This window comes from Capra hircus, chromosome 10, assembly GCF_001704415.2.
Source record: "Capra hircus breed San Clemente chromosome 10, ASM170441v1, whole genome shotgun sequence".
NCBI lineage: Eukaryota > Metazoa > Chordata > Mammalia > Artiodactyla > Bovidae > Capra > Capra hircus.
Window position 1 is genome coordinate 93,648,393 of NC_030817.1, and position 288,358 is coordinate 93,936,750.

General features: G+C 43.0%; 1 protein-coding gene across 1 annotated transcript; it reads right to left on the bottom strand.

The window, feature by feature from the left end:
* On the bottom strand, positions 1,064-217,782 carry SV2C (synaptic vesicle glycoprotein 2C). Its single transcript, XM_018053697.1, has 13 exons — positions 217,567-217,782; positions 172,695-173,375; positions 118,435-118,615; positions 100,334-100,485; positions 38,021-38,154; positions 37,483-37,572; positions 32,940-33,050; positions 32,281-32,369; positions 26,829-26,987; positions 23,761-23,894; positions 22,062-22,265; positions 21,423-21,582; positions 1,064-7,130 (listed from the first exon to the last, which is right to left on the bottom strand). The coding sequence occupies exons 2-13, from the start codon at positions 173,272-173,274 to the stop codon at positions 6,947-6,949; spliced, it is 2,178 nt and encodes a 725-aa protein (XP_017909186.1). The 5' UTR covers positions 173,275-173,375; positions 217,567-217,782; the 3' UTR covers positions 1,064-6,946.

Here is a 288,358-nt window from a genome sequence, read left to right on the forward strand (position 1 = left end):
GGACTCGATCTGGTGTGGTCCAGGTCAATGGAGTGGGTGGCCACATCCTGGTCAGGGCTTTAGGTAGCAGTATGCAGACCACTGTCTGGTGGGAGGAGTCTGGTTGGTAGCATCTGTCAATATTTGTGATGTAAGCACTCCCACCATGGCCGATTTCAAGTTACAAAGGTGAAATCATGGGACCTGCAGTTGGGAAGAGATGTGAAGGAACCCAGGATCACGTGGTATTTCTATCACACAGACACAGTAGCTGCTGATTATGTCAAAGGCATAGATAATACTAAAATGGAAGAAAATAATTAGAAAGTGATGAGTTCTGAATATTTTTTACCTTTGCTTTAAAATATAATGACGGTAAGTTCACATGTGTTAATGTTTAATAATGGCTGTTTCTCAGACATAGAGAACAGACTTTTGGATACAGTGTGGGAAGGAGAAGGTGGGATGATTTGAGAGAAGAGCACTGAAACATATACAGTACCACAGATAAAACAGATCGCCAGTGGGAGTTAGTGTATGCCACAGGTGTTCTGCGACAGCCTAGAGAGGTGGGGTGGGGAGGGAGGGGACATGTGTGTACCTATGGCTGATTCACGTTGATGTATGGCAGCAACCATCACAATATTGTGAAGTAATTATCCTCTAACTAAAAATTTTTTTTAAATGACTGTTTCTCAACTGGCTCACAAAATTCCTGAAACGGTCGGCTCTGAGGAATCGGTTTGCAGTTGCTTCAGCCCCTCCCTGGCTTTTGATGACTTGGCCCCTGTGAGCGGCTCTGTCAGTCACTCTCCAGGCACCTGAAATCTGCTTACGACTCAGCACCCCAACTTCCAGGGTGGGCTGCTGGCTGCTGCGAAGCCCTGTGAGAGTCTGAACAGAGGGCCAGGGTCTGCTTTCTCCTCCTTCCAGTTCTGGATACTCTTGTCATGAAGCCAGCACAGACATGGTAGGGTAGGCAGGGAGCAGGCATCCTCTGCAGCTTCAGTGCTTAAACTCAGGACTTCCCTGGCAGTGGTTAAGACTCAGTGCTTGCAATGCAGGGGGCATGGTTTTGCTCCCTGGTTGCTGAACTAAGATCCCACGTGTCTCAAGGTATGTCAATAAGTAAATAAATAAATACACCCCCACCCCCACCTGCATGGAAGGCACCCAGCCTTCTGCACCAAGTATGAGGGTGTGTCTACTGCCTCCAGGTCTATGAATTCCAGGCACCTCACTGCAAGCCTTCTTGCTTTTCAGGAGTCAAGCTTTGACCTCTAAGACTTCTGCTTCAGAAATGGACCTTGCTCAGATGGACCTCACTCAGATCTCATGCCAGTGGTGCCAAGCCCATCGTGTGCAGGAGCTGGGAAGCAGCTGGAAATTTTGCCCAGCATGGGGAGCTTGTCAAAGCCAAAGCTCACACCCGCTGACACCCGCTGCCCTTCCCGGGGCCTCTCCAGCCAGCACAGCATCACATTCCTTAGTCCTAAGGGCCCCGGTGAAGCTCAGCCTCGATTTCTATGCTGCGAGAGTCAAGAGGAGGCAAGAGAGGTGAAGAAGAGAAGGAAGAGAGGAGGTCAGTGAGTCCTGCCTGGAGGAGGGAAGGGGGAGAAAGTCAGTGGAACAAAAGGAAGTGGAGACTCTGGGAGGGGAAGGAGGCGGGTCGCTGACAACCACCTTCTCTGCTTGCACCTCGGGCCCCAGCCCTCAAAGGCCGTTTGCAACTTCCAGACACTTTGCAACAGCATGTGCTGGCCTTAAACTGAAGTCTGAACATCGCCCGCCACTGACTGTCAGAACTTGTTTTCTGGGTGGCTTATCTGCTGAAAGTAAAGATGAGGAAAGCTGCTCTAGGGGATCTGCAGACAGCTGACTTCATCACAAGTCTTCAACATCAGAAGGGAAACACCCTGGGAAGCCGAGGCGGGGACTGGCAACAGCTGGGGGATTTGCTGACTCTGCTGCTCTCTACAGACTCCCCAGCACCGCCAGGAGTTTAGGCCATGAAAAAGAAGGCCCCAGAACAAACCAGAACTTTACAGACCAGCACCTCTATACAGATGGGGCCATCTTTGCTGCTGATTCTTTTCCTTTAACACGTCAGCACAGCTTCTTGCCAGGATATTTAAAGAAATAGGACACATATGGCTCCACTTTCCTCAGTTCCAAGTAGGTACCAGTAAGTAGTCCCTCCAACTAAGGCCAAGTAATTGTCAAAGATAGTGCCAATTTCTGAGTAATTTCTGCACTGCCCACAGTAGGCTGTTACTTCTTATAAATTTGGAAAAATTACATTTTGTGTTTATGGGGATGGGGTATCAACAGGTAATGGAAATCAATGAGACCCCCCCCCCCACCATTACAGACGTTTTCTCTTTCATTCTCCCCATTACCCTGTCATTATTTAAGTCTTGCAAAAGGTTAACTACCTGCGTACAATATAGTGCCTCAACCTATTCAATAGCACATGCAAGTTAATAAATATTTATTCATGAGATGACAAGTGATCGTGAATGTTCTGCCCAGGCCCTTCCTCCGTCCAGTGCTAATAACCTGAAACTAGGCCCATGAACTGTATCCTTGCCACTCAAATCCTGGGACTCCTAAACCAGACTGAGGAGGTCTTGATGGAGAGAGAGGAAAGTCAGTCCTGGAAACGGCTGTGTCTGGTTGGTAAGACACCGTGGATAGGAAGAGCAGTCAGTGTTCAAAGCAAAAGAACATCACATGGAGAACTGTCACTCCACTCCTGAAACAAGGAAGGGACACACAACAAATCAAGAAGCTACTGACAACTCTGTCTACATTACAGGTTGTGAGAGAAGCTTTACTCAAAACACACTTGCCTGCAGAAACAAAAACTGTAAGAAACATACAGTCCATTTCAGAGTGCCCTACTGTGCCCTTCTTTTTGTTGCAGCAAGTTGACTGGTATTTCTGTAGGTTTGGTACCTGGACTGAGTACAGAGTGACATGGAAGTTAATGGAAATGCAAATATCCAGGCAACATGCCCTTAACAATCAACCAATGGCCTTTCCATGACACCAGGTGGAGGCCAAATCCAGGCATTTCTGGCTTCAGAACCTTGAATGCATGAACAAGTGAAGGGTTTTACTGAAGATAAATAGGTAAAGGCTATTTGGATATGAGACAGAAAAAAATTGGAGAATATCATATTCTGTTTTGATTGGCAGAGGGAATCAGAAGCTATTTCCATGGAATGCTTTAGAAATGACCCCAGGCCTTGGGAAATCTTGATCCTGCCCTAACCTCTTCATTAGAACCTTCTCAGTATCTTGGACTCTTCTCTCTGTCACTATATTTCCCACCTCTCGCTTGATATCCCAAGACATCCAGAAGAGCAGTGACATAATTTAGTGCAAACCTGAACTTAGATTCAGTGAGATTTGTGAATGAAGGTGCATCTGACACTCAGGTAAAATCACGTAAGACCATGTTTCATCAACGCAATGGAGTAGAGCCAGGAGAGCTCTGGGGGGCATCCTTTCTCATAGGACCGATGAGCGAGGCTTCTAATGTCTGTGTCCCGCAGGGCGGGGCCCTCTCCTGGGCAGGCGCTGGGAACCACCGAACCAACAGTGAATGGAGATGATGCTTGGGATTCTAAGAAGCTGCGGCACAAACAACACGGGAGCCGTCCTCTCACCTGTCCCACAGGGCCTTCCCAACCAACTTCCTGAGCTCTTGCAAGCTCGCCTAGGTTTTCACTTTCTAAATTCAACCTGTTTGGTGCTTGTAAAGATGAGTTTAGCATCAGAAGAACGTAGACAGTAAGATGAACCTATTTTTGTGAAGGTCTTCTAGAGTCTTGGACTAGTCCCAGCAGCAAATTAGTGCCAATCCTTTGCTCCACAGATGGGGCGACTGAGGATCAGAGATACTCAATGATTCACACCCTCCTCAGCGAGATCTGGGTCTCCCTGTTGGTTAGTGGGAGAGTTTGGGCTAGGACCCATCTGTCTTATCTCCCAGGGTTAGTCCTTAGGGTGTAAAATAATCCCTGGCTGCTGGGTTTGGTTTCCAAGGCAGTGAGATTAAATGAGAGGAGAGTAAAACCTATTACTGGGGGTATAATGTGGTTCAGGACTTACAGAGTGGAACAGCTGGGTTTGTTTCCTACTGAGAGGACCAGGGATAATAACAGGATTCGGGAACGTTCTGGATTGATTCAAAGCACGTGAGGAAATTTTAGATAGAAAAGGAGTTAGAAATCTAGGAGCCAGTGGGACAGTTTCCCAGGCCTCCATTTACGCGTGTACTCTCATTTTCTTTCTATTGCAGATGAAATGAGACGCTGGCTGCGATTCCGAGTGCCAACAGCCTGCTGCACTGGATAGAATTGAGAGTTTCTGTCTAATCGCACGGCTCTATCTTAATCCTGCTCGCTCCACAACAAGCCAGACAGGCCACACCACATAGCTGGAGAAGAACCTGAGCTCTCTCATAGAAAATGCCAGTGTGGGCGGGGAACAATGTGAAGGAGGCAGGGAAAACTACAGGGAAGGTGGTGGCCAAGAAGGTTTGTGACCGTAGACCGTCCAGGAGATTAGAAGAGATCCCTCTTGGGCCACCTGGGAGGTTTGGATTCAAGTGACAAGAAGGTCAAAAAAGGTCATTCCAAAGGGGATGCACGCAGGCAGGTCTCATCCAGGGTGGTTCTGCTAGTTAATCCTATTCTGATCCATCAAGCATTCAGATAAAATTATGTGTAAACTGTGCTCTGCATATGTGATGCATTTAAAACGATCGCAGACATCCGAGACGTTTCTAAAAGTAAAGACAGCACAGTAAGCAGAGTTGACTGGGAGAAGACCTAGAGATAGCAGCATCCATGCAAGTTTCCATTTCTCTTTTTGAATGGGTTGCTGGAGATACACTTGTCCCTTGAGCAGTTAGCACTGCATATGAGACATGCAACTAAAAAATCTGCTCAGGTCCCCAGATACGTCTCTTTGAAAAAGATAAGCCAAGGGGTAGGTGGGGAAAAGAGTACATAATGAGGAACATCCAGGATATGTCCATGGGTTGTCTGACTTGTCTTTGTTTTACAACAGTATTCCGGAAGGCAGAGGTGAGGGTTCTGCTTCTCTCCGTTGACATTGTTGTAATAGATTTGTTGATACTGTTCCACTAGATCCCGTCTAGTCTTTACTGGTTTGCCTTCTTCAAGCCGCCTTTGTAGTTTGGGGTTTGAGTTTTCCTGGTGTTCTGGCCAGGAGCCTGCATCCCCAGGGAGCTGCCCTCTTTCTGTCAGCACCCCCACACCAGGCTGCCGCCCCATATGGGCCTGAATTACTTCAAGGGAGAGTCAATTAATGGCTTATGTTAATGAAAGCAGCTTTTCACAGTCTGAACTCTGCAGTCTGGAGCTCTAGGAGGATCAGGAGGAAGGGGAGAGAGAGGTGGAGTGCCCTCTGGGGTGAAGACATCTTTGAGTGTCAGGACTCTTGGAAACAAAGGCTCTCCCTTCCTGGAGGCCCAGGGCCATGACCTATTGGAAATGCCTGTAATAAGTAACAAGGATAACCCTCTAACAAGACACAGGGAATTTAAAAAAGGAATATTGTTTTAATATGGGATTTATTCCTGGCTGCTGGTCATCACTGCAAGTCGACTTGGAGGTCTCAGATTTCAAAGAAGATGAGTAAAAAGGACCAGCATGGAGGAGGGGCGGCCCCAAGGGGTGAGAAGGTCACATAGCTGACAGCCTGTGGGAATGTCCTGCTAACCTCTCTCTTGCAGGCCAGGAGAATTCCAGAGGCTAAGTGAGCAGCCAAAAGCCCCCAGGAGATGCAACCCTTGTCCACCCAAGGGCTCCACGGAGCTCAGCAGGCTGCGATTTCACGCAGAGGCAGCATTTCACACAGAGGCAGAGGCTAGGAAGACACTGACTGGCTCCAACCAGGGGCACTGTTAGAAAATCCAATGTCACTTCCCCAGGGACACTGGCCCCAAGACACTGGTCCCCTCGAGGTATCATTTGGCATTTACAAATGGCTTTAGGTCTGAATTTCTAACTCACTTTCAACTTACAACAACTTAGATGGCTGACAATCTCGAGAGAGTTTGCCAGAATGGCGGAATCAGGTGGGCAGATCCAGTTAGAAAGTGGCTTTTTCCCATTGATTGTGTTATCTGGCAAGATGGATGGCAGCCGGGGGTGGGAGCAGGGCGGAGGTGAAGGCAGGCTGAAGATCTGAGTTATGACCATCTGACATTCTGAACCACGTGCCACAATCACAGACACGACTAAAGGCCCCTTTCCTCGTATTTTGCAGAACTTCGTCAGGCTTCCTGGCAGAAATCTTGCTCATGCCGCTCTCAGATCTTTGTTGCCAACTGCAGAGCCTCTATTTTTCTTGTCAGCAGAGTCATCTTAATTGTCAAGCCTGAAAGAGCCCCACCCAGTTCAGTTTGGTGCCGCAGGGCTTTTTTTTTTTTCTTTTCTTTTGAAAGGCCCTGCTGTAACAGCAAGAATTGCTGGGTGTCCTTTTCTAAGTAAACAGGAAATATCACTGCAAAAAAAAAATCTCTCCCCTCAGCACAGATGCACTAATACGCCGATTTATCTTTCCCGTGAATGCTGAATTAGGACCAGGATTGTTTCTTACAGCAGTCCAGTCCTCTTCTTAGCTTCTGAACCTTCAATGAGGAGGATCTCGGGAAGGCTCGACTCACAAGACACTAAAAAATTCTGATTTCTGGAAGGCAGTAGCATCACAGTTAGGAAAGACAACAATGCACGAATAAAAAAAAAAGAAAAAACCAAACCCCAAACCCTGCACAATCACACTGAAGGGATGAGACGGTAGGCATCTGCTTTGTCGTCACAGCAGGTTAGTGTTCTGGTATTTGACCACCTTTCTGGAGCCTTGAGTCAGTAGGGGGAGTTGGCCCAGGGCAGGAGAAGGAAGTACAGGATGGATGGCTTTTTTCCCATTACATCAGGACCTGGGTTCGTGTGTCAGGCAGGCGCAGCCCCACGAGTCCTCCACACACCAGCACGGTGGAGGCCAGCAGGATGGGGATAGCTTTGGTGATGCTGACCAGGGAGCCAAATATCAAGTTTCCCAGGACGGCCGCTGCTTTGCAGAGTGCATTCAAGAAGCCAAAGCCTGTTGCCCTGCAAAGGACAGAGACATGAACAAGGCTGAGAAAGTGTCTTCCCAGAGTCCAACTTTAGACACAAGTGTCTCCTACAAGAATTATCAGTGATCTTCACGTAGACTATTCTATATGCCCTGTTTAGTCGCTCAGTCATGTCTGACTCTTTGTGACCCATGGACTGTAGCCAGCCAGGCTCCTCTGTCTGCGGGATTTCCCAGACAAGAATGCTGGAGTGGTTTGCCATTTCCTTCTCCAGGGGATCTTCCCAGCCCAGGGATGGAACCCACGTCTCCAGCATCGGCAGGTGGGTTCTTTAGCACTGAGCCCCCAGGGAAGCCCTGTGCGTCCTTAGAGCAAGTCATCAGATATCTGTCAGCACATCTGGAAGCAGAGAACCCCAGCCGCTGGTATTGGTCCTGCAGCCCTCTGTTGACTTTCTTGCCACCTTGACTGATTCTTACTCTACCCCAGAGTTTATTAGTGAACGGAAAGAGAAAGGTCATTCAGAGAGTCAGAAAAGTTTCTTCTCTCTTCCAGAACTAAATTAAAATGTATGACCATATATGTCTTTGAATTTTACTTTCTCTCCCTACTTCCTCTTAGTTTAGCTCATTTATGATGTTTTCAATAATTATAGAGCATAGGAGCTTTCAGAGAAAATCCAGGATGACTGGGTAGCATTCATTTTTCTTGAACCATGGAGGTGAACTATTAGGACTTCATCCCACACGTTTTTGGTAGCAAGTGGAAACTGATTCCTGAGCTTGGTGGCCTCAAATGAGCTAGGGACACATTTCTTGCACCCTCATCAGAGTTCTAGATGGAAAATCAAGCCCAAGACGGAGGAAAATCAGACTGAAGGCCCATAGAAAACCTTGCTTAACTCTGCTGACATGTGTCAGGTGGTATATAAATAAGACACATCCCATTTCTTAAGACATTCTTCAGAAAAGAAAACTTTTACTATCTTTCTGGGTGTTGAATATAATTTTACTGTGGTCTTCCAGGCAAGAAATTTCATCCTGTTCATGAGAGTACTGATACTGCTGACATCATGAGATAATACGGATTTCCTCTGCCTTTATGCCAGCTCACTGTTTTTTTTGCCTGTGACTGGGTACATATGTGTAATAAAGGCACATTGAATGCAGGGTAACTGCTGGATACATTTTTTCCCCTCTAGAGAGAAATGTATTTTATATGCTGTAAAATGCAGTACTTAGTACACATCTTTCTTTGATTGCTTTGTGAATTTGTTAAGTGTAGGTTTTCCTTTGGCTAGTCAGGACAACTACTTATCACGACTTACGCTATTCCAAGGGATACTTTCTACAATGTGTAGATATTTACGACAGGGATTATACAGCCATCCCCCTTCCCACACCACAGGAAAGGGAAGAGCACCCCTCTTGTGCTGAAGGAACCAAGCCATTCATTTTGCTGGTCAGAACAGACCTACAAACGGCAGCAAGTGCTACCTTTCTTCTCTGGCCAAAACACCTAGAATGTGGAGTAAGCAACCTCTGCAGTGTTGCAAAGTTGCCAACTGTTTGGATCTTGGAAGGTGTGTAACAGAATCTCTGATGGAGGAAAACAGGAACTTCTCGAAAAGAGGGTGAGCTCATTGTGTATGCTTCTTTTTCTTTTTGGTTTGTTTTTAAAGAAAGAGACTAGCAATCTCAGCAACCACCAGAGAGATAGGAGATTTAATGTACTGATAACTATTTTCAAATGAAATTGCTTGAAGGTTACATGTTGGGTACCACAGAATACTTAAGTAGAATGACACCATCATCTTCGGCTTTCCCTAGCTCCATGGAGATGCCATGAGGCCAAACTATTTTTGTTTTTTTAATTAGAAGATTTTTTTGAGCAGTTTTAAGGCTCCAAAAATTGAGTGAAAAAAAAGGGAATTTCCATATCGTCCCTCGCCTTGCACCTCTATTGTTAACATCTTAGTGTGGTTCATTTTTTATAATTCATGAGTGCATGCGTGCTCAGTTGCTCAGCTGTGTCCGATTCCACGTGACCCCATGGACTACGGTCCACCAGGCTTCTCTGTCTGTGGGGTTTTCTAGGCAAGAACACTGGATTGGGTTGCAATGCCCACTTCCAGGGGATCTTCCCAAACCAGGGATCGAACCCGTGTCTCCTGTGTGTCCTGCATTGGCAGGCGGATTCTTTACCACCGAGCCACCTTGGAAGCCCCTTGTTACAACCGATGAGCCAAAATTAATATATTATTATGAATTAAAGTCCATAGTTGACATTAGAGCTCACTGTGCTGTGTATTTCATGGGTTTTGACAAATGTATAATGACATGTATCCACCACTACAGCATCATGCAGAATAACAGTTTCAATGCCCCAGAAATCTTGGCAACCTCTGATCCTTTTACTATCTCCATAGTTTTGTCTTTTCCAGAATGTCATATAACTCAAATTATATAGTATGCAGCCTTTTCAGACTAGCTTCTTCCACTTTTTTTTTTTAAACTACATGTTAGTTTCTAGATTCTAGAAGTATAAATTACCCAATATATCTTATGGTAGTGAGATAAGCTGTATTGTTCTGAGGAAAATGGCTGGCGTGTGTGTTACTGATAAGCGAATGGGAAACATTCTGTATGAAGAAGTCTCTTGATGCTAAAACTGCCGAGTGAGCCAGGGAGAATTTGCACTGGGGCTAAAATAACTGCATTTTGCCAAGTTATCAAACTCGGGCACAACTCAGAACAGGGTATAAAATACAGGCAGCTATCTCCTTTTATTACTGAAACTATAACAGAGGAATAGAGGACTTCCTGAGACCTCAGAGCAGCACCGAGAGAGACGTGTCAGGAGCATCTGGTATCTGAAGCCTCTAAATAAGACGGTCAAATTCTTATCTCCTAAGAATCTCTGCTTCCATTTATCAAGCAGAGGCAGTTGTTTAGATGACAATCTGGTGTGGACACAAAGCACACAGCCTCCTTAAATTAGTGTTGGCACTCCAGAAAACATGACTGTGTGAAATAACAGATAAGTTATTTCTTCAGATACTTGAAGCTGGAGGGTGTGATTTTCTACACACAGCAGACACAGTTGTATTAGAAAAATCATTCTCAAAGTGGCTCTCCCTTGGGATTATCTGTGTATAAGTAAACAAGCTTTTTATTAGTTCATTTGTTTCCTTGTTCTTATTTAAAGGAAGCCATGAACTTCCACAAACACCCCAAGCACAAGCCACCTTGTGCTCAAGTCTTTGGAGGGTGGTGTTACGTAGTTAGAATAAGGAAAAGTGTCTAAAACAGCAGTGGCTAAAAGACAAAGAAAGGAAACAGTACATGAAAATAGAACAAAGGCAGGTCCGAGGACCAGAGTGAGAACCTCAGGTGAAGCAAACAGCCCTCCTGGCTAGCCCAGTTTACAGAGGACAGGCTCAGGGGGAGGAGAGAAAACATATAAAAAGAAGAGCCAAAATTGAGCCTCCGGCTTCTCTTTGCGTCTTTTCGGTAGGCCCACCCTCACACCTTGAGGATGTATTTTCCTTTGCTTGCCAAATAAAACTGAGTCAGACATGACTGCAATTCTTCCAGAAATATCTGCACTTTTGAATTGGTTTCAATTTACTGTTATGTACTAACAGAACCTACAAAAGAAAAACATCCACTCCACCTCTCCAACAAATGTTTTTTGTTTCTGAATTCCCTTTAGTATCCAATCATATCCATATTTTTGCAAATCACAGGATTTCTACAGCTTTCCTTTTCTGCTTTCCCCCAATCAATCATAAAGCTTCTCGTCCCAGGTTATTTGTGTTTTATTTAAAATGAAATGATTTAGTACAGAACCATTATCTCTATAACCATAACATTGGATAATCAGAGCTTTCCAAACTTGGGGGAACATAAACAAGATTGCAACGAACACCTTTACATATACGTTTGCATGCTAAGTCACTTCAGTCATGTCCGACTCTTTGCAACCCTATGGACTATAGCCTGTCAGGCTCCTCTGTTCATGGGATTCTCTAGGCAAGTATACTGGAGTGGGTTTCCACTTCCTTCTCCAGGGATTGAACCCACGTCTCATGTCTCCTGCATCAGCAGGCGGCTTCTTTACCGCTGGCACCACCTGGGAAGCCCCCTTCACATACAGGATCTTCTTTGTCTGGATGTGTTCGGTAGGAAATATCACACAGCGCAACACAGCCAAGAGAACACGTTCATGATGTGGCGTGGGGAGATTGAGGGCCATGAGACACACCATGGGCCTCAGGGGAGGCCGCTCCTAAGGCTTTGCATGACCTCTTCTCTTGCCCTCTCCCTGGACCTGCTGTCTTACTTTATGCCGCTTTGCACAGCTCGTTTTCACTAGAGGCAATCAGTTTCTCATCTAACCTGCATCATTTCCTTTCCTTCCAGCTATTAGCTGGACTCTGGACAGCAGTGAAAGCTCTCCCTGCTGGACTGGCCTCCTTCCTGCTCCCCTCCTAAACCTCAGGGCTCTCCCTTTGGCGTTTAGCCTTATTTAGGTCCTGGCTACATCTCTAGGGTGGGGCTGTGGAGCCTTTTACAGAGACTCATCACAACTTCTTTCAGGACTGGCACAAGGATGCAAAGGATGCTTGTGAAATGAACTAAGGAATTTTCTGATATCTTCAAAATACAATATTTCTGTAATGGGCATTAAAAAAAACTGAAGTAAAGTTAATTTACAGTGTTGTGTTAGTTTTTGGTGTACAGCAAAGTGATTCAGTTTTATACATATGCGTGTGCATATGTGTCTATACATAAGCACACACATGTTCTTTTCCATTATGGTTTACTACAGGAGACTGAGTATAACTCCCTGTGTGATACAGCAGGACTTTGTTGTTTATTTTATATATAGTAGTCTGTATCTACTGGGCTTCTCTGGTGTCTCAGACAGTAAAGCATCTGCCCGCAATGCAGGAGACCTTGGTTCAATCCCTGGGTTGGGAAGATCCCCTGAAGGAGAGAATGGCAACCCATTCCAGTGTTCTTGCCTGGGGAATTCCACAGACAGAGGAGCCTGATGGGCTACAGTCCATGGGGTCGCACAGAGTTGGACACAACTGAGTAACCAACACACCTGTATCTACTAATCCCAAATGGGCATTTTAATGGACATTAGTTGGTCCATGTTTGTTTATTGATGCCAGACTATCACCTTGCTTTTGCGGAAGAAAAAAACCCAAGTTTCACATTCTGAAATCAGGAAAGACTGAATTCAACTGCTTTCTAGTTTTCAAAGGAAGAGAAAATGTGTCTCATCTAAGCAGTAAGTGTAGGTGTGTGTCATGTGTATGTGTCCTCCTTAACTTAGAAGATGGCATCCTGTATCTCGGCAAGCAGGGCCTGCCTTACAAACAAGTGGAGGACTTCCCTGCAGCTGTGAGCTTGAAGGAATCCCTGGGCCCAAAGTGGGCCTCCAGCTCCCTCCCAGCCTACAACCACCAAGGGTTGTATTATTGCTTGTTCCTGTTTAAATGCAAATATATTCACAGACAGTTCATAATGGAAGCCTTTGTGTCTTATCATTTATCTGATAAACCTCAGCTAGGAAGTGAGTCCCTGGGCTGGGATAAATAATGACAGAATGAAAGTGAGCCCTGGGAGGCAACCTGGAGTTCATCTAAGGCCATAGTTGATGGACACGTCTGTACACCTCCAAATACCAGGTAAGCTTCTTAGAAACTGATTCCCAGAGCCCCACTCAGACCTAATGGGAGGGTGCTGAGAGCCACAGCAGACAGTCATACATCTGGGTTGTAACACCGACACTCCCAAAAAAGTTATTGAGTAAATAAATGAACAATATTAAAATTCATACTGAGATGGATAGACATATTTTTCTTATTCTTCCTGTTAAACATAGCTAGAAGTCCTCAATGTTATAAAATAAACCTAAGACAACTCTGGAAGATAAAGGAAACTGGCAGAGCTGCTGCAGACCTGGGGAATGGTGAGTTCCTGCATTTTCTTTTTGCTTCATAGATCTGAGACTTGGAACTTAAGAAGCTGGCAGAAGGAAATACCAATAGGTACAGATTTAAGTAACACCCAAACCAAAGCCTGCTCTCTCTATCCAAAGGGCCAGGATAGAGGCATCCTAGCAAGACAGAAAATACTTAGATGATAACCTCTCTTTTCCAACCAAATACCAGAAAAAAATTGCAACTCAACTGCCAGCCACACCAACAAAGGTCGAGCAGAGAACCTGGACTCCCACCCTCATGGACCTGTAATGAGGGGCCTCAGCATCACCATTGGGGTGGTGTGGAGGGGAGGCTAAGAAGGAAGCTAGGATTTTCATCCCTCCTGGCCAGTAATGAGCTTGTCTCTTCTTCCCTTCACAGTATCAATAATCATGAGGGGAGCCTGGACTCCCACCCCTGTGCAGCAGGAATGAGGACACCCTTTCTCGGGTGTCAATGGAGGTTGATGGGAACCTGGACATCTACTTCCAGGCAGTAATGGGTGGCATCCCTTCTCCTCCAAGACAGGTGTCTGGGGAAGCCAACCAAAACTAAAGGCTTAAATAAGATCAGAAGCCTCAGAACATAGTATGAAAATGACTGCTTTCAATTGAATACTACTTGTCATCTGAATAACCTGTTGTTGCTGCTGCTGCTGCTGCTGCTGCTGCTGCTAAGTCGCTTCAGTCGTTTCCGACTCTGTGCGACCCCATAGACAGCAGCCCACCAGGCTCCTCTGTCCCTGGGATTCTCCAGGCAAGAACACTGGAGTGGGCTGCCATTTCCTTCTCCAATGCATGAAAGAGAAAAGTGAAAGTGAAGTCACTCAGTCGTGTCCGACTCTTAGCGACCCCATGGACTGCAGCCTACCAGGCTCCTCCGTCCATGGATTTTCCAGGCAAGAGTACTGGAGTGGGGTGCCATTGCCTTCTCCACTGGATAACCTGGAAGATCTCAAATAGAAAGCGACAATAAAGAGATGTCAACATTGAGATGACAGAGATGTTAGCATTATCTGACGAAGATTTTCAAGCCATCATGATAATAAGGCTTCAGTGGGCAATTATGAGGGCTTCCCTGATGGCTCAGATGGTAAAGAATCTGCCAGTAATGCAGGAGACCCAGTTCAATCCCTGGGTATTACGAACATGCTTGAAACTCTTGAATACACTTGTAGTATAGAACACATCATCAAAAAATAGAAAAGATAGAAAGTCTCAGGAAAGAAATAGAAGACATAAAGAAGAACCAAATTGAAATTTTATAAATGAAAAATACAATAACCAAAATAAAAATCTTAGTGATTAGGCTCAACAGCAGAATGAAGGAGAGAAGTGAAAGAATCAGTAAATTGAAGGTAGAACAATAGAAATCCAATTTGAAAAACAGAAAATAGACTTAAAAAAAGAACATCAGCAACCTGTAGGACCTTAACAAGAGATCTAATACTTATGTCACTGGAGTTCAAGAAGGAGAAGAGAAAGTATTCAAATAAATAATAGCTGAAATTTGAAATAATGGTTCACAAATTTGGCAAGGGACACAAATCTACAGATTCAAGAAGCTGAAGGAATCCCAAATGTGATAACCCAAAGAAATATACACCAAGACAAAGAGAAAAATCTTGAAAGCAGCCAGAGGAAGCACTTTACCTACAGGGAGAAACAGTTAAGGTTGCTAGACTCTCCCCTCCAAAAATGTTGCACCTGTTTTTAGAATTCCCACAACAGCCTCTAAGCAGTAATTTCACCATGATCCCTTCCAGTTAATACTGAGTTTTTATCAGTTTTTAAAACCTTGGGTTTTCTGCATAATAAAAGAAAATTATATATTACCATTGCTTTAATTTGAGGTTTGCTCAAGATGGGGTTGGTCTCCATAAAAGCTAACCATATGATGAGAGGCTTGGAACTTGCAGCCTATCCCACCCCACCTTGGGGAGGGGAGAGAGGCTGAAGGTTGAGTTCAATTACAAGTGGTCAATGATTTAATCAACCATGCTCACATAATGAACTCTTCATAAATCTAGAGAGCTTTCACACTGGTGAATGCATCCACATGCTGGCAGGGCAGTGCACCCCAAACTCCAGGATGATGTAAGCTCCTGTACTCAGGAGTCTTCTGGACCTTACCCTAGGGACAGACATAGCTCATTTTATGGTACATCATTTGATTATACTTGAAAGATACTGTATTTTTTTTTAACAAATTGACCATTTGTGGCAACTCTGGGTCTGGAAAGTCTATCAGCATCATTTTCCCAGCAGTATTTGCTCACTTCATGTCTCTGGGTCACATTTTGGTAATGCTCACCAAATATTTCCATTACTATTACATCTGTTATGGTGATCTGTAATTGAAACTTAGCAGGACCTGTGGGGCTTCTGAGCACTGAAGCCTTTCCATGTCCCCCATTCCTTGTTTGTAGGGAATAGACTCCAGCCTCCGTGAGGTTTCCTTGAGTCCCAGGGGCAGATTCAAACTACTGCTAATCAGGGAAGGGAAGGGATGCTGAGACAAGGGAGGAGTCAAGAAACAATAGTGCATGCTTGGGGCAGGGTCCTGATTCTACCTCAAGGGATATACATAGACATATCTTTAAGGCTTCCCAGGTATGCAGTGGTAAAGAACCCACCTGCCAATGTATGAGATGCAAGAGGCTAGGGTTGGATCCCTGGGTCAGGAAGGTCCTTTGGAGTAGGACATGGCAACGCACTCCAGTATTCTTGCCCAGAAAATTCCATGGACAGAGGAGCCTGGTGGGCTACAGTCCATGGGGTCGCAAAGAGTAGGACAGACTGAACACAGAGAACTAAAACCCCCAACAAATGGAAGATGTCAGCATTCTTCATTCCAGATTAAAGGATCCAGAGAAGCTCTTCAAGAAGAGCTCAGAGCCAGAACTCATTAGATTACCTGAGGCCAGAGAATAGCCACCTGTATATGTATGGCTGAGTCCCTTCACTATTCACTGAAACTACCCCAACACTGTTAAAGGGCTATACCCCAATACAAATGTTTTTGGTGTTAAAAATAGAATAAAGGAGTGTAGGCCCTAATCACACAGTCTAATCTTATCAGCAGCCCTGCCCTTGAACTATAATAACTTGCTATAATAACTCCTCACCAAATCTTCTGGGGTTGGGACAGTTTTCGAGGGCAAGAGCCTGTGTGTTCCTCTTTGTCTGGCAAAGCAATGAACTTATTCTTTTCTACTTCACCCAAAACTCTGTCTTGGAGATTTGATAAGGCACCGGTGCACAAAGGCTGAATTTTGGAATCATTACCAGAAAAGAGCAAGTGATTAGAGGTTGTTTAGGGAGTTGGGGACACAGGGCTGGAGATGACGCTCTATAAAATCTCTTGAACAGCAAGATTTGATGGGCTTCCTGGTTGGTGAGCGCACAGAAGCACTGGGAAGGGGTGGGCCTGGGTGGGGCACAGAGCGCCGTGCTCCCCTGCCATTCATGCCTGGCCCAGTGTGTGCATCTCTTCTGTCTGGCTGCTCCTGAGCTGGAATGTCTTATAATACATCAGTAAATGTGAGGAAATGTTTCCTTGAGTTCTGTGAGCCATCCTGCCAAGTTATCAAACCTGAGGAGGGGGTCATGAGAACTCCAATGTGCAGCCAGTTGGTCAGAGGTACAGGTGATGATCTGATTTGTGTTTGGTGTCTGAAATGAAGGCACTCTTGTGGGGATGGAGTCCTTAACCTGTGGAATCTGATGCTATCTCCAAGTGTGTGTGTGTGTGCACATGTGTGTGTGTGCATGCACGCACGTACTTGGACACATGCTTGTCACTCAGTCATGTCAGATTCTTTGCGACCCCATGGACTGTAGCCCACCAAGCTCCTCTGTCCAGGAATTCTCCAGGCAAGAATACTGGAGTGGGTTGCCATTCCCTTCTCCATGGTAGATTATATCAGAACTGAGTTACATTTTAAAACATCCAGTTGGTGTCTCAGTTCAGTTCAGTTGCTCAGTCGTGTCCAACTCTTTGCGACCCCATGAATTGCAACATGCCAGGCCTCCCTGTCCATCACCAACTCCCGGAGTTCACTCAGATTCACGTCCATCGAGTTGGTGTCTACTGGGAATTAAAGAATTACTTGGTATTGGGAAAAAAACAGCTCCATATCTGATGACCAAAAGTAAAGTATTGAGCATGGAGGGAAAAAAAAAACAACTTTCCCTTTTAAAAAGTGTTTGCAGTGACTGTTCAGCTTTATTTTCTCTAGCTGCACAGAAAAGGTGCTGCTCATAAGTACACACCATTTTAATTTCAACATTTCCTGCCTCTTTATTACACAATTTAGAGTAGCTTATAAAAGACAAAGGGTTTCCTGGGTGGCTCAGCAGTAAAGACTCCATCTGCAATGCAGGAGCCACAGGAGATGTGGGTTCGATCCCTGGGTCAGGAAGATGCCCTGGATAAAGGCAAGGCAACTCACTCCAGTACTCTTGCCTGGGAAATCCCATAGACAGAGGAGCCTGGTGGACTACAGTCCATAGGGTTGCAAAGAGTCGGACACAACTTAAGTAACTTAGCATGCACGCGTGCATAAAAGACAAAACTAGAATACCCGAATACAAGAGTGCAAATCAAGATGAGGAGGGGCAAAGCAAATGTCTGGACCCTGGAGATGTAACCCTGACACGGACACTCTGTCTCTTGATGCACAGCAGGGAAGGGAATGTGAGGAATTACTGATTCTTATCATATGAGTGAAGAGACAGAGCGCCTCTCCAGAGTAGGTCCTGAAATGCCCTGCAGAGATGAGCAGTGCTTTCACAGTAAATGCAAATGTAACCCCTACCAAGAGTCAGAGGTATAACATCACAGATCAAGTCCATACTGTGGGTGACAAGTGTGGCTTTCAAGTGTTGCAACTTTCACGGCACTTAGATTATATCCTAAGTTATGTTCCCTGAATAGAATCATTTGCCCTGGGATTCTGATAGGAGTTGGCTATTAAATGGCTCAAAAGGCTACTTTTTAGTCTGGGGTCTGGAATCAGAGTGTTCCTTTCTGATCATTAAGGACAGATTCTAGAAACTGGGCAAGGAGCTGACAGTGCTAAAGTTCTGGTATGAAACAATTATAGCCTCTAACCAGAAGTCGGGATGTATTCTATTCGCCTTCCACGGGGAGAGGAAGCCAGAGGGTACCACACACAAAACACTTGGGGTTTACCTCTAACAGCTGAGCCACAGTTCAGTGGAGCCCTCCCATGAGACCCAGAGGACCGCAGTGGAGATAGAAGAGAAGGTTTTAGCCTGAAACAGCGTAGGTCGTGCCAGCTCATTATGGTGCTAGCAATGCAGCTCTGGCAGATAAGTTATCTCTCCATCATTAAGAAAGTGACTTCCTGTATGTTATGGTAATATCAAATTAAGTGCTGAATATTTGCTAGCAGCATGGTCAAAGTGAGGATGCACTTTGCCAATTTCTGAGTCCTGGTCCAGCTGCCATGCTCTGAAATGCATTTCCATGTTTCACTGCTCCAGTAACTGACTGTAAGAGGAATACTATGGCAGGCTGGTGCCCCCAGGACAAGCAGGACTCCTCCGAAGCTGACTTTTAGCACAGCAATGCTAAGCCTTCCTGAGACTGCTCACTGGTGGCCTGGAACACTTCCACCCAACTGGTCTTCCTTCTTCACTCTTTCATGGGGCTCAGGCTCATGTTGTGGGCAAGACTACATCTCTCTCCCTGTTTTCTCTCATAATTTGCATTTCCTTTAACAAAATCTGTGCATGTTTAACCCCACTTTGTCTGCTGCTTCTCAGAGATCCTGAACTAATACACAGAGCAATTTCTGTCTCTATCTTGCTGATGTTTAACCTTTCTGAGAACAGAAACACAGCAGGTCCATGTTTTTTATGGACGCCCTGCCTAGTTCATGGTGTTTTGTTTTACAGCCAGGATCTTGCCCCGGGAGAGTACTCACCCTTCATCCTTCCATTCTACAGCAGAGGGATAAGGGGCTGATTCATCTAAAATAGTATCAAACTTTGATAATGCAAAATTAAAAGGTCACAGTCTATGAAATAACTTTGCTTTCACATGGAGGGGCTTAGCTTAAATGTCTAGTTTAATTCACATCTGGGCCCAGTTTACAGAGTGAGCACAAAAGAAAGCTGCAGAGTCTTGATCTTGCCTTGGCAGCACCCTCGTCCAAGATCCATGACATCCACCCCAGGAGCTTGCCCACAAAAGAGAACTACTGTTGGTTGAAAGAAGGAAGGAGATGCTGGACATGGGTTGCATGGTCCCTTTCAGAGCCTAAGTCATCAACAGGAGGTTCCTGATTAGAATATCTGATAAGGAGACGTCCATCAGAGTTCCCAACGGTCTGCAGGGAGGTGGATACAGGAGAACATACAGGGTTCCCGTAAGCTTGGTAATAGAAACTCATGAAGAAGAAATATAGGTTAGAAAGTCTGGGCATGCAGCGAATGTACCCCACTGTGGCCAACAAATGAAAGAAGGGACTCAGGATCAGTGAAAATTGACGTCCCAAATGTCTCTACACTGTCCTAGGAAAAACCCTCCTCCACTTCAAAGTCCAGAGAGTCCTGACTCCATGCTCGAGCAGACAGGGCTCCATGGTGACAGAGCAGGCACAAAATCAAAGGCAAAGGCCATTTGTCTTCAAGTGTGGCCATTGTCTTCACGACTCTTTTCATGAGTCGGCTGCTGAAGCTCCACCCCAAAGCCCTACTGTCTTGCCCTTTTTATGATATCAAGTGCAGAGTCTGTGTGTCTCCATTTTGGGAACAGATGCGTAGTTTTATTCTAATGGTGATCTTTTTGTGGTCACTGGAAATGTGTTGGGCTTCCCTTCAGAAGACCAGCAAGGTCAAGGGGTGTGTTCTGGAGACCTCTCTGTGTTGCCTTAATGCAGAGCTCATCTAGGCATTTCCAAACATGAGGTAAAGACCCTCTCAGGACTGATGAGGGGTCCACAGAGGCTCTTGCAGCTGATCCCTCCCTGCTTCACTACATCTTCCTCATAGCCAGCAAGCTAAGTCATGGGCACGGTTAACTCCCTTCACTGGCTTCATCGCCCGAGTAACTCCTGCTAGCAACCATATTCCCCCATATGTTCTTTTTAAAATATATGAGTAGATGTATAAAATAAATAAGCTGTAAGGACATATTGTATAACACATGGAATATAGCCAATATCTTCTAATAACTATAAGTGGATATAACCTTTAAAAGTTGAGTCACTATGTTGTACATCTGAAACTTATATATATTGAATATCGACTAAACCTCAAAAAAAAAAAAATCAGGTTTAAAAAAAAAACAAACTTCAGAGCTTCCTTGGTGGCTCAGTGGTAAAGAATCCACCTACCAATGCAGGAGACATGGGTTCAATCCCTGATCTGGGAAGATCCCATGAGCATGGAAGCTACCAAGCCCAGGTGCCACAAGTGTTGAGCCTGTGCTTGAGAGCTTGCTAACTGTGGCTGCTAAACCCACGTGCTGCAGTACTGAAGTCTGCCTGCCCTAGAGCCCATGTTCCCCAACAAGAGAAGCCTCCGCAATGAGAAGCCCGGGCACTGCACTCTCCAGTTGCTCCCACTGCCCGTAACTAGAGCGCCCCCAGTCCCCTAACTAGAGAAAGGCCTGTGCAGCAACAAAGACCCAGCACAGCCAAAATAAATAAAAAGAAAACAAATCCTCAAAGTGTTACTTCAATGTGTTATTAATGTCTAATAAATTAAATACTCATGTATACTCAAAAGCCTTCACAGTTCCTAGGCAAACCTGATTTTCCCATACCATATTTTAGTTAAATGTAACTGTAATATTTAGTATATATATTTAATGCTAATACTGCATATATATTTAACTATATAATACACATATTACATATAGTTAACTATATAATATATACATTGCTATAAAAATATCTAGCTGTAAATAAAATAAAGCTATAAAGATCTGGGAACAATTTCCATTGTAACTATTCCAATGTTATATTTAGCACTAAATTCATGACTTTCCCTTCTCAGCAATCATCATGAATCCCCAGGAATGTTTTCAAATTGTGAAACTAATCTACAAACTGTTTTCAAAGTAATAACATTTTTATGGTACTGAGTGTAATAGTCAATGAAGAAGAAATCATGTTTGGCTTTATTAAAAAAATGAAGAATAAATGAAAGATATGAATAGAACCTACAACTTCATAAGCCAGATTTTTTTTCTTTGGAATTTCACTTTGGGGAGGAAATGAGAAGTTTGGCTGATTTTCAGTGGTCCCATGGGGCTCAGAGCACCTCTTGCTGGAGGCCCATTTCAACATACCTCCGATCTGTAGGGTACAGCTCCACGGTGACCACATCAAGAGAGTTCCAGGCCGAGATGGTCAACCCATTGTACAGACACAGCATGCCTATCATCATGGATTCGCTGGTGCCAAACCAAAGGAAGAAACAGCTGATCCCCGAAAGCACCATAGAGCCACCTGCCAACGTAGCAGACAAAAGGTGGGGGTGTTACCTGTCATCTCAGTAGAGCAAGGACCCCTGGTTCTCTGAGATCTCACAGCAAAACTGAATCCCAAGAGGAAACTGCACTCTGGGTTCAAAAAGCTCAGCTACAGGTGTATTTATCTGTATATAAGCTTTACTTCTCAACTACCTTCTGAACACAGCAAGCATGAAACACACATCACCAATTACTCAGCTTCCTAAGTAGAAAAATGGACATTAGTCACACATAATTAGTTTCTCAGTCTGTAACTCACAGAAGCGGTTCAAATGAGATGTAATTAGAGACTTTTTTTTTTTTTAACTAAAATTTAGTCTTAATGAAAGGTCTTAGGAGATTTCTCCTCATTTCTGTGGGATGCAAATCCTAGGGGGGTAGGGAGGAACACAGGAGACAGGCTCCCTCTAGATCGCAAGGGCGGCGCCTATGTTTTCCATGAAAGCAAGCACATACCTAGCATCGTTAAGCGCCCGATTCTGTCCATCAGGAGAGCAGACACGATGTTCCCTGGCAACACCGCCAGTGTCCCCAGGAAGTTGACAAAATAAATCCAGTAGGCACTATAGTCATCATCAAAGGTAAACTGGCATCCTGTCTTGTTGTACAAAAATGTGCTGTTTTGAAATCTGCAGTTAATGAATTTATATGGCTCAAAATCTGTGGACACAAAGAAAGTTCAGTGCATCAGGCTGGCACACGAATATGAGCAAACTTGCCAAGAAATGATAAAAAAAACATGGTATTGGAAGCTCCCTGAGGGTTTCAGAGCTGGCCAAGGCACAGGGTCTAGTCAAGGACCCTGGGTTACAGGGTCCCAATGCAGCTGAAGGAAGGAATACCTTTATTGCATAAAGGAATAAATGGAATCCAATTATCCCCTGATTTCTTATGGTTGGTCATTGCTAATTATATTGCTTGCTGACTCCTTTATGTTGTTACTTTGTTCTAATTATCATGTTACATAAGGACCATCATTAGAGTACTAATAGCTTTTACACTACAATTACAAAAATAATTTGTTCTAAAATGTGCATGAATCAGCCTTACTACTGCCATTTTATAGGGCTCTGAGGCAGTGAGAAGAAAAAGGACTTTCCTTGGGTCCTTGAAGCTGAATTTGCAAGTGACAGTTTAAGTGGAGGAACCCATGGAGGAACCAGAGTTGGTCTCATTGGACAGTCACCAGCATTCACTGTTGAGTTTTGTTCTGAATCTTGGATCTAGCCAAAAGGAGTTGCAGATGATGGTGGGTTCTGCTAAAAGGTAATGAGGATCAAAACAGTTATCCTCGCTGATCAAAATCGGCCTAAAAAGCTGGTCTTCTGAGGTTGAATGGGTTGGAAGACAGTGAGAAATCACTGTTTAAACAAACCCTAAGAACCCTGACACCATCCTCACTTGGAGCTAGGCAGAGGTGGCTCCTGTCTGAGCATCGAGAAGGCAGGGCTGGTAACAAAGTGGTGCTGGTCCTTCTGCTGGTGTTGGGCCATTATTTTGACCTCATGGGACAGATGGACCAATGTGCGGGGTGATAGAGCAGGGGCTGTGTGATCAGATGAGCCTGGGCTCATATGTCACCTGTGAGCAGCTGTACAACTGCGGCCAAATTACTGCAGTTTTTGAAGCTTCCGCTATTGTGAAAATTGAACAAGACAATGAGTGTCTAATAACCTGAGACAGGAACCAGCATATAGTCAGCGTTCAGTCAATGTTTGCTTCCCTCCTCTTTTCCCCTGAGGTGTTTCCCAGACTCCATTAAATGGATTGAATTAAAAGACTATATGTGACTGGGCATGTACTTGTCCATCTCTGTAGTTCAGGCCAGCTCACTTAAGCTAATAGCAGAGTTTGAAATCAAGACTGTCAAATGACTACAAGTTAATTCTCTGCTTTAAAAATTATTCACCACAGGATTTTTTTTTTTTCCTGCCAACTTTGAGCTCAGCCTGTTCCATCTGCATTAAATCTGACAAAAACAGTCACTACAAGCTCAGCTTTGACCCAACCTGATGGAGGGAGTTTGTTCATTTGTACTTCAACGTTCACTTCCCCCATAAGCATCTGCCCACACCTATCACCAAATAGGTATCACGTTTCTTCCAAGAACCAGGGCTGTGAAGAGGATCCAGGCAGGGTTAAGTGGTACACCTACCTGTTTTGTTAAAAACAGTTTCAATAAATGTGCAGTTCTTGAAGTAGGTGTTGACTGAAGTCACATCCTCAAAGGTGCAGGACTTAAAAACTGAATTTTTGAAAGTTATGGATTTGAACCTGATCCCTGCAAATCTGTCCAACACACACGAAAAATTCATGTCAGTGATTGTGTCTATCAGGGTTCAAAGTTAAGTCAAACAGATTTAGAGATGTGATGGTCCGCTATGGGCCGTGCTAAATCGCTTCAGTCGTGTCCGACTCTGCGACACGATGGTCTGTAGCCCACCAGGCTCCTCTGTCTATGGGACTCGCCAGGAAAGAATACTGAAGAGGGTTGCCTGAGGTTCTACTACGGATTCTCTTAATTAAAAAGGACAGTGGCTTCTGGATTTTCTAAACTCTTAGCTTTCCCCCCTCTTCCTCATAGAGCCTGTCCTTTTGACTATCTTATTGTTCCCCAATATTATTTTCCACCAGAAAAAGAGATGGCATCCTAAATAACTTCATATAGCTTTCAGCAATGTTGTTAAAAGGGTGTTTGTGGGGTATACAGTTGAAGGCATTGAGTTTGGAGATTACCTGTGGCTACCGATTCTTTATTTTTCAATCCTATCCTCCCTCTTGCTCCTTCACATATGCCTTTATTTGAAAATTCTCTATTTGGGGCTAACAGCTGTAACTTGAGCATGTGCTCCCATGCTTACTTTTAATGAATGTCTATTTCCCAAGCTGATAATCCCAAGATTCTTTATTCTAGCGTAGGGACTTCCAATTATCTTGAAGAGATGATGGGAGAATCACTTATGTTAGGAATGATTACCTCAAGGGTCAAGAAACTCATAGCTCACAGTCATTTCCAAGAATATTTTTCTTCTCAGCACCAAGAGGTATTCCTCAAACCAAGCTGAATGACCATAGCTCGGCCTACTTTTGGAAATGGTAGAATGATGAAACTTGCTCCGATTCATTTTTGGGTGATGCAAGAGGGAAGGTGGAGATGACAACAGGCACAATCATTCTGACATCTTAGAAGAGCTTATGGTTCAGATATTAAGTGTTGATAAAGACCCTTGGGAGACATGTATACATATCCATCAATGTGTCTTGGTAATTAATTAAGAGACTGTGAATGTATCCTTCACCAGTTATTGAGAGGAAAATGTTTGCTCAACTGGGGAAGAAGTTAATACACCAAATACCAGTGTTATTAGAGCAGAAAGGGACCAACCCTCCTAGGCAAGGAAGATGACTTAAAAGTAATTCACTACTGAGGTTTTAAAGATCGTCCTCACTCTAATGCCAGGCTGCATTTGTCAGCTCGGAATGCACTAAGTGCCTATGAGACCAACCTCCTTAAAAAATTCACCCCCTACTCTAGGAGTTCAGAGTAAGATCACCTAAGCCATAAATCTATCTACAGAAGGAGGGTAAATCACAGCACATTTAAAGAAGATCACTAATTTTCTGAAATGAAACTGCATTTGGAAAGGGGAAACAATTATTATTTTCACTGGATGCTATCTGCATAGAATACACATGGAGAACAATTCAAAATGTTCAAAAAGGAGAAAATGAGTCTTTTCCCTCCCATTCTCAAGCTATCCAGTTGTTTTTCCCAGGGAGGACCACTGTTGTCATTTTCTCGTATGCTCTTCAGGAAGTGCTCTGCATTCCGCGTGCCAGCAAAGAAGACGCTATTCTACACTTTGCTTTGTTCTCCTCAGAGTCTACTTCAGAGGCCACTCCTTACCAGTACATGAAGAACTGCCATTTTAGAATGCTGAACAGGAAAACTATTTTTTAAAAATGTGTTAGTTAGTGGTATTTCAAATTTCCGTGAAAGACAAAAAAAATTTTTTTCTGTCACCTTCTAAAATAAACTTATAGGCTTTACAAGGATTTTAATACTATTAAAATTATTAATCATTATATTGCCAAAGGAAAAAATTTCTCCATGATTGACCAGCTTAGAACTTTTTCTTTAAAATATGGCATACTAGAAATTTCTAACGAGATTATAATAATTTTTAAATAATGAAGTCAATTTTCAACCTAGAATTATAGAGCACTTGACTCCAAGATTTCTGTGGAAAAACAAGTACAGATTCAAGTCAGTATTTTGGGAGGGAGCGTAAAGGTGATCCTCTGTGGATCAGGCCTCCCAGTGAATTGCCAATCTACAGTTCCCTCCTAGTTGGTAACTCTCCTTGTCATTACACAAACCATAAGCATCCCACAGAATTATTTTTCATCTTTCCAAACTGGTTTTTGCCCAGAGAAACTTTTATCAATTATGTTAGACTTTTACTTTGATCTCTTTTTAAATTGGAAGAATTTCCTAAGAATGATGTAAACCAACAGAAAGTCATACCAGCAACCATTTGCTCAGATAAATAATGGGTAGAAATGAGGGCCTTGTCTGCCCTTTTCCATCTCCAAAAAATAAACCACGACCATTTCTTGAATCAGTTCTTCCTCCGCATCACGAGGAGTTCCACACTCCATACTCAAAAATGTCCTTTGCTAACTTATCTCCTATTTTCAAAGCCCTTAACTTTGGAAAATCATTCCTATTCTTTAACTGAAACTTTCTCTGATACAACTTAACCCCAATTCTTAAACCAGCATAGTGGAGAAGGAAGGAATTCTGAAGAGTAGCTCCCTTTCCCAGAGACAGAAAACAGGCATGAAATCACCTGTCAGATTTCCTCTTTAAGTTAAATAACACTATAACCTGTTTTCTCATAATCCTTACTCTTCCCTTCTGTAACAATTTATTTTGCTCACTTTCCAAGGCCTCTCTGAATTTTCTTTTCACACCAGTCAATTCCACTCCTTTACAAATGGGAAGTAGCTCAGTTTAAGAAGGAATTTAAGTGAATTAACTGATATACGTGTATCTTTTCTTTAAAGGCTATTTGGAAGCATTTGAATTCAGTCTGAAAATGACTACATGTACCAACTGAAAAAAAATTATGCATACGCATATTTTAGTGTCATGAAGGCAAATAAGAAATACATTTTTAAGACGAGGTAGGAAATTAAATGATTTAAGAGTTTCTGGACCTGCCATTGTCGCATTCCATTCCGGTAATAATCTGATTTGCCATTGTAAAGTTAATAGTTGCATCTGAAAATTTCACTTTTGGTTCATCTACATTTTTCAACACATTCGACTGCAGATGTTTAATGACATCGGGGAACCAAACAGATAATCCGTAGTACCTGCAAAGACAAAGAAATGTGAGTTTGTAAAGGTGTTTGCTTTCAAGGTTTTTCATCATCTTTACTATCATTATTCTGAATTATTTTTCAGGTAGTTTGTCTATTTCCTCTTCACTTTTATGGACTTCTGTGTTTCTAGTTTGTTCCTTCATTTGTGTAGTATTTCTCTGCCTTTTCATTATTATTACTTTAACTTATTGTGTTTGAGGTATCCTTTTCCCAGCCTTCAAGGTTGAATTCTTTCTTCCTTTTGGTTTCTGCTCTCCTAAGATTGGTCCAGTAAGCTTCGTATAGGGTGAGATTTGTGCTGGGTTTTTTCATTTGTTTGTCCTCTGATGGACAAGGCTGAGTTAGGTGGTAATCCTGTCTGCTGATGATTGGGTTTGTATTTTTGCTTCGTTTGTTGTTTAGATGAGGCATCCTGCACAGGGTGCCTCTGGTAGTTGAGTGATGCCTGGTCTTGTATCTAAATGGTTTCCTTTGTGTGAGTTCTCACTATTTGATACTCCCTAGGGTTAGTTCTCTGGTAGTCTAGAGTCTTGGAGTCAGTGCTCCCACTCCAAAGGCTCGGAGCTTGATCCTTTTTTAAGAATGATCACATTTCAGAATTCCATATCACAGAGAAACCGTTTTTTCTCATCACTTTGCCTGGAGCTGCTCCTGGAGCTATGCTGATGGCCGCCACCTGGAGACCCAGTGGGTGCATGCTGTAAAGGCGTCTCCAAAGGTGCTGGCACTCTAGCAGCCATGACCGCCTCCCTGCTACTTTCAGAGAGGTGGTGGTTCCCAGAGAAGCAGTGTTAATTAGCACTGTGCCCTCACTCCCCCCACCCCCACCCCAGCCCCTTATCATTATGGGTCAGCAAACAGGAATCTCATTGGCCCCTCCTCATCACAGGTCTGCAAGAATCAAACTAGAGGGATGGCTTATGTTTCCTTGGAGAATCCCAGGTCCTGAGTCCCTCCTTGGGAAAGAGACATGTGTAAGAATTCCATCCTACACAGGCGCATCCTGGCCCGGAGGTTTCTCCTCATCCCCTTAGGCTGCACTGAAGAACCCCATCTCCTAGTCTCGAGCTACAAATTCCTGGGGTCCCCAAACTGTGAGGGCCCTTAGACAATGACCTCTTTATTAATGGATGATTTTTCCTGGTTCCTTCACTACCGTGGTCCTGTTAGCCTGGGGGCAGAGCCCATGCCCCTGAGGTTCAAGGCTGGGAAAAAGGTCGTTTAAGTATTTATTGGAAAAGCCAGGTTATTGCCCACTTTCTACCTCTCGCCTCTAGTGTGTCATTCTAACAGGTTATAGCTCAGCCACGCTGCCATGATCTTCAGAGCAGTAGCCGCTAACCACAGGTATGAGCAGTTAAATGTGACCAGTCCAGATGAGACACACGTATGGGAAAAATGTAAAATTAAGTCATTAATCATATTGATTAAATGTCAAGAAATGATAATATTTTGGACAAAATGAGTGAAATAAGATATATTATTAAAGTTTGTTTATTAAAGTAATAATAATTATTGTTTTCTTATTAATAAGATATAATAATATATCATTAATAATAATAAGATATATTATTAAAGTTTGTTTCACCAGTTTCCTTTTCCTTTTTTTCACCCCTTTTTAAACGTGACCGCCAGGACATTTAAAATGATGCATGTGGCTGATGTTATATCTTCACTGGACAACGCCTGGACCAGCACCATCAGCATCACCTGGGAACTTGTTAGAAATGCAGACCCTCGGGCCTCATCCAGACCTGCTGAATCAGAAACTGTGGGGTGGAGTCCTCCAAGGAACTCTTCTGATACTCAAGTTCGAGAACCACTGCTCTGATTTATCCCCAGTTACACTGAGCTACACGAGGGAAGAAGTGGTTATGAGAATCACTTGTGCAGATAGACAAGCTAGGTTTAGAATCCTGGCCTCACCACTTACCAGCCATGTGATCTTCGGTAAGTTATCAAAGCATCAGTTACCTGCCATCTCTAATATCAGAATGATGAGAGTAACCACCTCCCTGGGCAACTGCTTAGATTAAATGGAATGCAAAATACCCAGCACATAGTGAGTGCTCAAAAGACTAAGTCGCTTTTATCATCAGCATTGTCATCAGGATTCCTGAAATATCTCTGCCTCGGGATTCCATAGATTCCAGCCTCTTGTCTTCACAGATCATGAAATAATTACTGCAGGGGTGTGAGTGGTGGCCACTGAATATGAAACGACTCTGGAGGCAGCAACTCTGCAGGGATCTCTATTCATATCCAGAGGATACAAATCTTCAAAAAACGGCAACAATGAGGGAAGCATGACACCCTGGAACATTCATCATCAATAACTTGCAGGAGTTTCTGCTACGTTCCATTTATTCAGCCCGTGTTTACTGGATAGCCACTGAATGCTACATATTGTTTGAAGTTTCAGGGACTGTTTAAGGAAATCATAAGGCTTAAAATGTGGTCAATAACAGGTAAGTAAACAAAATAAATCATAGATATTATTCTGTAACTCTTCACATTTCAAGAGCAAGACGTTTGTTTTGCTTTTTATTTGGATCTAGCCAGTGTTTAGCACATAGTAGAAACTTGCACGCGTCCATGCTAAGTTGCTTAAGTCGTCTCCACTCTGCGACCCTATGGAGTGTAGCCTGCCAGGCTCCTCTGTCCAGGATTCTCTAGACAAGAATACTGCAGTGGGTTGCCATTTCCCCCTCCAGGGAATCTTCCTGACCCAGGGACTGAACTTGCATCTCCTTATCTTCCGCATTCAGTTCAGTTCAGTTGCTCAGTCTTATCTGACTCTTTGCCACCCCATGGACTGCGGCACGCCAGGCTTCCCTGCCCATCACCAACTCCCAGAGCCTATTCAAACTCATGTCCCTTGAGTCAGTGATGCCATCCAACCATCTCATCCTCTGTCGTCCCCTTCTCCTCCCACCTTCAGTCTTTCTCAGCATCAGGGTCTTGTCCAATAAATCAGTTCTTCACATCAGTGGCCAAAGTATTGGAGTTTCAGCTTCAACATCAGTCCTTCCAGTGAATATTCAGGACTGATTTCCTTTAGGATGGACTGGTTAGATCTCCTTACAGTCCGAGAGACTTTCAAGAGTCTTCTCCACCACCAGAGTTCAAAAGCATCAATTCTTCGGTGCTCACCTTTCTTTATAGTCCAACTCTCACATCCATATATGACCACTGGAAAAACCATAGCCTTGACTAGACGGACCTTTGTTGGCAAAGTAATGTCTCTGCTTTTTAATATTCTGTCTAGGTTTGTCATAGCTTTTCTTCCAAGGAGCAAGCAACTTTTAATTTCATGGCTACAGTCACCATCTGCAGTGATTTTGGATAAATCAAGTCTCAATAATCTCTCTCACTGTTTCCATTGTTTCCCCATCTATTTGCCATGAAGTGATGGGACTGGATGCGATGATCTTAAGTTTTCTGAATGTTGAGTTTTAAGTCAACTTTTTCACTCTCCTCTTTCACTTTCATCAAGAGGGTCTTTAGTTCTTCACTTTCTGCCATAACGTAGTGTCATCTGCACATCTGAAGTTACTGATATTTCTCCTGGCAATCTTGATTCCAGCTTGTGCTTCATCCAGCCTGGCATTTTGCATGATGTACTCTGCACAGAAGTTAAATAAGCAGGGTGACAATATACAGCCTTGATGCACTCGTTTCCCGATTTGGAACCAGCCTGTTGTTCCATGTCCAGTTATAACTGTTGCTTCTTGACCTGCATACAGATTTCTCAGGAGGCAGGCAAGGTGGTCTGGTATTCCCATCTCTTGAAGAATTTTCCACAGTTTGTTGTGATCCACACAGTCAAAGGCTTTGGCATAGTCAATAAACCAGAAGTAGATGTTTTTCTGGAACTCTCTTGCTTTTTCGATGATCCAGCAGATGTTAGCAATTTGATCTCTGGTTCCTCTGCCTTTTCTAAAACCAGCTTGAACATCTGGAAGTTCATGGTTCACATACTGTTGGAGCCTGGCTTGGAGAATTTTGAGCATTACTTTGCTAGCATGTGAGATGAGTGCAATTGTGTGGTAGTTTGAACATTCTTTGGCATTGCCTTTCTTTGGGATTGGAATGAAAACTGATCTTTTTCAGTACTGTGGTCACTGTTGAATTTTCCAGTGCTGGCATATAGAGTGCAGCACTCTCACAGCATCATCTTCCAGGATTTGAAATAGCTCAACTGGAATTCCATCACCTCCACTAGCTTTGTTCGTAGTGATGCTTTCTAAGGCCCACTTGATGTCTGCCTCTAGGTCAGTGATCACACCATTGTGGTTATCTGGGTCATGAGGCTCTTTTTCGTATAGTTTTTCTGTGTATTCTTGCCACCTCTTCTTAATATCTTCTGCTTCTGATCGGTCCATATCGTTTCTGTCCTTTATTGTCCCCATCTTAGCATGAAATATTCTCTTGGTATACCTAGTTTTCTTGAAGAGATCTCTAGTCTTTTCCATTCTATTGTTTTCCTCTATTTCTTTGCACTGATCACTGAAGAAGTCTTTTCTTATCTCTTCTTGCTATTCTTTGGAACTCTGCATTCAAATTTGTCTCCTGCATTGGCAGGATGATTCTTTACCACTGAACCCCCTGGGAAGCCCTGACAACTATTTATTGAGCACTTATTTTGTGCCAGGGCTGTATATCAGTGAGCAAAACAGTTTAAAATCTCTGTTCTCACAGAGCTTCCAGAGGAAGAAGACAGAGCTTTCTTTATTCCTACAGAATGAAAAAGCTTTTTGTCTATTAGAAGATGATAGAAGGCACAATGGGGAATAATAAGGCTGAGAAGGGGACAGGGAATCTGAAGGGGGACTGAGAAGCTGCAGTTTTAAAAAGGTACTTGGGGAAGTCTCACTGAGGAGGAAAGCCTCAAAGGAGGAGAGAAACGAGCTGGCCCATGTCTAGGGGCAGGGCACAGACCCGAGATAGGACATGTTCAAGAAAGTTCTGGCACATTGGAGGAAGAACAAAGAGGCCAGCAGGGATGGAGCTCCGCCAATGAGGAGAGAGTGGAGAACTCATGGGAGCAAAGCATCCTTGGTCTTAACGAACTTTCCAAACACCGTTGGTTTTGCCACCCCAGTTTTATGAGAACATAAATAAAATGATTGCTTGATAAAAACTGTAACTGTTAGCAAATCTAAAAAGAAAAAAAAATCTAGAGTTAATAACATCACAGTATAAGAGAAGAAAGCAGCGAGGTTAGGAGTTACAGTACGGAAATTTAAAGATTTCGTTCACCAAAAACGTAAGGATCACTTACCCAAAGGACAGCGTGAACCATACAATCGTGAGTTTTATGGTATTTTCCCTGACTGGGTAGGTGAAACATCTCATAAAAGTCAACCAAATCTGTGAAATATCAGAGAGTCAGTTTTCTTATGCCAGTCCCTAGGCAACTCTACTTCCCAACCCCCTCTCACAAATTATTAAAAAATGTTGCCTTTTCTTCAGGCTGGATTCATTTGGACTTAAAATGTAAAAGCTAAAGGCTGCTGCTGCTGCTAAGTCGCTTCAGTGGTGTCCGACTCTGTGCAACCCAATAGACGGCAGCCCACCAGGCTCCCCCGTCCCTGGGATTCTCCAGGCAAGAACACTGGAGTGGGTTGCCACTGCCTTCTCCAAAGCTAAAGGCTACAGGAAACCAAATGCTGGAATTTTTTTTTATCAGCTTCCAACAGACAGGTGTACCCCGTCACTGGTAGGACTCCTTGTTTAACACCTTCCCTCCCCGCCAAAAGCAACGTCTTGGCTACCCTGCTGATAGCAAGGGAATCCTATTACCTGGTCCCACACCAGGAGTCAGGTGCCCTGGGCAGGAGGGGGAAGAGCCCCACTCACGGGGCGGATTCTGTCAACCCTGTTTCTGACTAACCTCCAGCGACAAGCGGGCCCGCGAGTCAGGGCGGGCTTGTTACTTACGCCATACAGTTCTGTGCGGATGCGAACAGAGCACCTCCTGAACCATGTTCCCGTGTCGCTCTCAATTTCAATCAGTTCATCTATCTGTCTTGGGGTTTTGATTCTGTTTACCTGTAAAGAGCAACAGAGGACAAAGTGCTGAGTTTTCGTCTCTGAAGTTGTAGCGTTTAGGCTTACAATTTGTTTTTAAAGGAGTGAAAGCGGATGCCGACAAAAAGGAAGCAGGTGTTTGATACATAAGCAGGTATCCATAAATATGAGACCACTGGTGTCAGTATACAGACTCAAAGGCACCTAAAAGAACTGAATAAAGAATGAATGGGAGGGTGAACGCCATACAGAAGAGGGGGAAGAGTAAGTAGTAATGGAATTAAATGAAACAAAATGCCCTTCTCTGAATCACGACTAAAAAGGCACACATTGGGAGGTGGGGGGCGGGGGGAAGGATTGAGAGTTTGGGATTAGCAAACTATTAAAAAGAGAACGGATAAACAACAAAGTCCTACTGTATGACACAGGGAACTATATCTTGTGAAAAACCATAATGGAAAAGAACACGATAAAGAATGCATAGACATGCATAACTGAATCCCTTTGCTGTACAGTAGAAATTAACACAATATTGTAAATCAACTCCATTTCAAGAAACTAGACTTTAAAAAAAGGCACACACTAGCAGATAAAACTCCAGATAGAGCCACTTGTGGATTAAGAATTACTTTGCTTAGACAAAAGTGACTGAACACACTTTTCTTTGGAACCTACTTACTTGATGAATTGGGCCCCTAAACAGAGTTCTTAGAACTTTCCCATATAACTTCCATTCTTGACCCCCTCTTCCTTCTCTCACAACCAAATAGTGTGCGTTCAGTTACGTCTGACTCTTTGCAACCCCATGAACTGGAGCCCACCAGGCTCCTCTGTCCATAGGATTTCCCATGCAAGAATACTGAAGTGGGCTGCCATTTCCTCCTTCAGGAGATCTTCCTGGCCCAGGGATCAAACCCATGTCTCCTGCATTAGCAGGCAGATTCTTTATCCCTACCATCACCTGGGAAGCCCAAACCCACAGTGACTAGTTAGCAAATACCCACAGGTGACCTGAAGGTGAAGTTCAATGAATGAGTTTAAGTTGCAAGCACCAACAGTGACTCTTCAGTGACAGAAGGGGAACAAATGATGGAGGTATAGCCTGTATCCCTGACTTAAGCTAGCCTCCTTCTCCTAAGGAAAAGAGCCAAGAGTCAGGAGAAGCAATGTTTCAGCACAGAGAATGAAGCCCGAAAAGAGGGGGAAAAAAAAGGAAAGCGTTTTTCCTTTGTGGACCTATCCCATCTTACCTTGTTAGTCAAAACCTACCTGCCTTTGACAAACCCGAGAGAGGACAGGATCGTACACACACGCTATTCCTGCCAGGGATAACTTCTGGATAGATCTTTCTGGAGAGACTGCCAACATCTGAAGCAGTACTTCTACTGCACAAATCCAGGTACCAAGACCAGCTTTTGACAGAGGTGATTTGAGGACCCTCGGTATCTTTTGAATTATACCAGGTGGGCAGTAGCCTCTCCCTGGCTATGTAAACAAAGATGTCTGTATTTAGTGACGATGATGTCTGAGTTAAAAGCAGGATTACAAACAGGGTCAGCTACAAACCAGTCATTATTTTGTGGCACTCTAAAGTTTTGTTTTCTTTTTAAATCACAGGGGTATTCCTTTTTTTTTTTTTTAAGATAGCATCACTGACTCAATGGACATGAACTTGAGCAGGTTCCAGGAGATAGCGGAGGACGTGGAAGCCTGGCATGCGGCAGCCCATGGGATCGCAAAGAGTCGGACACGACTTAGTGACTGAACAACAAATTCTTGGACATGACTTAGCGACTAGACAACAAATCTTTTTTTGTATTGAATGAAAGAGTCATTGAATTCTATAGTGTTTTACAATTTCAAAAGTTTCATGCAGATGATTTCATATAATCCCATAATAATTCCTTTTTCTCCTACCCCTTTACTGTCCCTCTCCTCTCCTCCCCCTTCTCCCCACTGCTAACCACTAGTTTGTTCTCTACACCTGTAAGCCCACTTCTGTTTTGTTATATTCACTAGGTTGCTGTGTTTTTTTAGATTCCACATAAAAGTGGTATACGGTATTTGTCTTTCTCAGTCTGAATTCTTTCATTTAGCACAATGCCCTCCAAGTTCACCCATATTGCTGTAAATGGCAAAATTTTATTCTTTTTTATGGCTGAGTAATATTCTGCTGTTTATAATATCATCTTCTTCATCCATCCGCTAATGGACACATAGACTGCTTCTGTATCTTGGCTATCATAAATAATGCTGTGAACAATGGGTTGCATGGGTTCATGTATCTTTTCAAATTAACATTTTTGAGTTTTTTTGGATGTATACCCAGGAGCGGCATTGTTAAGTCATATGGTAGTTCTATTTTCAGTTTTTTGAGGAATCTCCCTACTGTTTTCCACAGTGTCTTCACCAATTTACACTTCTCAACAACAATGTACAAAGGGTCCCTTTTCTCCACATTCTCACCAACATTTGTTATTTGTGTGTTTTTGACGAAGGCCATTCTGACTCAATATATTACTTTTGAGAGGCTTCTTCTCCATTCACTAATGTCTGTTTGTTTGTACATTCTTTCATCAGTACTCATGGGAGCCAGGACTGGTATAGACCCTGGAGATGCAATCATAAAGCACAGTGCTCTCTAAGCAATTACCAGGTAAATTAGAAAGTATCCCAGTGGAAATCTGCATCAGATGGGAGAGACATACTGTACAGAACACCCAAGCTGACCTGGGAGTGAGAGAGAAGACTTGATGGACTGTGGAATTTGAGCTGGAGCTTACGGAGAAGTATGTCATTTGCCATGTGTTATCAATGATTTGAAGGGCATTCCAAGTGGGAGGAATACCACATGCAAACATCCAGAGGTGTAAGAGAAAAGACTGTATTGGAAACTGCAATTAATCTTTGTGACTCCTGAAGAATGGTGCAAGGGCAGAGGGCAGGGAGTAGGGAGGAATGAACCAAATCAGTGGCAAATAAGGGTAGAAAGTAAGAGACAATGATGAGAGATATTTAGGATGGAGAATAATGAGACATACTGGATTTTTTGGACATAATAGAGATAAAGGAAAGAAAGAAATAGGATAGTTTTTCAGGGGTCTAGTTTTGGTGGTGCTGGTGGCACTTGCTGATAAGTCTTCGGACAAAGAAGAGACTTGGAGACTCTTCAGGTGAGAAGTTCAGATTTAGAAATTCAGAATTTGAAGGGCCTCTAGTACATAGGAGTAAGGCCACAAAGCCCTTCAACATGTATGTCTGGAGCTCAGTTTGTCCATTTGGAGAAAAAGACCTGGGAAGTAGCTGAGATCAGCTAAGGAGAATGTGAATGAACTTAAAAGAGGAGTTTGCTGCAAACAACATCCTGAAAAACAGTATTCAAATTAGGTGCACAGGAAGAAGACCTTTGCGGAAGGCATGTGAATCTGCCATGTTGTAGATATAATAAGAAAAAGATCGAATGTGTCACGGTGGAATCCTGTAATGACTTTGGAAGTCACATATAAATGATTGAGATGAACCATTCTTTTAGAGTGGTCCCATCTTATTCCCACCTAACCTTTATACAGTCATATTGATGTAGATGATTGTGAATGAACTTGGTAACTGAGACCTTCTGGAAGAAAAAGCAGGTTAGCAGGACAATGATGTTCTACAGAGACACCTTCTCAGAAATCTTGGGTAGAGGGTTTATTCTCAACCGGCTGAGAAGAGTTAGGTGACATTGACACCTCAAGATTCCTTTCGCCTTATGATCCTTTAATTTACTCTTCCTCTGTAGTGCGTCTACTCAAAAGAAGGGTTCACTCAGAGGATTCCAGGTCCTCAATGGTGGACATCCATTATTTACCTTTGTTCCTCCATTACACTGCAGAAAAAAATTTATATTCATTAAGAATCTGTGATCATTTAGATAGAGGCCAGACTGAAATATACCTTCATATTACGAAAAATCTGTTTCATATTAAAAATGTAACGAGTCAATAAGTGTCAAGGGATTGTTTAATCGGGAACTATTTCACTTATTCTAAGAACTATAACTGACACTGTTTATAAGACATTGAATATGTTGCTTATATCACCTTTACACCTAACTTAGACACTTTTGGTGTAATTACATGTTGCCTACATCAAAGGATTTAAAAACCACTCTTTTTTATTTTGGTGGAGGTTCTGAGAAAAAAGAAAAATACTGTTCTTTCCAAAAAATACTATGCATTCAATTTTTTATTAGTTTAGATGAGTTTTCCCCATTGAGAATACATTTTGTAACTGGAGGATGGAAGACCATTCCATGCAGAGGTCAAAGCACATACGACCGCAGTGCAGCAGCAAGTATGAGATGCTGAGAAACAAGTGGCGGGTGCAGCGAGAGAGGAATTTACGACCAGGCCTTTTCAGAAAAGGTTTCTCGGCCTCTGGCATAAAGGATTCACCGAGAAGCAGTACTCACCGTGAAGACCTTCTCAGGCTGACCCCGTGCTCTCATGTTTGTGTCGTGAATTAGCTTCAGAATCATCCAGGCTTCATCATGTTTCCCAACCTAAGCGATATGAGTCGACAGTGAATGGTCAGGAGGTGAGACACACATGCTCCCCGATTTTCCAGTAACCATGTGATCTTGTCAGATCCCATTGGGTGCAACAGTGCAAATGGTTTAGGTTCATCCCACTGGAAACACAGACACCTTGATACCCTGAGTGCAGCAGCAGCTCAAGGAAGAGTGTTTCCTTTATAAAACAATAAGGCGCGTTTTCTTCATGGAGGGAAACCACTTGCTTGAGGAGGAACATTAGTGCTTTCAGGCCATGAGGCAGCCTTTTCACATGCTGGTTGTTGAAACTATGTCTCCATGAAACCAAACCCTTCATAGTTCTGTAGGAGGAAGGAAAAATGTACCTCCTGAAGAGGCAAACATGCCCTCCTAGGATTAAAAGGAACTTGTTTCAATGTCTCTGGCTTCCTTGAGTATTTGTAATCATGAACGTTACCTCCAGCAAGAACCGTGGGCTTTCGGGCATGAACGTGAGGGCCACCACCGAGGAGGCACAGGGGAGGGCGCAGACGATGACAAACACACGCCAACTGTGGAACTGGTAGGCTGACCCCATGCTGAAGCTCCACCCTGGGAAAGGAAGAGGGGAAGGGTGAGGGGGAACGAGGACCCCACGCCACTGTGAGCGGCCACACCTGGAACCGATTAATGGTCAACTCTTACCACCCCCAGAAGAGTGAGCTGGTCTGGGCATGAGCCACAGTGACCAGCTCAACTTGAAGATGGCCAATAACAGTGCTGAGAAGAAAGGCGCTTGCAGTCAACGCGGGCTGGGGCTGGGGATGGAGGTGCATGTATATTTCTGGACAAACAAACTGCAAAGACCCAGGTCAATGAAATTGGGGCAGTGCTTTCTCCAGCAGACTCCTGGGCTGGGTATCCCCTGTCTGCTCCTTCAGATTACTCTGGACCCTTGCCTCTGCTGTGAGCCAGGAACCGGCCCCCCGTGGGCCACACCGACTGGCTGCCTGGTCCATCGGCTCCCAGCTGGGCTGGATGAAGGAAGCACTGGCAGGAGAAGAGAGGGTGGGATCAGGGTTCAGGATATTTACTCCCCTTCCCTCCCTCTCCCCTCCCGCTGGTCGCATGGAGGTTTGACAGTGGGTGTGCTCGTCCCTGGGAACCTTCTCATGGAACCGCATCTCTTGTCGGGTTCTGGCAGTCCTACTCTCCTCCTGACCTGAGGCGTAAGCGAGTACAGGAGGCCCTTCTGCTACTAGCTCCAGGGTGCTTTATCATTCTGTATGGGCTTCTCTTGACCGTTCCCACACAGCTCTTTTCAGTGACTCCTGCCAAGGGTGGCACTGTTTCCTGCCAGCATGCCGACCAGCACAATGATTAAGACCTGGCATTTGCCCATGCTTCCACACATATACCATATACAATGAAAACAAGCAAATGGGACACCAACAGAAATCTCTTCAAGAACTAAAAGAAAACCAATATTTGAATGAACATAAAATGGCTGAAAGCAACATTCCACCATGATTCTAAAGGAGAAATAATGAAGCATATCAAATCCAATTGAAAACAGAGAAGAGATTTATGGAGGCAGAGATGAATGATGGTGAGGCAAAATTCTAATTTTTGCAATGCTCGGTATTTAGAAGGCTGCTGTGAGCAAAAGTCAGATAGTCTACATTCCATCCCCAGGAGAGCAGTGTAATTATTCACTGTTTGCCCAGAGGCCAAGAGAGATTCTGAAGGTGACATGAGTTCCTCAAGGCCAGGCAGCTGAAGTTATATGCCAGAACCTTCTCCACCGGGGTTTGAGGTGGAATCTTATGCCATATCATATCCTCATGCCTGTGCTCACTCTTAAACATGAAATCTGTTGGTAAATGATGTAAACACCAATGACATGTGACATCAGCCTTAGATTCATGAGCAGTTTCTGGGAATTTAACACATGAGGACTCTGCGGGCTGCTAAATTAACTACATCGTAAACTGTGGGAGGGGATGTCTACTCTCAATGTTTTCTGTAGCAGAAGTTCAGATGTCTCAAATATCCAAAATACAGAGGAAATTCTATGATGGAGCTAAGAAAACATACCATGTTCACTTCACATTGGATCTGAGAGCTTCATATAAAGGAATTATTTTTCAAAAGGGCTGCAGCTGACAGAAACGGGTCCCCACCTATGTCTCTGAGCTCGCCTGCTGCTGGCTCCCTCCCTCCCTTGGTCCATCTCACCAACATGCTGCCGGCTCTCTGAAAGCACAAAGTTTAGTTCTATTTTAAGGGCTTTGCCTTATTTCCCAGGAAGCCCAGCCTTGCAATGAAACGATGGTGGTTGTACGCCAGCCAGCCTTTCTAAGAGTGTCGGAGTGAGAGACTGTTCAGTATTTCTTATCCTCAGTGAAGTCCCCTCAGGGTCTTTGCATTCGACATTTTCTGTGCCTGAACTGCTCTGAGCATTTGCACACGTGGACGCCTCCTTTGTACTTTCCAGGTCTCAGTTTAAGGTCGTTTCTTCAGAGAGGCCCCAACCCTCAATTCCACTTTTATCCTCAAGGCCTGTCTTAGTGTCTCTACAACACTTACCATTATGTAAAGCTGCGTACCCACTGATTTGTTTATTTGTTTACTGTCTATCCCTTTCCACACCATGAAAGCAGAAATTCTGCTTTTGTTGTTTATCAATATCTCTTCAGTGCTTTAGGCAATTCCTAGTCCATAGGAAGCACTCTCTAAATATTTGCTAAACGAATGCACACACACACACACACATGCACACGCATACCCTTTTGTGCGTCTGCATGTACACGTGAACATATACAGAACCACTGAAGGCTACTAAGACATTAGTCACTCACGTTTTCTTTTGAACATTTTTTTCTGAATCTGCACTGAAAAAAAACAACAACCCTGATATACTTTTTCAGTTAAATTTGCAGTTTGTATCCAGTAAAATTGATTCATATTTTTTAAACTACATTGTTCTGTGAGTATGATAAATGCCAGCGTCAGGTATGCATCATCCTAATCAGGATCCACACTGTTCCATCACCCCAGAACATTCCTTCCTGCTGCCCCTTTGGACTCCGTTCAGCTGGTTGCTTAGTTGTGTCCGACTCTTTCCAACCCTACGCCAGGCCTCCCTGTCCATCACCAACTTCTGAAGTTCACCCAGACTCATCTCGAGTCAGTGATGCCATCTAACCATCTCATCCTCTGTTGTCCCCTTCTCCTCCTGCCCTCAATCTTTCCAAGCATTAGGGTCTTTACAAATGAGTCAGCTCTTTGCATCAGGTGGCCAAAGTATTGGAGTTTCAGTTTCAACATCAGTCCCTCCAATGAACACACAGGACTGATCTCTTTTAGAATGGATTGTTCAGATCTCCTTGCAGTCCAAGGGACTCTCAAGAGTCTTCTCCAACACCACAGTTCAAAAGCATCAATTCTTTGGCACTCAACTTTCTTTATAGTCCAGCTTTCACATCCATACATGACTACTAGAAAAACCACAGCCTTGAGTAGACGGACCTTTGTTGGTAAAGTAATGTCTCTGCTTTTTAATATGCTGTCTAGGTTGGTCATAACTTTCCTTCCAAGGAGTAAGCGTCTTTTTATCTCATGTCTGCAGTCACCATCTGCAGTGGTTTTGGAGCCCAGAAAAATAAAGTCAGCCACTGTTTCCACTGTTCGCCCATCTATTTGCCATGAAGTGATGGGACTGGATGTCATGATTTTAGTTTTCTGAATGTTGAGTTTTAAGCCAACTTTTTCACTCTCCTCTTTCACTTTAATTAAGAGGCCCATTAGTTCTTCTTTACTTTCCGCCATAAGGGTGGTGTCATCTGCATATCTGAGGTTATTGATATTTCTCCCGGCAATCTTGATTCCAGCTTGTGTTTCTTCCAGCCCAGCGTTTCTCATGATGTATTCTGCATATAAGTTAAATAAGCAGGGTGATAATATACAACCTTGACATACCCCTTTTCCTATTTGGAATCAGTCTGTTGTTCCATGACCAGATCTAACTGTTGCTTCCTGACCTGCATACAGGTTTCTCAAAAGGCAGGTCAGGTGGTGTGGTATTCCCATGTCTTGAAGAATTTTCCACAGTTTATTGTGATCCGTACAGTCAAGGCTTTAGCATAGTCAATAAAGCAGAAATAGATGTTTTTCTGGAACTCTCGTGCTTTTTCAATGATCCAGCGGATGTTAGCAATTTGATCTCTGGTTCCTCTGCCTTTTCTAAAACCAGCTTGAATATCTGGAAGTTCATAATTCACGTATTGCTAAAGCCTGGCTTGGAGAATTTTAAGCATTATTAGCGTGTGAGATGAGTGCAATTGTGTGGTAGTTTGAGCATTCTTTGGCATTGCCTTTCTTTGGGATTGGAATGAAAACTGACCTTTTCCAGTCCTGTGGCCACTGCTGAGTTTTACAAATTTGCTGACATATCGAGTGCAGCACTTTCACAGCATCATCTTTTAGGATTTAAAATAGCTCAACTGGAATTCCATCACTTCCACTAGCTTTCTTTGTAGTGATGCTTCCTAAGGCTCACTTGACTTCACATTCCAGGATGTCTGGCTCTAGGTGAGTGTGAGTGATCACACCTTCGTGATTACCTGGGTCGTGAAGATCTTTTTTATACAGTTCTTCTGTGTATTCTTGCCACCTCGTCTTAATATCTTCTGCTTCTGTTAGGTCCACACCATTTCTGTCCTTTATTGAGCCCATCTTTGCATGAAATGTTCCCTTGGTATCTCTAATTTTCTTGAAGAGATCTCTAGTCTTTCCCATTCTATTGTTTTCCTCTATTTCTTTGCACTGATCGCTGAGGAAGGCTTTCTTATCTCTCCTTGCTATTCTTTGGAACTGTGCACTCAAATGGGTATATCTTTCCCTTTCTCCTTTGTTTTTCACTTCTCTTCTTTTCACAGCTATTTGTAAGGCCTCCTCAGACAGCCGTTTTGCTTTTTTGCATTTCTTTTTCTTTCGGATGGTCTTGATCCCTGTCTCCTGTACAATGTCATGAACCTCCATCTATAGTTCATCAGGCACTCTATCAGATCTAGTCCCTTAAATCTATTTCTCACTTCCACTGTATAATTGTTAGGGATTTGATTTAGGTCATACCTTTGGAGTCCACCCCTCTTCAAAGCCTAACCCCTGGCAATCACTGGTCTGTCCTCCATCGCTATAATTTTGCACAATGTTATATAAATGGATTTATATTATACACATCTTTTAAAATCTTGCTTCTCACACTTAGCATAAGGCATCTTTGCAGACTGTTGCTCATATTAATAGCTTGCTCCTTTTCATTGCACAGTAACATTTCATTGTATGAATATTTCATTTGTTTGCCCACTCACCAGCTGAAGGACAATTGGAATTTCTCCATTTTGGGGGGATTATAAATAAAGCTGTTATAAATATTTCAGATGGGTTTTTGCGTGTTCCAAAGTTTTCCCTTTCTCTTGGGTAAATATCTAAGAGCAGGCAAATTAAGTAATTTAATCAGTTTAGCTTTATAAGAAATGGCCAAACTGTTTTCCACAGTGGCTGTGCCATTTTGCCCTCCTACCATTAGTGTTGATGCTTTTGAACTGTGGTGTTGGGGAAGACTCTTGAGAGTCTCTTGGAGTGCAGGGAGATCCAACCAGTCCATCCTAAAGGAAATCAGGGCTGCATACTCATTGGAAGGACTGATGTTGAAGCTGAGACTCCATTACGTTGGCCACCTGATGCCAACAGCTGACTCATTTGAAAAGACCCTGATGCTGGGAAAGATTGAAGGCGGGAGGAGAAGGGGACGACAGAGGATGAGATGGTTGGATGGCATCACCAACTCAGTGGACATGAGTCTGAGTAAGCTCCAGGAGTTGGTGATGGACAGGGAGGCCTGGTGTGCTGCAGTCCATGGGGTCACAAAGAGTCGGACACGACTGAGCGACTGAACTGAACCACTAGTGTATGAGAGTCCAGCAGCTCCACACACTTCCTTCCACTTCTTTGTTATTTTTTGGGGGGAGGGGTAAGTTTGGGCCATTCTATATGTGTGTAGTGGTATCTCATCATGGTTTTAACTTGCACTCCCCTGATGTCTAGCGATCCCTTCATTTTCTCTCTGTTCATTCATTCATACTTTTATTGAGTGCCTCTGTGTGCCAGTCACAGTGCTGAGATGTGGCGGCTAACACTTATTCCCTGCCCTCAATGAGTCCGAGTCCAAAAGAGGAGGCAGATGTGTTAACAGACATGAGAAATAGTATGGTTCATGCTAGAACAGGTTCTAAGAAAAGGGTAGAGGGAGTACAGAAGGGACACAGGTATCAATCCGAAGGAGTCTTCTCTTAAGAGCCCTTGCCAAATTTCTTGTCTGATTCAGGTTTGTGAACACAGAGAGCAAATTCTTAAATTTCTAACATTCAAGTGAGAGAAACAGTTCAAATCAGTACCAAAGAAGTAGGTGAGACCGGCCAGGACTAACTGTGCCATGCCCGACCCCCGACTCTCTTCTACTACATGACAGCCCTCTGACTTGGAGAGAGGAGGAGAGCCCTTGACCCGAGTGCAAGTCCCAGAAAAGGAGCTCACCCCTCCTTGCCCTTCTGGATATGCCCTGGGCTGGGGCAGGGGGAGACTGATGGGTGACCTTCTGTGGCCTGAGTGAGGGATCAACAGAGTGAGGGTTTTGAGAAATGACCTTGCAGATGCTTCGTAAAACTAAAATGTCACTATCAAGATTAAACACGAATGAAAGAATGATGGGGTGAAACACTGGCTGCTGTAACTCCTCAGCCATGAATTCTCAGGACCCCTCCTCTCCAGCTCCATTTCAAGATGAGTTATATTTGCATTTGCAAGGGACGCAAAGCCCAAACCACAGACATCCGGGAGTGGGGAGCCATCAGCGTGGAGTGAAGGACCAGACCATGATATGAACCACATGCCACTGGGAAAGTGGTTGTTGCTTTAGGATATTCAGCCACACTTAGTAAAATGGATCCTTTTCTTCATGTTGGCATCATGCCTCTTTTGTCTTACCAAAAAAAAAAAAAAAAAAAAATTCTTGCAGAAATGGTGGTTCTAATTGTCCTCTGGACTTTGTTTAAAAATACCTATTAAAATGTCATACTGAGGGATTTATTTATACATAATGTAAACTGCATGCAAGGAAGGGCCTCAGTTAGGGTATTACAGAAAGCTGTGACTGTACCGTGCTAGTCAATGTAGCTCTAATAAGAGTGTTCTGTGTCTTGCATGATAATCAAGGCTATTTACCAGGCTCAAGCTGATATGCTCTGGGCCTGCAGAAACCAGCTGCCTTCCCAGCTGCCTGACCGTCTGAAATCTTTCAAGGTGCCAAAACAGAAGTGTGGGGCTCATGGAGAAGAATGCTGGCTTTCATGTTCTTTTCTGGTTTTTCTCCCTGAGCATGGGTGAGTTAGCACCTACTCTGTTGACTCACATTTGGTTGCTAGTTATCTGATATGATCAATGATCCAGTCTTTGGTAAGAAGGTAGATTTTAGGGATAAAACACAGATCCAATGTTCTAAAACATTACTATTAATTAATAAAAACAAGTATTATAGGTCAGGTCACTTTTCAATAGCTAAGAATTAAATCACCTATATTTATGTGTCAGTGGTGTTAACTCACATTGCCAACTGAAGTTCTCTTTGGAAAAGTGGCTCCCAAATCCATTTTTCTCAAGTGGTCAATAAGCTCAGGAAGTGAGCAAGGATCAGATGAGTTTCTGCTTTTATTCTTATGGAAATAAAATGTTATCCCCTTAACCTGTCAGTGGTTTAAAGTATAAACACTGTCTAATCAGCATGAAACATTAGTCCTCAGCTAGAAAGTTAGACTGTCATGCATCTGGCATCATCTGTGACGTCGTAAGATTTAACCAGGGGCAGCTGAACAGTTCTTGCGGCCGATATCAGCAAAGATTTTCCACTTTCTTCTCATTCATTAAAAAAAAAAAAGTGGGTGGAGGCAGGAGAACATGAGGATGAGCGAAATAGTTAAATAAACCATGGTACAGCCATGTTATGGAAGACCATATAACTATTGGCAAAGAACGAGGCAGATTTGTCTGAACTGATTTCAGAACTGTCCAAGTTACATTGCTCAGTGAGTTCTTTTCAAAACAGTGTAAACAGTAGTGGTTTCACTTTTATATACACATAGACTATATCATTATATCTAGAATACAAGTGGGAGGAAGAGACACCCAACCACTTTTACATGGCTATTCAAGGTAGGGAGTGGGACCTCTTAGGGGACTTTTGCTTTGGCATTATTTAATTTTTGAGTTTTGTATCACCTTGTACTACTTTTAACTCAAAGTGGGGAAAAATCTTTTCAAAGAGTTGCAAGCCTTTGGTTTTTCTGAAATGTAAGGTCCGATGGGAGAAGAGAGAAGACAAGGAAGCTCGAATGATTGCCACGACACTATTTGGCATTCACACAATTTTCAGAACTAAACTAACGTTAATTGTGACTGTGATGCATCCAAGCATTTGGACCACAGGGCTCATTTATGGAGAGCAGGGAGGAAGTGCCCCGGTGTCTCTGAGTAGGAAAGGAAATGGTATTTACAGACTTTTCATCTTTAAAACTAACCACTTATAGGTTGATTCTGGATTCTCCGGCCAAGGCCAGTTACGTCTCAAGCAGTAATAGCATGAGCACCATTGCCGACGGGGATGCATAGAGCAGTCTCACACACACGCACGCAGACCTGGCTCGGATCTGCCTGCAGGACATAATCATGCCATTAAGAAGAGAGAGTCAATTCAACTGGATTTCCACATTTGAGGGGGATGGCCCAAGGGGATCCATCTGTAAGAGCTGGCCACGCAACAAGCTGACCTTTCCTACTAGTTCTCTCTGTCTCCATTTCTAAGCTCTGGTCCTACCATTTAGAATGCACAGCGCCAGTGTCAAACAGCAGCAGGAAGTTAGATTATGGCCCTGGTTCCTGAGTCTGGCTTGTAATCCTAAGCACACTTTTGAAGAAGCAAGCTTCCTGATGGCTTTTGCAACACAGAAATTCATGGGCTTATTTTTCAGGGTGTATCTGCTGTGAGTGTGCCAAAGATGAAAAGAAAGAATGAGAGGACCTGTACAGAAAGAGCTCCTGGTAAAAGCATGTAAAAGACTCATTCAAGCGTGATGCTTCCCAAACTTCACTGACTGAAATAAGTCCGCAGGCTTAGAAAAACCTGACAGCATAGTGTGTGTGTGTGTGTGTGTGGTGTGTGTGTGTGTGTGTGGTGTGTGTGCGGGTGGGTGTGGGTGTGTGTGGGTGGGTGGGTGTGGTATGTGTGGTGTGTGTGTGTGTGTGTGTGTGGTGTGTGTGTGTGTGTGTGGTGTGTGTGTGGGTGGGTGTGGGTGTGTGTGGGTGGGTGGGTGTGGTATGTGTGGTGTGTGTGTGTGTGTGTGTGGGTGTGGGTGTGTGTGGGTGTGGGTGTGTGTGTGTGTGGGTGTGAGAGAGAGAGAGATGTGAGTATGCGTCTGTTTCAAACAAAGATCCTTTGGAATTTTCTTTGCAGACAGACAATAATATAGTACTAGTGTAATGATAATGTAGGTCAATTAAAATTTTATCAAAGATTTTCATAAAAATATACACCACAATAGCCTATAGGATAGTCAAATCTTGACCATATACAAATGAAGCTTATATCATAAATGCATATAAAGGCAGCTCATTACTCTGTAAATACACATTGACTATATTTCATATTATCTTATAGCACATATAAGCACACATTAACTTTCCTTCTCTATTTTACTTACATGAATGTTTATTTAAAAGGAACTGTATATGTTTAGAGACATATTAATACATAAACTCTTACATAAGCTGATGTTCATGGACAAATAATAAATCAACTGTATTCATTTTGTGAACAGACTTTGTCTCAGGAAACTGAAAAGCGAACAAAAATAAATATTCAGAATTACGTTGGTCGGAAAATTGGATTAATTTGGACTAAAAGCCCCTGCGGGGGCTAAGGTTCTAAGATCTTGTGCCTGTACCAGATGAAGTCACAGGAAAACCTCTCCTTATAGATCCATGGCAAGAAATGGAACGCTTTCAAAACTGAACATAACAAAATAAACTTGTAAACCACAGTTTGTACTGAAACATATGCCCAAGGCTTGGTAGAAAACTTGTAGCAAAGTGATACCTACTCCCTATATTAGCAAATCAATCTGCTTTCAAATTAGTTGTCCTTATACTATTTTTTTTCCTAAAAAAATCAGAAAAACATACATGCAACTTCATGGCCCCTATTCTATTTCAGATGAAGATTTCCTTTTGTTCTTTACAAAATTTTGCTCATGATCAACAAAGGCTCTCTCTTCCTTCCCAGCAGATTTTTAATGACAGCACAGAAATGCTCAAGGAACCTATTCTTAGAAGAAAGTTTTTCTCCCCTGGTTGGGGATGAGGAAGGGGTTATAATATTTCCCGTGTTATGACAACAGAGGTCAGCCTGAGTGTTCTCTGTTGCTGGTGCCAAAGGTCACCCTCAAACATCTCCACTAACTGCTGGCCTCTCTACCTGCTCCTGTTTTTCTAGCCCTGTTTCTTGCCTTGTAGCCTCTCATCCAGAACAAATCATTTAACACTTGACAAGCGAAACAGCTGCTTAGCTCTTGATTCAGGCCCCAAATGGCCCTTAGAGTTTTGTCATTTATGTTGAAAAAACTCCCTTTGCACTGGCTAGGAAATTCATGTGATCACAGTGACCTGGGACCTCAGAAAGAAGACATCACATCACGCTTCCAGGCACACTGGATGGAAACATGACTCTGGGAGAGGCCCACTCCATGAGCCCCATAGCTGGATACCGCCCGCTTGTATCCAGTTTAATCCCACCCCTAGAAGAGCCTACTGATCATCTCAAATTCCTGATGTTCACGGTCATCAGATGTTCATGAAAGACCCCAGCCCGAGTGGAGACACTCAGCCTTCCTTCCTCACAGCCTTCCAGACCAGGAACGTGGGTGCCATCCTCTACTTCCCTCTGTCCCTGTGTCTAGTCAACCACTGAGATATCGGATGTTGTTTTCTGTATTTCTCCCAAATCTGTCTCTTTCTTTCCACTCCTGCTTTAGTCTGGGCCCTCATCCACCGCCCAGGTCACACTAACAGGCTGACCTGCAGCTAACATGGTCCACAGGGCCATGTCCATGGCTGCAGTGTTGAAGTATGCCAGTCACAGTTATGCCCTGAGCCCTGAGCCCTGAGCCCTGAGCCCTGGACCTCTCCACGGACCAGCGACAGAAAGGTCTGCCTGGCCCAGCAGGGGCTCGGGGCCTGGCTCTGCTGCTTTGGCTTTCTCCTCTGACTGGGCAACGACCTGTTGCTACATGATTTTAGTATCACCTCTCTTTTTTCTTCTATGAACATATATTAATTTTTTCAATTAGGTATAGCTGATATACAATATTATATAAGTTTCAGGTGTACAGCATAGTGATTCACAATCTTTAAAGGCTACATTCCATTTTTAGTTGTCATAAAATACCGTCTATATTCCCTCTGCTGCACAATATATCCTTGTAGCTTATTTATTTTATACACAGTGGTTTGTATCTCTTAAAACTCTACTCCTACCTTGCCCTTCCCCACCTCCCTCTCTCCACCAGTAGCCGCTAGTTTGTTGCGAGTCTGCTTCTATTTTGTTATATTCACTAGCGTGTTTAATTTATTAGATTCAATATAGAAGTGATATAATGTAGTATTTGCCTTTCTCTGCAAATGGGAAAATACTTTTTATGGCTTCGTAGCATTTCATTGTGTACATATACTACATCTTCTGTGTCAGTTCATCTGTTGATGAGCACTTAGGTTGCTTCTGTATCTTGTCTATTGTAAATAATGCTACTATGTACATTGGGCGTGCATCTATCTTTTCAAAATAATTGTTTTCATTTTTGTTTTCTTCAGATATATACCCAGGACTCGAACCACTGGGTCATATGGTGTTTCTATTTTCAGTTTTTTGAGAAATCGCCATACTGTCTTCCACAGCGGCTGCTCCGATTCCACAGCGGCTGCACTGATTTATGCTCCCATGAGCAGTGTGCAGTTGTCTCTGCTCCCTATCAGCATTTGTTATTTGAATACCACCTCTCTTTAACAGAGCTTTCAATCAGCTTCCAAACTGCCTAGTCTAGTCTAACTTCCATATATCTTGCAAAGACCTTTCCACGAGAAAAACTGAATCACAAATTCACTTACAGCTTACACCCTTTCAGCGGTTCTCCATAAGCCTGGATTCTTTAGTGTGGCCACAGGGCCCTCCAACACTGGGTTCCTGCCCTCCTCTCCCTCCTCATTCCTCAGAAATCCCTCCTTCCGTCCTTTGCTACCTGCTGTGCAACCTCTTTGAATCTTAACCCCTCCCCATCCTTGTCAATTTGGAGAACTCTCAAATTTCAGTATTCTATTAACTAAGTAGAGAGGACCATCCTTTGTAAATTCTTACAGACACAATAAAAAGTATTCACTTCCCCCACTGAGCTATCTTGGGATCCTGTGAAGTCCCATGGTGCCCGACAGAGAGAAGTCACAGTAGAGAGTGGTCATTCGTTTGTGAGTCTGTTCCTAGAGGGCAGGGACCATGTCTTATTCATCTTTTGTACAAAATGTGGCAAAGAATCATCACTTGACAAATGTTTCTTTAATTAATTTATAAAGAGCCTGTTCTTTGATTCCTTTAAGATTAGAGAATTTGCCTAATACCTTCAAAAGTGACTTTTTGGAAACATAATACTATATTTCCTAATTTCTTTTGTAACTGATTTCTAGCTTAATTTCCTTGTGGAAGGAGGTCATGCTTGGTGGCTTTTTGAAATATGTTGGAACTGCTTTACAACAGAGTGTGTGGTCCATTTTCATTTTTTTAGCTTTATTGAGGTATGGGTAGACAGTTAAAAAATATATATATTTAAGGTATATAACATATATATTTAAGGTATACAGCGTGACAATTTGATATGTATACAGCTTGTGAAATGATTACCATAATCAAGTTAATATACATTTACTCACATTTAAGATCTGGCAACCCACTCCAGTACTCTTGCCTGGAAAATCCCATGGATGGAGGAGCCTGGTGGGCTGCAGTCCATGGGGTCTCGAAGAGTCGGACACGACTGAGCGACTTCACTTTCACTTTTCACTTTCACGCATTGAAGAAGGAAATGGCAACCCACTCCAGCGTTCTTGCCTGGAGAATCCCAGGGACGGCAGAGCCTGGTGGGCTGCCGTCTATGGGGTCGCACAGAGTCGGACATGACTGAAGCAACTTAGCAGCAGCAGCAAGATCTACCCAGTACATTTCAAGTACACAATACAGAATCATTATCTCTCGTCACTATGGCATATACAGAACTGTGGTCACATTAGATCTTCAGAACTTATTCACTTATAACTTATTCGCTTATAACTGAAAGCCTGTGCACTTTGCCAGTGTCTCCTCATTGTCCCTAGTCTCTAACGTTACATCCTGACAACAGCTAGATGGAAAGGGGGCTCCCCCCCAGGGCAATGTATATATTTTCTTTGGGACAAACATAACAATTCCCCCACACAAACTGGACTTCCTTTGGAAAAAGAAAACTCGCAAGAGTTAATATACTAATATGTAACTCAGGCACTTCTTATGTGTTTAAAGCATGTTTTATATAGATTGTTTGAAGATAAAACCAAGCAACTGAAATCAGTTCAATTGTTGGCAGAAACCCAATTCACTCTCGCCCATCTCTGATTTATGACCCTGCAGGAGACATATAAATGCTATTTCTCCTCATCTGCCCCCCTCCTTCCCCTTCGTTTCAAAATGTCAGGCATCCACCCAGAGTTACATTTCACCTTTGCTCTCTGCAAAGGATGACTTCTTGGGTCATTAATCTTGGCCCAGAAAGAAGTTCCTTGCTGCTACCAACTGGGGGAATGATGGTCCTGGTGCATCCCAGGGAATGGTTTTCTAGGGCTATGGCGCCACAAAAATCAAACCCAGAGTGACTGAGTCTGGGATGAGCACAGCAGTTTTTCATTCAATGTCGCCCTCTCTGTTGTTAGGAGAAACGACGTAATAACTCAGGGCACTCAAGGCGACAGGACACTAGAGCACAGCAGACCACCGCCTCAGCAGGGTGGCCGTCACACCAGCTCTGACGGAAACCAGCAGCTATAGATTCCCACGTGGGCTCCCCTTCTCCTCACGTCACACCCGTTCTCACTACAGCTGAGGGAAAGAATGGGAAGCTTTGAGGAGCAACTGAAGCCTCCTAGGGTGATGGAGATGAAGTGCATTCAAGGCTGCAGGAGATTTCAGGATATTTATAGCACACTCGCCATGTGCTGGGCACCTCACACACATCATCTTGTTTAATACATCAGTGATCTTGTTCTCCAGGCCAGCACCACTCCTATCCCCAGTCCAGGGTAGCCAGATAAAATCAGGTCACCAGTCAAACCTGACCTAAAATTTTTTAGTATAAATATGTCCCATGCAACATTTGGGACATACTTATACAAAAAATTATTTGCCGTTTCAAATAATTTCAAAATTATTTGATATTTACTTTAAAAAATTCAAGTATAGCTGATTTGCAATGTTGTATTAGTTTCAGGTATACAACACAGTGATTCAGTTAGACATAAACATGTATCTCTTTTCAGATTCTTTTCCCTTATAGGTTATTACAAAATATTGAGTACAGTTCCCTGTAGGTCCTTGTTGATTATCTAGTTTATCTATATTCTCGTAGTGTGTATATGTGAATCTAATTTAATTTATCTATATATATATATTATAGGAGTGTGTATATGTTAATCTAGTCTCCTGATTTATCTCTCCTTCACCTCTTACTGCTTTTTGGTAAACATAAGTTCATTTTCTATGTCTGTGGGTTCATGAAAGTAACATTAACTAGGTACCCGAGTTGCACTGTTATTTGCTAAATCTGGTACTCATACCTCAGGAGACATTTGGCAGTGTCTGGAGACGGTCTTGAATACCATGAGGAGGAGGGGTACTACTGGCACCTAGTGGGTGGAGGCCAGAGATGCAGCTAATACCTTACACCATGCACGGGACAGCCCCTCCACCCCCGGAGAATTACCCAGCTCAAATGCCAATAGTGCCTGCGATGAGATCCTGCTGTAGTCACTGTGCCCATCTGTGATACAAATACCCAAAGGTAATGTAGAGAGAATAAGCATATTATAAAGCTGGGTTTCAAACAGAGGTTTGAAAACTGACTTCAGAAGACATCAGATCTCATTCTTGTATGAATGCACTTTGTTTTTACACTAGTTTTTGTTGCTAAGTTATAAGCTCTCTTTTTTTGCTATGAAATTGATCTCTAGGGGTTGTCATTTTTTCTCCTCACCTACTTTTAGACGCATGCTACAGAACAAGTAAAGGTGGCACGCTGTAAGAACAGAGGGGCGTTCTGTTCCCTTGGGGCCTTGGAAGAGCGCAGCACTGTCCATCAAACGCTTTCTGCTAATACCTGCAGCTTATAGATGCCTATTACCACAAAAACGCAATAACCATCTTTCTTCTGTGGGGCCTCCTGGCAGACCAGTGCTCAAGAATCTGCCTGCCAGCGCAGGAGATGCAGGTTTGATCCTTGGGTCAGGAAGATCCCCTGGAGAAGGGAATGGCAACCCACTCCAGTATTCTTGCCTGGAGAATCCTATGGACAGAGGAGCCTGGCAGGCTACAGTCCATGGGGTCACAAAGAGTCGGACATGACTGAGCTACTAACACACACACACACACACACACACACACCCTGTGATCCAGAGATACACACACCACACACACACACACACACCCTGTGATCCAGAGATACACACACCACACACACACACACACACACACCCTGTGATCCAGAGATACCCACACACACACACACACACACCCTGTGATCCAGAGATACACACACCACACACACACACATACACGCACACCCTGTGATCCAGAGATACACACACACACACACACACACACCTGTGATCCAGAGATACACACACCACACACACACACGCACACACACACACCCTGTGATCCAGAGATCCTACACACACACACACACACACACACACACACCCACCCACCCACCCACCCCTACCTGTGATCCAGAGTATTTATGCAAGAGAAATGACCGTCTAAGCAGAGCTGAAGCTCTCAAAGGACTTGTATAGGGCTTCCCCGGTGGCTCGGTGGTGAAGGAGCCACGTGCCAATGTAGGAGGCACAGATTCGATTCCTGATCCAGGAGGATCCCACACGCCGTGAAGCAACTGAGCCACAACCACTGAGGCTGGGCTCGAGAGGAAGCTACAACCACGGAGCCCAGGTGCCCCAGAGCGTGTGCTCTGCAACCAGAGGAGCAAGCGCAACGAGAAACCCACTCTCTGCAACCAGAGAAAGGCTCGTGCAGCAACAAAGACCCAGCACAGCCAAAAACAAATACATCAAACTACTGAAAAAAGACCTGTACAAAGATGGTCAGAAAACAGCCTCTAGGAATTAAAATTAACCCCTCTCTTCTGCACTCGCCCAACCAAAAGCCCCACATAAAACTGGAGGCAACCCAAATGTTCATGAACAGGACGATGGAGGAACATCTACACAAGGGGATACCATTTTACAACAAAAAGGAATGAACTACTGATACATATAACAATGTGAATTTTTAAGTGAACGTTTACAATACTATACTGAATTAAAGAAGCCAGAGAGTTCCGTACTTTGTATGAAATTCAGCAACAGGCAGAATGAATCTTTGGCTATAGAAACCTGAGCAGTGGTTGACTCTGCGATGGGGAGTGGAGGGACTGGCTGAAAATGGGTGCATTTATCTGGATTCGGGCGGCGGATACACATGGAGGTACATGCTGTGTTGCTGTGCTCAGTACTCAGTCACGTATGACTCTGCGACCCCACAGACTGTAGCCCGCCAGGCTCCTCTGTCCATGGGATTGTCCAGGCAAGAACACTGGAGTGGGTTGCCATTTCCGACTCCTGGGGATCTTCCTAACCCAGGGATCAAGCCTGAATCTCTTGTGTCTCCTGCATTGGCAGGTGGATTCTTTAGCACTGAACCACCTGTGATGTACACAAATGTCAAAATCCATAGAATGGGACTCTTAAGAGGAATATTTTTGTATGTAAATTATAACCTCAATTTAACAAACAGTGGTCAGTGACAACAGCAGCAAGATTGCATTATCAGTAATGTACCAAAGCTCCTGGCACAGGACTAGATAACGTTATAAATTAATCTGATTTGGAAGCATTCAAATTAGCATGATGTCAACTGGATGCATCTGAAGAGGCAACATTCCTTTTGCTGTTCACAGCCCAGGTGACTGACGGCCAGGCAAGGCTCTTGCTCAGTACTGAAGCTCCTTCCATGCTCTTGGTCAAGCTCTTCTGGACACTGTTAACTCCTGCAGAGGAAATTCTAACCCTGGGGACTGAGGAAGCTCGGGTCATTCCTCCATGCCAAAGGGACATTTCCTGAGGCTGCTGCCCTCCTGACAGTGACCACGGTGCCTGGAATGGTCTCTGGCAGCGTTCTAGATGAATGAAATGCAAGCTACAGCTTGCTTAATGAATCACCACACAGTCCAGAGTTACTGCTTCTTAGAAGTCAAACCACAGAAGGGATAGTTCTGATTTTGGTGACCTCAATGAGGACTTCACCTTGTACCATATCCCTCACAAATGCCTTACACACACACACACACACACACACACACACACACACACACACGCACACACACACACACACACACACACCAAAGACCATATTTCGCCCCAGAGGCAAGAATAATTGTAAAATTATTGAATAAAATTATATGTTAATTAATAAGATCAATAAATAAGTGGAGAGAGCAAGGGATTTCTTTGTTTAACTCAGGGACTCCTGAAGTCTGGTGCCTATGGGACACCTGTGGAGGTTTCTGAACACCACGGATATCTGGAGCTCCGTGTGCTGTGAAGTCTGACAACCAGCCTGGATAAACAAAGTGGAGGTGTGCTTTGAGGTAGATTAGGGAAGATTACAAACGGTTTTCAGAAGTCGGGCAGTCATTTTCATTTGGCATGAGGCAGGTTGAAGAAGGTCAAGTACAATTTTAAAGACTGACAAGCTTAGTACCAAGGAAGGTCTTGTCGGTCAAGTCTGTCTTATAAAAGCCTTTCCCTTCTTAGGGCATAGTGAAGATGTGAACTGGCCAGTGTTGGTCAGTTTTATGAGGATTTTGAAAAGATCAACATAGTGACATTTTTAAAGCGGGCTGAGAGGAGGGGCAGATTAAAAAGAGATTCAGCAGCGGGCAGGATTCCGGCCAGGATATGAGTTTCTGTTGAAACCACTATCCTTCTATCAGAGTCTAGTTTGCAAAGGCAAACCAAAGAGAATTTAAAAGAATACCTCTTAGGTTCTCTGATAGACTGACTTTATAAAGGTGACAAAGGAAGGAAAAGTTTCTGACATTAAATCAGGACAGACATAAACCTCAGAGCCAAATGCATCCCTTATCCATTTAGGGTGTTCTATGAAATCTTTGACTAGATGGACCTATAAACAAAGCTATGGTTTTCCCAGTAGTCATGTATGGATGTGAGTTGGATCATAAAGAAGGCAGAGCACTAAAGAATTGATGTTTTTCAATTATGATGCTGAAGAAAACTTTTTAGAGTTCCTTAGACAGCAAGGAGATCAAACCAGTCAATCCTAAAGGAAATCAGTTCTGAATACTCAATGACTGAACACTGAAACGCTGGGCTGGAGGAAGCACAAGCTGGAATCAAGATTGCTGGGGGAAATATCAATAACCTCAGATATGCAGATGACACCACGCTTATGGCAGAAAGTGAAGAGGAACTAAAGAGCCTCTTGATGAAAGTGAAAGAGAAGAGTGGAAAAGTTGGCTTAACGCTCAACACTCAGAAAACTGAGATCATGGCATCCAGCCCTGTCATTTCATGGCAAACAGAAAGGGAAACAATGGAAACAGTGAGAGACTTAATTTTTTTGGCTCCAAAATCACTGTGGACAGTGACTGCAGCCATGAAATTAAAAGACGCTTGCTCCTTGGAAGAAAAGCTATGACAAACCTAGATAGCATATTAAAAAGCAGAGACAACCAACAAAGGTCCATCTAGTCAAGGCTATGGTTTTTCCAGTAGTCATGTATGGATGTGAGAGTTGGACTATAAAGAAAGCCAAGCACCAAAGAACTGATGCTTTTGAACTGTGGTGTTGAAGAAGACTCTTGAGAGTTCTTAGACTGCAAGGAGATCCAACCAGTCCATCCTAAAGGAAATCAGTTCTGAATATTCACTGAAAGGACTGATGTTGAAGCTGAAACTCCAATACTCTGGCCACCTGATGTGAAGAACTGACTCATTTGAAAAGACCCTGATGCTGGGAAAGACTGAAGGCAGGAGGAGAAGGGGATGACAGAGGATGAGATGGCTGGATGGCATCACCACCTCAATGGACATGAGTTTGAGTAAGCTCCAGGAGCTGGTGCCAGGGAAGCCTGACATGCTGCAGTCAACGGGATGGCAAAGAGCTGGACACGACTGAGTGATTGAACTGAACTGATTCTGAAGCTCCAATACTTTGGACACCTGATGCGAAGTACCGACTCACTGGAAAAGACCCTGATGCTGGGAAAGACTGAAGGCAGGAGGAAAAGGGGATGACAGAGAACAAGATGGTTAGATGGCATTACCGACTCAATGGACTTGAGTTTGAGAAAACTCTGGAAGATAGTGAAAAACAGAGGAGTCTGGTGTGCTGGAGTTCATGGGGTTGCAAAGAGTCAGATGTGACTAAACAACAGCAAAAAAAATCCCCCAAACAAAACGGTAGACTGTGATTAACCCTAACCAACACTGGAGGGCACCCTGGGTTCACAGGATGCAGTGTGGTGAGATTAGGTGCTCTTAAAAGCCTTTTTTCCTGCTGACTTTCACCTGCAAGTTTGAGCGGAAACTGTTATCAGTTCAGACACATTCCTGTCCTAAAACCTAAGGCCATGAAAACTGTTGTGCCTTTTCTTTCCTGCAGGGTTCTCCTTCATGTGCATTCTAAGTCAACTGCTGCATTCTTAAATACGACCTGGCAAGATATCTCTCTGGCGGGGTAAATCCATAGATTAGAAAGATAGCGTGCCCTTCAGCTCTGAGCGCCAAAGACCCAGCCAGGGCAGTGGAAGCACAAAGCAGCCTCAGTGAGGGTTAGAGTATGAGATGGAGCCCTTCAGGGCTGGAGGTGAGTATTGTTTAAAGCGGCCCTTGCCCACTATTTCATAAAAGTGAAGTGAAGTGAAAGTCGCTCAGTTGTGTCTGACTCTTTGCGACCCCATGGACTGTACAGTCCGTGGAGTTCTCCAGGCCGGAGTACTGGAGTGGGTAGCCTTTCCTTTCTCCAGGGGATCTTCTGAACCCAGGGATCAAACCCAGGTCTCCTGCATTGCAAGCGGATACTTTACCAGCTGATCTACAGAGAAGCCCAGGAATGCTGGCGTGGGTAGCCTATCCCTTCTCCAGCAGATCTTCCCGACTCAGGAATCGAACCGGAGTCTCCTGCATTGCAGGTAGATTCTTTACCAACTGAGCTATCAGGGAAGCCCGATTTCATAAAAGATCCAGCATATATTCTGCACCCTCACCTCTTTGTTAGGTTTTGAGTTTTTAAAAAGGATCAGGAAAACCCCGAGAGTGGACTTGGTACCTGTGAGGAGCTGAAGTGAGCCAGCCCCTCCTCTGTCGGCCCAGGGCTCAGCAGACCCCCGGGGCTGAGCTGGGGTGAAGGCGCTAATGAATTTCACTGGGCCAGGGGGTTTGGTTTTAATGAGCACAGCATGGTGCTGCGATGGAAAGGTTATTTGAAACCAACCCACAATCTTGGATGTAGGTAGGCAGAGTTCAACAGAGCAAAGGAATGCCGACTTGGACACAGATCCAAGCTGGGGCAGTGGGGCCTGAGGGCAACTCTGGAGTCACAGTAAAGAAGAAGTGTGAGTCTGCGAGGACTCATGTGAGAAAAGAACTCCAAAGTATGGGCCAATAGAGACACAGAGAACAAATATATGGATACCAAGAGGGGGAAGGGCAGGGGGAGGGACTAGGAGACTGGGATTGACACACACACACGTGATACTGTGTGTAAAGCGGACCACTAATGAGAACCTACTGTGTAGCCCAGGGACTCGACTTAACGCACCGTGGAGACCTGAACGGAAGGAAGTCCAAGAGGAAGGGGATGTATGGATAAGGATGGTTGATTCACTGCGCTGTACAGCAGAAACGAACAAATTATAAAGCAACTATATTCCAACAAAAATTAATTTAAAAATAATAAATACAAAAAGTAAAACTAAAGTCAGGGCTGAGGGACAGAAACAACATGGACAGGCTGGGGCAGACGACAGGGTTGGCATACAGAGGAAATGGACCACATGAGAAGATGTTCTTAAGACCCACTGGTCTGGTATCCAAATTGCGTGATATAATAATTATAACCAAAGAACAGCAAAATACACTCATGAACCTTTGCCTGGGACAACAGAGACTAAACAGGAAAGACTGAGCTAGAAACATTTCTTAGAGTTAAAGCTACAGTGAGTTTAGTCGCTGAGTTGTATCCGATTCTCTGCCACCCCATAAGCCTGGACTGCCGCACATCAGGCGTCGATCACCGACTCCCGGAGCTTGCTCAAACTCATGTCCATTGAGTTGGTGATGCCATCCAACCATCTCATCCTCTGTCATCTCCTTCTCCTCCTGCCTTCAATCTTTCCCAGCATCAGGGTCTTTTCCAGTGAGTCAGTTCTTTACATCAGGTAGACAAAGTATTGGAGTTTCAGCTTCATCAATCCTACCAATGAATATTCAGGACTGATTTCCTGTAAGATTGGTTTGATCTCCTGCCAGCACAAGGGACTCTCAAGAGTTTTCTCCAAAATCACAGTTCGAAAGCATCAATTCTTTGGCACTCAGCTTTCTTTATAGTCCAACTCTCACATCCATACAGGACTGACTACTGGAAAAAGCATAGCTTTGATTAGATGGACCTTTGTTGGCAAAGTAATGTCTCTGCTTTTTAATATGCTGTCTAGGTTAGTCAAAGCTTTTCTTCCAAGGACCAAGCGCCTTTTAATTTCATGGCTGCAGTCACCATCTGCAGTGACTTTGAGCCCCCCAAAAATAAAGTCTCTCACTGTTTCCATTGTTTCCCCATCTATTTGCCATGAAGTGATGGGCCCACATGCCATGATCTTAGTTTTCTGAACCTTGAGTTTTAAGCCAACTTTTTCATTTGCCTCTTTCATTTTCAGCAAGAGGCTCTTTAGTTCCTCTTCACTTTCTGCCATAAGGGTGGTGTCATCTGCATATCTGAGGTTACTGATATTTCTCCTGGCAATCCTGATTCCAGCTTGTGCTTCTTCCAGCCCAGCGTTTCTCATGATGTATTCTGCATATAAGTTAAATAAGCAGGGTGACAATATACAGCCTTGATGCACTCCTTTCCTGATTTGGAACCAGTCTGTTGTTCCATGTCCAGTTCTAATTGTTGCTTCTTGACCTGTATACAGATTTCTCAAAAGGTAGGTAAGGTGATCTGGCATTCCCATCTCTTAAAGAATTTTCCACAGTTTGTGGTGATCCACACAGTCAAAGGCTATGGAGTAGTCAATAAAGCAAAAGTAGACATTTTTCTGGAACGTTCTTGCTTTTTCAATGATCCAGTGGATGCTGCAATTTGATCTCTGGTTCCTCTGCCTTTTCTAAAACCAGCTTGAACATCTGGAAGTTCATGATTTGTGTACTGTTGAAGCCTGGCTTGGAGAATTTTGAGCATTACTTTACTAGTGTGTGAGATGAGTACAATTGTGCGGTAGTTTGAGCATTTTTTGGCATTGCCTTTCTTTGGGATTGGAATGAAAACTGACCTTTTCCAGTTCTGTGGCCACTGCTGAGTTTTCCAAATTTGCTGGCATATTGAGTGCAGCACTTTCACAGCATTATCTTTGAGGATTTGAAATAGCTCCACTGGAATTCCATCACCTCCACTAGCTTTGTTCATAGTGATGCTTTCTAAAGCTCACTTGACTTCACATTCCAGGATGTCTGGCTCTAGGTGAGTGATTACACCATTGTGATTATCTGGGTCGTGAAGATCATTTTTGTATAGCTCTTCTGTGTCTTCTTGCCACCTCTTCTTAATATCTTCTGCTTCTGTTAGGTCCATACCATATCTGTCCTTTATTGAGCCCATCTCTGCATGAAATTTTCCCTTGGTATCTCTAATTTTCTTGAAGAGATCTCTAGTCTTTCTCATTCTATTGTTTTCCTCTCCTTCTTTGCACTGATCACTGAGGAAGGCTTTCTTATCTCTCCTTGCTATTCTTTGGAAGTCTGCATTCAAATAAATATATCTTTCCTTTTCTCCTTTGCCTTTAGCTTCTCTTCTCTTCTCAACTATTTGTAAGGCCTCTTCTGTCAACCATTTTGCCTTTTTGCATTTATTTTTTCTTGGGGATGGTCTTGATCCCTGACTCCTGTAGAATGTCACGAACCTCCATCCATAGTTCTTCAGGCACTGTCTATCAGATCCACTCCCTTGAATCTATTTGTCACTTCCATTGTATAATCATAATTGATTTGATTTAGGTCATACCTGAATGGTCTAGTGGTTTTCCCTACTTTCTTCGATTTAAGTCTGAATTTGGCAACAAGGAGTTCGTGATCTGAGTCACAGTCAGCTCCCGGTCTTGTTTTTGCTGACTGTATGGAGCTTCTCCATCTTTGGCTGCAAAGAATATAATCCATCTGATTTCAATATTGACCATTTGGTGATGCCCATTTGTAGAGTCTTCTCTTGTGGTGTTGGAAGAGGGAGTTTGCTATGACCACTGCATTCTCTTGGCAAAACTCTGTTAGCCTTTGCCCTGCTTCATTTTGTATGCCAAGGCCAAATTTGCCTGTTACTCCAGGGATCTCTTGTCTTCCTACTTTTGCATTCCAGTCTCCTGTAATGAAAAGGACATCTTTTTGGGGTGTTAGTTCTAGAAGGTCTTCAGAGAACCATTCAACTTGAGCTTCTTCAGCATTAGTGGTTGGGGCATAGGCTTGGATTACTACAGTTCTATTATTGTGGTTCTGATCATTCCCAGCAGGAGAAAGGCTTTCTTATATCTGAAAAAAAATCTTTGGTCACCTTGCTGTATTAGAAATCACTAACCAGAACCACAGACCTTAAAAGTAGCCTTGAATGATGATAACAGTGATTATTAGTATTACACTGAGCATCTCTTTTTCCTCTTCCATGGGCTAGGGAAAAGCTAGATATCTTTGTTTAGCAGAGAACTTTCCGACAGTGAATATTAAAAATTGTAGACAAAATCCACTGGGCAGGGAGCAGGTGCTTATAAAGTAAGTAAAAAGCCACCCTGAGAGGGTCATTTGTCTGGTATGATCTTGAAAAGGGTGGACTTGATTCAAAAGGATACTTTTGATCATTTTTCTTTATTCTCAAAGAGCATTTACTGTTATTTTCTAGTTATAAAAACATTTGCTTAAGTGGCAAACGCAAGCAATGTACAATACAATGGAAAAGAAAGCACATCGTCCCCAGTCTCATTACCTGGAGATAAACATAATTAACATTTTGGATTTAATACAATTATTAGCGTTTAATTAAGTCATGAGAAGGTTTAGTAAGAGTCTTGGGAGAAGTAGAAGCTTCACTCACTAAGGGTTTTGAACTATGAATCTTGGTTTACAACATGTTGGGGGCAATGTGGGTATTTCACACAATACTTGGCCACATCTGCATCAGTCACGGCCTTTGTTAAAAAGGAGACAACAGGACTAAAATGGATCCACTTGTGCTAAGCCCATGTTACCAAACCACACTATCTAACCTAATGGCAGTCTCAACCTTCTCCAGGAATATAATCTAAATCTGTCAGCCTGGAATTTCCTGGTCAGCACTAGTGAGGTAAGGCCTAAAGACCCCTTCCATCCCCCAGAGGCTGACCTAAGCCTGAAACGATCCACTCTTTGCTGGAAATTTCCCTTTCCTGCCCCCCTTTCTGTCTATAAAAACCTTCCCTATTTTGCAGCCTGGCGGAGTTCCTTCCTATGGACTTGACGGGGTGCTGCTCAACTTACGAATCATCTTAAAAAGGCAATGAGATCTTCAAGTTCACTTGGTTGAATTTTTGTCATTTAACACCTTATGTACTGGAAAATTTCCATAGAAAACAGGTAGTTCCTAAGGGCTGGGAGAGTGAGATCATTGTAAGGCTAAATACAGAGGTTGGAGTAATGCCTATGTTAACGTCGTGCTCCAACTGGGCTTTCAGAACTTGCTTCCACTAAATCCCTCGGGCAGGAAAGAGAAAGGCTTGCCGTATTAGTGCCATTATGCTGCCACACTGGCTGGCGAGAACTGTAGATGCATTACATCTCCACTTCCTGCCATGTCAGATGAAGAAGCAATTCCGAGTAAACAGCAACAACCAATGGGAGCGTCTGCAGAAGTTTTTCCTCTTACACTGGAAGTTTACGTTATAAGGGACTGTTTCTAAACTAGATGATGCCTGTGTACGCGTGCTTAGTCGATCAGTTGTGTCTGACTCTTTGTGACCCCATGGACTGAAGCCTGCCAGGCTCCTCTGACCGGGATTCTCCAGGCAAGAATACTGGAGTGGGCTGCCTTGTCCTCCTCTGGGGCATCTTCCTGACCCAGGGGCCTAACCTGCGTCTCTTAAGTCTCCTGCATTGGCAGGCAGGTTCTTTACCACTAGCGCCTACCACTTCCACCTGGGAAGCCCCAAGTTATACCTGTAGGCAAAGCTTAAAGATTTCAACTTGGTGATTAAGGATCCTGGTATCAATTCCAATGGAGGGAAGGGTGTTTCCTCACACATCCAAGTAATTCTCAGATACCATCTGTGTGCTTTACAATTTAACTCAATTCTGACACTATCTGCTTGGAGACAACAGCAGATTCCACAGGTTAAGGGTTTAGTCCTACAAGACTGCCCTCCCCCCGCCCCCGCCCCCCAACCTCAGACGCCAAACTCAAGCCCAAGTTGTTGTCCTCTGTACCTGACCAACTGGCTAAAGATTGAAGGACCCGCTCCTTGGGTTTGAATAATTGACAGTGGCTCTCAGAAGCCAGGGGAATGTTCTATTTACCAGCTTGCCAGCTTACCAGAAAAGACACAACTCAGGAGCCGTTAGACAGAAGAGATGTGTGGGGCAGGGTGTGTGCGTGTGTGTGTGGTGGGGAGATGCGTGGGGCAGGGTGTGTGTATGTGTGCGTGGGGGGAGATGCGTGCGGCAGAGGGTGTGTATGTGTGTGTGGTGGGGAGATGCGTGGGGCAGGGTGTGTGTATGTGTGTGTGGTGGGGAGATTGTGTGGGGCAGGGGTGTGTGTATGTGTGTGTGGTGGGGAGATGCGTGGGGCGGGGGGGGGTGTGTGTGTGTGGTGGGGAGATGCGTGGGGCACGGGGTGTGTACGTGTGTGTGGTGGGGAGATGCGTGGGGCAGGGTGTGTGTGTGTGTGTGTGTGTGTGTGTGTGTGTGGTGGGGAGATGCCTGGGGCAGGGTGTGTGTATGTGTGTGTGGTGGGGAGATGCGTGGGGCAGGGGTGTGTGTATGTGTGTGTGGTGGGGAGATGCGTGGGGCGGGGGGTGTGTGTGTGTGTGTGGTGGGGAGATGCGTGGGGCACGGGGTGTGTACGTGTGTGTGGTGGGGAGATGCGTGGGGCAGGGTGTGTGTGTGTGTGTGTGTGTGTGTGTGTGGTGGGGAGATGCGTGGGGCAGGGTGTGTGTATGTGTGTGTGGTGGGGAGATGCGTGGGGCAGGGTGTGTGTATGTGTGTGTGGGGGGGCTCAGTTCCACGCTCTCTCCCAGCCCGCCACTCTCCCAAAATCTCTGTGTGTCCACCAAACCAAAGCTCTCCAAACCCAAACTTTTTTGGGTTTTTAATGGAAACTTTATTAATTAAGCATGATTAAGTCATTGGCCATTAATGATAGGACTCAATCGCAAGCCCCTGCCCCTCCCCTAGAGAGGGGGGCAGGACAGAAATTTCCAATAGCAAGTTGGCTTTACCTATCCTTAGATGCTGTCCAGTCACCTCACAAATACAACAAAAGACAGCTTTATCACTCTCTCAAGAAATATCAAGGGTTTTAAGAACTTGGCTCCTGGAGCAGGGTCAGAAACCAAATATATATATAGTTCTCATTCTAAATCACAATATCACAGTGATAGTAATTAACATTCATTTCACAAAGATAAAATCCTCATGGTTAGAATAGTTAAGATTTTGGGTGGCTGAGAGGAGATAAGGTGGGGAAAGGAAGAAACCCGTCCTAGAGATATTCACCTCTGCATGTGGATGCCTGCCACTCATTCCCTTCCAGGGAATCAGAGATAAATGTGGAACTGAACTCTATGCTCATCGAAACGTCCATATTTCTAAATTGATATTTACATTTTCACCATAGCTCTGTATATATCTAGTGCCAAGGGTAAATTTTCTGGCATACTATAAATAATGGCAATGTGAAATAAAACCATGACGACATTCCTAAAATCGAAGCCAATGGAATCTAAATACCATACAATTTGGAGTCGTCAAAGTCACTTAATAACCACAAGGACAAACTCTGGATTCAAAGGAAAATTTACATAATCTCCTTGAACTTGAAATTCCATTCCACTTTCCCCACGGGATTCCAACCTAATGTAAGTACATCGTTATGCATGAATCATGTGGTTATGATTTTATTGATCAGTCTATTGATATATATATATACATCTCTGCAACAAATACATGTTCTAAATTGAAAATATCTAATAGCATTCTGTGTTTGCAAGTCTCTAAGTGATCAAAAACATCACATTGACAGCTATTATTACAATTATTACACATTTGATCAATATAACAAAATGTATCAGTTTATAAATTTCTGACAGTTTTTAAACTAAAAAACAAAGTTTTACTGGAAGCATGCCTTTTACTAACATGAAATGGAAGGTTTTTCCCCTCCAAACTGGTTCATGTGTCCCTGGATGAATATTACGGCTAACATGAGACTGTGCTGTGTGCTTAGTCACTCAGTCACGGCCGGATCTTTGCGGCCCCAGGGACTGTAGCCCAGGAGGCTCCTCTGTCCACGGGATTCTCCAGGCAAGAACACTGGAGTGGGTTGCCATGCCCTCCTCCAGGGGATTCTCCCCACCCAGGGACCGAACCTAGGTCTCCCGCATTGCAGGCGGATCATTTACCATCTGAGCCACCAGGGAAAGCCAGTTTATCTTTAATTCTTTTTCACATACATAAGCAAATGTGAATGGAGAGAGTTTTACTTCCAGCTCCATCATTCAATTCTGTGAATTCTGAGCTTTCTTTTCTATCATCAGACATTGTTAACGATCTACTAGCTTACTTGGTTAGAGTCTTCAATTTTGTTAAACGCAAAAAATTAAAACAATCATCTGACTGCAAAAAAAAATGTATTATGTACTCATTCGAGTCACTTTCTCCCCTGTTACACTAAGGGATTATCCGCTGAAGATGCCAGCAAGTACTACCCATCTCTCGTAGAGCAGGAGAAGGGTATGTTCTTGGGTAGATCAATTTAAGGAAAGGTTGCTTATCAAAGCAGAGCTTCTGAAAACTATCAGCATAACTCCACCTTGGAGAGTGAGTTTGCATACCCTAGCAAAAGAGCAAAAGGCTCTGGAGTTAGCCTGGAAACAGTCCTAATTCTACTACCTCAGTGATCTGAAGCAAGGCACGCACACCTCCTGAACCTCAGTTTTCTCTAATGATAAAAAACCCCAGACTAAAACAACCCCCACCCCCCAACAACCTTCAGGATATCTGGAAGTCTGAATGAGGTAATGAAAGTAAAAACGCTTTGAAAATTGTAAAATTTCAAGTCAATGTTAGATACTGTGGTTTTCATTACTATTTTTGACACTGATGGTCCAAGGGTAACAACTAAGACCAGGACTCAAGTCCACAAGTGATGCCAATCCCTGGAATCCTTGTTAATAAATTCAAAACAGTAGTCTCCTGAGCCTCCAATGATAAAATAATGAACACATCCAAGGCTAGTTCAACCACTGGGTAGCGTTGGTTCTCAAGTGCGGTCTCTGAACCACCAGCCTGGGCACCACCCGAGAACTTGATCAGGGCGCATTCTCTGGCTCCACTCGGATGGACAGAATCAGAATCTCTGGGAGTGGGACTCCGCACCCTGCATTTTAACAAGCCCTTCAAGGGACTGCTACAAGCCACAGTCTGAGGACGGTGCTGTTCAGGATGCTTTCAGTGTGGGAGCGGACTCGATTTTCCCAGAATAATGGCTGGTGGAAGAACACAGGAGGAAGCACTGAATGGGAATCAGTTCTGTATCGACACGCCAGAGGCGGCAAGCGCTCTTTCGGTTTACAGATGGTGCATACGCAGCGATCGGTCTGCAGCTGGTCAGGGTAAACAGAGGACTACATGGAAGTGGATGCAGGGTCCACTCAGCTGTTCCCAGAGTGTAACCTGAGAGCTCCTATGATACCCAGGCTGATGGCTGGCTCCTCTTATGGGCAAGAACAAGAAATCCTTTTGGCTATTGCTGTTTTTTCCAAGTGGACACATAGCTCCTTTCCCCCAGTACGATCTACTGAATGCATTTAGAAAGCAAGTGGAAAGGAGTGGTTCAGAAACACTAGATGTCAATGGGGTCTTGATGCTATTTCCACAGGACGCCGAAGGAAATAAAGTAAAACAGCAGCCACAGCACTGAGTCAGTGAACCTAAGCGGCAAGCTTTAGATTACCGCCTCTCTGACAGGATGCCTTTAATGCAGTTTTGTAAAATATAAAGAGTTTCTGGTTAACAACATAGGTAAGAAATAAAGATTAAATTTTTGTTATCATATTTCTAAGCTAAGTGGGGACTTATCTTGGTCAAATATGAAGAAAAGCAGGAGCTGAAACACACAAAACAAACAAACAAAAAGTCAAAATAACCGAGGGAGGCAAAGACTGGACATCTGTTGGATAGATAAAGAAGAGTTGGTACATACATACAATGGAATATTACAATAATGCCATTTGCAGCAACATGGATGGACCCAGAGATTATCACAGTAAGGGAAGCAAGTCAGACAGAGGAAGACATAGCATATGATATCACTTATATATGGTATCTAAAAAAGAGACAAATGAGCTTATTTACGAAACAGAAGTAGACCCACAGACATAGAAAGCAAACTTATGGTTACCAAAGGGGACAGCGGGAGAAGCAGAGGGGAGAGATAAACTAGGAGTTTGGGATTAGCATATACAAATTACTATATATAAAACAGATAACCAACAAGGACCCAGGGAACTCTACTCAATTTTTTGTAATAATCTATAAGGGAAAAGACTGAAAAAGATTGTGTGTGTGTGTGTGTGTGTGTGTGTGTGTGTGTGTGTGTGTCTGAATCCTGCGCTGTACACCTGAACTAATAATAAAAAAAATTTGAGCATCTGTTCACATTTCTTTACCAAAGAAGTAATCTTGGAACCATGGGGACACAAAGAAGAACTACAGTCACCAACCACTTATTTTCACACCCGATTTCTGCTTTCTCGAGGAAGCGAGTTGGGAAGACTGAAAGATCCTTCTACAAACCAAGCATCCTGAACAGAATGTTTCAGTTGTGTGGCTGAGACCACAGTGGCCCACAGAGGGTTAACATGGAGCCGATCCCATCGGGAAAAAATCTCATTGCGAGAACTGCGGCACAGAGTTGAGCTGCTGTCTGGCTGACAGAGATTTATACGCCCCGTGACTCTCCGCAGGCTTCGATCGGGTCTGGCTCCATGCAGCCAGACACTGCACAGAGGCACAGCCAGCCGTGCGCGTCGGCCACACACCCACCCGCTGCCACTTCATGAAGCAGAGTGGGGCAGTGACGTCCTGTCCCTGCCACGGCCCTACCACGTCGAGAGAAATCGGAACAGACGCACATTTTAAAAACCCAAAAATATATTTCCAGTGTATTTTTTTAAGCTATAGTCATCTTACTAAACTAATGAAAGCAGTTGCTGGTATTAACACAATTATTCAAAAGCCTCAGCTTACATTAAAACACACCTCAAGGGTACATACTTCTCCAGCGCCAACGTGGAATGGTCAGTGAATAGTGGGATACCATAATGCATCTTTTCAGTTTCCTTCTCATGGTGCTTTTATTTTTTTAAACTTTGTGAATATGAGGGCAAGGTAAAATTGATAAAAGCTCTTCATCTGGCACAGGATAGTTCCTGTTTGTGTGAGTGCATTAAAAATTAACAGTGAAACCTAGAGGAAACAAAATCTACCAGTGCTTCCAACCTAATGATTTTATAAGCTCAGAACAGCTGTTTACTGCTCCATTGGCTTTGAATCATAATATATGGTAGAAGCCAGCTTGCAGATTACAGTTTGTGGTTTCATTTGTGTCCCTTAAAGAGAGCCTATCCAAGTCCTTTATTCCTGTATCTTTAGAGTTGGTCTAGAATTTAAGTTTAATTGTTGCTGTTCAGTTGCTCAGCCATGTCCGATTCTTTACGACCCCATGGTCTGAACGGTGATATGACTATTTTTAAAAAGTAGAATGCTGTGTTCTCTGGATGGACCAGTTGCAGTCACAGCATCACCACACTTTTGCTCTAAAACCTGTTCTTTCCTCTCAGCGTACAGCTTCTGGAGAGTACCTCTTCATTCGGTCATTCAGCGATCATTCACCGAACATTTACGACGGGCGGAGAGCACTGAGCGGAAGGGTGGCTGCTCTTCACTGTGTTTTTCCCAGATTCGCAGGTTGAAGTGCTACCACCCAGTACCTCGGGATGTGTCAGCATTTAGAGAAAGGGCTTTTAAGTAAGTGATAGGTTAAAAAAAACATGGGGTTATTAGAGTGGGCCCTGATCTGACTGGTGCCCTTAGAAGAAAAGGAGGTTTAGACATAGCACAGACAGAGGGTGGGCACAGCAGCAAGGCAGCCATCTACAAGCTAAGGAGGGAGGACTCAGAAGGACCCAAACCTGCCAACATCTGGAACTCAAAGGACTTTTAGCTTCCATAATTGTGAAAAAATAAATTTCCGTTAGGCAAGGCCCTCAGCCAGTGGTGTTTTTCTGCAGCAGCCAGGGAAAATGAGCACAACTGCTTCAGTACAAGTCTGCTTTTCATCCGAGCGGCTGCAGACGATCACCTGACGACAGGGGAGTGGGAGGCAACAGAGAAGTGCTTCCTCCCGTAAGGGCATTACCAGCGCTGCAGCATTTTGAAGGCACACAGGACATGCGTGTAACTTTGCCATCAGGAGCTCTGCACCAAGAACTCTCCAGGCTTTGGGCAATTAATTTTCCACCTTCAATCTGGCTTTGCGTTTCCGGGTACACATTCATTGTGATCATCAAATGCCCCACCGGGTGGGGAGAGATCTGCCTTGAATTTCATGCTTTGCTATCTACTTATTTATAAAGTACTTACATGAATATAGTCTTTGATTTTCAAATTGAATATTTGGTGCTAATGATAACAGCACTGGGTGGTTTGTTTTCAGTTTTAATACAGAAAGAAAACTATTTCTGGTCCACTTTTTTTTTTTTAAACAAATTCTGACTGAAATTCTAAATTCAAGTGGACATATTGACTACTTCTCAATAGATGGTTAGAATCAACCCAGCTCCCAGATTCTGTTACTCTCCTCCCCTTGGTACGGAGCAATTTTTTTCTGTCACTTTCTGCATGTAGGCATGCAGTAACTGGAGAAAGGAATAGGCATTACCAGCAATAATGACTTAGAATCTGAAATGAGCACACAGATAATAAATAATAACTTCACAGGAGAAAAAGAGCTGTACTCAGAAAAAGTAATTTTTTTAAAAAATTTTTGCTATTTCTCTTCCACAATTCACAGAACCCACTTCTATCTCTAGATGTGGAAAGGAATGGTGGTTTTAACTGAGTGAGAATTACAGGTTGATAAGGAGTGGACATGGTGAGTGAGTAATGAACCTACAAATAATCACGTCATATGAGATGCTGAAGGCAGGGAAGCCTGACTTGCTGCAGTCCACGGGGGTCGCAAAGAGTCAGACATGACTGAGGGACTGAAAACAATGAATGCCACAGGAAAACATGACTCCATTACAATGTTTACCTGCAGAATTTTAGGTCACATCTCTTGCACACGGCAGGTGCAACATAAGATACAACTGTTTTGATCTTGCTATTTCTTCTTATCTTTGGCATTTTCTTAGGTCATTCAGCACTCTGATTATTACAGCACCCTTTTTCAAGGTGCGTCAATATCTTTGGCCTCTGTCATACCAATAAGGATACAAGGACAATGGTGCTTAAAAGATCCTGAGCTAATTTATCAGGTCTCGTCCTTCAGTTTCCATTCTGCAAATGTGACCGGTGTTGACACCCTCCTAGCAAATCAATCATTTCTAATCATTCAAAGGAAAAGTAAGGACAGCACTTGACTCTTTGAGAGTCACCCACATCACCCTCACTTGACCACCCTTACCTTCCATCCATGGGTCCTAATTCTGTATGTGTTCCACCAACTCAGGCTCCATTTTGTCAGCACAAGAAGGTGGTGATAGGGTGAAAAATACAAGTGTGCATCTGTGTTCGTGTGTGTGTGTGTGCGTGTGTGTGTGTTGGAGTGGGAAGGGGAAGCTGAGTTTGAGAATCTATGGGGAGAAGGGAGCAGAACCCCTATGTCTTGCTTAGTTGGGTCTAAACCGGGTCAATACCAATCACTTCAAAGCACTCCTTACCCACTTCCTTCTGTTCCAGTTTTCTAAGAAACATATCCCTTCTGAAGTCTGCAAGTCTTTACCCTCTGCTACAACTGCAAGTCAGGTGCAGAAGAAAGGTAAGTGGTGTGTGTTTGTGTGTGTGTGTGAGTGTGTGCGTGTTTTGCTATCTATGATTCTTGGAGCGTGCACCCAGAACAAGTCAGACAGATTTTCTTCTTGAAAAGGACTGAACTTGACCAGTTGTTTTGACAGTCTGTAGCAACTGAAAAGAATATGTCTAGGGGGCTGTCAGAGTGAGGTAGGCAACAATAAATAAGATAGTCCCCTGGGCAGGAGGAACACAAGTCTCCCTTAACTCTGATGGTACAAATCAACAATTATCCAAGAGCGACATTTATATTACTGATGGTCATTTTTCTATTTAGATCAATACTAGGAAATTTTGACTTGTCTCCTGGTTTCCAGTAATTTGGGCCTTATAATGTGACAAAAGTGAAGGAATATTCAGGGAAATAGAAAGGCTTAGGCTCACACTGGGGTCTTAACTATAAATAAAAGGAATTGTTAGGTTTTTTCCTTGTGCAGTTATCCTCCAAACATGCAGGAGCCTTTGGGATTCAATCATGGAGTCAAGAACTTGACATTTGCTGTTGGTACTGGTCAGAGTATAAGCAAACTTAAAAGATAAATATGAGCTCAGAGTGTAAGCAAACTTAAAAGATAAACATATGCCCTTGAAAACTCCCCAACCACAATCTCTACTTGCTGGAAAACATCCTTTTACGTTCTACTTGTACATTTTATCTTGAACACACTCTTATCGCTCTACTCTCCCAGCCTCCCCACCCCCACCTTGCCTAGAGGATGGAACTAGTCTTTTTTTTTTTTTCAGTTTTTACTGCACTGTTTTAGTGAGCCTTTTAGCAAATTGTCTTCTTAGATTAATCACACCTCTCTTCCTAGCTCCAATACTTCCATCCTTTAAGTATCCTTAGATCAGATGCCCATAAATCACACAACGCCCCAAGCCAGCTACGAATCAGTCACAGTTTCAATTAGCATACAGATCTAACTGCTGTCATTAATAGGGACTGCAGAAACTAGAAGGACCACAATTGACCCAACACTTAAGATCGGGTTATGGCCCTAGAATGCTGTCTACTCACAACACTTACAATACCTATTACTCTTAACTCAGGGATGCCAGGGAAATAATGAAAAAAAACAAAAACAAAAAAAAAAACCCTGCTGGACTTAGGTTTTTCTGAAAGTCTCTGTTGACTCCCACTGAAACAGTCTCTTGGTTACTAACCTTGATAGCTTTTCTTAGCTCTCATCTGCTTTGATTCCCTGGAACATTCAACACAGATGACTCAGCGTCCGGCATGAACCAAACTCTTCAGTCACTGCCTTGTCACCACACCATCCCAGTTCCCTATTCACACGCTGGCTGCTCTAACAGAATGGTCCTTTGCCACCATGGTTTAGCCATTCAGCTAATTCATTCATAATTAATTTATTTATTCCACAAACATGCGGACCAGACACTAGAGAATCAACAATGAGAGCTTCCTGACTACATGGAATTTACAAACTGGTGGGAAATGCAAAAATAAACACATAGATAGAAATTAGAACCTAGAACAACAGACTGCAGGTGGAAGACACACAGGGTACTCTCAGAGTGTTCAGTTGAGAGGATCTAATCTAATCTGTGCATATCAGGGAAGGCTTCCTGGAAGAGTGGACAGAAAAGTTGAGTCCTAAAGAAACATACAAATTCTTGTCAGAAAAAGGATGCATGCAAAGTCAGTGTTAGACACTGGATCTCTTCCTTACATGAACTCTTTATGACTGTGTTCACTTTGTGTCTATATACCTTATCTATCCCAATAGATGTATTCTGTCCAAAATGGCAGCCTCTAGCCACATGTAGCCATCAAGTCCTTAAAAGATAGCTAGTGTGACTGGGGAACTGAAAGAGGAGTTTTTAAATTTATTTAAATTAAACAAAACTGATGCTTGATTATTAGAAAACAAGTATGTTTGGAACAACTTGGATGTGAGTCTATCTCAACTGTAAACTTCATGAAATCTAAATACCAAGCAAGCATTTCCAATGAAAACTTGTATCAAAATTGAGATTTGCTGTATAGGCAAACTGCATCTCAGATTTGAAGACTTCGTGCCAAAAAGGAATGAAAAAGATCTTGTTTTTGTAAACCTGTTACAAGTTAAAATCATATTTTTGGATATTAGGCTGAGTAAATTTTAATAAATTAAAATTAACTGTATGTTTTTACTTTTTAATATGGTTACTAGAAAATTTAAGCTTCCACATGTGACTCAAATTATTTCTATTGGACAGAACTGTGTTAGACCTTGACTGTTTGGAAAGAGGGGCTGGGCCTCGCTTATCTTTTAGGTTGGCACTATGTTTCGTGTATAAATACTTGTCAAGTGAGTAAGACATTCGACACTTGGGCAAGTCCCCATCAACAAATACTCCATCCGACATCCAGTCCACATTTTTGAAAAGCCTACCACGCAGTCTTGTTCTAGGCCCAGGAGAACGCAGCAGTGTGAGACAAGGTACTTGCCGCCATGGAGCTTCATGCTATTGATAACTAGATATGCCATGATGAATGTAGAATGTATTTCATAAGTCTGTGTAACAGGACAGAGGCATGGGCTGGGAATGGTTTTGCTAACTTAGGCCAGGAGGTCAGGAATGGCCTCTCCAAAGAGTGGAGACTGGAATGTGGTGAGAAATCAATCCCTCTCTGAGGGAAGAACATTCCAGGAGAGGAGACTGTGTGCACAAACACATTGAGAGGGAACTGTGCTTGGCACAGCACAAGGCTGGTGTTGCTGGAGTGCCTAGACTGGGAGAGAGCAGCAGGATGTGAGATGAGCCAGGGCCCCACCAGGCAGGGCCACGGCGGCCACAAGGACTAGAATTGTACTACCAAGTGAGACGGAAAAACACAGCAGCCAGAGGGTTGGACAGACCTATGTTTTTAGACTCTCCCTAGTCACCTGGTTGAGTACGAACTGGAGGACACAAAGGGGAATCAGAACGTTCACTTAGGAGAATTTGACATGAGTCAACAGCAGTTTATTGAAGATCCCAGGGTATGTGCAGCAGGGACTGAGAATGAGAGAAATCTGGACCCCCTGCTGTGTCCCTTACTACAACTTTCAATCACTCACCTTTAAAAATCCATCTTATAAAAAAGTCACACTTTATAGCCAAAGCATTACAGTGGACTCACAATATATTCACAAGGACTGTCTCTTTGCTCCTAGTCCTTGTCTTGGGCTCTGCCAAAGAAGCCTGAGAGGGAAGTCTTTTAGTTACATCACATAATCAAATCCTTTCAGTAAGTATTTGTTGCCTGTAGAACTGACACAGAATTTTTGAGGACTCTTTCACTGGAAGATTGCAGACTAGTCACGGCTACAGAAAATATGCATTTCCTCAGTTTCTCAGTGCATTTCTATATTGCAAACATATTTATACCTACATGCGTACACTGCTATCACTTCTTGAGTACTTGCTGTGGTGCCTCCACCGGTACCAAACACTTGTTGTGGGTCATTATATATAATCCTAGTAACAACCCAATGAGTAGGTGCCACCATTTTCATTTTCTTGATGAGGAACAGAATGCTTAAGGTCATGCAGATGGTGGCTGTAGAGTGTGGCTTCAAGTCAGTAACATCTGGGTTAGAATTCCAGCTCTGCATCCACTATCTACATGATCTCAGAGCCTTTTGTTTCTTCCTCAGTAAAATGAAGTGTGTTTAATCTGAAGCCACAAGACTCGTGTTCTTAAAGTGTGGTCCTGGGACCACCTACATAAGAAACATCAGGGTTCCCTTATTAAAAGTACAAAGAGGTATGTGATCTGAGAGTCTGCATTTTTAATAAGCAGAGAAGACAGTTAATAAATATATTATTAATTTAGCATCTACTTGTAGATTCATAGCTAGGATTTAATATATACTTTTTTTTAAAAAAAATTGGTCATTTTACATTTATATGTTATTTCTCTGAAGTACTTGAAGCGTCACAAAATCCTACATTTAGAGGCAATGTCACGGTTTGGTTTCCTTTGAAAAGAACCTGAGACCAGGACTTGAGTGCAAGTAGTTTATTTGGGAGGTGAGCCCAGAACATAGGTGTGAAGGAGCAGGCAGAGTGAGAGAAGGAAGAAGGAAAATTAAAGAGTTCATTACTGAACGGGTTATTTCTAGGGGAAACAGGAGCTCAGTCCCACTGGGAGCCCCTAGGGAAAAATGTAGAATGGTCACAGAATGGTCCCTCTGTAAAAGGTGAGGCTAAGGTATTTTTTCACCACCTCCTACTAGTAATTAGTTGAGAGCTGGCCCCTAGGAGTTAACTTCCTTGTGTATCACAGCTGAGTCTGTGTGGGGCTCAGAGGTCTTTGGAGAGAACTCAGAGGTAAAAGGTCAGAGACCCTCAGTGGAAGCTTGAGCTGGAGCACCGGCAACGTGTACGGTCCACACTGCGCTGATGCCAGGGGACCAGGGACGGAGACCAGCAAACAAAGCACGTCTGTTTCAGGTAGGGTTCGCACAATTGCTGCTTAATCTAATTGCTCAGTTTTGGATAGGGGACTAGGGAAAGCAGTCTTTCACTGGCAGAGAACCAAAAGCACATTCTTTACACATGCCACACTTTCATGCTATGCTGGAGCTACCACAGCATCTCTGCAGGAAATGAAGACTCTTAAAGAAAAAGAAACCGATTCTGACATTAGGGGGAAGTCTTTTGATGAAAGAGACTGCCTATTGCCAGAACATGCTACTCTGAGCCTCCCCCACTCTCCACCTAACTTAGTCAACAAGTACCTCAGTGACTGAAAGTCGCTCAGTCATGTCCAGCTCTTTGTGACCCCCTACAGATTATACAGTCCATGGAATTCTCCAGGCCAGGATACTGGCGTGGGTAGCTTTCCCTTCTCCAGGGGTTCTTCCCAACCCAGGGATCAAACCTAGGTCTCCCAGATTGCAGGCAGATTCTTTACCAGCTGAGCCACAAGGGAAGCCCAAGAATACTGGAGTGGGTAGCCTATCCCTTCTCCAGCAGATCTTCCCGACCCAGGAATTGAACCGGGTTCTCCTGCATTGCAGGTGTATTCTTTACCAACTGAGCTTTCAGGGAAGCCCTAGTACCTCAGAGGAGTAATATAAATATAAAATGAACAAATTCTTATCCACAGAATTTTCTGCCAGATTTCTTAAATATGAATAGATAGCTGAAGATCTTCAGATACCTAAGGAAAATGTTCAACCTGAAAAATCAAAACAACAGAAAAAAAGAAAAAGCTCAGAAGAATAGGCAATGCAGGAAAGAACAAATAAACAAACGAAAACCACTGCTCACCAGCTCTCCAAGCCACACCTTCCCCCCCAATCTTCAGAGCTGTAAAAGAACATGATACAGCCATGGAACAAGAAACAGTAGCCCCCCCCCCCCCAAAAAAAAGGCAAAGAACCCACACACAGATCTGAGCAATTTTTAAAAAATAGTAAGAAAAGACATAAAAAGTCAACAGAATGCAAACATGAAAAGTCAAACCTCCCAGACAGTAGAGCAAAAAAGGTAAACACATGGGCAGTAAGAAAGAGGAGATCAAACTATTAGAGAACTAATTCAGGTAATTCAACACCCAATAGACAGACATTCCAGAAACCGAGAACAGAAAAAGTGGTCGGAGGCAATCATGGAAAAGGAAAATTATGAGGGAATTCCCTACAAATGAAGGACATATGCCTTCAAATTGAAATGGCTCAGTAAGCCCCAGGAAAGTAAGAAAAAGAGAAACAAAAGGGACATGTGAAAGGATATTACAATCATGATATCATGGATAAAGAAAAGAACTCACAGAGAGAAAACACAGGTTGTATACAGAACAAAGGGATTCTGAAAGGCATCAGATTTATCAACAATACTGCATGCTAGATGACAAATGGAGCAATATCCTCAAACATTCTGCGGCAAATTTTTGACCTAGAATATTATACCCAGCCATACTAACCATCTAGGGGACAGTATAAGGACCGAAAAAAAAAAAGGTGATGGTCAAAAGGTCTGTGGATCCTGGGAACTGGAATTAACTCAAGAGAGCAGTGAAGTCCCAGGATAATAAGTACGTAGAGGACCCAAGAAACAGGATGACCAAGGACTGCAGGAGAAATGTTTTCAGTAAAGACTACTGGAAATGATATCATCTAACAAATTTCATTACACAGAAAACTACATTTAGAGGTTATAGGTGTGGAAAAGACTTCATGAAACATATACAAATCCAGGCAAATGAAAATATAATTCACCTATTAACTCCAGGAAATAAATCATACTCCAAACACTATTTGACTCAGCAGGAATCAGAATAATGCAAATTCTGATTACAGATTTAACCAAACATTATGAGTTAACCTTATTGAGAGTGCATAAAGAGAATTTTGGGGTGGGTGGGTAGCCTAAAAATACTAATTCTCAATTTCCATGCCAGTCAACAGTCAATATGTAACATAGACATAGCAAGGGAAAAATTATATATCTATATAATTTAGAAAAAACTAGGCAAACAGAGGAAATAACTCTAACAGTTGAAAGAAACTGCTCTTGAGAAGAAAGAATGGAAGGATATGGAACTATTTTTTTATTGTTGCTATCATCTTAGTGGTGTCTGCTTTATAGGACTATGGATAAAGTTACTCTGATTTTTTAAATTTAACTAATAAAATCTATTCTGAAGCTCAGAAGTAACTTTCACATGCCATCCACTGTGCCAGAAAGCCAGTTTATTTTAATATCCTTAGAGGGTTAGTTTCAGGACCCTCTGAGAGTATTAACATCCATAGATGCTCAAGTCTTTACATAAGATGGTACAGCATTTGCATATAACTACACACGTCCTCAGCTTCCCAGGTGGCTTGGTGGTAAAGAATTCAGCTGCCAATGCAGGAGTTATGGGGTGGATCCCCAGGCCAGAAAGATTTCCTGGAGGAGAAAATGGCAACCCACTCCAGTATTCTTGCCTGGAAAATTTCTTGGACAGAGGAGCCTACTGGGCTACAGTCTATGGTGTCACAAAAGGGTCACACATGACTGAGCATATATACATATCCTCCAATACGCTTTTTCCCCCAAATACTTTAAAGCATCTCTAGATTACTTATAATACCTAATACAAAGTAAATGCTATGTAAATAGTTGCTGGTATTTGGCAAATTCAAATTTTGCATTTGGGGATTTTCTAGATTTTTTTCCCCCAAACAGTTTTGATTTGAGATTTGCTGAATCTGAAGATGAGGATACTGAGGGCCTAGTGTAATAAAAGAGTTATATTAAAAGTCTTTGGGCATGCTGCTGACATGGTGAGTGGTATATCTGCCACACACACAAAAAGCAATCTCATTTTATTCTAGAGGAAAATGGATCAGCTGAGACAAAGGATTTGGTTCTGTAAGAAAATATGGGTTTCTCCACTGAACTCTGCAGCAGGTACTTTCTAGGTTGAAATCATTCTGTTTTCCAAAATACAGAAATCCTTTCATTTCATATAGGATGGGGTGGGGTAAATAGCTCATATCACCAACTGCTTCTTTTCCACTTTAATCGATTTAGATGCAAGAGGCATCATGCTCATCAGTAGGATATACAATTAATTAAATATATTCAGTGTATCTGTGAGCTAAATAGAAAAGAAACAAATGTGGACTAGTCAAATCATGACTTTTTCTCTGGATCTGAAAATGGGTCAACAGACATTATGTTTATATATATAATATATACATTTGTATATCAATTATATTATATATTATATAATTGTATATTAATATATATTAATTAATATGATGTCTTTCTCTGGATTTGAAAATGGATCAACAGACATTAGGTTTATATATATAAATAAGTATATTTATATAAACATGTTTGGGTGGGCTCTGGGAGTTGGTGTTGGAGAGGGAGGCTGCAGCGTGCTACAGCTCATGGGGTCATAAAGAGTCGAACACGACTGAGCGACTGAACTGAATTAATATACAAATAATATGAAATATACAAACATAACATTAATTTGAATATTAAGTATATTATACAACTGTATATTAATTAATATGTCAATTAATTAAATATCTATTAATTAGTCTTCTGCACTAAGCAAATGCCATGTGAAACTGACGGACTTCCCTGGTGGATCAGTTGGTAAAGACTCCGCCTGCAATGCAAGAGACTTGGGTTTGATCCCTGGGTTGGGAAGATCCCCTGGAGGAGGGCATGGCAACTACTCCGGAATTCTTGCCTGGAGAATCCGCAAGGACAGAGGAGCCTGGCAGGCTGCAGTTCATGGGGTCACAAAGAGTCAGACATGACTAAGCCACTAGGCACATAGTGATACTGTTTGCACTTAAAAGTTTATATTCATCGGATTTTAATTTTTCTTTTTAATTTCACTCTTTCCCTCCACAGATATATTTAGCATCATATTACAGTTTTCCCTAGTTAGAAATATTCTGTCTCAGCACTATGATACAGAATGCTTTGCTGGGTTTCCCTTTACCAACCATCATGTCTTGGAAAAATCCATAACTCGACAGGAAAAAATCTAATGAAGCCTTGTTTACCTTCTCAAGACATTTCATGGCATCTTTGCACTTTACTAAAAATATCCATTTATTCCTTCACTATGCAGACTTTTAGATACTGTAAAATATCTCATTTTTAAAATCCACCCCCCCTTTCTGCATGGATAACTCTCCCTCTGTTTTGTCTTTTTTCTGACCCTTTTGTAGAAAAATATCACTTTAAATCAAATTGCACTTAGGTGATTTGATCTCGAAAAGCCAAATGAACAGCCATAGGCAAATGATGAGCTGGTTTTAAAAGTAAAATAAACACGAGTGTACTGCCATTCACCTATGTTAGTTCTTCCATCTCAACTGCTCAAATACCCCCACCTTAGGAAATACAGCAAATGATTCTGATGGTGTTTGGCTAGCACATATATTTGCTCCAGCTTTTATCTCTTGATTACAGTCACTGAAGGATGAGCAGTGTGAAATCACTCACCTGGTCACCTTTCATTATAAATCAGGTAAGCACAGGTCACCCTTTTGATTGGCTATAATACACTGCATGAAGGAAGGTTCAATTTCCCACTAAAGTCTGCACCAGAGGGAGAAGAGGGGGGAAAAAAAGAGCAAATCAATAACCTTTTCCCTCCAATGAAACCATGATTTATAATGCTCCTATGGAATGTCAGGATGCTTGTTTTTTTTTAAGGACAATGACAGCAATATTGCAGGTAACCAATGACAACGAAAGTCTGAAATCTGGTGGCTATTTTCTGCTCAAATCACTGTTTAATTGAGGAAACCAAACAATACATCAGAATAAAACGTCATCTCTTTGGACCCCTCCAATTTGGAAATCCCAGTATTACAGGCATAAAATATCTGATCCTTTTTGAGTTAAAAACCCCGAATAACTTTCCTCTGAAAAGCTTCTGCACCTTTCATATAAGACCATTGGAGGCCAGTCTTGAAAATTCTGTACTGAGTTTGACAAAATTAGTATTCTATTTGGAATTGTGCTTTAGTATTTGAATCACAATTTTCTTCAGAAATGTGCATAGACTAACATAATAGGGACCACAGTGTTTACTGTGAATTTTTGTTACATACATTTAATTTTGTTGGAGGCAAAAAGGGCAAATAAGAAATCACTGTGGTAAGGAAGTTCTAGAAACATATAGAAGGTGCTTCTAAATTACTGGCTCCATTAAATATTTATTGAATAACATGTCACAGTCATACAAATCAAACTGATATGCCATTTACACCCTGGCTTCTAACAATGCACAACACTTGAAAGAAATAAAACAGCATTTGTTTAAAAGACTTATAATACAGAACATACCTAATAGAGCCTGTCTCTCCTATTGTGAATTAATGCAGCTTCGCTGTTCTGACATGAAAGTTAGTTATTTCACTCACTGACTCCAAGACCAAAAGAAATAAAGTCAGCCTTGAGCTGCAGCAGTGCCAGCCCATTAACCACTGTGACTTTGAAGACTAGAAGGAAAATAGCTGAACCAAAGGCAGGTGTTTTGGAACCTTGACAATGACTCTGATTATACTATCGTCAAGGTGCTAATTAGCCCTGCAGATTCCTGCCTTAGAAAATGCGTTCGGAGAGCTCTTAATCCATTGCCCAAGCTTTACCAGCTACTTGCCACAGGACCGCAGAATGTTGGAATTAAGGGGCGTAGTGAACATTTGCTAGTGCCTGCGTGTCAGGGACTGAAGCGTGCAGGGCGTACGGGCGTGGGGATATAGGTAAGGAAAGATGGCATCTGAGTCTCCGTGTGGAACTCTGTGCTATTGTATCTCTGCTCCTCACATATCTTATGCTCAGAAAATATTTAGTAAATCATTCAAATGAACTCCAATGAAACTTTTTGACATTTTCTTTTCTTTTTCTACCTTAGGTGTAGTGGGTGGAATTAATTACCCTCCCACCAACACATTATCGAGAGCATAATGCAAATAATCTGCACCGTTACTCCCCCCTTGCATCAACATTTCCCATCAACTGCTGTCCTACCAGCGCCCCAACAGTCAGTGGTTTCATTGCGGATTTGAATCCGAGGAAAGTCCTTGTAAAATAAATCCTGTGCCTTGTCACTTACATAGTGGCAACATGGCAGTCCCCTCGTTTTGTCTATTCTCTTCACTCAGCACTGTTTGCTCATCTCTCGTGTTGTCACTACTGCTTCTAATTGATGCAAAGTACCCCATCACCTTTTGCATACCCATTACTCTAGTAGTGGATAGAGACTGCTCCCACTCCCTCTTCTTACAAACATCACTGTGAATAGTCTTACACATGACCCCTTACTGACACATGAATTTTTCAGGGTGTAAACCAGGGATGGAGTATACCAGGACAGAGTGTCTATCTTTACACATCTGGATAAGCAACATTTGAATGTTCTTTAGAATGATTGCCCCCGTATACACTTCTCTACACGCATGTGCGAAGTCACATCAGTCGTCTCCAACTCTACATACTTCAGAACTGTATCAGTTCAAGCCCCCGCCCCCTTCTCCCCAATTCTCTCTTCCTCCTCACTTTCAGCTTTTAGCCACAGAGGCCCCAACCACAGGATGGCTTTGAAGAGGAGGGAGGGCTTTGTCTCCTGTCCGTTGACCCCCGTGGGATGTGGGCACTGTCCACACACATCACTACTCAACACACACTGGGCACCATCTTGCCCTCTCTTAACAGGAAAAGGGAGGGGCTAACATTAGATCTGGAACTCGAATGAGAGAACTGGAAAAGAAGGAATTTGCATGTAGATGAGTGGGAATTGGAGAGTCTGCTTTGGGAGGGTCAGTTGGCCTGGCTTGTTGGTAACTAAACTCCCTGGAGGATTTGCCTCCCAAGTCCAAATAGAAACAAGAAATATGACTCCTGGAAGGAGTAGTTGATCTCCATTTTACAATCTTTCTATCGATTTCTAACTGTCCAACTTGAAGGAAAAAAGAAACGAACTTGATGAAATCTGGAAGCCAACCTCTTCTATCCAGAGGAGATTCTCAGGTTCTAAAGCAACAGATGGCACTGCCAAGTTGAATGGCATGGGGAGAGCTCTGAGTGGCTGAACTGCCTTTTTCTACCAGGATGGGGGTCCTCAGCCTGGCAGACACAGGGATGGGAGTAGGAAGGGCAGGTATCAATGGGGTTCCTGTTTTCTGCCAATTTATACAAATGTTGGTTCTAGAAACTTCCCTGCTCTCCTGGCTAGGCCATTTGGTAGATCTATTCTGGAAGGAGGAGGAGGAAGGGAACTACCCCTGAGTTGAAGTCTTTAACGTTGGAAAGCTGGACGTAAGCCAGAGTGGGTTCCTGAGTGTCAAGAACTTGACATACGCAGCTTCTTGAGTGTCAGCCCAGTAGAATCGGAACCCACATAGTGAAGCCACGGAGTGTGGAGACATGCTGTGTGATTCCGGATTCCTGCTCCTCCGCTTTACTAGCTGAGTAACCTTGGGCAAATACTTAACTTCTCTGGGTCTCCATTTCTCATCTGTAAAATGTACATAATGATAGCGCCTCCTCACATGATAGTTATCAAAAAATTAAAGGATTAATATATTACCAAATATATTTTAAAATTTATTCAAATATTTAAAATATTTTATATATAACCACATATATTATATATACATATTTATATTATATATAATATATTACTAAAACTAGTAATACATGTTAGTGAAGAGACCAACACGACATCTTTCCAGGAGGTGAGTGGTGGGTTTTCCCTCACACCCATCTCTCAAGTTCCTCCTATTCCCTCCCCTGGCAAGGTGACCTCAGCCTCAAACATGAAACCACAGAAGTCTGGAGAGCAAGCTGTCAGTTTTTTTTCCTTAACAATCTGGATTTTTCCATCCTCCCCACTCTGCCAAGTCCTGAGTGCAGCACAAAATGGTCCTTCTCAGCATGACAGTTAACTCATTCCTGGAGCCACTCCCCTGTGAGGCTCCTCTGCTGTGAACCACAGACTCCCGGGTCACTGAAGGCCCCCTTCTGCTTGGTGTTTCTTCCATCAGGGGTCTCAGTGCTCATCAAATCATTACCATGTGGAGAGGCTTTTCTTTGAGAGACACCCAAGTGGATGGCATTTGGCTGGAACTAATTCTCAGTAGGGAGACAGTCTCCCTGCCTTCTTCTTCTTCAATCACTCCGTCATGTCCAACTCTTTGTGAGTGACTCCATGGACTGCAGCACGCCAGGCTTCCCTGTCCTTCACTATCTCCCAGAGTTTGCTCAAGCTCATGTCCTTTGGATTGATGATGCCATCTAATCATCTCATCCTCTGTTCTCCTCCCACCTTCAATCTTTCCCAGCATCAGGGTCTTTTCCAGTGACTCAGCTCTTCACATCAAGTGGCAAAAGTATTGGAGTTTCAGCCTCAGCATCAGTCCTTCCAATGAATATTCAGGGTTGATGTCCCTTAGGATTGACTGGTTCGATCTCCTTGCAGTCCAAGGGGCTCTCAAGAGTCTTTTCCAGCACCACAGTTTGAAAACATCAATTGTGTGGTGCTCAGCCTTCTTTATGGTCCAACTCTCACATCAGTACTGGGAAAACCATAGCTTTGACTATATGGACTACCTGCCTACACATTGTCTAACAAATGGCTAATACTTCAAATAAGCACAATAGTCTAGATCCCTCAAGCAGCCTGCAAAGGCCACTGAAGACACTTTGGAATTGGAATGTGAGTCATGGGCCAAAAGAAAAAAAAAGGAGAGACAGTAAGGGACAGAGGAAAATGACAATAACCTAGAAGCTTGAGAGCCACTTTCAATTACAATGTTGAAGCATAAGCTTAGCAATGGCAAAACCTGGGGCAACCAGTTGGCTACTTGCAATTCTGGAGTTCCGAGTAATGGCTCTTGCTGATATCTGAGCTGGGTGAAAAGTGACAGAACAAACCTCACTTGGAACCCCAGCAGCCACAACTGTCACCAGGATGGAAATCCATTTCTAAAAATGCTGGTTCACAAAGGAAGAAAATAACCTCACACCATAACTTTGTTTAATAAAACTCATGAGAACTGGGAGCAGCTGTCTTGGATCAGACATGTGGAGGGGTGTAACATCGCTGTCTAGGGCATTTATTCCATCACCCTGTGACTCAGTCAAAACACTCATTATGGGCTAAACTGGGTCAGGCACTATGATTGGTACCATGGAGGCTATAAAGATGATGAAGTCTTTTTTTTTTTTATTAAAGTATAGTCGATTTATAATACTGTCTTAGTTTCAGTTGTACAGCATAATGATTCAGTATTCTTGCAGATTATTTTCCATTATAGGGTATTTAAAGATAATGGATATAATTCTCCGTGCCATATAGTATATCCTTGTTGCTTATCTATTTTATATATAGTAGCTTATATCTGTTAATCCCATATCCTTAATTTGTACACCTACAACCTCCTCCCTTGTATTATTTTTTAAGATTTGACAAGTGATATTACATAGTATTTTTCTTTTCCATCCAGCTTGTTTCACTAAGTATAATATTCTCCAGGTCTATTCACATTGCTACAAACGGCAGTATTTCATTATTTATAGCTGAGTAATATTTCATTTTGTGTGTGTATGTCCATGCACACACACACTCCACATCTTAAGCCAACTGTCTGTTGACAGACACTTAGGTTGCTTCCCTGTCTTGCCTATTGTCAACAGTGATGCTATGAACATTATTCATATTGATTCAGAGTAGCATGTGCTCAGTTATGCCAACCCTTTGTGACCCCATGGACTGTAGCCTGCCAGGCTCCTCTGTGCATGAGACTGTCCAGGCAAGAACACTGGAGTGGGTTGCCATTTCTTCCTCCAGGGGATCTTCCAGACCCAGGGATCAAACTCGCGTCTCCTACATTGGCAAGTAGACTCTTTACCACTGAGCCACCTGGGACATTGGTGTGCATGTAAAAGATGACTCAGTCTTGATCTCTGGCCTCAGAGTCCAGAAACTGCTTAGAATACTAAAGAAACATTTTTTAATTGAAGGTATGAAAAGAACTCTAAAAAGTAGCCCCAGAAGAAGGCAGAGATGTATACCAGGAACAAGAAGGGCATGGTGATTTTCTCTGTGAAATGAAAACACTAAAACACTGCACCATGTCAGTACGTTGGTTTACTGCACATGAGCGAGTAGACCCAAGTTTGGTTCATTAACAACGAGATGAAAGTTCATAAACCACCAAAGATAATTCTCCTGTGTGACGATGATGACCGCCAATCAGGTATTCTGCATCCCACCCTTCCCTCAGGAGGTCCCTGCGGGCCCTTCTTCCTTCTCACTAGACCATGCTAAGGCCCTGCATGTCTGGGATCACTAGCTCACTTCCAACCTCTAAGCAAAACTATGCTCTCACTCTCTGGTCGCTGGGACTCCTTCTCCAGGGACCCAGTTCCACTCCCCTCGGCTTAATGGCACGTTGCTCTGTGTACCTGATGAACAGGAGTCCCACCTGCCTTTCCCTTCATTATGAAATCTTCCTCCCACACAGACTCCCAGAGATGTGTTGTCTTATCCATGAGCACAAAGTAATTACCTGTCTTCTCCCTTCCAGCTTAGTTCTTTGGCTTCAGCTCAGTTCAGTTGCTCAGTCTTGTCTGACTCTTTGCGACCCCATGGACTGCAGCATGCCAGGCTTCCCTGTCTATCACCAACTGCTGGAGCTTGCTCCAACTCATGCCCATCGAGTCAGTGATGCCATTCAACCATCTTATCCTCTGTCGTCCCTTTCTCCTCCTGCCTTCAATCTTTCCCAGCATCAGGGTCTTTTCCAATGAGTCGGTTCTTTGCATCAGGTGGCCAAAGTATTGGAGTTTCAGCTTCAGCATCAGTCCTTCCAATGAATATTCAGGACTGATTTCTTTTAGGATAGACTGGCTGGATCTCCTTGCAGTCCAAGGGACTCTCAAGAGTCTTCTCCAACACCACGGTTCAAAAGCATCCAACTCTCACATCCATACATGACTGCTGGAAAAACCATAGCTTTGACAAGATGGACCTTTAAACCAGGTGGTTCCAAGGCCAAATTCGGCACCTAGCTTACAAGTGCATGCTGTTTGGTTCATATAGTGTTTTGAAAATGTTTTGAAAAAATTGGGTCATTATGATAGAACCACTTTGGAAAACACTTTGTTTCTCATCAAGTTACCCACACTTACCAAACAACCCAGGAATCCCTCTCCTAGGAATTTACCCAAGAGAGATGAAACTTCATTCACACAGGATTCATACTCAAATGTTCACAGCAACATTATTCTTAATAGCCCAATTGTAAACAATCAAAAAAGTCCATCAGTTGGTGATTGGTTCAATAAACTATGGTCCATCCATAATGGATGCTACTCAGCAATGGAAAGGAATGAACCCTCAAACACCCAACTCCAATGTGGATGAATCTCAAAGGCATTATGCTAAAGCAGAGTCCAGAGGTGAAAGTTTTATACAATATGATGTATTTCATTTACATAAAATTTTACAAAAGATGAAAAGCATATCTTTGCTTACCAGGTGCCAGGCATGATGGGAGGGACTTGACTGCAAAGGGGCATGAGGTAACTTTTTGGTGATGGAAGTATGCTTTATCTTGATTGAGGTGGTAGTTAGAGTTGTATCCTTTTGCCAAATCTCATCACTTAAATTGATGTATTTTATTCTAGCTGTGTTTGTTTTCTGTTGCTGTATAACAAATTATTGCACTCAGGGGCTTTAAAATCACAAAACTTTATTATCTGAAGTTCTGGAGGTCAGAAGTCCAAATGGACCTCACTGCACTAAAAGCAAGGTGTCAGCAGGGCTGTATTCCTTATGGAGACTTCAAGGGAGAATATATTTCCTTACCTTTTCCACCTCTTGAGGCTGCTCATATTCCTTGGCTCAGGGCCCCCTTCCTCTATCCTTAAAGCCAACACCACTAAGCCAAGTCTTTCCCATACAACCGCTTACCTGGTTCTTCCCGCTTTTACAGACCTTTGTGATTAGATTGAGCCCACCAGTAATCTCACCACTTTTAGGTCAGCTGATTAACAACCTTAATTGCATTTAACCTTAATTCCCCTTTATCCTGTAACCTCACATACTCACAGGTTCTGGGGGTTAGGGTGTGGACATCTTTGCAGACCATCATTCTGCTGACCACATGGCATATCTCTAAAAGGATACAGTTAAAAATTGGTAGATTGAAAATTGGAGAGACTTCATATAAATGTCCAGAATACTGCCTTCTCTTGGTAAATCAGATCTGGTCTCACTAGGCTTCAACAGTTGTGTGGCTAAATCTGCTGCAGCTGAGTAACTGCCAACAGTCATGTCTGACCCTGTGCGACCCCATAGATGGCAGCCCACCAGGCTCCCCCGTCCCTGGGATTCTCCAGGCAAGAACACTGGAGTGGGTTGCCATTTCCTTCTCCAGCGCATGAAAGTGAAGTCGCTCAGTTGTGTCCGACTCTTAGCGACCCCATAGACTTCAGCCGACCAGGCTCCTCCGTCCATGGGACTTTCCAGGCAAGATAACTGGAGTGGGGTGCCATTGCCTTCTCCAGAGAGGACACAGACACTGTCAAAATTTGTTTCAGTACTGTTTCTCGCCAGCTTCACCTATTTACATCACCTGCTTGGTCACTAAGATATTTACACTGGCCATCTCAGTCTTAAACTGTTGAGTCAAATGAAACTAAGACTCTCTGACCCTTCACATGTCCCCTTCCCTTTTTGCTCCACTCTCCCTCACCCTCCACTTGATCTGTCAGGCTGACGTGTTCTCTCCATCCAACTCAAAACACCGTCTCTATGTTGAAAACCACAGTGGAGTTCAACCTGGCTCCAGCAAGGCCAAATTCCCAAATCCATCACAGCATTTGAGAAAGGGGTTCTGTGAACTCACAAGCTGAAACAGCGAAGATGAAAATTAAAGACTGGATTCAGGATTCGTCACTATTACCCAAGAAGAGATGTTTCCCTACACTCCCACTTTAGCCTAGAAGCATCTCTGGCTTCCAGCTTAGGGCCAGGCACAGTGTAGACATGCAACAAATGTATGTACCCCCAAAGTTCAGTGTAATATCTCATAGAGCAACTCAAATAAAGGCTAAATCTCAGTTTGTTTAGCAGCGATGGGGGAAAAGTACTGAGACCCATTTCTTTGTAGGATAACTTCAACTTAAAGACAGAAAAATCACATTGCTTCCATGATCCTCAACTGATTTCCTAACCCTTGCCAATCATCTCATCAAGATATGCTTTGAATCTGTTGAGAAGACAGGACAAGGGAATATGCAAATGGCTGAAACAGCAAATCTCTTCTACTACTATTGGATTAAACAGGCAACAAGAGTGCTTTCTAGTTAGGATGCTCATTGGATTAAGATCTACAGTAACCATCCCACTCTGCTCCAGCCCACAGCATTTTCTCTTGCCATATCTTGCCCCCTTTAATTTTGCCAGATTTAGAGTCTGACCACTGCCATGTCCCCACTACACAGTTCTCAGGCTCACTGTTTTCCAGCCTCTTTGCAAGAGTCCTCCCAAAGCCTCAGGGCTGCCTTCTGTCCTGGATACTCCAGAGTGTGAGGAGGAACACAGCAGATGAGCAAATGAGCTCACTGGGGAGTGAGCGTAAGAATGAGGAATACGTGGACAACGCAGTTCAACCTGTCCCCAAGGGGAAACATACTCCAACATTAACTAAAATACTGCGTGTGTGTGCTCAGTCGTGTCCGACTCTTGGCAACCACATGGACTGCAGCCCACCAGGCTCCTCTGTCCATGCAATTTTTTTCAGGCAAGAATACTGGAATAGGTTGCTATTTCCTACTCCAGGGGATCACCCAAGCCAGGAACCAAACCTTCGTCTCTGGTGTCTCCTGCATTGGCAAGTGGATTCTTTCCCACTGTGCCCCCTGGGAAGCCCATATAAAAAATTAGGCACTTTCTAAAGAAGAAACACCTACTAAACTTGAGAAGACTCCATTAAGAATTACTAAGATTCTCCCATCATGGCTTCCACCTCAAATCCTGTCCTATTTAATAATCTATTCTAACGAGCTATCCTAGGCATTGATTGTGCATCTTCAGGAATTACATAGCTATGCTCAGTGGAGTTCAGTTGTGCCGAATGGTCACATAGGCTAGGAGGCCACACCTGGGTCTTTAACTGGGCTTGCCTTGGGACCCTCCAAAAGCAACTCAGAAAAAATCTAAGCTCAGTTTTGACAGAAAGACAACTGCACAAAATATAAACATTCAATCAACCCATAAGAGAACAGAAATTTCCAGATCATTCAGCATCAACACCTCTGCTGCTAAGTTACGTAAAAGCTGAAGTTTGACTTACTCCTTACAAATGAAAGTATATTATACTTGTAGAAAATAGATGGGCAGCTCTGTGGCCTTTGGCCTTAACAATCTGGGCAAGCAAATGGAGTATTCCTCTGGGGACCCCGATATGCATATAGCAGAAAAATGAAGTCCAGATTCTATAGCTTGTATCTTGAGATATCAGGGAAGCCTTCTCTACCTTCCCCATGAAATTGTAAATTTCTCTTGCCCTCTAAGCCAGTTCAATATTATTGACAGAAGTTTGGGGAATGATCATATGCTCAAACAAGGAACATTTTAGAAGATGACAATTTTTATATCCCCCCAGGTGACAGTTGGTTACCAAGACTTGGTAATGGTGCTAATTGTAAGGCTTGGATAACAGACCTAATTAGGTTAATGACAAATTCAGCCCAGCAGGGGTATTTTCAGGACCATGCTTTTCAAACACACACACACATACATATTTTGTCTAGTTCATAATAAAGAGATGTGCAGAGAAATGAGGCAGGAAGTTCTTATAGAATCATAAGGCTATCATTTAGACTTTATTTATTCTTCAGGGAGAAAACAAGGTAACTGTTTCAGAGTTAGATTTTGTAATAGGCATCCAACAAGAAAAACAATGGAAAAAAAAAAGTCCCCAAATGCCTTCAAAGCAGGGGTGCTTTTGATGGTTGGAAAGCCCTTTGTTTGCTAAGAACACAAGGAGTGCTGCTGTGGACTGAACTGTACCTCCCCAAAATTCAGAGCTACAACCCTAACTCCCAACGCGACTGTATCTGGATGGGATCTTTATAAGGTCCTTAAGGTTAAGTGAGGCTGTAAGAGTAGGGCCCTAGTTGGATGGAAGAAGAGGAAGACAGAGATCTCTCTCGCTCTTCCTCATGAGGACACAGCAAGAAGACAGCCAGAAAGAGAACCCTCAGCCAGAAACTAAACTGATCAGCCACTTGGTCTTGGATTCCCCAGCTTTCAGAACTGTGAGAAAGTACAGTTTTGTAGTGTAAGCCACCTAGTTAACGGTATTTTGTTATGGCGGCCCAAGCAGAGCAGTAGATGCGAGTTTCCACCACGTTTGGAGCTAGAAGCTGGGCAGGGCTGAATTTTTCTCCGTAAGAAAGGAGAGTGGGGTGGGCTGCGCAGTTAGGTTCCTGGGGGAGGAGACGGAAGCCCGTGAAGCTGCTTGCTGTGTGGGAAGGGGGAGAGAGAAGACACAAGATAAACCTTGAAAGGAAACCCAAAAGTCAAATGGGGGGTTGTGAACTGGGATAGAAAGTGTGTGATGTAAAAGCCTCTTAAGACGGTTTCTTACGATATCTTCAGTAAGGCAATTTTTATAATCACAGAATTCTGGGTGTGGTCGGTTTTTCTCATGCAAACGATGGAGGCTTAGCGCTTAGAGTGCTCAGCAAGCGCTGAGATACATCCCTCAGATACATGAGGTGATGGATGGCTGCCATATGGGCCATAAACACACGCTGTAGGGACCACACAAACGCTTCCAAATTACCCTCTGTGTTGCTCTTTGAGGACACACCTTAGTTTTGTCATGTCTGGAGAACATTTTGAAGAAATGAGAATCAGAAGGCTGGTTCTAATTCCTAATCTTCCATTTTCTGTGTCACTTTGGGAAATGACAAATTTTCTGTGCAGCAGGCTCTCCATTCCAAAGACGAGAATGACACTTACTGCTGCTTTTGTTCCCAAGATTATTAGAATAAATAAGGTGATAAATGTGGAAATGCCCTTCAATTAATTTTGTTTTCTACTTTTTATTTTGAATTAGAATCACAGAAAGTTGCATAGGTAGTCCAGACAGATCCCAGGATCCCTTCTTCACTCTGTCTCTCTCGGTGCTCAGAAATAAAGATCTTAAACAGCTGTTGTATGACACCGAAAGCACGAAACTCATAGTGGAATATGTGTATAGGTCTTTGTCATTTTATCACATGTGTGGACTTACATACCCACTTGCATTCAAAACATTAATCCATCAGTACAAAGATCTCTGGAGGCTACTCCATTAACAGTCATACCCCCTTCCCTTCTCCCTGTCACCCCTAGTCCCACCAACCAATCACTAAACTGTTCTCCATCTCTTTTTCAGGTCTAGAATGTTATGTAAGGATATCTTTAGAGATTTTTTTTTTTTCACTCACAAAATGCCCTTGAGGTCTCTCCTAGCTGCTATATTAACTGTTCATTTGCTTTTATTGCTGAGTAGAATTCTATGGTATTGCAGACATTTCGGTTGTTTCCAGTTTGGGGCTATTACAAATAAAACTGTCCTAAATAAGCACGCACAAGTGTTTGTGAGGACATACATTTCCATTTTTCTGGGACAAATGCTCCGGAGGACAACTGTCAGCTGTACGTTAGGTGTGTCTGTTTTTGTTGTTGTTTTGTTTTTGTTTTAAGAAAACTCCAAATTACTTTACAGCATGGGGCACTATTTTGTGCTCCCACCAGCAACAGATGGGAGATGAGATTTCTTTGCATATTCACTAACATTTGGTATTGCCATTAATTTCTTAAACTAATTTTTATACTATAAAAAGTACTTGTTATTCCATTTCAAGGCAAACCCTAATATCAACAGCTCTTGCAGGATAAACCTCTATCTATAGTAAATATATCAACATTTCTGTCTTTATTTATTGTAGATATAGGTGCTATGATCCCTACCAGAGACCACGTTCTCTAGGATTTGTGGAAGACATTCTGCTAGTCAGGCTGGGATTCATATTCCAGCTTTGGGGAGAAACCCAGGGGTCTAGTCAACTGTGATCTGAGGATGGGGGAAGTCTGGCCCACTGAAATGCTACCAAGGGATCACCTGTCTGAGGCTTGCTACAGCCTTGCACCTACATTTTCTGAAACTGACATATAAGGGTCACACTAGCCCTAACTGTTGTTTGTTTAGTTGCTATGTCGTGTCCAACTCTGCGACTCCATGAACCTCTGTCCATGGGATTTTCCAGGCAAGAATACTGGAGTGGGTTGCCATTTCTTTCTCTAGGGGATCTTCCTAACCCAGGGATCGAACCCGAGTCTCCTGCATTGGCAGGCGGGTTCTTTACCACTGAGCCACCGGGGAAGCCCAGCCCTAACTGTACCCACCTTCATATGGGCTTGGATTCTCCTTCTGACACACGTTAGTCTGTGCTAAGCACCTTATCTCAGTGAGGGCCTGGGACACCTTGTCTATGACACACGTTGGTAACTATGATTTTCTAACCACAGGTGGTACCCCTAAGGATGGCATCTTGCAAAGAAAACAACTCTTTTTAATATTCCAGTTCCTTCTTCCTCCCTTAGCTCAACTTCAGCCCCATTTACGGAAAGAAAGCTACACTTGACGAGCACTTGTGTCAGGCCCTGTGCTAAGTAACCACTTTTTGTATACAGTCCTTTAGTACAGCACCCTGTAAGGGTATTTTGCCCATTTTATAGATGAGGCCACTGAGAGTCAGAAAGCCTAAATGTCCTAAAGGTGACAAAGCTGGAAGAGCGGCAGAGATGGCTTGGAGCCAGGGCCTGTCTTAGGTCAGCCCATGCTGCCTGCCTGCATCTAGAGCACAGGAGACCTTGCTACTGAGACAGAGCTTGGCTCCGGGATGTCCACCTAATGCACAGGTCAGCTAGTGATGCATGCCAGCAGGTAAGGGCCATCAGCTCTTGTGCCACGTACCTGGGCAGTGGCACCATGCCTTTAAAATGGATCTTTATATGGGATGTGCCCTTTGGTTATTAATCCATCCAACAAGCACATGGATGGAAGATTCTGATTCACTGGGCTTCGGGTTATCAAGATTCTATGGTATTGTTTATTCCTTGATTCTCTCTCATTACCTTTACATTTTTTTCTCATTTTTTCTCCTCTCTGCTTCCCCTGATCTCACTCTCTAGGCAAGGTTTACACATTTTAGCTCATTTTCCCTCTTTCCTGTAACTCCGAGCTCACACTGGGCTATGTTGACAAAGTCCAGGTTTCCCATATAGGATATGAACCTGATAGCGGTAACAGCTACCACTTTTGAACACTAGTTAAACTAGGCGTTCTAACATGATCATTTCACTGAATCCCCAAATGCTGACTTAGGAAATGGGACTGGGGGGACTGAAAAGCTTGACAAAGCTCACACACCTAGAAGCGGCAGGGCTAAGACTCAATAATCAGCTTTCACTGTTGTCTCTTGATGTGCGCTGCAGTGCCTTCCTTCTTGTGCACAAAATGTACACAGCCTTCCCTGTTTCATTCATCAACCAGACAGCTATTAGACTATCCCCTCCTACCTTCAGCCCAGTTTCACTATTCGGGGGAAGAAATGCATTAGCTTCACGTTTCTTGTAACTAAAGGAAGTAGAAGACATCTTGATAATTCAGACAACCTCAGGACTATGTGTGTTTTTAAGCCCAGACACCACACTATAGCTGGAAGGGGAGGGCTGCATGGGGTTTGGGCTTTGTGGGCATCCCCAGCTTGGTCCCTGAGGTCTGCAGCAAAGGGCTGGCATTGGGGGCAGTAGACATGCTCCAGTGCTGAGCACAGTCTGGGTGCCGTACGCTTTAAGAGCTGAGGCGCTTCGTGCTGAACTGATAGCCTTCTCACTTAGCTAACTGAATCCCTTGCTGTGCAGTCAGGCATCTGGGGAGGGGACAGCACCTCATCTGACACGCACACAAATATAAAAGAAAATGACGACAGAGTTTAATGGAGCAGAAAGTGCAGCAACCCTGCGATGACTCCAAAGCCTGGGACGCAATGAAAGCTCTCAGCCAAGGAGGGAAAGGACCCAGGATTCAGCTCCCTGTCCCATTTTCTCCTTAAGGCATCAGGGCTTGCATTCAATGCTGATGTGTCCTAATTGAGAGGGGGTGTGGGGGAGGGGAGAAAGGCTGCACGACGAGACAGCCTTTGCATCTCTTCCATCTGCTCTCAAACACCGTGCTTGTTCTTTTGTGAATCGGAAGCCAGTATCCACTGCAGGTCAGAAGTCAGAGGTTCGGAAAGAGGTGTGGGTCAAGAGGAACCATACTTTCTAACACCTGCTCTCAGCTGCTCTGGGCACCTGAGCTTTGAGGCCAGGGCATTTCCTTCTGGGCAGGGTCTTCTACCCCCTCCCTAGCTTTATGGGGACTGCTCTTTGCCACAGGTTGAGAAAGTCCCAAAGCTCCTGGCTGGAAGGCGCTGGTCCCAGGGAGATGGTGGCAGGAAAGCTGCCTGGAGTGATGACATCCTGTACTCTGCCTCCTAACATCTCCTCAGAACCTTCAGGTGCTAGCAACCATCTGTCTCCAGGAACACACAGTACATCGTCCTCTGATGCTGGTACGGAAACTCGGCCTCGGCTGCGGGCCAGGTGGATCCGAGGTCTGTGAGCAACGCCTGGCACAGCCTATATCTCAACTTGTCCACCCTGGTAGCCATTCAAACATCCTTTCTGGAGGTTGTGTCTATCTTCCTAAGAGTCCCTCCAAGTTCCAACATCCCAAGTGACCAGCTCAAGGTCGACTTTGCTTCAGAAGCTTGTCGGGAATCAGAATTCAAGCCTCATGGCATCGGGCTCGGGTTTTGTGCACAGACTGCTCTGCCACAAATGCAGAAAGGTGACATCCAGAAATACAAGCCTGACTGCGTTCCCCATGACTATACATATCATTTATCCCTTGACAATCTTGCCATGTGACGCCAATTACTAAATTCTTTCCTTCAGAGCAAATCTTATTACCAGCATGGGAAGGGCCAGTACATGGCTCTGGGTCGCTTCATTCTGCCCTGACTGCCTTCCCTGCCAGGGGAAAATTCAATCCACTGTACAGGTGGCAGTGGTCAGAGGTCCCCCAAATAAAAGAGGAGGCAGGGGCAAGGACCCCTATGCCCCTGTTTTTTCTGCGGGCCATGGCACCATTTATACCCTGCAGAATTTCAGAGGGAAAACAGAAAGCTGCTTATTTTCTCAGAGGCTGCAGGGAAAGTGGATGGACTTTTAACCCTTAGTCATTTTTAAGTAAAGTGAAAAGATGTGTCATCGGAAAGACACACGTTACAGTTACCTTTAAAGTGTGATTCTGAACCGGAAGTATGAAAAAGTCCTTTAGCCTGGATGAAACCAACAATATTAAAACTCCAACACCAACTGAGTAAGTCAAGCACACAGGTCAGGCTCACTTTGTTCCAATTCACACCTGTACACACGCAAGGCAGTCCCAGGGGCCCTGGCATCACCCACCGAGAGGGGTACAGGGCTGACAAATCTCAAACCTGACTGCACGCGAGAACCACCTGGGCTTGTTAAAAAGGAGATATGCCGAGTCCCCGTCCCAGAGAATCTGACTCAGTTGATTTGGGGTAGGATCCAAGCATGGGTATTTTCAGTGCGTGGGGGAAGTGGTAAACTTCCATTAAAAAGTGCTTATGAAGAAGTATAACCATCATATAATGACATGCACAAATCTAGAGCACCCAGCTTAATGAAACCTGGGCTTCCCAGATGGTTCATATGGTAAAGAGTCCACCTGCCAATGCGGGAGATGTGGGTTCGATCCCCGTGTCAGGAAGATCCCCTGGAGGAGGAAACAGCAACTCACTCCAGTATTGCTGCCTGGACAATCCCATGGACAGAGGAGCCTGCAGGGCTGTAGTCCATGGGGTTGCAAAGAGTAGGACACGACTAGGTGACTGAGCACACACGTGCTCTTAAAACCCATCCCCATCAAGATACAGAACATCCCCATCACCCCCCAGAAGCTTCAGCATGGGACTTTTAAAACTTAACTCTTTTATTTTGAAAAAAAAAAAAAATTAAAACTCTTCACGCTGCAAGAGTATAAAATGAACTCAGCAAGGGTATTTTAAAAACTCTCCCCTGTTGATTCTAACACAGACCCAGGATTAACCACAGTAATTGGCTGGGTTTTTCTTTTCCTCTTTTTTGGACACACCTCTGGCCATGGAAAACCTTCAGTAAAACATGGGCATAAGGTTTTAATTTTTTGCTACTAATTTCTTAACCAGGTCATTATTGGTTCCTTCAATACAAAAAGTAATGTTAGCCTCAGATCCATTTGATTCTGCTGTATTGCGATTGTCTTTGTAACTTTTCAAGCATTGTTTATGGTTCACAACCTCCCTCTTTCTAGCTACATATGATCTCAGGGGACTTTTTGCCTCTAAATAAGAACATTTTATGTGTGCTTGTGGAAGAAAAAGGTGGGGATCATGCTCATTTTTCATAGTTCAGCCACGGACAGTTGAGGCAAAACCTGGAGCCCTCCAAGGGCTATTCAAGGTCAAGGGCAGGAATGTGTGAAAGGCAAGAACCTGGAGTGAGTGAGGAAGTGAGGAAACAAAATCAAAACCAAAAGTAGTCATGTCCAGTCCCAGTAAATACGCACAGACAGAGGCCAGCCTGAGCTATGAGCTGAGGGAGGCCAGCAGGAGGCGTTCTGAGGTTGAGGCGTGGTGGGAAGGGAGGACTGGAAGCGGGGGGGGGGGGGGGAGGCAGTGAAGCCAGCAGTTAAGGGGCTGTGCCTCTGGCCTCAGAAGGGGCCCAGGTGCCAGGCTGCGCCCTAGCAGACACTGCCAGTGAGGCTGCAGCTGGGGCCACCCAGACCTGCCAGCTTATTTCACTTTGCACAAAAGCTGAATATGATTTAACAGCGGTTCTAGGGGCATTGTTGGGTACAGCTGGACTCTGCCCAGGTCCTTCATCTCCTTTTTGTCTCCTGATAAATATTTCCTAAGAAACAATTCCTTATGTGGTAGCTAAGTGACTTTTCCATTTGGAATAGCAAGCTGAGTGGGGTGGGTGCTGGATGCTGCCATACAGGGGAAGTTCTGAGCATGGCTGAGGTCCTTAGGACCCAGATGAAGGAGGAGAATCTCCTTAATTCCTCAGATGGTGGCAGAAGGCAAGCCTCATGATAGATATGAACAGACAAACCTCATGGTAGATATGGGTAATGGCCTGAATGAGGGCATCATTGGCCCAAAAGTGACTGAAGAGTTTAAAAATGAGAAACCTATCACACTAAAATGTTTGACAAAGAAAAGTTCTCTTCGGGACCAGTAACTAATTTCTTAAGTCTTGTGGGTGTTCTTTTTTTTTGGTACTTGTGTTGTTAAATAAAGCTTTGGTTTGCATATAACTTTCCAGGTTTATTAAAAGGATGAGTGTGACAACATGAATTTTAAAGCTCAGTAAATTCCAAAGTTTTGTTTTGGAAAACAAATCACAATGCATCTGAACCTTGAAGTCCATCTTGTCTTTGATTTTAGCAATGAGTTAAATTCACTTAAATTTGTTTCCTAACAGAACCACACTTTATAATGAAAAGTTGCTCTGTTCTTTTTTTTTTAAAAAAGGCAGAAACGTAGAAAATGAGCAAATAGTAAATTTTTGAAATCTAATTTTTTGAGATTTCAGATAGAACAAAGAGTGAGGTTTTGAAGCCATGGTGGTTTAAATATATCCAGTATTAATGCTTTGTCAGCTTCATCCTGCTCTCACACACACACATGCACACACTCACACACACACATGCACACGCACTCATGCACACACATGCACACACACTCATACACACATGCACACACATGCACACTCATACACACATGCACACACACACGCACACACACATGCACACTCATACACACATGCACACACACACTCATACACACATGCACACACACTCATACACACATGCACACACACTCATATACACACATGCACACACACTCATACACACACATGCACACACACTCATACACACACATGCACACACACTCATATACACACATGCACACGCACTCATGCACACATGCACACGCACTCATGCACACATGCACACACTCACACACACATGAACACACACATGCACACACTCATACACACACATGCACACACTCATACACACATGCACACACTCATGCACACACGCACACGCACTCATGCACACATGCACGCACTCACGCACACACGCACACGCACTCATGCACACACACTCATACACACACACTCATACACACTCATGCACACGCACTCACACACACATGCACACGCACTCATGCACACATGCACACACATACACACACATGCACACACACTCATACACACACATGCACACACTCATACACACACATGCACACACTCATACACACACACTCATACACACATAAATATAGCCGGAACAGGTACCTTCCCCTCTCCTTCTATATCGAATTCAATTCCTAGATTCTGTTAACCTCTCCCGGCATTTCGCGGTTTATGGGTGAAGCAGCTGGGAGCTGTGGCTTCTGACAGCGTGAGCACTGCTCAGAAACACGAAACCTTCAGGTGTCCTGAGGTGGCAGAACAGTGAGTACTCAGGGAAGGCTGAGGAGGGGAGCTGTGGAGGGCTGTAGAGTCACCTCTGAGGCTCTGCAAACTGATGGTCCTTAAGGAGACGGGGCTCTCCCTGCTCCCATCCCAGCTCTGAGCTTCTGGAAGAGGCGAGGCTGCCATGGGCTGAGCCGTGGGCTAAGCGGAGAGGAGATGAGTCAAGGTACTCGCAGTGTCTCACACACGTGAGGAGCCCAAGAACCACCGTAAGTCAAGCTGCCTTATAGGCTATGATCTGTGCATCCTTCCACCTCCACTTACACGGGACCCCATGCTGACGGCACAAAGGGAACAAAGCAAAGTGGAGACACTGAAAACAGCAAAATGAAAAGTCTTCCCAAAGGATCGCTGGCACAGTCCCACCTCATACAGATCTATAAGGGGTTGGGGATGCGGCTCCTAGACATCACAAAAGGGACAGGCATGATGATGGCACTGTTCTCAAAGCAGCACTGACAAGAGAGGGAACAGGTGGGAACAGAAGCTGAAACAAGACAAGGGGACAGCCCGGCTGGGGCAAGGCCGGCCTCTTACCGTAGTGCGGGATGATGGCCCAGGCCATGGCCGAGGCGTAGATGCCGCCGATCATCCAGAACATGCAGAGCCAGCTCAGATGCTCACCCCGCTTCTCTCGGGCCAGTACCTCCGCAAAGTAGGAGAACACGGTGGGGATGGCTCCTCCAATCCTGCCAAGAGGTAGGGACGGTATGTGATACCAGGGCTTGTACAGCCAGTGTGAAACACGAAGGGCATAGCTAAAGCAAGCTCTATTAGCACACGCTCTCTTTTCCAGAGTATCAAGGAAGGTACATTTTCTACAACTTAGTAACTTTTATAGTGGCTCAGACGGTAAAGAATCCGCCTGCAATGCAGGAGACCAGGGTTCAATCCCTACGTTGGGAAGATGTCCTGGAGTGGGGCATGGCAACCCACTACAGTATTCTTGCCTAGAGAGTCCCCGTGGACAGAGGAGCTTGGCGGCTACAGTCCATGAGGCTGCAAAGAGTCAGACCCGACTGAGCAAATAAGCACACAGCATGTTCAAAATAGGTTTATTACCCTCCCCAAACTTGAACCTGCAATTAAACTATGTTACCAAAAGGTGGGAGTGGTGCCCTTCTCATGTGCTTTATATAGAGCGCTTAGCTTAAGATCTCCATGGACTTTCTTTTTTTTATTAATAAAATCTTATTTTATTTATGCATACATTTGTTATGGTATATATGTATCCATACGCTACTGACTCTCCTTGAAGCATGGGATTATGTATAGTTTACATTATATTTCCCCTTCCCTTTTATTCATTTGCACATTCTGATTTTTACAGATTGATCATTTTTATTACAATTTATTTTATATCCAAACATAAAGAGTTAGGTACCTGGATTTCTCATAAAAATGTTTCCATCACTTATTTTTTTCATTATGCATATAGCACATTTCTTTTATTAAAACAAGAACAATAAAATAACTTGCTAAAAAATGCCCATACGCTAATGAGCACTCTTTTCAGTTTACTCTCTCCAAATTTTCTTTTTTTTTTTTTTAAATTTTAAAATCTTTAATTCTTACATGCATTCCCAAACATGAACCCCCCTCCCACCTCCCTCCCCACAACATCTCTCTGGGTCATCCCCATGCACCAGCCCCAAGCATGCTGCACCCTACGTCAGACATGGACTGGCGATTCAATTCTTACATGACAGTATACATGTTAGAATTCCCATTCTCCCAAATCATCCCACCCTCTCCCTCTCCCTCTGAGTCCAAAAGTCCGTTATACACATCTGTGTCTTTTTTCCTGTCTTGCATACAGGGTCGTCATTGCCATCTTCCTAAATTCCATATATATGTGTTAGTATACTGTATTGGTGTTTTTCTTTCTGGCTTACTTCACTCTGTGTAATTGGCTCCAGTTTCATCCATCTCATCAGAACTGATTCAAATGAATTCTTTTTAACGGCTGAGTAATACTCCATTGTGTATATGTACCACGGCTTTCTTATCCATTCATCTGCTGATGGACATCTAGGTTGTTTCCATGTCCTGGCTATTATAAACAGTGCTGCAATGAACATTGGGGTACATGTGTCTCTTTCAATTCTGGTTTCCTCGGTGTGTATGCCCAGCAGTGGGATTGCTGGGTCATTAGGTAGTTCTATTTGCAATTTTTTAAGGAATCTCCACACTGTTCTCCATAGTGGCTGTACTAGTTTGCATTCCCACCAACAGTGTAGGAGGGTTCCCTTTTCTCCACACCCTCTCCAGCATTTATTGCTTGCAGATTTTTGGATCGCAGACATTCTGACTGGTGTGAAGTGGTACCTCATTGTGGTTTTGATTTGCATTTCTCTAATAATGAGTGATGTTGAGCATCTTTTCATGTGTTTGTTAGCCATCCGTATGTCTTCTTTGGAGAAATGTCTATTTAGTTCTTTGGCCCATTTTTTGATTGGGTCGTTTATTTTTCTGGAATTGAGCTGCAGAAGTTGCTTGTATATTTTTGAGATTAGTTGTTTGTCAGTTGCTTCATTTGCTATTATTTTCTCCCATTCAGAAGGCTGTCTTTTCACCTTGCTTATAGTTTCCTTTGTTGTGCAGAAGCTTTTAATTTTAATAGGATCCCATTTGTTTATTTTTGCTTTTATTTCCAGAATTCTGGGAGGTGGATCATAGAGGATCCTGCTGTGATTTATGTCTGAGAGTGTTTTGCCTATGTTCTCCTCTAGGAGTTTTATAGTTTCTGATCTTACATTTAGATCTTTAATCCATTTTGAGTTTATTTTTGTGTATGGTGTTAGAAAGTGATCTAGTTTCATTCTTTTACAAGTGGTTGACCAGTTTTCCCAGCACCACTTGTTAAAGAGATTGTCTTTACTCCATTGTATATTCTTGCCTCCTTTGTCAAAGATAAGGTGTCCATATGTGTGTGGATTTATCTCTGGGCTTTCTATTTTGTTCCATTGATCTATATGTCTGTCTTTGTGCCAGTACCATACTGTCTTGATGACTGTGGCTTTGTAGTAGAGCCTGAAGTCAGGCAAGTTGATTCCTCCAGTTCCATTCTTCTTTCTCAAGATTGCTTTGGCTATTCGAGGTTTTTTGTATTTCCATACAAATCTTGAAATTATTTGTTCTAGTTCTGTGAAAAATGTGGCTGGTAGCTTGACAGGGATTGCATTGAATTTGTAAATTGCTTTGGGTAGTATACGCATTTTCACTATATTGATTCTTCTGATCCATGAACATGGTATATTTCTCCATCTATTAGTGTCCTCTTTGATTTCTTTCATCAGTGTTTTATAGTTTTCTATATACAGGTCTTTAGTTTCTTTAGGTAGATATATTCCTAAGTATTTTATTCTTTTAGTTGCAATGGTGAATGGAATTGTTTCCTTAATTTCTTTTTCTACTGTCTCATTATTCGTGTATAGGAATGCAAGGGATTTCTGTGTGTTGATTTTATATCCTGCAACTTTACTACATTCATTGATTAGCTCTAGTAATTTTCTGGTGGAGTCTTTAGGGTTTTCCATGTAGAGGATCATGTCATCTGCAAACAGTGAGAGTTTTACTTCTTCTTTTCCAATTTGGATTCCTTTTATTTCTTTTTCTGCTCTGATTGCTGTGGCCAAAACTTCCAGAACTATGTTGAATAGTAGCGGTGAAAGTGGACACCCTTGTCTTGTTCCTGACTTTAGGGGAAATGCTTTTAATTTTTCACCATTGAGGATAATGTTTGCTGTGGGTTTGTCATATATAGCTTTTATTATGTTGAGGTATGTTCCTTCTATTCCTGCTTTCTGGAGAGTTTGTATCATAAATGGATGTTGAATTTTGTCAAAGGCCTTCTCTGCATCTATTGAGATAATCATATGGTTTTTATTTTTCAATTTGTTAATGTGGTGAATTACATTGATTGATTTGCGGATATTGAAGAATCCTTGCATCCCTGGGATAAAGCCCACTTGGTCATGGTGTATTATCTTTTTAATGTGTTGTTGGATTCTGATTGCTAGAATTTTGTTAAGGATTTTTGCATCTATGTTCATCAGTGATATTGGCCTGTAGTTTTCCTTTTTTGTGACATCTTTGTCAGGTTTTGGTATTAGGGTGATGGTGGCCTCATAGAATGAGTTTGGAAGTTTACCTTCCTCTGCAATTTTCTGGAAGAGTTTGAGGAGGATAGGTGTTAGCTCTTCTCGAACTTTTTGGTAGAATTCAGCTGTGAAGCCGTCTGGACCTGGGCTTTTGTTTGCTGGAAGATTTCTGATTACCGTTTCAATTTCTGTGCTTGTGATGGGTCTGTTAAGATTTTCTATTTCTTCCTGGTTCAATTTTGGAAAATTGTACTTTTCTAAGAATTTGTCCATTTCTTCCACATTGTCCATTTTATTGGCATACAACTGCTGATAGTAGTCTCTTATGATCCTTTGTATTTCTGTGTTGTCTGTTGTGATCTCTCCATTTTCATTTCTAATTTTATTGATTTGATTTTTCTCTCTTTGCTTCTTGATGAGTCTGGCTAATGGTTTGTCAATTTTATTTATCCTTTCAAAGAACCAGCTTTTGGCTTTGTTGATTTTTGCTATGGTCTCTTTTGTTTCTTTTGCATTTATTTCTGCCCTAATTTTTAAGATTTCTTTCCTTCTACTAACTCTGGGGTTCTCCAACTCTTCCTTTTCTAGTTGCTTTAGTTGCAGAGTTAGGTTATTTATTTGACTTTTTTCTTGTTTCTTGAGGTATGCCTGTATTGCTATGAACTTTCCTCTTAGCACTGCTTTTATAGTGTCCCACAGGTTTTGGGTTGTTGTGTTTTCATTTTCATTAGTTTCTATGCATATTTTGATTTCTTTTTTGATTTCTTCTGTGATTTGTTGGTTATTCAGAAGTGTGTTGTTCAACCTCCATATGTTGGAATTTTTAATAGTTTTTCTCCTGTAATTGAGATCTAATCTTAATGCATTATGGTCAGAAAAGATGCTTGGAATGATTTCGATTTTTTTGAATTTATCAAGTTTAGATTTATGGCCCAGGATGTGATCTATCCTGGAGAAGGTTCCATGAGCACTTGAAAAAAAAGTGAAATTCATTGTTTTGAGGTGAAATGTCCTATAGATATCAATTAGGTCTAACTGATCTAATGTATCATTTAAAGTTTGCGTTTCTTTGTTAATTTTCTGTTTAGTTGATCTGTCCATAGGTGTGAGTGGGGTATTAAAGTCTCCCACTATTATTGTGTTATTGTTGATTTCCCCTTTCATACTTGTTAGCATTTGTCTTACATATTGCGGTTCCATGGACTTTCTATTTCTTGTTGATGTTCTACATCATGTTTATCAAAAAGCACAATATGTGGTATGATCTAGGAAATACTTTAATTAACACATTAAAAAATATATATATATATATATTATGATTATGTCTTGTCCATGACATGGGGACTTTGGAAAGAGATTCAAAGACCTCTAGAGGGCTGACTGCAACTGATACCACTCCACAGCGTTGGTCCTATAGCCCTGTCTGAGGGATACGTTAACACAGGACGCACAGGGCTGCTGCCTAGACTGGCTCTGATCCTGATCCAGCAGGAACTGCTGAATGAGTGTGTGTGAAAGGGGCACTGGGACAATCACATAAAGAGCTGCTGGTTTAGATACCAACAGTGCAATGCTTCCTTCCAGTCAAGGTGATTTTAAGTGACACTGATCTCTGGATAGAGGGTATGAACAGTGACCTCTTCTCAGGTTAAGGTTCTCAAATGAGGGTCTATGGAATCAAAATTTTGTTCATTCTAGGGAGATGGGCCATAGATCTCATCAGAAGATCAACTTGGCCTTGACCCCACAAATTTTAAGACACTGTCTAAGAAAGTAAGGTAGTATGGGAAATAATTACTATCATTCTAAACAATATGTGAATTCTTAACATAATTATTTTTTTTAAGTGTGCCACAATATAGTGAAAGTCGCTCAGTTGTGTCAGACTCTTTGCGACCCCATGGACTATACAGGAATTCTCCAGGCCAGAATACTGGAGTGGGTAGCCTTTCCCTTCTCCAGGGGATCTTCCCAACACAGGGATCGAACCCAGGTCTCCCACATTGCAGGCAGATTCTTTACCAGCTGAGCCACAAGGGAAGCCCAAGAATACTGGAGTGGGTAGCCTGTCCCTTCTCCAGGGATCTTCCTGACCCAGGAATTGAACTGGGGTCTCCTGCATCGCAGGCGGATTCTTCACCAACTGAGTTATCAGGGAAGCCCTCAATATATAAGCAAGTTATAAAGACAACATCTAGTGATATACAGTTGTTCAAATATGTACTGATTCCTTTATGTTCATATTTCTGTAAGGAAAATTGCTATTGACATTTCAAGTAAATTTGATGTCAAGGAATGACACTTGTATTTATTCATTTAGCAATAACTGATTTCCTAAGTGCCTTTAATATGATAAAGAAATACTGACAGTGATCTTAGCAAATGCAATTAAGAGAAAGGCCACATCTGCAGCAGATGTACCTATGAACCACGGAGTTGATAATGTCACTCTGCACCAACTGGTACGTATGGCACCATTTCATGAGTCTGCCCCTGTTTACAGTAATGTGGTAGTCATCTGCGGCTGGATATGTGCAGACCACCTAGAACAGTGCTTTTCAATCCACAGGCTACAAAATTAATTTAGCAAATGTCAACAGCATTTTAAAAAATTGAAATAGACATGAAATAGTTGAGTGACATTCAAGTAATAAGTATCATTTCATGCATTTCATTCACAATAAACATTTATAGTAATATATATTCATATGTGTAGCTGTGAGTATAAATATATATTCAATATATATCTATATATATGCATGTGTGCTAAGTTGCTTCAGTTCTGTCTGACTCTTTGCGACCCTAAGGACTACAGCCCACTAGGTTCCTAGACTCCATGGGATTCTCCAGGCAAGAATAATGGAGTGGACTGCCTTGCCCTCTTTCAGGGGCTCTTCCCAAGCCAGGGACTGAACCTATGTCTCCTGCGGCTCCTGCACTGCAGGCAGGTTCTTTACTGCTGAGCCACTGGGGAAACCCATAACTATATATATACTTATATATATGTGCTCTTAGTAAGACCTACTGTTCAAAGAGTTTAAAAATCACTAACTTAGAGCATCTATATCTGTTCCTCCGGGCTATGAATGTGACGGTTCTACCTAAAATCTCTGTGAGTGTGATTCCATGTGATTTCAGACGTAGCACATGGCAACTCAGAGCCATCACATCAAGGGTAGCCAGCCAGCACCAAGTCCATCAACCAGACCCCCAAACAAGAAACAGATGTATACGATGACCAGTCAGAGCTGGCTATAAACCACACCACAGAAACTCACACAGTTCTCTGTCTGGCTTCCTGAGGACCTCACACCATGCGTGGACAGCTAGCTGAATTTAAAAATTCAACAGTGTTTCAAACAGATTTGAAATGGTTCCCTTACAACACACAGTTTTAATGGGAAATAAAACATCTATGTCATAAATCATTTAACGCTGTCCCTTTTGTCATTTGATATGAGGAATCTGTTTCTCTGCACCATAAAGTCCCAGGTCCCTAATCTGTGTCTTCACTTTTCAATGCAAAGGAAGAGCCTCCGTTTTTACTGATTTGTAACATCCTAATTAATGTTTCATCGGGATTCTGGACACTCCGTGTGTATGAGTGGTAAACTCACACTTCAGGAAGGCACAGTTGTGTGTCAGGAGATGCCAGGTTTCTCTGAACCAAGATGAATGTACTCCAGGTGGCTACCAACGCAAGTGGGAGGCTTGCCTGTTAGTTTTATTACTGTTGCATAAAAGAATGCCAACTTTAGGGGCTTTTAAACAATGCTTCTGATTGTAATTCAATGCCTCTTTTTCAAGGTTTTTTGTTTTTTTCTTTGCTTTTTGAAAAATTTTTTTTTTGCATGGATGTCTCTCAATGTTTGTAAAGCAGGCCACAAGGAATTCTAAAATCAAGGGCTAAGTGAGTTTGAAGGAGGAGGGAGGGAATCTATTTAAATCCCTTGCAAAGTCCTTCAGACTCAGAGACCTAAAAAACAATCCAAGCATTCACATTTCTTATTGTGAGCTGATCATCTATTTTGGGAAAAACATTAACTCCTCATCATATGGTGATATCCTTCAAGCAGAGAAAACACATCACAGTACATTGCAGTGTGCCGTAATATTAACTGTTCCTGGTGTTTCATAGCCGATCAGGGTGCTTACATGTTGTTTACACTAGACCAAAGGCTCTTGGAAGGTGAAGACTATAACATATTCATCTTTGAATCCCCCTTATTTGGCCTACTGGACATGCACTAAGTGTTTACTCGGAAGAAACGAATTGCCCCAAGACTCTCTGATGATGGAGGGGAGGAGTAAGCTGCTGTGATGGCCTAACATCTCCAGTGAGTGGAAACATACACCTCATGTCCTGGGCCAACACGACCGGAAGCTGGGGGTGCTGGCATGGCAGTTCTGACAGCAGCAGAGCCCCCAAAGAGTTCGTGAATTACCCTATGTCTTAGTCATCACCCTCCACCACCAAATCTTATTTTAAAAGCTCCCTATTACTATTCTACCTCACTATTTTGTATGAGAGGCTAATATATCTCCTTATTTGTTTTATTGTACTGATATAATTTCTGAGAACACCTGAAGGGAGAAACATATCTGAATGAAGTTTCTCAAATTCTCTATGGTTACTAAATAGGGTTGATTTTGTGCCCCTCTCCCAGCAGACATTTGACAATGTCTGGAGATATTTTTAGTTATCACAGCTCAGGGGTTGCCCCTGGCACATTGTGGGCAGAGTCCAGGCACGCTGCTAAAAACCCTATCATATTCACAGCAGCCCCTCACAACAAAGACTTATCCAGCTGCCAATATCAATAGTGCTGAGGTTGAGAAACTCTTGCCATGGGGACGTAATAGAGGAAATATGATACTTTAAACAGCCAGGATATAAGGCATACCGTGGTTATCTTTTACACAGCAGATAGGCAGTAAATGTCTAAATACAGTTAACAGGGAGACCTCTTTATTGTTCATTATCTACTGATCAATTAGCTACTGTTGAAATGTGCTCACGATTTCATTTTTGACAGAATATGTACACAAATGAAACAATGAGATCAGGGTGGTTTATAAAGAATTTTTCTCACCATAGGATATTAAGTCTATTTTATTAGCTCCCATCAAGGACCATATCTTCATTGTCCATGGTAGTGGGAGGCACAAAGGGAATAATAATTGAAATGCACACTCTATTATGGGTGGAAGATTAGCCAGATTCAAAATAATTGAATTGACACTGATGAAACAGAAGGTTGGCATGTGGAATTTCAGAGTTGGAGCTATTTTCCCTAAGTACTATTAATGTTAGGTGTTTACACCTTTAATTATAGAAATATAAAGAAAGCAAAAAAAAAATCTGTATTAAAACTCATCACTAGAATAAGTTGGGACCCCTCCAGTACCTCACTGCATGTGTGTGTGCACTCAAGTGTGGGAACACACTCAACATGCCCCTCAAAAGCTCTGCAATACTTTTCGCAATACTCAACATAAGGCATCAAGTAAATGTCATAAAACATATTTTCCTCAGTAAACTAAGACAAATTCACAAATGAGATATGGTATAAGGCAAAGACTTATATCAGCTTTACAGACACAATTTCTGTGCTGGAAACACGAGACATGTAAACTGAATGAGTTTAGCAAAGTGGGAAGAAGGAGAAGGCCAAACATTCCTGTCTCCACAAACCTCCCTGAAAAACTGGGAAGCCTGACTGATTGAAGTCTGCACATTTCACAGCCACCCCTCGCATCACTCCAGCCTCGATGACACCTTCGTGGTGGATTACGTCTGTCTCTGTACCTTGTCACTCGGATGTATGCTGGCTATTGAGAAGATAAGGAGGACGTTTCTATGGTGAAAGAAGGAGGTTGTACACAAGAGGGCCAGTTATACTTAAAATGGCTTGAAGTATGATGCTCAGGGGAGAAATTATAGAATGATGACTTCCTGTCCTGAAAGGAACTGAATAATTCTGTTTTGCTTTAATGCTTAGTGAGCACGTATTGATAACAATGAGTAATTTTATTCTTTCTAACTTCACCATGTGATTGCCGGCCAGGGCCGCTCCTCAAACTCCCCTTTCCATTGGGAAATGAGGTATTACACGAGAATGTAATTAAGCAGGAAGTTGAATAAGCATTGTAAAGTCATGTGTGCCATACAGATAGTAAGCAGGTGCCAAAATCCACCAAGAGCTGACTCTGGTGGCTTTATTACAACAAGCATTATGGGTTTATAAAAATGACTAATCAATGCTGTAGTCTATGCCAGGAATCACAATCACAAATAATTCGCATGAAAAATATTCTTTTAATCTTTGCTCAGAATCAGCAACCAAAAAAAGAAAGAAGACACTGAACTGCCAGGCAAGTCGGACAGCAATTCAGAACCAATTCATTGTGTTTTCAACTGGACCCAGAAGTAAACAACTAAAGCAGCAACTCCAAAGATGGACTTCCTTTTCATGAAAGTAACAGAGTATCACAGGGGAGGCTGCTCAGAGGCTTAGATGAAAGAACACAGATCTAAGATCTCTGGACAGGCTAGGCTGGCACAGAAAATGAGATTGCTGTATTGATTAGAAGGCATGTGTCTACTGTGAGTAATCAAGATAGAGACAGGAAAAGAATGTTTCCTGGTAACAAAACCAATCATCAAATTAGGAATAAGGATCCCTCATGCCCAGCTTTGGTGCTAAAGCGTGGGGGGTTAGGGTAGCTTTAGTCTTCCCATCTGCAAAGCCGCAGCTTAAACCTGACTATTTTGAGAATATGGAGATGCAAACATACAATCTGAGTAAATGTTGTGTTTCTAAGAAAACATAATTTCAACTCCCCTAGCCCTTGTTTGCAATCATATTGGTGCCCTAAGCCTATCAAACCTAAACAGAACTGCAGGCAGCAGCTAGTGGTAAAGAATCTGCCTGCCAATTCAGGAGATGCTGGTTCAATGCCTGGGTCGGGAAAATCCCCTGGAGAAGGGCATGGCAACCCACTCCAGTATTCTTGCCTGGAGAATCCCATGGACAGAGGAGCCTGGCGGGCTACAGAGTTGGACACGACTGAAGCAACTTAGCAACGCAGCATGCATGCAAAGCCCCTCAAACCTAAACAGATCTGCATATCCACAGCAGCAGACCTGCTGCCATGGAGGGGGAAGGTGTATTCAGAGATCAGAATCCTCATGCTGTCTTGGGAAAAAAATCATCTCACTATTGAGACAGCTGGAAGCATGCTGTCCCATGGCACCTAAATGATGTCATGAACAAAGATGGTGATGACCATTAGGGTGATCTGTAAGAAGTGATGAAGAAAGACACGCAGACTTTTCCGGTCACTTGCTGTACATATCTAATCACCCATTTCTCCTTGGTCTCCCACTCACCTGCCATTTACCAACCCATCCATCATCCCCTCCACCATGCAGCCCCTCACCCAGCCAAGATCTGGGCCAAGCATATCACCTGTTGCCGGAGGGACAGGCACGAAGAATACATATCCCTACCCTCAAGGCGCTCACAGAGTCAGTTCTTAAAAGTGCATGTGGCTAATTTTTCATAATTATATGTCATGACTTTGGGAGCACTTTTCCTCTGTTACTTCTTTCTCCTTTGGAATCTATAGTTCTTTCGCCAAAAGGTATACAGGGAAATAAAGTGTGTCTGAATGGTCCACTGTTGTTGGAAATTCTCATAAAAGGCATTAAGACAGTGCTTCCCAATGGAAATACCATGTGAAGTATGTATAAAATTTTGAAGTTTCTAGAAAAGATATCAAAACAAGGCTGCAGTTACTTTTAATAAATATTCATTTAAAAAAATAAAAATTAAAAAAAATATTCATTTAACCCAATGTATCCAAATACTATCATTTTAACATGTACTCAATATAAAAATTATTAATGAGATATTTTATACTCTTTTGCAGGTATTAAGGCTTTGGAATCCAGTGCTATGTATTTCATACCTTACAGCACCTCTAAATTTGGCCACATTGCATATGCTTGGTGGCTACATATGGCCTGCTGGACTGCACAGGCCTAGGAAAACACTGACTCACTGTTTATAACTTGGGTTTGCAATTATTTTTGGATTAAAGATAATTTAGTCTGTTGCCTCATCTTCCATATTGGAAACAGTCTTTCCATTCCAATTCTTTGGGTCAGAAATCTTGAACTGATCTGTTCAAAATGTTTATTTGGTGTCTGTCATGTATCAGACATCGTGTGGTATGAAATCACAGACGTTTCTCAATGAATCTGAGACAACACAGGCCTGGTGATTATAAGCATGGAGCCAGACTGCCTGGGTATGATTTTACCATTAGCCTCTCTGTGCCTCATCTTTCTCATCTATAAAATAGGTAGCACAAATATGATCTTCCTAATAGGGTCACCATGAGGCTTTAATGAATCAATATTTATAAAGTACTTAATACAGCATCTCTCAATAGAGCAACTACTATATAGGTGTTTGATAAAACATGTTTAAAAGTTGAAAATTTTTAAACAGTTCTGCATTTTTCCAATGCAGGAGGTATAACCTTGCAGTTTGGAATTAGACTAAAACTCAGAAGACCTGGGAGTCTACTGAACACATGGAAGTCAATCTATCTGTGCCTCAACATTCTAATTTCAAAAAGGCAGGGTATTTTTGCATACTCAGTTATTTTAGAAATGTTCTGAACATAAATGAGGTTCTACATAGTTTGAAGAATTTCAGTCAGTGGCGATCATTTCTATCAAGTCAGGGTATTCTGGTTATTGGACCTTTACAACAATGGATGCATATCAGTGAATGGACGGATACTGTTTAGCTATGAAGGATGCATTTATGAGGCTCCATTTGCAGAGGGAGAAATGGCCAGTCATTCTCCTACCATACACAGACACTGAAATTTCATTTTAATTTTTGTTGCTGGTATAGTTTTCTCCTGACCTTTACGCTTAGTGGTGCCAGGCCTTCAGTGAGACGCTCCCAACTCTGACATTGCCCGGCATCTGAAGCATTCCCATTCTCATAATTAACAGTGACTGGAGACAAATAATTTAATTCTGGGCAAATGAAAATGAATCAATGGTGTCAACTCCATTTCCCATCTTTCTAATTTTCTGTAACAAAAGAGGAGAGGGAAACGTCTGTTCCCTGATGTGAGACTCACTTAGGAAACTGAGAGACAGACGAATAATTGCTGATGCCCTACTCCTCCTTCCCATAAAGCACTGCTGTCCCTGGCAGGAAGAGTGTGCCTTGTGCTGAATGAACATGTAAAGTCATGCAGAATTTGGCACCCGGACACATTTATGTTTCTAAGAAAATACACTCATGACTTAGTGTGGTGAACAGAGGAAAGCACATCTATCACAAACCCAGCCGTCAGGCTCCTTTATATGCAGAGCAGGAATATAACACAGTCCTGCTGATGATGCCTCAGAACAAAGTAAGATAGGGCAAGAGGAAGTCTGTGGCTCTTGCAATAAAAGCAACATGAAGGCATCTTAACCTTGGATTCAGAATGCACAGTTTGCCTGTTAACAGAGTGGCTAGTTCAAAAGGACTTCACTGCAACTTAAGTCCTGGCTGTGTCACTCCTGGTTCCATCACTGAACCTTAACTTGTGAAATGAGGGGTCTGGACTGTGACCCAGAAATTTGCTTCCTCCTCTGAAAGGTCCAGTGTGAGGAACTGGTGGACAGGCACCATACCAATGTGGAGATCCTATCAGTTGCTCTGTCCATTCCAATTACGTATTCTGGAACTGGGAAGTGACCACAGGATGGATTCAGGGACCTCCTGGACTCACTGTGAGATGGATTTGAGATCAAACTCCATTGAACACCTGACCTTTGTAAGTCCTAACTCTGAGTGGTGAACCACAGGGACATTTTGGGTTTCCTGGAATTAATGTCAGTTCAGAGCCAATGCCTAGTAAGGTCTGAAAAGTCGATTATTTCCTTTTCTCTCATGCAGTTACCCTGGTAAAAGGCATAGGTCCTTTGGGGGAAGGCTGGGGGAAAGATGAACAGCATAAACTTCTAGCAATGTACTAGGATCTCCCCTTCATTCAAGGGGTTCTGGGTCTGTAAACTGGCTCAAGTCTGGACACTGACTGAGGGCCATGCCTTTTTGTTTTTATGATGCAAGTTAAACTTTTGGTCAGTTAATTGAGAACTCTTCCCCTAACACAGACCAAGTAAGACTTTATTAAACTTCCTGTGATTAAGCAATAAAGAGTAGACAGACCTATCCTGTCTATCTCTGCCCTGCTGGAATTTACATGCTGGTGGAGGAAAGACATAAACACATAAGAAGCAAATATTTTGGGTGCATTAATCAGTGCAACCAAAAAGACCAACCAGGGGTCTGTGGTGAGAGTCACTGGGAGGGGTGGTCTGAGGTTGTGAATGCTGAGGGCCTAGGAAGAAGACCCTGTGAAGCTGAAAGGATGGTAAGAGTGATGCTCCTGGGAAATGCGTGGAGCATTGCAGGGTCTGAGCACCAGAGTTCCACAACGGAAAAAAAGTGCCAACATTCTGAAATTTTCCTTCCTTGTTCACCGAGTTCTCTTCAATTTAAAACCAGATCAGATGTGGGTAAGGGAGCTGCCTAGTGCATAGAAATAACAAGATCTCTTATTTAAGGTCTCTAGGATCAAAGTCTTAATTCTTTGACTCAAGTTTTAACTAACAATGTTTAAATCAAAGGACTGTCAAAACTTCAGCTGCTTATGTTTTCAGTGCGTAAGTGATGGACATGGAAAGGGTCTGAACATTACATGCCTTTAAAACAAGAAGAGCCTTCATGCAGAAACTGGCTTTTCATTCACAGTTTTGTTGCCATTTTCTCCTCATCTATGAGTCTCCCACACTCCTTGCTGCTGCCCCACAAAGGACACTGACTAGTTCTTAGCAGACAGAGAATGGGAGTGCTTTTGAACTGGAGTGCTGGAGAAGACTCTTGAGAGTCCGTTGGACAACAAGGAGATCAAACCAGTCCATCCTAAAGGAAATCAACCCTGAACATTCATTGGAAGGACTAATGCTGAGGCTTAAGCTCCAATACTTTGGCCACCTGATGCGAAGAACCGACTCATCGGAAAAGACCTGATGCCAGGAAAGATTGAGGGCAGGAGGAGAAAGGGACAACAGAGGACGAAATGGTTAGATGGCATCACTGACTCGATGGACCTGAGTTTGAGCAAGCTCTGGGAGATGGTGAAGGACAGGGAAGCCTGGTGTGCTGCAGTCCATGGGGTCGCAGAGAGTCAGACACGACTGAACAACAATGGGAGGGCTGTCTGTGTGCCTTACCTCTCCAACCAGACCGGAAGCATCTAGGGGCCAGGTCTCATCTATAACTGTGAAAGGTCCTCCACGGTTTCAGGAGTAGAGCAGGTGTGAAAGAGTTTTGTTTTTGAGTTGGAATGAAATTGGAGAACATAGAGACTCAGCTGAGAGTGTCCAGATGAACCCTCTCTGCCAAGACAACCCCTCTGTCATCAGGGCAGCTCTCCACATGTTAGGAGAAGGCAACAAGGCCCCAAACTCAGCCAAGGAAGACAGACCGATTTCTTCACTTCCCTTAACAGCTGCGTTTTTCAGGTCGCCTCAGCTGCTGGATCCTACAAGGTCCTGAGTGTTTCGCTGCCTGGGCCCAGGTGAGGAAGCTCACATGGCTTCCCGCAAGCCCCACTCCCAGCTAAGGGACTCTCCACCTGTTCTGGAGAGCAGAGATGCTCTGTTTTACCTGCCTGCTTTCTTCCAAGTCTTTGCCCATGATTAGTCTTTTCTGTTTCCCTCTTGGAATCAAAGTCAGAAAGAAGACTTCCCCTCTCCGTCTGCTGTCACTCTGAAGCAAGATTCAACATGCAATCTCACTTGATCCTCATACTCAAAGGTAGGATGTAAAGCACTATTATCTCCCTTTCACAAAACCAGCAGCAGGCTGGAGGGCCCAAGGGACTTTCCCAAGGGCTCACAGTAAGGCCAGGGCTAGGGTGGACTTGAATTTCTGGACTCCCCATTCTGTGCCCACTTTGCAAAGGCATACAGTGCATTAGTCTCTTGGAGCACAATTGATAGAGTGTAGCTGAATTAGCAACGCACAGTCTATGCTTTGCCAGGTAAATTATCTTATTTAGAGGTCTGCAGCTCTGAGCTGCTGGTTGAAAAATGATGTGTCAGCAACAAAGAAGCAAATGATGTCATGAATATACCCAAGCCGTCTCTGTCTCTGTGCTGCCCCTGAATTAGCTTCTGGACAGTCCCTTAGTCTGGAGTATGCTACAGCCACCAGAATCGCCCTTTTCTCTGCAGTCAGTGGAGTTGCCCATGTCTTCATCTAGACTGGCAATGAAAATTGCCATAATCATCCAAACCTGGTCAGGTACTTTTGAGTCTATGGATACTGTTGGTATTTTCTGGATAAGGTTGTGAATGGAAAGGACTAGAAAGTTCAGAACTTGGGTTGTTAGGCTTCTCCTGACAGGCTAGTGGTATTATGTACGTAAAAGAAACAGCAGGAGGAAGTTCTCCTGCGGCAAGAATGTCTTATCCCATGGACCCTGAGAAGGTCCTTTAATAAGCAGTTTTAATCGCACCTGCTCTTCCTCAGGTATCTCAGTTCACTCAGCACTGGGTTGGCTGCAGCCCCCTGAATTCATGACCCAGAAATCCTCCCCACAGACGACACGTGCAGCCAGTCTCACACAGCCTTGAGCACCAAGCGTCCCCTCTGCTAAGGAAAAGCCCTCCTTCCCCATCAATACAAAGCAAATGATTGATTCTGATCATTCTTCTCCAAGGAAAAAATATTTTCACACTTTCCCAAACTTTCCAACCCTCCTGCTTTACTGCAGTGTCTTCACTCTAAGGAAAACTGAGATTCCTGCCACTTAGTCACACATTCGCCAAGTGCCCTCTATGTGAAGAATATGTCAAAGCAGGAGATGCAAGCGACATGGGTTTGATCCCTGAGTCGGGAAGATCCCCTGCAGTAGGAAATGGCAATCCACTCCAGTCTCCTTGCCTGGAAAATTCCATGGACAGAGGAGCCTGGCTGGCTACAGTCCATGGGGTCACAAAGAGTTGGACACCACTGAGCAACTGAGCATGCACACACATCCTATTTGTAGAATGTAGCACCGAAGAGGTTCCAGAAGATGAAAAAAAGAACATCGGAAAAATCTGTGGATCCACCAATCTCAATATGTGAACAAATCTTGTGGCAGAAAACAATATAAAAAAGTGTTTTGAATGAATTATGGAAGTGAACCATTAGTCTGCACGGGGAAACCTTTGTACTCTTAAAATAACCCACTTACATAGTATTTCTCTTGGATGCCTTATATTCCTGCTAATCTTAGCTCTGATTTTAAAGTACTACTATATGTAATTAAGAGAGACGGGCTGCAGCTTTTTGACCTTCTCTTCGCGCAAAACCGGGCTTTGCTGTGTGGTGACCAACATCATCAACCACAACTGACCGACTTCTCAAATTCATAACCCAGCACAGATTCCTCCCCTGTCTTCATTCATTTTTCTTTTACTTTATATTATTCCTATAGATTCATCTTATGCTAGACTCCCTCAGAAACAACATCTCTAATGAAAACAGAGTTCTTAAGCATGAATTAGAAATTTTATATTTGCACTATTTTGTTTTTTTCCTATTCAAGCAGAGTTTCTTGGACTCTCCTAATTGAGGTATTGGGTTTTCCTAAGCTGTGGATTTGCTTAATCTAGTAATGAGTGCTTCAAGTTCTTTAACAAAAACGACTAACCATTGGCTGTACTATGCCCCTGCACTTGTCAACAGCACAACTTCTGTTGACTCAACAGAAGTCAGGAACTTATAAAAAGAACCTATTGCATCTCATGAAGCAGGCTTCCTACTTAGTTAAATATGCTATTGGTGGTTTAGTTGCTAAGTCATGTTGCGACTCGTTGCGACCCCACAGACTGTAGCCTGCTGGGCTTCTCTGTGGAGGGGGTTGTCACTTCCTTCTCCAGGGGATCTTCCTGACCCAGGGATCAAACCCAGATCTCCTGCATTGCAGGCGGTCTCCTGCAGTTACCAAAGATCAATTAAACAATATTTACTTGAGATTCTCTCATCTTGGATTTAAGAGCATAGTTGAATGATTCAAACCTTTAGTTCATAATAGGTAGGACTAGAGCTATTCCTGGCTTACATTTTTAGAAGGAAAAAAACATCCACTCATAAATGTGCAGTGCCACAGATACAGCATTCCTTTAAAAACAACACCCATTTCCTAGACATAAAACACTAAAAGAATCAGCCACGGGAACACAGATGCGTATTCCCTTCTCTTCTGGATTTAAAGGTTGATAATTATATTTCTAAGAACCAGCATTATGGCTCCTAGGCTGACACAAAGATGGGAAAGGAAATGCATTAAGGGATAATTTTTTGGTAATGAGAGCCTCCAGAGTGGAAAACATGTACATTATGTCTTTATGTAGAATAAACACATTACTACAAAATCCGAAAGAGAAAAAAACCTTACCCGAATCCAGAAAGCAAGCGACAGAAGAGAAAGAAGCCGTAACCTTGGACAAACGAAGACAGGAAGGCAAAGAATCCGTTGATAGACATGCAAATCAGAAGGGACTGCTTCCGTCCCACTTTGTCTGCCAGGCCTCCCCAGAAGAATGCCCCCACCATCATGCCGAGGTACACTATGCTGCCTGCAACACACAGAAAACAAGGAAACACATCAGAGCGGGCAGGAACGACCCTCGGAGCAGCAAGTGAACGAGCGGCAGGAGACGCTCCTTTACAAATAGATTCTCCAGGATCCATGAGTCCGCTTTCAAGTTGGAAAACAAGCTCTGGGGGTTTCCGCGCGCTGCCATGGGCGACGGCAAGGGCGGAAGATGAGACGGCCACGTTCTCCCCAGCCTTGTGGGGAGGGGCACCCCCAGTGGGCAGGCTTAAGGAGTCCCCATAGAGAACAACCCCGCAATTTGATTCATGGCTGTGTCACCTTTGGTCCAAATGCCCAGCTTAGCACCACAGCAAGGCCAAGATGGGAGACTGAGTCAAGGGCTCCCAAGTCAAAGTGGATCCTCCAGCCTGCTTCAAGCCTGCGCTGCAGCAGATGACGTGGGCCACAGCCAGACTCCTAGGAAACTTCTAGAAGATTTCATGGGTTCTTTCTCTCTGGTTCTCCTGAAAACCCTGGCCCTTCCTTGAAAGGAAGGGATGTTAGGGAAGGTAAGTTTACAAGAGTTAATCTCAAAATGGTCTCTCCCAAATCCTGCTCAGAAAAGAAAAACTTTTTCTTGGCGTCAGGAGCTTAGGCAGAAGGAAAATCGCTGTTTATGGTTTGGGGGTGTTCAACTCACCATGGTTGGCTCTGCTTTCATAAAGGAAACAAATGGAAAAATCAAGAGTTAAATAGATGCCCCTCTTGGCATCACTGAGTAAACAGCTGAATTTTCCAATTCACTTGCTTCTTCTGAAAAACCAAGCCCTCATAAACTCTGTCCAGAGTCTTTCACAGGATGATATAATATTAGGTATGGCAAATGTTATTTTTTAGAAGGTTTCCAAAAGGGTATGCAAGGTCTAGGGGAAATGGCATAATTAATAAATGAGAGTTTTGGCTTTACAAAAGCTGCCCACTACATCTTTTACTCAATTCCGCTTCTTTCCTTTGCTTCACCAAAGCACCATTTGACTAGTCCCTTCTCAAACAAGTGTTTAAGGTGCCCAACAGCACCTAGGTTACAAGCTGAGAAAACACTACCTTATTTATTGCTTTAGGTTAGTTAGGGAAATATCCTCCTTAAACATTCACAGGAATTCATTTGCTAACAGTTAATAAATTAATATGAGACCCAGAAGGAGAGCACTTGGCAAAGTCTGGTGAGCCCACATCAATGACAGGCAGATGCTGCTCTGCAGATAGACGAGTCTGGACGACTACAGGGAAGGTGAATGTTGGACCAGTTATACAATAAGACGCTGGGGTGCTGAAAGGAGATGGACGAACATCCTTTGCCTGGGCAGGGATGGCCTACTTTTCTCTGTACTATGTGGCTGACCATAAAAAGACCATCCTCCTCAATAAAGAGATTACTCATATCATGAGGCCCAATTCATGTTGAGAAGGCAATGTAAAGAATGCATCAGCACAAGGCACAGGGATCCCCAGGGCAGATTCAACCCAGGAAAATGAATATGGGGCATATCTCTTACTTACAGCCTAACAGGCTTGAATTTGCCACTCGTGCCTCTCAGAAGACTAATCAGTAAGCTAAGCTGCTTGACGGACTTCCCAGGTGGTACTCGAACGAAAGAACCTGCTTGGCAGTGCAGGAGACATAAGAGACGCGGGTTCGATCCCTGGGTTGGCAAGATCCCCTGGAGGAGGGCATGGCAACGCACTCTAGTATTCTTGCCTGGAGAATCCCATGGACAGAGGAGCCTGGCGGGCTACAGTCCATAGGGTCGCAAAGAGTTGGACGTGACTAAAGTGACTTAGCACGCATGCATGCAAGCTGCTTGATAATAATGTCTGTCTGTAGAAATGCCTATAGGTCAGAAAGTGAGCTGCATCGACCAGGAGCAGCCCGTGGCTGTTGCCATCTAAAGACTTGGGACTCTTTCTTGTAGCTCTGGCCCCAGGAACAAAAAATGGCCACTGGCACTTGTGGAACCCTTACCAGTTCTAAACTTTGGTGTGAATTAACTTACATAATCCTCTCTACCCTTTGAGGTGAGTACTATGGGAACACCATTCATTGCTGGGAAGCTGACGTACAGGGACATTAATGATCTAACCACAGAGAAGTGAGTGCTGCCTACATCCCAGTCCGTCTCTTTGTACAACGTGGTGATGATTCCTTTAACCCTCCTGGCTGCCCTCCTGGGAAAACATCCCAGTTTGTCCAGGCTCTTGTGTGGAGGTAACATCTAAAATTGAGCGTGGCACCTCAAAAGTCTCAGAGGTGCCTTTTCCCTGGATGCCACCCTCATAGAATTAGAGTTAAGCCTTGGGTAGTGGAAAATGACAGATGGGAGCTTGGGGGACGTGCTGCTTCGTCCCACCCGAGTATGTGACCTGGGATGCACTGCTTACTCTCAGGTACTCCAGATGGGCACATCCCCGACCCTTGGTGGGGGAGGTAAGGGACTTGATGCTGCCAATAGCTGGGTGATGCTAGAGCAGAAAGGAAAATCCAAGTTCTTGCTACGAAGAGCAGCGCAGGCATGCTAAGTCACTTCAGTCGTATTCAACTCTTTGCAACCACGTGAACTGCAGCCCTCCAGGCTCCTCTGTTCCTGGGATTCTCCAGGCAAGAATACTGGAGTGGGTTGCCATTTCCTCCTCCAGAGGAATCTTCCTGACCCAGGGATGGAACCTGCATCTCTTATGTCTCCAGCACTGGCAGGCGGGTTCTTTACCACTAGTGCCTCCTGGGAAGCCCAAAATGAGTAGGCTCCTGCGCCATGCTCCCAAGGAGCTGTAACCCCCTCGCTTTTCCAGTGCAGGATGGATGATGGTCCTGCTGGGCGGGTCTCCATGTCCTGTCATCCCCTCTGGGCCATCCCTTGCAGCTGCATCTTCCCTAAACCAGATTAGAGCGTTACAGAGTGATGGTCCTAGCATTTTCAGGGCTCACAATCGGATGCTACATTTCTCTGCTCAGCAGGAGTGCAAGGACACAGCCCCACCTGGGAGCTTTTTAAAGCTCAGGGGTAGTAAAGGCTAAGAGCTCATTCCTGCGAAGGAGATGGCTTAGTGACTTGACAAGGGACAGGAAATCCTCATTTATTATTAGCACCCTGTATTTAAGCCCCTTGCAAATAAAATTTAAAGATAATACTTATGAGAGATTTTAATATATAAAAAAGAAAAATGGCCCATTTTTCAATTCCCCCAGATATCTATCTATCTATATATATATATATATATTTTTAACTCAAATATGCCCCATGGCCAATAATTCAAACCACACAGAAAATTATAAAATGAAAATAAAAGTCTTCTTCTCCCTAATCCTTGATCCTCTTCCCAAAGGTAACCATTAGTAATTTTTTTCCAATTCTTCCAGAAAGCTCATACATATAAATATACGAAATGGATATCCTGTAGGAATTGTTTGTTAAATATAGGTTTTCTTCCCCCCCACCCACCCCCCATGCAGCATTTATCATATCTAGTCTAAGCAAACCAGAAATAAATCTGTCAGGATTTTAATTACTTCTTCAAAACACATTTCATATATTTCAGAAGAGCATTCACTATCAGCTAATAGAGGAAAAACAGACAGTTATTTCTCCATCTCTATTATTTCTATGCCTAAAATAAATACACCCAATTTCCCTAAATGAGAGGCTATTCAATCCAATTTTAAAGAATTTACAGAGCGCACCCACTATGTATGACTTTTCCAGAAGGCTAGAAATACATGGATTCATAAGTCATGATCCTTGACCTTAGGGAAGGAAAACTTGGCAAATCTTCCTCTGATGCCTACTCTAAGCCAGGAGAGAAAAGAGACAGTTTCACATCCATCATTTCACAGAACTGCCCCCCCCCACCCCCAAGCTCACTGCCCAGGGCCAGTACAGAGAGGGGCACCCGGAGCAAGACCGTCCACAGCCTCCTGAGGACACATGGCCAGACAGAAAGTGCCCTCAGGAACTGGGCTGGAGGCCCTGAACTCCGCGTTTACTCCATCGAGATGGCTTAAGGAGCTTGTAATTCAGTGAGGGAGACCCAGGCCCATTACCCAGTGAGCCCCGCTGTGAGGCGTGTGTTCCAGAGGGAGGGGTGACTGGGGCAGAGGGGTGGGGGTGGCCACTAATTCTGACTGTGGCCTCTGAAAAGGTTTTGCTGAGAACGGAACATCTGAGAGGACTCTGAAGGATAAAAAAAATTTCAACATGGTATTAAATTCCTCCAACAAGTGACAAGTTCAGAGAAAAAAAAATAGCATCTCAATCTGACTTTGACTAAAAATATGTTTCGGATCCAAACATAACAATAATCTTTGGTGTCTACACTGGATTACTACTGGTAATTAGACCAACTGTAGCTAGACTTCCATTGGGCACGCTACAGACAGGATGACGCCTACCCAACAGTTTATTCCAGACAAGCAGCACAACTAGGAGAGTCATGTTTCGATCATGTGATCTAACTAAAGCCAAAACCTCTGAATATTAGCAAAGGCACACACTTGAGGGGGAGAGATGTGAATAAGGGTGGAACGGCTCTGGATGGCTGCCTCGCCTTCAGGACCCCACTTGTCTTCACCATGCTGAGACAGGGAGTCCTTGAAAACTGAGAGGCGGGATAAGCTCTCAACACGGACCAGCCTTCCCTGGCCACCGCTTCTCATGAGGCTACCGACAGAATGTAAAAGTATTTTAGTCCATTTTACAGGTGGGGGCACTGAGGCTGAGAGAGCCCAGCAGTTGAATTCAGGTCTGCCAGATCCTTGTTCCCCGGAGCGTGATCTCTGGATCAACAGCACTGGCACCCCGGGGTCGGGGGGAACTTGCTAGAAATGCAGACTTTCAGGCTCCACTCTGGACCTACACGCTCAGGATCTGAATCTGACTAGGGTTCCCACATGACCTGTGTGCACTTGAGAATCTGAAGGCGCTTTTTAGGCTGCTGTGCTTTCCATTGAAACATATAACCTCTCTAATACTTTTTTTTAACTTAAAGTTTGTATTTCTCTAATACATATTTGAGCGGGGGAGAGGCAGACCCCAGAATATTTAATTCCAAAGACACAGAACAAGCAAGATCTTCCTACATGAGCTGGAGAGGTCCTAAGGGTGAGCGGAGAGTCTGTGCCTCTCCTAGGCCCTGCTTTCTTTATAGAAGCTCGAGCAGACCTGCAATGTAGAGAGAGGCCAGGCTGCAATTCTCAGATCCTTTCCTGAATCTGATGAAGACTTTCATTCAGCTGGGCTGTCAGGAGGTTGAACTTGGCCTGAGAAATATAATCTGAAACTCACTCTCCTCCCATCGCAGTGGGGGCTCAGGACATCCTTAGCTGGCCAGCCTCTTGGTCCAGGTTTCTCAGAAGACAGAAAGAGGCTTCAAGCATCACCTCCCCATTAAGGGATTTTCTAACATGGGAGCTGATTCCACTTTATTTAATCATACCCTCATTTCCCCCAACAAATATCACATTTCCATTTCTGTCTCTTTGCTAAGCTGCTTTTGATTCTTTCTGACAATCCCTAAGGGGCACACATCTTTTCCCCCAGTACCATTTAATCCACATTTAAATGAAACAGAACAATTTTAAGAAATGGAACAGAGTGGTTTTTCTCATAATAATTTTAGCCATTAGTTTAAAAAAATTATTTTAAGCACTTCAGTTATCTATGGCTAATGTATTACCCTATAATTCATTCCACCATTTATTTATAGATTGATTTTCAATAAAAAAATTTTGTGATAGTGTTCTGAATTCAGTGATAAATAATCTCCACGGGGCAATGCTCACCACTCACCTTTTATAAGGGGATTTTCTTAGGTTAAAACAAAATTATAAGTCAAAGTAAAACAAAAATAAATCTTTAACGGTAACAATGACAGTTCTAGAGATAGTTATTAAAATGAATAATATAACATCACTCATCATATTCACAGGATTAAGGGAAAATGAGTTACTCCTTAAATTATTCTCTTTATTTTTCAGATGTTACACAAGAGGAAGGTGCATTTATTGTCCCAAGGATAGGATTTTCTACTCTCAGCTTGTGTTATACCCATAGTAGACACCCACTTAGCCAATTCTTACTTAACCAACACAATGGATTAACAAACCTACCCACAACACACTGAGAATTATTCCCCATCTTCCTTCTTCTTCCAATAAATGCTTTAGGTTTACTGTTTTATACCCAACCTTTATGTGAGTTCTGCTGTTATTAGTTATGAATCCAATTAAACAGCAGTCACATAAATAATGAGATATGAGTGTGAAAGGAATGGGAGCTACTCCTATGAAACCAACTTAAGAAAGACATGGGGAAGATGGGGTGCAAAAGTAAATATTTATTTAATACACTTAATAAATAAATGTATTAAATAAACATCTTTATATTAAATATTTGTTAAAGAAATGTATTAAATTATATTAAATAAAATTTATTAAATAAATGTGAGCAATCCAACTCAGACTGAGAAAAATCATAAAGATGAAAGATTCTGTGCTTAGAGGCATATTACAGAAGTTAAAACTGAAAATCAAAGCCACTTGATGGCTATAGAGATACAGGAAAGACAAGGGGGTACTTCATTTCAAAGATACCTACTCAAAGGGCACCTTTGCTCCTGCACCTGAAGATGGTTGAATGAGTACAAGCCCATGTGTTAGTATTTAAGTCCCTATGTTGATCTGCATGTTTTCTTGCTTTACCAACTTTTCCATTAACTGACCAATTACCAGCCTGGATTTAATTAGGTAGTGGGATGTCTACCTTGCCTCAGAGGACCCCTGAAGACAGGCTTTGTGCATCAAGAAATCAGGTTTGCATAGCCATTGAAAGAGGCGACAATTACCCACTATGTGGTTTATTGCATCACTGAGGGCAACACTGAAAGAGCATCTCCTTAAGGTCAGTTCCAGAACTCACAACCTTCCTTAATTTTATTGAAGATTCCTCTTTTATTCACTGTGTACTGGAAAAATCCCTGGAATGACAGTCAAGATCTTCAGGACTAGTTCCAGTCTCCCTAGAACTAGCTGTAAGCCGTTAGGCTAATCTTTCAGCTTCCTACATGTCAAATGGTAGGTGGCGGTCAGCCCTGTAAAGCTGAACCAGGCTCTCTTCTGTCTGGGGGAGCAGGGCACTTCTCTGCCTTGCTGGTCTCTTATGCAGCCTCCCCTCCCACCCACTGATGCAGGAGCTCTCAAGGCTGCTGCCCTGTGCTCCTCCTCCAGGGCCCCCAGAATGGTGGGTTACGAGCATGGCCGACCCTTGGCCAGACCACACCGTAGCCCATCAAAGGCTGACTCCAGGGACCACTGTGCCTCCCACTGTGGGTTTGCTCCCACTCAATTCAAAGAAGGCTGATATTTAATCTTCAACTACAACTTGCTATTTCTGATTATTACTGGTTTCAAATTCTGCTTTTGAATTAGAAATGATAACATAAAATCACCAGTTCAGGACCTATTCTATTGGATTCTTCCCCTGGATGTGCTGAGACATGGACCCATTATTAAAGCAATGGGGGGTTGAAATGGGGGAAGCAGAAAAACTGCTTTTGTTGTTGTTTAACCAAATGCAATACTCATCTTTAACCCGCTACTATTTACCACTCTGAACTCTGGGTCAGGCAGCAAAGAATGAAGAGACCAGGCCCTTGAAACATAAGGACTAGATCTGAATTTTCGCTCTACTCTTTACTAGATATTTGATCCTGGGTAAGTTTCTTTCTTTCTTTTTCTCTATGTGTCTCAATTTTCTGCTCTGTATAATGGAATTAATAACTGTACCTCCCCACACACTGTTTTTGAGAGATTAAATGGGTTAAAGCACTAAGAACTATGTGAAACACAGCTGTTCAGTAAAAAACAACAACTAATATCACGGCAGATGGTGACTGCAGCCATGAAATTAAAAGACACTTACTCCTGGGAAGAAAAGTTAAGAGCAACCTAGATAGCATATTCAAAAGCAGAGACATTACTTTGCCAACTAAGGTCCGTCTAGTCAAGGCTATGGTTTTTCCAGTGGTCATGTATGGATGTGAGAGTTGGACTGTGAAGAAGGCTGAGTGCCGAAGAACTGATGCGTTTGAACTGTGGTGTTGGAGAAGACTCTTGAGAGTCCCTTGGACTGCAGGGAGATCCAACCAGTCCATTCTGAAGGAGATCAGCCCTGGGATTTCTTTGGAAGGAATGATGCTGAAGCTGAAACTTCAGTACTTTGGCCACCTCATGCGAAGAGTTGACTCATTGGAAAAGACTTTGATGCTGGGAGGGATTGAGGGCAGGAGAAGAAGGGGACGGCAGAGGATGAGATGGCTGGATGGCATCACTGACTCAATGGATGCGAATCTGAGTGAACTCCGGGAGTTGGTGATGGACAGGGAGCCCTGGCGTGCTGCGATTCATGGGGTCACAAAGAGTCGGACACAACTGAGCGACTGAACTGAACTGAATATAACACTTGGTCTGAGGAAGAGAGCAAAAAGGGGAGAATAAAATGGTGATGGAAAAGAGACAAGAGGAAAAAGGGGAGGGGCTCTGGGGTGATGTAGAAAGTAAAATTACTGCTCATGTTCTGAATAGAAGCCAACTGAAACAGCTCTGGAAATGTGAGCTAATTTTTCAATTTCAAAGACTTATTCTTCTCCATCTTGAGATTATTTAAATAAACAATCAACAGTCTTCTCCTAAATCCAACCCCTGACTTTTCCCAATCACTACTATTTTTAGTAGCCACAGGTAAGAACCGTTGACACATTCAAATGCATCTGTGGATTTTCAGAAAATCAAATAAAAGTAAAGGAAGTAATAATATCAAAGGCATATGGACAAATAAAAAACTCTTTCCAATTTGCAATAGAGAAACATTTGCAACAAAAGTCAGCTCACCTTTGCCAGAAGGAACTGTAAATATCAGATGCAGACTACCGTGCATTTCTGACTTTTACATTTGGAAAGTCTGACATTTAAGTCTGTTGGTCCAGGCAGACTGATGTAGCTGCTTGTATGGGCAGGTAATTCCATATCAAGCATTATTACCACTTATTACTTAAGTCCACCTGGGCACTAAGCAGCCTCTGAAGGCCCAAAGACACTGGCACTGAATTCAGTGAGCCAAATGCAGAAGGGGAGTCTTGACGTGGATGACCAACCTACTTTCTAATATTTTTCCTCAAATGGCCAGGATAGAGCACGTCCACGGGATAGAGAAAGAAGTCTTTAAATAATTTTGCATGGAAAAAATCATTTGCATATATGGCTCTGCAGAAAAAAGGACAACAGCAGCCCCCTTGGTATTCAAAGCAATAAAGAAACAGGTCTCGGGGGTTAACCTGTGGTGCACCATGAATATCACACATCAATTTCACACCAATGGGATCCCTGTCGGGCTTTCCTGGGGGCTCAGTGGTAAAGAACCCGCCTGCCAATAGCAGGTTTGATTCCTGGCCTGGGAAGATCCCCTGGAAAAGGAAATGGCAACCCTCTCCAGTATTCTCGCTTGGACAATCCCACGGACAGAGAAGCCTGACAGGCTACACTCCACAGGGTCGCAAAAGAGTCAGACACGACTTAGTGACAACAACAATGGGATCCCTATCTCCACAAATGTCCTCCACTCCTAGGCCTGTGCTGAGGGAGCAAGGTGGTAACTGACTAAGTCCTTTCATGGATCACTAGGCCAACCAATGGAGCAGAGGATCACTGGTCCACAGCTCTTAGTTGAGCTCCTGTGAAAAGCCAGACATCCTGCAGGGTATGAGGGAAGGGGAGGGCGGAGGACAGGGCTGCAAACAGGGAAGGGACTAGGCCCCCCCTCTCAGGAGCTCAACTCACAGCCTCGTGCAGTGGTTCCAGACCATGGCTGCACATCAGATTATCTGGTGATTTAAGGGAAAGAACACTGATGCCCAGGCCACACCCGGAGATTCTGGTTCTGGGATAGAACTGAGGCAACAGTACTTTTAAAACAAACTTTCGCAACTATTCTAATATAAAGCCTGGGCTTTGAATCTTTGGTTTCCTGGGAATTGAAAAATCTGAAAAAAAATTAATTACTATTAAATGAAACACATGCTATAATTCAGGTGAGTACATTCTGCTTAAGGGGGAAAAAGGAGAGACTTAATTAATTCCAGGGAATCTGGAAAACTCCCCATAGAAAGTCATGGTGGATCATGCTAAGTTCTGAACAATGAATAAAAATTCTCCAAGTTAGAGAGGAGAGTTCCAGGAAAGGGAGGAAGACTGAGTTCAAAGACCTGGAGATGTATCATAGCACCACAGACAAAAGGGCCTCCAAGTGGTTCAGGCTGGATAGGCTGCAGAGTTCATGTGCAAGGGTGACAGTGGTGGAAGATGGGGCCAGAAGGCAGGTTGAAGGCCATCCAAAAAGTCAGCCTTTATCCCCTGGGAAACTAAAAAACAGACTGGACATCATCCATGCTGAAAAGATCATTTCGATAGCCCTATGGAGTATAAACTACAGGGGTAAGGACAGAGGGGTGGCGGTGGGGAGGGCAAGGGAAGGACGAAGAAGGAAAAGTCCGGACCGGGGTGAGGCAATCAAGCCCTGAGATGCCCTGAGCACAAACTTTAAGGAAGCACTCACCCTCGAGTGCTAACTCTGCATCTGCACAACCCTGAGAGTGAGTGCGTCCTTAAATTTGTGCTCTAGACACCTTACTTTCCTTACCCTGGTCCTGGGCCTGGCAAGAAACCAGCTGTTGCAATATTACTGAGAGGTAGCCCAGGAAAGGAATGAAGGTAGCCTGATCTAGGTCTGCAGCATGGCAGACTCAGAGAAGTGGGGCAAGGCTTGAGGTACTATTAGCAGTCAGAGCCCACAGTTCTTGGAATTTGAGGGGTGAGGCAAGGAAGAGTGGGAGCTGACACTGGGGAGTTTGCCTTGGGATGAGTCACAGTAAAATGAATGAAGAAGAGGGGTCCAAGAAGGGGGCAGGCCTGACACAGCCTCACATTTTAAACACATGAGGAAGAACTCTGTATCAGTAACTCTTACTATGTTATAGCAACAAGGCAGAACAGGGCGGGCAGTACAGGTATCACAAACAAATCCATAAAGTAATGATCAATGTAATTGATAATCAGGATATATTAATACTTCATGAAGGAAGCAGAGCTTGAGTTGAGCTTCAGAAGAACACCCAGGAAGAATGTGACTCAGAGGATGGGCAGAGTGGCATGTCTGCTTATGCTCAGATATACAACAGTGTGGGGGGAGGCCCGGAGTGGGAGAACAGCACGAGCAGGTCAGAAGGTGAGCAGAGTACGCAGCCTGGTTACAGTGGACAGGTTGGGCATGTGGAGAAGAATAATTAAACTGGGTAAGTAAGAGAAAATCCTTAAAAAGCAAGTCAAAGCAATTTTAATTAATAACATAGACCAATGCTTCCCTGGTGGCTCAGTGGTAAAGAATCTGTCCGATATTTTTCACAGAACTGGAACAAAAAAAAAGGTCTCACAATTCATATGGAAACACAAAAGGCTGTGAATAGCCAAAGCAATGTTGAAAAAGAAGAATGGAACTGGAGGATTCAACCTTTCTGATTTCAGACTATCCTACAAAGCTACAGTCATCAAGACAGTATGGTACTGGCATAAAAACAGAAATATAAACCAATGAAACAAGCTAGAAAGCCCAGAGATAAACTCATGCATCTGTGAGCACCTTATTTTTGATAAAGTAGGCGAGAATATACAATGGGGCAAAGACAGCCTCTTCAATAAATACTGCTGGGATAACTGGGCAGCTACACATGAAAGAATGAAATTAGGACACTTCCTAACACCACACACAAAGATAAACTCAGGATGGACTAAAGACATAAATGTAAGACAAGAAACCTAACTAAAACTCTCAGAGAAAAATATAGGCAGAAAACGCTATAACATAAATCATAGCAAGATCTCTATGACCCACCTCCTAGAGTAATGGAAATAAAAACAAAAATAAATAAGTAGGACCTAATTAAACATAAAAGTTTTTGCACAGCAAAGGAAACTATAAACAAGGTGAAAAGACAACCCTCATAGTGGGAGAAAATAATAGTAAATGAAGCAACTGACAAAAGATTAATTTTCAAAATATACAAGCAGCTCATATAAGTCAATATCAGAAAAACTAACAACCCAATCAAAAAGTGGGAACAAGACCTAAACAGACATTTCTCCAAAGAAGATAGACAAATGGCTAATAAACACATGAAAAGATGCTCAATATCGCTCATTATTAGAGAAATGCAAATCAAAACTACAATGAGGTATCACCTTGCAAAGGTCAGAATGGACATCATTAAAAAGTCTAAAAACAAATTCTGGAAAGGGTGTGGAGAAAAGGGAATCTTCTTACACTGTTGGTGGGAATATAAATTGATACAGCCACTATGGAAGACAGTGTGGAGATTCCTTAAAAGACTAGGAATAAAATCACCATCAGTTCAGTTCAGATGCTCAGTCGTGTCCGACTCTTTGCGACCCCATGAATTGCAGCACGCCAGGCCTCCCTGTCCATCACCAACTCCCAGAGTTCACTCAGACTCACATCCATCGAGTCAGTGATGCCATCCAGCCATCTCATCCTCTGTCGTCCCCTTCTCCTCCTGCCCCCAATCCCTCCCAGTATCACGGTCTTTTCCAATGAGTCAACTCTTTGCATGAGGTGGCCAAAGTACTGGAGTTTTAGCTTCAGCATCAGTCCTTCCAATGAACACCCAGGACTGATCTCCTTTAGGGTGGACTGGTTGGACCTCCTTGCAGTCCAAGGGACTCTCAAGAGTCTTCTCCAACACCACAGTTCAAAAGCATCAACTGAAAAAAAAGTTCAAGACACCATGTGACCCAGCAATTCCACTACTAGGCATATACCCTGAGGAAACCAAAACTGAAAAAGACACGTGAACCCCAGTGTTCTCTGCAGCACTATTTACAATAGCTGGACATGGAAGCAACCTAGATGTCCATCAACAGATGAATGGATAAGGAGCTGTGGTACAATACATGATGGAATATTATCCAGCCATAAAAAGGAATGCATTTGAGTCAATTCTAATAGATGAACCTGGAGCCTATCATACAGAGTAAAGTAAGTCAGAAAGTGAAAGTGTTAGTCACTCAGTCACATCCAACTCTTTGCAACCCCATAAAGTGTAGCCCACCTGCCAGGCTCCTCTGCCCGTGGAATTTTCCAGGCAAGAATACTGCAGTGGGTGGCCATTCCCTTCTCCAGGAGATCTTCCTGACCCAGGGACTGAACCTGGGTCTTCTGCATTGCAGGCAAATTCTTTACTGTCTGACCCACCAAGGAAGTCAGAAAGAAAAAAACAAATACCACATACTAATGCCTATATATGGAATCTAGAAAGATGGTCCTGATAAAATTATTTGTAGGGCAACAATGGAAACACAGACATAGAGAACAGACTTATGGACATGGGGGTGGGGGAGGAAGGAGAGGGTAGAATATATGGAGAGAGTAACATGGAAACACATATTACCATATGTAAACTAGATAGCCAAGGGAATTTGCTGAATGACTCAGGGAACTCAAACTGGGGCTCTGTATCAACCTAGAGGGGTGAGGAAGGAGAGAGGAGGGAGGGGATATATGTATATCTATGGCTGATTCATGTTGATGTATGGCAGAAACCAACACAATACTGTAAAGCAATTATCCTTTAATTAAAAATAAATAAATTTAAAAGAAAAATAAAGAAATGCATGTCCTCATCTGCCTGCCAGTGCAAGAGATGTGGGTGGGGAAGGTCCCCTGGAGAGGAAAATGACAACCCACTCCAGTATACTTGCCTGGAAAATCCCACTGACAGAGGCATCTGGCAGGCTACAGTCCATGGGGGTGCAAAGACTTGGACACAACTGAGCACAATACAACAGTAACGTAGACAAGGAGAGCCACTGACGGTTGGTTCTTCAGTGAGGAATTAATGCCATCAAAGTATGAATACTAGTAGGAAATTACTAGGACGCTTAAGAGCAGGATGGCTCTATCTAAAGGGCCAAACAGTAACTGTTTTAGACCTTGCAGGTGATATATGCTGTGTTTCAACTACTCAACTCTGTCGTCACAGCACAAAAGCAGCCATAGATATCACGTAAGTGAATGGGCAGGGTCGTGTTCCCATAAAACTATTGACAGAAACAGGGGAAGGGCCAGAGTCAGCCTACGGGCTGTAGCGGGCAGATGCCTGTTTTGAGGAAAAGTTTTCCTGTAGCCATGCCGGGAGCTCAGAAAAGCCGTGAGCCTGTCTTGGAAGAGGTTGTCGGTGGTCCCTGAAGGGGCTGTCTCCGTGCAGCAGTGATGACGGAGCAGAGGACAGGAAACCAGAGCCGGGGGACGGTGAGCACACGGAGGCCGCAGGAGAAGCCAGTGCTGGTCACAGGGGCAGAGGGCACAGCCGCGCTGGCCGCGGAGAAACGCTAGGAGAAACACACCAGCGTGGAGAGAGGCGAAGAGGGGCGGAGGAACGCAGCCACACGCACACAGGGACACGACTGCCCTGAGACCACGAACAGAACGGAGAATGGCAAAGGGCTTCTGCTACCAAGAAATGGGCTGATGCTACCTGGTGCCTTATTTCCAGAAGGTCCATGAACACAGGCTTACGAGAAATTCATTAGTCTCAACTTTAGGCATAACTGCAGCAGTAAAGGGATTTTTTTCAGGACTGCCTCTTGAACATCAGCACAATGAACAAATACAACATAAAAATCCAAAAGGAACCGGTGTTTTAGAGGAACAGAACAAGAAAGTAATTTTGAATGGATGTCCCTTATTACATCTTTTGATATTTTAAGCAATAGAAAGGCCTGAAAGAGAAGGAATCCTGAAGTTGATCTCAGGCCATTTCTGGACCCTGGGGATATGACTGCGCATGGCAGGAAAATAGGTCTGAAAATGGACTCAAAGATTGCACTGTGCTTAATCAATATTGATGAACGTGATTACGTAAGTCCTCCAAAACTCTCTCCTGGAAAATTACACGTACATTTTCTTTGTTGCTCTTGGTTTAAGTTTAGGTGGCAGATATGAAAATAAAAATCAGAATAGCTTGTAATTGACTCCAATAAAACCTAAAGGAAAAACTCAGTAGATGACTCCTGATGTTCCAACATGACCTTTTGTTTCCTCAAACAGGTAGGTACCTAAGCTGTCAGCCCAGGGACGTGAGTGAATAAACACTGATTGGCCTTGGACTAATGGATATTGGTCCTAATCCATTACTGCTGGTGAAGCAGAGGTGAATTCAGGACAGCACTTTCTGACATTTGAGATTTATTTTGTCATTAGGGATGAAACATCATACAAGGGCTCCTCAACCCAAACTGTCAGAAGGACACTTGGGTATCTCAGGGAAGGTCACCCAAATATTCAGGTGCGGATCCACAGTACTGAAGCTATTATTTACTGGCAGATTATTCTTCTTATTATTATAAATGATTTATGTTTAGCATGAGCAGTCGGCCATCTGCTTCTCAAATTAGGAGGGAAAAAACTGTGATCACTTTGAGAGTAAGAAAAAAGTAGGACTTTTAGTCAATTACTATATTATGGTTCAAAAACAGAACAAAGTCAAAGAAGGTTGAATCCATTTTATTTTCTTCTTTAAGATAAGGCATGTTAAAAATTGACCTACCCCATCCCTCAATCTCTCTTTTAAAATTAATTATTTTAATTGGAGACTAATTACTTTACAATATTGTGGTGGTTTCTGCCATCCATTGACATGAATCAGCGTACGTGTGTCCCCCTGTCCCGAACCCCCCTCCCATCTCCCTCCCCATCCCACCCCTCAGGGTCATCCCAGTGCACAGGCTTTGAGTGCCCTGTTTCATGCAACGAACTTGGACTGGTCATCTATTTCATATATGGTAATATACATGTTTCAATGCTATTCTCTCAAATCATCCCATCCTCACCTTCTCCCACAGAGTCCAACAGTCTGTTCTTTATATCTGTGTCTCTTTTGCTGTCTCACATATAGGGTCATCATTACCATCTTTCTAAATTCCATATTTAAACACCTCATAGTCATTCTTCTCTTTGTACCCTTGTCCACCTAACTTTCCCTGAAATAACCTTCTCTCGCCTCTCATCCAAATCCTGTACCTTGCACTCTGCCTACACATTCTTTGCAAGGATGCCCCCAACTAGTTTTCATGAGTAACGTCTGTATATTCTCACCCACATTCTGAATTGTACTCTTTTGTAAGTATTTCATGTGCATCAGTCTTATCTCTAGAACTAATCTGCAATTTGAGTCCTGCTAGGTATCAAATCTTCTAGCACCTCATTCTGAAACTCTGAGACTATATTGTTCTGCTGCAGCTGCTGCTGAGTCGCTTCAGTCGTGTCCGACTCTGTGCGACCCCAGAGACAGCAGCCCATGAGGCTCCCCCGTCCCTGGATTCTCCAGGCAAGAACACTGGAGTGGGTTGCCATTTCCTTCTCCAATGCATGAAAGTGAAAAGTGAAAGTGAAGTCGCTCAGTCGTGTCAGACTCTTCACGATCCCATGGACTGCAGCCCACCAGGCTCCTCCATCCATGGGATTTTCCAGGCAAGAGTACTGGAGTGGGGTGCCTTTGCCTTCTCCTAGGCACTTTAAGTAATCAGCAAAATCTAGTTAATTTCATTTGAGTTTGCTGCTGCTGCTGCTGCTAAGTCGCTTCAGTCGTGTCCGACCCTGTGCAACCCCATAGACGGCAGCCCACCAGGCTCCCCCATCCCTGGGATTCTCCAGGCAAGAACACTGGAGTGGGTTGCCATTTCCTTCTCCAGTGCGTGAAAGTAAAAAGTGAAAGTGAAGTCGCTCAGTTGCGTCCGACTCTTAGCGACCCCATGGACTGCAGCCTACCAGGCTCCTCCATCCATGGGATTTTCCAGGCAAGAGTACTGGAGTGGGGTGCCATTGCCATTTGAGTTTAACATAGGTTTCATTGAGAGCCAAGTATCTCTCACATACAGTTGTGCAATTGATAGAACTAATGTAAATCTGAAATTCTAACCATAAGATCTTGAGTGTCCCAAGAAAATGTGGTAAATGGCACACTTGAGAGCTTTTCTGGAAGAGTGATCCCTAATGTACATATAGAGAGCAGGTTTCATGAGAAAGTTTCCACTAGCCTATAATAAATGAGAAAAATTAGGAAAATATGTCTTTTTCATTCATTTATTCAACTTAAAGGAAAGTCATTTATTCAAAGCATAATCCATCCTGTTATTTTGATTGAATGTGTCTTTTGTTTTATGAAGTGGTATGAGCAGAATGAGTAACACGTGCTGTTGCAACTAGTTTTTTAAACGACCTTCTCTAGTAAAATGAAAAGTTGGCTTCTCTATGTCAATCCACCTATTTTAAATTTTACTTCAAAATCTAAAAGACAGGGAGCCACTAGTATAAAACTTGAAATAGTGAGAACAATATTTTGGACATATTGCACCCTGAAAAAAGGCTAGCAGAAGAAAATTAGTTTACTAAGCCAGGGCTCATGAAATGAATTTCTAACATGGAACAGAATAGGGAGGTCTCCTTCATGCACCTGAGATGATCGATCATACGAGGTGACCAAAAGTCCTCAGCATTCCTCCCACCAGGAGGTGAAGTCTATGCTGCCTCTTCTTGATCCCAGGTAACCACTTGACCAACAGAATATGACAAGTTATGCTGTGTGACTTCCAATATCGGGTCATAAAGGTCATGCAGCTTCCATCTTGCTCACTAGAACCCTCACTCTTGGACTTGTGAGGTACCATCTAAGAAGTCTGACTCCTTTGAGAATGCCATGCTGAAGCAGTCACAGGCAGGTGCCACCCTCCACAGACCCAGCTGAGCCCTGGCAGGATGGCAGCCATCTGGGGCCCTCCAGAACAGTCCGTCTGCCAGCTAAACACCACTGAGTAACCTCTGATGGTACCACGAAGAACAGAAGGATCACCCCGCCAACCCCAGTCCAAATCCCTAACTTGTGAAAACATGAGATATAATAAAATGGGTTCCGTTTAAAGCTACTAAGTTTGGCAGTTTGTTACACAATAATAATACATATCTGGACTGGTATATTCCCATATCTAAAAAGTGTTTTAAAACACTTTAAAAAACATTTCATTCACTGAGAGATTATAAAGAGTATAGTAATAAGGATCACAAATATTTCTCCACTTTCAGTTTGAGGGAGATCAAAATGATTTAATTGTTAATAATGCTTTCAGTACCGCAAATCATTTCAAAAGAAGAACATAATATGCACATCCAATAAGGCATTCCCATTCCTCTGCTTAATTCCAGTGGTGAACAGAGGGGGCAGGGGGTGGGTGGGCAGAAACAAGCTAGAATGTTCTCTGTCTTCCTGTCAAGTCTTTTCCTAGAAAATTCCAGGAAGGATTTTTTTAGCAGTTTTATTTTGTTTTGATGAGTGTGTTTTCAAAGTAGGAGAAAGAGAGAAGTTAAGTAAATGGGGAGCAGGAATGAAGAACAGGGTGTTTTATGGGTGGTGGTGGTCGTGGCTGATTTGGTTCTAAGATGGGAGACTTGACCATGACTACAAGGAGGGAAAACAGGGAAAGAGCACTTTCTCCCCAAGGAAGTATATTAATTAACCCCTAGGAGAGCACAGGACCTAAATTCCACATCCTCTGGAGCATGCCCACCGCACTGGGGCGCATTAATAAAGCTCAGGGGCAGCATGGAAGAGAATCGGAGCTCTCCTTTGGGAATGGGATAGCAAATTCACTTCCATAGTTTTTTCTGCACAACCACCCTCCTTCAAGCTGAGATCCTCCAGGATCCTCCTGTTTTCCTGTCTTGAGACCCTGCAACATGTTACATCAGTGATCACTTAAATCTCACAGCACAAATAAGACTAAACGTGTTAAACTTTGACTCTCTGGGGGAAGGGGGAGGGGTGGGGGCAAAAGGGCATCGCGCACAGGGCTGTCACAAATAACAAGCTGCTCCTCGGGGCCAGGCTGGAGCCTCCCAGCTGTGCGTGTAGATAAGCAGAGCAGTGTTGCATGCTGCGATCTGAGGGACTGGCGTTATATTCCTGCTGATTCAGACCTCAGGATGACGCCATCACCCACCCACCTGCGACCCCGCCCATCCCAGTAGAGAGATGCTGACAAAGGTTCAGGACTGTTGTCAGATAAACTTGACAGAGTATGACTGTTGCCTTTATTATTAATTCCAACTCTTTCTCTCTCAGTGGCCCAAACACTGAGTTTCCTAAAGAGAACTTTAGGGTTAAAGTTAAACTGCAAAGTTTAACCTGTTAAACTTCTGGGTTGTATTGAAAAGTTCCAAAGTCAGCTTTTTGAAATAATACATACTATGCAGGGATTTCCCCGGTGGTGCTAGTGGTAAAAAATCCACCTGCGAATGCAGAAGATGCAAGAGACCTGGGTCAGGAAGGTCCCCTGGAGAAAGAAAAGGCCTCCCACTCCAGGATTCTTGCCTGGGAAATCCCACGGACAGAAGAGCCTGTTGGGCTACAGTCCATGGGGGCCATAAAGAGTCAGACACAGCTGAGCACAGACAGACAGAGACATATGTAGGCTTTAGGTCTTAATTGTTTAGCAACACAAAATACAATTATAGATCATTTTTCTAAAGCACAGAACACTCAGGATTAGAGTTAAGAGTATCCCATCAGTAAATCAAGTCCCATGGTAATAGGGAAGAACAAATCTGACTCACATTAGATCTGTTTCTTTTACTTTAAGCTTTACTTTATTGCTTTGGCTTTGAGGTAAGCATGTTGCCTTTAGCCTGAAATATAAGGGCAGGCCATTCTCAAGGCTCTGACCTTTAAGGGTATAGGGTATAACACTTTTCCATTCACAAAGAGATAAAAGTTGCAGAACAGAGAATAACATTTGTCTTGCTGGAGGTTTACAGGAACATCAGGACTGGACCTATGTGGACAGCTGCAAGAACAAAGGATTCCAACACCACAAAGTCTGAAACAACCAATCACAACCCCTCCCCTTTTAGTATGAAAAAGTGAAAGTGAAGTCGCTCAGTCGTGTCTGACTCCTTGAGACCCCATGGACTGTAACCTACCAAGCTCTTCTGTCCATGGGATTTTCCAGGCAATAATACTGGAGTGGATTGCCATTAAACCTGAATTCTGAAATGGGTAAGATGGTTCTCTAGGACATTAGTCCACCATCTTCTTGGGTTTGGGGCTTCCTGAATAAAATCACTATTTGTTGTCCCAACACCTTACCTCTCAATTTACTGGTCTGTTGTGTGGCAAGCAGAATGAATTTGGACTTAGTAATACCAGAAGCCAAGTTTTCTAGAAGGCAGGTGAAACTTTTAATACTATTTAACTCTTTCATGTTAGATCCAATTTTTCCTCTGCACTTCAACAATTGTGACGGTCATGAATATCTGAAGATTCACAATTGTATTCAGTGTCAATTTTTCATATATATGTATATATAATGAGGCCGTGTAGCTGGGTGGAAAATGATCCCTTTATTTGGACCATCTCTCTTCCGTGTAGTGTTTTACCATGTATCATCCGCTGTTCCCACAGCCCCCTTGCTCTCTTCTCTCTCCCCTTCTCCAGCTTCTCTCAAGAACTGTGAGATTTTACCTTGCTTGGAAGCTACAGCCTAGTGGTTTCATGGATGCAAGTAGAAAACGCAAGGCTCCTAGGTCTGACACAAAGGACACTCACACTCCCAGCAACAGCACTCCCCAGGGTGTGAGCACGTGCGCTGACCAGGAAGGAATGGAGCAGGCAGCTACAGCCTACCTCTAGCCTTAGTGTTGTGCTAAATGAAGAGCAGCCCAGCGCAAGGAAGGAACCCACATCCACATTTGGAGATCGGGCTTCCCTGGGGGCTCAGTGGTAAAGAAGCCACCTGCCAGGGCTGGAGACACGGTTTTCCCTCTAGGTGGGGAAAGAGCCCCTGGAGAAGGAAACGGCACCCACTCCAGTATCCCTGCCTGGGAAACCCCATGGACAGAGGAGTTCGGTGGGTTACAGTCCATGGGGTCACAAAGAGTTGGACACAACTCAGCGACCAAACAACAACAAATCGAGGGTGTACAGGTCTATAGCAGGGGTAGAGAAACTATGTCCTTGTAGAGCAAGGAATGGAGAGTTAAGAATTTTTTTTTTTACACTGAAAAAGAGTTATAATAAAGAAGAATATGTAACAGAAACTATGAAAGTGAAACAGTTGCTCAGTCGTGTCCGACTCTTTGCGACCCCATGAATCGCAGCACGCCAGGCCTCTCTGTTCATCACCATCTCCGGGAGTTCACTCAGACTCACGTCCATCGAGTCCGTGATGCCATCCAGCCATCCCATCCTTGGTCGTCCCCTTCTCCTCCTGCCCCCAATCCCTCCCAGCATCAAAGTCTTTTCCAATGAGTCAATTCTTTGCATGAGGCGGCCAAAGTACTGGAGTTTCAGCTTTAGCATCATTCCTTCCAAAGAAATCCCAGGGCTGATCTCCTTCAGAATGGACTGGGTGGATCTCCTCGCAGTCCAAAGGACTCTCAAGAGTCTTCTCCAACACCACAGTTCAAAAGCATCAATTCTTCGGTGCTCAGCCTTCTTCACAGTCCAACTCTCACATCCATACATGACCACTGGAAAAACCATACCCTTGACTAGACGGACCTTAGTCGGCAAAGTAATGTCTCTGCTTTTGAATATACTATCTAGGTTGGTCATAACTTTTCTTCCAAGGAGTAAGCGTCTTTTAATTTCATGGCTTCAATCACCATCTGCAGTGATTTTGGAGCCCCCCAAAATAAAGTCTGACACTGTTTCCCCATCTATTTCCCATGAAGTGATGGGACCGGATGCCATGAACTTCGTTTTCTGAATGTTGAGCTTTAAGCCAACTTTTTCACTCTCCTCTTTCACTTTCATCAAGAGGCTTTATGGAATTCTCTAGGCCAGAATACTGGAGTGGGTAGCCATGCCCTCCTCCAGTGGATCTTCCCAACCCAGGGATCAAACCCAGGTCTCCCACATTGCAGGCAGATTCTTTACCAACTGAGCCACAAGGGAAGCCCCAAAAGCCTAGCGTATTTACTGTCTTGCCCTTTACAGAAAACGTTTGCTGACCCCTGGTCTACAGCATCCTCTGTGCTTGGGGACTTACGGGGCTGCAGGTGGCAGGATGGCAAACAGAGGATTCAGGGTTTCTCCGTCTTGCCCCTCTTTCTTTCCATCAGGGCTACAAAAGGCAGGCCTAATGGAGCAAGCGTGTTATGCAGTTATCTTGGTCTTTCACTATTACCTCCCATCTCTGACATCCCCAGAGGCAGGAGGACTTTATAAGGAGGGACCGAGATGAAGGCTCGCCACCACATCAACATTTGCGTGGGCAAGGGTTTTCTGACCAGCACATGCTGCTGGTGCGGTTGTTTTCCTACAGCTGCCACCCAGCCCTCCAGAGGACATCTCAGACTCTCTTGGGAAACCTCTTCTTTCCTACCAACCAAAATATTCCTCCACAAACCAACACCACTCTTTCACCAGCCTAGTTATCTCATTACCTGGAAAACTGATTCACCTGATCCCTTCTTTCTTAAGTCCCTGAAAGTCCATGTGCTGTGGTCATCAGGACAGGTTTCCAAGCAATATCAGCATTGTCTGGGAGCCTTTTGGTAAGTGCATCCACAAAAAGGGACTGATTACAAACATTATTAGCACCAACCTTCAGTCAGCACAGGATTTACCTAAACTCTGGCTTATTGGGTAATGTTTTGATACAGGTGATGGATTCCCCTGCTGCTATTGAGGGGCTTATCTGTTTTGTTCTATCTTCTTTGATCCAGCATTCTCCCAGCTTAAGAAACAAAATCCTAACTGACAAGCCTGGAATAAAATACATCTATTTAAGTTTTTGTAATACCCTTAATCCTAGTCTGTCACCACCTGCCACAGTTTTCAGCCAACAACTAAGACAGTTCCTCTGAAAATTACGTCAAGTTGAGATGCTAAGTACAGCGCACTAGTCACAGAGATCTGGGCCAGTCTCGTCACACCAGTAAATTGGAATGACAACTATCATATTCCCATGTAAGTCTGGGAATGCTTCTAAATGGAACCACTAGCTGAATCTTACCACCTGCTAACCAGACACCTCTCCTGCATTAATTCATTTTTAATGTACATTCAGAATTCTCCCGTAAACAGTATGATGGGACAACGCTTCCATCTTTCATCTACCTTGTGCAATAAAATGTACTTTATGTTTCCCTTTCATTAAGTTTTTCTTTCACACGGTTAGTGGAACTGACATGAGAACCCTATGAAGTCAGCAAGAGTTTAAATAACAGTTCATTAATTAATAGTGAAAAACTGGAGGAAGCTTGCTAGAGTACTTTCTGCTACAATAGCACCAATAGGGTTTCTCAAGATTTAGGTTTCACCAGAAGAATTACTGAAGCTCTGAAGCCTAGAGGGCAGACTCAGTCACAAAGGAGCAGAACAGGGGAATTTCTCTTCGGGGTTAAATTTGTTACTGGAGCAGCGCCCGGAACATCTTTTCAAAACTACTAAAACCCCCAGGAAGCTCTCCCATCAGGAAGCTTCCATGAGCCTCTTATCCTTCTCCATCAGAGGGCAGACAGACTGAAAACCACAATCACAGAAAACTAACCAAACTAATCACATGGCCCACAGCCTTGTCTAACTCAATGAAACTATAAGCCATGCCGTGTAGGGCCACCCAAGACAGATGGGACATGGTGGAGAGTTCTGACAAAAATGTGGCCCACTGGAGAAGGGAATGGCAAACCACTTCAGTATTCTTGCCTTGAGAACCCCATGAACAGTATGAAAAGGCAAAAACATAGGACACTGAAAGATGAACTCCCCAGATCGGTAGGTGCCCAACACGCTACTGGAGATCAGTGGAAAAACAACTCCAGAAAGAATAAAGGGATGGAGCCAAAGCAAAAACAACACCCAGCTGTGGATATGACTGCTGATAGAAGCAAGGTCCGATGCTGTAAAGAGCAATATTGCATAGGAACCTGGAATGTCAGGTCCATGAATCAAGGCAAATTGGAAGTGGTCAAACAGGAGATGGCAAGAGTGAACTTCAACATTTTAGGAATCAGCTAACTAAAATGGACTGGAATGGGTGAATTTAACTCAGATGACCATTATATCTACTACTGAGGGCAAGAATCCCTTAGAAGAAATGGAGTAGCCATCATAGTCAACAAAAGAGTCCAAAATGCAGTTCAGTTCTGTTCAGTCCCTCAGTCAGGTCCGTCTCTTTGCAATCCCATGAACTGCAGCATGCCAGGCCTCCCTGTCCATCACCAACACCCAGAGTCCACCCAAACCCATGCCCATTGAGTCGGTGATGCCATCCAACTATCACATCCTCTGTCATCCTCTTCTGCCTTCAATCTTTCCCAACATCAGGGTTTTTTTTTCAAATAAGTCAGCTCTTCGCATCAGTGCAGTTCAGTTCAGTCACTCAGTTGTGTCTGAATCTTCGCAATCCCATGAACCACAGCATGCCAGGCCTCCCTGTCCATTACCAACTCCCGGAGTCCACCCAAACCCATGTCCATTGAGTCAGTGACGCCATCCAACCATCTCATCCTCTGTCGCCCCCTTCTCCTCCAGCCCTCAATCTTTCCCAGCATCAGGGTCTTTTCAAATGAGTCAACTCTTTGCATCACGTGGCCAAAGTATTTGAGTTTCAGCTACAACGTCAGTTCTTCCAATGCACATCCAGGACTGATCTCCTTTAGGATGGACTGGTTGGACCTCCTTGCAGTCCAAGGGACTCTCAAGTCTTCTCCAACACCACAGTTCAAAAGCATCAATTCTTCAGCACTCGGCTTTCTTTATAGTCCAACTCTCACATCCATACATTACCACTGGTAAACAGTAGCCTTGACTAGATGGACTTTTGTTGACAAAGTAATGTCACTGCTTTTTAATATGTTGTCTAGGTTGGTCATAAATTTTCTTTCAAGGAGTAAGCGTCTATTAATTTCATGGCTGTAGTCACCATCTTCAGTGATTTTGGAGCCCACAAAAATAAAGTCTGTCACTGTTTCCCCATCTACTTGCCATGAAGTGATGGGACTGGATGCAATTATATTAGTTTTCTGAATGTTGAGCTTTAAGCCAACTTTTTCACTCTCCTCTTTCACTCTCATCAAGAGGCTCTTTAGTTCTTCTTCACTTTGTGCCATAAGGGTGGTGTCATCTGCATATCTGAGGTTATTGATATTTCTCCCAGCAATCTTGATTTCAGCTTGTGCTTCATCCAGCCCAGCATTTCTCATGATGTTCTCTGCATATAAGTTAAATAAGCAAGGTGACAATAAACAGCCTTGATGTACTCTTTTTCCTATTTGGAACCAGTCTGTTGTTCCATGTCCAGTACTTGGATGCAATCTCAAAAACGACAGAAAGATCTCTGTTTGTTTCCAAGGCAAACTTCAACATCACGGTAATCCAAGTCTATGCTCCAACCAGTAATGCTGAAGAAGCTGAAGTTGAACGGTTCTATGAAGACCTACAAGACCTTCTAGAACTAACACCCAAAAATGATGTCCTTTTCATTATAGGGGACTGGAATGGAAAAGTAGGAAGTCAACAAACATCTGGAGTAACAGGCAAATTTGGCCTTGGAATACGGAATGAAGCAGGGCAAAGGCTAACAGAGTTTTGCCAAGAGAACACACTGGTCATAGCAAACGAACATAGCAAACCCTCTTCCAACAACACAAGAGAAGACTCTACACATGGACATCACCAGATGGTGAATACCCAAATCAGATTGATTATATTCTTTGTAGCCAAAGATGGAGAAGCTATCCACAGTCAGCAAAAACAAGATCTGGAGCTGACTGTGGCTCAGATCATGAACTCCTTATTGCCAAATTCAGACTTAAATTGAAGAAAGTACAGAATACCACTAGACCATTCAGGTATGACCTAAATCAAATCCCTTATGATTATACAGTGGAAGTGAGAAATAGACTTAAGGGATTAGATCTGATAGACAGAGTGCCTGATGAACTATGGATGGAGGTTCGTGACACTGTACAGGAGACAGGGATCAAGACAATTCCAAGAAAAAGAAATGCAAAAAAACAAAATGGCTGTCTGAGGAGGCCTTACCAATAGGTGTGAAAAGAAAAGAAGTGAAAAGCAAAGGATAAAAGGAAAGTTATGCCCATTTGAATGCAGAGTTCCAAAGAACAGCAAGGAGAGATAAGAAAGCCTTCCTCAGTGATCAGTGCAAAGAAACAAAGGAAAACAACAGAATGGGAAAGACTAGAGATCTCTTCAAGAAAGTTAGAGATACCAAGGGAATATTTCATGCAAAGATGGGCATAATAAAGGACAGAAATGGTCTGGACCTAACAGAAGCAGAAGATATTAAGAAGAGGTGGCAAGAATACACAGAAGAACTGTACAAAAAAGATCTTCATGACCCAGATAATAACAATGGTGTGATCACTCACCTAGAGCCAGACATTCTGGAATGTGAAGTTAAGTGGACCTTAGGAAACATCACTACAAACAAAGTTAGTGGAGGTGATGGAATTCCAGTTGAGCTGTTTCAAATCCTAAAAGATGATGCTCTGAAAGTGCTGCACTCAATATGCCAGCAAATTTGGAAAACTCAGCAGAGGCCACAGGACCAGAAAAGGTCAGTTTTCATTCCAATCACAAAGAAAGGCAACGCCAAAGAATGCTCAACCTACCACACAATTGCACTCATCTCACACGCTAGTAAAGTAATGCTCAAAATTCTCCAAGCCAGGCTTCAGCAATACATGAACCATGAACTTCCAGATGTTCAAGCTGGTTTTAGAAAAGGCAGAGGAACCAGAGATCAAATTGCCAACATCCACTGGATCATTGAAAAACCAAGAGAGTTCCAGTCGAACATCTATTTCTGCTTTATTGACTATGCCAAAGCCTTTGACTGTGTGGATCACCACAAACAGTAGAAAATTCTGAAAGATATGGGAATACCAGACCACCTAACCTGCCTCTTGAGAAATCTGTATGCAGGTCAGGAAGCAACAGTTAGAACTGGACATGGAACAACAGACTGGTTCCAAATAGGGAAAGGAGTACATCAAGGCTGTATATTGTCACCCTGCTTATTTAATTTATATGCAGAGTACATTATGTGAAATGCCGGGCTGGATGAAGCACAAGCTGAAATCAAGATTGCTGGGAGAAAAAAAAAAAAAGATTGCTGGGAGAAATATCAATAACCTCAGATATGCAGATGACACCACCCTTATGGCAGAAAGCGAAGAAGAATTAAAGAGCCTCTTGATGAAAGTGAAAGAGGAGAGTGAAAAAGTTGGCTTAAAGCTCAACATTCAGAAAACAAAGATCATGGCATCTGGTCTCATCACTTCATGGCAATAGATGGGGAAACAGTGGCTGACTTTATTTTTCTGGTCTCCAAAATCACTGAAGATGGTGAGTGAGCCATGAAATTAATAGACACTTACTCCTTGGAAGAAAAAAAGCAGAGATATTACTTTGCCAACAAAGGTCTACCAAGTCAAGGCTATGGTTTTTCCAGTAGTCATGTATGGATGTGAGAGTTGGACTATAAAGAAAGCTGAGCACTGAAGAATTGATACTTTTGAACTGTGGTGCTGGAGAAGACTTTGAGAGTCCCTTGGACTGCAAGGAGATCCAACCAGTCCATCCTAAAGGAAATCAGTCCTGAACATTCACTGGAAGGATTGATGCTGAAGCTGAAACTCCAATACTTTGGCCACCTGATGTGAAGAACTGACTCACTGGAAAAGACCCTGTGCTGGGAAAAATTGAAGGTGGGAGGAGAAGGGGATGACAGAGGATGAGATGGTTGGACGGCATCACTGACTTAATGGACATGAGTTTGAGTAAACTCCGGGAGTTGGTGATGGACAGGGAGGCCTGGCATGCATAGGGTCGCAAAGAGTTGGACACGAGTGAGCGAACGAACTGAACTGAAAACCCCCAAAGCCAACATATTCTCAGGAGAGGGAGATTGTTTTATATTTTATGAGACAATCTGTTGAGAACCATTGTTCTCTGAACTTTACAGTGCCCACTTATTAGAATATAATTTAGGAGAGAGAGAGGTGAGGTCTGATGAGGAAGGAAGATATATTCACCCTAGGACACCAAGAAAGTGAGAGAGTGGCTGGCAGAGCTTAGGGCTTCAGAAATAGTGTGAAGAGAAACAGCCACCTCCTAGAGTGGACCTGTGGATGAGCACTAGGCTTTGGTCAGAGAGATCCATTAGTCTCCATGACACCAGTTCAAAAGGAGATGAGGAATTCGGGAATACATTTTTACACAATTACTCCTTATTGATCTAGAACACATGAGCATTTCTAACAAATTATGGACTCTTGTACACTTTCTGCTTTTTTTGACTGCCTGCTTTTGTGTCTGGCCAATGTGATTACAGGAGTTTTAACCATTATTGATGACCTATATCCAAGGTGAGAATGGGACCCGGGGTGAGTAGTAGCCAGGAGGGGGTCTGGTAGTTGGGCGAGCAAGGGGGTGAGTCTGCTAAAGCACAGTGTTTCAGGGCCATGAGGTGTAGAGTCCTGGAGGTAAGGGTGAGCCAAAAAAGGCTGCACTGGCAGGAACCCTCTAGTGAAGGGCAGTCAGATCTAGGATTAAGAACTCTGAGCGCAAGGATTTTGATTCTACCTAGAAGAAGCCCATGATTCATATGCAGGGTCAGGAAGCCCAGGGGCACTGGGAGCATTTACACAGGAAACTCAGGGACTCTTTTACCACTATGTCCTACAGAGACTTACTGCCATCCACTTCAAGCAGAAAGCAATTAGAGGAAATGGAATGGGTGGATGACATCACCGACTCAATGGACATGAATTTGAGCAAACTCTGGGAGATGGTAAAGGACAAGGAAGCCTGGCGTGCTGCAGTCCATGGAATCGCAAAGAGTCAGACACAACTTAGCTACTGGACAACAACATATCATCATCATGCAAATTTTAAGAAAGGGTCTGGACGCCATGACTGTGGATTCCATGGATTCTGCCTCAAACGTAAAAGCGGTTTTCTCTGTCCCATAGTGACTTATTTTTCCTCTATCATTTCAGGACCCAAAAGTGGTGTGAAGTGCATTGTCTAGGTTAGGATTTTTTTTTTTTTAAGCCTAAGAATGACTCAGTCAGTAAAGACTGACTCCAACTCCTGGGCCTAAAGACTCTTCACCACCAACCACTCAATGGAGGGCTGCATGCCTTCTAGCCAGATGACACTTATTAGCCATGTGACCTTGGAGAGACTAATTAACCTATCTGGGCATAAGTTTCATTGTCTGTAAAACAGGGATAATAACAGTACATTCTTCACTGGGTTACTAATAAGATAAAACCATGTAAATCTTATAAACTGCTCAGAATGATTTCTGGTGCATAGCAAAACCTATGGCATCTGGTACCATCACTTTATGGCAGATAGACAGGGAGAAAGTGGAAACAGTGACAGATTTTATTTTCTTGGGCTCCTAAATCATTGCAGATGGTGATTGCAGCCATGAAATTAAAAGATACTTGCTTCCTGGAAGAAAAGCTATGACAAACCTTGACAGTATATTAAAAAGCAGAGACATCACTTTGCCAACAAAAGTTCTGTGTAGTCAAAGTTATGGTTTTCCCGGTAGTCAAGTTTGGACATGAGAGTTGAACCATAAAAAAGCTGAGCACCAAAGAACTGATGCTTTTGAACTGTGGTGCTAGAGAAGACTCTTGAGAGTCCCTTGGACAGTAAGGAGATCAAACCAGTCAATCCTAAAGGAAACCAACCCTGAATATTCAGTGGAAAGACTGCTGCTGAAGCTCCAATACTTTGCCCACTTGATATGAAGAACTGATCATTTGAAAAGACCCTGATGCTGGGAAAGGTTGAAGGCAGGAGGAGAAGGAGGTGACAGAGGATGAGATGTTTGGATGGCATCATCGATTCAATGGACGTGAGTTTGAGCAAGCTCCCAACAACTATTGGGAGACGGTGAAGGACAGGGAAGCCTAGGGTGCTGTATTCCATGGGGTCACAAAGAGCTGGACAGGACTTACCGACTCAACAGCAACAACAAAACCTATGCAAGTATTCGCCACTATTATTATCTGGGTTTTACCATTTGGAAAGACAAGCTAATGCTGTCTTCCTCTAGCTCACAGAAACAGTATGAATGCATGCACTCAACTCTGCAAGTCATGGCAACTTGGGGCTTTTCCCTTTACACTAATCAGCCACATTCAAGGCCACCAAGACACAAGGTCTAGGAGGATATAGAGGTGGAAAGGACATGAGATATAGAGTCAAATTACTCGTTTTCCAGATGAAAAACTTAGCCCAAACTTGACGGTCGTAAAGTTAGTTTGGTAACAGGACTAGAATTCCATCAAGTAAACTTGCTAGGTTCTGAAGGTACAGGTTCACATGCTAATATTAGGGGCCTACTGTGTCAGTATTACCATTGTTTATTTGGTAATAAAACAGACTTAGCAGCCCAGTCTGTTTTTCTTTTCAGTAATATGATCAAATGTGAAAATGTCTTAGGCTCTGCAGAAGAGGTTACATGTAATTATGGGTTTCCCAGGTAGCACTAGTGGTAAAGACTATGCCTACCACTGCAGGAGATAGATACAAGAGACAGGAATTCAACCCCTGGGTCAGGAGGATCCCCTGGAGTAGGGAATGGCAACCCACTTGAGTATTCTTACCTGGAGAGTGCCATGGACAGAGGAGCCTGGCGGGCTGCAGTCCAGGAAGCCACAAAGAGTCAGACACCACTGAGTGGCTAAGCACAGATACACCCAGGACCGGCTGAGGGCTGGGCCTCACGGTACCTCACAACTCATTCACGCGACTTAACTTCCTTCCAGCGTTCTAATTTTGCATCATGTCCATCAAGTAGAGAGCCCTTCTGTGTCATGGAACTTCAGGCCCAAGCATGCCCTTTTAGAAGAACCTTTTAACTGGCAAACTTGACTCTTGATTATTGAACTCTATATAAGTGGGCAAAGAGCTCTGCTGCAGAAAGCTTGGCCGATGGTGTCCAAAACAATGAGGTCTGTTGAACAACAAGGGCTCTGTTGTTAGCGTAAATCCAAAAGATCTCTGTCATCTTTTGCAAGGAACAGAAATGTGGGCCCACACACTGCTAAATTCCAAATCTTGAAAGTGAGGAGCAAATAACCAATGAAGCATTTTCTGAGACAGCATTTAATAGGTGCAGCTGTCTAATGGTTGGACCCCACCTCATAGACACCTGCAGGATTTACTTACCATAAGATCAAATGATGACTCCACAACGGTGCCTTTTATTTTAACTTGTTGCAAGCTCCATTCCTTCCATTACCTTACAATCAAATCTGGGACAAGTAAAGAGATTTAACTACTCAAATATGGGTTTGCTGGTTCTAATTACAAACTTGGAATTAAGAGACCCAGTTTCCACTTTCTTCCTCTTCCCTGACTTTAAAAGACTTTGGGATCACCTCAGATGCCACAGTGCAGGGATGTGGAACACTGTTGTGCCACCTGTGAGGTCAAATGACAAAAATTTCCTTTACTTTCAAAAAAAAAAAAAAAAAAAGCCCAAAGCTCTCACCCCTGAGGGTATTCACACCCTTATCACTTATCTTCATTTCTATTCTGGGCCTGATGTGAACCCAAGATACTGCAGGGCAGAAACAGTATCAGGAGACTCAGGGAGAACAGTGGGCTCGAGGCCCTGGGGTTAGCTAGGGACAGGTAGAGAAGATTTTAGGTTACCACCCCCCACCCCCACCCCCGCCCCAGTCCCCCTAATCTTCCTTTCTGACCTTGACTTTGATCCTTGGCACATTTCTGCACAGCGCTCACTCTCCTGGTCTGGGCGTGCAGAACAGCTTCTACCCCTGATCGGGATTCCCTTCTGCTTTCTGCCCTGCTGCCCATGCCCCTGGCCCCAGGCTCAGCACAGCTGCTCCCAGTTCTGGAATCTACTCAGCTACTGACGTGGTCTTTCTGAGTTTGGTCTTAACAAAAACCGAACAAATGAAAAAACCCCAGCTTGACACATACTACTCACCCTATTCAGCAATAAATAGGAACATACGATTAAAACATGAAACCACTGATGATGGACATTACTGTTGGGGAAGGGCTCAATCTCAAAAAGTTACAGACTGTACGACTCCCTTTCTAAAATATTCTCAAAATGACGCCATCACAGAGGGAGCACAGTGGTTGCCGGGGTTAAGGGTTAGGGAGGCGTGTGGCTATAACGGATGCAGAGGAGTAACGTGAGGTGATTTCTCTGTAGTGATGAAACAGGTCTGGACCCTGATTGTGTGGGGAGGTTATATAAATCCATACATGTAATAAAATTTCTTAGTGCGTGCTAAGTTGCTTCAGTCACGTCTGACTCTTTGTGGCCCAATGGACTGTAGCTCACCAGGCTCCTCTGCAATGGGATTTTCCAGGCAAGAATACTGGAGTGTGTTGCCATGCCCTCCTGCAGGGGATCTTCCTGACCCAGGGATTGAACCTGCATCTCTTATGTCTCCTGCATTGGCAGGCAGGTTCTTTACCGCTAACACAACCTGCGAAGCCCAAATTTCTTAGAACTATCCCCAATTCTCCCCCATTCTACCACTACCAAAAAAAAAAAAAAGAGAGAGAGAGAGAAGATGTTTAAAAAAAAAGAAGAAATCCAAAAAAAGTCCGTCTTTGAGTTAATATCACACCGATGTCAATTTCCTTATATATATTAAGGTTTTGTAAGATATTTTCCTTGAGGTAAAGGATTAAGCTGGGTGAAGGTTAAATAGGAACTCCGTATACTATTTGTACTATTTTGCAACTTCTTACAAGTCTTAAGCTATTTTAAAAACATATATACAACTCCTCAATTGTAAGGTCATGAGTTCTAGCCCCAACAACAGCACATCTCAAAAAAGGACAAAAAAATTGATAAGCAAAGTGTCAAAATCATACCCCAGTTGTGTGGCATTCTTAATGAAAATATCATATAGAACGTAGTGTCACGCTGAAAAGCCTTGGTATTTAAAAACACAAAACAAAACGGGGTAGGTCACATAATTTAACCCATGATTTGTCTTTAGTGGGCAGAGAAACAACGGGCACATAAAGTCAAGGTGACACCGCACGTTTTGCATTACTCAAGTCTGGTTGGCTTTCCTTCCGTCAATTATTTGCTACCCAGAGTCCTTGTTCTACAGTGCAGACCATGAATACCTTCCTGACATGAACTGCGACCCCTAACACACAGACGCCATGTGCATCTTTCCCAACACTACCAAGCAGTGAACAGCTCTGGCACTGTCCACCCAGAGACAGCATCAACCCCACAGTGCTACGTGGCTCATCGCCTCCCTTTCAGACCCACATCACAGGGTTCTGCCACCTGTGCTTCTGACCAACTAACTGGCTAGTCAGGTTCCCACAGCTCCTTCCTAGGGTCCAATTACTGTGCTAGAGAGGCTCACCAAACTCAGAGATACATTTTACTAACTAGATTTACCAGTTTATTATAAAAGGAAATTACTCAGGAACAGGCAGATGGAAGAGATGAATAAATAGGGCAAGGCATGGGAAAGGGTCTCATTTTACCAAGCAAGCCCGATCATTTCCCAAGCAACCTGGCTTGTCTATTCTTTTTAGAAAAGAGCTTTATTGAGATATAATTCATATACAATCCAATTCTCCCATTTAGAATAGAAAATTCAACGTTTTTCATTTTATTCACGGATATACGCGATCATCAATACAGCAGCACATTTCATCACCTCAGAAAGAAACTCCATACCCTTTAGCTCTCCTCACTGGTAACCAGTAGTTTTATTTCTATATCTGTAAGTCTGTTTCTATTTTGCTAATACACAGAAGAACTGTACAAAAAAGATCTTCATGACCCAGATAATCACAATGGTGTGACCACTCACCTAAAGCCAGACATCCTGGAAAGTGAAGTCAAATGGGCCGTAGGAAGCATCACTATGAATAAAGCTATTGGAGGTGATGGAATTCCAGTTGAGCTATTTCAAATCCTGAAAGATGATCCTGTGAAAGTGCTGCACTCAACATGTCAGCAAATTTGGAAAACTCAGCAGTGGCCATGGGACTGGAAAAGGTCAGTTTTCATTCGAATTCCAAAGAAAGGCAATGCCAAAGAATGCTCAAACTACCGCACAATTGCACTCATCTCACATGCTAGTAAAGTAATGCTCAAAATTCTCCAAGCCAGGCTTCAACAGTATATGAACTGTGAACTTCCAGACGTTCAAGCTGGTTTTAGAAAGGGAAGAGGAACCAGAGGTCAAATTGCCAACATCCGTTGGACCATCAAAAAAGCAAGAGAGTTTCAGGAAAACATCTACTTCTGCTTTATTGACTGTGCCAAAGACTTTGACTATATGGATCATGACAAACTGTGGAAAATTCTTAAAGAGATAGGAATACCAGACCACCTGATGTGCCTCCTGAGAAATCTGTATGCAGGTTAAGAAGCAACAATTAGAACCAGACATGGAACAGTGGACTGGTTCTGAATCAGGAAAGGAGTACGTCAAAGCTATATATTGTCACCTTGCTTGTTTAGCTTAAATTCAGGGCACAACATGTGAAATACCGGGCTGGATGAAGCACAAGGTGGAATCAAGATTGCCGGGAGAAATATCAATAACCTCAGATATGCAGATGTCACTACCCTTATGGCAGAAAGCAAAGAACTGAAGAGTCTCTGGATGAAAGTGAAAGAGGAGAGTAAAACAGTTGACTTAAAGGTCAACATTCAGAAAACTAAGATCATGGCATCTGGTCCTATCACTTCATGGCAAATAGATAGGGAAACAATGGAAACAGTGAGAGACTTTATTTTGGGGGGCTCCAAAATCACTGTGGACAGTGACTGCAGCCATGAAATTAAAAGACGCTTGCTTCTTGGAAGAAAAGCTAAAAAAAAAAAAAAAAAAGAAAGAAAGAAAAGCTATAACAACCCTAGCAGCATATTCAAAAGCTGAGACATTATTTTGTCGACAAATGTCCATATAGTCAGAGCTATGGTTTTTCCAGTAGTCATGTACAGATGTGAGATCTGGACTATAAAGGAAGCTGAGCACCAAAGAATTGATGCTTTCATATTGTGATGCTGGAGAAGACTCTTGAGAGTTCCTTGGACTGCAAGGAAATCCAACCAGTTCATCCTAAAGGAAATCAATCCTGAATATTCACTGGAAGGACTGATGCTGAAGCTGAAACTCCAGTACTTTGGCCACATGATGTGAAGAACTGACTCATTGGAAAAGACCCTGATGCTGGGAAAGATTGAAGGCAGGAGGAGAAGGGTATGAAAGAGGATGAGATGGTTGGATGGCATCACCGACTTGACGGATATGCGTTTGAGCAAGCTCCAGGAGATGGTGAAAGACAGGGAAGCCTGGCGTGCTGCAGTCCATGGGGTTGCAGAGTCAGTCACGACTGAGCGACTGAATTGATACATATTCACATTTCATTTTTTAGATTCCATATATAGGTGATATTATACAGAATCTGTCATTCACTGTCTGCCTTATTTCAACAAGCATAGTATTCTCTAGGCCTGTCCACATTGCTGCAAACCACAATATTTCATTCTTTTCCTGGCTGAGTAATATTCCACTGTTTATATACACCAAATCTTTATCCACTGGTTTGTTGATGAATACTTGGGTTGCTTCCATTTCTTGGCTTTATAAATAATGCTGCTATGAACACTGGGATGCATGTATCTTCATGAATTAGTCTTTCCTTATATATATATATATATATATGTATATCCAGAAGTTGAATTTCTGGATCGTATGGTAGCTCTGTTTTTAGTTTTTTGAGGAACCTGCATGTTTTTTCCACAGTGGCTATATCAATTTACATTCCTACCAACACTGTATGAGGGCCTCTTCTCTACATCCTTGCCAGCATTTGTTATTTATAGATATTTTGATGATAATCATTCTGACAGGTATGAAGTGATATTTCATTGTTGTTTTGATTTGCATTTATCTAGTATTTAGTGATGTTGAGTATCTTTTCATGTGTCTGATATTCATCCATACATCTTCTTGGAAAAATGTCTATTCAGATCTTCTGCCCATCTTTTGTTTGGGTTATTTGCTTTGTGGATAGTGAGTTGTATAAGGTGTTTATATATTTTGGATATTAATCCCTTGTCAGTCATAACATTTGTAACTATTTTCTTCTATTTCATAGGTTTGTCTTTTTTTATGGCAATTTCCTTTGCTGCAGAAACTTTTGAGTTTAATTACATATAATCTATTTTTGCTTTTATTTCTTTTGCCTTAGGAAACAGATCTAGAAAAATAATGCTACAATTTATGTCCAACAGGGTTTTACTTATGTTCTCTCCTAGGAGCCTTAAGGTTTCAGGTCTTACATGTAGATTTCAATCCATTTTGAGCTTATGTTTGTGTATGGTAGGAGGAAATGTTCAAATAGCATTTATTTTACACATAGCTGTCCAGCTCACCACCACTTGAAGAGACTGTCCTTTCTACATTATGCATTTCTGCCTACCTTGTTATAGATTGACCACAGGTGCATGAGTGTATTTCTGGCCTCTCTATTCTGTCCTATTTACCTGTATGTCTGTTTTTATGCCAGTATCATGCCATTTTGATTACTGTAGCTTTGTAGAATAGTCTGATAAGAAGTCAGCTGTCAAATGGATTTTTCTTATAATTGAGCCTGACAATCTCTGCCTTTTGACTGTATTGTCTAATTCATAAATATTTAATCTCATAAGTATAGCTAACTTTACTACTTTTTACTTTTTGTTTTCTATGACTCATGTCTTTTCTCCTGTATATTCCACCATATTGAATTATGTTAATATATTCTAATATAACACTTAAACTTCTTTAATGATTTCTCACTACATTTTAAAAAATTATTCCCTTAGTGATCACTCCCTTATAAGTGGTGGGTCATTTTTCTTTTGTTGCTTTGAAGATTTTTTCCTTTTCAAATATTTGGCAAATTACATATCAGATAAAGGGTTAATATCCAAATTATATAAGGAATTCCTATAACTCAATAGCAAAAAAAAGAAAAAAAACAGAAATGATTAAAAACAGGTAGAAGAAGTGAGTAGATATTTCTCCATAAAGATATACAAACACCCAAGAGGTACATGAAAAAATGCTATCATCACTGTCATCAGGACAAGGCAAACCAAAACCATAATGAGATCTCTCACAATGATGAGGATGGCTATTATCAAAAATCAAAAGATAAATGCTGGTAACAATGTGAAGAAAGGAAACCCTGCAACCACACTGGAAAATATAATGGAATGTCGCCCAAAATTTAAAAATGGAACTATCACGCGACCCAGCAATCCTATTTCTGGGTGGTGATGGTGTAGTTGCTAAGTCGTATCGGACTCTTTGCGACCCTATGGACTGCAGCCCACCAGGCTCCTCTGTCCATGGGATTCTCCAGGCAAGAATACTGGAGTGGGTTGCCATTTCCTTCTCCATATATCTGGGTATATACCCCCAAAGAACCAAAATCAGTATCTCTAAGAGATATCTATACTCCCATGTTCATTGCAGTATTACTTACAATAAAACAGGATACAAACTAAATGTCCACTGACAGGTGAATGGATTTTTAAAAATGTGGTACACACATACAACGGACTATCATTCAGCCTTAAAAAGGAAGACAAGCTTGCTATCTGCAATGACACAGATAAACTTACACGACATTGTGCTAAATGAAAGAAGTCAGACACAGAAGAAGAAATGCTGCATGATCCCACTTATATCAGGAATAAAATACTCAAACTCAGCTGCAGCTGCTGCCAAGTCGCTTCAGTCGTGTCTGACACTGTGCAGCCCCACAGATGGCAGCCCACCAGGCTCCCCCATCCCTGGGATCCTCCAGGCAAGAACACTGGAGTGGGGTGCCGTTGCCTTCTCCAATGCGTGAAAGTGAAGTCACTCAGTCATGCCCAACTCGTAGTGACCCCATGGACTGCAGCCTACCAGGCTCCTCCGTCCATGGGATTTTCCATGCAAGAATCCTGGAGTGGGGTGCCATTGCCTTCTCCATCAAACTCAGCAGAGTAGATAAGCGGTTATGAGCAGCTGGGGCAAAGGGAACTGGGGAGGTGTTAATGAAAATGCATAAATTCCCTTATGCAAGATGAATAAGTCCTAGGGATCTACTGTTCAGCATGGTGCATATAGGAAATTTTATTGTATTGCATACTTTAAAATGTGCTAAATTTGTCAGTGATGGGGAGGTGGATTTACTAGTACTGTTCTCCAGCGCCAGGTGCTTTTCACACATACTCTCTAATTCTCACAACAACTCTTTAAGGTGACATTTTGTACTAACAACCAGCTGTAAGCTATTGCACTTGGCTGGTACAAGGACAGAAGAAACATTTCTGGGCACCTAAGAAACTGCAGCTTTAAGAAGTCCACAACTACTAAAAAGTCACTAAAACAGCTTAGAAGCTTTTACCCCACTTATTCTTATCTGCCTACTGACACCCCTAAGTCAGAGGATGAGAGGTTATGGAAAAGTGATAATCACAGTTAAGAAGAAAAAGAAATCTGTAAGACAAAGATACCATTTACTTTCTCTTTCCAGTAAACTGAAGCTCAGAGAGTTTAAGAAATACCCCAAAGTCCCACAACTAAGCGTCAGATGTTAAGATTCAAATGCATCTCTGCGTCAAAGCCTTTGTTCATCTTGCGCCTCTTTCCTTCACATCCTAACTGTTGCTGTTGTTCAGTCACTCAGTTGTGTCTGACTCTTTGCGACCCTAGGAACTGCAGCATGCCAGACTTCCCCGTCCTTCACCATCTCCCAGAACTTGCTCAAACTCATGTCCATTGAGTTGGTGATGCCATCCAAACATCTCATCCTCTGTCACCTCCTTCTCTTCCTGCCCTCACTCTTTCCCAGCATCAGGGTCTTTTCCAGTGAGTCAGTTCTTTGCATCAGGTGGCCAAAGTATTGGGGCTTCAGCATCAGCCCCAATATTCAGGACTGATTTCCTTTAGGATTGACTGGTTGCATCTCCTTGCAGTCCAAGGGACTCTCAAGAATCTTCTCCAACACCACAGTTCAAAAGCGTCAATTCTTTGGCACTCACCCCTCCTTATCGTCCAATTCTCACATCCATATGTGACTACTAGAAAACCATAGCTTTTACCATACGGATGTTTGTTGTTAAGGTAATGTCTCTGCTTTTTAATATGCTGTCTAGGTTTGTCATAGCTTTTCTTCCAAGGAGCAAATGTCTTTTAATTTCATGACTGCAGTCACCACCGAATGGAACCATCTAATGCATTCACACCCTAATGGAAACATATAATGAGGCATCTTAATACGTGGTCTGGAAATCATCAGCCAAGTCTAGGGTTGCTTCTATTAAATCTTTCTAGTCCTGCATTCAGAGCATGGTTCCTTCTGTTTAATCTTTCTGCTAGAGCATCTGTAACTGATTAGGTGACCTTATCTGACACATGACCCTTATGGCAGAAAGTGAAGAGGAACTAAAAAGCCTCTTGATGAAAGTGAAAGAGGAAAGCGAAAAAGTTGGCTTAAAGCTCAACATTCAGAAAACAAAGATCATGGCATCTGGTCCCATCACTTCATGGGAAATAGATGGGGAAACAGCGGAAACAGTGTCAGACTTTATTTTTTAGGGCTCCAAAATCACTGCAGATGGTGACTGCAGCCATGAAATTAAACCGCTTACTCCTTGGAAGGAAAGTTATGACCAACCTAGATAGCATATTAAAAAGTAGAGACATTACTTTGCCAACTAAGGTCCATCTAGTCAAGGTTATGGTTTTTCCTGTGGTCATGTATGGATGTGAGAGTTGGACTGTGAAGAAGGCTGAGCGCCAAAGCATTGATGCTTTTGAACTGTGGTGTTGGAGAAGACTCTTGAGAGTCCCTTGGACTGCAAGGAGATCCAACCAGTCCATTCTGAAGGAAATCAGTCCTGGGATTTCTTTGGAAGGAATGATGCTAAAGGTGAAACTCCAGTACTTTGGCCACCTCATGCGAAGAGTTGACTCATTGGAAAAGACTCTGATGCTGGGAAGGATTGGGGGCAGGAGGAGAAGGGGACGACCGAGGGTGAGATGGCTGGATGGCATCACGGACTCGATGGACATGAGTCTGAGTGAACTCCGGGAGATGGTGATGGACAGGGAGGCCTGGCGTGCTGCGGTTCATGGCGTCACAAAGAGTCGGACACGACTGAGTGACTGAACTGAACTGAACTGAACTGAACTGACACATGTCTGTCTCCTTCTCTGGCCTAGAAGTGCCCCCAAAGCCAGGACCACATCTTTGTGACTCCAGCGCCTGGTCTGGAATCCGGCACAGAGAAGTCACTAAGTGTTTGCTATGTGACTGAGTAAAGAAAGGTAATTCATGTCATGAACAGAGGTAAACAAAGCCCCAAGAGCTACGCCTTGGGGAAACCTTCTTTAGCCGACAGAGAGTAGAATGTGGGTTTCCCAGGTGGCGCCAGCGGTAAAGAACCCACCTGCAGATGCTGGAGACTCAAAAGAGATGCTGGTTTGATCCCTGGAGGAGATCATGGCACCCCACTCCAGTATTCTTGTCTGGAGAATTCCCATGGACAGAGGAGCCTGGTGGGCTACAGTCCATGGGGTCACAAAGAGTCGGACACGACTGAAGCAACTTAGCAAGCATGAGCAGAATGCAGGAGGCATTTTAGAGAAGCTGAGAGATGTTCAGGAGGATGCTGAGCTGCCGAGGTCACAGGAAGATACAGTTTCAGTAAGGATGGGATGGTCCACATTGTATCAAGTTCAGCTTCCCAACCAGTTCCCTCCAACTCATGTCAATCCATGTGATTAAAGGATGCTTAGGGAAAGAGGCCATGCAGAGGAATTCCTCTCAGGCCCAAACCTGGGGGAAATGTTGGAGGTCTCTACCAAACAGGAACAGCTCAGGATGCCCAGGGAGGAGGGCAGAGGAAGTACTTTCCTTATCCTGGGAAGAACCTGGCAAGCCCGTGGCCTTTCTTGGGCTTTCCCAAGGGCTTTGCAGTGATCCAGCCAGCATGCGCCTCCATGTCACAGCTATAGAACTGATTTCTCTCTACGGGAGGGGGGTGGCATCTCTAGAACAAGGCATTGCTTCGTGACCCTGAAAACATATGATCCGTGATCCCACACAGCGTAAGATGTGCAGCAGGAATCCGCAGGGGCCACCATCACAGAACTGTTAACCACATCTCTGCCGAGGTTCTTATATTATAAATGTAGTATGCCCGGGGCAGAGTGGGGCAGCAAACGAGAGGTCCCTTTACCCATCCAGCAGGAATCCATAGGACAAATTTGTGGTATGCAGTCTTAGAGGATCCTTTGACTGAGTCAGTTCACCCCTAGGGACGGTCAATTGGAAGCTGCCTCTCCCCCTCTGCCCAGCTGCTCTGAGTAATCCTCTACAATTTCATCACTGCTTTTTGACTGTTAAATGGGAACAGTAAAATTCATTTTACTGTTAAATCTAGAGGTACCAGTAAGTGACACAGTTTTCAATCTGGAAATATAAATAAAATGAGATAGCAGCAGCTAACCCCATCTGCTCCTGGTTGGCCAATTTATCTCCTATAGACATTCCAGATATGATTATTGGCATGAGCTGATGCAGAAGGACTGGATAATGGCTACAAATTCACAATTATTTCTTTGCAGAAGATGAGTAATGTTTTTTCAGCTGCTCTAGTCTATAATATAATTATGTTATTAGCAGTATTATCCAAAACAAATAGACCACAGTACCTTATGAACAATTTTTAAACACCAATTTGTTTCCTTCTCTTTAAAAACATACATTAAAACTCCATTTAGCAATTAATCTGACATCTGTCCTTTCCACTCTCCAGAACATTTTTCTCTCTGCCATTGTCAACGTCCTTAGTCAGTTATAATCACCTACTCCATCCTGAAACCCCCCTTGCCCTGGGCCTCCAGGTAAGAGACTTTTCCTATCCTTCAAACCATTTATCTGATGCCTTTTCTCCTCTCCCCTCCTAAGGATGCATGAAAAGTCTGTGTTAGCCCCTCTCTGCCTCATGCCCGCCCCTGCAACACACACTCCTTTCCTGTATGCTCTGCATCTCTGTTCAAAGATGTCTTCATTGCTCAACTCTAGGGCCAGTTTCTGCATCAAGCGCCAGAACCTACTTCCAAATGCCTTCTTTTAGTGTCTCCTGAGCAGCCTAGTTGGCATTTCAAAGTTGACAAAAGTTCACTGGGTACCGCTCACCTGCCAGACTCTGTGCTACGGGTAGTCTGTGAACGAGACACTCAGTTCTTGTACTTATAGTACAAATAACTAAATTCATCTTCTTTCCTAGACATGGGCTCCCCCCAACCTCCCCAGCAACCCTGGAGCTCCAATTTGTTTAAAGCACCTCTTCGAACATAGCACCTGGGCATGAAGCCTCAGTACCTATGATATATTTCTTTTCCCCGCTCCCACAGCTCGTGGGTTGTAAAGGGTCAGAAATCCTCTTGAAAAGACCCTCTCCCCTCTAGTCTCTCTGCCATCACCCACAGTCAAGCTCTTGACATGTATTGACTGCCAGTTCAAATGCATCTCGGCCACTCCTCAATTCACTCCTCAGTCCAAACACCCAGTCTCCTAAAGCAGAGTTTGCACCTGGTCACTTCTCTGCTAACATGCCCCCGGTTCCCCCAGCTCCCCCCACACAGAATTAACTCCTGGAAACTTCTCCATGAACAGAGAGGTCCCCAGCCACCTTTCCAATCACTCCCCTCTGCGTATGTTCCACTTCAACAAAACTGAACATTTAATTTCCAATATTCAGTCCAAGGTCTCCATGCCGTGGTGCCTTGGCTCAGTCTGTGCTCCCTCCCAGAGACAGTCTTTTTCCACTTGCATCTCTGTGAGCCCAAATTCTAGCCACCATTCCAAGCCTGGCTCCGATACCACAGTCTTCTTAAGACTTTTCCCTATCCATGCCTCCCTCAAACAGGATTCATCTCTCAGTCCTCTGCTTCCGGTGTCATTTCGATGTCTTGTGCCCTGGGTTTAGTCTGGTTGATCTTCATATCTGCCATGATAGAGGGCACAGCGCAACATCTTGGGAGAATCTAATATATGATGCATAAGCCCCTGCGAGTGTTCTTTCTGGGTGAGAACTGCTAAATTTTGAAAGGCAGCATTCCACAAAGACATCTCTAATCTATTAATTAGAAAAACAAAGAGATAATGAGGTAAACAGACAGAGGGCTCTGAGAAGCCAACCGCCTCTCATATACAATCTGCCTCCACTCCGGCATCTATGTTTATGGATGAACTGACTCCCACAGCAGGATTTCTTTTCATCCCTGTTAGCAGTCTGGCTAACTCTTTCAGCTTTCAATCAGTTCTTCTGACACAGTAGCATTTTTAATATGTTTGACTTAACTAGATTCTGCTGAGAGAACTAAGCTACTCTCAGACAAACTATTAAATTTTCTGTACATAAGAGGGGGAAAAAATCTGCAGTCACATTATAAATTTATCACCATGACTCTGGCACTGAGAAACGATTTCTACAAAGCACAGTCACGCTGCGCCCTGCACATCTGGGGTCCGTTCTGGGATGCAGAGCTGTAAACGTGGTTAGGGACTGTCATGCCCCACACCATGCAGGAGAAAGACGAGCCTAAAGAAGCCAAATGCCCATCTCGGTGGGGGAAAAGCAACTGTGCATCCTTCAGCCATCGATAAGACATTTACTTTTTTGAGGGAAAAAAAAAAAACTTTCTTTCAAAAATGGCACAGAAAGCTCCTTGTCCATGGATGTTGCTGTTTACTCACAAATAAGGAAATCAGTCCCATTTCCATCTACCCCTTCCATGGTTTGGAATCTTGGTATCATGTACAACCTTTGCATCACAGCTGTTGGGAATGCTGCTGCTTCTTGGTTGGCGGTGTCTACGACACAGCTACCCAGTGTGGAGTTTGGAACTAACACTGATGCCAGCATCACCTGGGAGTTTGTAAAAGTATCTCAGACCCCACTCCTTACCTGCTCAAGCAAAACCTGCCTCCTCTGGTGACTTGTCTGCATTTTTATGTCTGAGAAGCAATGGTCAAGATCATGGTGCTTCTTCATGTGGACTAAGAATAACTTGAGGTGCTTAAAAAACATACACAGTTTCCAAGGGTCATCCCCTAGCACTGACTCTGAATGTCTGGGATCAGATATAATTTTGGTTAAATGAGATAATGAAATTAATATGACATATATGATGTCTGACAAACAGAAGGCAAAGAGCAAACTCTAAGCCCTCCTGTTATCACTACTACAAGTAAGGTTGTCAGATTCAGCAGATAAAACCACACGGTGATCCAGGTAAATTTGTATTTCAGGTGAACAGATAAGTGATAAATATAAGTATATAGCAAATACACTACCCTTATGGTAGAAAGTGAAGAAAAACTAAAGAGCCTCTTGATGAAAGTGAAGGAGAAGAACGAAAAAGTTGGCTTAAAGCTCAACATTCAGAAAACAAAGATCATGGCATCTGGTCCCATCACTTCATGGCAATTAGATGGAGAAACAGTGGAAACAGTGGCAGACTTTATTTCTTGGGGGTCCAAAATCACTACTGTAGTCACTGCAGATGGTGACTACAACCATAAAATTAAAAGACACTTACTCCTTGGAAGAAAATCTATAACCAACCTAGACAGCATATTATAAAGCAGAGACATTACTTTGCCAACAAAGGTCCGTCTAGTCAAGGCTATGGTTTTTCCAGTGGTCATGTATGGATGTGAGAGTTGGACTAGAAAGAAAGCTGAGCACTGAAGAATTGATGCTTTTGAACTGCGGTGTTGGAGAAGACTCTTGAGAGTCCCTTGGACTGCAAGGAGATCCAACCAGTCCATCCTAAAGGAGATCAGTCCTGGGTGTTCATTGGAAGGACTGATGTTGAAGCTGAAACTCCAATACTTTGGCCACCTGATGTGGCGCGCTGACTCATTGGTAAAGACCCTGATGCTGGGAAAGATTGAAGGCAGGAGGAGAAGGGGACAACAGAGGATGAGATGGTTGGATGGCATCACCAACTCAATGAACATGAGTTTGAGTAGACTCTGGGAGTTTGTGATGGACGGGGAGGCCTGGCGTGCTGTGATTCATGGGGTTGCAAAGAGTTGGATACGACTGAGGGTCTGAACTGAACTGATACAAAATACTGCATGAGACATATTTATATAAATATTTACATAAAATATTATTCCTTCATTATTTATCACAAATTTAAATTTAACTGGCCATTTTGTATTTTCTCTGGTAATCCTAACTATCCCTGACTTTGGAATACCTGGGGCAGAGAAGTTAGTGGTAGATAAGTGGAAAAATAGATTAGGCTCAGACTGTGGAGAGCTTGAATGCCATTCTAAGGAGTTTGAATCAACCTGTACTCAACATTTTTGAGCAGGGACATGACATAACCCAAGTACTCCATCCTTTACTCCCAGGAATAAGGAAGACAAAGTCAAATGGGCTGCTGGGATGAGAAGCTCCAGCTCAAAGGTTCTTTAGGAAGGGAGACCAGAAGGTCATACTCATGGCCAGTGACGAAGTCACAAAGAACAAAAAAGTTAAAATTTCAAGCTTTTAAATTTAACTCTAAACTCTTAAATTACTTATACCCCACTTGACCCATAAAAATAATTTAAACTAGCTACTTTTCTTTTTGAAGGAATAGCTGGTACACAGCTGAGCCCTAGACTTTACAGAGAGATTTTTGTAATCAGAGAGAGAAAAAAAATCTAGTAACACATCAAAAGCCAAACTTCTAACATCCTTCCAATGTCTACTCTGCCAGAACCCAGAACCTTACCTCTGGATATCCCAAAAATACTTAGTACAAAGCCTCAGTTATAAAATCAATCAGTGTTCCTACTCACAGTCCCTTTGCCCTTATTTAACACACAATTCTTTTTTTTAATTGAAGTATAGTTAATTTACAACGAAGTGTTTATTTCAACTATAATAACAAAGTGACTTCAGCTGTGTAGTAAAGTGATTTAGAGTCTTTTCCAGGTACTTTTTGGCCATGCTGTGTGACTTGTGGGATCTTAGTTCCCCTTTGTTGCTGTTCAGTCGCTCAGTCATGTCTGACTCTCTGCGACCCCCTGGACTGCAGCACGCCAGGCTTCCCTATCCTTCACCATCTCCCAGAGCTTGCTCAAACTCATGTCCATAGAGACAGTGATGCCATCCAACCATCTCATCCTCTGTCGTCCCCTTCTCCTCCTGCCTTCAATCTTTCCCAGCATCAGGGTCTTTTCCATTGAGTCAGTTCTTCGCATCAGATGGCCAGAGTATTGGAGCTTCAGTATCTGTCCTTCCAATGAATATTCAGGACTGATTTCTTTTAGGATGGATTGGTTTGAACTCCTTGCAGTCCAAGGGATTCTCAAGAGTCTTCCCCAACACCACAGTTCAGAAGCATCAATTCTTCGGCACTTAGCTTTCTTTATAGTCCAACTCTTACACCATACATGACTACTGGAAAAATGAAGGCTCTGACTATATGAACCTTTGATGGCAAAGCAATGTCTCTGCTTTTTAATGTACTATCTAGTTTTGACAGAGCTTTTCAAACTAGTGATCAAATCAGGGCCTTCCGCAAAGAAAGCACAGTCTTAACCACCAGACTGCAAGGGAAGTCGTGTGGATTCTTTTTCATTATAGTTACTACAAGATTCTGAATACAGTTCCTCATGCTATACAGTCAGTCCTTGTTGTTTAGCTATTTTATATAGAATAGTGAGTATCTGTTGATCCAAAACTCTAATTTATCTCTCTCTGTTCCCCTCACTATCCCCTTTGATAACACTAGTTTGTTTTTAATGTCTGTGACTGTTTTGTAAATAAGTTCATGGGTATAATATGTTTAAAGATTCCACATACAAGTGATATCGTATGATATTTGTCTTTCTCTGACTTAGTTCAGGATTTCTTTTCATTACTTTTCCTCTCACGATCTTAAAGGCCAATAAGAAATCTCAAAGTGTAAGGTAAGAATGTCAATTTGCAAATATGTAGGTTGGGAATACTTACATCCGTGATTCATCAGACTAAGTCTTTAAGATGAATGTAATCGTTTCCCATGTTCTGAAGCTTTATGCAGGAAACTTAGGTCCTGTAGAAGTTCTTGTTATGGAAGAATATTCGAGACATTAGATTTCCCATGAAAACATGGTGTTTAGAATTGGAACCTGCAAGTCGGTATTACATGTATTTGGCTGGATCCAGAGATATTAGATGATCAACAGTCTGACTGCCTTATTTATACCAAAGTGCACAGTTAACAAATTCCCTAATCCGATAACACTTCACCGAGTTCTTCAGGGCCTTCCTGGTGAGTCCCAGACTGCATTAGGATATTAAAGCCAGAGGATCGGAATCCCCACCCAGGAGTAATCTAGGACGTAGGAGTACAGGTGTTCAGCTGCAAGAATCAGCCTTCAGGTTCAAAGCTATATTGTGAGAAATCAACCAGGGACCTTCTGGGCATTTACTATCACACTTTCACAGCCCAGAACATACTTACTGGTGAATTTCATGAATGTAACACAGAGTTTCTCTTCTCTCCTGTCCTGTGGGCTCTGGATGGAGGAATCTTTTCAGGCCACTTGGTCCAGCTCCACTTGTATACCAGAAACCTCTCTTTTCCCAGAAGGATGTGAAAGACCAGAGGGAATAAGACCCAGGAATATAATGACGATGAATTATTGAGTCTTCTTTTCCAATTTGGCAATAATGAATCCAAATAAGATTTTGCTAGTGTTGGTGGACAGGATATTCTCTAGGAATCAATAAGTATTTAATTCCAATTAGAATCACTATGACAGCGAGAGGCTAAACAGAGCCAGAGGGCGCACCCACAGCAGAGATCAAACTTCCCTCTAAGACACAGAGGACAATGGCATTGAGCAGGCTGCAGAGCTGCTGATCCTGAAGCCTGCAGCACACACTTTCAGGGTACAAAGCTAAGGGTCTTAAATTTAGAGCATGCCAGATGCCAAATGATCAAGCTCTTGGAATAAAGTTCAAAGAGGAAAAACCCTGCATCACTCTTTGTTATCAGCTGGGATATCCTGGTCCACCTGGCAGCACTGGGCAAGGGTGATACACGCCCTGAAAAGATGCTCAGGACACAGGAACACAGTCACTACACTCTCTCTGCAGTCCAGGGGCAAATAACAGTCAATGGGACTAAACAAAGGGACTCTCAGAAACTTGAAGCTGTTCTTTTCTTTCCCCCAAAATACAAACATGCAGACATAAAGTGGCTTTAGAAATCTCAGCAGAGTTTTCCTTCTTTTGTTAATAACAAAAGGAATCAGGGAACAAATGGAGGGATGGAGAAAGAAATTAAGTATGCGTTCAGGTCATAGTCATCCAGCCCAGGCTTTAAGGAAACTATTCTTGCTATAAGTGGTTAAAAAAAATGAGAGAGAGAGTATCCTGTATGTTCCAAGGAATTCTACACCATCCAAATAAAAACTATAGATACAGAGGTTAAAGAGATGCTTAAGGCTTTCCAGGGCTTCCCAGGCGGTTCAGTGGTAAAGAATTTGCCTGCCAATGCAGGAGATAAAGGTTGAATCCCTGGGTCCGGAAGATCCCCTGGAGAAGGAAATGGAGCCCACTCTAGTATCCTTGCCTGGAAAATCCCACAGACAGAGGAGCCTGGTGGGCCACAGTCCATGGCGTCGCAAAGATAATTTAACGACTAAACAACAATCTGGCTTTGGCCCGCCTACACTATCAAAACTCTTGCTCTGAAAATCACCAAGGCATATGGAGATTAGGTGTTACAGTTGATAAAAGACAGAAGAAACCTATAGAGGAAGTTCAGTTATCACTTAGTTCAGGCTGAGTTCTCAAGTATGTCTTGGTTTAGAATATATTGTCTTCTATCTGTTTTGTACTCGTCACCACTTGGCCACGATAATGTTTTAGTACCTAAAAATTACTCCACTCTACCACCCCCAACCAGAAAGCAGGGGGCCTAACAACGATGAGGCTCCCTGCTTCCCCAGGTGGGTCTTCGGAGGAGACAGGACGGTGCAGAGAAAGAGCAGGAGGAAGGGGAGGCAGCGAGGCGCTTGCTGGGCTGTGACGGCTAGAGCGGGAAGGTGGCTGAGCCTGGTCGCGCTGAGTCTGAAACCGGCACACATCCCTCCCTGTCTGCTGCTGCTAATGCTAAGTCACTTCAGTCGTGTCCGACTCTGTGTGACCCCATAGACGGCAGCCCACCAGGCTCCCCTGTCCCTGGGATTCTCCAGGCAAGAACACTGGAGTGGGTTGCCATTTCCTTCTCCAATGCATGGAAGTGAAAAGTGAAAGGGAAGTCGCTCAGTTGTGTCCAACTCTTTGCGACCCCATGGACCACAGCCCACCAGGCTCCTCTGTCCATGGGATTTTCCAGGCAAGGGTACTGGAGTGGGGTGCCATTGCCCTGTCTGGAGGCTTTCTTAGAACCCAAACTGGTCCTCAAGAGCTCTTGGACCGGAGGTAAGATGTGGTCGGGGAGGGCTCCCTGCGCATCCACGGTGAGACGCAGCCCTGTGAGGGAGAACGTTGGATGCCTGTGGCCCCTGCGCCGGGGGGCTGGGAAGCTGGAGGGCGCGCTGTCACTTCACTCCATACATGGGCTCATCCCCTCAAAAGAACATGCCAGCCTGACACAGACTGGAAGAACCATTAGTGGCGGCCAAGATCTTCAAGGGCCAGTCCCGAGGGGCGCGTTTCAACCTTTACAAGACTCTTCCGCACCTACGAAGGAAGCACATCCCTTCCTTCTTCCAGCGACTCCCAGACCTGCCCTCTCTCTTGGCTGCGCCTTCTCCGTCTCCTCCGTGACGTCTTCCTCACCGCCAGTCCCACAAATAGTCTTCGGCAGGAAACTGCCCTCTCCCAGGTGACCGTCTCCGGCAGCTTCACCTTAAATGAGATGGTTCTCAAAACACTCAGTGCTTCAGCCCACATGGTGGCAGGAACCCATCAGGTGCTCCTCTTTGGATGCCTCCCCCCAAATCTCAAAGTGATCGGTCTAAAACTAAACCAGCCTTCCCTGGTTGCAAATCTGCCTGCTAGCGCAGGGGACGCAGGTCCCATCCCTGGTCTGGGAAGAACCCACAGGCTGTGGAGCCTGTGCCCTCGGGCCAAGGGGCTATACCTCCTGAAGCCTGAGTGCCTGAACCTGGAGCTTGGCAACAGAAGCCACGCCCAGTGAGAAGCACGTGCACCGCCGCTAGAGAAAGCCCACAGCAGTGAGCACCCGGCACAACCAAAATTAATAAATACATCTTTAAAATAAAATAGAAAAACAAACCCTTCTTTCTCCTTCATGCTCAAACCTGTCATCTGCCTTACCTAACTTGATGAACTACCTTCCTTGCACTAACTGTCCTGTTCCTTCCGTTCCAAACTACCAGTGACCCAACCCTTGCTGACTCTACCTCCGGACCAGCTCTCCAGTCCGTGCCTTCCTTCCACTGCCTTATTCAGGTCCGTTCCCCTCACAGGGTCTTCCTGCCTGAAGTCTCTTTATTTACACTTCTCTTCTGGTTATACACTTCTCTTCTTGGACTGCAAGGAGATCAAACCAATCAATCCTAAAGGAAATCAGTCCTGAATATTCATTGGAAGGACTGATGCTGAAGCTCCAATACTTTGGCCACCTGATGTGAAAAGCAACTCATTTGAAAAGACCCTGATGCTGGGAAAGATTGAAGGTGGGAGGAGAAAGGGATGACAGAGGATGAGATGGCTGGATGGCATCACCGACTCGATGGACATGAGTTTGAGTAAGCTCTGGGAGATGGCGACCTACAGGGAAGCCTGACGTACTGCAGTCCATGGGGTCCCAAAGAGTTGGACATGACTGAGCAACTGAACAACAACTTCCAGCTACGGATATTTGTATCCTTGACCTGGTGGTGCACAGACACTTGTCATCTCTCTATGCTAGACTATGACTTCTTTGGATATACAAACCTTGTTTTGCTTTTGCTATTTCTCCTATGTTCCCATGTGGTAACATCACGCTTTGCACATAATAAATACTTAATAAATAGACTTTGGCAACAGAAAATTAATTTTCTTAAAATGATGGTACTTATTTCCCCAAGCAGCAGCTCAATAGATTAACCTCTTCCCAGTTAACAACACTATATATGCACACAGACTGTACACAGCACACATGCACACAAGGGATGCCCTTAACTATCTGGAAGCCAATCTTCTAGCAAACACAAAGCGAAGAGTTATCTCCTAAATAATTAAAACATAAATCGGTTAATATTTTCATTCCTAGTTTTCCTTGAGTGAAACGACACAAGGCTTAGTGGCAAACGAGAAACAATTTTGCAAACCTTCCTCCTCCCAAAGGCCACCAAATGTGGGTTGTGCATCTTCCTGTCTTGCATTTTGATCCCATTGCTATGATTTAGTGTGGTAATTATATTACAAAGCTATTATGTGCTGAAATGAAAATGGCAAAACAATTTACAAGCTTGTCTAAAAAAAGACTGTGTTAGAATGCTATTGTCAGTAAAATTACAATGGCAAAATCACTGAAAGGCAAGTCTGGGAGGCGCAGCTGTGAACCCATCACAAAGTTTCTGTGGGGGACTCAGAGCATGGCGTGAAAGCATACACTCCTGGGGACACATTTTTAATTCACAAAAGCAGGCAACGTTTATGGGGAGATGAAAATATCTGTGCTCCAACAGTTCCCCAGCATTATCTACACTTGTGGACGCCCCTGGGGGTGTGTGACACCACCACGGTTTATGGGTTTATAGGACAGACCGATAAGAGCACCATGTGGGCTACTGCACCTCCTTCAGCACCAAGAAGATAAAAGGGGAGCTCAGCTTCTGTTTCTCTGCTTTCAGTATAAAAGTGAGGATCATGACCTGAAGAGACTGCTAGTCTATATTCAAGCCTGAAAGTATTAAATATTTGTGTATTAAAATAGATGTGTTTCTAAGGATCTGTTTTCTTAAAACATTCTGCTGACATAGTCTGTTAGCAAAATCTTGGTAAATATTTTAATGCCCGGTAGGTAGATTTACTCACCAAAGGAAAAAAATTAAATAAAATTAGAGGAGAAGGCAATGGCACCCCACTCCAGTATTCTTGCCTGGAAAATCCCATGGATGGAGGAGCCTGGTAGGCTGCAGTCCATGGGGTCGCGAAGAGTCAGACATGACTAAGCGACTTCACTTTCACTTTTCACTTTCATGGATTGGAGAAGGAAATGGCAACCCACTCCAGTGTTCTTGCCTGGAGAATCCCAGGGACGGGGGAGCCTGGTGGGCTGCTGTCTCTGGGGTCTCACAGACTCTGACACGACTGAAGCGACTTAGCAGCAGCAGCAGCAGAGTGCTATCTATGAAGCAGATATGCTGAAATGATGAATTTGATGACTTTGGACCTTCCTCCAACCCCTATTCTGCGTTTTGATGGGTGAACACACAGATGAGTCCACCAACAAAACCCATGCAATCTATCCCCCTATGCTCTCCCCTTCATCCCCCTCCCAGATTGCATCTATGGGTCTATCTCTTCCAGTTGAGCAATTAAAGAAACAAATGAGTAAGTCAGACACAGAAATACAAATATCACATTAGATCACTCACATGTGGAATCTAAAAAAGCAATACAAATGAACTTATTTACAAACCAGAAATGGACTCACAGACACAGAAAACAAACATATGGTTGCCAAAGGAGAAGGGAGAAGCAAGGGATAAATTAGGAGTATTAATATAATTATCATATTATTTATATATTATAAATTAGGAGTTACTTACTAAACCACAAAAAGATCTGTATACTTTTGTTTTTCAAATTTTGGTTTTAAAAAGTCTGTTGGAATCAGAGACACCAAGTATTCTTACTCTCTTCCACAGACTCTGAAACTCATAAGGTTTACTATGCACACAAATGTGTTCTCTGAGCAGCAAGGCTTGAAAGGTCTCATGATTTAATGTGCCACGTGTCTGACGTGGACCTTAAGTTGGGAGATAGTCTGCTGTGGGCATGCTTCTTGGCCTTCTTACTTTTCCTCCCAGAGGGAAGGTTGAATACAGCGTTGTAACTATATGAATGAACCTTGAGTGCAGTATAACTTTAAAACAAAAGCCAAATTTGCTCTCTAGATACTTTATAGTGAGGTTATATGGTTTTAATACATATAATTTAAACATTAATATGATTCGAAATTGATTTTTAAGTCCTATGAGGAAAGGAAGCTTTTTCATTGTAGGCACAAAGGTACAAATTTGGAAAAAGGAACAGTCATCTAAAGAAATTTCTACAAATAAAGGTAATTAAAAAAAAACAACAGACAAACATATACATAGATTATAGAAAAAAATGAAAATTCGCAGGGTCCCAAAAGTGTTTAAACCACAATATTACACATAAAATTTGGAACGTGAAATCACATTTATCAGAGTTTTGAAGAATTAACCTCTATATTTAGAAAAATGTCAGGTAAGTGTCACATAATAGCTTTATTAACTTCCAAGGGCATGTCTTTTGAAGTTAATTAAGGAGAACCTAATGCAACATTTATAACAGTGTAAGTTAAAAATATATTGCTCTAACTTACCTTGAAATGCATAAAAATAAAAGTGGGATTGATGGATAGATAGATAGGTGGCTAGGTGATAAAGAAAATACAGTAAATGTTAACTATAGAATCTAAGTTAGAAATAGGTAGAAATATATGGGTATCACTGCACCATCCTTTTGATTCCTTTGCATGTTTTAAATTGTTGAAATGTCGGGAACAAATGCAGGCCTCCATATGGAAAGGAGGTATTCAATTTGTTAACTGTCCTCAACGAATAGAGCAGTTTCAGAGTATGTCTCTCTGCTGGGATGCACTCACCTAGCCATCCGGATCCCGAATTTGGTATGCACAGGTCTGTCTCAGCGCTTGGCAACACAAAGCCCACGACAAATACCTCCACGCCGTCCGCCATCAGGGCCATGCCCAGGACAAAGAAAAGGGCCCACTGAAAGCGCCCATGGCCGCACTCCTGGATTATCAGCTCGTACTGCTGGGCGAGCTCTTCCTCGTCCGCTTTCCTCTCAGACTCCAGCTCCTGGCGGTCCTTATACTCATCGCCCTTGGGCTGCCCTACGGACACGATGCTGTCTTTCCCTTGGTTCATGTTGGGGATGCCCTGATACTCCCCTTCGTAGATTTCATCCTCTTCATCGTGACCCTCAGTAGCTTCACTGGAGCCTTCGTCATCATTGGCTTCTCCATTATAGGTTTCCACTGGCGGATAAATGTCATCGTCCTCTTCCTCATCTTGGAATCGACTGTAGGACCTCTGGGTGTACTCATCCTGGGCTCGGTCCACTGCTTGATTCACCTTCTTTACAGTCTGTTTCTTCACCTCTCTGGCAATGTCCTTGGCACCCTTCATCAGTGAAGTCCTATCCTTATAAGGGTCTTCCATCTTATCTCAACTGATGGCCAGTGAGAAGGTGGGAATTCTTCACAGACTCTGGTCAGTGGTTCAGTCCTGGCAGCATCATCCACTTTGAGTTCAGAATGGAACTGCAAAAGAAGAAAACCCACAGAAGATATTTATTATTTGTTTCAATGCCTTTTCCACCATCTAGTTCTTGGTCTCTTTTCACTGACACCACAGATTAACATACAGAATTAGCTTTTCCTTTCTTTTGAGCACACTGTTTGCTGGTTCTCTACTCAAGTGTCATCAGAACTTAGAGTATTTAGGGTTTTGCTATTATTATTACTGTTTTGTTTTTAAGGAACTCTGTCTCCTGGGTAACTCTGCATATAATGCACAAGCATTCCCCTGAAAATACAATGAAATATCTTGCACCTTTATAAGTACATTCAACATATTCTGAAAGTGCTAGAAAGACTCTGAGAAAAATAATATTGCTTGCAGTTATATAAATATTCTGCAAAGGCAAACCCAGAATAATAAAAGAATCCAGTCTGACCCATTTCCTCACAATGAAAAAAACAAAACTAAAAAGTGAAAGCAAGTATCCCTACATATAATGCTATCAAGTCATAAACAGGTACATCTCATTTTACTGTACACTGCGTTACTGCACTTTGCAGATACTGCATTTTCAACAAATTGAAGGTCTGTGATAATCCTCAGGCAAGCAAATCTATCGGCACCATTTTTGCAACAACATTTGCCCATTTTGTTTCTCTGTTACATTTTGGAAATTTCTGTAATACTTCAAACTTTTAAATTATTATTATATTTGTTATGTGATCTGTGACCAGTGGTCTTTGATGTTATTACCATGACTTGCTAAAAGCTCAAGTGATAGCATTTTTAGAAACAAAGTATTTTTAATTAAGGTATTATACATTATTCTTTTAGATATAATGCTATACCACAGTTAATCAATTACAGTATGATACAAACATAAATTTACATGCACTGGGAAACCAAGAATTGCATGATTTCCTTTATTGCAGTATTCACTTGACTGTGGTGGTCTGGAACCAAACCCGTAATCTCTCTGAGTTATGCCTACAAATATTTATAAAACACACTTCCCTTCTACCTTTTTTGTATCTCCTTTCAATAAATGATAACAGAGACTCTCACGGCACCCGAAACAGACAATGAGTATTTCCCCCCAGTATGGCAGTCATATCTGTAGCAAATTGGCAGGGTTTGTCAAATGACTTCACATCACTTTGATAGTCATTGAACTAAACACGTGGATTGTCCAGTAGGAATGTGCCATTTCAGGATCCACCCCCAGGCCAGCAGAGACAGGTAAGCCAAATGTGGTATCCCTTCCCAACATGCCCTGTAAGAACCCCAGGCTTTGTCCCCACCGTCTTCATCTCTAGACCCTGTCTCACACACGTGGGTGCACACACTCCCTCCTGCCTTGTCTGACTGCAGTTATCTGCCTCCTTGGACACCAGAGTCAGCAGCCTCCCCTGACCCATCACTGGGTTTCTTTTCTCACGGACAGCCCCTCTGTCTCAGCTCATTACACTCAGGCTGACTTCTTTCACTTGTCTGCTGAGTTGTCCTCTCTGGTGGCCAATATCAGGCCCACCTTCTACAGAAATGATATGAAAGTGAAAGCCATTCTCCTGCATCATTAATCTGCCAAGCCCTGGGCTGCAGCAGCATTCTAAACGCTGATTTATATAATGGTCATTTTTACTTTGTTCTTTTGCATCCCGTGTGAAACACTTGGTAAGTAGCTATTACAAACATACATTTAAACTACTCATCCAGACATGACAAAAAAACTTAGCAAAACAGACGAAAAGATGCTTCTTTATCAATGAATTGGGCATCATTACTACCAGATACCTACAAATGGCCAGTAGGCAAAACAGAAGCATGGCTCTGCTCAGGCCTGTGTTTTGGAAGATGAAAAAATGAAATGAACATAAACATATGATAATAAGGCTTTTTTCCCCAAATGTATTCGTGAAGGATGTTCCTATTTGTTCTCCCTTATCTTTCTTTTTTTTTCCAGAGAGCTGAGAGGTGAGGGGGAGGGAGAGATGGAAGGATCCACGAGAGAGCAAGATGCAAAGGGAGTGGGGAAGGAGGTTGGGGGTGGAGCACTCCGAAACTGAAGGAGCAGGCAGGGAAAGAGGGAAGGGAGAGTGATGATAAATGATGCTGGCAATGGAGACAGGTTTCCTACTTTCAAAACAAGACACAAAATTAAAACATTTCACACAGTAAGGAAAGCCAACTGGTCTACCATCCATAAATGGACGATTATATCAGACACAGCACATCAGCTGCTTCCTGGGCACAACAGCACCAAAAACACCATCAAAGGAAAACACCGGTGAGTGTGAAAGCAGAACCCAAGCCCCTGTAACATGCTACCCGTGAACAGCCTGCCTGTTAGTAGTGGGAAGCTTCTCCAATTGCTTCTTCTAATAAACAGTAATTAACGTGACTAAATGAATTCAACTCTGAATATTCATTGGAAGGACTGATGCTGAAGCTGAAGCTCCAATGCTGTGGTCACCAAATATTGAAGGCAAAAGGAGAAGGGGGTGGCAGAGGATGAGATGGTTAGACAGCATCACTGACTCGATGTACACGAATTTGCGTAAACTTCAAGAGATGGTGAAGGACAGAGGAGACTGGCACGCGCTGGTCCACGCAGTCGCAGAGTTGGACATGACTGAGCAACGCAACAATAACAACAATAACGCATTACTCCAAACTAACACACATTTTAATTAATGATTAATGTCAGAAAGAATGGAACTATTTCATATTCATAACCACCCACACTACATGCAGAGTTGGTTGTAAACAACTAGATACACCTTTCTGTTTCATATGTCTGAAAATGGTGATTCTCAAAAAATCTTAAAACCATTTTTATTGAGATATAATTTACATTCAATAACATGTTCTATTTTCATGCATATTAAAAGAATATAGTCTAAGAGATCTGATGCTGTACACCATGTACTTTATGTTTATTCTGGCAATAAATGTTTGTTGAAAGGCTTATTCAGCATGGGTTTGAAGCCTCTGTCCTTGATATTAACAGTCTACAAAAAAAAGATCAGCATACTGAGCTCCAGATTTCAGTGGCCTGGAGCCAGGCTCTGGAGACAGCAGAAGGATTAGAAGATGGACATGGCCTTGTAGAAGCTCTACATACTGGGTAAAAACATCCACATTGCTACTTTATATAGCTTAGCCTTGTGAAGTAGTAACGATATTTGAAGGTAACCAGCGTTAAAATGCACAACCCCGTATCTGCAGTGAGACAGCATTCTGAAAAGAAGATTTTGGGAAAGAGAAGAACACAGTCTGAGCTGAAGGAATAGATACTGACCCACCATCCCAGCCTGTCCAGATTTGTGACAGCAGATTCTAGTTACTTAAGGATGCCTCTTCTCTCCAGACTTCTGAACTTCTGTGTATATTCCCACTCTTCAAGGGGCAGGTCAAGGCCACCTCTCACGTGAAGTTTTTTCTTTTATTTTTTGCTTAAACTATCACAGATTCCCAGTTCAGCATGGTTGGTTTCCTCCTGACATGCAATCATGTCTTCCTTTACGGTTACCCATGAATGCTGAAGCTCCAATACTCTGGCCACCTGATGAGAAGAGCTGAGTCATTAGAAAAGGCCCTGATGCTGGGAAAGATTGAGGGCAGAAGGAGACGGGGACAACAGAGGATGAGATGGTTGGACAGCAACACTGACTCAAAGGACATGAGTTTGAACAAGCTCCAGGAGATGGTGAAGGACAGGGAAGCCTGGTGTGCTGCAGTCCATGGGGTCACCAAGAATCAGACACAGCTAAGCAAGTGAACAACAACAATGAATGCCACGGTCTTCCCTATTGGAGTGTCAGCTCCTTGAAAAGAGGAACCTAGTAAACTAAAACACTGTAAAACAGCATTAATAAATGAGGACACAAGCACCATAAGAGGGCCAGCTCTCTCATTTCCCACTTCATGAGGGAGTTTGTCTGTATTAGAGACAACTCTCCCAGAGGGCAAGGGGCTCACCTAGGTGCTGTGAGAAGAAAAAGTTCTACAGCCAAATCAATTGGGAAATTTCTATTTCTGACTTCATATATTCTTTCCCAGGAGCACCACAGTGCAAGGCTTATTATAAAGAACTTTGTGTAAATGTGTTATCCAACCGTTTCCCAAATCTTCCTAATAACAGAATGCCCCTATCCTCAAAATGACACCAAAAAGCAGCCTTCATTATACACCATGAGGAATACTGTGTTAAGATAAATACCAAGATCCTTTAAAATTTTAATGTCTCTATTATGAAATATCATAAAACTCAGTAATTAGAGTTAATTGAGGGAAACAGGATAAAACCAGAAAGTCTACACTAAAATAACATTTTTAAAATGAAACTGTGTTTCTTTCAAGTTTATAAAAAACTGAAACTAAGTTTTCAAAAAGTAATCCTTATGATTTTTAAACAGACTATCTACAAAAATAGAGTATTTAGCATACTTGCATATTTTGAAGTAATAAGTCCTTCAAAGAGCCAGAAAATTTTAAGTATGTTTAATAGTCCTTTTATGCAATTTTGACACAATAAATTTGCTCTGTGAGGAACAGCTCTCCTAAGCCAGCATAAACTCACCTCCACAGTTGTCTATATCTCTACAAATTTCACAGCAGTGAAATCTAAAGACTTTAACAACAAACCTGCTTATATACATGAACTTTTCTGAAGGTCCTAGACCTCTTGTTGAAAGAATATTCTTGAGTCAAAGTGAGCAGTACTCTCTTGAGGAAGTATCAGAATTCAATTTAATGCAACAATATTCTTTCTGATCGCAAAACTAAAACACACAAGAAATAATTGGAAAATTTCAGAAAAAATGACAAAGAATAAAACAGTATGTATTTTTACAACCCAGAGATTCCTACTTTCAATCTTTAGGCCATGAAGATGCCTGAGCTTGTGATTAACTTAAATCTTATGGTACATACAGACTTGAAGCCCTTCTCAGACTACTCTATCAAGTCTGACTCTTCAGCTATGAATTTTCCCCATTCACGGGGTTAGAATATCTTAAACAGTAATAGGACTCCATTACATGTTTAGTAGTTCTTGGCTGGGAGCCTGTCTTCTGAGAAGTAGTTCTCAAATTTCAATCTGGAATCACCAGGAAACCCCCAAGAACATTCAAGGGAAGTGTGAGGTCAAAACAATTTTCATAAGAACAGAAAGATGTTATTGAACATTTTCACTCTCAGTTTTTCATGAGTGTATAGTGTTATTTTCCAGAGGCAACAAGCTGTGTGATGACATCATTTCTCTGATGGTTAACAGCTTGTGTACTTGTAGTTTCTGGTGTTTTAAAAGTCTCACAGTTTTACTTTCTTAATATGGTAAATATCACTAGATACAATCTACAAAAATGAAAGTTCTTCAGTCTTTAACAATTTTTAAGCGTGAAAAAAGGGTCCTGAGACCAGATCAACAATTCAGAACCCTGGTTCTATAGGAATCCTCTCCTGCTTGGACCTGAAGCTGTGGAAGCTTCCCTTTAGAGTTTGCTTGTCTGGTTTTTTCCTACAGGCTATGGCTCAGATGGTAAAGAATGTGCCTGCAACGTGGGAGACCAGGGTTCGATCCCTGGGGTGGGAAGATGCTCTGGAAAAGGGAATGGCTACCCACTTCAATATTCTTGCCTGGTGAATTCCATGGACAGAGGAGTCTAGTGGGCTACAATCCATGTGGTCACAAAGAGTCACATACAACTGAGCAACTAACACTTTCACTTTTCACTTTGAGCTTGCCTCTGCTAGAGCCCCATCAGGCTCACAATGATCTGAACTAATTTTTCGATCGGTAGTTCAGCTCTAAATTTCCATATTTGCAGAGATATGGAAGAATGTGGTAATGTGCATCACTGTGGCAGATCTTACTGGGAATTCCTGAGGTTCAAGAGATGCCTAGTTTTGATGATGTTCGGATTACCACACAATTGTGCTCATCTCACATGCTTGCAAGGTAATGCTCAAAATCCTGCAAGCTAGGCTTCAATAGTACGTGAACCAAGAACTTTCAGATGTACAAGCTGGATTTAGAAAAGGCAGAGAAACAAGAGATGAAATTGCCAACATCCACTGGATCATAGAAAAAGCAAGGAAATTCCAGAAAAACATCTACTTTGCTTCCCTGACTGCGCTAAAGCCTCTGACTGTGTGGATCACAAGCCACTGCTGCTCTCCAGGGGCTCAGAGCCTCCCAGACAGAGCAGCAGGAGCAGCAGCCACAGGCGGGGACTGGCAGGGAGCGGACTCTGGGAGGGATGACCAGGGAAGAGGCTGGGGACAAATCGCCAAGGCTTTGCGATCACAGTGGGGACCTGAAGTTTTACTCTAATGGGATGGGTTCAAAGTAGGAGATCTAGATGAATATATCTTAAAAACACTGTTGGTTTTATTAAACACTGGAAATACCTTTTTTCTTTTACTGTATCTCTTCAGCCCCACCCTTTCACATCTGTTGTGATCTTTATTCTGACTACAGCCATTTGATCATGGATATGACAACTTCAAAATAAAAGCAGCATTTATTAGATGTCTTTGAAGACAGGTTTGAGGAAGGAGGAGGACAGCTGGAAGACAAGTTCCTTAGTACAGAGTCATCAAAGAGAAAAATTCAAGTCATACATGTTCTATTTGTGTTTTAAGTTGCTTCAGTCATGTCTGACTCTTTGCAACTCTGTGGACTGTGGCCCACTGGGCTCCTCTGTCCATGGGGTTCTCTAGGCAAGAATACTGGAGTGGGTTGCCATGACCTTCTCCAGGGAATCTTCCCAACCCAGGGTTCGAACCTGCGTCTCTTGTGTCTCCTGCATTAGCAGGCAGGCGCTTAAGCACTAGCACCACCTGGGCTTAATAACAACCTGTGATCATTTACCCTTCTCCTCCACATTCACCCAATCTCTCATCAGACTTATTACAAAATGAGACTAGTTTCAGTTTCCTCTGCTTGCCCATCACCGGAATTAGAAGAAAGAAAGAAAAAAAGAAAGACCCAAGCACTTTATAAATAGATTTAAAACTGCATGTTTAAAAATTGGCTATAGAGCCAGTCAAATACTAGTGTCAGGCAATTACTTAGACAAAAAGATGAATCACATAAGAGAATCACATACATCATCTCCACAACATCTCTTGAGCAAACAGATGTCCTAGGCAAATCAGAATGACCTAAATGGTTAGATATAAACAGTCACCTTTTTGTGAGTTAAACACACACCTGGGTTCCCTGGTAGCTCAGTTGGTAAAGAATCTGCCTGCAGTGCAGGAGACCGAAGTTCGATTCCTGGGTTGGGAAGATCCTACGGAGAAGGGAAAGGCTACCCACTCTAGTATTCTGGGGCTTCCCTGTGGCTCAGCTGGTAAAGAACCTGCCCCCAATGTGGGAGACCTGGGTTCGATCCCTGGGTTGGAAAGATCCTCTGGAGAAGGAAAAGGCTACCCACTCCAGTATTCTGGCCTGGAGAATTCCATGGACTGTATAGTCTATGGGGTCACAAAGAGTCAGACACAACTAAGGGACTTATACTTTCACTTTCACACTTGCACACTGGGTTCTAATACTGCTTTTGCCACTTACCACTTTTTGCGACACTAAGCATGTTATCTGTGTTCTTAACTCCTCAATTGCATTACCTGTAAGATGGGGAATAAAAATGCTGTTGGAGGGGATTAAACAAAATAACATCAAAAGGCAACACTTGGCACATGGTACCTTCTCGGTCACTGCTGATTTACTTGGAATTAAAGAAGAATAAAACAATGTAATTTATAATATAAGTCACTGTCCAGCAGGAAGAACGCTGGTAATTTCCTGTTTTGAAAGGGAAAATGACCATTAAATGAAGGTTGGCTGCGCTCTTCTCCAGCCAGGAGCATTGGGTGGGGAGTCATCAGGGCCAGCAACTCCTTCAGAAAAGACTCCCCCTGGGTGTTTGTGGCGGTTGCTAAGACACACACTAAGGTTTCACTGCAAGAAAAGCTCCAAAAAGAATGACTGTCTTCCTGTCTCTTCTTGCCCTTTTTGAGCAAATCAGGCAATGTGATTAACATATTTGCAGTCTTAATACAATTTAAAAGCAAGTCAGCCTCATTCACATTACACTGATAACAGCAAAACGCCCTCTCCTGGACCTCAGTTAGCTCACTTGGATGTCAGCAGGCGCAGGGGACAGACGCCGTCCCACCCAGGCTGGCACAGCACCCGCCTTAATGCCTGGAGATGACCCGTTTGCTCTTTCTGCCGTGCCCATGTTTTGCTTCATAAATGCTTCATTTTGCAGGGTCCCTTGGACATGTGGGGCAGCCTTAGTTTACTTCAGCACCTCCCTCCGAGCACAGGATGAAACCCCCCGGGCATTACCCCAAGGGATGTTGTACTCACTGTTCCCAGGGCTCGTGGTCTCCAGAAGAGAGACACCAGAGACATCCTCACCACGTCCACCCACGCTCTGTGGCACAAGGCAGGCACACTTTTGCAACCAACCAGGTGTCTTTTTAAATTTTTTTTTTTTTACAAAAAACAAAACCTTATCAACCAGGTGTCTTGGTACACAAGTCTCCACAGCATGATTCATGAAGCAAGAGGACTGGTCTACTCACTGACTCAGGGTTCCATGTTTGCCTCTTGGTACAAGGTACCGCCGCATGCTCAAGGCAGCCCCTGCAGAATGGGCACCCTTTTCTGCTGTCCAAAAAGCACCCTCTTATGTGGTCATTGGGGAAAAGAGTTGCTCAATTAATTCACACACAACATTGTAAATAAGTAGCTATGGAGTTCCTCTTTTAATTCCTTGGTTCAAGGAAATATGTAAATTGTGGAATTTGGGTGGATAAGTTAGATACTGGGGGAAAGGAGGAGTTCTTGATCTAATCCTCCCAAGTGAGCAAACTGAATTTCCAATCAATGTATGAGAATAGACATGGGCCCAAAGCAACAGTCACAGGAAAAGTCAGAATTCATCCATCCACCCATCAGACCACCAGGTCTTTAAACAAAGAATCTGTGGTTTGGTTCGTCTCTTAATCTTGATGCCCAAAGCAATCCTGGACACTCGCTTGTTCACTGCAACCAACAGCTATTTCTCATGTGCTCAATAGAAGGGTCCAGACTCTCCCTAGACTCTGTATACAGAAACGAAAGGCACAGCTCCTCACCATCAAGGAATATGGCCAACAATCAAACATATAATTGGTTTACAATGTGATAAAAGCTATGTGCTGCCACATGGTATTATGATATTATGATATACTGAAAGGTTATTGCTGAACCACGAAAAGACGCCGGGATTCTTGGCCTCCGGAGGAGAAGAATTCAATCTGGGGCCAGAGAAGAGGCTTGATCGCTCAGAGCTTTTCTGTAATAAAGTTTTATTAAAGTATAAAGGAGACAGAGAAAGCTTCTGACATAGGCATCAGAAGAAGGCAGAAAGAGTACCCCCTTGCTAGTGTTAGCAATGGAGTTATATACTCTCTATTGCTTCCCTGGTGGCTCATCGGACTGGAATGCGGGAGACGGAGGTTCGATCCCTGGGTGGGGAAGATCCCCTGGAGAAGGAAATGGCAACCCACTCCAGTACTGTTGCCTGCAGAATCCCATGGAGGGAGGAGCCTGGTAGGCTACAGTCCATGGGGTCGCAAAGGGTCGGACACGACTGAGCAAATCTCCACGTATATACTCTCTAATTAGTTATTATAGTGAATCAAAAGAATGTCTGGAGGTTGTAAAGACCTCACTAGACCTACTCCCATAATTTACATTTTAAGATAACAGGATTAGCCAGAAGGTTTTTTCCAGAGACTGTCCTCAGGCAGGATACATTATTGTTATATAACCCTAAGGAATGTAGAGGGAAAAAAAATGTTTGTCCTTTCTTGCTCTTTGAGAATTCCAGACCTCTCTCTCCTTGGGCACCCCTAGGCTTCTTATCAACCTGCCTAGGAAATTACTCTCAGTATTATAATATTATGGGATAGAGCAGGGTCTAAACTGAGTTAACCAGGCGAAAGACGGACAAGTACAGCATTCACAGACCAAGGACTCACCCGATCAAAGGCCATACTATGAACTCATTATATGCTGAAATTAAAAAAAAAAAACACAGATGTAGCGAGGGCCTTTTGTACACCTGCATCCGTGTGCAGAATACAGGTGCAGGTGTGCAAACAAAAATAACAAGTAAAAGTAAAAGCAAAAATGGATTTCCAGTACCTCCTGTCATGCCTCTAAGGCCAACAGTCAAATTCAACCTTGACTGTACTTGCTCAAATTAAAATGCTTAGTTTCCTCCACTAGCCTTTGGATGTCTCACCTCTTCGACATTGTTACCCACTACAAATTAGCACAGGGAGGGAGGTATGAGAGTACTTTCATGATTGACAGAAATATATGATCAACACCTGTTTATACACGTTTCCCAAAATGCATTCCAAGAGCTATTAAAAAGTGTTCCTCAAAAAGAGATTTTATGGACGAGTAAGAGGAGGTTAGTCACTTCCCGCCACTGCCTGTTACCTGATTCCAGCCAAAATCCCATCACACCTGGACAACGCAATGGCTTCCTCGCCAGTATTCCTGGTTCTACTTTTGCCCTTTAGAGGCTCTTCTCCACAGAGCAGCCAGAGAAATCCCTTCCAAAAGTCGGGCAGGAATAGCACTTCCACACCAAGAACCCCCAAGGGCTTCCTCCTTACTTCCTTTATTTCTACACAGCCAGGCCTGCCTCCTCTCTGGCCTCATCTTCCACGTACTTCCTTCCCTCCACTGAGTCTGCTCCAACAAGCCAGGCACTCTTCTGCCTCAGGGCCTTTGCACTTGCTAGTCTCTCTGCTTGGAATACTGCAACCTCCCCATCCATCCTATCTCGTCATAGATGTCACCTCCATGTAGAGCTGCACACTTGCTAAGACAGTGCCCCCACATTACCATGTTCTGACCTTTATGCTGTTTTTCTTATCATCTATCACCATCTAACAACACACTATATATTTTTTTATTTGCTTATTGTCTGGCTCTCCCCCAAAACTATAATCTCCATGAGAAAAGGGTCTTTTTCAGTTTTGTTTTGGCTCAACTCCCAGCCTGTAGAAGAATGTCTGGCACGTTCCAAAATTATTTGTTAAACAAATCAACGAACAGAACACTAAATGAAGCAGAACTTAATTTCATTGTTGTTGTTTTTACAGACCTTCTCAGAGCCTTTGCTCGGCTGGCACATGGTGTGCATTCTCCCTCCAATAAGAGGAAAGAGCATTTTCACCTAAACTTGTCTGACCTGCTGCCCCAAATGCTACCAAAGAAGCATACTCAAGACTAGTCTTGGGGAACCCTCTTCCGGGATTAGACGCATCTGGAAAGAAAATATTTTTTTCTGATGCTGCCAAAAGGAGAAGGCTCCCTTGAAAAACAGAGAGGTCTTTTCTTGCTCTCAAATGCAATTTCCACAGCACAGAAGCAAGATGAACACAATGGCTTCTCAGCAGGATTCCAAGAAAGCAAATTAATTTCCATGTCTCTTGGTCTAATCTTGGGAAGGCAAATTAGTCTGATGTTCTTGCTGGGCCGTGTTCTGCTGTTCACACGGCCTACATGGTCAGCGGAAAGATGCTTACCTTGGTCTTCTAGCCTCCATCAGCAGTGATGGAATCTAATTATAACAGTCCCACAGGCCACACTTCAAATGGAGCTACACTGCTGGAAATATTCAAGGTGAAGGGAGTTGGGCAAAATACATTTCCTTTCTAGAAAGGTGCCTCACTTTACCCTCTCTTACTCTCACTCACGTAGTTCACAGGTAGTGATTTTAAGTCTTCAACTTTTTTTTTTTTAATTAAAACCAAAAATTTTTGGCTGTGCTGCACAGCATGTGGGATCTTAGTTCCCCACCAGGGACAGAACACACACCCCTGTATCAGAAGCTTGGAGTCTTAACCACCGGACCACCAGGAAAGTCCAAGGCGTCAACATTCAATCGTCACCTCTGCTCTAGTCATAAGGAAATCACATGTGATTCTTTTAAGAAAGAGAGGTCTAAATTCTTAAGAACAGGTCTAGATGAAAAAGAGAGAGAGAGTTAGTTGAAAGAACATATCATTTAAAGGGCCAGTAAAGAAAGAACTCCCAGGCCATGGTAACATTAGGAGATTTGTGAGTGCCTGTGGCATGCAGAAGCGGAGGGGCGGGAGAAGGATGCAAGAGAGGGGTGAGGCGGGGACCCAGGAGGAGGGCTTGCAGCCTCTTCCCTCTGGATTCACCCCCTGCTGGGGCTCCAACCCCACACAACTAGCTGGAATCCAGGGCACACTGTACTCACAAAGGGCCGGGACAGGAGGAGGAGGGAAGAGTCATTCCACTCGCCTGTTTGAAGGCACGAAGGGCTAAGGCTGGGCGTGGACTTTACCTTCCAGTGGATTTTAAATCAATGCCAGTAGGTGCGTGAACCAGATTTTGAAAGATCTGTGGTGAAAAGGACAAGTAACTTGGGCTTTAACAGAATATCTGGGATGTCTGGGCTCTGAGGATCTGCCCAATGTGTCTGAAAAGAAATAAGCAAATACAGGAAGTAGATTGTTTTCCCCTGGCTGGAAATGGGTTCATCTGTTCTAAATTGAAGGTTTTGCTTAAGTGAGAGTGTTGGGTCCTAATGATTTAAAAGATCCTAAAATGCTCTCTAAACACAAGCAGAATCAATCAGGCTCATCTGCTCCCTTCACCCGTCTCTTGCAAGCTTCCTCACAGCGCACGATAAGGAATCTGCAATACAGGCTTATTCAGCTCCCAGCCCTTGCCTTCAGAAGATGCGTTTTGCTGTGTCCCCTGTATAGCACATCAACATTTATAAAGTAATTTCTCACTGGGTCCCCATTTACCATCTGAGTCACCAGGGAGGCCCATACTTAGAGCAGTTCTATAGATAAAAGTTGAGGTTGAGGTGAGGGCTGTACTGGGACTAGCTGGTTTCCATGAAGCCAAGGCTCAGCGTCTTGCTCTAAATCCTGTTCTCTTTCATCTACAAAGTCACACTGAACCTCAAATACAAGATCTTAGCACCTCTTCACCAAGCAGGCACACTTTGCCTGCTTTCCGATATGTTTCATCCCAGGCTGGCTTGCCCAACTCAATTTCCTCGTAAAATGCACAAAAGGAGGTAAAACTGAGATCAACTGAGCTCCAGGGCTTTGCCAGGATTGGTGGGCTGACAGGATGGCTTGTGCCCCATAGCTCATTCAGGCACACCTGTCTCAAAGCCCTGTGACCCATCGGAGCACAAGTGACCACAACTCAGAGGCCCTTGCACAGCTCTTGACTGTCCAATTCCAAATGTTAACTCCACAAATCCTGAGGTCTGCTAAGTTAGATCGATAGTTCAAGCAGGAACGTGCCTTTGCTTGAGAGAGTGCCCAGCCTTCTGACTTCCCAGGGAAGCAGAGTAATTCCACCCAAGTGATGCTGTTCTGCTGGAACTCTCATGCCCCACGCCCTGCAGTTGCAGAGCATACCCACGAGTGATACTCCGTGTCCTTGGTTCCAAACAAAGGGCACTTCTGTGACAAGCCCTCTAGAAAACACTTTGCTATTTAGTAAGGAGACACCAAGTACATTTGTGAGTTGATGAAAAATACTGTGGGTGGTCATTCTTCTGAAGAATAGATGGTAACAACATGGAACCCCTAATTGTTATCCTATTTCTATGGAAAATCAGAACTTAAGTCATTGTGTCTTGAAATATCTCTTCTGGGCACAAATCATCATGTCAGTTTCTTAATACATCTTAGATAGAGAAAATTCTAGGGACTCCACTCAAAAAAAAAAAAAAGAGTAAAACTAATAAAGTTCAGAAATATACTATTGTTTCCTAGGGCTGCTAGAGGGTTTCCCAGGTGGTGAAGTGGTAAAGAATCCACCTGCCAGCACAGAAGAAAAAGCCCTAGGTTCGATTCCTGGGTCAGGAAGATCAGTTGCAGAAGGAAATGGCAACTCACTACAGTATTCTTGCCTGGAGAAATCCCATGGATAGAGGAGACTGGTGGGTTACAGTCCATGGGGTCACAAAGAGTTGGACACAACTGAGTTCGTGCACAGGTGCGCGTGCGTGCACACACACACACACACACACACACACAGAGTTGCCATGTGGCATAAAACAACAGAAATGGATGAATAGTTCTGGAGACTTACAGAAACTGTGGGGTCGGAAAGAGACTCAGAACATCAGGGTTTATGCAGCACCAGTGTGGGCCCAGCTTAGTCACCTCCACAGGCTGAGCGCCCCAGCTTTGTTCTGGGTATCTTTTATACACGGTAAACCTCCCGCTCAAACAGCTCAGATCTGTCCCCTCCCCAGGTAGCCCTCGTTCCCGTGGATGAAAGAGCAAGCAAGATCACAGATGCAAAAGCAGTACTGAGCCCCAGCAGTTTTAAACGAGATAACAGAAGGGAAAGCAAAAGGTTGTTACTCTAACTGGGGGCTTTGGTCTCGCTCCTATCTAACTGAACATCTGAAATCAAGTGCCGGTAGGGCCGTGCTTCCTCTAGCCTCTGTAGGAGAGAACTGCTCCGTGCGTCCTCCTGGTTTCTTATGCTGGCCAGCAACCCTCGGCTTGCAGCTGCATCGCTCTGCTCTCTGCCCGGCCATGTGGTGTTCTCCATGTGTCCGTGTCCAAACTTCCCTCTTCTCATAAGCACACTAGTCCTTCCAAGGTCCACTCTGATTTCCTTATTCTAACTTGATTACATCTGTAATCAATTACATCTGTATTCAATCAAGACTCAATTTCCAAATACGGTCACATACACAGATCCTGGGACTTTGGGCTTTAACACATCCTTTTGGGTGGTGTGCGTGTGTGCAATTCAACCCATAAGATTCATTCTATTAGAAAACTGATTGTAATTAAAATGAACCTGTATTTGACCATACTTAAGAACTATAAGTGAAGTGAAGTCACTCAGTCGTGTCCGACTCTTTGCGACCCCATGGACTGTAGGCTCCTCCCTCCATGGGATTCTCCAGGTAAAAGTACTGGAGTGGGTTGCCATTTCCTTCTCCAGGGGATCTTCCCGACCCAGGGATTGAACCTGGGTCTTCCGCATTCCAGGCAGACGCTTTAACCTCTGAGCCACCAGAGAAAGTAAGAACTAGAACATATCTCATTCGTGTTTTCCTATCATTCCCTCTCCGATTTCCAAAATGAGGTTGGCACATATTTCAAGCCTCAGAGAGATACTGACCATTCGACATAGTAAGTGGCACAATTTTTGTAACCTCAGAGGTTTAGCCCTTTACATCTCCTGATAATAGCACAGAAAGAAGAAAAATAGAATATTTGTGGACATATATGAAACACTCCTATCACTTTCCTTTTCTTTCTTTCATTCCTCCTTCACTGAAACCGTCATGTAACTTAAAGTCATATGTAATGAGACAGCAAGTAATTAAGACTTGAAAATTAGTTCTGGAACACAAATTCTTCTCTGGAGTTTCCCCCTCCAAGGGGCTGACATAAATTCACAAAGACCATCACAAGGGAAAGAGAGTCAGGCAGCCTGCACTCACACCTTCAGTTTGCCAGTCACTGGCCGGGGGACCCTGAGCTGAAGCCAGCAGGACAACGGCGGGAGCCACAGGAAACAGCACAGGCACAGCGCATTAGCTGGGCGACCTCTTGTCTGTCCACACAGTGCCAGACATCACAGCTTTCTCTTTTTCAGCACAGTCAGCCGAATTAACAAGTTGTCTCCATTTGCTTCAGGATGGGAATCCTGCACTCACATTTTATTTCCATTTGATCCCCAGGTCAAGGTGCAGAAGATAATTAAGGCTTCAGCCTGAAAACACAGTGTATTCACACATTATTTTTCTAGAATAGAAAGCTATTTTCCCCCTCAAATATGGTGAAGAATAAAATTTCACCCACACCTGTGCTTAGAAATATAGATAGATATTGAAACATTCCTTTAGAGTAAGTTCTGCTAATGTTGCCCACGTCTCTCATTTCTGATGAGCCTCATGTCTGAACTGGAAACTCTCTGCTCCCTTATTCCTATCTTTGCCTCTCAATGTGATTCTTGCAATTTTTTTCTCAGTCCTCTTCACGTCCTCCCTTATCCCTTCATAGGAGACATCAGTCCCTTATAATGGACTACATTACAGAAGCTATTTTACTATTTTCATATTATTGTTTAATCATACATCTTGTAAAAAAAAAAAAACAAGTATTTTTTTAAAATGCCTTCTAAATACTTTAAAAAATTCTTAAGGCGCTTTCACATCACACGATTTGTCGTTGAGTCCCCACCCTCTGTCAGTCATGTATTAGTGACTCTTTTAAAAAGTTCCCTACGCTCATTGTAGACAAACACTTCCAAAAATAGAATCCTGTAAAACAAATATATCAACATTTGCCTGCAGTGTTGTGTAGACGAAATGTGAGTGATCTTTTCTTGAAATGTGGTTTTTTGCATACTTAGGTATAAAGTAAAGTTTAAAAGGATCTGTAGATATTTTACTGATTTCAAGAACTAAGCATTATTTTAAAACAGCCGACCTTAACAAAATATTGCAAAAATTAATTCTTTTGAGAAAATTGCTCCTTTATGGGTCTTCAAATACTCCTCATATATCTTATGTAATCAATTCTTAAATGCCAAACATAGTGCCAGTTGGAAGTACAGTTAAAAATAATCTGAATATTCCAAGGTACCATTTGCAATTATATATAAATGTGTATGTAAAAATCTGACTCTTATATCAGTTTATTATTCTACCACAGCATTTTCTGAATGGGTTCAATAAGTTAGAGAAATATTAATAGGTGTTATTGTATATTAAACATTTAGGATTCATAAAAGCAACACAGGTCTCAGTAATCAAAAAGTTTTAAATCCTCACCTTTTGTAACATTCTGTTGCTCTCAAATTAGAATACTTCAAAATTTGTTACTGATGTCATTTTTGGATCACTTATAGATTTTCCTAAGACGTCCAATATTGGAGGTGTGTATTTTTCCATTGGATTATTCGGTCCTTCCTGGAAGCGTTTACTTCTGTGTGTTCTCATTTTTGTGGTCTACTTTAAACCAGTGTGTAGCACACTTCTTGAGCTTCTATTGGTGATCTGGAAATACATTTATTCTTTTAACATTCAGCAGATATTCACTGCCTTTCTGCTATGTGTCAAGCACTGTTCTAGGCACTTGGGATGTAACAATGACAGGCAAGGTCCTTACTATGCTGAGTGTTCATGCTCGCATGGGGAGAAACACAATAAATATACTACAATAAACCACATGGCTTATTAGAAGATAACCTATCATATGAAAGATAAAGAGCAAGATAAGGGGGATTGTGAGCAGGGAGTGGTATGTCATAGTAATAACTGGTGTGGGCCTCATTGATATGAGATTTAGGAATGAATTAAGGGAGATGAGTGTCATCCGAGAGGACACACAGAGAAAGAATTTCAGGGCAGAGAAGACAGAACAAAATCTCTAAGTCACAAATGTGCTTGTTGTATTAGAGGAATAGCAAGGAGGCCACTGCGTTTGGAACAGAGTGTTAGAATAGAAGAGTGGGAGATGGACTCAGAAAGATAACAAGGGGTCAGGTAACATAAAGCCTTGTGGACATTCGCAAAGACTTTGGCTTTTATTCTGAGTATGATGAGGACCATTGCAGGGATTGGAGTAGAGAAGGCTTTAACTTCCTTTTAAGAGATCTGACTTCCTTTTAAGAGATTCCTTTGGTTCCTATGCTGAGAATGGGTTCTACAGGACAAGTAGAAGCAGAGACCAGGTGGGAAGATATTGCAGGAATTCAGATGGTTCAGACAGGGGTTGGGGTGGCAGCAGCAGAGATATTAAGAAACGGTCAGATTCTGGATGTAGTTTGAAAGCAGAGGCAGGCACAGGGACTTCCTAATGTGGAGTGTAAGAGGAAACAGAGCAAGGGGAAGGATGGATTTTCCACATACTGAGATGGAGCAGGCTGCAGGAGCAGCAGGTTTCGCTTGGGGGTGGAGAGATGGGGTCAAGAATTCAGTTTTTTAACAAACTCCACTTAATACATTGATTAAGCATCCAATGGGGATGCTGAGTACGTAGTTGAAGTTCAGGGACAGAGTCTATACACACTGGGGGAGTCAACAGCATCCAGGTGGGTTTTACAGCTGTAAGCATGGATGACATCATCACCAAGAGAGTGACGTGAGTGTAGGGAGAGAAGAGAGGGACGTGAGTGTAGGGAGAGAAGAGAGGGACGTGAGTGTAGGGAGAGAAGAGAGGGAAGGACCATACCCTGAATCACTGGAAGCTGATAATCTTGGAAAGAAGAGGATCCATTAGTGGAGTATATTGAGAAGTAATCTATGGAGCAAAAGGAAGCTCAAGAGGATGCAGTTTCAATGGAAGTTAAAACTAGGGAGGTATGAATCAGCCAGGATCCAGTCAGGAGACTAAACTGAAAAATCGATGTAAATAATTGGTAAGCATGAAATTGCTAACCTGGTAACAAAGAGGGTGAAAGGAGAACTCTAAGGTATCATGAGGTAGAAATCACAAGAAAAAAACTACCACCTCTAAGGCTGACAGACCAAAGAATGAGGTTTGAATTTTTTAATAAGCTTAAAGGAAGGGCCCCACAGAGCTGAGCTCAGGCCCCTGAGAAGCAGGTGCTGCTCAGCTGCTGTGGGTGTTTCTGAGCTCAAAAGACGGGCCCCATGGGTCTAGGAACCCTTTTTTAAAAGAGCTGTCAGCCATCTGGTGCTTACGTCTTGAAGAGGGCTACGATGAGGCGGTATATTAGTTTTCCAGGGCTGCCGCACACATTACCACAAACCTGGTGGTTTAAAGCAACAGAAATTTACCCTCTTGCAGTCTGGAGGATTGAAACCTTAATTCAAGGTGTCAGCAGGGCCATGCTCCCTCTGAAGGCTCCGAGGGGAAAATCTGATCCATGGCCCTCCTAAATTCTGGGGGTTGAGAGCAAGCCTTGCTGCTCCTTGGCTCAACACATGACTCAAATCTCTGCCTCTGTCTTCACACAGCCTTTTGATAAGGATGCTAGTCATTAGGTTCAGGGTCCATTCTAATCCAGAATCAGTTCAGTTGCTCAGTCGTGTCCGACTCTTTGCGACCCCATGAATCCCAGCACGCCAGGCCTCCCTGTCCATCACCAACTACTGGAGTCTACCCAAAATCATGTCCATTGACTCGGTGATGCCATCCAACCATCTCATCCTCTGTTATCCCTTTCTCCTTCTTCCCTCAATCTTTCTGAGCATCCAGGTCTTTTCAAATGAGTCAGATCTTTGCATCAGGTGGCCAAAGTATTGGAGTTTCAGTTTCAACATCAGTCCTTCCAATGAACACCCAGGACTGATCCCTTTAGGATGGACTGGTTGGATCTTCTTGCAGTCCAAGGGACTCTCAAGAGTCTTCTCCAACACCACAGTTCAAAAGCATCAATTCTTCGGCACTCAGCTCTCTTTATTGTCCAACTCTCACATCCATACATGACCACTGGAAAAACCATAGCCTTGACTAGATGGACCTTTGTTGGCAAAGTAATGTCTCTGCTTTTTAATATGCTGTCTAGGTTGGTCATAACTTTCTTTCCAAGGAGTGTCTTTTAATTTCACAGCTGCAGTCACCATCTGCATTGATTTTGGAGCCCCCCCAAAAACAGTCTGACACTGTCTCCCCATCTATTTCCCATGCAGTGATGGGACTGGATGCCATGATCTTAGTTTCCTGAATGTTGAGCTTTAAGCCAACTTTTTCACTCTCCTCTTTCACTTTCATCAAGAGGCTCTTTATTTCTTCTTCACTTTCTGCCATAAGGGTGGTGTCATCTGCATATCTGAGGTTATTGATATTTCTCCCGGCAATCTTGATTCCAGCTTGTGCATCTTCCAGTCCAGCATTTCTCATGATGTACTCTGCATAGAAGTTAAATAAGCAGGGTGACAATATACAGCCTTGACGTACTCCTTTTCCTATTTGGAACCAGTCTGTTGTTCCATGTCCAGTTCTAACTGTTGCTTCCTGACCTGCATACAGATTTCTCAAGAGGCAGGTCAGGTGGTCTGGTATTCCCATCTCTCTCAGAATTTTCCACAGTTTATTGTGATCCACATAGTCAAAGGCTTTGGCATAGTCAATAAAGCAGAAATAGTTGTTTTTCTGGAACTCTCTTGCTTTTTCCATGATCTAGCAGATGCTGGCAATTTGAACACTGGTTCCTCTGTCTTTTCTAAAGCCAGTTTGAAAATCTGGAAGTTCACGGTTGACGTATTGCTGAAGCCTGGCTTGGAGAATTTTGAGCATTACTTTACTAGTGTGTGAGATGAGTGCGATTGTGCAGTAGTTTGAGCATTCTTTGGCACTGCCTTTCTTTGGGATTGGAATGAAAACTGAGCTTTTCCAGTCCTGTGGCCTCTGCTGAGTTTTCCAAATTTGCTGACATACTGAGTGCAGCACTTTCACAGCATCATCTTTCAGGATTTGAAACAGCTCAACTGGAATTCCATCACCTCCACTAGCTTTGTTTGTAGTGAGGCTTCCTAAGGCCTACTTGACATCACATTCCAGAATGTCTGGCCCTAGTTGAGTGATCACACCATCATGATTATCTGGGTCATGAAGATCGTTTTTGTACAGTTGCTCTGTGTATTCTTGCCACCTCTTCTTAATAACTTCTGCTTCTGTTAGGTTCCCTTGGTGTCTCTAATTTTCTTGAAGAGATCTCTAGTCTTTCTCATTCTATTGTTTTCCTCTATTTCTGTGGTCCGCTGGAGAAGGGAATGGCAAACCACTTCAATATTCTTGCCTTGAGAACCCCATAAACAGTATGAAAAGGCAAAAAGATAGGATACTGAAAGATGAACTCCCCAGGTCTGTAGGTGCCCAATATGCTACTGGAGATCAGTGGACAAATAACTCCAGAAAGAATGAAGGGATGGAGCCAAAGCAAGAACAATACCAAGTTGCGGATGTGACTGGTGATAGAAGCAGGGTTCAATGCTGTAAAGAGCAATATTCCATAGGAACCTGGAATGTTAGGTCCATGAATCAAGGCAAATTGGAAGTGGTCAAACAGGAGATGGCAAGAGTGAAGGTCGACATTCTAGAAATCAGCAAACTAAGATGGACTGGCGGAGCCTGGTGGGCTGCCGTCTATTGGGTCGCACAGAGTCGGACACGACTGAAGCGACTTAGCAGCAGCAGCAGCAGCAAGATGGACTGGAATGGGTGAATTTAACTCAGATGACCATTATATCTACTAATCCAGAATAATCTCAACTAATCACATCAGCAAGAACTCTGTTTCCCAACAGGTCCCATTTTGAGGCTCTTGGGAGACAAGATTTTAAAAGGATAGTAGTCAATCCAGGACAGGTAGGTTCTTCATGTGCTAGAAAATCTATAAACTACATCATATGCAACCACAGAAAGGCACTGCCGCTTCTGGGGTGAAGAGGCTTTTCTAAGTCATGACACTCACAAGAACCGCATATAGACAGGAAGCCCGTGGGAGGAAAATGAGAAGGAGAAAACCTTTCTTCCTCCTCTAGCCTCCCAGGCTTCCTCCAGCATCCTCTATTGTAGAGCCTAACAAGTAGCCATCTCAGAAAACTAGTTTGCAGTCTCATCTTCAGTATCTCAAACATAATTATAGAAAGGTAGGTTTGGGGCCAAGAGACAGTATTTCAACAATTGGCACAAGGAGGGAATGATCAATTGTGTCAAAAAGTTGCTGATAGCTAGAGAAAAATGAGAATTGATCTTTGCCCACTGGAGTTAGCTTCAATTGTTCCATGATCATATAAGTTCAGCAAGCACAGTTTGAGGACTTTGTTGGACTGGCCAGGCTTTTCAGCACTGTGGCCAGCTCCTTTACAAACGGCTCAGCTGATTCTGACAACAGAACAGTTAATAGCCACCATACCTACGTGTTTATCCGCCGAACACTCACAGTGCTACCCACAGCCACCACAAATCCTATCACTCCTTCTGCTGAATTTTATTTTGATGTTTGCAAAAGAGTTAAAGTCACCTTGGAAATGAACATATTCATAAGGCCAACCGCAGACCACTAGAGAGGTTACCAAGGAAAATTAGGCAACAGGCCTAGAATAAAATGAAAATTCAGTTCTCCTCCTCTTTCCTCCACTTCTGTAATTTCAGTAGGAAGTCCATGGATGATTGAAAGCAACTGCTAATGTTTTCTTAGTCTGTCTCTTTTGAGGGTGACAGAAGCCAATAAAAGTAGTAGAGAGAAATTGTTTTGGTAAATATAGAGCAAATTCAATGCACACTTTAGCACTCTAGATGCATCCTTGATATCTCATTGATTTGGGGGGAATATATTTTCTGCTTTTCTTTAAAGTAAAATTCATAAAACATTCTAATTTCCTGATTATTTAAAAGCACATAATACAACATAAAAACAAAGAAAAAACCACATAAAAGTAGCGCTGAACTGTGAATGAAGAAGTCTGCATTCTAAGACTGTCTCTGTAATTAACTAGCTATATAGCTTTGGGGAACTGTTTCAGTGGCTTTGGCTAGTTTTCTTCATATATTAATGAGATTTACAAAGAATCTCAAAAAAGGTCTCAGCTTTTGGCCTGTATTGCCTAACTACTAAAACTAGCATGTATGGTTATCAGTATTATGATCTGATTACCGTGAATTTTGATAGTGGAAATTAGTTGAGAATTTTACTTCAGTATCTGAATTGCTACTTTTTTGCATCTCTCATAGAAAATGACAGTACTCAACAAATGTATAAGCTAACAGGAAACTAAAATATTGAAAGTCAAATCTGAAAGAAAATGCCTCAGTTGTCTAACACTGTTACTTGTTATTTAACATTGATGATTTTCTCTTCTTTCTTAGAAATTAACCCGTTATCTAAAATATACTATAAAACAGACCCAGAAAGCACGTCATGTATATCTGCTTGTGTCTAAAGCTGATGAAAGGTGATAACACTATGAAGAGTGCACATCATCATAAATGTAGGACAGGCTATCAATCTAAGTTAGCTCTACAAGGAAATACAGAATGCTGACTTCTTGGTATTATTTCTGTGTGTCCAGAAATTTCAGGTTTTACATTTGTGATACATCTCAGAGTCCAAAACCATCCAGAAGAGCTTCTGCTAAATGCAGAAAGTGTGGGGAACTTCAGCTAACTAGAATCGCATTAGAACACATATCTAGTCAAACAAAACTGATAGAGAAACAGTAACCATGGGTATTACTTAAATATCTTAATTTGGAATAGTATGTTGTTGCTGATTAATATTACAAAAGAAAATCACTAAATTTGGTAAAATCTAAAAATCAGCTAAAGAAGGGAAAACAGGACTTCTGCTAGACTCTCTTTGCGGGGGTGGGGTGTGTGTGTGTGGGGGGGTGGGTGGGTGTGGGTGTGGGTGTGTTAAGCTACCATTCCATTTGGTGACATTTATCAACTTTCAACGTAAGGTTGTAATAGAGGTTATATTCTCTAATATTTGAAGCAGGAAAACATTTTCCTTAAAATTGAGAGAGACTTCTTGCAACAATCCATTTTGTTTCTTGTGCAGAATATAGCTGTATTTCTCAAGCTTTCTTAGACTAAAGAAAGGCAACGAATGGTCTTATCTGCCTGTGGCTGCATAGATATCAGAGTCAAAAAATACAGAGTGCATTTTTTCCACTGTTTTTAAAACTATGTATTTAGTTGGCTGCTCAGGCCTTAGTTGTGGCAGGCAGGATCTAGTTTCCTGACCAGAGAGCGAACCCTGACCCCCTACATTGGGAGCTCAGAGTCTTAGCCAGCAGACCACCAGGGAAGTCCCTTCCCCACTATTTTTATTGGACCAAGACATTTAATTATTAATTACTATGAATTTACAGATCTCCACTTCAGTGACTCAAAACTTGAGTGTCTAGCAATCAGGTGCTGTGTGTCACCATCAATCCAAGTTCCCAAGCTGGCCAAGGATTTTTAAGGTTTTCTCAAAGACGAGTCTGTGTACCAGCAGTGTTGGTGCTCCCTGGGAACTTTTTAGAAATGCAGAAGCTCAGGTCCCACCCAGACCTAGTGAACAAGAATCTGCATTTTAATAAGATCTTCAGATCATCTGGACGCACAGTAAACTTTGAGAAGCACTGCCCTAACATATCAATACTCACATTTGTTTGTATCCTGAAATAGCTTTTTGAGTACGAAAAAAAAAAAAAAATTACAGGTACTGATGAGGAATAGTAGCTGTGTACGCCCATAGCCGTGTACCACACAATTCATAACAAAAACGGATGAACTGCTTTATACACACACTTTTAACTTAACCATCTTAAGAGTGAATATGAACAACTATTGAATATCTGTATAGAATATGTGTGCCATATCTGGTTAGGGTCACCAGATATCCCAGATTCCTGGGACAGTCCTAGTTTACACCTGTTATCCTGGAATGAATTATTGACAGTACCCCACCACCTTTTAAACTAAAAAAGCCCTCATTTGAACAATAAATTATATGGTTGTCCTAATTAAAATCTGCTAAAAAATGCATCCATTACAACCTCCTCAAAAGATTTAATTATAAGAATACATGATATTTGGGCCTCACTAGTCACCAAATTCTGCTCCTGTTTCACAGTAGTAAGCAGGGAAAGAGACATTCCACTGCTAAGACAGCAAGGCAACCATTCTCTGTTGTGTGGACAAACAAGAAAGTGGTGGTAGTGATCTTCTCCTTTTAACTGTTCACTAATTTTTTCTTATGTCACTAGTATTTGATTTGTGACTTACCTTTACTAGAATCCAGCATAAGGTTGAGGACAAATCTACATTTATTTATTATTATTTTTTAATCTCAAATCTTCTTACTTAGCAGTATAGCAACAGAAGCATGCATTTTGTAGTCACATAGACATAAATTAAGTTTTTTCTCTATACATTTACTACTTTTAACACAGTCAGCTCCATTTCTGTGTGATCTTCGTCTATATTCAATTTTTTAAACTTATTTTATATTGCAGTATAGTTGATTGACAACGTTGCATTAATTTCAGGTGGAGAGCAAAGCGGTTCAGTTGCTCACATACATGTATCAAGGACCTACTGTATAGCACTGGGAATTCTGCTCAACACTATGTAACAACCTAAATGGGAAAATAATTTGAAAAATAATAAATACCATTTATTTACTTTAAGTTTAATATATGTTTACAGTGTTGCAGAAAGGGCATCATGATTTGGAACCATCTGAACTACGAGGAGATTCTCAGTTTTAGTCGCCATAAATGAAAACACCATTCAATAAATGCCCCACCTGTATGTGCTAAATAGACAATAGGCACACTAAAAACCTAGATAAAGAACAAGAAAACTGCCACCATCATCATTCAGTGTTGTGGGTGAGCCTATGGAAGGAAACAAATGCCAAGAAGAAAGGTGGGAGACACACGTACAGAGTAAGAGCGCCATCCGCTGGCTGTGGGGCAGAGTGTAACGAGGTCAAAACGAGCTTGCTAGGAATCAGCTCTGGGAACGTCAGTTCTGCCCAGTTGATCACCCTTTTAGATGTATAGCTCTGCAAGTTTTGACAGATATACCACACATCACAATCAAGACCTGGAACAGGTTCTACCACCCTCCGAAATTTCCAAGACCATCTGTAGTCAACCTTTCTCCTAATTTCAGCCCCTGACAGCCATTTTTTGCCATTTCCAGAATGTCACATAAATATAAGAATACAGTATTGTGCCTTTGTTTCTGACTGCTTCCACTTGCATTTGAGATTCATCTTGAATGAGCTTAGACACAGGTAAATGATATAGAAAAATTCCTCTCTACTCTGCATTTCCATGATTACAAATAGGCATGAGGGCTAAAAAAATGGTCAGTACTGAATCAAAGGCGATGTAATTTTAGAAATCCATTAAACACCATATTTCAGTGTTCTCAGTTATACATTACCATACACTCCATAGTTTCCTCACACAGTTTTTGCAGACTGATGTTATAACAGAATTGGAGGGGGCAGGGAATGAAGCATCCCAGGTGCTGTGACAAAAACCGCTTGTGCAAATGTCTAATATAATATTAACGAGTCAAACAGATGAAAAGCAAAATCCACCTCTTCCAAATGCTAAGCCTTCATTAGCTGTGGACACAGACGACTCAAGCCGTGGCCTTCCTGGGCTGGTGATAAGCATGTGCTCAGTCGCTCAGTCGTGTCCAACTCTTGGCAACCCTGTGGACTGCAGCCTGCCAGGCTCCTCTGTCCATGGAATTTTCCAGGCAAGAATACTGGAGTGGTTTGCCTCTTCCAGGGGATCTTCCTGATTCAATAGAAGTACACTGATGAAAGAGACTGCTAAAGCCAAGATCTTGTTTCCCATTGATTAATAATAAACATTTATTGAACACCTCTCAGGAAGGCTACAAGCAAACCATCTAAGCCAAAGAGTCTCTATAATGCTTAGAGAACTCCACAGAATACACAGAATCCTTGGTGTATGGAGAGAAACTGGATTCTGAAGCCCCCCAGGTATAAATTCACTATTTACAGTTCCATGACCTTGAAGTAACATATGCTCTCTGAGCTTCAGCCTTTTCATTTCTAAAATGCATTACCCTCTACTGATTCATCCACAAATATTCCTTGATCATGCCAGGCCCTGGGTCATCTCTAGGTCCACAAGGATGAACCTTCAAGATGTAAGACAAGGAACAGAGCACTCACAAAACCATAGCAAATGCTGTCACCAGATAAGGAGAAGGTGGTTCCGTTGTATGTTGGAAGAGTGTCCAAATTGGACCTGGAAAGATCAGGGTAAGACCTCCCTAAGAAATCTATTAACACCTCCAGGGAGTCCTGAAGGATTCATGGGAGTTAGCTAGGTAAGCGGTGAAGTAAAGGGTGACAGTCAGTATAAAAGGCTCAGAGGAGGCAGAGGGAGGGCATGGGGCCACCAGGACCTCAGGCAGTTCACTGCGACCCTAGGAAGGAATTGCTAATGGAACTCAAGGCTGTGAGGAGCCACTGGAAACTTTTAATATGAAATGAACATGGTCTTTTTGTGCTCGACAACAAAATCTGGTAGAATAAAGAACTGGAAAGGTACAAGACCAAGGGGCCTGTTAGGAAGCTATTACACTATTCCAAGTGAGAGATGACGGAGGCCAGGATTCAGATTTTGATAAAAGACAAAATAACAAAGGCCTGGCTGGCGTGTGCTGGGAACTCGGCAAATGGTAAGGGCCTATTAGCAAGCTGCTGTATTATTCCAAGTGAGAGATGGTGGCGCCAGGACTTAGGCATGATGAAAACCAAATAACGAATGCCTAGCAACATGGCTGGCATGTGCTAGGAACCCAGCAAAGATTTGTTACCTTCTCTTTTCTTCTTCCCTTGTGATCTGTCCATTGTTCCAGTGGCCATGCAAGTAAAATCCTCTTCCAAGGAGTAAGTTTACAAACAAAAATTCTTCATAACAGATATTTTCAGATGTCAACAGGGAAGAAATACAGTCTATTTTACCTCTACTTTTAAGGGATGAGATTTCAATAAATGTTGATGTAAATGCAATTTCTTTGCAACCAAATTGTTAGCATATCTTAGTTCACTGTAATAATGAGTTTTGAATCACTAATATTAGCAGACTCTCCGATCACTGACGATCACATTAAACCGTTTAATGTCTCCATAGAGCTTAAGCAACTTAAGGCTCAGCCTGCAATTCGGGAGACCTGGGTTCGATACTGAGTTGAGAAGATTCCCCTGGAGAAGGGAAAGGTTACCCACTCCAGTATTCTTGCCTAGAGAATTCCATGGACTGTATAGTGCATGGGGTCGCAAAGAATCGGACACGACTGAGCAACTTTCACTTTGGTTTTTTTTTTTTAAGATTATTTTAATAGTTTCATTTTTGTTTACCGTTTGTCTTCTCCCCCACTAGAATGTAAGTTCCACAAGAACAGGGGCTTTATTGTCTGCGTTTGTTCTGTGTTCTAACCCCAGCAGCCGGAGCAGGGTCCAGCACTTGGTCCAGGTGCAATAAATATCTGCAGGCTAACTCCTTCATAGAGTGAGGGAAGAACGGGGCCCCATCTAGAGGAAGTCACTGAAATGGGCCACTCCTAACTGGCATCTCTACTTCAAGGCTCTCCCTACCCTAAGCCACTGCACACCTGATTTCAGATTTACCTCGCTGAATGCACAGTTCTAACAAACCTAATTCCCCCCTCAAACGGAGCCCAAACTGCTGCCTCTGACTTCAGGGAGTCCTACCAACCCTTGCAGTTCGGTCTCCTGCCACTGCTGAGACTCTGGTCCTCACGAGCCTCTCTCCCAGACCCACAGGACCACCTGCCCCTCCCCACCTGCCCCCAGTATGCGTCACCTCCGCCTCCAACACCATGCCTCTCTCTCTCTCTGTCTGATACAATCCCGCCTGCCCTTCAATTTCATCTCAAAAACCGTTGCTTCTGAAGTTTTCCTTTATTCCTTACGTCCACAGTTCTCAGCTAGGATGCCTCTGAATGCCCACCACTCCTACCCTGAAATGTCTCACAAAGTCTGGGTGTGTTTTTGCTTGTGACAACTGGAGGAGGAAACACACTACTGGCATCTCGTGGGTAGAAGCCAGGGATGCTGTTGACCACCTTGCAATGCACAGCGCAGCTCTCTAAAGGGAAGAACCATTTAGTCCAAACATCAATAGTGCTGAGACTGAGAAACGCTGCCTCAAGCAAACGTCTTTCTGCTGCCTTTCAACCATCATGGGGTTTGGACCTGCTCTCATTGCCCTCCATTCTGTACTGTGCAGGATGCCTGTGTAACTTGTCAGAGGCACCCCTCCCAGGGCTGTATGTTTGACGCACATCTCATTTTTCCTAATGAGCACAGCATAACCCTTGCTCAAGGGAGACATCGATTTGTTGGCTGGAATTGAATTGAAATTTCCATTTCATTCAGTTTTCTACTTAAGTCTATTTTCTCCTGTTTCCTGTTAATAAAAGAAAAGGTAGGCACCATGTTTTGTGCATTTAACCTTTGAAATACATGAAGATTGTTATTAAATAACTTATCTGTTTTCTTACCTCCAGGACCTTCTATAATCTCATCAGGAAGAGTACACATGAAGGGCAATAACTGGGTCTAAATTGAATTAAATTCGTTTTGATGCTAGTCTTATTACATACTATGAATCTGCATTTATTTCATTCAGCACATCTACAATGTTTTAGCCAATGGACAAATAAATAAATATCCAAGCTTGACATCCAGTTGAGGCAGCTTTTCTACAATCAGGACTAAATAATAAATGCCATGATTTATCTAAAGCATCTTTTTTTTTCTTATTATCCTAATATTTAACAAAGCTAAAAACATTTGCTGGCTTTATAGTTGACTGACCTTATAAATATCCAGTAAGCAGTTTCCAATAAAATATTATGGTCAATCTTCTGAAAGAGTGCACATCTTGAGACTTTCAGCACATTTTACAAGCTGGACTGAAGCAGGATTCATATCTGATCACCAACTCCAAATTTTACCTCTTCTGAGATATGAGAAATCTATTGAGCTAAGGAGAACATACAAATATACCCTGGTTCTTAGAATTAAGTTTGAAAGTTTGAATGAAAGACTCAGCTTTCACTGAAAAGAGGGAAAATCTCATATGATCAGGAAAGATCATCATAAATCCTTCTCACTCTCACTAGAAGGTAAGCTGAACTCTCTTGAATATACACCCAAATGGCCTCCAGGCTATGGACGAGCACAGTGGCTGGTATGGCAAGCTGTCATGCTGAGAAGCTGGACATCCTGACTCTTAATGCTGTCAGTCACCAAGAGATGGCGAAAACCATTATGAAAGAGCGTTTATTTCGCTGTCATATGTCGGCCAGACTGAAAACCAGTGGCTAGTTAGCCATCAAGGGAAGGAGGAAACCCCTCCAGGCAGAAAAGCAGACTGTGATCAGAGGACCCTGAGAAGGCACGTAATTGACACTGTCATGGGCTGAGTGAAGATGTCACAACCATTACCATGGGCAAGAGGAAATGAAGACAGACACACACACACACACACACACACACACACACACACACACACTCCCCCATGAGACACGCACACGTCAGGTAACGCGGCCAGTAGGAGGCGCAGAAGTAACTTCAAAAGCACCTCTGGGAGCCCCAAGAGCTCAGACCCACACTTTATTACACTCTCATCTGAGACAAAGACAGTTCATCATCTGACTTTTAAAATTTCAGAGTACCCAATTTCAAAACCATCTACTAAGTGGAAAAAAATTATAAGCCAGTAACGCTATCTAACAGGAACCATTCTTTTCCATCCTATTTAGGAGCTTCATTCAACGGAATACGATGCTACACCAAACATCTGATGCAGTCATCAACAGAGCAGCCTGTAACACAGCAGCAAGAAGGGAATGTAAAATACCAAGACGTGAGAGTAAGTGAATCAGTTATTCACCACAAAACTGATTCATCACAAGATCTTTTAGCCTTGGCTCAGGCCCCAGCAGTGAGCAGTCTGGGTGGAGCTCAAAGGCCTCCAAATCTCCCATGGCCAGTAGGATTCATCAGTATCAGCCCTTAAGAAGAATCACATCACCCTCCTGATGTTAAATAAAGATTCAGGCATAAGATGACCTGTGTTCCTGAGTCTCACATTCAATTATGTTAATTATTGGTTTTCGCCTTAGATTTGCGAGGAAGTGGATGTTAATCTTTACAGAGCTGGATTTTTTTTTAAAATTTATTTACTGCCTTGGAATGTAATCAAACCTTCTTGTGCACACACATCTGTATCCCAAAAGGCGGACATGATCATTACATACTCAGGTTCGTGGTAATGAATGTTTGGGACAACAATTAGCTGTAACGTATTTATCAATAAATGAGGGGAGCTCTGCCCCAACAAGTCCCCTGCTCACCACAGATAAAGAGTGTGACGCCCTTATCAATATGCAAACTCTAGATTAAAAAGTACACAGAGAAGCATGTATCATCCAGTCCCAGGTCACCTGTTCAATGTCCTCTGATTTATTCCTTCTGAATTACTCTTACACCAATTTCAGTTGGTAGGAAAATATTCTTATCTTTGAAATACGGACCAAAATAGGCCACCAAGCTTTCACTCCCTCTTTTGTCAGTCTCTTCTGGAAGCAATTCTGAAGGCTCCCCCTCTCATACACAGAAGACTCTGGCAGGGCACTCACAGTGTCTGGCAGTGGCCTCAGAAAATAACACGTTTTAAAAACAGGTTTAGAAAGAAACCACCAGATTCCTGCCGGGCATCTCTCACGGTTGTTGGAACACATCTCCTTCTCTCCTCCATGCCTCCCCTGGTCTTACCCATCACTAATCAAGATTAGAGCGGCATGGCAGAAACCCAGTGCCTTCACAGCCAACGCCCTGGACTGCTTGAATTTAGGGTGAGCCTCAGAAATAGAACTATGATACAGGCTTGCATGTGCTCTACAAACACACCAATTTTCTAGGCAGGTCCAGCTCACACCCCTGTTACAGAGTAATGTGACAGCTGTCACAGAACGAGCACACTCCCCTCAGGTACAATGCGAAGATGGAAGAGGCCGCCTGTGTTACAGCTTGCCCCTCCCAACCCCCCGCATATAAATCGGCTTAGTACACGTAGTGCTAAAACATAGAGAATCTAGAGCAGTCCAACAGTGCCTACTAATTACATATTTTGCAATGCCTTATTCAATATTTTTCACAGATGAAATAACCTGTCTGCACACATAAATTTAAATATCTATATAACATCCTAACAGTAATAAGTAAAATTCAAAGAAATAATAAATTATGCTTTAAAATATGTAAATGTCCCAGTGTAGCAGCTCTAGATTACAAGATGAAGACAAGAGATGCTTGCTTCTAAATGTGGTCACCATGAACGCAGACAATACTAACGGAGACAAATAGAGGTGAGCTTATTAGCAACTTGGGCTTCCCTGGTGGCTCAGTGGTAAAGCATCTGCCTGCAATGCAGGAGACACAGGAAGTTTCGGGTTTGATCGCTGGGTCAGGAAGATCCCCTGGAGAAGGAAATGGCAACTCACTCCAGTATTCTTGCCTGGGAAATCCCATGGACAGAGGAGCCTGGAGGGCTACAGTCCATAGGGTCGCAAGAGTTCGACACAAATCAGTGACTAAACCACCATCCGTTAGCAACGTAAATATCATAACTAGTGTTTTGTTAGTACTGGTGATGTGACCTTTGGAAATGATGAACAACTCTTGGTAAAATTTTATATAAAACATAGAATCTTCCCTTGATTTACAAGTAATTTCACTCCTGGAAAATATACTGTATGTAAAAACCATATAAAATACTTGTGCTTATATATACAACAACAACAAAAAAGGTCTAGGCTTAAATTGGGGCTTCCCTTGTAGCTCAGTCGGTAAATAATCCACCTGCAGTGCAGAAGACCTGGGTTTGATTCCTGGGTGGGGAAGATGCCCTGAAGAAGGAAATGGCAATCCACTCCAGTATTGTTGCCTGGAGTAATCCCACGGACAGAGGAGCCTGGTAGGTTACAATCTACGGTGTTGCAAGAGTCGGACACGACTGAGCAACTAAGCACACACAGCAGGCTTAAATTACAAGCAACAAAATTTTCACCTACGTAGATACCTATGACAATACTGGAAAGCTGTACAGCACATGAGGCAATGCTTTGTTACAGGGAGCGCTCCTGTCGTTCTGTTTTTGGTCCACAGAATGCAGACTGAAGGGACAAGTTACCAGTTCTGAGCCGAGCCTTAAGAGGCATCACATGTTCCCACTCACCTGTCTTGTATTTAGGCCATCTCCATGCAGAAATGCGAACTGATAGCCAATCATTCCAAGGAGGATTAAAAACCTGAACCTAACCTGCGACTTGGAGAAAACCCAACAGAGGTCAACCTAGATCAGCCAGCGCTCAGTCAATCTACAGATGCATGGATGAAAAGAAATGATTATTACTTTCAGTTACTAACTTTTAGAGTGGCTGGTAAGGCAGCGTGACTTAGTAATAAATGTCTGGCACCTACTTGCCCACCTAGCACAGGGGAGGCAAATAGGGTTAAAGCAGAAATAGAAACGTCAATAAGAAATTTGTGATGTTGGACAGGATGTGGGAGAAAGACTGGGTGGAACCCAGGGAACCTGCAGGAGCTAACTGGTGCTATACAAACACAATGCTCGTCACTGGCTGTAGGAGCCACTGGGTATTGGGAGAGCCCTGCAATAAATCACCCCAATGCCAGTCTCATGAGCTCTCTCCCCTGCAATCACCCTGAAGGACAGAATAGGCAAAGTCTGCCATAATCTGACAAATTCACGTAAAGCAGGCAGAGACATGAGGAGGACCTGACATGGCTGTCACAAATAAAATCCCTGTCCTCAAAACTCAAGTTAAGGGGTTCCTTTATCCTTTCAGATTACAAACACAGATATCGTTAAATAATCAGTAGGCCCACAGAAAGCCCATAAGTATTTCATTTTTGTCAACATTTTTGTCTTCGGAGAACTTGGTATCATCTATAAACCTATCATTTATACATTTTAAAAATTAATTAAATGTATCTATCATTCTATCTACTTGCTAACCTTCTGAATTTTTAGGGCTGTTATTCAATGATAAATAAAAGAAACAGTGAGCTTTAAAAATTGCATATAATCACAGGCAATGATTACAGGTTCAAATGGGCTAAGGACTCATTTTAAATAATTCATATGTATTTTTTAAGACCTTCAGATAACACTGCATGACCCTATAAAGTTTCTAGAATCTTTACAAAAAACTGACTAAGCCTATACTAGCCAAAGGAGTAAAGAAAATACAATTAGATACAAGAATCATAGGGTTCACAAAATAAAAACAAAGTAATGATTGTAAAATTGTACTAACTATGCAATAAATTTGACAACCTGGCTAAAATTGACAATTTTTTTTTTTAAGGCTGCTTACCAAAACTGACACAAGAAGAAATAGAAATTCTAAAATTCTAGAGCCTTTATCTATTAAAAAGAAATGATTTTGTAATTAATCAGAGGCTTAAAAGCAGAAGATGAAATTCCACACACATTCAATTTCAGCAAGTTAGAAACAGAAGGAAACTTACAGAATCCGGTATGAGTAGCTGTCAAACGACAGAACTGCCCAGGGGGGACGTAGACCTCAGGCAGAGCTGCCCTGCAGCCAGCAGTGTGGAACAAACCTTCTCTGACTCTAGCACACTGTAGACGGGATGTCTGGGAGTCTAGAGACAGCATTCTGGTACAGCCGTGACGTTCTAAGGTACTTCAGCAGTTGAAAGGGTCTGTCAAACAGTTTCTTTGATGGTGGGCATGAAAAAACAAGGCGTCTGGGCAGGTTAGGGAGAGTTGGGGCTTCCCTGGTGACTCAGGCAGTAAAGAATCTGCCTGCAATGAGGGAGACCTGGGTTTGATCCCCGGGTTGGGAAGATCCCCTGGGGAAGGGAATGGCAACCCACTCCAGTATTCTTGCCTGGAGAATCCCATGGACAGGGGAGCCTGGTGGGCTATAGTCCATGGGGTCACAAAGAGTCGTATATGACTGAGCAACTAAATTAAGGGAGAGCTATGTTAAGCACCTCCAAAGGACTGAAATCAGAACAGAAGTGGGTTATAACTAAAATGGACATCCAAGGAGCTTCTGGGGTGCCATCTCCTCCATGATCTGGGTGTTGTTTAAAAACACGTGCTCAGTTTATAAAAATCAATTCAGCCATACCCTTCTAAAAAGCACACTTTTCTGTGTATTATACTTCAATTAAAAAACATTTTTTAATAATTAAAAATATTTTTAGCCCCTATGTGTCCAGTGCCAGGAGTTACAAAGATCCCAAAGTTTCTCTTGCCTTGAAGTTCAGGGGACTCAGAGTCTAGGAACTCCTGAGTTAAGGGAATCAGCTCCAGTGGAGGGGCCACAATGGCACAGGATGAGAAGAACTCATATTGCATGGCTCCAAGGGGACTGGGAGAGGCAGAGAAAGGGGCCCTAACTCTGCTGTGGAGGGTCATGAAAAGTGACTTGCAAGCTGAGGCTTGGAGGACAGGTAGGAGCCTTTGCCGTGAACCAATGTGCAGATGTTCAGAGCAGGGGGAGGAGAGATGGTGGGAGGGAGGGCATGCCAGGTCCATGAGAAGAGAAGATTAAAAAAGCGCTAACCTCCAGGCCCATCAAATACACAGTCACAGTAGAGAATGAAGATCAAGCCAGTCAATCCTTAAGGAAATCAACCCTGAACATTCACTGGAAGGACCGATGCTGAAGCTGCAATACTTTGGCCACCTGATGCGAAGAGCTGACTCATTGGAAAAGACCCTGATGCTGGGAAAGATTGAGGGCAGGAGGAGAAGGGGACAATAGAGGATGAGATGGTTGGATGGCATCACCAATTCCATGGAAATGAGTTTGAACAAACCCTGGGAGATGGTGAAGGGCAGAGAAGTCTGGCGTGCTGCTGTCCATGGGGTTGCAAAGAGTCAGACATGACTAAGCGACTGAAGAACAACAGTACAATAAATAACGTTCCTCAAAGTAAAATGCACAGCCTGTTAATCTAGCTTATGACAGCTGCTGCTGCTGCTAAGTCGCTTCAGTCATGTCCGACTCTGTGAGACCCCATAGACGGCAGCCCACCAGGCTCCTCTGTCCCTGGGATTCTCCAAGCAAGAACATTGGAGTGGGTTGCCATTTCCTTCTCCAATGCATGAAGGTGAAAAGTCAAAGTGAAGTCACTCAGTCGTGCCCAACTCTTAGCGACCCCATGGACTGCAGCCTTCCAGGCTCCTCCATCCATGGGATTTTCCAGGCAAGAGTACTGGAGTGGGGTGCCATTATTGGACACATATTTATTGATAACAAGGGTGGAGGGAGGTGGGAGGGCCTCAGCTTTAACAACCTAGGTCAGCAACCCGGAGTCCTTCTTACAGGCTACTGTATCGAACATTTATAGGTTTGTGCCTTTGTTCACTCAAAATGAAACTAGTTTAATACAGAACCAAACTAACTTATGTTCTCAAAATTCTGATTATCTTACTGGTATCATGAACTGGAAACACATCCACAGGAAAAACCAGCATGGCTTCCTACCACTTAAACATTGGGACATATTTATCTTTATTTAGATACATATGAGAAATAGCATCACAGGGACACCTTGAAATTAACCTTTACCACCTTTACTGATGCCTTAATTACAAAAGGTAATATGTGCCTATTGCTGAAAACTCAAAATGACTGAGAAATACCTCAAGCAAAAGTGTCCGATCCTCTCCATCTTTTCCCCCAAAGATAACAGTTTGATCTCTTTATCCTTCTAGACTTTTTAACATACCTTAATTTTTTAATACTGACATGCTGCATATTCTGGCTAATATTAATAAATTGCTACATTTTTAACTAAAACATAACTTCAAAAATAGTTCCAGTACACATCGGTTCGCCTCAGTTGTTTCACGGGCAGTGTAGTATTTCACTATCTAAATGCACCATAATTGATGTGATCATTCTCTGATGAGCATTTAAGTTGTTGACAGGTTTTCACTCTTGCGGGTAACGATGCCATAAGCCGCCTTACAAAAATGAGAAGATTTATCTGAACATTCTGAGACCATGAAGTATGTCTGAAAGGAAAGGACTAAGATGTCTCCCAGGACAGGACTCATCCCAAGCAAAAGGCAATTTCAGATCCACTCTTTATAATCTAGGACAACAGGCTGTCATCAGCGGGGGGCGAGTGAATGTGAACACAGGACGCTGTGTCACTGGAAGTGTCCCCTCACCAGCCCACGTGCTTTCACACACTCTCTAAACTCCCCAGGGACAGCGAGAGAGTACGTGGCGGAACCGGCGGATTCTGGAATACTGGAGCCAGGCCATCCTGGGCATAGGGAGGCAGCTCTGGCAATGCTGCAGTGATGTTGCTGCAGGGTACTAGGGATGAGGACCACAGGAGTGTCCCCAAGGATGCAAAGAAACAGTGAGAAATCCAGGAGCAGAGAAATGGCTGTGGGTCTATAATTCTACCACACTGATGTGGCCAACAGGAAACCCAGGCCGCAGATTTAATTGGATACTCAAAAAATAATATTTATACTTATATTACTTGTGTGTTCAATGCAGCTCATACTGTATTTAATGGGTGTAAACTGGGGCAATGCTGTCACGTGTTGAAAATAAGAATATGAGGGCAAATTTGAGAATGGCTCCAAGGAATCACTGGATAGTCACTTCTTAAATACAAACACACATGAGCAGAAAAAGTGGCATGAAGAAAAAATGGTATGCTTAGAACTACTAAACAAAAAAAGTAATATTAAGATGAGTACATCTTAAAACAGGCTGTGAAACTGAAAGTCAGTCATGTCCAACTCTTTGTGACCCCGTGGACTATACAGTCCATGGAATTCTCCAGGCCAGAACACTGGAGTGGTTAGCCTTTCCCTTCTCCAGGTTACCTTCCCAACCCAGGGATCAGACCAGGGTCTCCCACCTTGTAGGTGGATTCTTTACCAGGTGAGCCACAAGGGAAGCCCAAGAATACTGGAGTGGGTAGCCTATCCCTTCTCCAGCGGATCTGCTAGTCAGAGCCTGACATGACAAAGTGGGTCACCGTCTCTACCTACTGCGAAAATGCATGGCTGTTCCTTGCCGCAGAGGCCCCAGTGCTGTGTGACTCAGCTGAGTAACTGACAGCAAAGAACAAACATCTCAGATACTTCTCTTAGAAAACCTGCAAGCCTCCAAGATGACTATTTATCTTGGGTGAACCTGCAGATTTTAAAACCTGAATAGTGGAGGAAATACCTGCCTAAAACAGCTGCTGGTGGTCCTGGTTTTCCTAAAAGGCAGACCTGGAATTTTGAGACCCTGGTTCAGCAACTGCAAGAGCAGCGAGGGGAAGGGAAGGTGACCGACGGATAGGAGACCTTAAACTAGTTCTTCCAAAGCTCCCGGTGCTTAGTCAAAGATATGGTTACACCTTCAGGTCATAACCAGCTGAGGACAGTCAGGGAGTAGTGCAAAGGACACTGAATTTGGTTCAGTCTGTTATAAGCTATAGGAAAATCACAAGCTCTCTGAGTAATGCAAGGTCCTAGGGTCATTATAAAGACAAAATATAATACTCCTCACGTCCATGCTGCATACAAACGTGCAAGGGTTACCAGGACACACAACGTAACGGCAAGGTCCAGTGTGAAAGGAAAACGGGGGATGCTTTGTTCAAAGAATTTCAAAAGGTGAGAGCAGAGCATAAATCAAACAAAAGACCCTTCCTAGGACTTCCCAGGTGGCGCTAGTGGTAAAGAATTCGGTTGCCAATGCAGGAGACACAGGAGACGTGGGTTCGGTCCCTGGGTCAGGAAGATCCCCTGGAGAAGGAAATGGTAACCTCCTCCAGGATTGTTGCCTGGAAAATCCCATGGACAGAGGAGCCCGGCAGGCTACAGTCAATGGGGTCACAAAAGAGTTGGACATGCTTGAGCATACACACACACACACAAGTGTGAGACCCTGTTGTGACTACACACACCACAGGCCCATGAACCAGCCCCAGGAGTCACTGCTCACCAGACGGGTGCCTATAAATGCATAGGTAAGTCTCCAGAGCACCCTGCATTTGGTCAACAGTCCGGAAACATTCAGGATTGCATTGCAATAAAAGGAAGTAGGATTTCATATATTGAAAAGGAACCCGTTCATTTTATAAGACAAACATTGGGAGAAGAGAAAAGGTACCTTTTACTGTACACTGCCTACAAGGTAGGAGATTTATTCTATTTTTCCTATTTAACCTCCACACACAACCCTAAAAAGTAGATATAAAAATCATCTTTTCACAGCTCAAGAAATTAAGGCTCTGAGAGGTTAAGAAACTTGTCTATGGTTACACCATTTTTCTCAAACAGCTCATTAATTCATCTGATAATGTTTACTGAGCTCCTTCTAGGGAGAAAACAGCAAGACAAACCAACCACCTCTCCCTAGTCCTGTCCATGGCCTCTTGGAGTTTAACAACTTAGTCAGGAGAGAGAGCTATCCATGAAAGAATCTCATTTTTTTAAAAAAGGAAATGTAAAATTAATGAACTTTATAAACAGAGTTGCCAGATTTAGCAAATAAAAATACAGAATGCCTGGATAAATTGAAATTTCATATAAATAATGCTTAATAGGTCTCATGGAATATCTGAGACATTTGTGTTAAAAATGAATTGAAATTTAACTGAGCATGCTCTTTTTCTCTGACAACCTTATGGAGAAGGAAAAGTACACTGTGATGGGGGAGGGCATTTTAACCTCACAAAAGAGGTTCAGGAGGCTTCTCCAGAAAGGGAAGACTGGACTGCAACCTAAATAACATAAGGCATTAATGTGAGGAAGGCAGGCTGGAGCAAGTGATGAGGTTGCAGGAAAAGACTGGTGTTTGAACGTTGGTAGGATGGGAGGGGTTCAGGGGTTATGTAACCCGAGGTCACAGAAGTGAGCTGGGGCCAGACCACCCAGAGCCTTGCAGACACTGAAGGCCAAGGATTTCAGTTTTTATGCCAGTAGACAGACCCGTGTATATCATGCTTCCTCTGCCTACGCTCATCTGTCTCCACAGAGTCCTTCCCAAACACAGACTTCACTCTGCCTCTGCCTCTGCCTCTTACCAAAGAAGCCAGCCATCTTGAAACCTGCCTTGCCAAGCTAGAATGCGATCCCTCTGAGAGTTTCAAGCAGACATTCCATCAGTACCGAAGAGAAGGACACAGCTTGGAGAGCCCACGCGTTCCGGGTCCCTGCTGCATGGCCAAGTACTAGTTCAAGAGTTCCTGCAACTGTGGTCCCCAAACGACAGCATCCAACCCACGGGACAGAGCCTGACAAACTGCACACTCTGGGCCTCCCAGGAAACCACTCCTTTGGGAAATGGCAACCCACTCCAGTGTTCTTGCCTGGAGAATCCCAGGGACGGGGGAGCCTGGTGGGCTGCCGTCTATGGGGTCGCACAGAGTTGGACACGACTGAAGTGACTTAGCAGCAGCAGGGATGGGGCTCAGAAATCTCCACTTGGACCAGCGACCTAGGGGAGCACATTCCTATTCTAGAATTCTGACCCACTAGACTCTTCTAGGATTTCTAGTTCACAGGGTTTTCAAAGAATGGTAAGTGACAGGAGAAAGCACTCTAACTTGTCATAAATCTCATCATGCTCTTAAATTATAAGAGGGCCTGAGTGCTATACAAAGACTAAAACCCATCAATACAGTTTACAGTGTCTGGTCTACATCATTTGTATCACCTACTGTCCACAGGAAAAGATACAGCAGGCACGCTGCACTTTAGGTGGTCAAGAGAAAACATTCAAAGTGTGGTCATATTAAATCGAACTCAATATCCACTTTACATTAAACGGAGATTATCAGTTTTCAACTCTGGTCTTTTTTAAATGTTTTAACTCATACCCCTCATGGCATAATACAAAATCTAACAGACTAATTACAAATACACAGACCATGGTCCCATGCAAAATTTCAATGAGTTAATAAAAAAAAAACTCATATTCTATTTATAAGAAAAGTTCAAATTTAAAATATTATGTATTTTATATTTCTTATATTTAATGGAGGGAAAGAACATTAGAACCAGAAAGAACCAAACCATCCAAACCAGCCCTCTTCGTTCATCTCATTTTGTTCACTTCCTTCCAGGGAAACCACTTGATATATAATGACTACCGACCTTTCCTAATTACAAGGGGTGTTTCAGATAAACAACATAGTGTCTTTATACCCTCATTCCAGCAAGAATTAAAACAGTAACTTCATCCTCCCTTGTTTCAGCTATGTCAAAAAAAAAAAAAGAAGAAGCTTCCAATTTTATCCACTGCAACATTTTACACTGGCTACTCAACAGAGATGGAATTTAAAAAGTAAAACTCAAATTAATTGAGCAACGTTGTACCAAAGCTGCATGAAGTTGATGGTGGTGGGGGGCTGCCTCTCTTAGGTTTACAAACAGACTTTATCGAAATGATGCGTTTGTGTTAAATGAATAATGGTATCCATGTCATAAACCATGGCTCAGACAGAAACCTCAGCAACATGGAACCAAGAAGCAGTGATGAATCATAGATTTTCTCCTGATATAGCTGCATAGTATTAAAAGGACATTTTAACTTTTACTCTTCACAGGAGTCTACCATTATGCATGGGTAACATGAATAACAACAGTGACCTAATTTGGAAGGCATTCTGACACATCAGATATTTTTATTCATGAAATATGTCATCAAAAAGTCTTATCTCAGAATAAGAGGTAATATCCCTAATTATAGGAAATGGATTTTCCGGTACTTGTGGTCAGGTAATATACTGCACATTTTGATGTCTCTGCAGTAATTGCCTTGAGGGTGGAAACTGCATTCTGTTTTCTGAGGGACCTTCCACACTTACAGAATATGACAGCATCAATAATGAGGAGGATTTTTACCTAAAAGCTCCTAGGCTAGTGTGCTGCTCAGACCCAATGCTACTTTCAAATGTCATTGGGTCATGAAAAAAAATTTAATTTCTCCACTACATTACCAAAACACTCAGATGCAATCCAAAGCTTTCTCTCCCTTGCCCCCCTCCTCCAGCCAGCCAGCAGCTAATGGCATTTGATTTTATATTAGACTGCTAGGAAAAGTCTATTGTCTGCATTTGCTGACACTGAAGGCCAAATGTCATTAAAGGAACAGTGCTGGAGGAAGTCGCCAGACCTTTTTTTTTTCTCTTTCCTTAAAGGGATTTTGTTTTATATTTTCCATTCATACAGAATATGTACGTCCAGAACTCTGAGACGCTCTCTTTTATCCTCAAAACAACTTTTTAATAAGAGCTAGTCTCAGCTATTTTTCACATTTCTCAAACACGGAGGATGAACCCAAAAGGGTAAGTCACTTGCCCATAACATAAGGTAGCGACATAACACAATACTTGGGGAAAATGGGACTAGGACCTTTAACTCTCTTCTCTTTAATAACTGCATTCCCTCCTCTCTCCCGCTAACCCCTCAACTCCATCACCCCCTTCATTCCTTTTGCCACACATCCTGCCGATGTGGGCTCATTCCGGAAAGCCGGTAGAAAAATCTTTGCCATTAGGTTTCCAGAAAGTGGGGTCCTTTTTTGCTGCTGTTGTTAATACACAGAATGAAATGTGGATTGGGCTTTTAATTCTCTACCAAAGAATGCACTTGCAGTACGGTTTTCAACACATTTTTAGGAAGAATGTGGGCACATTGTTTTGCAAGCCTTTCTCAAGCTCCACTTAGAGGCCGGGCCTCCTAACAAAACTGAAGAACGGTGAAGGAATGGATCAGCGCTACAGAATCCGAAGAACCTCAACATCAAAGCTTTCACAGGAAAACTGGCCGTGAGCACGAGGCCTTTCGGAACTGGCCACTGAAAATGAGCGGATGCCGGATTAATACCCAATTCTCCCCCAGGATTAAGGATAGGAATGGAACGGAAGCAACTTTCCTTCTCGCCCTGTCAGTCGGTTAAGAATGAAGGGAGGAGGCCGTCAGGGAATCCCTGTGGCAGCGCCTTAAAAGACGCTGCATCTTCCCGGTCCCCGGGGAGCTTCCGGCCGCTGCGGCGCCTTGGCGGCACTGCGGTGCACTGCGGAGCCGCCGGCCGGCCCGCCGCCGGGGCCCTGCGGGGCTTCCCTCGCCGCCCGCCCCCGCCGCAGCCCGCCGCTCCCCGCCTCCACGCGCGCCTCCCCTGGTCGCCGCGGCCCGCGCCGGGGGCGCCGCAGGACATCCATCCTCCGAGAGCCTCTGACGCACACACGCGCGCTCCCAGACGGAGACTCCGCCGCCTCCCGCACCCCCCGCCCTCGCCCCCGCCCGCGGGCCCGCATTTGCATCACCAGCACACGCAGCCAGTGACGCGAGCGCCCTCCATCGCCCCCCACCGCCCCCCACCGCCCCCCACCGCCGCCCCGGCTCGGGCCGTCCCGGCGGCACCTCCAGCCCGTGTGACTCAGCCCCTCCTTCTCCGGCCCCGCGCGCCGGGCGCCGCGGGTCCCCGCGCGCCCACACGAAGGCTCTGGGCTGAGCCTCTGCGGCGGGGTGCCCGCTGCCCCCAGCCAAGTTCATCACCGTATTTCGTAGTCCTGGTGCGCCCAGCCCCAGGCTGTCCCCTCGGCACGCTGGAGCAAAGTCTTCCCAGTTCTAGAACCCAGAAGCGGGGCGGGGCGGGGGGTGGGGGGAAGAGCCCGCCAAGAGAAGGGATCAGTGAGGTGGAGGAATCGCCTCCACCGCCCTTCTCAGCACCTGAAATCACTTCGGTAGCTTATTTACACGCGGCGGCCCCTCTCCCCGCGGAGCTTCACACCAGTGGAGCTCCCTCGCCGCGCCCGGCGCACAGCAGGTGCTCAGTAGGTTTTTACTGAATGAAGGCACAGTGTGGTTCAGCGCAGACACAGCCCCGCCGGTTTCCCGGCTCTCCAGCCCTCGCTCGTTCTCGTGCGGACCCTAGACCCGGGCTTCGAAGATCTGGGGATGGGGGGAGGGAACAGTCCTTACATCTCAGGTGTTTCTTTCAGGCTTCCGCAGCGCCCACTGCGGCTGCCTCTGATCTCCCGCCGCCCGCCGGTCTGCAAAGGGATTCCCGGCTAAAAAGTTGAGCCCAAGGCAGGGTTGCGGTACAGGGGTACCGGCGAGGCGCGGTCGGACACCCGGCCAGGGTTTCGAGCTGCTCGCTTTAAATCAGCCTCCTCCTACCCATCGAATCACAAAAGCAAAGGATAGTGGAGGTCCGTGCAGAACGCGGGCGCGGCCCCCACAACCGCCGTAGCTGCCCACCTACCTCCGTCGAGAATCCGGGAAAAAGCGAGCCCGCTTCCCCCAGACCAACCCCAGGCAACCGGGGGTCACTCTGTCTGCTTTACCCCTACTTCCTCGGTCCTGCTCCCGCAAAGGCATCCGGCCGGCCGGGCAGCACCGCGCACCTGCAACCACCTCCCCGTGGGCGGGTGGGGCAAAGTTGCTTTTTCTAAAAGGCCTCGAAAAGTTCCCGAGGCTGCAGCGCCCGGCCTGCGGGTCCCGGAGGGACAAGAAGTAGCGGCGGGAAAATCTGTCTCCGCTGCCAGGGTCCGCTACTCACCACGCCAGCCGCCGGACACCCACTTCCTAGGACAGAGTCAAGCCTTCAGCCTCGCTCCTCCGGGGCGCCTCCGTCTGCCGCGCTCTCCCGCAGCGCGCGGAGTGGCGACTCCTCGGAGCCGGTCAGCCGCGAGAGGCGGGGTGGGTGAGCTGCTCGGGGCTCGCACGCTGCGGGCCTCCGCCTCCGCCGCCTCGCCTCCGCCCCCCGGTGCTGCAGTGCCGGGCGGCGGCGTGGCGAGAGTACGAGCGGCGCGCGAGGAGGGAGTCACGGCGCGCGGGGGAGGCGGCAGCCGCGCACGACTCGCTGCGGGGCGGGCCAGCGCGCTCCGGGAAGTCGGCGTCTTGGGCGCTGCGGCGGCGGCGGCGCGGGATGGGGGCGGGTAGGGTCACCCCCAAGTCGCAGGTACTTTCGGAGAAGTCAAGTTCGCAGTAGGAGGGTGAAACGGGACCCATTCCTTAATTAGTCACAGGGTGTGACGGTGCGTTGCGCACCTGGGGGCGGCGCCCGGAGTCTGTCCGGTGGGACCGCAGGGAATCCCGAGTGTGGGAGCCCGCTGATGCCTAGGGGGAACGGGCGCACCTCGTGTTTTGGGGGCCTGGGGGCTGACCTGTTTAACTTTGACTCGGCTTCCGCGGGAGCCTCCAGGCCGGACTAGGTGGCCCCACCCCGCCTCCCCCACGCTGACATACAAGTGGAGGCGAATCTTGGGGCGCAGCAGGAGCAGGCGTGAGGAAACTTTGCCTGGGGTCACCCCAATGCCAGGTAGGGCCAGACAGCCGGACTCACAGGCAGACATCTGAAATGGCCTTTGGGGGGAAAGCTACCTAATAATTTAAAAAAAAAAAATGTTTTAACAGCCAAGGGAATTTTATTCGTATGTTCAGTAACATTTCGCCCCTTGAAGTGCTGAGGACGCCAGCAGGAGTCCCCTTCCCCCTATTTCAAAGTGGCAGGGTTCAGCAGCTCCGGAGAAACCTGCCCCGACAAGGCCACACCCAGGGTTGGAGCGGCCACCGATGCAGCGCAAAGGAGGGCGTTGCTTCCCTTGGACCTCCGGCCGCCGCCCCTTCTTCCCCCCATCTCCGATGCTGCCCGCTACACGCTGCGGGAAGGGAGGCTTCCCCTATTCCCAACCCAACCAGCTCCGCGCTCACACTGAACTGCAGAGGGGTGGGAATCTGCGGCGGCAGAGGCAGGTGCCTTCCGGGTGGTCACTGCTCAGGGGACGGGTGGCCTGAAAGGAGACAAAGCACAGTGCCTGTGTAGGCTTCCGTGAGTGGAAATCACACACACACAGAGTCTATCTGCCAGTGTGCTCTATCCGTGTAAATGTGCCTGGATGGTTGAATGCACGGATGTGTGGATATAAATATAAATACTACATGAGGGGAAAAAAGGTCTCTGGTACCTGAGGCAGCCTGCGGCCCAGAGAGGGTGATGGGCACAGGAGGCTGTTCACCCTCGGGAGTGCGGTAATGTGAGCGTTCGGCTGGTCTGTGCCACTATGCCTGATAACTGTGGACGGAAGAAAATACAATCAATCCTTGGCCTGTCACTTGTCTTTCTCTCCATTTTGGGTACTCTAGAATTTAAGATACGATTCCCGTGTACCATAGAACCTCACCTGCCGCTGCTGCTGCTAAGTCACTTCAGTCGTGTCCGACTCTGTGTGACCCCATAGACGGCAGCCCACCAGGCTCCCCCGTCCCTGGGATTCTCCAGGCAAGAACATTGGAGTGGGTTGCCATTTCCTTCTCCAATGCACTGGTCCTGAAAACCTCCCTGGGTCTTGTTTCCGTTAAAGATTTTGCAATTTGCAACCATACGTGCTCCTGAAAAGTAGTCAGGCAACATGAAAGTCCGGGAGCATACTCATTTCATTTCACGGATCCTTCTGCATTAACAAATTATTTAAGTTAATTATAGGCTAAGGGCTTCCCTTGTGGCTCAGCTGGTAAAGAATCCCCTCCCCCCAACCTGCTATGTGGGAGACCTGGGTTCGATCCTTGGGTTGGGAAGATCCCCTGGAGAAGGGAAAGGCTACCCACTCCAATATTCTGGCCTGGAGAATTCCATGGACTGTACAGTCCATGGGGTTGCAAAGAGACAGGACTGAGTGACTTTCACTTTACTTCATATAGGCCAAGGGGCTTTCCAGGTGGCGCTAGTGGTGAAGAACCTGCCCACCAATGCAGGTTAAGAGATGCGGGTTGGATCCCTGGGTCAGTAAGATCCCTGGAGAAGGCAATGGCAATCTACTCCATTCTTCTTGCCTGGAGAACCCCGTGGACAGAGGAGCCTGGTGGGCTACAGTCCATGGGGTTGCACAGAGTCAGACATGACTGAAGCGACATAGCATGACATATAGGCTAAAATTATTGTTGTTACCTTCAGAAGGAAAATACATCTCATGAGGGTGCCTATAAATCCAGTATTGGAAATAAAATTATAAAAATTTAAAAAATCATGTCTTACCCAGATTGCCTATGTATTACGTGTGTGTGTGTGTGTGTGTGTGTGTGTGTGTGTGTGTGTGTAATTTTGAGCTCCCATTTGCAAAAAAATATACTGGTAATTCATTGGGTTTCCAAGTGGATACCCTCTTGAGGACTTCCCCCCAAATGTTATGATATAATGGGTTATGTCCCCAGTGACAGAAGTTTAAAAAACTGCGAAACAAACCTTTAAAATGATCAGTGTGCTCTGTTATTCTCTCTCCCTTAAATCATTCCTCTGTGCTGTCTATGGAAGATATTTAAAGGAGTGTATAAATTTTTCTTGCTGCTGAATTTTCATGTCTTGATGCACTTGAAGATAACAGCTCCTACAGGAAAATTCCTGAATGTATGTTTGCAGGAAATGGCCAATTTAAGACCAGGTAGTGCTGGAGGAGGGTTTTTTCATGTTGTGTCTCTGGAGCACAGCTTGTCTGTCTGAAGCACTCACATGATGGTCCGCAGAGGCTCCTTGGCTTATCCTCCACAGGCACTCTCATTTTGGGGTCTCACCTAGTGTACCTCTTGACCCCTGGCCTGTTGGATCAGGCACTCAAAACTGTTGTCTTCACACCTTCAATACCAAAGACATGTTTCTTTCCTTAAAGCACTTGTCCTGTAGGAGCTGATGGAAGGTAAATTGAACACCATTCTTGTCCCCACAAATCCCAGTGTTCTAAAGTTACTCACTTACAAATCAGGAATTGTATTCCTTCGTGTAGTGGGTGCTTGTGATGCTATAAAGCAAGTTGTTAAAGACACCTAAGGAGATCAAAGATCCATCCTCATGTCTACAAAATGGGCTCAATAAAAATAATTCTTACTCAGCACAGATGCCATATTGATGAAAATTGATGACATACTCAAGAAGCACAGTGCCTAACACAGGGTGGGCACAGAATAGTCCCCTTCCCCTTTTAGTAACCAGAGTGAGGCTTTCCACAGGCTCTGCCCTGGAGCACTAGCTCTACGTGATGGTGCTCCTGCAAGCTCAGAGGATCCTCTAGCTTCCAGAGCTGGAGTCTAGAGAGAGCCTCACACACTCGGTCCGAGGCCACACCTCTCCAGTTTGCCTTACTTTCCTCACCAAGGATCAAAAGCAAGACATAGACACTCACCCTTCATATTCCCAAAACTCAGAATTTTCCCAACACTGTATGTTTTGAACCTAATGTTAATCTCATTAAACCTTTTAGTTCAGTCACTCAGTCCTGTCCGACTCTTTGTGACCCCATGGACTTCAGCATACCAGGCTTCCCTGTCCATCACCGACTCCCAGAGCTTGCTCAAACTCATGTCCATTGAGTCAGTGATGCCATCCAACCATCTCATCCTCTGTCGTCCCCTTCTCCTCTGGCCTTCAATCTTTCCCAGCATCAGGGTCTTTTCCAGTGAGTCAGTTCTTCCCATCAGGTGGCCAAAGTACTGGAGTTTCAGCTTCAGCGTCAGTCCTTCCAATGAACATTCAGGATTGATTAAGTCTTTAATGCCTATTTATATCAGTTATCACAAGCAGCCCCGGAGTTCCAAGTGTGTTTCTCTCCCCTACACTCTAATGCTCATAAGGCTCAGCACATCCTGTATTTCTTCCTGTTCTCCCTACCCAGTTCTTGAAACCCTTGACCCGGGCTTATGGAATGCACAATCCACCATTAGCCAGATGTCCTTTATCCTCACCCTCTTCTCTGCATGTTCCCTTCACTTCCTGCTCTCATGGAAGCCTGCTTCCCCCTCAAGGAGGCTACTCCCCCACAGCCCTCTCAAGTGATGGCTGTTTTTTTTTTTTTTCTTCTCCAGTTCTTGTATCACTGTCAGGAAGTAGGAAGGTGATATCCTTCTTGTTCCTATTGCTGCTTCCAAAACATTCTTCATCCTTTCTCTCTAAAACCTGCAACTTTGAATCTTAACTTATCAGGTTATTTCACCCATTACTTTTTAAAATTGAAGTCCAGTTAATTTACAATGTAGTGTTAAGTTTTAGGTGTACAGAAAGTGATTCAGTTACATATATGTATATATATTTTTTCCATATTCTTCTCCACCATAGGTTATTACAAATATTGAATATAGTTCCCTGTGCTATATCACCCATTAGTTTTAAATGTTGCTTTCATGTTCAGACCTCCAGGTCACTTTGCACCTTTCCTGATAATTTCAGCTCCTAGACTCATGCCGCTCCATAAATGCTAGTCCTACCTTGAAAGTGAAAGTGTTAGTTGCTCTGTCATCTGACTCTTTGCGACCTTTGTGACCCCATGGATAATAGCCCACAAGGCTTCTCTGTCCATGGAATTCTCCAGAACACTGAAGTGGATAGCCATTCTCTTCTCCAGGGGATCTTCCCGACCCAAGGATCAAACCCGGGTCTCTTGCATTGCAGGCAGATTCTTTACTTACTGAGCCACCAAGGAAGCCCTCTAAACCTGCCTTATCCTTACCAGTTTAATATACAGAAAGATGTTCATTCCAATCAGTAGTACTCTTAGTCCTGAGCAAGCTTTGACGAAGGGCCTCTGTGCTTTAGAATGCTTTATTTGAAAGTAAAAAACTCCAAATTTCCATTGAACTATGCATTCAATTTAGTGTTAGACCAGTAATTTCCCAGGGAACTGGCAGAAGGAAATGAACATACGTTTTGGAGGAGCTCTCCTTCCTCCTAGACTTAAAATACAAACAAATAAACAACTCTCTCAAGTAAGTTTCTAACGAAAATCAGAGGCACACAACTGAACACACAAGGAAGGATGGCACCATGAGGGAAAGCCTGAATAACAGAAGAAACTTCAGTCCTTCCTTTGAAAAAAGACTCCAAATGTTGCAATTATTGGCCAAAATTCTTATTTTACTTGAATAAAAGGCAAGCTTAAAAATATTTGTAAGCAATGAGAAACTACAAGGAATGACCAGTCCTATTTGAAAAGGTACCAATCAACCTTCTATCCAACTTTGCTATATTCACACATCTTACTCCCTCCTTTTGGGATCCTGATTTGATTTAGGGATCCATCTTTTTTTTTTTAACTGCACTCATATGTTGAACAACACAGTTTTACACAGAATACTAACAAAGCTCTTTTCTTTGTATTTTACAGATGGGCTTGGAATTCTATTAAAATTCATACCATCATACTACCAAATCTAACTCCTAAATAGATGAATTACAATTTGTTTAGATTTTAAAGGCTTAATGGCAACAGTCATTACTATTAATTATTAATGACCCATTGATAATTATATTAATGATGATAATTATATAATGATAATATAATGACTATATAAATAATTACTGATTGAAAAATAAATTCAAGCAAGAGTAAATAAAATTTTACATGGTCTTATGTGCCCTGAAGGAGGTGGTGCCTGCTTTGGAGCAGTTTTCCCTGTGTCCGGGTAATCTCCTATTTTGAACTTCCGTGATTTTAGCTTCATGAACCATAAGTCTCCTTTCTGCTAGAAATTATGCTACCAATCACTTTTACTTGATGGCCAGGTCTTTTAAGATCTGTAAGAACAATTTCAAAATTGAGGTGTAAGCCCCTCTTTCTAGGTTCTGGGTAGATTTCTTTTACTGATCAGTTCTGTCAAGGTTGCATCCGTTCAACCTTGCAGCTGGGTGGGCCTCAGGAGAACGAGTCCAGGTCTTTCTGCCGTTATTGGTACTGAAGTTCCACGGTGGTGGCAGCCCACGCGTCTTCTCCCAGGCGAATCCACCACTCTCTTCTTCCTGCTGCCAGCAAGAGAGGTGCTCCCTCTGACCTCTGATCCCTGCAAAGAGCCAGCATCCACCATTTTTCACATGGACACATGCTTTCGGGGTTGGCCTCAGTATATCTTGATTGGTCCAATCCAGTCATGAAATCCTGTTCCCCTTTCCAGTGGTTGGTTTTCGGGCACAGACCTGTTACACAATTCTGACCAGTGATACGTGAAGGGAACACAGGTCTAGAGAGGTTTGGGGAATGACTTCTTCACTTCTGAAAATATGCATGAAGAACAGAAGTCTCATTGCTGTTTGCAGACATTATCATGCCTAAATGTGACCTAGGGAACTTTTCCAAATGTCCTGTAATCAAGCAGGGGAAGTAGTCTAGTGACAAAACACATGAAGGATGTAAAAGGCAAGTGAATTTCAGAGAAGTGGAGCCAGAGCCCTGTGCCATACCTGCATCAGCCCTACCTCTGCTGTCTGGTAACGAATTTCCTTATTTTCAGAAAAGCCACTGAAGAGTCTTTTCCTCGCAGCTGAAAGCATTCTTGTGCTGACACTATTCCCAGCTCTAGGAGAGTAGCTGGCACACGGAAGATTCTCTGCAAACGTCTGCTGACTTAAATTGAGCTGTGTGTCAAGTTCATTTCTACTGAGAAAACAAGAAGGACGTCTCCATCTGTCGGTCCCTAGATCATAGATTGTGTTTGGTAAACATTTGCTGAAAGCCAGAATGGCTTCAGGATCTTAACAGGCAAAATGGAAGTCCAGATGGAAGGCTGAACATAAAAAAAAGAAAATTAGCTCAGTGAAAACTCAAGTTCTGGAAGACGCTTCTGCTCAAATTGCCAGGGAAGGAGTTGCTCCAGGCAGGGTCAGAAAAAGGGAAGTTTAAGACATCGCCAGCCTCCTCTTCTGGCTCCAAGGGGAAAGCAGTGTGTCCCCTAGGAGAATGTGTGAGGGCGGAGATGTGGAAGGGAGTGGAAATACCCACAGGAGACATTTACCCCTTGGTAAAAAGAGGCAGAATTTGACGTCTGGAAACCCTGCTTGTTAAGAAGTGAAGAGCTAAATTAAAGGAGACTGTAAGCTATTCAGGGCTGATCCCTGGGTATACTCCACGGGTCCAGAAATGTCCCCTCTATGTAGGTTTGCTCCCATATGTATCCATGTGGCTAGAATAAACTATCTTTGTCACTCAGAAAATGTCCCGCTTCAGTGGATGTGACTACTGATAAGACACAGTGTGTAGTCTGCGCTCCTGAGGTCTCAGTCCCAGGAAGAGGAGCCCCCATATCTGAACAGAGGCCAAGAAAACAGAAGCCACCTCACACAACATCGTGGGGCCCCAGTCATAGTTAGCAGATACCTGGGAGAATCACTCCTGTGAATAGGCAACTCACCCGATCCAAACTGCTCTCAGTGACGGCACAGTGCATGCCTCAGCCTAGCCATGTGTCCCATGTCCATTCCCGCTGGGGAGCCTTTGGCACAGAGCAAGCGCTGAATGACGAAGTGGCCAGGGTGACTCAGCAAGTCTCTGACTTAGCACCCTGGTGCTCGTACACCGGGCCTGTGAATCCTCGACCACGGAGGAGAGGGAGTGGGTGGCGCATATTCTGTCCTGTGGAGGGACAGTTCTGAGGACCGCTGCATATGCTGGGATCGGGCCCAGGTGCCTGCAGTGGGGAGCAGCTTATTTACCAACAGTTGACTGACTTTCCCTCTTCCTTGTCTGACTTCCCCGCCTGCTCAGCGTACTTCACAGGATCATCTCTTCAGTACCTACAGGTACTCATACCCTGAAGGGAAGCCAAAGTGTTAGTAGCTCAGCCATGTCTGACTCTTTGCAACCGTCTGCCAGGCTCCTCTGTCCATGGAATTTTCCAGGCAAGAATACTGGAATGGGTTGCCATTCCCTTCTCCAGGGGATCTTCCCAAGCCAGGGATAAAACCCAGGTCTCCTGCATTGCAGGCAGATTCTTTACCATCTGAGCCACCAGGGAGGCCCACTCCACACTAACCCCACAATAAGACAAACCTCTGGTCAAAACCAGTTGTAATCAGGCCCACGTTCTCACCAGCTTGGTTCTCAGGAAATCTGCCTCATTTCCTGTAGCCCCACAGCCTCTTGAAAGCCCACCAATTCCCCCAACACAATGTCTTCTGTATGAGAGGTGTTATTTTGAATAATTGTTCAAACATTTAGTTAGCCTTCTATATTCTTTCTTAAGCATCTCTCTCCAAAATGAGACTTGTCAAGGGTCTTCCCATATGCAACAATGACAGACTCAAATTCTGCAGTGCCTTCTGCAGAGGCATAACACCACTACCACAGACCGGGAAACCTCTAGCATTCCTACGAGTTTAATATGTGTGTTTTAATTTAGAATAAAAAAATAAACCCAGATGCCCACTTTGTGGCAAGAGGAATCTCTCTGAATATCTTCCTTCTCTTTTTCTTTCAGTGACTTCTGTTACTTCCGTAAGCTCTAGGGCAAGTGCTCTGGATCATCTGTATCTGAATGCTTTGCAGCTCAAATATGAACATTCCCTTTGGGTCTTCTGTTTATCACTGACTAGATTTTCTTTTTTAACATTTGATCACAGGTTTGTTAATACATTGAACTCTATTAAACTATTTTCCAATTGCAGGGAGAATTATCATTTCCATGTCCAGAATTTGTCTTGCATAATCTTCGTGTTCCAGATTAGTGTTCTAAGGCTCAGCTTTTCCTTTTTAAATAATAGACATGCTGATTTCCCCCATATGATCTAGCTATTAAAAATGCATGTGGTGTGCTTTCAGGAAGTTAGACTCACTTCTATTTTTAGCATGACCCATAGGTATTGATGCTGACCAACTCTGGGCCACAAATGGCTTTTTATTTTAAGAGGTAGCAATACCATGAATGTTAATGATGGAAAATTTTGGTATTAATAGTTGGTCTAATTCATGTTTTCGCTTTCTCTACACTTAGACTAAATCCATTCCTGCTGATAAAAACCATTTTAAAAATGACCTATCCTTTTGCTCCATGCCCGCTACCAAGAAGAGTTTTCTGGGCACCATATTAACCATTTCCTGCATAAAAATGCACCCTATGTGAACAGTAGCTCTCCCATGATACAACTTGAGTTCATTTCTGTATTCGAAAGCAACCTAGAAGTATAAGTTCTTTAATAATGGGATCTGAGAGATCAGGTGAATTTTCCCCTCACTTGCCAGAAGCTGTCTGCAAATCCCAAGAACATAGCTTCCCACCTTCTGACTGATGCAAAGTCAAATCAAACTCATCCCAGGCTATTGTCAATTTCAAAGGAGGGAGCAGGAAGTCTCATTTTGGCATTAGGACTAAGTGACAGTTTACCAAATATTTAACATTTGCAGCTATGAGGCACTTGTTGCTCCCTGAAGTGCTGGGAATGAAGCTCCTTTCCTTCTTTCCACTCCCTTTCATTCAGTCTGAGCAGCAGAGTCAGGTTACTAGTGTGTGCCCTAAAAGTACGGTGGCTCCATCTTGTCCCTTTGACTCACTACCTCAGATGTCACCATAATGCTGTGAAATTCCTATCTCCAAAAGAGGAAGCTTATTACTGAAGCTTTCTGAGGATGTAGGCTCAGGCACTGTTTGGAAGAACAGAAGTTGGCCCAGGATTTCCATTGAAGAGACCTCAAGAATACATTTCTTTAGGTTACCACAGGCAAAGCAGACATGTACAGTGGGTAGAAGATATTCCAGAACACTGATTCTCAGAATGCTCAGTAAAGAAGCTTACTTGGCGTGTCATACAGGCAGGTTAAGACCAAGAGGTCATAAAACACAGCTTTCATAAGGCACCAGAAGACGGCTGCAACTTAACACAAAGGCCAGATCTCATCTTGGCAAAATACAATTTCCAATGTCACCGTCCATGGGTCACCTTTCCAAAAGAAGACAAGATCCAGACACCCTGGAACAAAGAGCTTAGTGACCAGTGGGAATGGTCAGTGGTCTTAGAGGTGATTATGTTGAGACCGCAGGATCCTGGAGAAGCCTGGTGTTTGTATTCTTACTTGCAAAGGACATCATCATTAGAAGAGCCTGAAGTGCTACCATCACAAGCTGCTATCTGTACAGACGGCCTTGGCCGTGGGCACGGTAGATCCTGGCCTGGTAGAGCTAGGCTTGGGCATGAGATCACAGCACAGTTGTCTCTACAGTGGGAAGTGAGGGAGCCTCCTCTTCATCTTGTCTGGAAACATGTGTGCATGCTAAGTCACTTCAGTCATGTCTGACTCTGTGACTCTATGGACTGTAGCCTGCCAGGTTCCTCTCTCTGTGGGATTCTGGCAAGAATACTGTATTCGGGCAAGAATACTGCAGTGGGTTGCCTTGCGCTGGTCCAGGGTATCTTCCCAACCCAGAAATCGAACCCACGTCTCTTATATCTCCTGCCTTGGCAGGCAAGTTCTTTACCACTAGCACCACCTGGGAAGCCCCCATGCACAAATACAGCACTTGCTGAGGATCCTTAGGGCAAGGGTAGTAATTTGGCAGAACTCTGCTCAGAACATGGGCAGGTGGGCAGCAGAGATCTGATGGGAGTTCAGGTTGGTGAAGTCTCCTAGGAACTCAGGGCTCTATGCCTGGTCTTCTCTGCCAGGATGAGAGAAGCCTAGGATCCTCGGTCTGGTCTGGAGCCCTGAGGCCCAGCAGTCAGTACAACTGAGACTGTGCTCCAAAGGGGCTGCAAAGAGGTAGAATCCAGGTATGAGGCCGGGGACAGTGTGGGCTCTGCAAAACACAGAAAAGGCAGCTAACTTAGGCCCAAAAATAAATAAATAAATAAAAGTACCAGATTGGGAGAAAAATGAATCAGTCAGAATCCAAGGAAGAACAGAAGAGCCGGGTATGGAAAAGACAGGAGCCCAGAGATGGCTGAACTTTGAGAAGCATCCTTTAGAATTTTGTCTTTGGAATGTTTCAGCTGCCTCTGTCATTTGCTCTTTGTGACTAGCCTGAGATTCTCAGGAGAGTCTGAATAGGTGCCTGAGGTACCCACTCTCTGAGATTCACAGGGCCATTTAGAAAAAGGAAAGTAGGGCGCAGCTCCCAGAGGAACAGAGAGGAAGAGGTTCTGTGTATGACAAAACAAGAGATCTCCATGTCCAGGCAGCCGGGTGGCACTTGGGGGTGTGGGGCTTGACTGGAAGGTAGAGTGCAAGGTGGAGAGCCCTGGGGCAAGGCTGGTTCTGCAGGCCCAGCCAGGTGCGAGGAGGGGGTGCTGCCCTGACACATGAATGCTATCAAGTCAGACAGATGGCCTGTAAGAAGACAGTTGGTTGAGCCTCAAGTCATATGGTGTTGATACAGAAAAGCTGCACCCCAGATTCTTGGCAGAGAGTGATTATAACTGCTCATTTCCTATCAAAAGTTCAATTGTAACTAAAATATAGATATTTCAGGAAGGGCCTAAAGACCAGCAATGCATCCATTTGATACTTTGAATGTTATACTTGTATTATGTCAGACCATCTGGGAAAGCTATTAATATATACCTGAGATGGTTTCTTTCTTTTTTTTTTTTTTTGCACTTTACCTTTTGCTGTACTTTGCTAATTTTCCTAATATGCCATCAGCCTACATATCAGGATATTATAGGAAACAGTCTCATTAGCATTGTGGGGGGAGGGACGATGGTGAGGGCTTTGGTCACTAGGTCAGTCAGCATAGCCTGTAAGTAATCCCAAGGAAAGTTTCAATTTTAAGTATCAGTAAAACTTATGATTCTTCTTTACAAATGGCTTATTTTTTTTCCTAGTTATACTTTATCCTCTTCTAGAGATTTTGGGAAAAGTCTACAGTTCTTAGAGTGTTTCAGGATTTAAATAAATAAGAATATAGACAAAATCATTTTTTCAACTTTTTTGGCCAGATAATTGTTATTATGTTAACTATTTTGAAGGGTTAAAAAAAAAAAGCAGAAGCTATCCAATTAATTATGAAACTAGAAAACCATGACATAAAACTTCACAGCGATAATACAAAAAGGAAGAAAACTGCAGACCAATCTCAATCCTAAATATAGATACAAAATTCCTAAAATGCAAGCAAATTGAGGAATTGGGCAATTTAGCTCAGTGGAAAAAAAGGGTAAACCATGAACTCATAGGTTTTACCAAAATGAAATTATAGTCCAATATTCTAAAGGAGATCAGCCCTGGGTGTTCTTTGGAAGGAATGATGCTAAAGCTGAAACTCCAGTATTTTGGCCACCTCATGAGAAGAGTTACTCATTGGAAAAGACTCTGATGCTGGGAGGGATTGGGGGCAGGAGGAGAAGGGGACGACCGAGGATGAGATGGCTGGATGGCATCACCGACTCGATGGACATGAGTTTAAGTGAACTCCAGGAGTTGGTGATGGACAGGGAGGCCTGGCGTGCTGTGATTCATGGGGTCACAAAGAGTAGGACACAACTGAGCGACTGAACTGAACTGATTAAGAAATACATTAATAATAATCATATGGTCACATAAGAAAATCCTATGATTTTATCTCAATATGTATTGAAATGTTAATCCTTAAAGTTTCACACGCATTCTTGACTTATTAGAAACCTAAGTATAGAGAAATACATTCTTGAAGATATATTTATATCAAACTGACAGCCATATTATTATTAGAGAAATTTTGGGGGCAATCCTATTAAAATCATGAATGACATTTTAAAAGCCCATATCATAATCATCATTTATGTTGGTTTTATAAACACTGAAAGTGAAAGTCGCTCAGTTGGGTCTGACTCTTTGTGACCCCATATAGTCCATGGAATTCTCTAGGCCAGGATACTGGAGTGGCTAGTGGTTCTGTTCTCCAGGGGGTCTTCCCAGCCGAGGGACTGAACCCAGGTCTCCTGCATTGTAGGCAGATTCTTACCATCTGAGCCACAGAGAAGCCCTTTATAAACACTAGCCATGGAATGAAAATATGAACCAAAAATCTGAGACATAACCACATGAAAAAAGTAGAAAGAACTATCATTATATACAATTGCTAAGACTGTGTGTATATAAACATCAAAAAAAAAAATTAAGCAAGATGGCAGAATATAGATAAAAGTCCAAACGTTCATAGGTAACAAAACAGAAATAAGAGTTACAGGTGTAGAAAATAAAGGTAATGCCACAGTAAAGAATCTGCCTGCAATGCAGGAGACCTGGGTTCAATTCCTGGGTCAGGAAAATCCCCTGGAGAAGGAAATGGCTACCCACTCCAGTATTCTTTTTTTTAACGTTGTTAATATATAATGTATTTCTGTCGTAGGCATTATACTGAACCGCTCCAGTGTTCTTGCTTGGAGAATCCCATGGACAGAGGAGCCTGGTGGGCTACAGTCCATGGGGGTCACAAAGAGTGAGACAAGACTGAGCGACTAAACCGCCACCAAGAGAGACTATTACACTTCAAAAACTGAAACTGTATCCATTTGCTGAGGCTACATACACTGAAGTTTCAGAACAGTATTTTGTCCCTCCTTAAAATCTTGTTTTTATATTATAAACAATAATTCTGGGGGAACAAAACATTCAGAGAATTTTTTAGTGAGATTTAAAATTTGATATTAAATAAGATCTATTAACAACATCAAAAACGACCTTTCAAAGACAGTAATAAATTACAAGGTTTTGTTTTCCTTTCAAAGTTTCTTTTAGATATCATACTTATGAGACAAAGTAGAGGTGAAAATAGCTTTCTATATTGTTCCTTTGATCATTCATTAAGTCCATGATTCTTAGAAGTTTGTTGTGTTTGATCTTAAAAATAACTTTAACAAACACTAACAGTAAATAGAGCATTTTGATGTTCTCAGAAAGCTGACATATTTAAAGGAGAAAAGGTTTGGCAAAGGTTGATCTCAATCTTCTAACCATCTCGGCTTAGTTCCTGCCAAGAAATAAAATAGGTTTCCACTATGAGGGGTTCAGGGAAGGTGGGGAAGGCTGAGGCCCTCCTTGAGATCTGAACTGTAAACTCCTGGTAGGCAGGAACAATTTCTTCCTGATTTGCTCTGAGTATGAGCTAGTGAACTACCTCCAAAAGAGCAGCGTGTAATAAATGCCTTGGGGGAATGATGATGGAAAAAGTGACATCCACATCCAAAAGTGAAACAGAGCTCCAAGCTCAAGGACTCACCTCCGGGAGAACCAGCGACTTACATTACAGGCATAAGGGACATATTGCTGACTCTGTATGGTTTTGTTTTTGCTAAAGTCACATTTCAAATGGACAGTTCCTGCAGCCTTAGAGGGGCCCTGTTGAAGGCAGGATCCCTCCTCCTCTTCCATCCAAGACCTGAGCTCCATGGCTTCTCTGAAGAAGGCTCTTACCTTGAGATTGGTGGTCTACATATTTCTATTCCATGCTCTCCTCACCTGTCCCAAAATCTAGTATTACCTTTTACCTCCCCTCTCCATTGTGCAGTGGTTAGGGCTTATCACGCACTATGCAAAATAGAAGTATAGAGTAACAGCACGTGTAGCCGTGTTTATGCTGTGACACTGTTCATGCTATTTCGTACTACCCTCCCTTGTCATCTCACTCTTTACTGTCATTATTCACCTTATTCTTTTTTTTTAATTGTTTATATATGTTTTGATTAAGAACACTCAGGGGCTTCGCTGGTGGTCCAATGGTTAAGAGTCTGCCTTGCAATGCCTGGGACACTGGTTGGATCCCTGGTCTGGGAGGATCCCACATGCTGTGGAGCAACTAAGCCTCTGCACCACAACTACTGAGCCTGTGCTCTAGAGCCCAGGGATTGCAAACGAAGCCTGCATGCCCAGAGCCCATGTTCTGCAAGAGAAGCCACCACAATGGAAGGCCCGTGCGCCACAACTCGAGTAGCCCCCTCTCTCTGCAACCAGAGAAAGCCCTCGTGCAGCGACGGAGACCCACCATAACCAAAACAATAAATAAATCTTAAAAAAAAAAAAAAAGAACACTCAGAAGTATCCAGGGTTACATCTGCCTTTCTGAATCACTCCCAGGATATCACAGATAACTTTAAAAATTATTTATATCTTCAAATGTGTTTTATAAACAGTAAAAAAATAAATACATCTTTTAAGAATTAAATGCAAATCTCTGGGATTTGTTTTTAATTATAAATTATGTACACCCATGGCTGATTCATGTGAATGTATGGCAAAAACCACCACAATATTATAAAGTAATTAGCTTCCAATTAAAATAAAAAATACTAAAAGTAAAATCATACTATTGAATAAAATCACTGCTAATGAAAATTGTCCATTCCAAATCTCCAATAGTTCTTAGTTGTAAACAAAGAGCATGAGGCAATTCAATCAGAAAAGGAATCTTTTAAAGGAGATTCTTGAGAGTCCCTTGAGCTGCAGGAAGATTCAAGCAGTCCATCCTAAAGGAAATCAGTCCTGCATATTCATTGGAAGGACTGATACTGAAGCTGAAACTTCAGTACTTTGGCCACCTAATGCAAAGAACTGACTCACTGGAAAAGACCTTGATGCTAGGAAAGATTGAAGGCAGGAGGAGAAGGGGATGACAGAGGATGAGATGGTTGGATGGCATCACCAACCTAATGGACATGAGTTTGAGCAAGCTCCAGGAGCTGGTGATGGACAGGGAAGCCTGGTGTGCTGCAGTCCAGGGGGTCGCAAACAGTCAGACATGACCTAGCGACTGAACTGAAAGGAGATTAGGTAGCTCACAGTATGTCTGAGAAGACCAGAGGATCAGGTAGACAGTCTACAGTGCAAGTTTGTGTCCTGACCACACTACAAGATGCTCCAGTGGAGACTTCACGGCGGCCAACATGGGGACTGATACTATGGATGATACCACCATGGATGGAAGGTTAGAACCTTCACCACTGGCTTTGCCCAGAAATGGCTAGCCTAGCGTCTTCTGTCTCACTTCCTTTTCTTCCCAATCGAAGCCTTCCATAAGGACATCCTGGGATTGGCAGAACTTGAGACATGTAACTGTGCCTTTGGTGCAAGGGAAGCTGGGAAAGAATTTCTAGCTTCTCCCTGGGGAGTGGAGTCGGGGAACACAGAATATATGGACTCTTACAAAAACACGGACAGTAGAGCAAGACAGTTCAATAGGGGTAAGCATTTCATCAGCTCCAGGAAGGGGCGGAGTCCTGTGGAGGGATGGTCACTTTCTGATTAGATATAGGCAATTGTGTTTGATGATGCAGAGACTGATTTCATCATCCAGCAGAAAGCAGATCAGTCTAACAGTTTAGGAGAAGTGTTCAGAGAGCTACATGAACTACAGAGTGTGAAGGAATCAGCCCCCTTGTTGGAAGGCAAGGAAACATGGCGGAGAGGTGGGATGACTCTTGTCTTTCCCCTGGTATGTAAATCTGAATGCCTGCTTCCTGGTCAGAGAAGCTCACGCAATTCAAAGGAGAAACTGCTTTGCTCTCTGTACCTCGGCAAAAGCTTGTTTAGGCTCAGTTAAAAGCAACTCCAGTAACTTGGCTGGCTGCCGTGGTAGGAAACGTAATATTACTTTTGCTACTTTCATCTTCAAATTGACAAGCATGTGACAAGGTCCTCAATAAAGAGACTTTCATATTTCTCAGGATTTTTTGCCAAGTCACCAGAGTAAAGAGCAAAGTAGTAATAGAAATTGAAGACAGGAAAACTGTGTGGGTTTTTTTTTTTTTTTTAGGTACATAAAATCCCTGATACCCAAGCTCACATAACCACCAATCAGACCCCTCCCTCCCGCTGCCTCTTTCAGACTCTAAAAATTACATCAAATAAAGAGCTTGCCCAGTTCTTGTTAGACAAAGATGGCAGCAGATTTTATAAATATTTCAGAGGCCATTAAGGTACTGGCCTCAGGGACAAAGAAAACTCAGGAACATTTGAACTACTTCAGTTCAACATTCCTTCTTGATTCAGTCACTAAGAGGGTTAAAAAAAAAAAAAAAGAACCAAAATATATACATCTCCTTAGTAAAGAAAACATTGTTTTTGTTTTGCATTTGACATGGAGAGCATTCTGTAGATTACTAGAGCCCTGTTTTGCAATTCTCCTGATGTATGTTTATTTTAGTGTCCATTTTAGAAAGTCACAAGTGAATGAACGCAGTAGCATACAATTTAAGGGCAGATTCCATGCTTCTTTGTACTCTGTATAATCATGCACGTGGCAGGGCCTCTATACATATTAACTAATGAAAATAATGGTGATTCAGTCTCTGTCTCAAAGATAAGAGTATAAAGGGAGAAGGTATGGTCAATTATTACACATATTTAGATATAACTCTTACCTCAGGCATGCAGATGACACCACCCTTATGGCAGAAAGTGAAGAGGAACTCAAAAGCCTCTTGATGAAAGTGAAAGAGGGGAGTGAAAAAGTTGGCTTAAGGCTCAACATTCAGAAAACAAAGATCATGGCATCTGGTCCCATCACTTCATGGGAAATAGATGGGGAAACAGTGGAAACAGTGTCAGACTTTATTTTTTAGGGCTCCAAAATCACTGCAGATGGTGACTGCAGCCATGAAATTAAAAGAAGCTTACTCCTTGGAAGGAAAGCTATGATCAACCTAGATAGTATATTCAAAAGCAGAGACATTACTTTGCCGACTAAGGTCCGTCTAGTCAAGGCTATGGTTTTTCCAGTAGTCATGTATGGATGTGAGAGTTGGACTGTGAAGAAGGCTGAGCACCAAAGAATTGATGCTTTTGAACTGTGGTGTTGGAGAAGACTCTTGAGAGTCCCTTGGACTGCAAGGAGATCCAACCAGTCCATTCTGAAGGAGATCAACCCTGGGATTTCTTTGGAAGGAATGACGCTAAAGCTGAAACTCCAATACTTTGGCCACCTCATGAGAAGAGTTGACTCATTGGAAAAGACTCTGATGCTGGGAGGGATTGGGGGCAGGAGGAGAAGAGGATGACAGAGGATGAGATGGCTGGATGGCTTCACTGACTGGATGGATGTGAGTCTGAGTGAACTCCAGGAGTTGGTGATGGACAGTGAGGCCTGGCGTGCTGCGATTCATGGGGTCGCAAAGAGTCGGACAAGACTGAGTGACTGAACTGAACTGAACTTACCCAGAGTACTGTTTGGGGTAGAGGGAGTGTAGTATTTCATCCCTTTCTGACACAGTTATCCTCAGAACCAAGCTAAGTTCCTTGTTGGAATAAAGATGACATATCCAGTCTTTGAGAAATTATTAGAAAATAATATGGGAAATAATTTTAGCTATTTGTTTCTGGTAATAAAAATAATTTTAAAAACTACTTCAATAACCCAACATTCCATTCTTTATCATAAGTCAGAATATTTGTGATTACTTACAGAATTTTGAGAATGATTTAATACATTTATACTAAGGCATTCCAAACTTGAATAGATGCATAAGATCGTGAGAGAGCATTATAAAGGGATATTCCAGTTTTACAAAACTTTTATAAAATCTACATATACTTATCTTAGTATTCTGAAGTGTCTTGAAGCATTTTTATTTATAAACTGTGATTAGATTTGCTTTGTAATACTAATATCAAATTTCAACTTCTAGTCACACTCATAAGGCAAATCACCTTCCAATTTATTCTGCTTAAATTTACTTTTGTAATAGAAAAAAATAAAATGTTCAGTACTTGTTGGAATATTTATTCTCCTTCAACTCTTAGGAAGTTTCTAGTCTGTATCTATATTCTAATAGGCACTAAGAAGTATGTCTTTCCCAATACTTATTTCTCTTCACTCTAAGCTGTTTCTCCACAGACATGAGCATTTAATTGGCCATGACAGGTGGAACAGGCAAACCCGCTTAGGTTCCAGGCTGGCTTCAGGTGGGTAATGGGGTTGGACAGGAGACAGTTAGGGTGGCGCTGTCCTGGCCGTAGATCACCCAAGTGCTACAATAAGCTCAGGGCTGATGGAGGGGATCTGGTGTACCCCAGGATAGACTGAAGATCTGCAATGGGCTTCCCTCGGATCCTGAGGTCCAGAATGCACCAGGTTTATTCACGGTCATGTCAGTGGAAGTAGCTCAAGGGAAGTCTCAAGGCTCTCCTTAGTACCTTTCTCCTCACCACCCCCAATTTCCTGTCTGCATTTGCACTCTTGGCATTAATCTAGACGTAATGCCTAGCTCATGGCAGACTTATACAATAAATAAATGCCAACAAGAGGAGAAATCAAATATGCATAACAGTACTTCTGTGTGGAACAAACTTTAACCATAACTAAAATAAATATTCTCTCTAAAGATGTAATCACTAAAAAGTTTTTATAAAGTACTTCTCTAAAGGATACAGGAAAAAAACAATCAATAATTCAAATCACTCATAAATATTAACCTTGCTTCAGAGAAAAAATATTTTTCGTTTGCCATAATTTTCCAGAATGATGATAAACCTTGATCGAAGCAATCAGACCAATTAGTGAGACTTTAACTTAACTCAAAAGAATGGTAAAGGTAATTTCAGATAGAAATTCACATAGATCTATAATTCTACATTCATTTATAGTCCCTGACACTCACAAAAACCCTAGTTACAGGCACTGATGTGTACCGGTGAGTCTCAGAGATTAAATAACTTGTCCCAGGTCACGAGTCTAGTTAGCGGCAGAAGCAAAATTAAAACCTATTATGTTAACACATAAGTGAAGGACTACAGTTCTGCTTATACAATGAAGCTAATTTTATGCAGAAATTCCTTCAGCCTTTTCTCTCGTTAATAATGATTAGTAGTTTCCATCTCTATAGTGTCTTAATCGGTAATACTGCGTTTGATCCTCACCACACCCTATGAGGTTTGTAGGGCAGAAAGTAGGATCTTCTATTCATGGACATGGGAAATTAAAGCTCAGAAGTCTAGAGTTGCTGGGTCACAAAGCTGGCACAGACGCAGAATCCAGTGATCTTTTCATCACACACATGGCCTCCCATAAGCACATCTCAACATGAACAGAGAGAATTGGTATTAAAGAGGCACAACTGAATTACCTAAAAACTAAACAAGGAAACCAAATAAAAAACACTGTGGGTACTTGACAAAACGATAGCTCTAGACCAGAACTAGTGATGGAAATCTATTGTTTTCTTATAAAAGACAAATTCATGGTAAAAGTTATTTCCTGCAAAATTATTTTGGACAGTGAAAATGTCACACTTGATTTTTGCCTTGTTTAGCATAGATGTGAACAGATCAACCTCACAGGGTCCCACACCAATCAATCAACCTTCTGCCAGTCCGTGACTGCAGACTGCATGATATGTGACCTCTGAACCATAGAATCAAAAGGTCTGCTATGTGACCTAATGGCTGGTATATTCCAGACTAAAATATCTATTTCTCTCATTTCAATTCCAGAGACTAGCACTGGATCACAGAGCTTGTGTCAATCAGGGAGTTTCGCTGAGCAATGTGACACAGATTCATGACCTCAACCGTTGAACTGAAAAGAAAAATGACATCTGAAACTAAAAAAAAGGTCATGTTTCTTCAGGCACAGATGCTTGCCATAAATTTTAGAATCCACAATAGTCATCTGAAATTCCTGAGTGTTCCACTTTTTTTGATCCATATTGAAAAATTAGGAATTAAAATATCTTATATGGTCTACAGCCTAAGTCAGCCGTATACATCAATGGAGTGTGATAGAGAGAACATTGCTGTTGCTTAGTTGCTAAGTCATGTTTGACTTTTGTGACCCCATGGAGTGTAGCATACCAGGTTCCTCTGTCCATGGGCTTTCCCAGGGAAGACTGCTGGAGTAGGTTGCCATTTCCTTCTCCAGGGGATCTTTCCAACCCAGGAATCGAACCCACATCTCCTCCATTGGCAGGTGGATTCTTTACTACTGAACCACCTGGGAAGCCCTACAGAATACCCAGGAAGTCCTAAAATCTCTCTGCTATTGAGTAACAACAGTGCCTGAAACTCCATTCAAATGTGTTATTTTCTAGGACTAAATATTTTTAAATTAGAATATTATTATGCATATGATTATAGTTCTGTGTGGTATTAACATATTCACCTATAATAGTATAGTATGTTATACATAACATATGCTTTAATTTATAATAATATAAACTCTCCAAGGAGGAAAATAAATAATAAATCAGAATTTATTTCCTGTATTTTATTTTGAAGTAGTAGCTACTCTAGAATTAGACTCTGTTGGAAGAAAGAGGATTTCCAAGGGAGAAATTGTAGGGATTGAGTTTTAATAGGAACCTCTGGTTGGGACCTTATTTTGAGAGTCTGAGAAGACAGAGCATGATGAACGAGTGCCCTGGTCTTGAGATTAGCTGGCAAAGATGAAACACTATAGACGTGTGCTCTTCCTGGCCCCAGGTCCCAGGTTGCTGGTAGCCATGGCACTGGGGCTTCAGAATCTTAGGAGATTTGGATGACATACAGAGCCCAGCATTCCATGGAAGTCAGCCTAGACCTTTTTACAATCCAGTCACCAGCCTTTCATAAGTTTTAAAACTGCAGTACCTTCTTCATTCACCTCCCAGTAATAGCCTGCCCTTGGTGAAGGCAACTCACAAAAAAATTAGACAGGGGAATCTTGTCTCTTGCTCACAATCTCTAATATGAATATGCTTAAACCTTTCTCAAGCATAGTGATTTCAAAAATCAAAAGGTACTTAATCAGTTACATAACTAATATGATTTAATGTTTCAGAAAAATGAATTTTAAAATTTTCTCAGACCTGACTGGAGGAAAATAAATTTTCCATGAAAATCAAGTACTAAAACATTTGGGCTTTCCTTTTAGTCTATAATATAGCCTCCAGTGGCTTGACTACTTGAACTTGAAGGCCATGATGTGATCACAGAGGGAAACTTTGGCTGGGAGAAAACAAGGCGGAAAAAAAGAAAGTTCCTACATTTTTGTTTCCTCACACATTTACTTTTTCAATGACCAAAAAAATTTTTTCAATGTAAGAGGTAAACATCCTTATTATAGCTCATTTGGATAATGTATACAAATGGATAAATTGAAAGTAGGAAAACCTTAGACCTAGTCCTACCACCCAGAAACAACTGTTTAGATTCTCTTTTGATATATTTCATTTGTCTTTTTGTGTCATGCCTAGATTTTTTTGAACTTTGCTTGTAACGTATGTACCTAACTAAAATCATGGTGTATTTTATAACCTGTTTCCCTCACTTAACATTGCGACAGAATTCGTTTCCATTATATTACAAATTATGTAAACATTGTTTTTCATTGCTGTGTTGAACAAAATGCAAAATCAACCTGCTAATTTTGGGTGATTTCATATGTTTCACTATCCAAGTAGTGTTATAAAGGATATCTTTGTTGACTAAACTTTACTAGATTTTTGAACACTTAAAATGAATTTCCAGCAGTGGGTTTATTGGATCCAAAGGTATAGTCACCTATATGACATTCATTGCTGAATTAAATCCTAATGGATTTTACCAATTTAGTTTCTGAGTGACACCTTTATACCCTTCCATCTTCAACAGCTCTGGGTATTATCATTTAAACACTTGCTGTTTTGATAAAGAGAGATTTAAATTTGTTGTTTTTATTGGTATTTTCATTAGTAGTGCAGCTGAACATATTTGGTATGTTAATTAAGCAGTCATATAGCATTTTCTGTGACTTTCTTAATTATTAACTTCTTAATGAGAAATTATAATAACTTTTTGCTACATGTATTATAAATTTCTATTGTTTAATTTATCTTTGTATTGATTGTGCTTTTTATTTTAAAAAGTAAAAACATCTTAAATTTCCATGTAGTCATATGTGCTTATACTCTGAGATACAGCTTTCATATCGTTATTTTTTAATCCAGACAAGTAGTAAGGAAGTTTAGATCCTTTGCTCCCTATGCTTTCCCTTAAAGAAGTAAATCATCTAAGTTTGATGAGTGGGGAGGAAAATCACATATTTCCAAGTTTAAGGTTGATCTGGGTGTAATCTATGACTTGGTACGGTTCTGAATTTTTAGAGATCACTTTCTTTTGATCCTTTAATTCCAGCGCATACAGACAAAAAGTCATCAGTGAAAACAGGGGCTTATAAACAGACTTAAATGCCAAAGTTTTAAATGCTCTGGAGGATTTTGATCAGGAACACTGGGGGAGGAATACTTAGAGGTAAGTCCTTAACAGGAAAACAAAAAAAAAAAGGAATAAAGGAATGGGTGCCCGGTTAGTGAACAAATGAGAGGAACACTGCCTTATCTATGCAGATTTTATCATTCTTCAGACCTGGGTGAACCCCATTTTTACCTGGGACTCTTCTCCTCTGGTTCAGGATCCCCAAGGCTCTGACAATGAGGACTTTGGAGACACTCCCCAGGACTTTTTGCACCTTCTTTCTCAGTGCTTGCTTGTGATATCTTTCTGCTGATTCTGTGTACTATTCCTCTCCAACCTTCCTACCTTCAAAGGTCCACATGTTTTATCATGGAAGAAAAGAAACATCATGGTCCTTGCCCTGCACTGAGACTAAATAAATACTACTACTTACAGCATCTCTCCAAACCTAAACATTTTAATAAATACTCATTGAATAAGATGTGCAGCATTTAACCAATATCTACAATGTGAGTGATGGAAACAAGAGCAAATACTGATCAAGTGCTTGCTATACGTCAAGCATCATTTCAAGTGCTTTATATATACTAACTCCTATGATGACTCAATGAGGTAGGTACTGTTTCTGGCCACATTTTACTGATGAGGAACCCAAAGCACAGAGAGGCTGGATAAATGGCCCCAAATCATGCAGTAATAACTGACAGAACCAGGCAAGATTCATCCTGGGCTATCTGGCTCCTGAATTTCTGTTCTGGAGGGTTATGATGTACTAATTGTTGGAGAATTCTGTTCTACCTTGAGTAGAAACAATAATATCATTAAAGCCATGTGACATAATGATTGAAGCCTTTGTTGCAAAATAAACACGAAAATCAAGCAAAATAAATGCATAGTGAAAGTTGCTACTTACTGAAACATCAGCTTCCTCTGCTGCTCCTAGGAAGTTATTTAATGCAGCAAAAATATCCAAAACAGAAAACAAAACTCCGCAAAAACCAGTAACCCCAAAGCAAAAAATAAAACAAAAAAATGTGTTTCCTCCTCTTCTTATTGAATTTTAACCCAACACAAAATTATTTATGTAATTAAACAGTGGCAGATTTTATTTTCTTGGTCTCCAAAATCACTGCAGATGGTGACTGTAGCCGTGAAATGAAAAGATGCTTGTTCCTTGGAAGAAAAGCTATGACAAACCTAGACAGTGTATTAAAAAGCAGAGACATCACTTTGCCAATAAAAGTCCATATAGTCAAAGCTATGTTTTTCCCAAAAGTCTTGTACGGATGTGAGAGTTGGACCATAAAGAAGGCTGAGAGCCGAAGAATTGATGCTTTTGAATTTCTGGTGCTAGAGAAGATTCTTGAGAGTCCCTTGGCCAGCAAGGGGACCAAACCAGTCAATCTTAACGGAAACCAACTCTAAATATTCATTGAAAGGACTGATGATGACACTGGAGCTCCAATACTTTGGGCACCTGATGCGAAGAACTGATTCACTGGAAAAGACCCTGATGATAGAAAAGATTGAGGGCAGGAGGAAAAGATGGTGACAGAGCATGAGAAGGTTGGATGGCATCACCGACTCAATGGATATGAGTTTGAGCAAATGCTGGGAGATAGCAGAGGACAGAACAGCCTGGCGTGCTGCAGTCCATGGGGTCACAAAGAGTTGGACACGACTTAGTGGCTGAACAACAACAATCACAACACATTAGATAGAATCCTAGCATCTCAGAATTGGGTCATCTAGCGTTACTTGCTCCCAACCCACTGCAGATATTCCTTTGGCAGCAGCCCTGCCAACGAACGTTCAGCCTTAATGACACACCCACATTGACATAAGTTCATCGACAGTAAGATGGCCTCTTTGGTGGGTAGTTTTCTTACTTAAAGATAAAATGTGAGTATTTGTAATGTTTATTTATACTTTCACCAAATGTCTGTTGAAGCCCTCTTTATGTCAGCCCTCAGCAAAAAGCAGGCTCTGGGAATCTGTTGGGGACTAAAATATACACATTGTTTTCAAGGTGCTTACTCTCTAGTACAATATCCTTTAAGCTTATACTTTTGCTTGTAATGATACCCATTAACAGCATAATAATTGTTCTTATCAAGCACAGAGAAGTTTCATAAACCTAAGTTTCATGAAATGTGTTTAAAGCAATCAGCTAAGTGCTTTCACCCCATACGGGAATAACCCAAATGCCATCAACAGCAGAATGAATAGGAACAAGGTGGTCTAACCACTGTGTGGATACTCTATGGAATAGTGCACAACCCAAGAATGCATAAGCTACAACCACAGGCACCACGTGGGTTTATCACACGGACGTAACGTTGAGCAGAAGAAGCCCAAGGAGAAAGAGTATATTCTATGTGATTCCATTTCTCATTATACAACGTTCAAGTCAGGCAAAACACGCCATAATTATTAGAAGTCAGACTGTAGTTATCCTTGGGGTAACCACTGTCCCTTTGGGGACAGTAACTGGGAGAGAGACATGAGTGGGCTTGGAAGGTTTGGGAAGGTTCTGTTTTGTTTTTTTTTAATATTTAAATTTATTTATTTGGGCATGTTGGGTCTTAGTTGCAGCATGCAAATTCTTAGTTGTGGCATGTGGGATCTAGTTCCCTCTCCAGGGATCAAACCCAGGCCCTCTGTATTGGGAGCATGGAGTCTTAGCCACTGGATCACCAGGGAAGTCCCCCGAAGTTCTGTTTCTTAATCTGGGGACTGGTTACTCGCATTATGTTCATTTTGAGAAAATGTGACAAGCTGAACACTCAAGACTTTTATAGTTCTCTGTATGTACATTACACTTTAATCAAAAGTACACAAAAGGAAAACCATTACTAGAAACATTAGATAACAGTCCATCAAGCGTAAGAAGAACATAGGTCAGAAAATGGAAAAAAATTCAATTTACATTTTTCAGTGGTATGCGTATAAGCTCTCCATTCAGAAGATGGATTGGAAGAGAGCCAAGGCATTACCATTAATAAATACAGTCTTGGGAAAAATATAGCCCCAATTTCCGTAATGGGAAAAGTCACCGGCAGAGCTCTGCCACATATAAAGAATGAACAAGGGCGGTCACATTCAGACCTTCCATGAGTTCTGAGGAGTTATGCTCCCAGAGGCCATCTGCAAGCACCTTGGGAAGTCTTGGGGCCCAAGGTTTGGGTCTACGCCATCCTCTCTTCAGGGGAGGTCTCTCTGGCTCAGAGCCATGACTTTTTTATTTTAAAAACGCTGACTAGGCAGCACCATTTCTTATTATGAGAGAACTGCTTTATATTCTTTGCATTTCATTTAAAGGTTGTAGTGCTACAGAGAGTATGCTGACTTTTTTTTTAAAGGACACGCTGCTTACTTTTTAAGGCCCAGATCAGATGCCACCTCCTCCATGAAGCCTTCCACAAAGCCCCTTCAGAATTCACTGCTTTCTCATTTCCTTCCACCGAACTTTGTTTGCATCTTTTTTTTTTTTTTCAGTTTTTCTAAAGCAAGATAACATGGTACAGTGGTATGGGGGCCTTCAAATTGTAAAGATCAAAGTTACTTAATTCCTCTGAGCCCAGATTTTCTTATTTTTCAAGTTACAGGACTGGATTATTTTGATGATCAGGAGCATCTATAACACACATGAAATACAGAACTGATTAAAAAAAAAAAAGATTCTCCCTTACTCTGTTCTATTATTTTCAGCTAACAGGCATCATCTTTAGCTTTCATATATTAAGCTTATTCTTTAGTATCTGTCCCCAGGTAAGCTCTACAAGTCCCATGCGTTTTGTTCACAGATGAGTTCCAAATGCATAAAACAGGGCCTACAGATGCAGATGCTCCAAAAATATTTGGGGAATGAATGAATGAGTTCCTTCTCACCCCTCCTGCTGTCCCGCCAAGAGAACCTGATAGATTTATTAACATCAGTTGTTGTTCAGTCCTCAGTTGTGTCCGACTCTTTGCGACCCCATGGATGACAGCACACCAGGCTTCCCTGTCCTTCACCATCTCCCAGAGTTTGCTCAAACTCATGTCCATCGAGTCAGTGATGCCATCCAACTGTCATCCACTTCTCCTGCCTTCAATCTTTCCAAGCATCAGGGTATTTTCCAATGAGTTGGCTCTATGCATCAGGCTCCTCTGTCCTCCGCTATCTCCTGGAGTTTGCTCAAATTCATGTCCATCTAGTCGGTGATGCTATCTAATCACTTTATCCTCTGCTGCCCCCTTCTTTCATTTGCCTTTAATCTTTCCCAGTATCAGGGTCTTTTCCAGTGAGTCAGCTCTTTGCATCAGGTGGCCAAAGTACTGGAACTTCAGCTTCAGCATTAGTCCTTCCAGTGTATACGCTAGTTTTAAGCTTTTTGAGGGCAGGAAGCCTCCTCAATGCAGCTTCTTTTAGCCCCCGTAGATCATGACCTAGCCTTGCACATAGGAGGCTACTGAGCAGTCAGCAGCAAGTTACCTTAATACTCAATTGTAAAAGCAATATAAGATAGATTTAATAGATGAAATTTAGAGAACAAAACCTTGGCATTAGCAGCATAAAAGAGAATTAATATCTTAGCCCGAAGGCAGCATCCTGGGGCACAGTGGATGAATGAGTGTGTTATTTGGCTTAAGTTTGCAGCTAAGCCTCTCGATGCATATCAGTAAAGAAATATGAGAGGAGAGGAAGGAAATCAGAGACAAATGAGAGAATTGCCTGGCGTTATTAAATAAAAGTGTTTTTCCACTTTGTTTTATACTACAGAAGAAGGAGTAGCCTGTATGTATGCATAAAGAAATGAAACAGAATATTTGGGCAAAGCACAGGAAACAATAAAAATAAATAATTAAAGTGACCATACTCTGTTTTTTTGGCTTACACCAAATGAAGATTTGTGGTATAATAAATCTCATGCAGTTTCACTTAGAAAATGAAATATGCATTGGCTCATTCATAGGAGTGGGGTGGGGGTTTGGAAGTTGTTACTAAGCAATAAGACGTGTATTTTGGGCTCTCGTAAATTCTAGCTGAAGAAGGTGTAGTAGTGGTTAATCACTTGGGCTTTGAAATTCCGTAGCCTGAACTTGAATTTAGGTTTCATTGCTTCCTCCTCGTGAAAGACTTTTGTCCACTTACTTAAGCTCCATGACAGCCAAATCTCTCTAGAGAAAGTGATGGGAGAGAAAGATGAAAGAGCCACAGTCTTTGATATCTGATTCTCAGAAGTGACATACCAAAAAGTCATTGGTCACACAGACCAATCCTAGTTCAAGAAGACTACACAGAAGTGTGAATACCCCAGCTGGGGATCGCTCGGGACCACCCTGGAGGCTGGCACACAGATGGGGCTGAAACATCTGGGGGTTGGCAGGAATCTCTGTCTCTCCAAACGGGATTTCTGTGTAACTGGCTTGGGCTGCCTTATGGAGTGGCAATCTTGAGATGATCGGGCTTCTAACAGGGCAATTTGCCTCACTCAGAGTGAGCATTCTATGGCAAAACGTGGAAGCGTCCTGCCTTCCTAAGGCATGGGCTCAGAAATATTGGAAATTATATCTGACTTCATCTTACTGATCAAAGCACTCACAGAGTCTTCCCAGTTTCAAGGGTAGGAAAATCCTTTTGCAAGAAAGGATATTGGATCAGAGAGGTCAATTACAGTTATTGTTGGAAACAATCTTCCACATTGGAAGAGGAGAGTGGCATTGGTTCTTTGGAAGAGGTTAATACCAAACTAGGTGTGGACACAAACTGAAACCTGGAATTGGAGAAAGGAGGTGCCAATGCCAAAAGCTGTTCGGGGACTGAACATACTGTAGCTGTAATGACGGGAGCAGAGCCATAGAGGCTGGAAAGTGTGAGTCACTTGCGAGCATGCACGGAAATTTACTTGGCAGGAACAGGAAAGTCACATCAGGGACAGACAAGAGAGGAACAAAGACAATTTCCAAAGGCACTGAGAACCCAGACTTAGAAGGAAACTCTATAGATTTTGGAGGAAATGATGCCATGAGAAATACTTTTGAAGTAAGAACTTAGACATTTGACAAACATTTACCAGGAGCCATGCACTTTTATATATGTTAGCTTGTCTAATTCTTCTACTGAGCCTACATGGTGAGTATATCTCCCTCATTTTTCAGATGAGGAAATTGAAGTTCAGGGAATTTGAGTAACCTGCCAAAGTTCACAAAGCTAGTGAGTGGCAGATCTGGGCTTCCAACCCAGGTCTGTTTGAAACCCCATCCCCTCAATTGACTTATTTGTTGTCATTAGAAAGTCCCAAGAGAAAGAAAGCTTTCAGGTGTTATTAAGGAGAGGCACCTGAATGAGGCAGACCCAAGGGGCTAACTTGCAGTTAAGATGGCCATGACATCCAGAGTAACCAACTCGAGCAGCACCATGGACAGAACTGGGTCCAGCTACGGATAAGTGAAGCGAAGTGAAGTGAAGTGAAAGTCACTCAGTCCTGTCCGACTCTTTGTGACCCCATGGACTATACAGTCCATGGAATTCTCTAGGCCAGAATACTGGAGTGGGTAACCTATCCCTTCTCCAGGGGATCTTCCCGACCCAGGGATCAAACCTAGGTTTCCCACACTGCAGGCAGATTCTTTACCAGCTGAGCCACAAGGGAAGCCCAAGAATACTAGGAGAGGTAGCCTATCCCTTCTCCAGTGGATCTTCCCAACCCAGGAACTGAACTGGCGTCTCCCGCATTGCAGGCAGACTCTTTACTAACTGAGCTATCAGGGAAGCCCTTATAGACATGCAATATGGACAGGTGAGCTGATGTATCACCCAGGGCACGGCTCAGCTCTCCACGGTCGCAAGGTGGGACACGGGTGCCTGTGTGTGTGAAATGGGCTGAGGGAGCCAGTAGAGGTAACCAGAGGAGCTGCCCTGGGTACAAAGGCAGAGGAGGGGAATTCTTCTAGATTTGGGAGGAGTTCCTATAGGGGAGGAGCTAGAGCCTCCTCTTTCTGCGTGGTCTCATTTGTTTAATGCTGCAGCTTTAGGAGGGCTTCCCAGGGGCTCTCGCAGTACAGAACCCAACTGCCAAAGCAGGAGACCCAGGAGACAAGGGTTCATTCCCTGTCAGGAAGATTCCCTGGAGGAGGTCTTGGCAGTAGCCACTCCAGTGTTCCTACCTGGAGAATCCCACGGACAGAGGAGCCCTGGCAGGCTACAGCCCATAGGGTCGCAAAGAGTAGGACATGACTGAAGTGACTTGGCACATACACAGCTCTAGGAAGACCTTACACAGAGCAACGAGAAAGGACAAGAACCCCACCAGAGAGCCAGATCAGCTGCGCAGATGCCTTCAGCTGGCCTTTAGGGTTTCCACAATCCTCAGACTTCTACCAGTGGTCTGTGCACCCTTCTGACTGAAGGGTGACCCAAGGGGCTCTGGTTTAGCTGGCTAAGGATGTGTGAAAGGAACTTGAACAAGCAGACTAGGATGTCCACACACACGTGCCTGAACCCTTTCCAAGGAAGCATAAAGCCAGATGTAGGAAGGAAAGGGGCTCTGACCAGGGACTGGGGCAAAGCTCCCAGAACTTGAGGTTCTAAATTTGAACCTGATCTTCTAGAACCTGCTCTCATATTCTGAAGGTCTATTTATGAAGGTAGAAGGATGGGGTATATTTTACCTATCTTTGGTTAGCTTATCTATAACTTTAAATTTTTGGATGTACAGAGCACAGGACTCTGTCTTCTCACCCAAGCCCCAGAGGAAAGGGCCTGGGGATCCTGGCCCAAGCTTGAAGGAGCTGTTTATGAGACCTGCTCTCTCTCCCGTCTCCCTCTCCCAGCCAGCTCCTCTCGCTGGTCACTCTGCCTGACAGCACCCCTCACTCCAGTTCCCCAGGCGTGATGATGGCAACTCTTGACCATATGCTTCAAGACAAGTAGAAAGTTGCCTATTTTGGAAAGTTATACTGCCACAATTTCCCCGCTTCCTGAAGCAGATGATTTTTAACTGCACTACCTCTCTCATTTCTCAGTTTGAAAATCTGATCAAAAGAGCAGCATTCAGAACTCTGCAGCCTTTCAAGGTAGGCGGCGTTGTGAGATTACAGAGCTGAGGACAAGGGCTCTGCCGTTGCTGCCTCGGCACTTCTACCGCAGCCACTTTCCAGAGGCCGAGGGAGACCCGGCTCCCACACTCAGTGCGTGCAAATGTTCCGAGTTAGCCCAGGTGCTTTGAAGGACACATCCGGGATTTAAAAGGTTACTTCTCCATCACATCATTCTTCCTCCCTAGACTTGCTTTCTTTGTGCCAACTTCCTTCTGCCAGCCCACAAATGTAATTCCAAAAAGTCTTCATGGGATTTCATACTGTAAATATTTACAGTTAAATTTTTTAAAATATTTACCAAAAAATTTACAATTAAATAACTACATTTAAATTAAAATTAAATTTTGTAAAATATTCAGGTGAATGTTTTAATGTGGTACCACTTCTGTTTCTTCTACCTGATAATATCAAAGGCGTTTTCTGTTACATTATTCAGTATCCTTTGAAGAAAAACCCCTGCAATAAATTCCTCTTACAATTCAGTGCCAGGAAGAATCGAAATTTTACTGGGAGAGCTGAAATGATTCATTTAGAGAGATAACAATTGACTTTTAAACCAGTATTTTTCCTTTTTTTCATTGGCTGCTAAGAATCTCAAAGTTAAATTTAATACTCATTATAACTATCTGATTCTAGTTTCCTGAATCACTTATCTCCCTTGTTCCTTAGTTGATATACTGGTCTCACTTATTTCACCTTCAGTTTTTAACTATTCTATGAGTTTTACTGTTAAACGCTTTTTTTATTCAACGTTTTTCTTAATTAACGGGCTTCCCAGGTGGCGCCAGTGGTAAAGAACCCACCTGCCAATGCAGGAGACATAAGACATGCGGGTTCAATTCCTGGGTCAGGACGATCCCTGGAGGAGGGCACGGCAACCCACTCCAGTGTTCTTGCCTGGAGAATCCCATGGACAGGGGAGCCTGGTGCGCTACAATCCATAGGGTTGCGAAGAGTCAGACACAACTGAAGTGACTTAGTACCCACGCACGCATAGCTGATTAACAATGTTGAGATAGTTTCAAATGAGCAGCAAAGAGACTCAGCCATACAAATACATGTATCTATTCTCCCTGAAACTCCCTGAGTGATCCTTTTTAGAAGCAGGTAGAAGTACACATTTTATTATAAATAAAAAACATAAGTTTATGCATTCTTACTTTATTAGGTTATCCATTGTATAAAAATGCGATTATTATAACCAACTCTAATGAGAACATGCAGCTTGAATTTTGATAGCCATGAGTTGAATAGTGATACCCATTTTCTCTTTCTGTTTCCTTTAAGTTATAAAAGTCTGTAGAAAAGCGGACATACATCTGCATGACCTAGCAGAGGTATTGGCTGTGGTGCTCACCATGGACATCACTCTCCCATAAGCAACTACCCTTTAGTTTCTTGTCAATACAGGGAGGGTGTTGGACCGGTTCAGATCCCTTCTAGATTCAATGTCTTCCATTCCATGCCCTAAAACTTAACGGACTAGAGGTAGCAAACTGCATGTGAATGAGATGACCTCTGGTTTTCCTGTTTGGTCATTTGACATGCTCCTGGATGGTCAGCCTTCCCAGGGAGGAGACATGAGCAATGTTTCCAGAATTGGGACAGCAAGAGTTCAACTGAGTCATGTCACAGGCAACAACCTGTCATCACTGTTGAGGGCTAATCCAGAAGCTATGGTTAGCACAGGAGTCTGTGCTGATCAAGCTTGGGTGGTAAACTCGGGGCCTTATCAGTCTCATTGCTTTCTCCAGGGTGTGCCCATATCTTCTGCTGACCTGAATGCCTACCCCTGTCTAAAGCAACTGCTTAAGAAAATAGCCAGTATCCACTATGCTGCTGCTGCTGCTAAGTCACTTCAGTCGTGTCCGACTCTGTGACACCCCATAGACGGCAGCCCACCAGGCTCCACCATCCCTGGGATTCTCCAGGCAAGAATACTGGAGTGGGTTGCCATTTCCTTCTCCAGTGCATGAAAGTGAAAGTGAAGTCGCTCAGTTGTGTCCGACTCTTAGCAACCCCATGGACTGCAGCCCACCAGGCTCCTCCATCCATGGGATTTTCCAGGCAAGAGTACTGGAGTGGGGTAAAATTGCCTTCTCCGATAAAAATACTAAAATGAGAGCCTTTGAGAAATGAATCTGTGTATAGTATCTCATGCTGCTTGGAAAAGAGGCAACCTAATTGAAGTTTCCCATGTGTTATCTGAGCATTTACAAAGCAAGCTCCATATTGACTCAATCATGTGATTTTTCTGAGCTGTTACAGAGTTCTTCATCAACACAAAAGGGAGGTGATAGATACAGCCTAAGCTGCCTTCCAGAAAACTTTAATCTTCTCAGTGATATTTCACAAGCTATTTGAGAATTATGCAAAACACGAAAGGCTTTTATTCCCATCTTACTTTTATGCCATCAATTCAGGGTTACTGAGAATATTTTCCCTTGTATCCTGAGAGGGGTTGGGCTACTCTTTAGGACTCATATTTTCAGTGAAGGATGTGAGTGACCAGTAATGTGATCCAGTTTCCACACTGTTATCACTTACTATGTGCCTAGAGCTTTATGTGCCTTATTTATCATTTATATGACAACTCTGCAATATAAACATTATTACCATCACATAACCCTCACTGCACAAATTTTGAAACTGGGGCCTATAAAAGTTAAGTGGCAAGCTGAAAGCCACATGTCAGGTAAGTGCTACATCTGGGATTCTGGCCAAGATCTGCCTAGATCCAAAATGCATGCTATTTCCACTATGGAGCACTTTCTCCCAACCCTCAATCCTGCTATTTCCAGACTAAGAAAGAACCTTTCACTCATTCACTCATTTATTCAAATATCTGCTTTGCACAACCAGTGTACCAGGTCTTCTATACAATGTGAAAAGAAGATACAGTCCCTGCCCCTAGAGAAACCACTCTATTTTCTTCCATGCAACAATTAATCATTAATAATGAAATAACTGTGCTCTTTGAATATTTAAAATTAATTATATCACTTAATATGTTTTTATATTCCATCTCATCCCTAAAAAAAGATTTTAGGAGGCTCATTTCCAAAATAGAAGCAAATATTTAGATATATAGGGAGAGACTTCCCATTGCACTAGATTTGCTTTGGGTCTTATGAATTGATGAACAAGTTACCTTTTGTTTTGCTCAGACTGGGCTAGAAGGGTACAGTCCACATAACATCTCAGGAAATTCAGGGCAGCAAGTCAGCTTTCGGGAGGCTAAAAACTAAATAATTGGAAAAGGTTCTGGGTAAGTTAATGAAGTATTTCTACTCCTACTGTAAAGAACATTACAGTAGCTGTATCAAGCAGCAGATATAATTAATAATATAATTTTCAAATGTCAACTCATTAATTCAAGCTGATTGTCATAGAATGTTACATGAATCATTAACAAATGGACCTCATGTTGCAGTGTGACCTAGGTAATAATAGAGATATTGAATATATTAGCACCTCAGGTAGTCTTTTATGAGTGAGGCAATTTTGAAATATAATTGCTGTTTGACTAGTAGATGCCTGGATAGAATTCAGCACCTTGAAAGACAAGTGCAATTTCACACCTACTGAAACTGCCATTCACCTGATGATACTGTCCAACTGCAGTCAGGTAAAGCAAATCAACCCTGAATATTCATTGGAAGGACTGATGCTGAAGCTGAAGCTCCAATACTTCGACTACCTCATGCGAAGAGCCAACTCATTGGAAAAGACCCTGATGCTAGGAAAGGTTGAGAGTAGGTGGAGAAGGGGGCAACAGAGGATGAGATGGTTGGATGGTATCACTGGCTCAATGGACATGAGTTTGAGTAAACTGTAGGAGTTGGTGACGGACAGGAAAGCCTGGCATGCTACAGTCCATGGGCTGTAATGAGTCAGACACACTGAGTGACCAAACAACAACTGGGCCTGGCAGTATCCTTCAGCAGGCCGGGGAGAGATCAAGGTAACAGTGTCAGTCAGGGCGAAGGCAGGGCTGGCAGTGTCAGTCAGAGCTAGCCAGCATTGCTGGGGCGGCAGCCCAGACACAGGGGGTGGGGACATGGGAAGTGAGTGCCATTATTGGCAGAGTCAGAGATGGCATTTCTCTGAGTCCAGCCTGTGTGGAAAGCACTGGCATCAAGTGTGTCCCTAGATGAGATGTGCAGGCAGGGTGCCCAGTGGTGGAAACAGAGCCCCAGAAGGCAGGACCACAAGAAGGCCAATTTAATGGGGAAGTTATTGGAAGAGCTTAATGCAATCCCATCACCAAATGGTGCTTCAGACAGGCCACCATTTAGCCAGCAACAGTCGACTCAAAAGGCCACACCTGCAATTTTTAAAATTCAGCAAGTCATTTCAAAAATATTAGAACAATTTGATGAATCATTTGCACAATTTATTTGGCTTGGTGAGCAGTTCCCTGGTGGCTCAGATAGCAAAGAATCTGCCTACAATGCAGGAGTTCAGTTCAGCTCAGTCGCTCAGTCGTGTTCAACTCTTTGCAACCCCATGGACTGTAGCATACCAGACTTCCTTGTTCAATCCCTGGGTCGGGAAGATCCCCTGGAGAAGGGAATAGCCACCCACTCCAGCATTCTTGCCTGAGGAATTTCATGGGCAAAGGAGCCTGGCAGGCTATAGCCCATGGATCATAAAGAATCAGACACAACTGAGCAACTAAAACTTTCACTTTCACTTACACCATTTATTTGGCTTGGTGAACAGTTGCATATTACATCATTCAATTGATTTATAGAATAGAAAACAATTCTATAAATGTTGGATTTATATACTAATTTATATTTGAATATCACTCACGGGAAGGCCCCACTGAGCCAGCAAAAGGCTCAGTGACTGTCTGCACTCCAGAAGGGGGCACATTTCTAAGCAAGACTGCCCTGAGAGAGCCAGTCAGAAGAGGACTGTCAGCCAGACATGCTTCCCAGAATTATGCAAAGTCATGGCTCTGAGCCATATATGTATCAAGTACACATCCTTTCCTAATGCCTATTATATCATTGTTAGAGCAACTAATGCCTATTACATCACTGTTAGAGCAAATGTGTTCCTTTCATTGCTAAGGTAGTAATTCACAGATGGCAACTAGCTCTTTGAATCCTTGAGCCATTACTTTTAGAATGCTCTGTGAGTCTGTGAACTGCTCCAAGGCTCTTTTCTTCTTCAAAAGCTCTTGGGTGTGTGAGCAAGTGATTCCTCTGTGTGTGTGTGTTAGCTGCTCAGTTGTGTCTGACTCTTTGTGACCACATGGACTGTAGCCCGCCAGGCCCCTCAGTCCGTGGAATTCTCCAGGCAAGAATACTGGAGTGGGTTACCATTTCCTTCTCCAGGGGATCTTCCCAACCCAGGGATCGAACCTCAGTCTCCCACAGTGCAGGCAGATTCTTTACCATCTGAGCCACCAGGAAGCCCTAAGTGATTCCTACTCCTTAGACATAAGGTAGAAAGTTTTTTTTTTCAATAATTCTACAAGAATCAAGAAAACCAAATCTCTGAGCAAAGCAATCTGTCTTGCTGAAAAATTATTAAACCAAACCAAAATATATAGACATTCTTTCCTATATAGGGTCCCTTGACAGTTAGGAAATATTTTTTGGTTACACAGAATTTACTGGAATCTTAAAAAGAAATAGGTAATCATTAAAATCTTTACCCTTTAAGTGATTTTTGTTGACCCTATGAAGTAATCACCATAGAGACAGGAATTGAGGTCGCCTGAATGGAAATCTGACTCTGGAAATGAAAGGCTCTATTCAGTCAAGTTCCAAAAGACATGACTGATGCAGAGACTGAACCGCTTCAAGGACTTGCTCTGATTACAGACTCTGGTTGATGGTTCCATCCATAGCTCTTGTTAGAAGATGCAGAATTTAATTCTAAGCTGAAATTTTAATTTTTATCCCAGAGCAAACATCACATGGTAAAAGGCATTATAATGGACAGTTGCCAGAGTCCAACTCCAGCAGCCAGGGATTCAACCTGAAGAGATGAACGGTGTCGGCAAATGAGACAGCCTCTCATTTTTCTATGGACTGCCTGTTTATTCCAAGTGTAAGATTCTCTTTTATACTTTTACAAAAGTATTAGGCCAGAGGTTTGATGTTTTCAGATCAAAACATTAGATTTATCAAAACTCTCAGATTTATTATCTCCATAAATCATTGTTGCTCCTCAAACAGAGTTCCTGTTTCAGCTCGGAATCAGCCTTATCATCTATTATCTACCTCCTCCAAAGTGTCCTGTAGCTAACTTGTGATTACACTGTAACTCATGCTACATTCCTCAGTTTACTACTTATCTTCCTAAGTCCTGTTTGCCCCTAACATCCTGGGCTCACTATCTCTTAAAAAGGCTTCTAGCTATAGTGTCTCTAAAAATTCCTAACTTCTATAAGCTATAGTAAAATATGTTAACTTTACAACATTCCTTAAATCTTCTAACTGTTTTAATTATTTCTAAGCCCTAAATTCAGTAAACTCCTTTGCTGAATTCTCCTCGCAAATAGGCTTCCGATATCAATCTCTCCCATGGCCTCAAGCTGCGGCCTATGTGCTCATCCTGGAACACTTTTTGGTAAAAGTCCTTGAACAAATGTCAATGATTAACTTTATGAATTATTTTCAGAGCAATGCTGCAGAAGGCTTTGTGCCTTCTCATGCTCCTCTCAAGAACAATAAGCACCTTAATATTCCTTTTTAGTCAACTCAGCCGAGGAGAGGAAAAGACAAGTCAGAATTACAAGGCCTAACTCCTTCATCCCTGAATCTGTGCCTGCGGAATGAGGAGATGGGGGTGGGGACCGTGCCTCTATTTTGTCAGTAATGCCTAACACGGCTCCCGACAGACAGTTGCAGGTTAAGCTGAATAGTTTTAAAGCAAATTCTTCTTGGACCCATAGAGGAGTCAAATACTTGTTTACCTGCCTTTGAAATTACATATACTTACTGAGTACAGCTTCTGTTAGGTCCATACCATTTCTGTCCTTTATCGAGCCCATCTTTGCATGAAATGTTCCCTTGGTATCTCTAATTTTCTTGAAGAGATCTCTAGTCTTTCCCATTCTATTGTTTTCCTCTATTTCTTTGCATTGATCGCTGAAGAAGGCTTTTTTATCTCTCCTTGCTATTCTTTGGAATTCTGCATTCAGATGTTTATATCTTTCCTTTCCTCCTTTGCTTTCTGCTTCTCTTCTTTTCACACTTATTAGTAAGGCCTCCTCAGACAGCCATTTTGCTTTTTTGCATTTCTTTTCCATGGGGATGGTCTTGATCCCTGTCTCCTGTACAATGTCACGAACCTCTGTCCATAGTTCATCAGGCACTCTGTCTATCAGGTCTAGTCCCTTAAATCTATTTCTCACTTCCACTGTATAATCATAAGGGATTTGATTTAGGTCATACCTGAATGGTCTAGTGGTTTTCCCTACTTTCTTCAATTTAAGTCTGAACTTGGCAGTAAGGAACTCATGATCTGAGCCACAGTCAGCTCCTGGTCTTGTTTTTGCTGACTGTATAGAGCGTCTCCATCTTTCGCTGCAAAGAATATAATCGATCTGATTTTGGTGTTGACCATCTGGTGACGTCCATGTGTAGAGTCTTTTCTTGTGTTACTGGAAGAGGGTGTTTGCTATGACCAGTATGTTCTCTTGGCAAAACTCTATTAGCCTTTGCCCTGCTTCATTCTGTACTCCAAGGCCAAATTCGCCTGTTACTCCAGGTGTTTCTTGACTTCCTAACAGAAGCAGAAGATATTAAGAAGAGATGGCAAGAATACACAAAAGAACTGTACAAAAAAGATTTTCATGACCCAGATAATCATGATGGTGTGATCACTCACTTAGAGCCAGACATCTTGGAATATGAAGTCAAGCGGGCCTTAGCAAGCATCACTACAAACAAAGCTAGTGGAGGTGATAGAATTTCAGTTGAGCTATTTCAAATCCTGAAAGATGATGCTGTGAAAATGCTGCACTCAATATGCCAGCAAATTTGGAAAACTCAGCAGTGGCCATAGGACTGGCAAAGGTCAGTTTTCATTCCAATCCCAAAGAAAGGCAATGCCAAAGAATGCTCAACCTACTGCACAATCGCACTCATCTCACATGGTAGTAGAGTAATGCTCAAAATTCTCCAAGCCAGGCTTCAGCAATACGTGAACCATGAACTTCCAGATGTTCAAGCTGGTTTTAGAAAAGGCAGAGGAACCAGAGATCAAATTGCCAACATTTGCTGGATCATGAAAAAAGCAAGAGAGTTCCAGAAAAACATCTATTTCTGCTTTATTGACTATCCCAAATCCTTTGACTGTGTGGATCACAATAAACTGTGGATATTCTTCAAGAGATGGGAATACCAGAGCACCTGACCTGCCTCTTGAGAAACCTGTATGCCGGTCAGGAAGCGACAGTTAGAACTGGACATGCAACAACAGACTGGTTCCAAATAGGAAAGGAGTATGTCAAGGCTGTATATTGTCACCCTGCTTATTTAACTTCTATGCAGAGTACATCATGAGAAACGCTGGGCTGGAAGAAGCACAAGCTGGAATCAAGATTGCCGGGAGAAATATCAATAACCTCAGATATGCAGATGACACCACCCTTATGGCAGAAAGCAAAGAAGAAATAAAGAGCCTCTTGATGAAAGTGAAAGAGGAGAGTGAAAAAGTTGGCTTAAAGCTCAACATTCAGAAAATGAAGATCATGGCATCTGGTCCCATCACTTCATGGCAAATAGATGGGGAAACAGTGGAAATAGTGTCAGACTTTATTTTGGGGGGCTCCAAAATCACTGCAGATGGTGATTGCAGCCATGAAATTAAAAGACACTCCTTGGAAGGAAAGTTATGACCAACCTATCTATATTTAACATAAATAGCATATTCAAAAGCAGAGACATTACTTTGCCAACAAAGGTCAGTCTAGTCAAGGCTATGGTTTTTCCAGTGGTCATGTATGGATGTGAGAGTTGGACTGTGAAGAAAGCTGAGCACCAAAGAATTGATGCTTTTGAACTGTGGTGTTGGAGAAGACTCTTGAGAGTCCCTTGGACTGCAAGGAGATCCAATCAGTCCATCCTAAAGGAGATCAGTCCTGGGTGTTCATTGTAAGGACTGATGCTGAAGCTGAAACTCCAATACTTTGGCCACCTCATGCAAAGAGTTGACTCACTGGAAAAGACCCTGATGCTGGGAGGGATTGGGGGCAGGAGGAGAAGGGGACAACAGAGGATGAGATGGCTGGATGGTATCACTGACTCGATGGACATGGGTTTGGGTGAACTCTGGGAGTTGGTGATGGACAGGGAGGCCTGGCATGCTGCAATTCATGGGTTTGCTAAGAGTCAGACATGACTGAGCGACTGAACTGAACTGAGTACAGCAGAGAAAAATGGCTAGAGACTTTGTAATCGGTGCAAGGGAAATAGTTGGGGGTGGGAGTTCCCCTCTAATAAAGGCTTTTTAACACTGTGGCCAGACTTCGAACTTTCTCAGATTCTGGTTGAGGAATCATTGTGATGCCTGTTAAAATGAAAACTCCTGTGCCCCACCTCCCATATATTGAATGATGCTCTGAGAATGGAGTTTGAAGAATATGCATATTGACAAGAACAGACTAATTATTAAGAACAGTGAGATTTGAGAACATCTGTTCTTGAGACAGGGACTGATGGCATTAATTCATTCATTCATCTATTCATTTATTCACTTGTTCACTCCACAGCCATTTATTGAATGCATTCTCCTGAGTATTGGGCATATAGAAATAAATAGAATACAGTTTATGTTTTTCAGTAGCTTAAGGTCCAGATTTAACTTGCACCAGTGTTTCTCAGCTGAAAGCAATATTATCCCTCAGGAGACATTTGGCAATTTCTGGAAACATTTTTCCTTGTCATGAGTGGGGGTAAGGGGTGGCATCCAGTGAGTAGAGGCCAGGAAGCTGCTATAAATCCTAGAGTGCACAGCCCCCTCCCTGGTTGAAGCAAGAATGTTCCATCCCAAAGTGTGAGTAGTGCTGAGGCTGAGAAACCATGATTTTCACTGTCCTGATTCATTCTCCCAGGCCAAGCATCAGAGTTACCTAGAAGCTTTGCAAATACCCATATCCTCCAATTATTGTGTAACAAATACACATCTGTATGTAAAAGTGGAGCTGGAACATGAATCTACAGGCTGTGATCATTAGATGCTAGAGTTAAACAAACCTTGCTTTACAATGTGGACAACAGAAGGAACTTTCATCTGTGCCATATAAATGCCCCATTGATATGATACAGTTACTCTACCAACATGATTTTATAAATAAAGACATGCTGTCAAACTGATTTGGTTCATCTCTACATTCCCACTTAACCAGTAGTCCAGATATATTGTTTAATAGACAACTTACTATTCTTAAAAAGTACTGTGGCCTTCCAGCCAAGATGGCATTTACAACAGGGATTTGGATTTATCTTCCCATCGAAATAATGATAACAACAAAAAAACCCAGACCAAATATACGAAAAAGCTGTTTTGAAGACACTGAATACTAGACAACAAAGGACAGAGATCCTGGTGGTAAAAAAAATCAAATGTGATGAGTCCTATGACTGCTTCTACCTTGCTGCCTGGAGAGTTTCTAAGCTGTGATGTAGGGAGGGAAAATGCAGGTGATACCCAGCAGACATCTTGAATTGAGGAGACACTGCTTAGAATTCAAGAAGACCAAAGAGACTACACTTTGCAGGATAGAGTCCCAGAGAGGAGAATGCTGTTCAGGGAGAGAACTGTAGAAATCTACTCAGGAATCCCCTCAAGGACTCAGCTGAGTACTGGTCACGACATGCACTGGAGGCTGGGAAAGGAACCACCTGAGAGGATTAGAGGTAACAGTACCTGAAGCTCACACAGCACGTAGAACAAAGCTGGTTCCGACAGGCCAGAGTGGAAACCCCCATGATTCGTGGGACGCTGGGTAGAACATACAGAGATGCTAGTCTCAGTAGCAAAGAATAATTAACGCTAGCTGAGCACTGGACCATTCCCAGTTAACACATTTTTAAAACAAAATCCAAAAGGATCAAACTGTTCCTAAGTAACTTAACTGCATCCCTAAACAAAGGTCAAGAATACTTACTAACACAGATATGGTAATTAGTAGACAAGAAAACTAAGAGACTTACTATAACTGTATTCTGTATGTTCAAGAAGTTAAGTAGAGCTATGGATGATATAAATAAAATTATACAATAATACACCAAAGGGCTTCCCCAGTAGATCAGCTGGTAAAAAAATCCACCTGCAATGTAGGAGACCCTGGTTCGATCCCTGGGTTGGGAAGATCCCCTGGAGAAGGGAAAGGCTCCAGTATTCTGGCCTGGAGAATCCCATGGACTGTATCATCCATGGGGTTGCAAAGAGTCAGACACAACTGAGCCACTTTCAGTTTCAGTACATTAAAGTGGAATTTATCTTGGGAATACAAGGTAGGTTTATCATTTAAAAACCAGTCAGTGTAATTCACCGTGTGTGTGTGTGTGTGTGTGTGTGCGCGCGCTCAGCGCTCAGTCATGCCCAACTCTTTGCCAGGCTCCTTTGTCCATGGGATTTTTTTCAGGCAAGAATACTGGTTTGTATCTCAGTTCATGCAAACAAAGGCATTAAAGTCCAACATTCATTCAAGTTAATAACTTTCAGCAAATTAGGATTAGAAGGGAACTTCCTAAACTCCATGTAAATGACATCTACAAAATCCTATAGTTTACATCATATCTAATAATAAATGTTTTCTTCCCAAGGTCAGAAACAAGTCATTCTCACCACTTCTGTTCAGCATTGTACTGAAAGTTCTAGCCAGTGGAAAAAGGAAGGAGAAAGTAATAAGATGCACTCAGATTAGAAAACAAGTACAATTGTCCTTCTCACTGAGGACAAAATAATGTGGACTATAGACGTAATAAACTATGGAGACTCTCCAAAGTTCGAGAACTAAACAATATCCAATTATAAGACTTACTTTAAAGCCACTCTGTTCAAGAGAGTGTGGTATTGGTGTCAAGTCAGACAAATATATAAACGGAATAGAGAGTCTAGAAATAGACTTATCCAAATGTGGAAAACATTTTGACAAATGCATAGAGGCAGATCAGTGGAGAAAAGATAGCCTGGAACAATATGATCGTCTGGTACTGGAAAAATCAGATATCTATAGCAAAAAATAAACTTTAAAGCATACCTAATATCATATGGAACAAATGACACAAAATGGATCATAGACCTAAATGTAAAACCTAAAATTGTAAATATTCTTGAAGAAAACAGGAGAAATCCTTTCTAACCTTGGGTCAGACAAGATTTCTTAAATAGATCAATAACGTCAAAAATATGATTCACTGATTTTGCTTTATGAGCTCATTTTCTGGGTTTGCTTTTGTTTCCTTTACAAGTTAGGTTACTCCGTGCTTAGTCACTCAGTCGTGTCTGGCTCTTAGTGACCCCATGGCCTGTAGCCCGCCAGGCTCCTCTGTCCATGGAGTTTTCCAGCCAAGAATACTGGAGTGGGTAGCCATTTCCTTCTCCAGGGGACCTTCCCAAACCAGGGATTGAACCCACATCTTTTGCTTTGCAGGTATTCTCCCCACTGCAGGAAGATTCTTTACTGCTGAGCCACGTTTCCTTCACAAGCCTAATTTAACTCCCAGTTGTGAAAGTATTTCCACTTAATTTTTGCTTTGATTTGATTCTGCTAAAGGCTATAGCATTCTGCCTGGGTGAAACTAGGTTTCATTAGTTTGTTAGGGGTACAGAACTGATGTTTTGATTTCTCACAGGACACTTTTTTCCCACTAAAAGCCCTACAAAAGGTGTATTTCTTTATCTTTTATCTGCATTGATGGGAATCTGAACTACTCCTTGTTGCTGAGGGAACACTGCCCAGATGCCCAGCCTTCCTCAGATGGTCTTGGATCCAGCTTCCTATCTTGAGCAGCTCCGAGTCAATTCTTAGCTACCATGTACTTGTAAAAGTCCTGTCCTCAACCACAGCCCCAGCGGTCAGGGCAGCTGTCCACATCCAACTCCAGGTCCCCAAAGCAACTGGTCACAGCTATAGATTTGAGGTCTTTCTTCACTTTTCAACCAGAGATTTCTGTCTCTTTCGCATTATCTGTCTTTAAAATATTTCCTTTGTTACATTTGAGCCAGTATTTCTATGTGTTCCCAGTGGGAAGGTTAACAGTGGCCGGGGGGTTCTTTTGTTTCGCTACTCTGTGTATTTGTCCAAGTTCCTCAACGAGATTATAAGGCTGTCAGAGGGTAGGGATCAAGTCTTAGAACTTTTAGCATTCAATCTCCCACCTAACATATCCTCAATAATTATTTTATGGTGAATAGTACTGTGTTAGGCTCATAAATGTTCATTGGCTGAAGGCTGAATGAAAGTAAATGGAAAAAAATCTTATTAGGTACACTTTACTGCACCTAGCACAGTACCACCTACAGCCGCCTTTTCATACAACTTAAAATATTTTAAAGTGAAGAGGAACTAAAAAGCCTCTTGATGAAAGTGAAAGCGGAGAGTGAAAAAGTTGGCTTAAAGCTCAACATTCAGAAAATGAAGATCATGGCATCTGGTCCCATCACTTCATGGGAAATAGATGGGGAAACAGTGGAAATAGTGTCAGACTTTATTTTGGGGGGCTCCGAAATCACTGCAGGTGGTGATTGCAGCCATGAAATTAAAAGACACTTACTCCTTAGAAGGAAAGTTATGACCAACCTATCTATATTTAACATAGATAGCATATTCAAAAGCAGAGACATTACTTCGCCAACAAAGGTCCATCTAGTCAAGGCTATGGTTTTGTATGGATGTGAGAGTTGGACTGTGAAGAAAGCTGAGCACCGAAGAATTGATGCTTTTGAACTGTGGTGTTGGAGAAGACTCTTGAGAGTCCCTTGGACTGCAAGGAGATCCAACCAGTCCATCCTAAAGGAGATCAGTCCTGGGTGTTCATTGGAGGGACTGATGCTGAAGCTGAAACTCCAATACTTTGGCCACCTCATGCGAAGAGTTGACTCCTTGGAAAAGACTCTGCTGCTGGGAGGGATTGGGGGCAGGAGGAGAAGGAGACGACAGAGGATGAGATGGCTGGATGGCATCACCGACTCGATGGACATGGGTTTGGGTGAACTCTGGGAGTTGGTGATGGACAGGGAGTCCTGGTGTGCTGCAGTTCATGGGGTTGCCAAGTCAGACATGACTGAGTGACTGAACTGAACTGAACTGAATCCTAAATCAACAGTTTTCAATTTTTTTCATCCCCAACTCACCTGAGGTATATTATTATTTCCAATTGTATTCAGCTTACCTGTCAGTTGGGTGGGGGTAGATAACATGCCTTATATCAGAATCCTGGGCCAGGTGTATGGTTTTAAAATTCTTTCTCCACCCACCTCCTACCATCCTAGTTGAAAATCACTGCCTTAGTCATCCAGACAATCTTCTGAAAAGCACTTCTCAACTAAACTAAAATTTCCCAAAGTTCATTATTCATTTTTCATCAACACATGTTTGGAATGGTCAGGCATGAACAAGCATTAATGCTTTAACTGGCTTCCCCAAAGCCATACAGAAGCCTAACGGAGTGATATAGCACATATGGGCCATTTGACTTCCATTTTTCTCAATGTGCTATTAAGCATGCAAACTTTTGGTTACCATACTGCATTTATCTGGGTATCCAACTGCAAGTATGTACTAAACTGTGTTGCAAATCATGCATGTAGTAATTAATAGGGCTAGTGTCTTGATACAGAGAGTAAAGGCTTGGATTTTTTTTTTTTTTTTCAAAAACACAGAATTTTACCAGGCATGGTATTTCAAGGAATGTTATCCTAATACAACCATTCTCTTACAGGGAAGGGATTTCCAATGTGCTATGATGCTTAAAGTGTTAGGCAGAGCTTCTAAAACCCCTGCTTCCTTCTGCCATGAATAAACAGTCCAGCAGTTTGTAAAAAGGCCTTATGCCATCTGAACATATTAGTCTCCTGGCTGTCTTTATCAGACTGTATGCACTTCCTTGCTGAATTCACTGGCATAATTCCCAGCCAGGAAAGCCTCACAGCCATCTGCTCTATCTCTGGTACCCTGCCTATGTGCCAGGGGGATAGAAATCTTCCCCTAAGTACTACTTAGGTGTTTGGACTACTGTTAAAAAAACAAAAAAAGGAATGTAGAAAAATTATGTGCTCAACACATGTGGGCCGTTTCTGTGTTATGATGTTTTATTACTCCTTGCTTTCCTGCCTTTTCAAATTAATTCTACTAGCTGTAAACATGCACAGATGGAGGGTGTAGGGATGAAGGAAGAACAGGTGCCTGAAGGCAATGATGGGTAAGGGGAAAGCCCTGGGTAAGGAGCTGTGTCTTGTCTCTGTTCTACCTTTAACTGAAGATGCAACCTTGAGCAAGTCACTTCTACTTTTGACTTTCTTTATGTCATATTAAAAAGGAAAGGCTTCTCACAATCTTTAACTTACAACACTGGTAAAACAAAAAAAAATTAGAGCATGAAAAAAACAAATCCATGGCTTCCCTGGTGGTCCAGTGGCTGAGAATCTGCCTTGCAATGCAGGGTACACCAGTTCAATCTCTGGTCCAGGAAGATCCCACATGCTGCAGAGCAACTAAGCCCACGCACCACAACTACTGAAGCCTAGAACCAATGTTCTGCAACAAGAGAAGCCGCCTCAGTGAGAAGCTCTTGCACCGTAAGAGGAGCTCCCACTCGCCACAGCCTAGAGAAAGTCTGTGTGCAGCGCCGAAGACTCACTTCAGCCAAAAAATCAAAATAAATAAACGAATCTTTAAAAAAATCCAAACGATATATGATTGACTCATGATTCAGATGAGTCAAAACCCTCACATACCAAGCCATTTGCAATAGTTACAGAAAAGGGCTAACATCCCCAACAAAGAACTTCTCCAGACTGATGAAAAGAAAAAACACAGATAACCCATAAAGACAGTCAAAGGACATGATAAGTTTCAGAGAACATGAAAAGTGAACGACCAATAAATGACAACATGGTCTCAGATGGTCAAAAAAATTTAAAATAAAAGCAACATTGGGACACTATGTTTGTATGCATCTGACTAGCAAATAGGAAAGAAAGAAAAAAATACTTAATGCCTGGTGCTGCTGCACATGGAGGGACACTTTCCCACGCGGCAGTGGGATTTCCCACGCGGCAGTGGGATTTCCCACGCGGCAGTGGGATTTCCCACGTGGTAGTGGGATTTCCCACGCGGCAGTGGGATTTCATACAAACTCTTAGGAAAGGAATTCAACAGTGTTTACCAACTTCCCTAGCAATCGCATTTGTGGCAGTCTACCCTATGGAAACAGAAGCAATGTTGTATAAAGACACGTGTATGGACACTTTCATTGCACGTGGTGGGGAGGAGGAACAGAAGACAACCTGACTCTTCATCAGTGGAGAAATGATTGAATAAATTACTCTATGTCAGTGGTTCTCAACTGGGAGGGATTTTGCTCCTCAGGGGACATTTGATTGTAACAACTCAGGGCTAAGTGCTACTGACATTTAAGGAGTAGAGGCCACAGGTATCACTAAACATCTTATAGTGCATGAGACAATAATATCTCAGTAATTTCAAAAGTGAGTCCTTGAGAAAATATTAAAGTTACAGAGTAACTTATAATATCCTATTTTTTTATATTAGAAAATAATGCCAAACACACACACACACAAACACACACTTATTTGCATGAGCATGGTATAAAATATGGAAGTATTTTTACCAAACCGGTAACACAGCTTACCTTGGGAAGGACCAGGAGTAGTTGCATGGGAAGAAATATATACCCCCACATAACTTAGCAACTGAACAACACCAACACACACATACATACCCAAAAACACATGGGCTCCTGTATTCCAGTTCTGAGATAGCTGAATGGCTATCATGTGGGACTGCTTTAAAATGTATACATTTCCTTTGCAAATAAATTCATTTGTACCACTTTTTAAAATCCCACATATAAGCAATATTATGCAATATTTGTTGTTCTCTTTCTGACTTACTTCTACATGGCAATATTTAATACAGTCTCAGATGCAGAGAATAAATGTATGGTTACCAAGAGGTGGGGGACAGAGACAAATTAGGAGACTGGAACTGACATATATACATTCAGTTCAGTCGCTCAGTTGTGTCCGACTTGTTGCAACCCCACGGACTGCAGCACACCAGGCTTCCCTGTCCATCATCAACTCCCGGAGCTTACTCAAACTTATGTCCATTGAGTCGGTGATGCCATCCAACCATCTCATCCTCTGTTGTCCCCTTCTTCTCCTGCCTTCAATCTTTCCCAGCATCAGGGTCTTTTCCAATCAGTCAGTTCTTTGCATCAGGTGGCCAAAGTATTGGAATTTCAGCTTAAGCATCAGTCCTGCCAATGAATATTCAGGACTGATTTCCTTTAGGATGGACTGGTTGGATCTCCTTGCAGTCCAAGGGACTCTCAAGAGTCTTCTCCAACACCACAGTTCAAAAGCATTAATTCTTTGGCACTCAGTTTTCTTTATAGTCCAACTCACATCCATACAAGACTAGTGGAAAAACCACAGCTTTGAGGAGACAGACATCTGTTGGCAAAGTAATGTCTCTGCTTTTTCATATGCTGTCTAGGTTGCTCAAAGCTTTCTTCTAAGGAGGAAGCAACTTTCAATTTCATGGCTGCAGTCACCATCTGCAGTGATTTTGGAGCCCAATAAAATAAAGTCTGCCACTGTTTCCACTGTTTCCCCATCTATTTGCCATGAAGTGATGGGAGTGGATGCCATGATCTTCGTTTTCTGAATGTTGAGTTTTAAGCCAACTTTTTCATTCTCCTCTTTCACTTTCATCAAGAGGCTCTTTAGTTTTTCCTTGCTTTCTGCCATAAGGGTGGCGTCATCTGCATATCTGAGGTTATTGATATATTTCTCCTGGCAATCTTGATTCCAGCTTGTGCTTCATCCAGCCTGGCATTTCGCATGATGTACTCTGCATAGAAGTTAAATAAGCAGGGTGAAAATATACAGCCTTGACATACTCCTTTCTCTATTTGGAACCAGTCTGGTGTTCCACGTCCAGTTCTAAATGTTGCTTCCTGACCTGCATACAGGTTTCTCAAGAGGCAGGTCAGGTGGTCTGGTATTCTCATCTCTTTAAGAATTTTCCACAGTTTGCTGTGATATATACATTACATTTTTAATATATACATTACTATGTATAAAATAGATAACTAGTAAGAACCTACTGTGTAGTGCAGGGAACTCTACTCAGTGATCTGCAGTGACCCAGATGGGAAGGAAATCTAAGAAAGAGGGGATATATGTGTATGTATCAGGAGAACCCAGTTCAATTCCTGGGTTGGGAAGATCCGCTGGAGAAGGGATAGGCTCCCACTCCAGTATTCTTGGGCTTCCCTGGTGGCTCAGCTGGGAAAGAACCTGCCTGCAATGCGGGAGGCCTGGGTTTGATCCCTGGGTTGGGAAGATCTCTTGGAAAAGCGAAAAGCTACCCACTCCAGTATTCTGGCCTGGAGAATTCCATGGACTGTCCATGGGGTTGCAAAGAGTCAGACACAACTAAGCCACTTTCACTTTCACTATGTGTATGTATAACTGAATCACTTGGCTACAGAACAGAAACTAACACAACCTTGTAAAGCAACTCTACTCTGATAAAAAGGAGATGCAGTTATGATTAACAACAATTTTGTCACACTATATGTTATATTATGTATAAATTAGTAGCTTCAACATTGACATAATTAAAGATTTTTAAATTTGTATTTCTTGACCATAGTCCAGATTTCTTGGATCCAGCACCATGGATCTGAAGATTTAAAAACTTTTGTATTAACCCCCCACCCCAAATTTTTCATTCAGAAAAGAAGGGGCTGACTCCTATTTAAGTTCTTACAAAGTACCTCCTGTCATGGGGGCTCTCTCAATTACTTTATTTTGGCAGCAAAGTAACGTTTGGTAGAAAATATAGTAGTCTGAAAACCAAGAAGAGTCTTTATGGGGATCATCTGACAGAATCTTGTTATCGCCTCACATGGCAGATGGAGCATACCCTCAGGAGAGCCCCCAACCCTTCGTAGGGCCCCCAATCCCATGACTCGCTCCAAACCCAACTAACACGCAAGGGTCCCACGCCCAAATCCCATCAAATCAGGGACCAGGGTTTCAGCATATGAACTGGGGAGGGACATAAATGTTCAGTCCATAACGATGGCCCTGTGTGTGCATGCTAAGTCACTTCAGCTGTGTCCAACTCTTTGTGACACTATGAATGGTAGACCACAAGGCTCCTCTGTCCATGGGATTCTCCAGGCAAGAACACTGGAGTGGGTTGCCACGCCCTCCTCCAGGGGATCTTCCCAACCCAGGGATCGAACCTGCATCTCTCATGTTCCTGCATTGGCAGGCAGGTTCCTTATCCTAGTGCCACCTGGGAAGCCCCAGCAATGGCCCTGCAATGATGAATTACTTCATGCCTTTGCCTTCAGAGAGAAGATGAAGTTTCTCAGCAGAGGATCATATTTTAGCAGGTGTAAAGGAGAGAGAGAGGAATTGATAAGTAATAGTTCTAGCAGGTGATCCGGTGAAAGCACTCTGCAAGGCTGACTCAATTTGTTGTAATATGTGAGACTGCATGGGTGAAACAAAATCTATCGAGTAGTGTGCATCAGAGGCTGGGCCTTGTGATGCCAAAGTATGTACTGTTCTGATCTAGCACCTGCCACTCAGGAAAGGTCACACACTTGGGAAGGTACTTTGATATTTTAAGGCCATGAGGGCATCTGCTGATGCACCAGGCCTGCTGAGAAAAGCGCGTCATCTTTCAGCGCACTCAGTAACACGGTTGAGCTAATGCAGCTGTTAGGCATTCGGTACCAGGGAGAGAGCAGGACGCAGAGGAGCAGCTTAGTGAGCAGCTACAAACAGCTACAAAATGGTCTGGAGTGAATCCCTGTAACCTTGGCTCTGGGTTCTGTTCAGTGGGATTTTTAATACCTGTTGTAAAGAATGAGGACAAGAAATGATCAAAAGGTTTAAGAAGACATAACATGGCTTTAATAATTTCAGTGATTTTAATGATGCTTATTTTTGAGAGCAAGGCCAAATAATGTTTATTCACCTACAAGATCTCAATGCAATAAAAGCCCAGTTAAAAGCTTTCACTGTGATTCAATACCCATGCACTTTTGAATATTAAATTATGAAATGAAAAACTTCCAAGGCATTAATGGAATGAAATGAAAGACAGAGACATTTCAAATGATTCATCGGCAAAAATGTCCTTTCTGTTATAAAATGACTTTTCCAGGAACACAACGAAATTTTTATTACTAGACAAATAAATAAAGGATGTTTAGACTTGACCTGCATCACTTGTAATTTCATATTTTTCAATTAAGTTCAATTTCCCAAATATTAATTAGGCTCTATGTATAAGGCATCTTGCTAGGTGCTAGAGATAGTGAGATAATTGCGAAATGGACAAAGATGGAACATGAGAGCTGCCATGAAGGCAGCTAACAGGATTGAGAAAAATCAATCTGTATCACGGTAACTGAATAGAAATATGATGTACTAATAATAAAATGCAATTTGTTTCTAAAATGAACATTCGTTTGTCATAACCAAATATTTCCTTTTTTTCTGTGCTTGAAAATGTTGCTTCAAACTCATATACTTCACATATTCCTGTTTCATAAAATAGAACAAATCAAGTCATTGCGTATTCATGGTAAATGTAAGAATTCAAAATTTAACAATTCAACATAAGTTGTATTGCTGTTTATTGGGGTAAATAAAGCTTGCAGACAAAGAAATCTAATTAATATTTATATTAATCTTATTAAGAAATACTGCTACCTTATCCCCTTTTTGGCCAGATACCTAACCAATGGCCTCAGGCCATTAGGTAAAAAACCAAGCCAATCACTGGAGTAGACTAATGATTTCTTCATGTATCCACCCATACTCATTGTATTAACTAGATTAACATTTAGCTGCTGAAGAAACAAATCCTAACATTTTAGTAGCCTGACACAATACAATTTTATTTCTCGCTAACTTTCCAGTCCAACCTTAGTGTTCCTGGTTAGTGGTTGCCTTCAGTATGGTCATTCAGAGAATCAAGTTCTTTTTATTCTGTGGCTTGCCCTCCTCTGTCATCTTGGAATCTCCAGCATTTAGCAGGCAATGTGAAAAGAGAGAGGTTGGAAAAGGCACATGTGCTTTGTTAGCCCGTTTTGGCTGAGAAGAGACTTCTCACATTCCACTGGAAAGCTCTCTGTTGGCCATACCTAACTGCAAAGCACGCTGGGAAATACAGTCTAACCCAGAGCCCAGGAAGGGGAGGAAAGAATGGGCTTGATTCACAGTTACACACACTCCATCCTTTGGGTCCTATTACAAAGAGAACGCCTTCAGTCCCTCCACAAGGGAGACCAAGTCACAGTCACAGTCACTGATCCCAGGGCTAAGTTCAGAGTCTTCAAGTGACAAAGCACCCTCACCATCAGATCTATATGTGCCACCCAGTGATCCTTTTGACTAAAAAAGACAGACTGTCTGCCACCCCATGCTCCCACTCCCAATATACAATGATTGAGCAGGGACAGAAGAAAAAACTCCCATACAGAAAAACCAAGAGTGGAAAACACACAACAGTCTCTTCTCCACAGCAATGATGACACTCTTCAGACATTTTGAGGTTTCTCGTGACTTGCGTAAGGGGGATTCCCTTGATTTGATGCAGATTCTACATTCTGGAAGGAACTCCCTTCCCACTATTCTTCTTGCCCCTGAATCTTCCCTCTAGGAAGTTATTCCTTTCCTATCACCCTCCATAGCCACATCTGAAACAGGCACCGAGGACTATGCCCCCTAGAAATCCATCCAGCCCAAATGAAGCCAGGGCAAGCTTAGAGACCCAAAGCTTGTTTTAAAACTGTAATAGCCAAAAGGTTTTTATTCTGAGCTCAGAGGGGTTTTTTTTTGCAATACAATTTCCACAAAACCTTGGTAGGCAATTGATTATTTGTTTTACACCACTAAGTTCTGGGTTGTTACATTGCCTGGTTAACTGGAACACTACAGGAGACTTACTAAAGATGGGCACAATAAAGGACACAAATGGTATGGACCTAACAGAAGCAGAAGATATAAAGAAGAGGTGGCAAGAATACACAGAAGAAAGATGCAAAAAAGATCTTCATGACCCAGATAATCACGATGGTGTGATCACTCACCTGAAGTCAGACATCCTGTAATGCAAAGTCAAGTGGGCCTTAGGAAGCAACACTACAGACAAAGTTAGTGGAGGTGATGGAATTCCAGTTGAGCTATCTCAAATCCTAAAAGATTATGCTGTAAAAGTGCTGCACTCAATATGCCAGCAAATTTGGAAAACTCAGCAGTGGCCACAGGACTGGAAAATGTCAGTTTTCATTCCAATCCCAAAGAAAGGCAATGCCAAAGAATGCTCAAACTACTGCACAATTGCACTCATCTCACACGCTAGTAAAGTAATGCTCAAAATTCTCCAAGCCAGACTTCAGCAACTTCCAGATGTTCAAGTCGGTTTTAGAAAAGACAGAGGAACCAGAAATCAAATTGCCAACATCCATTGGATCATTTAAAAAACAAGAGAGTTTCAGAAAAACATCTACTTCTGCTTTATTGACTATGCCAAAGCCTTTGACTGTGTGGATCACAACAATCTCTGGAAAATTCTGAAAGAGATGGGAATACCAGACCACCTAACCTGCCTCTTGAGAAATCTGTATGCAGGTCAAGAAGCAACAGTTAGAACTGGTCATGGAATAACAGATGGGTTCCAAATAGAGAAAGGAGTACGTCAAGGCTGTATATTGTCACCCTGCTTATTTAACTTCTATACAGAGTACATCATGAGAGATGCCAGGCTGAATGAAGCACAGCTGGAATCAAGATTGCTGGGAGAAATATCAATAACCTCAGATATACAGATGACTCCACCCTTATGGCATAAAGTGAAGAAGAACTAAAGAGCCTTTTGATGAAAGTGAAAGAGGAGAGTGAAAAAGTTGGCTTACAGTCCAGGTTCGATGCATGATAGAGCGTGCTCGGGGCTGGTGCACTGGGATGACCCAGAGGGATGGTATGGGGAAGGAGGTGGGAGGCAGGTTCAGGATGGGGAACATGTGTACACCTGTGGCGGATTCATGTTGATGTATGGCAAAACCAATACAATATTGTAAAGTAATTAGCCTCCAATTAAAATAAATAAATTTATCAAAAAATACAATAAAATAAAAAAAGAAAAAGTTGGCTTAAAACTCAACATTCAGAAAACTAAGATCATGGCATGCAGTCCCATCACTTCATGGCAAATAGATGGGGAAACAGTGTTAACAGTGAGTGACTTTATTTGGGGGGGATTCCAAAGTCATTGCAGATGGTGACTGCTGGCATGAAATTAAAAGATGCCTCCTCCTTCAAAGAAAAGCTTTGACCAACTTAGCATATTAAAAGGCAGAGACATTACTTAGTCAACAAAGGTCGGTCTCGTCAAAGCAATGGTTTTCCAGTAGTTATGTATGGATGTGAGAGTTGGATTGTAAAGAAAGCTGAGCGCCAAAGAATTGATGCTTTTGAACTGTGGTGTTGGAGAAAACTCTTGAGAGCCCCTTGAACTGCAAGGAGATCCAACCAGTCCTTCCTAAAGGAAATCAGCCCTGAATAGTCATTGGCAGGACTGATGTTTAAACTGAAACTCCCAATACTTTGGCCACCTGATGAAAAGAATTGACTGATGGGAAAAGACCCTGATGGTGGGAAAGACTGAAGGCAGGAGGAGAGGGGATGACAGAGGATGAGATGGTTGGATGGAATCACCAACTCAATGGGCATTAGTTTGAGTAAGCTCCAGGAGTTGGTGATGGACAGTCCTGCAGTCCATGGGGTTGCAAAGAGTTAGACATGACTGAGCAAGTGAACTGATCAGACACTTAGTTCAATGACATGGTTAGTTCAATGACATGGTACATACAACCTTATATTCTATCACTAAAAATTTACTATCATTCCACAGTATGCAAAGAGTTTGTAAGGACATCTAATTCATTATCAATGGCAACATTTCTTCAAATCTCTTCCCCTTTCCTTCCTACTATACTGTGTTTTAAATTTTCTTCCTTACCCTCTCCTCTTTACCAATGTGCTGTGTGTGCTTAGTCACTCAATTGTGTCTGACTCTTTGCGACCCCAAGGACCCGCCAGGTTCCTCTGTCCATGGGGATTCTCCAGGCAGGAATACTGGAGTGGACTGCCATGCCCTCCTGCAGGGGATCTTCCCAACCCAGGGTTTGAACCGAGGTCTCTTGCATGGCAGGCGGATTTTTTTACCACCAAAGCCACCAGGGAAGCCCTCTTTACCAACAGTTTCTTCATTTTCCCCATTTGTATGGCATTCTTCTCTTCTCCATCTTTTTCTCTCACTCCTGTAAAAAAACATAAATCCCTTATCCCAAGTTCTTGGATTTTTTTTTTTTACTTTATTTTGCTTTACAATACTGTATTGGTTTTGCCATACATTGACATGAATCAGCCACGGGTGTACATGAGTTCCCAATCCTCAACCCCCCTCCCACCTCCCACCCCATATCATCTTTCTGGATCATCCCAGTGCACCAGCCCCAAGCATCCTGTATCCTGTATCGAACATAGACTGGCGATTCATTTCTTACATGATAGTATACATGTTTCAATGTCATTCTCCCAAATCATCCCACCCTCTCCCTCTCCAACAGAGTCCAAAAGTCCATTCTAAACATCTGTGTCTCTTTTGCTGTCTCGCATGCAGGGTTATCATTACCATCTTTCTAAATTCCATATATATGTGTTAGTATACTGTATTGGTGTTTTTCTTTCTGGCTTACTTCACTCTGTATAATAAGCTCCAGTTTCATTCACCTCATTAGAATTGATTCAAATTTCCTTACTCAATCAGCCCAACATACATAATGAAGCCCATATATATTACAGTGGTAGGAATATGAGGCAGTTCAGCTCAGTTCAGTCATTTGGTCATGTCCAACTCTTTGCGACCCCATGGACTGCAGCACACCAGGCTTCCCTGTCTATCACCAACTCCCGGAGCTTACTCAAACTGATATCCATTGAGTTGGTGATGTCATCCAACCATCTCATCCTCTGTCATCCCCTTCTCCTCCTGCCTTCAATCCTTCCTACCATCAGGATGTTTTCCAATGAGTCAGTTCTTCGCATCAGGTGGCCAAAGCATTGGAGTTTCAGCTTCAGCATCAGTCCTTCCAATGAATATTCAGCACTTATTTCCTTTAGGATGGACTGATTGGATTTCCTTGCAGTCCAAGGGACTCTCAAGAGTCTTCTCCAACACCACAGGTCTAAAACATCAATTCTTTGGTGCTCAGCTTTCTTTATAGTCCAATTCTCACATCTACACATGACTCCTGGAAAACCCATAGCCTTGACTAGACGGACCTTTGTTGGTAAAGTAATGTCTCTGCTTTTTAATATGCTGTCTAGGTTGCTCAAAGCTTTTCTTCCAAGGAGGAAGCGTCTTTTAATTTCATGAATGAGGTCACCATCTGCAGTGATTTTGGAGCCCCCCCCCCAAAAAATAAAGTTACTCACTGTTTCCATTGTTTCCCCATCTATTTGTCATGAAGTGATGGGACCGCATGCCATGATCTTAGTTTTCTGAATGTTGAGTTTTAAGCCAACTTTTTCACTCTCCTCTTTCACTTTCATCAAGAGGCTCTTTAGTTCTTCACTTTCTGCCATAAGGGTGGTGTCATCTGCATATCTGAGGTTATTGATATTTCTCTTGGCAATCTTGATTCCAGCTTGTGCTTCATCCAGCCTGGCATTTCGCATGATGTACTCTGCATAGAAGTTAAATAAGCAGGGTAATCTTGCATGAGTGCATCTGACTGGCACCTAAATCACATTCAGAAGCTCAGATGCAAGGAAATGTGAAGAAGGTAGATATTAGCCTTCCCCTTATCCTCTTATCCACCCTAGCAGGATAAGATGGAAATAAATTTGTAAAGTGAGGAGCTGTAGTTGGATGTTAGATGGTTTTTGTATTGGCTAAATACGAAGTTCTGAAACACTAATCTACATTATTAAGATTAATCAGGAAATGCTAAAGTCCTTTTTCTAAAATCTCAGTGACAGAAAGTAGTTTACAAACATTAACCAGTTAGTAAAGTATCAGGCCCAGTAGAATGGCAAGCTGTGGTTAGGTCTCAGATGACATATTCAGTGGAAAAACAAACAATACTAAAAGCAAAAATTTTATTTTATTTTAAACAAAGAAACACTGAAGGTAAAGTCAGAGGCCAATGGAAAGTCAAGGAAATAACAGCAATGAGTGCTGCACATGAGTAATGTCACTTTTTCATGATGAAATTATAGGGGATATATTTACAATAAAATGCACTATAACTCTCCACCTCTCAATAATGAGTGAGAAATTACTGTGGAAGTGTTGGTGAATTATGATAATAAACACAGCTGCTTTGATGCAGCTAACGCAGGTGTGCATCTTAGTAACTCTAATGACACTCATCGACTTGGCTTACTGAACCAGGCAAGGAGATTCCCTCTGCGAATAGTGTGGCAAAGAAAGCAAGCCATGCCCTTAAGGTTTGCTATGATAATGGCCATTGGAACTGTGCAGTGTTTCATATAGTTATTTAATACCGAGTGAACGGGATTCAGGGTGCCATATACTGAGTACCTTCTTCAGTCCGCATTGAATAAGGTGTCTTATTCAACGTTGTTTTACTCATTACATCATCACAAGAATCCTAGCTGGATGGCATTATTTTCCATGTACACTATTTCACAGATGAAAAACCTCAGGTTCCGAAAAGATAATTTATACAAGGTCAGGGAAATCATAAGATACTGAGAGATTTCAAACCCAAACATGTCTGAATCCATAGCAGAAATGTGTTGGTTTTATTTACCCAGCATTCTTCCTCATTCTTGTGGTTTGATTGGATTAACTCTGCCAACCTGGAATTGGTAAGGGACCCAGGCATGACTCATCAGGTCATTGAGTCCTTCAAGGCACAGTGGACAGAAGTGTCATGTAACATGACCAAAGCCTGTCAGAGAGAATGCATGGCTTTTTCTGGAGAAAGCAAAAGAGAAGGCCTTTCTCCCTTTCTTGCTGCACTAGGATTTTGAAGACTGCTGCTGCTGCTGCTAAGTCCCTTCAGTCGTTTCCGACTCTGTGCGACCCCATAGACAGCAGCCCATGGGGCTCCCCCGTCCCTGGGATTCTCCAGGAGAAAGCCTGCCAAGAATGGGCCAACACAGGGGAAAGAAGAGAAGAGAGACACAGAGAGACTAGCCTTAATGATAATCTTTTTAAGTGTCTAAATCCAGACATCCCTGAACTCAGAGAACCCAGGGACTTCTCAGGTATCTAAGGCAATCAATTACTTTACTTTCTAAAATCTATTTAACCCAGACTCTGAAGCTCATATTCTTTCCATTGGGTCACACTATTTTAAATATCAGAGAAGAAGCAACATCCTATAGGAAATAAAAATAATATTTAATATAGTATCAGACAGTAAAGAATCTGCCTACAATGCAGGAGATGCAGATTCGATCCCTGAGTCAGGAAGATTCCCTGGAGAAGGCAATGGCTACCCACTCCAGTATTCTTGCCTGGAGAATTCCCATGGACAGAAAAGCCTGGTGGGCTACAGTCAATGGGGTTGCAAAGAGTTGGACACTACTGAGCAACTAACACTTTCACTTTTTCACTAATTATACACATAATTTTAGGATATATTCTCTAGTTTATCTGTAAAAGTGATTATTAAAACCACAAAATATTCTGAGTAAAAAAGATATGAATAATTTTGCCACAAGGTAAATTACAATTCCCTGGTGGCTCAGATGGTAAAGAGTCTGCCTGCAATGCGGGAGACCTGGGTTTGATCCCTGGGTCAGGAAGATCCTCTAAAGAAGTAAATGGCAACCCACTCCAGTATTTTTGCCCGGAAAATCCCATGGACGAAGGAGCCCGGGCTACAGTCCATGGGGTCACAAAGAGTTGGACGTGACTGAGTGACTGGCACTTTCACATTCAAATTGCTTTAACGTGTCATAAAATCTTACTGGGGAATTTCCTGAGAGAGTCTATCATACACTAATAATAGCTTACTTCTTAAAAATTGTTTTCTACATGCCTTCTTCATCACAAGCCAACAATAAATTATATAAATGAAAGGTCTTTAAAAAACTAAGAAAAGAATTAGTCCATAAATAGAAACCACACATCTTTAAGATTATTTCTAAGAATCGGACTTACTGGCAATTGTAGTGTTTCTCCATAGAATGTGTCTCAAAAGCATAGATTAAGGATAGGCAGGGCACAGTGGCCCCAAGGTGCAGTAGGGAAGAGAAGGTCTCCTTCTTACTCATTCTAATTATTAACACAGTATATGCATCAGGTAATCTAGGCCAGATTAGGTCAGTAAGTTAAATAAAAAGTCTCAAATTTCTAAGGCTCTTTTTTTTTCTTGCTCAGCTTCATATTTTGCTCCTGTTAAATGTGCAACATGGCTCAAGACTCTGCTCCATAGAGTCACTCGGGGATGGAGGCTCCCCCAACTTGTAGCTGAGCCACTCAGAAAATTTAGCTTCTTTGTCTGCTGTGGCAGAGCAAGAGAAGACGAGGAACTCACATTCGTTAAGTACTCTGCTGGAAGAAACACACATCACTTCTTCCAGTCTTAGGCAAAATTAGTCATGTTGCCCCAAACTTCAACAAAAAGAAAAGCTGAAACCTGACAGTTAAACACATGGAATGCTTGGAGAGCAACACTGTCTTCTATGGTGTCCATAAATGAAGAATGGAGTGGAAAACACTAGTGAATTTCCACACCAATCAGGTGGTCTGCAGTAAACATAAACATTAAGAGAATCAAGGATTCTGGAGTCTTTGTAGTTATATCTGATAGCTTGCATTGGGGTGAATATACCCTTAGTTAGGTAATCAAGTAGCTAGAACCATCGAAGCTGATAAAGGGCAATTACATATGTGTGCTGGGGGCGACAGACAGGGTTCAGTGGGTGTCTACCTCAGTCTTAGGAGAATGTGGGTATGCCTACCTGGTCTGCCTCATCTTCACGGATGGGAGGAAAGATGGGACATTTAGACCTGAAGAGTGATTCAAGAAACCGTATGATATATTTTTACAGAGCTCTGGGAGACAGAAATATTTGTTACATAGTCTGAACTCTGAAGAGTTCATGGAGTTCTACCATTCATGGAGTGTTTTTAAAATTTGTGGTGGTATGCTTTGTGAAGTTTTTTCCTTTGGTTTTAGTTTTGCTTTTGTCTATTAAAATATTTGGGAGGTCTCACTGGCTGGTGTTTAGTAGACAGAAGTTCTGCATCTCTAGACATTCAGAAGTCTCATCTAGCATTCATATTTATCATCATCCAGGCCTCACTCACTCACTCACTTCAGTCGCTCAGTCATGTCCGAATCTTTGCGACCCCGTGAATCGCAGCACGCCAGGCCTCCCTGTCCATCACCAACTCCTGGAGTTCACTCAGACTCATGTCCATCGAGTCCGTGATGCCATCCAGCCATCCCATCCTCGGTTGTCCCCTTCTCCTCCTGCCCCCAACCCCTCCCAGCATCAGAGTCTTTTCCAATGAGTCAACTCTTCTCATGAGGTGGCCAAAGTACTGGAGTTTCAGCGTCAACATCAGTCCTTCCAAAGAAATCCCAGGGTTGATCTTCAGAATGGACTGGTTGGATCTCCCTGCAGTCCAAGGGACTCTCAAGAGTCTTCTCCAACACCACAGTTCAAAAGCATCAATTCTTTGGCGCTCAGCCTTCTTCACAGTTCAACTCTCACATCCATACATGACTACTGGAAAAACCATAGCCTTGACTAGACGGACCTTAGTCGGCAAAGTAATGTCCCTGCTTTTGAATATGCTATCTAGGTTGGTCATAACTTTTCTTCCAAGGAGTAATCTTCTTTTAATTTCATGGCTGCAGTCACCATCTGCGGTGATTTTGGAGCCCCAAAAAATAAAGTCTGACACTGTTTCCACTGTTTCCCCATCTATTTCCCATGAAGTGATGGGACCTAGATAGTTAAAATATACTTTATCTATGAAAGTGAAAGTGAAGTCGCTCAGTCGTGTCTGACTCTTTGCGACCCTGTGGACTGTAGCCCACCAAGCTCCTCTGTCCATGGGATTCTCCAGGCAAGAGTACTAGAGTGGGTTGCCATTTCCTTCTCCAGGGGATCTTCCAGACCTAGGGATCAAACCCAGGTCTCCCGCATTGCAGGCAGACGCTTTAACCTCTGAGCCACCAGGGAAGCCCACTTTATAAACAGAAGAAAATACCTGGGATGTGGACTTTCATTTTTATTAAATTTAACAAGAATGTTATTATTGTATAAATGGAGGGGCAGTTGCACTTTGTTATGCTGAGTCTTTTCAAAAATTGTTTTCTATTTCAGAAATTCATGTCTCCCCTGGCAACACTGATAATAATATTTGTACTCATAGTGATTCTTCACATACAGGCAGGCACCTGAGAGCATTATTATATTTTCTTATACAGTCAGGTCAGTTCAGTTCAGTTGCTCAGTTGTGTCTCTTTGCGATGCCATGAACCACAGCACACCAGGCCTCTCTGTCCATCACCAATTTCCGGAGTTTACCCAAACTCAAGTCCATTAAGTAGGTGATGCCATCCAACCATCTCATCCTCTGTCGTCCCCTTTTCCTCCCATGCTCAATCTTTCCCAGCATCAGGGTCTTTTCCAATGAGTCAGCTCTTCGCATGACGTGGCCAAAGTATTGGAGTTTCAGCTTCAACATCAGTCCTTCCAATGAACACCCAGGACTGATCTCCTTTAGGATGGACTGGTTGGACCTCCTTGCAGTCCAAGGGACTCTCAAGAGTCTTCTCCAACACCACAGTTCAAAACCATCAATTCGTCAGCACTCAGATTTCTTTATAGTCCAACTTTCAATCCAAACAAGACTACTGGAAAAACCATTGCCTTGACTAGACGGACCTTTGTTGACAAAGTAACATCTCTGCTCTTTAACATTTGTGTTGTGTCCCTTCTCATGCTAGCAATAAATAATATTCATCTACAAATACATGAACTGATTGAAGTAAAACAGCCCTGGTTACCTCACTGTAAGATTCATTTCCAATAAAATATTACTATTAAAAAATATATATATTCTGTCTAGGTTGCTCAAAGCTTTTCTTCCAAGGAATAGGAGGCTTTTAATTTCATGGCTGCAGTTACCATCTGCAGTGATTTTGGAGCCCCCCAAAATAAAGTTAGCCACTGTTGCCACTGTTTCCCAATCTATTTCCCATGAAGTGATGGGACTGCATGCCATGATCTTCGTTTTCTGAATGCTGAGCTTTAAGCCAACTTTTTCACTCTCCTCTTTCACTTTCATCAAGAGACTCTTTAGTTCTTCTTCACTTTTTGGCATAAGGGTGGTGTCATCTGCATATCTGAGGTTATTGATACTTCTCCCGGCAATCTTGATTCCAGCTTGTGCTTCTTCCAGCCCAGGGTTTCTCATGATGTACTCTGCATAAGAGTTAATAAGCAGAGTGACAATAAACAGCCTTGACGTACTCCTTTTCCTATTTGGAACCAGTCTGTTGTTTCATGTCCAATTCAAACTATTGCTTCCTGACCTGCATACAGGTTTCTCAAGAGGCAGGTCAGGTGGTCTGGTATTCCCATCTCTTTCAGTTTTCCACAGTTTATTGTGATCCACACAGTCAAAGGCTTTGCCATAGTCAATAAAGCGGAAATAGATGTTTTTCTGGAACTCTCTTGCTTTTTCAATGATCCAGCGGATGTTGAAAATTTGATCTCTGATTCCTCTGCCTTTTCTAAAACCAACTTGAACATCTGGAAGTTCATAGTTCACATACTGTTGAAGCCTGGCTTGGAGAATTTTGAGCATTACTTTCCTGGCGTGTGAGATGAGTGCAATTGTGTGGTAGTTTGAGCATTCTTTGGCATTGCCTTTCTTTGGGATTGGAATGAAAACTAACCTTTTCCAGTCCTGTGACCACTGCTGAGTTTTCCAACTTTTCTGGCATTTTGAGTGCAGCACTTTCACAGCATCATCTTTCAGGATGTGAAATAGCTCAACTGGAATTCCAACACCTCCACTAGCTTTGTTTGTAGTGATGCTTCCTAAGGCCCACTTCACTTCACATTCCAGGATGTCTGGCTCTAGGTGAGTGATCACACCATCATGAATATCTGGGTCAGGAAGATCTTTTTTGCACAGTTCTTCTGTGTATTCTGCCACCTCTTCTTAATATCTTCTGCTTCTGTCAGGTCCATACCATTTCTGTCCTTTATCAAGCCCATCTTTGCATGAAATGTTCCTTTGGTGTATCTAATTTTTCTTGAAGAGATCTCTAGTCTTTCCCATTCTATTGTTTTCCTCTATTTCTTTGCATTGATCACTGAGGAAGGCTTTCTTATCTCTCCTTGCTATTCTTTGGAATTCTGCATTCAAATGGGTATATCTTTCCTTTTCTCCTTTGCTTTTCACTTCTCTTCTTTCCACAGCTATTTGTAAGCCTCCTCAGACAGCCATTTTGCTTTTTTGCTTTTTTTTCCCATGGGGATGGTCTTGATCCCTGTCTCCTGTACAGTGTCACGAACCTCTGTCCATAGTTCATCAGGCACTCTATCAGGTCTAGTCCCTTAAATCTATTTCTCACTTCCACTGTATAATCATAAGGGATTTGATTTAGGTCATACCTGAATGATCTGGTGGTTTTCTCTACTTTCTTCAATTTAAGTCTGAATTTGGCAATAAGGAGTTCATGATTTGAGCCACAGTCAGCTCCTGGTCTTGTTTTTGCTGACTCTAGAGAGCTTCTCTATTTTTGGCTACAAAGAATATAATCGATCTGATTTCGGTGTTGGCCATCTGATGATCTCCATATGTAGAAGTCTTCTCTTGTGTTATTGGAAGAGGGTGTTTGCTATGTATGACCAGTGTGTTCTCTTGGCAAAACTCTATTAGTTTTGCCCTGCTTCATTCCATATTCCAAGGCCAAATTTGCCTGTTACCCCAGGTGTTTCTTGACTTCTTACTTTTGCATTCCAGTCCCCTATAATGAAAAGGACATCTTTTTTGTGTGTTAGTTCTAAAAGGTCTTGTAGGTCTTCATAGAACCATACAACTTCAGCTTCTTCAGTGTTACTGGTTAGGGCGTAGACTTGGATTACTCTGATATTGAATGGTTTGCCTTGGAAACAAACAGAGATCATTCTGTCGTTTTTGAGACTGCATCCAAGTACTGCATTTTGGACTCTTTTGTTGACCATGATGGCTACTCCATTTCTTCTAAGGGATTCCTGCCCGCAGTAGTAGATATAATGGTCATCTGAGTTAAATTCCCCCATTCCAGTCCATTTTAGTTTGCTGATTCCTAGAATGTTCACTCTTGCTATCTCTTGTTTGACCACTTCCAATTTGCCTTGATTCATGGACCTAACATTCCAGGTTCCTAACCAGTATTGCTCTTTATAGCATTGGACCTTGCTTTTATCACCAGTCACAGCCACAGCTGGGTGTTGTTTTTGCTTTGGTTCTGTCCCTTCATTCTTTCTGGAGTTAATTTTTCACTGATCTCCAGTAGCATATTGGGTGCCTACTGACCTGTGGTGTTCACCTTTCAGTGTCCTATCTTTGTGCCTTTTCATACTTTTCATACTTATGTACTCACACCTCCTTATTTAGATATTTGAATATATATTATTATAAAATACTCCTTTTTATTATATTTGGAATATTGGGTGTTTCTCAAAATTATAGGGTTAGTCAACAGTAATATCTATGAATTTCATTTTAGAATAATAAAGGAACATGTGAAATGTGTGTTATGAAGGGGCTGAATCTGGAAAAGTTGAGAAGCAATGTGGCAGGCAGTATAGCACGATGTTCAAAAGGATGGTGTTTAGAGTTAAATAGATCTGAGCTTAAGCCTAGTTCTATAGTTTTAACTCGACTAAACCTTAGTTCTCTCATCTCCAGAATGGGAGCACTATCTGTTACATTAGTTATTTTGAGAGCTAAATCGAAGAGTTAGAGGCCTATCTTGGTGCCTAGCTCTTAGAAAGCAATAGGCAGATTATGGCTATTATTTCTAGTTATTATTACTAACATCTATACTAACCTCAGATATATTAACAAACCTCAGGTATGCAGATGACACCACCCTTATGGCAGAAAGCAAAGAGGAATTAAAGAGCTTCCTTATGAAGATGAAAGAGGACAGTGAAAAACCTGGCTTAAATCTCAACATTCAAAAAATGAAGATCATGGCATCCAGTCCCATCACTTCATGGCAAGTAGATGGGGAAACAATGGAATCAGTGAGAAACTTTATTTTCTTGGTCTCCAAAATCACTGCAGTTGGTGCTCCTTGGAAGAAAAGCTATGACCAACGTAGACAGCATATTAAAAAGCAGAGACATTACTTTGCCAGCAAAGTAATCAAAGCTATGGTTTTCCAGTAGTCATGTATGGATGTGAGAGTTGGACCATAAAGAAGGCTGAAGGCCCAAGAATTGATGCTTTTGAACTGTGGTGTTGGAGAAGACTCTTGAGAGTCCCTTGGACTGCAAGGAGGTCCAACCAGTCCATCCTAAAGGAGATCAGTCCTGGGTGTTCATTGAAAGGACTGATGTTGAAGCTGAAACTCCAATACGTTGGCCACCTGATGCAAAGAGCTGACTCACTGGAAAAGACTCTGATGCTGGGAAAGATTGAAGGCAGGAGGAGAAGGGGACAACAGGGGATGAGATGGTTGGGTGGCATCACCAGCTCAATGGACATGGGTTTTGGTAGACTCCGGGAGTTGGTGATGGACAGGGAGGCCTGGCATGCTGCAGTTCATGGGGTTGCAAAGAGTTGGACATGACTGGGCAACTGAACTGAGATAGAATCCCTGGGTTTCTCTGTCAGTATTTTTCTGCTTTCTTTTTTTCCTCTTAAGAAACAGTTATTTTATCTAAGCACAAGCTACCATCTAAGAGTACAATGCACTGTCCGCCCACACAGGCTGCCATTTTGGTGGGTGTGAAAGGATAGTTCTATTGTTGCCCGCCTTTAAGAGCTGATTCTTTGAAACTAGGCAACTCTTCTCTTCAGGCAGAAAATGTGTCCTTACTTTGCTTTAAGCTCACACAAAATACAAGGTTTTAATGATAGTGTCAGTAAAATATACTTCATGAGATTAGCAGTCTAAACTAAATTGGGAAATTCTCTTTAGATTCTCCCTCTTCTTCCTAAATTTAATTTCATAGTGTGGCTACTAATTGCACAAAAAAGAGACATTTTCAACTTCCGTCTGCCTTGAGACTTGAGACATACCTGGACCCTTTTTTCTACTCTGGTCACCTAAAAAACTATACAAAGTCACAGAAAATACACTGAAGGTGAAGTTTTTCAGTTTTTACCCAATTTTAGTATTAGAGTCTAAAAGAGTTTTAATGTCACCAAAATAGCTAAAATCAATCTCTTAAATTTTTACTGCTTTTCTCAAAAGTTAACTGGACATTATAGGGTTAAAAAATCAAAAGTGGGAGGAGTAGGAGGATTTCTTACAAGAGAATTTTGAAGGTCATTTTTCTTACCACCTGAAAGCTGTTCTATAAGCTCCCATAAGACTGAAGTCTGAAATTTTGTAAGATTCATTTTGTTGGACACTCACATTAACTAGTTCCGAGAAAACTGCTGTGTTTTACAAGCAATATCATAGTTCAACCATCTTTTCCCTGAATAGTTACAGTGAGTGATCACCCACTCCAAGAAGCAGGTATGATGTCCTGATTGAGCCCACAGCTGGGCTCCCAGCAGTTATGAACTTCTCTGGCTTCCCAGGCCGCACTAGTGGTAGAGAACCCTCCTGCCAGTGCAGGAAACATACGAGACGCGGGTTCGATCCCCGGGTCAGGAAGATCCCCTAGAGAAGGGCATGGCAACCCACTCCAGTATTCTTGCCTGAGAATCCCATGGACAGAGGAGCCTGGCAGGCTATAGTCCATGGTATCGCAAAAAGTCGGACATGATTGAAGCAACTTAGCACACAGGCACCCTGAAAAGAACTTGGAAAGACCAGGTCTGAGGCTGGCTTGCTTTGCATACTGGAACTGAATCCCTTCTGAAGAAACAACTATTCATTCAGCATTCATGTCCTGAACTCCTCCTAATCCGTAACAAGTGCCGTTCTAGGTACTCAGCATATGAAACCCAAACCAAACTAAAATCTTTGCCTGGATAGAGTTTATAGTCTAGAGAGAGAAGATAAAGAATAAGTCAACTATGTAAATTTGATATTGTATTAGAAGGTGATAAATCCTAATAGAAAAAGCAGGAAAGGTGTTCGGAGTGGAAGAGAAAGGGAGCCAATTTTAGGAGGGTGGACACTGTGTGGGAGATCTGAATAAAGACTGGAAGGAGCTGAGGTAGTGCCTCAGCGAGATGTCTGAGGGGAGAAAGCTCTGAACAGAGGGTAGCTGCCATGGAAAGGCCTCTTTAGAGAGTGATGCATAGTCCAGTGTGGCCAAAGGGGCAAGCGAGGGGGTTGTGAAGGTGAGACCAGGCAGGGCACGGGAGCCAGATCCTCTGGGGACGGCAGACCTTCCTAACCATGTTGGCCTTCACCCTGACTCAGATGGGGAGTCATTGCAAAGACTTGATTAGAGACGTGACATGATCTGAAATAAATTTTAAAAGGACCACTTTGGTTAGAAAAAGGCCTGTTCAGCTTCCAGGACCTCACCTTTCGGACACCACACCAGAGGGCTGATCACACAAAAAGTACTCGACAGGCCAATAACCACATCTTCTTGGTCACCACTGTTACCAAGAAATCTGTTGTTGTTGTTGCTAAGAGTCTTGTCTGACTCTTTTGCAACCTCGTGAACTCTAGCCCACCAGCCTCCTCTGTCCATGGGATTTCCCAGGCAGGAATATTGGAGTGGGTTGCCATTTCCTTCTCCAGGGGATCTTTCCAACCCAGGAATGGAATCTGAGTCTCCTGCATTGCAGGCAAATTCTTTACTACTGAGCCACCAGGGAAGCCCATCAAGGAATCTAAGGACACCTTAACTGCCAGATAGAAGCCTCTGTGATTAGCACAAACCTTGGGACACAGGCCTCGGTATAACTAAAGTGAAAGTGAAGTCGCTCAGTCATGTCCGACTCTTTGCGACCCCATGGACACCAGGCTCCTCCATCCATGGGATTTTCTAGGCAAGAGTACTGGAGTGGGTTGCCATTTCTTTCTCCAGGGCATCTTCCCAACACAGGGATCGAACCCAGGTCTCCTGCATTGTAGACAGACGTTTTACCGTCTGAGCCACCAGGGAAGTATAGCTAAGAGCAACACAAATACTAACGCAAGTACCGTTCTGATGCTGAAAGCAACGCACATCTTGAGCCGAGGCCTCGTCTGCATGCTTTAGGTATCTCATCTTAGTCCTCACAGTAGCCCGATGAGGCAGTTCTCACTTTACAAAAAACAACAAAAGGACCAGGCTGACCCTTAGCTTGTCTTCCTGCACATGCACCTGCTGTGCTGATATAACCCAGCCAGTCCATGGCCAAGGTCAGAAATAAGTTTCACAGGCCACAACCGTGCACTCTGAAGGGAGAATTTTTTGGTGGTGTGGGCGGTTTAGCAGCTCTCTGGCTACCATCCCAGGGGTTATGAAACATCATTCTCCTGGGAGGTTTTGCTGACTGCGTGGCTGGTGAAGCCACTAGATTCCATGATTCTCTGATTTGGTCCAAGCAAGAGTTGAGAAGGAACAAGGAATGGGGAGTTTGAGCCATGAACACTTCCTTCCCCATCCTGGCCTCTCTTCATCCAACTTGAAAGCACCCACAGCTCTCTGAAGTCCCCTGAAGCCGCCTCTGCTTAACCCCAACTCTGCCCTCTGCTTCAAACCTCCTGTCTCAGGGTTTCTCCCCCGAGCCTGTGCGTCCCATTCTCCCTCACGGCCCAGCCTCTTCTCATCAGCCACTGACTTGAACAATTTGCCGAACTTCTGCTTTGGGTTCTCCCCGAGGCACCCCAGAGTTCTCTCAGCTCCACCCCCACGGCCCCAGGAAATGTGATGTCTTGACCCAGATGCCCAGACTTCATATCCCAGCTGGCCCCTGTTTTGTCCCAAAAGGAGTCAGACAGTTTGGTTCTATTATATTTTTTGAGGCTCTCAAGGTTATCTATTTAATAGTCACCTCTTGTTGTTTTTCCACCCTTTCTCCCATCCCCAAGCTCTCAGGGGTTTGGGGTTGACACTGTTTAAAGGCAGTACTGTCTCCAAGCCCTATAAGCACAAACAAACTGAAGCAGAGGGCTTTGAAGCCCCTGAAATATTAAGAGGCAGCAGGGATACAAGCTAGCAGTCACAGGTGCCTATCTATGAATTGCTGTTTCTGAAAATTCAATTATTATAATAACAGTACATGAACAATCTCACTCATCTCAGTCCACCCACATCATCTCAGTGTCAGCTCCTGTGAAATGCTGCATATTTAAAAAATAATAATATATGAAATTTTTATGGAAATGCAGCTCACACTCTCACCTCCTCTTTATGTTCCTTCTGGTTACTTTACCAATTTAAAAAACACAGAAGTAATGAGTAGGTGATGCCAAAGAAATAGGACTTTTTTTTTTATCATTTTTATCTATGCTTCTTGAAAAGTTTCATGATTAGTCTCCTCCCAACTTGGTTTTTGCAATTTGTCCTTAGCTTTTCAGATGCTTAGCCTTTGATCCTTGGTCAGAGTCACATTATAATTCACAAACAGGCCTCACTATCCTCTGATATTTGTTCCTCTAGATGTTTCCAGTGATTTAAAAGATATACGCAGTATTATAAGCTTTTTGGAGAGACAATTCACAGACCATACAATTCACCCATATAAAAGGTGCAACTGGATGGTTTTTAGTATATTCACAGAATTATACAGTCATCACCACAATTAGCCGAACATTTTCATTAAAACCCAAAATAACTCCATGTCCACTAGCTGTCACTCCATCCTCTCCTTCCCCCGGGGGTTCGTCACTTGTCACAGATGAGCAGCAAAGATTACAGAAATGGTATTACATTATTGATTATCTCTTCACTGAGATCTTAACCCCAAGTGTCACTGACTGAGCTGGGGGAGTGGTATTTGCTTCCCAGAGGCTCAAG

Excerpts from the sequence above, each read along its gene's own strand:
- SV2C (XM_018053697.1), bottom strand. The coding sequence starts at position 173,274 with ATGGAAGACCCTTATAAGGATAGGACTTCACTGATGAAGGGTGCCAAG. Across the intron at positions 23,895-26,828 it reads ATGGAATGCGACAATGGCAG|ATTTGCAGGGATCAGGTTCA; the intron begins GTCCAGAAACTC and ends TGTGTTGGACAG. Across the intron at positions 22,266-23,760 it reads AACTGTTTTTAACAAAACAG|ATTTTGAGCCATATAAATTC; the intron begins GTAGGTGTACCA and ends TTGTGTCCACAG.